This window comes from Thermobia domestica, chromosome 11 (genome assembly GCF_964235325.1).
Source record: "Thermobia domestica chromosome 11, izTheDome1.hap1.1, whole genome shotgun sequence".
Classification (NCBI taxonomy): Eukaryota; Metazoa; Arthropoda; class Insecta; order Zygentoma; family Lepismatidae; genus Thermobia; species Thermobia domestica.
This window is the reverse complement of record NC_137464.1, coordinates 209,670,139-209,958,496: the sequence shown is the minus strand read 5'-3', so window position 1 is coordinate 209,958,496 and position 288,358 is coordinate 209,670,139. Positions and strand designations below refer to the sequence as shown.

General features: G+C 36.2%; 1 protein-coding gene across 1 annotated transcript; it reads left to right on the top strand.

The window, feature by feature from the left end:
• Positions 1–52,759: 52,759 nt before the first annotated feature.
• LOC145664697 (uncharacterized) lies at positions 52,760–258,743 on the top strand. The gene is made up of 4 exons (XM_081731558.1): positions 52,760–52,838; positions 181,485–181,680; positions 204,764–204,916; positions 251,002–258,743. Exons 2-4 carry the CDS (start codon positions 181,535–181,537, stop codon positions 251,003–251,005), a joined length of 303 nt encoding a protein of 100 aa, XP_081587684.1. The 5' UTR covers positions 52,760–52,838; positions 181,485–181,534; the 3' UTR covers positions 251,006–258,743.
• Positions 258,744–288,358: the final 29,615 nt, after the last annotated feature.

Sequence of the window (288,358 nt, the reverse complement as noted above, 5' to 3'; positions counted from 1 at the left end):
GAAAACGTGAAACTCGTATGTCGTGGAGGATCTTAACCCCCCCCCCTCCCAGACAAATCTGAAATGAAGCTTCTGTAAACACACGCTGGGTATTTATAATCTCATTTGAACTTACCTGATTTCATTTTAGAAAAAATGAAAATATTCAGTTTTATCTATGTACGTTTTTACCTGAAAGAAAATGTTGAGACAAGTTGAAGCTGAAATATATTGATTGCAGTTCCAGTTTCAAGAATTCCAGACTGGTGAATCTTATATGATATGATACACACAAAAATATAGCAGTGAATCTAACCTTTTATTCTATTCATAGAAAGAGAAGGAAGATCCTCTTGGTCTGCCTAATTTCCCGGGCTACCCACTCTCTTGATTTTCTTTAATTCAAACATTTACCTTTCTTTATAACTAAAAGATTTAAATATTAAGATATTATTTTATTTTTGTGATTTTGTGATAGTAAAAACTGAAGTATTTTTTTTTTAAATTTCTCGGGGAAACCAAACAATAAACAAGTAAAAGTGAAATATTTTAAATAAAGTATCAAAAAACATCCTGGTAAAAATAGTGAAAGTTAAAGACAAATATTGTAAACACGGAAGACTTTCACAGGAGAAAATGAACAATTCTATTTTCTCAAATCCGAAATAGAAAATAAAAGTTTGGAAAATAAATATATATACTCTAGAAATCTTACAAAAATCATCACTTTACATTGCAATCACAACTCAACCTCAACGCATTCGCACAACATCGTTTACAAAGGCGTTCTACTTAGCGTTAGTGGTGTGCAGACTCAGCTGTCAATTGACTGTGCCTGATCATGGACTTCAGCCAACTGTAAGTACGCAACCACGAACTCTGTTTGTTATTGTAATGAAATGCATATGGCAGTCTTAACATAAAAACGAAAATATGTAACCCCATGTAAATCAAAATATTATTTATTATCTTCTCCATACCCTCATTTACTTTAAATGTTATTCATTTCTATCTTATCATTTTGGTGACGGTCATATGTTATGTACGCATATGCAATAAACCCACATTTTGTATTATTTTTTTAAAAATCTATTTGCCTCCTTTCAAGCACTATACTACCTGCCCTATGACAATCATGTTTTTTTTTTTTTTTTTACGTCTTAATATTCCTTTGCTATAATAATAATTGAAGTTCCGTTATGTTGATTTCCCTGCAGTTTCAGTTTCGCTTATCAGCTCGTCTTAGTTCTGATGTTACTGAAGAATACCGATTTGAATCACAACTAACAACGGTCGAAAGTATGACAGGAGAAACGAAATAAAGTAACAACTAAGAAAAGAAAACAGAAGAGTAGGATGGACGAAAGAAAGAAAAAAAAGAACGCAGTTCTTACCTGGAATTAAATTTAACAAATACAGTATTATTTCTGAACAAAAAACTTAAGAAAATAGAAAGTCAATGAATTTCTTAGAAAGGGTAGGAAGGCTTACTGTTGTACGTGGAATGTGAAAAAGTAACAAATTCATTTCGGGGCGCATTGAAGCCGATAGCCCCCTAAATGCGCCACTGATAATAATAATAATAGTAATCAAGCACTAATAGCAGAAAACAAAATTCACCTATTCTAATAAATAATTATTTATTTTATTAGAAGGTAGTAATTTTACAAACATATCTAATTATTTAAATATATATTACACATGTCTGTTACAAGATTCATTAAAATTTATTACAATTATACTTTAAAAGTTTTGAAGTTTGTACCAAGCCAAACAATTAATGCCTTATTAAATTACCAATGCAACTATAACACTAGTTAACAAATTTAAACTTTTTGTTTGTTACATGAGAAAAATCACCTGATCTTAAATGAACTTTTTGCGCTGAATTCGAATATGCACTCGGTTTCTCTCCATCACGTACAGTTTTCCCGTAACAGAGGGATTTTCGGGAAATTCCCTCAAAAATTTCCCTTTTTCAGATATTTTATTCCCCTAGCTCCTGTCCCCTTACATATAGTAACATAGAAATTATACCTAAGTATACCTTGATTTATATTTAATAAACCCTAAAAGTTTCGTAAAAATCGCTTTGTTCTTTCTAGAGAAATAAATATAATAGCAAATACACAATAAGTTATCCCAACGTTAAATCCGCAATTAGACCTATTCCTCACGGGGATGAACTTCCACTTCCCGAGCCCCCTACCAACTGGGAAGAGATATGGCCAAAAGACTCTGATGATGATCATGAGCTTGATGAACCATCGACATCAACATGTACATCCAAGGATCCAACGTTCATCCCTGACTGTGTTCGCGAGCCACATTTCATCCGGCAATGTGAACTTAATGACCTAGTCCGTGATTTGCACCTGACAAAAGAAGAGGCGGAACTTCTGGGTCAAGGCTCCAGCAGTGGAACTTACTGGATGCAGAAACGAACATATCAGTGTACAGGAAAAGGCATGTTCAATTTTCAAGCTATTTCTCAATGCAAGATAATGTGTGCGTATGTACGGATATAAATGGGTTGATGGCGGAGCTAGGAATTCCTTACGTTCCAGAAGAATGGAGGTTATTTATCGACGCGTCAAAGGTCAGCCTTAAAGCTGTCCTTTTACATAATGGAAATAAAAAACCTTCTATACCACTTGCGCACTCAGTGAAGATTAAGGAATCCTATGACACCATGTCAACTTTGCTAAATCTTATAAATTACAAGGACCATTGTTGGCAAATATGTTGTGATCTCAAGGTAGTTGGTATTTTATTAGGACTGCAGTGCGGTTACACGAAGTACCAATGTTTTTTATGTTTATGGGATAGCCGAGCTGATGACAAACATTATGAAGTGAAGGAATGGGAACCTAGAGTGAATTACGTACCTGGAGAATGCAACGTCAAATACGCTCCTTTAGTAGATCCTAATAAGATATTACTACCGCCACTTCATATCAAGTTAGGACTTATGAAAAACTTTGTCAAAGCCATGGACACATCTGGTGAAGGTTTCAAGTATTTACGAGATAAGTTCCCTAACCTGAGTGATGCTAAGATTTCAGCGGGAGTGTTTATTGGTCCCCAAATTAGGAAATTAATGCTTGATGATAGCTTTGACAGCAAGTTAAACAGTGCTGAGCTAGCTGCCTGGACAGCATTTTAAGTGTGTTGTGCGCAACTTTCTGGGCAATAACAAAACTGAGAGTTCCACAGAAATCGTACAGGACATGATACAGAAATACAAAGAGTTGGGTTGTAGGATGTCTTTAAAAATCCACTTTTTGCACTCCCACCTCAGCTTCTTTCCTGCTAACCTAGGTGCTCTCAGCGACGAACAGGGGGAAAGATTCCACCAAGATATAATGGCAATGGAGAAAAGGTACCAGGGACGATGGGATCCTTCAATGATGGGGGACTATTGTTGGGGTCTTGTTAGAGAATGCAACATTTCTTACAAAAGAAGGAAGTAGTGTACGTTATGTAACCCAATGGAAGTTTCATATATTGTGATAGTTTTGATTGTCTTTTCATGACCTTTTGGTACATTTGTATTATTGTTTATTGTAAATTGTCATACTTGTAAATTATATTGTATTATATTTTATATATGTGTTTGTGGTAATAAAGCAAAACGTTTTACCTCAACTTAAGAGATCTGAAAGCATTACTATAAGGTGCAATAAACAGTACACACAGTATACATGCAAACATATTTATTTCTCTAGAAAGAATAAAGCGATTATTACGAAACTTGGAGGGTTTGTTAAATATGAATCAAAGTATACTTAGGTATAATTTCTATGTTACTATATGTAAGGGGACAGGAGCTAGGGGAATAAAATATCTGAAAAAGGGAAATTTTTGAGGGAATTTCCCGAAAATCCCTCTGTTACGGGAAAATCATACGTGATGGAGAAAAACCGAGTGCATATTCGAATTCAGCGCAAAAAGTTCCTTTAAGAACAGGTATTTCCTTTTATGTAACAAAACCTTTGTTAACTAGTGTAATTGAATTTAAATCGTTAATTTAGTTGGCTTGGCACGGACTTCGATTTCTTTTTCAGATAATAGTAGCAAACATTAAACAACTTTATTTAAGTAGATGCAATATAATATGGATATTAAGTAGCCTTTATAATAAATTATATTAAATAAGTACTTATTAGGATTGGTTAGTAGTTTAGTACTTCTTTATTATTTTCTACTTTTTGATGCTTTTCTTGAAGTCGATTAGTATTTTCTAAAATTTCATTTTCTGCTTTAGTGATTTCCCTCTCCTTTTCTAATATTTAGCACATTTTCGAAGTCGGTTGGCATCTATAGAAACATTAAAAGCACTTTTTTATTTTCCCATTTTTTTGTAGCACAGTACTTTAGGTATTTGTCTAAACTCAAGGTAGAACGCTAGCTTTCTATAAGATTAGTCAATCTACGAAATACACGTGAACAAGTAATGTTTTAGTTCAGTTTACACGTTACTGAATAGTACATAAATATGTACATACTTACATTATAGGCCTACTATTAACACTCACCCATTGAGGGGTTTCATTATCTACGCGAGTTGTATTGAGATCCTCCTCCTTCTATTGAAATCGCTAAAAATGAAGTATCTGCCAATACAACATATGAAAGGATACGGCTGGTCAGGGGGTTATTAATAGGATGTTCTGAGGTAAGCACATCGCTATCATATTTTGATATTTTTTCTGGGTTTTAGAAACGGTGTTCGCTACTTCTTAATTCTGTCAGAGAGTCTTAATAATTTAATTTTTATGTTAATTTGAGAATTAAAAAATATTCTGTAAGTTAACTTTTAATTCTCACAATTTCATAAAACGAATCTGTAAATATAGCTAAATGTTATAAATTTTGTCTAAAATAATTTCTATCAATACAAACGTTTTGTAATAAATTATATATTTCAATGTTAACACATTCGCGTTTCATTAAACAGTATGATGTAAAATATGCTAAATTCTAAGTAATACGATAATGCTCAATGTAAAAAAGTATTAGTTAACTAAGATTTCTTCAGAGAAATCTATTACGCACATGGATAATTTCAACTCAAATTTCAAAAACAACAAGCTGCAGTATAAGCACTTTTGTTGTATAAAAACTTCAGACTACTTCATTAAAAGCAGCCTAAAGTGGGTAGTAAAACAGTCACAAAAAGTCAAAAAGTAAGAAGAAAAGGAGAAATAAAAACCAAAAAATAGCGCATTCACAAGTTCTTCAAACAAATTAAACGTATTTCCTGTAAACTTCTTAAGTATAAATAACATAATTACCTTCGTAATATGAAGTACCCATAGTTACGTTTACTTCCGTTATAAATTGTTAAATTTAATCATAATTATTTAATCAGTTTATTTTCATCAGTTCAATTAAAACAAAACATTTTATCTATGTTGAACATTCACAGACAACTTAAGTAAGATAACATAAATAAAATAGTAGTAAGATAGGGACAGTAAGATGTAAATCAATTAACCTTTCCTCTTCTAGCCTAAAAAATGCGAGTCACTCTAAAATAACATATCAGCTACACCAACATACACATACAGAGAATAAAATAAAAACAATATACATGCTATATACAACTCCGTTTGGGTTTTTCTTTTATACACTCAGTTCTGTTTTGCCGTCTCAAAACAGTGATAAAAAAAAAACATTATTACCTCATTTATAACCCAACAGCAAATAGCATATCTAGGTGCATATTTTCTACATTAGCAATAAAGGCAATTTAAAATAATATCTTAAGGTAATGTTACCAATCTAGAAATCACTCGAAGTGTACCACGTTGAATGAGACCACATTCTAACTTCAATTTTAACAGTGTAATATAATCCAAGTTAACAAGTGCATCTGTGTTAGCCCATTCTCTATTGCAACGCATTGTTTTGTGAGTACTTATACTTCTGTTTCCATGAATAATATTTTCATAGAAGAAATTCGTGCTGATCCTGATGAAATTTGTTCTCCTGAATTAAAAAATGTAATCAGAATCTTTCTGTCAGGCAAGGTTTTGTTGTGACATTCATTTTTCCTAACCTTATACGCAAAAAGACCTATTTTCTTGAAACAAGCATATGTTTGGAGCGGCATAACTTAACTGTTTATTAACGAAGAAGGATGATTTCCATGTAAAATTATTGTGGAAGAATAAATTTTTCACCTTGTAAGATGTTTGCCGCCATCCATTCCAGAGGAAGGTGAGGGGTTAGTTGAATTTCGGTAAAATATTGTGGAAATAATATGTTTTCAATTGCATAATTTTCCTTCCTCTTCTTGGCGCGCCTTAACAATTGGCTAAAATTATAAAAGTAGACAGCTTATGTTTATTCGATTTTCCGAAGCTGTTGCTGTACAGTAACGGAAAAAGAAATGAAAAAGTAAACATCATTTTACTTACCCAAATAGTTGTTAGTTACGATTTTCAACTATATTTAGCCTCTGGAATGTGTCTATTTAATGTCCAGTAGAAGTCATCCAGCATTCTTGAATTCCATTTAGCTTGGTACCCCTTTTCCATTATAGAAATTTTCTGATGTTCATCGCTCAATGAGCAAAGATTTTCTAGAAAAATCTAAGTTAGAGTCTAAGAAGTGGATTTTAAAAGATATATTGCATCCCATATTGATAACTCATTACTTCACATAGTTGTATGCTTTGTTTTCGAAGAAAACGACGGCAGATGTCTACGAAGGTTTTCCTCGCTTTGTCTTCTAGGGGATTCAACAGTTCTGCATAAAATTGTCATCATCCAATAATGATGTGATTTGTGACCCACTGAATATTCCTTCGTTCAGCTTTGCATCGTTAACTTCGGGCAAATTTTATTTCAAACTAGCAGCGTTCACCCCGCTTCGCTGGGGTCACCCCGGAACGCAATAAACTTTGTTACTTAGATAATTTTTACTTTTTCGCTTTCAAGTGATATGATAAAAACCATAGAAGATTGCAGTAAATGTTAACATTATATCGCCTGTCATTTATGTTAACCCGCCGAGTGACACGGTCATGTGGGTTGCATATAAATACGGTTAGATTTAGCTATGATGAGCTAACAAAGGATTTCTACGTTATGGACACTTGAATGGTCAATTATCTCAAGACACTGGTAATTGAAAATTAAAGTGATATGATAAAAACCATCTAGGGTCCAAATCTTAATAACCCCCCAAAAATGAAAGAAATTGGTTCAGCCGTATTAGCGTGATGAGCTAACAAAGGATTTGTACGTTCTCTTTTATATATATAGATACTTTTTTTTAAAAAAAATCAAGACCCAGTGCAAAATTCTTCATAAATCCCAGTTTGATTTGCAGCGGTAGTAAATACACTCATTTGGGATTCACCAATGGGAATCAGACACATTTTTTTTTTCTGAGGAGGAACAGTATCACGTTTAGGCCATTGCTTCTTAACGTAGTAAGCCTTCTTATATCTGCAATCCCATTTACATAACAAACAATAGAATTTGGCGTATTCAAGTTGCGAGCCAAGCAGTATGACTTTTAAATTACCACAGATGTTGTAGTTATATTTTGTGTACTGGAATTTGTTTAACAACAATTTCGTATTTTCATATGTCTTTTCTATATTAGGTGCATGGTTCACAAGTGTTGAGGTAATTCATTGCCATTTTGCAGAAGTATCGCCTTCAACTAATTTTTGAGAAGTCTACCAACAATCCCATTTATGTGGCTGGTGTTCCTATCCAAGAGCCTCCAGAACTGCACTAACATTATTACAAAACCCTACATCATCCTCTGTCGAAAAATAGTCTTCGAAATCACTGTCGCGACAACGATACATGCATATCCTTGTATCTTTGTTTAATAGATCCTAACCTTTGAGCCTTGACCTTGAAAATTCGGCTTGTTGTTTTGTAAATTACGAACGAGATTATTGAGACCTTCTTGAGTTAGTAGGCGGGGTTTCGATGAAGAAGCGTCGAATCTAACTGGATTGTTGCAGATCCTATCTTGTTTCAATCCAATCAATATTGTTAGTGAGGTCATGTACTTGTATTTTGAAAATTGAATCCAGTGAAGGTTGTGAGTGGATCCTGTGATAATACAATTTAATTAGGATTGTTATTACATCTACCCTACAATAATCCAACACAATCAGAAATGTTAGATCACACTATTCTACGATAATCAAGCTTAATAAGCTGATTTAATTAGCAGAAAATCCAATCAAATCAGGATTGCTAATGGATCCTATCACGTAAGAAGTAATCAAACTGGAAAGTGTATAATGTACCGTGAATAACAATCAACTTTGTAAACGAATTAAACAGTTGAATGCATGCTTGTTAGTTGATTTTATTTTTTGACAATCCAATTAGGATTGTAAATGAACAATTTTCTGTGACAATTTCATTCGAACTGGATTGTTACTTGATCCAAACTTGTTCTAAGCTAATCAGTGTTATTAGTGGAGTCGTGTATTTTGATGATTTAATCTCATCAAGATTGTTAGTGGATCTTGTACTGTAATAATGTAACACAATCTAGAATCAGAATTGTTAGTTGATGGTATGATCACCCAATCTAATCAGGATTTGATCCTGTAATAATTCAATCCAGTCAGGATTGTTAATAGATCCTATTTTGTGACATACAATCAGGCTTGTAAGTGAATAATATTCTATGAATCAGGCTTAGAAGCGAATTACAATCCGTACGGAACAGACTGATAGTGGATTTTATCCTGTGACGAAGCAATTCCATTAGGATTGTATGTGAACTACATTATGTGGCAATTCAATGCGAATACAGTTGTAAATACTGTAGATCATATGCTGCGATAATTCAATCCAATCAAGTTTGTTGCAGAATCAAAGCCTATCAGAATCCAATCAGAGTTATTGTAGGATTAGATTCTGTGAATCCAATCCAATGAAGATTATTAAAATTCACCTCCTCAATATCTTTTCTCTATTGTTATCTTCCTTTGTTCCTAGATTTCTCTAATCAAGATTTTCTTCCAATAAGAAAACCATAGCTTGGTCGTTTAGCCCAAGCAATCAATCTACACCGAGTACTTAGGTATCCACACAATAAAAAGTATTACTGAGTTTCACCTTCCGTAACATGCCTTATACGCCTCATTCAGATACAAGTACGTATTTGTTGAAGATTTTTGTGTTCTTTAGAAAATGTGTGAACTCTAGTATTTACCAGTAAGCGTGCAACAAAAACTAACATATTGTGACGTAATTTATGTTTAATTGCAGAAACAAATTAGCCGCGCAAATCAGTTGTTATTAAAACTTCTATAGCAATATTAAAACATATAACGAAAAAATATCTCTATAATTTCATTGAGCTCAACAAAATTATGTTTGTAAGTATAAATCCTCATGCACAGTTTTCAAAAAAGTTGACAAAAGGGTGTGTTTTGTAAATATAGAAATTGATGTTGCATTATGATCATGCTACTGATTTAGATAAAACTGATAATGAAGCTTATTATTATTATTATTATGACAGTAGCAAAATGAGCGTACATCATATAGTTAAAGGGATATATCACAAAATTTTGGTCAATCCTTTTGCATTAATTTTTGTTTATCTAGAACACTGACGGCTAATTAATAATGCACTGAGATTCAGAATAAAATAAGAATCATAATGGCGTCCTATTTTCGTTTTTCTTGTGTCCCCTCCTCTTGAGTTTTCCGAATCTTCTTTCCGTTTCTACATATTCTGTTTCTTGTTTCAGGCTAATTAGGGACTGAGGAACTCTATGATGAATACTTGAATAAATATTTAAGAAATGTACATTTTGCTTCAAAAAAGGTCGGTGTCAACGACCTGACCTTGGAGAATGAACTTGGTAACCAAAACGTTAAAGATAATATCTTCACATTTAAAAGTTAGGATTAAGATTAGGAATTAGATTTCTGGGCTTTCGGCATCTATGGCTATGTTAACCCGCTACGTATGAGGAATGACGTCCCTTGGTGATCATATAATCCGGCAAAAGGAAAGGAAGAAAGGATTGGGAAAGGAAGGAAGCTGTATGTTAAGTACCATCCCGGCATTTGCCTGGTGTGAATGAAGAAAACCCAGGAAATTTTCACTAAGGATAACTGGTCTCAAAAAGCTTTTACGCTTTTTCGACCGAGTGTGACCACCGGAAATCAAACCCGGGACAACTCCCCCGCAAAAGACGACAATGTTAGCGACTATGCTACGCGGGGCCCCACACTTAAAAATTAATTCTCGATTCAGGTAGGACTAAAACTTAAAATACCTCCGTATTTAATACTCCTAGCTTATAAAATGTCTTTGAGCTATATATAAATCAAATATCCCATTAGGTTAATTATAACAATAGAAAACTGTAGTTAATCCACTTAACGATGTGTACTTTAATAAACAAGGAGAGTTATTAATATTGGCAGAAATAATAGGAATCATATGATTCAATTTTATGTAGTTACGACGAAACTTCGTAAATTACCCATAAAAGTTAAATTTACGATAGATATCTTCTAGAAGAAAGTCAATTTGTTAACTACCACAAAGCCCTCGGATCGTTCCGTTCGTTCTACCTGTCTTTTTTTAAAGCTTTTATCTCGTGTTTGTTCTTTTCATTTTTATATTTATTGTTTAAAAAAAAAGAGATAAAAAAAAGAGATTCTATTCATTTGCGGCACACAGCAACAGCCTTGCCTTTCCGGAATGTGCACACTGCGGCTGTCTGGTCGCAGGAGAACTTTGCCTCATCAATCACCAGCTTCTGTTCTCACGTTGGGAGACGTCCATTTGGCTTCAGACTGAACAAGGGTCGTGTGACATGCCCTGGATATTACAGTCTTCTTTCTGCACTGAAAAAAAAACGAGAGACTGTGGACATATCCTCTGTTGTCATTAAAAAGTAAACAAGTAGAAAAGGACAAAAAAAGTTTCAGTAAATCAGAGACGTCTCTTGGATTTAATCCCCTAACAGTATGATATAGTACTTTATTATAACTGATTACCAAAGAGAGAGGCAATTTATCAGATCCCTGGTCTCTGATTTATGTATAATAAATTGTTCGCCAGGTGGTAGTATTGTAAAATTGCGCACGAAAAGATGAGGTTAATAAATTGCTGAACTATTATCCTGACTGCTGTAGCTGTTGCAGTGTTTCCAATCACTTACTAATTGTATAGTAAAACCTGGTTCCTTTTATGTTTCTTCTTCTGTTTTCTACTTAGGACTACCAAACTAGGCTATGAATGAATGTTGGAAATCTTAATAGAACGGTCGTCCGTCTTTCTGTTCACAGGTATCAGAACAAAAGCTGTACGAGATATCGAGATGTGTTTTTTTTTGTAATCGATTCAAGGTCCCAAGAATAGGTTCCATTTCCTTTGTTAACTCTCTATTCAAGTCAGAAGTGATTAAAATTACTCATTTCTGGTTTCAACGTTTATCGCCATAGAACAAAAACAGTGACAGATAGCGAGAAGCAGCTTTCTGCGTAAGATTCAACGTCTCAAAACAAAGTACCATGACCAGAGATGGTCATTTTTCCTAACCCTCCCTCACACTCACCCTCTATTGACGGCCTCCGCTCACCCTCCCTCACACTCACCCTCCATTGACGCCCTCACACTCACCTTCCCTCACACTCACCCTCAATTACTTTATCGCCCTTACCCTCCAAGGCCCTCACCCTCAACTACTAAAATGAGGGTGAGGTGAGGGTGAGAGCGGCCCTCATGAGGGCAAAATGAGGGAGGATGACCATCTCTGACATGACTATTTTGAACACTCTACTAAAACCGGATGTAGTTCAAATTTAATATTACTTACGGTTTCGATACTGATCTCCACTGAGCAAAAATTTGTAAGAGATGTCGAGATGCAATTTTCTACAAACGATCCATTTTCCCAACAATATGTTCCATCTTAAATTATTAACTCTATTCAAACCAAAAGTGATTCAACTTGCCATTCCCGGTTTCAACATAAAACAAAAATGGTAATAGAAAGCTGCAAACTATTTTCTACAATCGATTCAGTATCTCAAGAGAGCATATCGTTACAGCGCGAAACAGTCTATCAGAAGCAGAAGTGGTTGAATTTTACAACTACTTACAGTTTGAATACTGATTTTCAGAGGGTAAAAACAATAAGAGATATTTAGGTGCAGTTTTTTCTCTCTCTCTCTTTCAATAGATTCATCGTCTCAAAAATAGGTTCCATTTCCTCCACTAACCCTCTCTTCAAACTGGAAATAGTTCAAATTAATTATATACCATTTCAACATTTACCGCCATAGAACAAAACTGTATTTTCTCATATTGCCTCCCTGCTGAAAGGAATGCAAAATTGAACTGAAAATGGTATTAGATAGTGACAAGCGGCTTTATGCAAACGATTTAGTGTCTTAAGAGAACATACCATCACAGCCCGCAACAATCTACCAAAACCGAAAGTGACTGAAATTCTACTACTTACGTTTCCAATACTGATTTCTGTAGAGCACGAACGGTGAGAGATATCGAGATGCGTTTCCTTTCAATTGCTACAGCTTCCCAAGAATAGATTCTGTCTCCTCCTTTAACCCTCTATTGAATCCGGAAGTGGCTGAAATTTACCATTCCCGGTATCAACATATATTGCCATAGAACAGAAAAACAACAGATAATGAGAAGCAGTTTTCTACAATCGATCCAGGGTTTCAAGAATACGTAACATCACAACCAGCAATTCTCTACCAAAACCAAAATTGGTCGAAATTTGCTACTACTTCCCATTCCAATATTGGTATCCATAGAGCAAAAACGGTAAGAGATGTCGCGATGCAGTTTGTTGCAATCGATTCAGCATTTCAAGAGTAATCTCCTTCCTTAACTATCTATTCAATTCGGAATTGCTTCATATTAACGATTTCTGGTTTCAATTAGTTGCTCGGCGCCAAATCCAGTCTGTATGGTAGGTGATCGAACATCTTTCATCCAAAACCATTCAAGGGCTCTTAGGTACGCTTGGCTTTTTAAGATCAATGCACCATTGCCTCAGTCGGCTTTCACTCATTATTCCATGTCCGTACGTTTCACACTGTTGGCGATGGATTTCAATTGCCTTGTAGTTTTTTTTTGCCAACAAAATCCTAATCACAGAACGCACCTTACAAGAGGCGGGATTTTCAATTGCAGTGCACGTTGTAATACGTCACAGAAAGCACCATAAGCTCGTCACAGTCCTCATACTACCACAGCTGGATGCGAACTGAATGTGGCAACATTCTGATACCAAGATGGCGACTCTAGCCCCACCCACCGCCGCGATAGGCTTGTACTTTCTGGACAGCCCGCATACTTATCATTAAATATATATGACCACATGTTTCAGCGTTTCTGAAAATCCCGCTTATTTTCTGGGGAAAACTGGGCAATTTCCTTATTTTTTTTCTCTGTGTTCAAATAGACGTAGTCTGTCTCATTATCACGGAAAAACATATAATGAAATAAAATTATAGCGTACTAAGTAAGGTTTCCCAGCCAGAGTTTTTTTTCATATCACTTCTATTACAATGTGTATCTTAGGAGCAGAAAGAGTGTTTACAACGTATGCCCGAAACAGATTCTCACGAACCTCACATGTTAGGGATATGAAACTCGATGTATCAACTCCTTATTAAAAGAAGCGCATACGTGCCCCAGCGTTTCCAATATTCCACTTTTAAGGGAGGGGGGGGGGTCAATACTCTTAATTCTCTCTCTCTCTCTCTCTCTCTCTCTCTCTCTCTATATATATATATATATATATATATATATATATATATATATATATATATATATATATATATATATATATATATATATATAGAAATGACATCCGTGTTGTTTGTCCGATCATCACATAGGAATGACTATATCACTAATAAGTCATACTTACCGTGCCAACAATTTTGGAGATCTGATTTTTGATTAATTTGATATAGGAATACGTAGTAATTTCTACATACTTTAAACTGGTAGTTCAACAACTTATCACCTTCTGTGTTGAACAATGCGTACAGCAAGGATATATAGACGTTATTGGTCACGATAATACATCATTTCACAGAAACAAATATTGCACGGATGAATTATCCATCCTATTCACCGATTTGACTTCAAGAAGTTAATAGCTTCTCCCAAAACTAAAATTATCCTTCCTGAGCACGATAATTTCAGACACCTAACCGATGTTACGACTTAGCTAAAGAGGATACCCAAGAAGGATCAGTTCAAAAACATTAGGAATTTGTACGAATGGTACGAAAAGTAATTTGCGATTGCGAGTAGTATTTGAAAGATAGTGAAGTAGTTTTTCTTAAGTGCTGCTCTACTCATAACTTCTTTTGGACTTTTCATCAATCTTTATTGATATTCTATTTGTGTTATTAATTATCATATATACATTTCAACCGTTGCCATTATTATGATATTATAATTGTTTTTTAAATACCACATTCGCCTCTAAAGGATATTCAATAATTACTTTTTCTGATATATAAAAAATTGTTCAAAATGGTATTACTCAAAAAGGAGTACCTTGAAGTATAACGTTTTAATAGTATGTGCGAATAATTTCCGAATGTTATGATAACAAATGCGTACTATCATATATTCTTGCTTTTTGTAAAGGGACCTAAAGCCGTTTGTGAAAATGAAAAAAAAAAAAAAACTGAAGTGTGAAGTGTAACAAAGAGCCTAACATAGAAAGGGATTCACTCTGGTTGGTAATCACGTTGGGTATCAAGGATTGACCAGCTGTGGTAAATAACATCGTGAACAGGCATCTGATGCGAGTGCACAGTAATGATAGAGCACAGTAATGAATGTGCATTTTTCTGTGGTGGAAGACTTAGAAATTTTGATACGAAGTATTCTTGAAATACTTTTTGCCAAACTAACATCATACACAATATTAACATTCATGACTTTAATTTTACCTGTACTCCTACGAGATTTTCTGATATAATTTCTGAAGCTCACTATAAATTGTTTCCTGTAACTGTCATAACACTGTCCTCCTCCCATACAACAATCTCTATGGTTGTTGTTTTCCAAATAACGAAGTCAACCTACCTACGTTATAATGATATTGCCTTCTTCACATGCTTCCAACCTACCTACATGGCAGTGAGAACCCCCTCTTCACATGATTTCGACCTTCCTACATGACAGTGATATTCCCTTCTTCACGTTCGTGTAAGCTATTTACATAATAGTGATATTCTCTTATTCACATGCTTTCGACCTATCTACATGATAGCAATATTCCCTTCTTCACATGTTTTCGACCTACCTAGAATGATATTCCCTTCTTCACGTACTTGCGACCTACCTACATGATAGTGATATTCCCTTCTTCATGTGCTGGCGACCTACCTACATGATAGTAATACAGGGTGTGATTGAAAAGTACCGGAACTTTTCCCGCCGCGCAGCTCCCTGACGTTCGAAAAATGTGAGGGGTGGGGAAAATGTGCGCGGGACCTTCCTCTTTCAAGCGGAACTTGGCCCAGTGCGCTGCGAGCAGCGGTTGAGAAAGCATCGCTGTCCGCGCGAACGTCGTTTTGCTCGACGGTCACGTTTTTTGAGCGCCGAAAATGGAGTCAAAAATTGACCAACGCTACGCCATCAAGTTTTCTGTCAAACTAAAAAAGACGTTCACCGAGACCCAGGACCTGCTCAAGCAAGCCTTTGGGGAAGATGTGATGTCCCGTACTCGGATCTTTGAGTGGCACAAGGCCTTCAGGGAAGGCCGGGAGGACGCCGATGACGAACCACGCTCTGGGAGGCCGTCGACGTCGAAAACCGATGAAAACGTCGACCGAGTTCGCGAATACCTGAACCTAGACCGTCGGACAACCCTCCGGGAAATCAGCGAAGAACTTAATTTGACATACTATGCAGTGCAAAAAATTGTGACTGAAGAATTGAACATGCGGAAGGTGTGCGCCAAACTGGTCCCCAAGGTGTTGACCGAGGAGCAAAAAGAACTGCGAGTGAAAATGAGTCGTGAAGTGCTGGATTGTGTGGAAGCCGACGAAGAGTTATTAGACAGTGTGATCAGTGGTGATGAAACATGGTGCTACTAGTACGACCGCTCGGTGACCTTGATGACGTAGCGTAGGTCAATCTTTGACTCCATTTTCGGCGCTCAAAAACCGTGACCGACGACCAAAACGACGTTCGCGCGGACAGCGATGCTTTCTCAACCGCTGCTCGCAGCGCACTGGGCCAAGTTCCGTTTGAAAGAGGAAGGTCCCGCGCACATTTTCCCCCACCCCTCACATTTTTCGAACGCCAGGGAGCCGCGCGGCGGGAAAAGTTTCGGTACTTTTCAATCACACCCTGTATTCCCTTCTTCACGTCCTTGCGATATCATTACATTATAGTGATTTTTGTATTGCAATGTTCTAAATGGCATAACTTCTAAATTGTTTAAAATATTCGGATCGGAGTTGCTTTATCTTAAGAAGAAAGCTTCGAAAATGTAAGTTGAGTGTACAGCATTAAAATATCATTCCGTTTGTATGATCAAGCGTCACCGAGAGGTTAAATTACTTGAATATTTGGAACACCCTATACATCTGCTTTCTTTAACCTCGCCATCATAAGTTACCTATATCAGTAAGACTCTCAATAAGACTCCTTCCTTGCTTTTTGTTTCATTTTATTACGGTGCCTTTGATTTATTATGCATAAACTTCTTCCTTTCTATGCTTTGAGAGTAAAGAAAAACAAAACACGAAAGCACTTGGACAACAGTTTCACATCCGGAGTTCCGTTCGTTTGGTTGGTTGATATTTTGTACCCTTAATGTTCTCTTTTGTCTCAAAAGAACCTGACCCCTTTCAAGTCTATTACTCACCCCATTCTGATTGTGTGCCGAAATAGCATTACGGAGACTTCTCTAAACGCTAACAAAGTTCTGTGTAAACTTCATTGACGTTATAATGCGCAAAGTCTAGAGAATCTTTAAAAAAGAAAAAAGATCTAAAAAGGAAAATGGATGCACACAAATTCACTATTGCTGATTTTATTCTTACTGAACCAGTATATAGTCAAGGCAGAACGTGTTCTTTCATTTTTTGACGATTTCACCCTTTCCTGTTTTGCTTTCGCTACATATTGTAGTTTTCATTCGCTTTGATTTACAAAATTCGACTTTCCTTACAGTCAATTATAAAAATAGATAATATTTATCCGTAATTTAACACAATTTCTGCTAACAGGAGTCAAGGTGGCTCAAGGCCAAGCTGGTTGTCATGTGTTATACAAGCTGACAGAAGGGTTCAATTGATAATCATGTAGTGAAACAGATTGGAAGCTCGAGTCCCATTGAAGAGATAGACGTTTATAACTGTCCCTGTTCTTTTCAATAATGTAGATCCTGGGTTTCATTATGTAGAACTTTTCTATTGCACGACAACGCTGGTTTGTGGTAGGGCAATACTTACAGGAGAAATTCTGAATATAGACACACATACAGAAAACGAATATTCTAGTCATCAGGCTGCACAGAAACTCTCAATTTACATGATTTTACGTCAATTAGATTATAAAGACCATGATCTATTTTTAAGTGAGATATGAACCGGGGCGTAAGATTCTATCCGAAATATTTAACGTACTTACAACTGGATTTGAACTTGATTTAGACTCCAAACTATGATATACATAAGTAGTCCTCTGTTGAAAGTCTTATAAAACGGTTATATCCTTCTATCTGTACGGAGTGCACGTAGCTCAGTGGTAGATCTCTTACCTCTCGTGCGGGGGTCCCTAGTTCGATCCCAGGTCAAGTAAGTTTGTGGTGGACAACATCGTGTCCGTGGAGTTTCTCAAGGTGCTCCCGTTACCTCCCACGTTATCATTCTACCAAACTTTCCATCATCATTCACTTGCGTTAATCATCATTCTTTCTTAGCCTAAAGGGCAAATACATGGGACGTTACACTTAAAGATTTCATTTTCGTCTATCATGGATATTATGATAAAAAGGCCTTGTGTCCATCTTAAACACAAACTAAATACAACTTTCTTACAAGGCTGTCTATAATCTTTATTTTAAATTAACTAGAAATTACAGTTTCGGGAAGTATATCACTTCCTTCTTCAGTGTTGGAGTAGTAGTCTGAAGAAGGAAGTGATATACTTCCGAAACTGTAATTTCTAGTTAATTTATAATAAAGATGATAGACAGCCTTGTAAGAAAGTTGTATTTAGTTTGTTTTCGTCTATCAGTAGACGAATATCAGAACAAAAACGGTAAGAAATATCGAGAAGCAGTTTTTTTGGAAATCAAATTAATGTCAAAAAATAGGCTCCATTTTATTCGTTAGCCCTCTTAAAACCGGAAGTGAGTAGACATTAACCGCTTCCGGTTTCAATGTTCATCACCGTAAAATAAAGAAAAAAACGGTAAAAGTGACAGTTATCTTGAATCGATTCAGAATCACAAGAAAATACGTACTATCTTCACCCGCATCTCCTTATTAAAACCGGAAATGGTAGAAATTTACTACCACTTTAGTTTCAATTTACAAAAAGAAGGGTTAAAAATAATAAGAAATCGCTTTTTGATACCGCTTCAGCGTTCCAAGAATAAGTTTCACGTTGACCTTCATCCCTTTATTCAAACGGCAATACGATTTCCGGTTTCAATCCTGATCGCCATAGTGAAAAACGGTAATAGATAGCGAGAAGCAGGTTATTGATATGGATTCAGTACTACAAAATGCATATCTAAACTTACTCCTCTATTTAGTTTTCAGTATCGAGAAAGGATGGTCAAACTTTTCCGGAATCCGGTCGGAAATTTCACTTTACGGAGTTCGGAAAAATTCCGGAATTTTTCCGATTTCCGAATTTTTTCCTAAACCCAGAATTTTTCAGAATTCCAGAATTATTCCGATTTTACTTTCCTGATTTCGAAAAGTGAAAATTCCGGAATTAGCCATCTGTATTATTGAGTTCGTATAGCTTGGAAGTCTATATCGTAGTTTCATAAATGTGATACGGAACACACTTGTTTGTGTATTATATTCTTCTGCAACATTGAGGTTATCAAGGACTAGGGTGAGGACCTACTATTAACGTGGGCTCTGAATCATGATATACTGACTTGATTCCGGTACAGTTGAAAATATACAGGCCATTACGCAAGGTCAAAAAGATGAAATGAAATCTTTGATTTTTACGTCTAACGCTTATGCCGCTTAAGCTAAAGGAGACGGTGATGATGAGTAATGAATGAAATGCTGGAATGAAGAAAGTGGGAGGAAACGGGAGTACCCCGAGCAAACCCACGCACACGGTGTTTGTCCAACACAAAGTTCACTTGGCGGGGGCAGGGATCGAACCCGGGACCCCAAACACTAGGTGTGAACGCTCTACCACTGAGCCACAGCGGCCCCTACGTAAGGTAAACGTTTAAAGTATGAGTTGTTCTTCATTATGCCATCCTGCTTCCAAGGAGGTGGAATAAAGAACCACGAGGCTTGAAGTTTTGACCTCTCGTACTGAAAACGTGTTCTATACCCATTATTCAGGTAGATCTCACAATAAACCTACCGTATACTATTGTTTTATACTTGTTTCCACATGTCAAGAGCAAATAAATCAGTAAAAGTTTAATGAAAGCTCTCTTACTCAAGTATGGTATATGAAAGTTAAAAGTTGGAGAGATGGAATAAATTGCGAAGAAAAATTGCTGAAATGCGTTCACTGTATCTTATGAAAAAAAAAGTTGCCAGAGCAATTTACACAGAACTGGATTCACAATTTCGCGAGCGTAATCTTGAAACTGAGTTTCATGCAATTACTCCCTCGTCGCCAGTCATCGACAAATGCAGCGGCTTTCCTGGAGCAGTTCAATGGGGGATCGATATCAGGACTCGGGAGTGATTTGTTCCCTTTTCCAACAAGGGAAGGTGTAAAAACATCTTGTTGGCCAGTTCGCTCTCTGCAGTTCAATCCAAGCTCTTGGCGCCGTGTTCTTCAAGTATGATCTTCAAGGACTCCATTTAAAAAGAAGAAAGGAAAAAAATATTCTCACGAGAAACTTGTTTTCCTGAACATTTCGTTCACAAGTTCACTCTTTTTTCACGAGCCATCTGTAAATCAAATTGCGCAAAATTTATGTGACAATTATTTTACAAATAGTGGTCCCAGTGGTTGTAGCCATAATCGTTAGTGGTTTTCAAGATTTTATTTTTATAGATCCACTACGTATTTTAAAATATTAGGATTTTCAATTCTACTATTGATGTCACTGACAAATACTTGTCTATACTGAAGTTCTTTGTTGCATATACACATACATAGACCTGTATTTCAGCAAAAGACAAGAAGTTAAAGTAGATCTACATTGAAAACAATGTTGATACCACGTCGCGAATGAAAAAAATGAAATGAAATCTTGATTTTTACGTACCACTGTTATGCCGGCTAGGCTAAAGATGATGATGATGAAAAATGAGTGAAACGTTGCAATGAAGAAAGTGAGAGGAAACGGAAAAACCCGGGGGAAACCCACGCACACAGTGTTTGTCCACTACAAAGTCAGATGGTTTCAGCGGGAATCAAACCAGGAGCCACACGCACCAGAGGTGAGCGCTCTACCACTGAGCCACCGCGGCCCCATGTCGCGATTGAGTTTTCCCGTTACGACGTTATTGCTGCTAGAAGGGCCTGAGGCTATATCTCAATTGGGTGGTGCCAGCGTAATTTGTGCTTACTGACATAAAAATGGGTATCAGATCTTTTTAATTATTGCATGAATATGAAACAAGCGCTGGTCGGCTCAGTTTGAGTTCGTTCAATACTCTATTATGTCATGTAACAAACTTCGCTGCTAGATTAAAAGGTACCTTCCCCTTTATACCAGGTACTGAGGTCATTTGGATAAGAAGAGTCTGTCGATTACATGGAGGTGGGAATGTCCTATGAACGATTTTGTCTTATCCTCCTTCAGGTGAACGCTGCGATTATGTTTTTTTTTTTTTTTTTAAAAAAAAAAAAAGGTCCTGCCGCAAAATTCCTGAGATCTACTTAAATCTTCCATTAAAATGCTGAGATCAATCATCACCAAGAAAGGTTATACTGTATCTCGGATTTACGACATAACTCAAAAAATTACGCTATGGATCTTACCACATTAGTCCAGTCTTTAGCGTCCGGTAGTTTGATTTGACGCTAGAGTGACACGCAATTTGAGCCCAAGACCGGCCTTCCAGGGATTTCCTCAGTTCTATAAGCCTAATAACGGGATCGGTAGGTCTCCAAAGGTCATAATATATTTTTTCTACGACAATCAACATTGAAATCGAAAATGGTTCATTTCTTACCACTTTTGGATTGAATAAAGAGAGAATGGATATAAAGCATATTCTTCTAATGCTCCACTCCGTATCTACTATTTCTAACTGTTTTTGAGTTAAGATTACTTTAAGATTATTTAAGAAAATTAGATGGTAGCACTAGTTTCCAAATTTGTCTTCCGGGCTATTCCATCACCTTTCAAATGCACTATATCTCGGTTTGGGTACAAAACCTCGCGGCGACAACCTCGCGGACAAAAACCTCGCCTGGCCAAAACCTCACCGCCCAAAACCTCGCGGGACAAAATCTCGCCTGGCCAAAACCTCGCCGCCCAAAATCTCGCGTGGCCAAAACCCCGCCTGGCCAAAACCTCGCCACTCAAAACCTCGCCAGGCCAATCCCTTGCCTTGCCAAAACCTCGTTGTAATGATCTCGCGACACAGAATCCCGCCTGGTCTAAATCATGCGAGAGGTAGTGTCGCCTGGGAAGAAATGTCGTCAGGATAAAACCTCTTCAAGATGATTTCTTCAATGTAGAATGCTCTATGTATTACTATATGTATATATTTAGTAATAACACATAATTACATTAAAATAATGACAAGAAAAATTCTAATGCATGCTTTGGAAATCTATATATATATAAAAATTAAATGACTATGTTTGTTACATTATACCTCTTGAGCCATCCTACCGATCTCAATCAAATTTTCAACATAGATGAGGTTCGAGCCTAGGATGTCTTTTATAATTTCACTTTGTCGGCACAACAAAAGAGAGGGGAAGTGGGATATATATATATATATATATATATATATATATATATATATATATATATATATATATATATATATATATATACAGAGCCGTAGCTAGAGATTTCGCCGCCTGGGGCGAAGTAGAATTCGGCGCCCCTACTCTCACCACACCATGCTCTTCCTTTCTTTTTTTTTTCTTTTTACTTATAAGAAAAGCAGCAGATATTGTTATACTACACTGAATTATTATTAAGCTGCAGGCGAGATTTTGGACCAGAGGTTTTGACCAAGCGAGATTTTGTCCCGCGAGGTTTTGGGCGGCAAGGTTTTGGCCACGTGAGATTTTGGGCGGCGAGGGTTTGGCCACGCGAGATTTTGGGCCGCGATGTTTTGGCCGTGAGAGTTTGTCCGTATCCCCTATATCTCATATCTGTAGAATAAGGGGATACGGACAAAATCTCGTGGCCGAAACCTCGCCGCCCAAAATCTCGCCGGCCAAAACCTCGTCGCCCAAAATCTCGCGTGGCCAAAACCTCGCCGTCCAAAACCTCGCGGGACAAAATCTCGTCGGGCCAAAACCTCGCCGCCCAAAACCTCGCGGACCAAAATCTCGCCGGGCCAAAATCTCGCCTGCAGCTTAATAAAAATTCAGTGTAGTATAACAATATCTGTTGCTCTTCTTATAAGTAAAATGAAAATAGGAAGGAAGAACTTGGTGTGGTGAGAGTAGGGGCGCCGAAATCTCTAGTTACGGCTCTGTATATATACATATATATATATATATTCCACTCTCCGTCTCTTTTGTGGTGCCGACAAAGTGAAATTATAAAAGACATCCTAGTCTCGAACCTCATGTATGTTAAAAATTTGATTGAGATGGCTCAAGAGGTATAATGTAACAAACATAGTCATTTAATTTTTATATATATAGATTTCCAAAGTATGCATTAGATTTTTTCTTGTCATTATTTTAATGTAATTCTGTGTTATTACTAAATATATACATATAGTAATATATAGAACATTCTACATTGAAAAAATCGTCGTGAAGGTTTTATCGTGACGACATTTCGTCCCAGGCGACACTACGTCTCGCTTAATTTAGACCAAGCGAGATTTAGATCAACTACTGAATTTGCTTCGATTCACAAAGACTGTTATTAATAATGCATTGAGTTATGCAAACAATGATGTTGGTGACAGGTTTCTATTAATTTTATTTGTGTTTTGTGGAGTTTCTGTGTAGAGTGCTTGCGTCCTGAACTGTCAACAGCCAACTGGTTGTTGTTTTGCTACATCAGCAATTTATGAATGTTATGTATTTATTGTAATAAAGTTACGAGAGACACCTTCCCGACTCCTCCCAACACCTAAAACCACACCTCCTATGACGTCTGGGACTCGCTTTCGATATCAACGAGAATAGTCGCCGAACCTGGGGGCCCTCCTTAAATAGCCCCGGTTACTTCCGTCTCGGGGAGTAGCGATATAGATTTGAAGCCGGGAGTAACGGTTCGGAGTGGAAGCTAATCTCGGACTTCTCCTACGAACTGGCGGATGCCCGCGATATCCCGCCAGTAGTCCAGGACCAGATCCATAGCAAGATACCAGGAGACCAGAGAGGGACCAACGCACGCCCGGACGTCATAAAAGTACACCTACCCTAACCGATAATCCTAACCCTAACCCTGTCTCTCTTCTTTCATAGAATTTCTTCGTTATTAACTCTAATATCCCAATGATCTTTTACTTCAAAGGACAGCCGTCCGAATCCAGTGCCTGTGAACTGAGCTAAATTCCCCACTTTAGTTCTTCTGACGGCTTGTGTGTAGGTGGAGTTTCCTTTCATTTTTCCTCCCCCACACACCCTTTATAATATATATTCCACTCTCCCTCTCTTTTGTTGTGCCGACAAAGTGAAATTATAAAAGACATCCTAGGCTCGAACCTCATGTATGTTAAAAATTTGATTGAGATGGCTCAAGAGGTATAATGTAACAAACATAGTCATTTAATTTTTATATATATAGATTTCCAAAGCGTGCATTAGATTTTTTCTTGTCATTATTTTAATGTAATTCTGTGTTATTACTAAATATATACCTATAGTAATATATAGAACATTCTACATTGAAAAAATCGTCGTGAAGGTTTTATCGTGACGACATTTCTTCCCAGGCGACACTACGTCTCGCTTAATTTAGACCAAGCGAGATTCTGTGTCGCGAGATCATTACAACGAGGTTTTGGTCAGGCGAGATTTTGGGTACGGCGATATTTTGGGGCGCGAGGTTTTGGAAGACGAGGTTTTGGCAAGGCGAGGTTTTGACCCGCTGAGATTTTGGCCCGCGAAGTTTTGGGTGGCGAGGTTTTGGCCAGGCAAGGTTTTGGCCCCGCGAGATTTTGTCCCGCGAGGTTTTGGGCGGCGAGGTTTTGGCCAGACGAGATTTTGTCCTGCGAGGTTTTGGGCGGCGAGGTTTTGGCCAGGCGAGGTTTTGGTCCGGCGAGATTTTGGGCCGCGAGGTTTTGGGCGGCGAGGTTTTGGCCAGACGAGGTTTCGGCCCGGCGAGATTTTTGGCCGCGAGGTTTTGGGAGGCGAGGTTTTGCCCAGGCGAGGTTTTGGTTCACGAGATTGCCGACGCGAGGTTCTGGCCGCGAGGTTTTGTACCCAAACCGTAGAATAAGTATAGGGTGAGCAATAAACAACATAAGGACAAAAATCGTTCACAAGCTGTAGCCCTCAAACCGTTGAAAATAGAACTCATGTTTATCTGAAAGTTTCTTCTTGAAATACCAATAGTACCATTTTCCGAAGTGTTGTCACTTAATCACGGTATACTTTGTGCACTGTAATATTTGGATAAAAGCTCCTGTTTGTTGCATGCATTCTCGAAGTGCTCGTCTAGAATTCTTTTAAAGTGGAATAGATTTATGTGACACAAAACTAACTTCAGTGTACATCTTTTAAATACGAGGTGTCTTCATAAAAGACGAAACTTCCTCTTTTCTTACTTTATTGCTCATTACACAAACTTTCACCTACTATTTCTCTTCTTTCTATTGTTAATTCGCCGTTGCTATCGTTTCTTCCAATTTTGGAACATCTACTGGAATTTTTTTTTCTTGATGGCGTGCAATGTCGTATTTTCCTGAATTTCCTCTATGGACTTCTGTAACCAAACATCTGTCTTGTTGAAACGCCCTAACTATTTATAACACTTCATTTGGCTCATGCAATCATCCTTGTATGTTTAATTGGACATTTGGGATGTTTTCATGAAAGTTTTTTCCTAGTTTAACGCAAAATTCCATACAGACAAGTTATTCCTCCAACTCCTTCGTTGCTTCTTTTGAGCTAATCCGACGAGTAGTTTACACACGTCATTCTCTCGGTAGTTACTCGACAACAAAAGCATGGATGGAAACCCAGTAATAAGTGATATTTTACCATTATATCCCACTAGATACGCACGGTAGGCTAGCTGCAGCACGTTATATTTAGCCGTTGGATCACTATGTAAAAAAGGCCAGCCTTTTTGAGCACACCTCGTAAAAACCATATCCTCCTAGTGTAACCTTCTCCTCCTCCTCGCACACGGTACAAATTAAAAGTCTATATATAGCCTTTCAACATAATTACTAGAAGAACGCCAAGGCAACCGTGTGAACTTATATATAAAGGACAAACAACAGAAGTATGATTCAAGTTAATACATTATATCAAACCTCTGGAAGCTGAGCCAGATATTATCTACTAAATACTATTTAATAAGTTTAACAACTATTTCAAGTCTTTGCATCAATTTCTGTATTATATATTCTAAGTTAATGACGTCGTCGTTATCTTTAACTCGAATTTCAACACTACAAAATGCTTTGAGGAACAACTTCTACACGTTTAATAAAATTGTATGGGTTTCAAATATTCATTTCCGAATATTGTTGGTATGTTTGTTGAAGATTAGTATCCTTTTCCAGCATCAAGGCTATATGAGACGTGAGTGTAAATGGGTAGCAATGGCTCGTGGTATAGTGCTCATCTCTTGCTCATGGTGTCGCTGGTTCAATCTCATCTCCTGCCAAGTGAGTTTTCTGGCGGGCAAACACTGTTTGCGTGATTTATCTCGTGTTCTCTCGTTTCTTCTCATTTTCATCATTTCTCTAATTATCATCCATCTCATCATCACCGTCTCCGTTAGCCTTGGTGCTGAAAAATAGGTTTCGTTTCACAGTGCAAAACTACGGTAGACTTCCAAACTAAGCGATTGCAATACTCATCTTGAAGTAGTACATTTATAACTACTTGAGTAGAGGAATACGATCAAAGATAGATCACGTTTCTTGGACGCTGAATTCATACCAAAAAGCTTTGCTCATTATGTCTTATTGCTTTTACTCTATGGAAGTTAATATTGAAACCAGGACTGCTAATTCATGTCTATCACTTTTGCAGTAGACTAATAAAAACAGAGGTGAAACATATTCTTGAAACAGAGGTGAAACATACTGAATCGATATAAAAGAGTCCTTGCGATACTGAATCGACATAAAAGAATCCTTGCGATACTGAATCGATATAAAAGAATCCTTGCGATACTGAATCGATATAAAAGAATCCTACTTTGTCGCTATCTATTTTCGTTTTAGCCATCATGCAATCAGTTTTGTAACCGAAAATTGTAAATTGTCACCAATTCCGGCGTGAAAAGATAAATAAAAGTATAGACAAAACTCATTGTTGAGACATTGAGTTTGTCAAAAACCGGTTTTCAATACATTTTATCGTTTATGTTATATGAAAATAAATATTGAAGTCAAAATTACTAGTTTCAACCACTTCCGACTTTAGTAGACTGTTGCAAGTGATTGTGGTATGTTTTCTTGAGACACTGAATAAATTACGAAGAACAGTTTCTCGCTGTTACCGTTTTTGTTCTATGGTGACCAATGTTAAATCTAGAAGCAATTGATTTCTACCACTTCCGGTTTGAATAATTGGTTAAGGGAAGGGATGGAACATATTCTTGGGATACTCTTCTTTCCGTTTTTGCTGTATAGTAATCAGTATTGAATCCGGAAGTAATAGTGAATTTGAACAACTTCCAGTTTCGGTAGAGTCTTACGGATAGTCATTTTATATTGTCCTGAGACGCTGAATAGTTTAAAAAAACGCTTCTCGCTATCTGTTACCGTTTTCGTTCTATTGGGAGACGCGTTGAAACCGGAAGTGGTTAATTCAAACCACACTGAGAAAAAAATGTAGGTGGCGTTCTTAAAAAAGGTAGGTTACATGCGTAATTCCTGTAGGTTTTGGACTTAACGTACAGCAGGCGTATAACTGTAAACGCATGTTTTATAATACTTTCTGTATAAGTGTTCCATATATACGTACTTTCCGTATGAAACAATATAGGCGGTCAGGATCTCACATACAAATGGACGTATTACATATAGCTGAGGAATGTAACATAACTATATGCATGTGATATCTGGAAAACTGTTAGATGTCAGACATCCTGCAACGGTGTGATGTAACATCTAAGGGCAGTGCATATGTAGCATATGGATAACGTGTGCTCCTTACTGATTTCTATAGTAAGCAAGAGGATTCCGTATATTTGTACAATATACCGCTGTCCGGAGAATGGATTTTTTTCAGTGCACTTCCGGTTTGAAGAGAACGTTAACGGATGAGATTGAATCTATTTCCTCGGACTTTGAATCGATTGCAAAATAAAACTGCTTTTCGATATTTGTTATGGTTTTTGCTCTGATACAGATAGATCGACGGACAGACGGACGTGCTAGCTGTTTATAAGACTTACGATACTTATGCAGAGCACAGTTTAGAAGTCTAAAATGAGGATGTACAGTTTAAGATTGAATCTGAATTAGAATTTTGAATGCACTCGCACCTAAAAGAGCATATGCTGGCCACAAAACCAGAGGGAAGTTCTACTTTCCGAAGTTATAGTATTGTTATTTTTGTTAATAGAGATATTTACAAAGTCAATATCTACAAAATCAATATCAATTCTACAATATCAAACGAAAGATCCCTAAGGAAATTCATCGGCATATAAATGTTCTAGTAGATGAAAATGAATGTACGAACGATTAACTCCTCCTAGTCCGCTGCATCGATAGGCTTCTATCACATTTCCGACAAGAGAGTAGGGGAAGGGGTGAGAGAAATGTCATGCATAAATAATTGAAAACAACTGATATTAGTATCCAATCCATAGTTTCCGGAGTCGCTGACATGAATAGTGACAAGTCCAAGTTCAGGCCTCATCGGCATGAGGGTGAGTAGAGTTGAAGGTAGGATGGGACGGGGTTACATTACAGACTTTTATAATTACATTCATTGAAGTCGTATCCTGAGAGGAAAAGAGGCTTGAATAGTTTCCATAAATAGATTCGCTCCCAGTGATGAGTAGGGATAATGGAATATTACGTTTAATTAAAAGATTATCTTCTTCAATTTTAAGTGATTAGCAAGAAAGGTAAATAAGAGTAAGGTAATTATGTAAAAAATATACAAGGTCTTACAAAAATTTGTCAAAATATTTTGGCAATAGATTTCTCATATAAAAATAAGAAAAAAGTTCATATGCAATTGTGGTCAGAAATGCTTAGTTTCATTGTTATAGGATGTCGAAAACGTGGGAAAATGAACTTTAAAGGTCCATAGATCCATTACTATAGGACCGATTGTAGTCGGGTCAAGACATCAATGAGGAACTAGTATGTAAACTATCCAAATATTCATCTTTCAGAACCTCCTTTATTTGCACAATCATTTTTAGTGAGGCTATTTACGAGTACTTGATCACTCTCCACCGATTTCTCTAAAAATTGGTATGCAAGTAGTAGAGCATTCTTAAGCATGGATATATGGATAGTTTACATACCACTTCCTGAGTGATGTATTGACCCGACTAAGATAGGTCCCATAGTATTGGAGTTATGAACTTTTAAAGTGCACCTTTTTTTATGTTTTTGGTACCATATACAAGGATAAATCAAAAAGTAAGGTGAAATTGCCTGTCAAACCCATAGTATTGTGTGTAGCTAATTAGTTCTTTTCCATGTTACAGGTAATCTGGTAATAGAAGTGTGACGGCTTGTACAACATTCTATGTCCACCCGTCTGGTGCTGAGAGCAACTCAAAGATGGCGCAACGACTGGAACATTACACCAAGGAGCCCAGTTGGTCATGGACGATACCGCTTACGGAACCATAAGAGATATTCAATTCATTGGCAATGTCCTGCAACCGCACTCTTCTGTCTTCACGAATCATGGCATCGACGACAGCCACATTCGTGTCGGTGATGGACGTTGATGGTCTGCCACTTCTGCCATCATCTGTGACAGTACTCCTACCACTTGCAAATGCGTTACACCACACGTACACTTGTTTCAGCGACATAATACTATCTCCGTAGACCTGCACCAATTCTCGATGAATATCACATGGATTTGTTCCCTTGGCCCAGAAAAAACGAATGACACCGCGCACTTCCACCTTGGTGTAATGTTCCAGTCGTTGCGCCATCTTTGAGTTGCTCTCAGCACCAGACGGGTGGACATAGAATGTTGTACAAGCTGTCACACTTCTATTACCAGATTACCTGTAACATGTAAAAGAATTAATTAGCTACACATAATACTATGGGTTTGACAGGCAATTTCACCTTACTTTTTGATTTATCCTTGTAACTTCGAAACTGGTACCATATCGACTTTTGAACACAGATTCATATTTTTTTCTTATTTTGATGTGAGGAATCTGTCCCCAAAACACTGTAACACATTTTTGTAACACCCTGTATAAAGTTATTAGATAATTACTTTTTATGGAACTAAAGAAATAAATGAAAATATAAGTCCATTTATGCGGCTCAAACTAATACTGGCCACGTGGACAACAGGATTGTGCATTGAAATGGAGGAAAAGGTGTTCCTTTAAACCTAATCTCTTTGTGTGTAGAACGAATATTTTAGCTATTTTAATGTATAATGGAAAACTTTAAAAGGAAATCAATTATGAACGTAATTAATTACAATTTTAATATACTCATGAAGCTCATATCGATATAACTGCGTTAACGATTCTGTTGTTTCAGTGGACCTATTATGAGCTCTCTTGTGGCTATATGATTAGCTTACATTTTTTGATACGGGAGACCAGGTTTCGATTCCTAGTGGGGCCTCATATGGTTCGGATTTTACGTTAAGCTGTAGATTCACGTCTCATATAATATAATTGTTGAAAAGGACGCTTAATTCAATCAAACAAGACCAAAATTCAACTACTGTATAGAAGGGAATATATATATATATATATATATATATATATATATATATATATATATATATATATATATATATATATATATATATATATATTCATGAAAGCAGGAAAGAGAAAAAATGAACATCCAACCTTGCTCAGAAGGTACATTCGCACGTGTCGAATCAGCTTGTTCGCTGTGCGATGTTTTACCTTCAGGCGGACTACTGGCGATCGACTAGATAAGAGTCAAAAAAGAAAGAAAGAAAGAAAAAGATATGCTCATTTCATGGAGATATGTTTACTTCTTGGCATTAAGTATTTGAAAACCAAAACTGTTCTGAATATCCATTTTCTAATTTCCATAATAAGAATAAAAAGAAATGATAATTCTCATATATAGGAAGAAAAAATATATTTCAAACAGATAACAAAATACGAGTGCCATCCGGAAAGTGGTACCCGTTTGTGCAATAAAGACACAGTAGTACATATTAAGAAATATATTTTACACATTTTTATTGGAAAGAGCATACTTTACACTACTTCTCCACATAATCACCAAGCAAATTGAGGCATTTGTCATACCGTGTGACGAGTTTTTGTATTCCAGCGTCATAGTCCTCCGCCGCGAGCGTATTGAGATACGTAGTCACGCCTCGTTTAAGTTCTTCATCGCTATCAAATCTTTTTCCCACCAGAAAGTTTTTAAGCTTCGTAAAGAAATGAAAATCTGAAGGGGCCAAGTCCGGGCTATACGGTGGATGGTCGAAGGTTTTCCACTTGAATTGCTGCAGAAGTTGTTGTGTTTTCGCAGCTGCATGGGGCCTGGCATTGTCGAGAAGGAGAATGACGCCTGTAGACAACAGACCTCGCCATCGATTTTTTATTGCCCGCCGTAATTTCTTTAATGTTTCACAATACGCATTAGCATTAATTGTGTCTCCACGGGCCATAAAATCAATGAGCAGTACACCTCATCGATCCCAGAATATGGTTGCCATGAGTTTCCTGGTGGACGGAACTTTCTTGAATATTTTTTTTGTTTGGTTGGTGAATAAGCGTGATGCCAATCCATGGACTGTCGTTTACTCTCAGGTGATGCATAACAAACCCATGTTTCGTCCCCTGTAATGATGCGATTCAGGAAAGAGTCCCCTTCATCGGAATAACATCCCAGAAACGTCAGTGCTGCAGCCATACGCTTGGTTTTGTGCTCATCTGTGAGCATGCGAGGGACCCACCTTGCACAGATTTTTGAATAAATCAGATCGTCTTTGACAATTTCATGAACAATTGTTCGAGACACATTAGGAAAATGTTCACAGAGTTCATCAATTGTGACGCGCCGATACTTCCTCACGCATTCGTCTACTGACCTCAGCAGTTCGTCTGTAATGACAGATGGTCTCCCTGAACGCTACTCGTCGTGTGTACTCCCCCTCCCCAGGTTGAAGTTGCGACACCAGCGCCGAACAGACCACTCGTCCATCACATTGTCTCCATACACCTCCTTTAATTGGCGATGAATTTCACAAGGTCGAACGTTTCGTGCATTAAGAAATTTAATCGCGGCCCTCACTTCACAATTGGCGGGGTTCTCAATTCGTTTAATTATTATAAACAAGCACAGACACAACACAGACACCGCTAGCGTCACGCAATCTCGCACAGATCAGGCAGACAAGCCACTGACGAGGTCTGACCTTGCCCAGCGGCTCCCCGAGTCGTCAGCGCTTCATGTGGCACAAACGGGTACCACTTTCCGGATGGCCCTCGTAAAACATTCTACTTAACTACGCCTTGGCCTTGTGTGTTTCAAAATTGTTCAGAATGTTTTTCCTAATTCCAATAGAAAAATTATGGAATAAAAATTGTTGATTTCCATAGAAAAAGGAGAAAATATAATTACATTTATTAAACAAAAAGAACAAGATAAAATATTTCAGTATGCCTTGGCAATTCCAAATGCTTAGAACTATTTGTTTTCCTTCTGCTCGTGAACACTTCATTTCTTCAAACTAATATTAGTCTTGAACAAAACACTTTTCAATAAACATAAAAATCTTAAAATTTTAAACCTAATAGCGTGCCCATGAACCATGATTATCTATCACCGCATTGATTCGAGTAGGCGTTGAATCAATTAGTGACGAAGGAAGACAGGAATGGGAAAGGAAGGAAGTGGACTTCAACTTTTATGTTAGGTGCCATCCCAGCATTTGCCTGGTATCAATGAGGAAAACCGAAGACAAACCTCACTCAGAATGGCTGGACTGATAAAGCTGTTACACCTTTTCGACCAAGTGTACCCGTACACATAGTGAATGACTTATTTTATTTTTAACACTTTCAATCAACAATTTTGTTTGAGAGTTTTATATGAGATCTGATCCTTGATTATTTAATGGAAGATGAAAATGTCTGGCTCATTGTCTATCTGAAAATAAAATTTTTCGTTTTGTGTGGGCAGCATAATATTCAACTACAAAGTCTTTCTTATTCCTGTTACCTAAGGGTCTTCTTCCTGTTACCTAATGTTGTTTTCTACTTCCTTCAAGACTAAGCACGATTCTTTCTTAACCTCCTCACTTATAAAGAATTAGTGATCCAAACTTCCTCCTTAACAAAGGGAAATAATGAAACCTGTTGACTTAAACGATTGAAACAATATTGGTGAAAATTTCACGAGCAACAATTACGCAATAGATCACTAGGATATTTAAAACACAACATATATGATAGTAGAGATGCTACAACTATATGATCTTTTAATTGAAATGTATGACGAGTAAACGAAATGCTATAATACTGAAAACTGATACTCATATGTGTGTTATTGTGTGCAGAAAGTAGTGTTGCTGAGGAAACGACACAATACGACATCATCCAATAGAAATAATTAAAGCTTTTTGAAAACGAAATTGAATCTCCATCATACTTCACGAGACGAGAGAGACCCCCGTCATGAACAACACTAGCAAAAACCCCAAAGTTCACGTCGTTGTTGATAATGATGCGTTTCGAATATAAATAACCCTCACAACTTTACTGAAGTAATCGCAGTTCTCATTCATGATATCTGAGCATTTGAGATTAAGAAATAAACGCTTATACCTTGTTCTGAGAGATCATATATTTAACCCTGTAGCTGTAAGAGGTTCTAAAAACAAAGGTAGTTAAACAAAAATGTACTGTTTCTGGGTAATATTTACTGTTGTCTGGGTTTAACAAATGGTTCTGCGAACTGAAAATATTTTAACAACCGATTTTAGCGAACCGGCTCAATAGCACCACTGGCCCGCGGGGAATTTCCTCTCAATAGTTAGAGTGCTCATCTTCGGCACAGGAGACCTGGGATCGATTCCTGGTGGGAGCTTATGTGGTTCAGATTCCACGTTAAGATATAGGTCCACGTCTTAAATTGCCTCGGCGCTGAACAGAATACTAAACTCCAAATCAATTCACCACCCTTCATTAATCATTTCGTTTACTCATCATCTGTTTCCTTTAGCCTCCAGGACATAATCGTGCGATGTTAAAATTCCCATTTCATTTCATAGTATTAGGCCAATAATGCAGTCTTGAATTTCTGAAAACACTTTTCATTGTTCACTCCTCAATTACCTGTGAGTAGATCATGAGTATTTAGATATCTAAATTAATTGTAATAGGTAATCTGGCAGTTGTAAATTACTATGCATTAATTATTTGTTTTCCTCGAAAACAAATTCAAGTGTTGTTTTTCATCTCTGTCTAAAAGCACTAAGCTTAGTATCAAAAAGAACATTGCTTTACAGCAGACACTGGCTTTGTTTGGAAGAGCTGCTTACAGACCTCACGTGAAAACAGCAAGTCTCTCGGAGAAGTTAACTCAAGTGAACAGGGTTGGGAATATTTTCTCCTCTTGCCCGGCTGACTTATTTCTTTCGTGACTGTACAAGTAGCAGATCTAGAAGGTAAAATCGGGGTGCAGCCAGAACCCATATTAATAGATATATCATGAGATTACTATAAACTTTTAAAAATATGTAATAATAGCTTAAATTTTTTGTGTCACAGAAAAACTATCGGGACCTAGGGCTGTACTCCATCTTAACATACAACACTGAAAAAACTAGAGAGACTTAGGTCCCGGGCTGGATCCGCCACTGTATTGTACCACTAAAATATCCTTCATAAACCCAAAGATATGAGTTTACAGTCAATGTTACATTGAAACTCAATCTCTGCTAGTTGTACTCCCTCGTGCTCAATCTTAACATACATAATTATTTTTTCTTTTAAATTATAAGGCGATCTTTCGTGAAGTATAAATGAAGTGAAGAACGAAAAAATGCTTTGAAAACATGACAGATGTCCCGCGTTATTATGTGTGTTTTCCAATAGCAGAGGTATACATTGGTTGTTCGATTTTCCGTTTAACCATCAACAAAACCATTTGGTTGTTTTTCTCAATAACACTCGTGGGGAAGATAATGACCGCTTTTAAAGGAAGTTTAGAGAGCGAAATTAATTTTGAAAATATATACACAGACACTCACAACAGAACTCTGTAATGTGTTTAGGTAACAGCTGTTATATGTTAGTATGTGTTCTCGCAGTGCTCGTTTGACATTCTCTTCGGCGCTTGAAGCAATGTTTTTCTCCCACACGTTCCGTCACAACTACACGATATTGTTGTTAATGCAGAAAACCACCTGTCAAAGGCTATCGTTACCAACGAAACACAGCAATAAAAAAGGTATTATTTCCCTATTCACCCTGTAGATAACTCAAGCCCCCTCGTCAACTTGTTCGCTAGATCCATAAAATTATTAATGGGTGTCGCTCAACAGTTTCTACGGCATTTGAATAGCACAGTTCACTTGGTATCTGCGTGTAAAACAAAAGGAAAACAGTAAAAGAATTAAACATGAGTTATGATCTCGGGGCAAGCAATTACACTCCACTTGTTGACGAGTACAATAATTACCGTAGTTCAGATGTAGTTGTTAATAGTTTTTCTGTTCACTACCAGAGTATATACCGTAGTAATTGTTAATAGTTTTTCTACAGGGTGGGCAAAAATTTCCTTACTCCCCTTAGGTACTAAATATTCAAACTATGCAGATTTTAATCATAACTATAGATGCATATACTATTGGTTGAGCTTTATGTGTAACGGATACATGTTGCTTTAATGTCTAAATGTCTGTCACATCAGCATGGATTCCATCCAAGGGCGCCGATTACTCTGTAACTTTTGGAGGGGGGCATTCATAAAAATACATACAATAACACATACAATAATAAAAATACATATAAAATACATATTCAAAAAGTACATGGAGACCACCTGAGCTTTGGGGGTCCAGGGCCCCTCGACCCCCAGGATCGTCGCCCTTGGTTCCATCTAGCTCCGAACACAAGATAAATTGACGCTAGCTTCTGCGGAAAATTCTTCTTAGCATTACTGGAGTAACCCATCTGAAAGCAAGTCTCGCAGCTTGTTTCAATTTATCAATTGTAACATAACGTTGTCCTGCAACAATATTCTTGATGAATCTCCAGAGCGAATTGTTACAGGTCGTTAAGTCGAGGCTTCGAGGTGGCCAGTCAAGTGGAGCGGGCAATGAAGGAAATTCGTAGGCAACCCAGCGTCATGGAAACACCTCATTGATATATTCTCGGACCGAAGTGGCATAATCAGGAGGCGCTTCATCTTGCTGAAACCAACATGTCTTCTTGACCCCCGGGCTTCCAAAATGGGAGTGAACAATTTTGTCTTAGAATATCAAGATATCAATGTTGGTTAACAGGTTCATCAAAAAATATGAACCGTAAATTTATTTGTTGTCCACAGCTAGCCATATTATGACATGGAGAGGGTTATTCTTAATCTGGTCATAAAAATAAGCGTTTTTCTGGAACCAGAACACAATATTTCTTGCTCGGGATCTTCGGTATATGGCTCATTCAACACTGAAAATCGCTTTTCCTAGTTTCAAGACAATTTCAAATCCCTGAAGAAGTGCATTACATAGCTCATTTCTTCCTTTTAAATCATTGTCAGACAATTCTTAAATTCAGGTAATTCTATAGACCAGTGGCGTAACGAAAGAGCTGAAGCGATTATGCCTACCACTCTTAGTATAGTGATATCAAAAATTGATTCTGCTAATATGCAGTATATTCTATTCGTGATTCCCGATAATACCACTTTTCGTATAATTTATCACAAGTATTGTACAGACGTGTTAAAAACAAAACTACTTCCCAGAAACTCCCTTAACCCTACATAAGATTTTAACAATATTTTTATGTACTGATTTCATTTGTTTGGGGAAGGGGTTCTTTCTTCTCAGCATAAGTATTAAAATGTACCGTCTGTGGGTGTGAATGAGAATATATATATATATATATATATATATATATATATATATATAATATATATATATATATATATATAAACATGTTGCTCATGTTTGTTTTAAATTTATTGATCTACTTAGCTTAATTATCAATGCAAGTAGCTTCGTAGTGTGTAGTGCCTGGTTCTACTCCCAATTGGACCACTAACATTTTCTGGGATTGACCCATCATCATGAAGAGCCGCAGTAATTTAATGGTAGAACGCTTTCTTCTAGTGTGTGGGTCCCAGTTTGATTCTAGATCGCGTCATGTGGGCCTTGTGGTGAACAACTATCATTGCGTGGATTTTCTCATGTACTCTCGTTTTCTCCAACTTTCTCCGCTCCACCATTCGTTCATTATCATCCCCTCCTTTAGCCTCCAAGACATAATCGTGGGTCAAAAAACTAAAAGATTTCATTTTTCATCATCATCAGACAACTGGGAAAGTACATGAACTAATAAGTAGCGAACTCATATCTAGAAAGTCAGAAATAATGACACCTGAAAGCTGATGTACTGACCACACATCATTTAATTGAATGTGCTACATTTGTTATCTGTCTGCTCTGCAATTCAGCTCACCTCTCTGTACTGAAACAAAATAATTAAAGTAGTATCACAGGAGTATATGAAATTCTGCCCAGCCATAAAGCGAACGTTTCACTCGGTGACGCATGGTCAGTGTATCGTTATACAGCGCTTCTTTGACATGCCAGTTTATTATCTCCACGATGTTTTCTGGCACCACCACTGCTGTAGACGTATTAAATTGATGTTTTTCTGGTATTACTTGATATTCTTATTATATACTGTTTGATATTCTTTGACTTCAACATTCATATAGGTAAGTTAAGTTCGCAGCCATCTACATGTTTCGTCTCATATTAAATAGTTTTACATATTTAGCGCACAGCGACTTAAAGTATGTACACTACTGATTTCAGATATACTGATTTCATTAAATTTGATTTGGCTCAGGATAAAGAAATCTCAAGTGAAATAATTACATCTGGAACCCTGTCATATGGCTGACGTCACCAATAAACAAGGAAATCAGTTCGCAATTTTGCCGCACGCTCAGATAAATCAAACGAGATATACTATTAAAATTACATGAATTTATTAATACTTTATTATTATTTCTATCATTCTGTATATTGTGTTCTCAGGGCCGCTCAGTTATCCTTTCTTAGGTACACTTTGTTCCAACAAAGCAGTTATCCGTTTTTAGGCTTCCAATGTGCGTAATCCAATGTATATTATTGCCACAGTTGTGCACTTTCCCCAAACTTCACGCAACTTCAGTCTCAAATCACACTGTTGCCATCACCCTCATGGTTCTCACTACCCCTCAACCTCTTTCACACTCACCACCTGACCAAATGATATAATGATATATTTTTAGTAGGAATACCCTCAACCGTTTTCAACCGTATCTCCGTAAACTTTCGTTCTTTTTCGTAAATATAAAGGGCGGGGCTATGCACCGTATACTCCCCGCGTATACACCACATTACATCCCTACTCCGGCGCCTCAATATCATTGTATCTCACTTGCACTAACACTCACGGCTACTAAGCTACCCCTGAACCTCAATCGTCCTCACATCTGTTCCCTTAATATCACCCAACCCTACACGTCCTCACACTCAATACCTCTCACCTTCATGGTCCCTTACTATCCATCAATATTATCCTCATAATCACTGTCTCTCAGTACCCCTGAACCTCGATCGCAATCATCCTCTGGCCACTCGACATCACTCAATCTCACTCGCCTTCACCTTCTAGTCCCTCAATATAACACAATCTCACTCGCTCTCATCCACTCGGCCCCTCAATACCCTCAATTTTATTCACTTTGATCTTAAACCCCCCAATCTCATTTTCCTTTACTGTCAGAACCTCAGAACCCCTCAATCTCAATCTCCTCAATATGACTCAACCTCATTCTCCTTACTCTCAGTACCCCTCAACCTCAATCGCTCTCACTTTCATGGTCCTATCCCTGTCCTATTAGTATTCCAACCGAAGGGGTAAGAAATGTACAATTTCGGGTTTTAACACTGATCTCAATAGACCGGAAATGGACGTATGACAAGATAGCTCCATCACTTTAGAAAATTGATACAATGACTAGATCATTCGTTTGTACTACGTTTGTACCGTTTGTACTGAAAATATTTTCGTTTGTACCATTTTCCTTATAGGATAACTTGGGAGGTCAACTGTGGGGGCTATTTTGGCGATAAGATAGCCACACCGTATCACAGCACAATAAATTGAAATACACCATTCGAAAGCAAATCGTTTGTACCGTTTGTACCCTGATAGTTTTCGAGAAAGACAGGAAAGAGTGACAGAGCCCCCCCCCCAAATGTCATCCTCTCTTTCTCGAAAACTATCAGGGTACAAACAAAACTTTTTTCGGCACAAACGATTTGCTTTCGAATTGTGTATTTCATATTTTGTGCTGTAATACGGGGGAAGATAGCCCCCCCCCCAAATGTCATACCATTTTCTCGAAAACTATCAGGGTACAAACAAAACTTTTTTTTGGTACAAACAGTACAAACGATTTGTTTTCGAATGGTGTATTTCAATTTTTTGTGCTGTGATAGGGGGGAGCTATCTTGACGCCAAGATAGCCTCCCCAAATGTCATCCCTGTTTCTCGAAAACTATCAGGGTACAAACAAAAGTTTTTTCGGTAGAAACGGTACAAACGATTTGCTTTCGAATTGTGTATTTCAATTTTTTGTGCTGTGATAGGGGGGAGCTATCTTGACGCCAAGATAGCCTCCCCAAATGTCATCCCTGTTTCTCGAAAACTATCAGGGTACAAACAAAAGTTTTTTCGGTAGAAACGGTACAAACGATTTGCTTTCGAATTGTGTATTTCAATTTTTTGTGCTGTGATAGGGGGGAGCTATCTTGACGCCAAGATAGCCTCCCCAAATGTCATCCCTGTTTCTCGAAAACTATCAGGGTACAAACAAAAGTTTTTTCGGCACAAACGATTTGCTTTCGAATTGTGTATTTCATATTTTGTGCTGTAATACGGGGGAAGATAGCCCCCCCCCCAAATGTCATACCATTTTCTCGAAAAATATCAGGGTACAAACAAAACTTTTTTCGGCACAAACGATTTGCTTTCGAATTGTGTATTTCATATTTTGTGCTGTAATACGGGGTAAGATAGCCCCCTCCCAAATGTCATACCATTTTCTCGAAAAATATCAGGGTACAAACAAAACTTTTTTTTTTGGTACAAACAGTACAAACGATTTGTTTTCGAATGGTGTATTTCAATTTTTTGTGCTGTGATAGGGGGGAGCTATCTTGACGCCAAGATAGCCTCCCCAAATGTCATCCCTGTTTCTCGAAAACTATCAGGGTACAAACAAAAGTTTTTTCGGTAGAAACGGTACAAACGATTTGCTTTCGAATTGTGTATTTCAATTTTTTGTGCTGTGATAGGGGGGATCTATCTTGACGCCAAGATAGCCTCCCCAAATGTCATCCCTGTTTCTCGAAAACTATCAGGGTACAAACAAAAGTTTTTTCGGTAGTAACGGTACAAACGATTTGCTTTCGAATTGTGTATTTCAATTTTTTGTGCTGTGATATGGGGGGCTATCTTAGCCAAAATAGCCCCCAAGTTGACTTCTCAAGTAACCCTATAAGGAAAATGGTACAAACGAAAATATTTTCGATACAAATGGTACAAACATAGTACAAACGAATGACGTAGTCACTGTTTCAATTTTCTAAAATGTGGGGCTATCTTGCCAGACGTGGAAATGGTAATAGTAAGAGGTGTTTCAATTTGGATTCAATGTCGCAATTCATACAAAAGCTATACAAATAAGTCATTTAAACCTTCAATGTTGATCACTATAGAGAAGCACTAATAAACACAAGAAGCGATTATTCGAATTAAATTCAGTGTCCTGACTATACATTACGTCTTATCCTTATATATGTATCAAAACTTGAAGTCGTAGAAATCTATTGCTACCAGATAATAGTTACATGAAAACTTATTCTCTTATATATTTAGCGTCTTAAGAAAAGCTACGATCTTCGAACACAAAATATGAAAACAATTTTTTAAAACACAAACTATTTTAAAAACAAATTTAAGAAATGGGGAAAAATTGGAAAAAGGGAAGGCAATTTTAATTGATAAACGGAAAATGAAAAGTTTTTTCAAAGCATGAAAAATCACCGAAAACGATTTTTTTTTCGAAAAACGAGAAATTGTTTCGAGCACGAAAATGAAAAACGAAAAAATATTTATCGTTCATTTGTTTCAAAACTGGAAAATAAAAAATCTGAAAATGAAATATCGGGAAATTGGAAAACAGATTTTTCGAAAGGCATCCCGACACGAAATAATTGAAAAGTTTCACTGAAATATTGCTTAGGCTACTTTATTTTCGAGCTCCACGTTGGTTCTACCAATATTATGCTTATTTAGCCTGGACCAGGAAAAGAAGAGGATGAAAACTCTAATGTAACAAAAGAAAAATGCAACTGGTTAGGCAGGGATTTCCACACTATTCTTCGGCTAAGGAACGCCAACTTGTGACAATTGGACAGAACGTGTAGTGCGTTTAGAGGCGCTATTGACAAAGGCTCTGCAACAATAGAGAATAGCTCTGACGACGAACTTAGAACATTTAACAAGTCATAATTCCATAATCACAATAATATGGCAAAATGATTTCCAAATAACAAATATGATAGTAATTATTATATTTGACAGAAGATTAAACATTGAAATACCGGTAACAGAGTGGTCAATGATCTTGGTTGTCTTAAAACACCATGAAATAATAATGTAGTGATTGGCAAACAACTCCCTTTTCGTTATGTTTATTCCATGTGCAGGTATATATCAAACGTTAGCATTTCTCAGCCTCACAATAGTTCTGTTCATGGCGCTTTAGAACATAGACATACTTAAGACCTCTTCCGCTATATATATATATATATATATATATATATATATATATATATATATATATATTCAAGGTCAATTCATGGGGCAGCGGTGACCAGATGGTAGCTCAGTCACCTCTGCTTCGTAAGATCTCTAATTAGATTCCGGTTCCAGCAAAGTGGAATTTGTGGGTTGTTTTTCTCGGGATTCTGCCGTTTTCTTCCACTTTCCTCATTCCACCAATTTCACTCTATATCATCATTATTTCTCTCACCCTCGGAGTATAATCGTTGGACGTTAAACTAAGAAGAAGAAGAAAATGAAATGAAATCTTTGAGTTTTACGTCCCGCGGTTATTCCGGTTAGGCTAAAGGAGACGGTGATGATGAGAGATGAGTGAAATGGTGGAATGAAGAAAGTGGGAGGAAACGGGAGAACCCCGAGAAAACCCACGAGCACGGTGTTTGCCTACTACAAAGTCCTCAGGGCGCGAGCTGGGATCGAACCAGGAACCCCAAGCACCGCAGGTGAACGCTCTACCACTGAGCCACCGCGCTCCCTAGAAGAAGAAGAAGAAACATGAACCGAACAATTCATGAAAATCGCGTAAAGTTAGTACGAAAATACAACGTACGTTAGTGACGAAACAAATTGTAGGAATTTAATCAATTTCACACATGATTTTACGTTACAAAATGAAATTAGTATTTCGTTATTCTAGTTAACAATTAGTTTTATTAACTATCTTTTTCTCACATCTTTTTGCGATAAAATTTTTTTTATTAATTTAGATAGAGCTTAAGCGTGTGTACGTCGCTAGGAGACTTGTATTTGATTCCTGGAGCTCGTATGGTTCGGAGCCCACGTTAGAATGCAGATCCACTTCTTACGTTGCCTCGCTACTGAAAATTATGTTCAATTCTAATTTGATCTAATATAATTTACACTGTATGAAGCTTTTCTACCAGTACATTAAAAAAAAACATAATTTTTATATTCCAGAAATAATATTTTCCCTTAAAACAAAGTAACAAAATGGAGATTCCATTGGTATATTTATTTTAAGATTTTACCAATTCAAATGTATTCGATCTACCAGATTGCACGATTCATATTGCATTTCATAAAGTGTCAGTGATTTGAATTGCATACGTCCTTTTTAAGTTATCAATGTACAAAGTGAATATATCGCTTTATGGACATCACATGAATAATGTATTTCTTAGTTTTTTTTTACTTTTTCCCCTAACTTTCCCATCGTTGTTTTCTGTATATTTTCCTGTCAGTTCTGATTCGAATATAAATCAACATCTCTCCGGTCTTGTGCCAAAAAACTGCTAGATACACTGAAAATTCGTGTTAGGAAGGAAACATTTCCGCTGGCATTGTTTTCATTGCAAATTCATTTCAAATGTACAGTAAAATGGATGATGACTTTAAAGCGGAAGAATATACTGACAGAATTCATTAACCAATCAGGATGCTGAAATGCTAATTAAAAATAAATCCTTCAACATTTCTAGAGCATAACGAAATAAAATTGTCCAAAGATGAGATATGTAACAATTGATAGATCTATCTGAGCTCAACAAAATGATAGGTGTTGAGTGTAAATTCTTAGTTTTCCAGAAAAAATAGGACAAATTGCTTTTTGTTTTTTTTTTAAAAATAATAACGATTGAAATTTTACGATAATCAAGCCACCTATCAGATCTACTGGAAAGTCTTATCTGTATTTGCAACAGTAAGTTCTATTCCTTCCCACAAATAAATAATTTCTGCATTAATATCATATGTTACCGGTAGTGCTCTCAAACGGGTCGAGTCAGCTCGAGTCGGGTTACGGGTCGGGTCGGGTCAGGTCAGCTCGAGTCGGGTTACGGGTCGGGTCGGGTCAGTCGGGTCAGCTCGGGTCGGGTTTTTGGGTCAGGCTACTTGGATCGGGTTGTCGGGTCGGGTCAGTCGGGTCAGCTCGGGTCGGGTTGTCGGATCGGGTTATTCGGGTCGGTCAATTCGGGTCACGGGTCGGTCTTCAACCCGACCCGACCCGACCCGTTGACAGCACTAGTTACCGGAAGATCACTCGTGTCATACGTTCGAGAAAATAGACCATAACAAGTAGCTGTTTCACGTGCACATTATGTGAAGGAGTTTGGATTATATGGCGTGATACGTTCTCAACTAATATTCAAACCGGAAGTTGTAGTATATTTCTACTACTTCCGGTTTGAGTAGAGAGATTAGAGTGAAGATGGGATATACTTCTGAGACGCTTAATTGATTAAAGAAAACTGCTTGTTTTCATTTCTTACCCTTTTTTTCTATCAAGGTAATCAACACCAAATCCGGAAGTAGTTGATTTCTGCGCCACTTCTGATTTCAATCCAAGGTTAAGGGAGAATATTGTGCGTACTCTTAGAACACTAAATGGATTCCAAAATAAATAAATAAATAAAAGGAAAGAAAAACCGTTGCTGTTATCCAGGCACATAGCCAGGATTTCGATATTGGGGGGGGGGGGCGTGACATGAAATACTGTGGTTATCACACCAAGTACTCGATCATTCTAAACTATTTTACTGGTAACATATTGGTTCATTTAGCCAGGATTTCGTATTGGGGGAAGGGGGGGAGGGCACGACATGAAACACTGTGATTATCACACCAGAGGCTCGATCAATCTGAACTATTTTACTGGCAACATATATTGGTTTATTAGGACAATAAAATGAGAATATGTTGGTAAGTAGTATAACAAACTATGAAGAAATCTCGAGTAAAAATATAAAAAAAGTATTAAAAAAGATTTTACAATAACTACGTCCCTTCCTCTGTTCATTCAAATTCATTATGACCTCAACTTATAAAAAGTACATGTCTTCTATTATAAAAGTACATATTTAATAATGTCTTGAAAAATATTTTACAATATCTGCGTTCCTTTCTTTGTTGGATCAAATATTAACGAACTTTCTTTCCACATAATTTTTTGTTAATATTATTTATTCTGTCAATTACTATCTGTTGCAAATGACAAGTTAAAAGAGCAATAGATAACTGTTTCTCAAATAACATATTTGATACTGCAAAGAAGTGATGACGAAAAATTATGATTAAAAAATGTCCATACTATTACAGAACGGCACTATGTTTTCGAACACTTGAACATTTCCTGACTAGTAGTAGAAATTCTGAGAATTCCGTAACTTTCCTACATATTTCAAGAAATTTTCTAGAAATTCTTTTTGTTTCATCCTTAATCATTCTTTTCATTTCTGGTTTCGAAGGGGGGGGGGGGTCCTAAGCCACCCCTTGGTTACGTGACTGCGCTATCCCTTATCGTTTTTGCTTTGTATAGATTAGTGGTTCTCAACCTGATTCCTATCACAACCCCAATTTTGTCATATCCTCTTGCCAGCGACCCCTCTCATAATTTCTGTTTTGTAATAAGCTTGTCTGGGATTTTTAATATATGCTACCTATTGTGCAGGTATCACAATATCCATCTACATCTACAATACAGTAGTAGAATCCATTTCTTGTATATAGTGGATAGAGAAACAAGAATCAAAACCTAATTTGGTCTGTTCATTCATATTACAAATATCGAATCCGATCCGTCATACTGTTTCAAAATGAGTACTATTAGCCGGAGTGGTTTTTCTTCCATGATAAGCATTAAAACAAAGACAAGAAATCGCTCATCAGTTGAAAATGACTTGATAATGTGCGTCACGAAGATTGAACCGGACACCATTGCATTAGCGATATCACACCATGCTCAAGTATCAAATTAGCTTTCAATTCTAATTGATTTTCAATATGTAGATTTTGTTGCATTTGTATTTTTTCTGGTATTACAATATACAGTTCTCATTAGTTTCATATCGTAACTCTTTCATTTAAATTGATTTTTAAACAACTCTTCACATGTTTAAAAAAGTTTACTAGACCTATTTTTTTATGTTCTTAACGTATGAATAAAAGTAAAAATATGCCTATCAGAACAAAATAAAAAAATAATTTTAAAATATTTTCTGGTATTATATTCTAATTATATTTAAGGGGCCGCGGTGGCTCAGTGGTAGAGCGTTCACCTCTGGTGCTAGGGGTCTCGGGTTCAAACCCTGCTCCCGCCAAGTGAACTTTGTGGTGGATAAACACCGTGTGCGTGGGTTTTCTCGGGGTTCTCCCGTTTCCTCCCACTTTCTTCATTCCACCATTTCATTCATTGCTCATCATCACCGTCTCCTTTAGCCTAACCGGCATAACCGTGGGACGTAAAACTCAAAAATTTCATTTCATTTTCTAATTATATTTATTTCTTTCGCTTATCTCCACGACCCCAGGTTGAGAAACCCTGGTGGCAGTAGCGTATTTACGATTTTGTTTCGAGAGGACTTTGCTAACTTTGTTCCTCGAAATGTGAAAATTCTACAAGCTATTTCATTTAATTTAATATAGTAAACAAAATTTCGGTGGGGAGGGGTCTTAAGCCCGGAAGCCTCCCCTTAAATACGCCACTGCCTGATGTAGATGAATATTGAAACCAATAGTTGTAATAAATTTCTATTACTTCCAGTTTTAGTAAAAAAGTTAAGTATGGAGATTAAATGTATTTTTGGAGTGGTTAATCGAGTGCAGGAAACAGCTTCTCGCCGACTATTTCCACTTTCGTTCTATAGCGATTAACGTTTAAACCGGAAACGTCCAGCAAGTATTAAATGGAGGGATTGGAAAGTTTGTAGCCTGACTAGGAAGGAAGCAATTATTTTATATTTGTATACATTACCTGCGTAGCTATATATACGTAGGTAGTCACTGAGTAAAATTTCATTTCTCTATTGTTTCAGATAAGGAGTTTATAAGGGGCTAAGTCGGCAGAAATGATGGAAATTTGTAACATAGAGAAAATCGAGCGTCAAGATGTTATTAAGTACTTGCATAAAAAGGGATTAACACCACTGGAAATTCATATGGAGATGGTAGAGACATTAAGAGACTCCGCGACCTCGTATTCTACGGTGAAAAAGTGAATAGTTGAATTTAAGCATGGCAGAAACAGCATTGAAGATGACCTCCACAGTGGCAGGCCTTCAAGGTCGACCACTACAGAAAATATCAATAAAATTTTTGACCTGATTTTGAATGACTGCAGAATCAAAATCTGAGAGATAGCAGAAACTGTGAGTATTTCTTATAAACGAGCACAAAACATTATCGTAAACGAATTAGGGTTTTCTAAGGTGTCTGCGAGATGGACACGCATGTTGCTTTTAGTTGAACACAAACGCAACCGACTCACCCTTTTTGGTGATTCTTTGGAACTGCTTGAAAGTAATCCGGAGGATTTTATTGGCAGATTTGTGACTATAGATGACACATGGGTACGCCATTAAACACCAGAATAAAAAAAAAAAAAAAAAAAAAAAAACAATCGAGGTAGTGGAAACGACCTGCATCCCAAAGAAAACCAAACAAATTTTGTAGGCAAACAAGTTTATGACATCAATTTTTCTTAATGGAATGAAATTTCTGAGTTTTACGTCCCACGATTATGCCGGATATGCTAAAGGAGACGGTGATTATGAGAAATAAATGAAATAGTGAAATGAAGAAAGTGGGAGGAAACGGGAGAACTCCAAGGAAACCCACGCACATGGTGTTTGTCCACCACAAAGTTCACTTGGCGACAGCGGGGTTTGAACCCGGGACCCCATGCACCAGAAGTGAACGCTCTACCACTGAGCCACTGCGACCCTTCAATTTTTTAAGATGTTAGGGACATTATCCTGATTGATTTCTTGGAAGAGAGAAAGACTGGCAGTATTGAATACTACTGCACCCTTCTGCGACGTTTGCGTGAGGAAATCAGAATTAGAAGACCAGGAATACTGCGAAGAAAGGTGTTGCTTCACCAGGACAATGGGCTCGTTCATTTGTCCCTTGCATCCATGGCAATAATTCATTCCTGTAGGTTCAAACTGTTGTCGCACCGGCCCTGTTCGCCTGATCTGGCCTCCTCTGACCCCCTTGTATGTTGTTATGTGTGAAATTTTGTAAATAAGAAAGCTGTTTGTCATAAGTTGAAATCGTCTTATATCAAAACTATATACATTTCCACATGTTCTGCAACAAGCTACGAACACAGAACAATATATATTGGCGAGTACCTGCGAGAATGAATTACAAACAATTTTTTTTAATTGTTTAGTTAAAACATTGTGGTATTATACTTTTGGTTTCTAAGATGATGCGATGGACAATAACCGCACAATAGCTACGTGTAACTACGTCAAATTAATGATTTTGCATTTAACATGTTATTTTTTTTTCTGATTTACATACTCCATTAATAATATTGTTACTCAGGCTAATTTGTGTTTCTTGTGTAAGCCTTAGAAGCTGCTTTTTCTGAAAATTTGGAATGTGCTCAAATTACGTTTTTGAATTTGTGTCTCAAATAGCTTTTCAAAACTATTTCAAAACCTTTCTCTCATTTCTTTTTTTCGCCACTTCAAAAACATTAGTCTGCAATTATGGTTATCAAAAATGGTTCTCAATCACTATTAACTGCTGTCTTCGAATTATGTATATAGTAACAAAAGAAAGTAACTATCTTGCAGGCAACTATATAATAGTCTTCTAAATAACTTAGAATTATTTGATTCCTACTGGAGTAATGATACAGTATAAAACTCAAGAGCAACGTGACTCACTAATACAATATTTAGATGGAAAGAATGATGGGAAAAATTTATTGTCATGATGGATATATTCCAGTGGTGTTCTTCTGGACCACTTATAGAATTGTAATTGTCTGTACATATTCTTGGATTTTATAAACTTGAGAATTTTGTCGAATTTAATAAATATTTTCAAAAATCAAGTACAGAATTCTGAAGCGCCGGTCCTCTCTATGTAAAGGCCACTACTGGTGGCAATACATAAGCATATAGAGTGAAAGATTTACGTATAAGCTAAACAAACTATAGGTGAGGGCCCCGCTTGCTTAAGGGCCCAAAAAGCTTAAAGAAAATACTGATTATAATGTGATTTCCAAATAACAAGAAAATGCAAATAAGATGAAACGTACACACAACAATGGTGTTTTGTATTGTTATGTACTGGACTTTTATGAAGCAAGTAATAGGGCTCTACCTCCCAGCTCCACTTGTAACGAGGACCCTGTTATCCAGTCCCGCTTATAATGGAGCCCCGCCGTTTTCCAGCCCTGCTTGTAATGGGTCCTTGTTTCCATTTAGATATCCATTAGTATTTAAATTAGCATATGGCACATGTTCAAATAATAGCGACATTTTGTCGCCGAAAAAGAAAGCTTGACATGTAAAGAGCCCATAAAGCTTGGCTTATAAGGGGTCCCTTTCAATACCTTAGGGTCCCATCCAGTGGCGTATTTAGGGGGGTGGCTTCCGGGCTTAAGCCCCCCCCCGAAATCTTACTTAGTGTAGTAAAGTAAATGAAATATCTTGCAGAATTTTCACATTTCCAGGAAAAGCCCCCTCCCGAAAGTTAGCAAAGCCCGTCCCGAAACAAAATCGTAAATACGCCACTGGTCCCATCAAACCTAAATCCGGCACTGAGCATATATACATACAGTACATATGTAAATGAAGAACAAATGACAAACATTGTAGCAGTTTCTACCAATGTTGGCAATAATAAACAACTTGCATACATTTTCCATGTATCTTCCCGTTTTATTATTATTTTTTCCAACGTAAGTGAAAGACCATCTATTTTGAAGTCGTATTGCAACAATTCCGCCTAACAATGCACTAAACGTTTTTTATCTTGATATGTTTAAAAAGATTTATTTGCTCTGTATTTTGTATGTTTACCTTTTTAATACTAGAAAAAAAAAATTTAACTTGATGTACTCGTATCTTCTGTCACGTAAGTAGATAAGTCATGTAAGTCAGTCACGTAAGTCAGTCATGTATGTTGTCCCTAGGGTAATTCGAGACGAACAGAAGGGTGCAAGAGAGCAATGATATCCGAATGACGAAGAAAGATACCTGGAGCCAGATAAGATAAGGGGACAGGACAATTTTGGGGAAATGATTTGAGTACATCTTATTTTAATTTTTTCTTAGTTTATTAATACTACTTACTGTATTATGAAAAACAATTTTTCTTAATGAGCTATTTAGATACAAGTGAATTTGAAATGCATTGAACAATGAACAGAGTTTGTTTTAATGATTTAAACAGTTTCTGAAAATAGATTATAAAATGGATACTTAATTCTATTACGTGAACATGTAAAAGCATTCGTACCTCCTAAAAAAAAAAAAAAAAAAAACACTTATGTTAAAAGAAAGAAAGAAGGGAATTCTGAGAAGTCCAATTAGAACTATAATTAGATGAAAATGCTGCTTCGAACCAGGCTGGTATCCAGCCCAAAAATGTAGGGGGCGGTAGAAGTTAGTGGGGCCCGATCCAACCATATTATAGTTCATCACCATATTTTAATTTGCAAGCCTACCGTGAAAGTTTAAAAGAGGCCAGTGAAAATTTAGGGGGCCCGGCCCATCCTAGCCCCCCGTAGATACGGGCTTGCTTCCAACAAAACACTGAAATTTCAGAAACAAAGAAATGACTTTATTTATCCGACCTTTGGAGTAGTTGACAAGTCGAAAAGGACTGAACCTCGATGATAATAATGCATTTAAGTTTTAAAAACCGTCGCCTTCTCTTGGACAAACAATGGACGGGAAATACTAAAATTTTAAATTGTCTATTTCACCTCACAGGAAAATCGGGTTTCTTTTTACTTGCAACAAAATAAGCTACAGAAAGTTATTGACTGCTTAATTTCTGAACATATCTGAGCAGTCCGGAGGAAAAAACTTTAAGTTTTACGTCCCACGCAGGCTAGGCCAAAGGATATTCTGATGATGAGAAATGAAGGAAATGGTTGAATGAAGGAACTAGGAGGGAACGTAAGAAAACCCAGGCACACGGTATTTGTTCACCTCGCGCGAGCTAGGATCGAACGAAAAACCTCATGCACCAAAGATGAACGCTCTCTATCACTGAGCCACTGTGGCCCCGTAGTAGTTTGGAGAAAGACAAGATAAGCGCTACTTTTGATCAAATTGAGATATTAGATAGAATAGGTTGGGATCGGACTACAGAACATCATGTAGGCAGTTTACGTTCAGCGTTGTCACTGTATAACAGGCGAAGCTTGTTTTTTGTGTGTTATTGCGTTACATTGCATAGGAATGTTGAATTGTCTTTTACAGTTTACTTGAAAGTTAAATATTGCCGCTCACAATTCTCTTCTCTCAAGACGCTCATATTTATCTAAAGAAATAACTGAAAAGTTTCAGGATCCTTCCTAACCCACTGGACTCCTGGACATCGCCTAGCTTCTATCTTGGAGAAAGATCTAGCAAAATCATTGCTTATACCCCAGTCCAGTACCTTTCCTATTAATTCCAGGCGACACCCTGTTAGTATACAGATTTACACGGCACATATTCACTGATATTAATACTAATACATAGTTTCTATTACAACAAAATGATTTATCTTAAAGAAATGTTAGTTTTTTTTATAGCAGACTTTCCAAATATAATACATCAAATATATATGTCTCAAATACAAAAACTACGTTTAAACATTCTCTATAATATTGAAAAATTGTAGGATTATGTGATGGTTCAGTGGCTCCCATTGGCTTGACAAATGTTATAACGTCGCACCTTCGCGTATATTGATAGCGTCAATACATTGCTTTAAGCAGTGGTGCCCCCCCCCCTTATGTCCATGACGCACCCCTCACAATTGTCTATCCATAGGTGTTCTTATATATAAAAAAAATCTTTTCAATTAATTTTTACACCCCCTCAAACATATTTATATAGATTTTTACCCACCCCCAAATATTTGAATGACGCAGTTTGCGTCATAGCCTCCCCTTGTGGGCACCCCTGCTTTAAGAATATCTTCTTTGAATATTACTCGTACGAAATTGTAGAAATCAATATTTGGATTACGCAGTTGTACACAGAACAAAAGGAAGAAAATGTAGACCTATTACCAGAAAATTTTCATTCCTTTTACATTCTGAATTTACAAAAGAAAAAAAAGAAAAAAGAAAAAGAAAAGCGACAGCCTTGTTATAACTACGTGATACCTCAGGGTATCGTGGTACTCGACTTGAAAAAATCTGCGTCCTATTCAGTGTGTCAAACGGGATAAACTTACAACTTGAATGTTAAATAGGGACAAATACTAGAAGTAGAAAGGGAATTGTTCTAAAACAAAATGATAGTTTTCATCTATACCATTCTGATATGATTTTCTTTCACTTAATAGCACTAAAGGTGCTGGACTAAAAGTGACTTAAGTTTAAGCGTAAGACGAGTTCGAGGTGTGACAACGTGTTGAAACTTGACATTAGAAACTGCGCTCTATGGTGTCTGCTTAGTTCTTAAGGGAAATAAACCCAAAACTTTGCTATCAGCGTATATCTGCAGCCTCAAAGATTACTTCGTCTAGTTTTGCTACGTTATCCTATATTTCTTTTTTACTTTATTTGTATAGTCAATGAATTAAGGTCGGTAGTCCATCTTTGTCTGATTTCGAAGCGTTGCAACGCCCGTAAGAACATGCATTTTACTTCTCGCGGTTGATCAACAGGTCCCCGGAGAACGTCAACCATCAGCGCATGACGTCACAGACTCAGGTGAACAGGAAGTCCCAGAGAATGTGCGGTGTGAAGAGTTATTTTTGGAACACCAGCTCACACGGAAAACGCAAAAGATAACACAACAATAGTTGCACCTTCTTTCCCATTCCGGAACTCACTTCTAAGTCTTTTTGTTTCCTTATTTGTTTAACCTTTTCTTTGTTTACTATTATTTCTTGAGAAGGAATACGTAATGCATTTTTTGGAGGGACCAACTTCTGAATTATTTATCGAACTTCGCGATTTACTACTATCCCTCTCGGAGCTTGAGTGAGAGAGTTCCCGCTTTTGGCCTGTAGATGGCAGGGCGAGGCTCCAGCGGGGGAAATGCACGTTGGGTGCTTGGGGTGACGGACGGGTGTTCTCTGTGTTCCATGTCAGGCAGAGGTAAGTCACGGAATCATCAATTAACTCAACCTTTATGTGTATTCCAAATAACATTATTACGCATGTCTTCGTCTTGCAAAATATTTTTAAGCATGAAATCTGCAACTAAGAATCTCGTCCGTTTAGTAAAAAGACTTTGAGTTGTCTCATGTATTGATCCAGACCCCAGATTCGAACTGCCTCGCGAAACAGTGGCTGGGTAATTTTACATAAAAACTGGCTTTCATCCCACTAATTTACATAAAATCAAATCCAACTCATTACTTTGATGAGCTCTAACAATGTTACAACGTTTTTGTTGCCAATGTAAACAACTGTCTTTCAAGAAAAAGAAAATTGTTTTACATTTATCTCCGATTCAGGAAGGAAACAAGAGTTTGGGAAAGAAACGGATACCGAAAGTGCGTGGAAGGAAAGGAAACGGTTGTAGAAATGTTTGAAACTAAAGAAAAAATACCAGTTTAGCAAAACCTCATTTTTTAAATAATTTCAACAGAGAAAAGTTAAAGTTCAATGTGTTGCAGCTATTTCTCAATCAGAACTAATTTAAAGTCTCTTTATACTAAGTTACAAATAATTCCCTCTTTTCTTTAAAAAGAAATTTCAATATTTTTGGGTGGTAATAACTATTTTTCCCATTCCATTTTCGTAAAATTAAACAAAGTGAACGCATTCGAATTTTATATTTCTTTATTCCGACAAGTTCAGACATGTTTGAAACACAATTAACACCCACATTACTTTGAAAAACCCACTGCTTCTACTCGTACGTAGGATGTTTTCGCTGTGTGGGCTTGTAATGGGATGATGAAATGGTTAAAACGAGACAAACCATATAATGCTATAGTGGTTTTTCTGTTACGCACTTGGCGTTCATTAATTTTACTTGCGTAGGTACTATTGTGGGCAGTACTTATTATGAAATTAATTGCAATCAATAGTACGAGAAATGAAGTAGTTCAAAATGGGGTAAGGAAAGATTGGAAAGTAATTTTCTAATTTTACGCTCCATGGTTAGGTCCTTTATGCTAATTCGAATGATAATACTGATAATTAATGAGTGAATGATCGTAAAATAATTGGTAGGATGGGAACGTGGGAGGAAGCGGGAGGTCTGCCAGGAAATCTACAGCTATATTGTTTTCCACACGCATGGGATCGAACCTGGAACTTCTCGCAACAGAAGTGAGCACTCTGCTACTGAGCCTCCGTGATCAGAAGAGAATGGATTTTGATTTGAGTTTAGCGTCCGTTTCAGCAGCAAGGCTATATAAGACATGACTTCACACGAGAGCCAAACTACATGAGCTCCCGCCGGGAATCGAACCCGGGTCTCCTGCACCCAAAGACGCGTACGCTTTCCATATATCCACAAGGGAGCTCAGTGAAGAATGGACAAAATTAGCTAGACAGAAAAGGAAATAATGAGGAAATATTAGAAACTCGTGGAAATAGATGCAAATTAGTGGATTTGATTTGATTTTTAGTTTGGAGTTCCGTTCAGAAGCGAGGCTATATGAGACGTGTTCCTACAGCATCATATGGGATCCGAACCACATGAACTTCTGCCATGAATCAAACCCAGGTGTCCCACCCCAAAGGTGCGTATGCTAACCTCTTAGCCAAGGGAAACTCGAAAATTACTGGAGATAGTTAAAGTAGGAAATAGTATGATTCAGATTGAGAAAAAAATCTTATAGGAAAGTGATAACAGAAATTGTAGTAGGTAAATTGTCGAAAGAGAGGAAAGAGGGACTAATTCCTAAGACATAACGAAAACATTAGTGAAGATTGGTTGGAAATTAACTTATCTTTTGAGGACAGACGGAATATAAGACAAGATATATTGTTTAAATTGGGGCTCTAACCAATTTTTCGGTTTTCTATCCAAGACAGTATCTTGAATGGGAAGTGAACCGAGGATTACGCGCATGGGAAACATGGGGCGTCACTATTTGGCCTCGAAGAGGCTCATCTTGGCGGAGAATTGGCTGTGTTGCGTGAAACCTTCTAAATTTGCAGGAAATAGTGGCAGAATGGTACAATATTGATAATTATTCATGTATTATGTGCAAAATAAAAATTGGCTACTTTCCTATTCTGTCTTCCCTCCTTCTTTAAACACTCTTTATCACACTTCTTGGGCAAAATAATAAGATAGCTTGTGGTTTGTGAGTGGCAAAAGCAAATATGATTGTGACATATCTTAGTTTTCTTTAAACAAAAGGATATGAGTTTGGAGAAAAGCCAGCAATCGTATTTTAAACAAAAGTGCTAGATAATACATTGGAAGAACGCAAAAATAACGGAGAATCGAACCTCACCGTCTAACGTGATGGGAGCACATTTTACATTTATATAGGAGCAGCATGGCTAATTTTCTGTGTTTGTTACATACCAATTAGCTACATTGCTTCTAGCAATTATTATGAATTAGAATCCATCTCTCTATTCTGTAGTTAATTTCCTGTACGAGTATTTGTTACTTACTTTCGTAAAACGGGTAATACACAGAAATTTTAAACATTTTCCCACAGACTATCAACGTGGAAGAAGAGAAATATTACTAAAAATATTTTTAATAGATTTTTAAAACTTTATTATTTTCTAATATGTATAAATTAAACAATTTAAAAATACAAATTGATTTATTTCAACGATGCCACGAACCAAATTAAATGATTTCCAACTTTTTTTTTGTGGATTTTCTTTAGCAACAACTTCCCTAAAGAATGCGAAGTTTTAATACAATTTACCAATAGTGTGTCCTCAACACGATTTCCAGAATTTTAATACGATTTGGTTTCTAGATCGATAAACAAATAACCACTCGCCCACTCGCTCGGGGCGATTGGTTCATTAGTGCGGGCGAGTATTTAATATCATACCGAAGTTAAGTGAATGACGTCTATTGAGGGATGTGGACAGGGCCGGATTAAGGGAGGGGCTTAGGGAGGCTATAGCCCCGGGCCTGCACTCTGATCAAAATCTCAACTCTATCTAAAAAAAAATCATGAAGATACAATCATAATCATAAAATAAAATATGATCAAAAATATAAAACATATTCTATTAACTTTCCTACTGTACTTTCATAGAAATGTATTAGTTGAAGTTAGTAGGGGGCCACATATTTTCTATACTCTCGGGCCCCCTGATGTGTTAATACAGCCCTGGATGTGGGCTAGTAGCTTTTATCTTGGGCTAGTAAAATTATATTGCTTATTTGCATCCCTGACTTAGCGTAATCATCAGTTTTAAAACTATTGATGTAATGACTATAGTGACACTTGCGACTGTAAATGCTGTTGTTTAAATAATTGATTAGTACATGTTGATATTCACTACGGACGAATTTTTCTAGTGGAAAGAATTAAGAATGGTAACACAAAAAGAAACTTTTAAGAACTTGGTTAACCTTTACATATTAAACAGCATTATCCGAGGATTCGCGTGATGCAATTGGTAAAATAAAAAAAAAATAAAAAATAGCTCTAGAGAAACTTTTGTCACAATATCGCGCCGCAGCGTTTGAACCTGAGACATTCTAGACGCGAAACAAAAGTCTATCTGTTTTTATGTACTACTGTTCTAAACATATGGGGAGCGTTTTTTCAAAACTCGATAGGGTAAATTTTGAGAAACGTAGATATATATGGGATAGGTATGCTTTTGATGCCACCAATTAGCTGTGAAATCAGAATTGGCAAATATCGAAATGTGCAGTATGTATAGAACACTAAATCATGAGCGTTTTGTTAGAGCTCGATTAAGGTTATGTACAATAATAACAAAAACGCAACTACTATCAAAAAGAAGTTTTGTGCTCTATCGAGTTTTGAAAAAAAAACGCTTCTCATATATATACTATGAGAAGAACAGCCTAATGATATAATGAAAAAAAATTAAAAAAATAAAAAACTATGTGTGCACACATGGCCGGCAATCTCTCTCTCTTTCTATTTTTTTTTCGTAAGAAGTCTTAATATTACTAAATATATCAATTGGTTATATACTGATCTATAATCGGTTATATGTACTAAAAGTCATTAATATTTACGTTAACCATTCATTATGATTCGATAATAATACAAATACTTATAACTATATACAGGGTGAGCACAGAAACAGTCCCAGGTTTCAAATTAGTGTAAATTTAATATGCGAAGGAATATTTTGCTGAAATTTTGAAGTGATACATAAACTCAAAAAGTTTTTGTAGCAATAATTGAAATCACAAACACTCGATGTGTGAGCTACCTGTAACGCGGGAAATATCAAGGCGGTAATCTAGCTCCAACCACACGTTGCGAAGCATATCCGGTGTGATGGAGTTGATCACTGATGCGTTCTTGGAGATCGTTCAGAGTTGCGGGTAGTGGAAATGCATACACTTTGTCCTTCACAAATCCCCACAGAAAGAAGTCACAAACAGTGAGGTCAGGTGATCTTGGAGGCCACTTGCAAAGAACTTGATCATTGACTCCAGAGCGTCCTATCCATCGGTTTGGGAGGTTCTCGTTTAGAAACCTGCGTACAGCACGATGCCAGTGTGGCGGCGCTCCATCTTGTTGTAGAACGAAGTCGTCTATCTCTGCATTACTAAGTAGCGGAATCAACCAGTTACGTAGCAATGCTAAGTAACTTTCACCTGTAATTGTTTGTTCCTGAAAGAAGAACGGACCGTGCACCCGACGCTCTGATACTGCACAAAAACCATTGATTTTCGGTGAGTCACGTTCCACATTTACAGTTGCATGAGGATTCTGGGTTCCCCATTGTGTCTATTCACCTTCCCACTTAAGTGAAATGTCGCCTCATCGCTGAAAATGATCTTTGTCAGAAAGTTTTCGTCGTCCTCCATGAAATTTTGCATACTCTCACAGAACTCACAGTGCTTTACCTTGTCTTGTGGGTATAACTTCTGAACCAACTGCAGTCGGTACGGGTAACACCGCAAACGCTTGCGTAAGATCTTGCTTACTGTTGTTTGTGGCATCTGCAACTCTCTGCTAGCTTTACGTGTAGACTTGTGTGGGCTGTGTACGAAGTCTGCTCTTACGCGCTCCACAGTTTCCTCTAAGACTGGACGTTGCCCTGAATGTCCTTTTCTTTGATCACAAATGCACCCCGTCTCAATAAACGTTCTATGCCACTTCACAATGGCTTTGTGGGTGGATCAGCATTAAATTGTCGTTTGAAATCACGCTGCACTCTCACAAAACTGCTTGTTTTTGCAAATTGTAAAACGCACCACCTTCGTTGCTATGGGGTAAACGCCATTTTCGATGTTACTACCCTATAGCTGCCCTGATCAGAACTAGGATTCTGAAAAGATAGATGGGAAAATACTTTGAGTTTACTGAGCTCTGTACAAACTTACATGTAAATATTCAATTAAATGTTAATTATATGGCACTTTAAAATCAGGTACTGTTTCTGTGCTCACCCTGTATATTAAATTGCATAAATACATATGTATGGCACATGGCTTGGCACAGATTTCTTGATTTCATATATAGATATCATGATAAATATTTAATCCTGTCAGAACACTTAGTAGCTGGTTACAGGTCAATGCATTTTTATTACAATTCAGATCATTGATCTGGGAATATTTTTTTTCTCTCCCAAGGACTCCAATAACTCGTGGATAGGCAGATTCATGCGTAAAACGTTGAAGAGTTGGAAAAAACGCTTCTCAATCCATTATAATTTGAAAACATTTATCTATATTAAGAAGATTTAAAATATTTTTTATCATGCACAAGTGATATAATTAACAAGTGTTAGAATTTCTGATAATCTATAAATTTTGTTAAGCAGACTCTTAAGTCGATCAGTTGGGTTACATTTACTTACAATAGTAAAATATCAGGATGGTAATTTAAAGTATAGTATTTCCAAAACATGCTAAATCCGTTTGGTAGAATTGTTCAGAAAGGGCAAAAGCTATATCGTTTTACATTGAAACACTATGGCAAGCAATATTTCCAACATAATTTACCACAGAAAATAATATGTTTTGATAAAAATATAATTACAAAATGTAACGTAAGTGGTTCCATAGTATACTCTTCCATATTCAATTCAAAATTGGACGTTTTTGGATTTAGCATGTTTTGGAAATACCTTCTTCAATTATTAAAGTATAAATCCAATTCGAGATTTCAACGGATTCATTTGATAGACCCCACGTGCTGAAAAAGTTATTTTTGGATGTCTATCAGTTCGTTCATCTCAATATATGTGCATACAGTCACCTAGAGACAATACGTCCAACGACCAATTGATATCAAATTCTTTTTTTTTTTGTAATATTCTTAAGTTTGCCTTCTTTCCTTTCTACTACCCAAATGGATGAAATGTAAAAACTGCAAATTTAAAAAAACGGATATAATTACTTTGTTTATATTTCATAGAACAATATTTTATTAACAACGCTATAATAAAGTAAATGTTATAGTTCTAGAAGCATAAACAAGGGAGTACTTCACTATTAGGAGCAAATATTTTACGGACAATTTTCTAAAAAAAAAAAAGTGATTCTGTTCATATTTCATAAGTAAATCTTTCAATAAAAATCAATATATTGCAGAAAACAATTGTTCTGAAAACATCTACAAGGTTTAGTTTACCCTTAGGATTGAAATTGTTTTCAGGTTTTCTAGGAAAAACGACTCAGGCTATTTTGTAATATTTCATAAATAAAAGTTTCAATAACTGCTGAATGGCATGATTTTATTTAAGAAATAAAAAGCTTTAGTGCATTTTTTGTACTTTTTAATATTTCTTTTTAAAACAATGCCATTAACTAAGCAAGATAAAGATGGAGGAACAGTGGATCAGTGGTAGAGCGCTTACCTCTGGCGCGTGGAGTCTCTAGTTCGTTCCTCAGCCAAGTAAGTTTGTAGTGGACAACATCATTTTCGTGGGTGTTCTCGAGATACTCCCGTTTCCTCCCACTTTCTCATTCTATCAATTCTTTCATCATGATTCACTTGCCTTAATCATCGTCTCCCTTAACCTAAAGGGCATAATCGTGGGACGTTAAACTGAAAGAATTCATTTTTCATTTTTACAAACTAAACTTGTCAATATACGGTACATATGTTTGTTTAAAAATATAAAAATAAAAGTAAATAAATGAATCTGAATGTAATTGATAATGTGTTTATTTATAACTTTTCATCAGTTTACTCTCATTTTCCATGTATACAAGCTCGTGTGTGACATGCATGTTATTACAGCATTATCATCACTAGATGTTGATTGATGTTATTACCACTCCTGTGTTTCGTGCGTGATGCAATTCCTGTGTATTCAGGAGATAGGTAATGTGTTAGAACATGCTTTCGGACAGGACACTCAAAGATAATGAAGAGATAAATTATGTCGAAGAAACCTCTTCGTACACGAAACACAATGCACGTTATTGTCTTTCGGGTTACCTAGCAACAGCAAAGTAGTACATTTTGGTATCATCAAGGAGCATAACTGATATACAATTCATTATTTGATTCAATGGAAAGCGTCACAAACTACAACTCAGTGCTTTCTGTTCACATCCCAAAGTGGGGCCAAAAGGCCAAATTTCTGACAAAAGCTATGTTTGTGATTTGCTACTATTTAAATTATAATGATAACACGTACCTGTACATTTGCAGGTATTTTAGTCATGCTTTTAACGTTTTGAACAATATTTTACAAAACTTAAATGTTATTATTCTCCTATTGTACAGTCAATAACAAAAGTAATTCCCGTAACTTACTATTACTCCATTATATCAGATCTAGTACATTTGTTGACATTAAACACGCCTGGACAGATGCAACCCAACTAACACCTGACATTTCAACCAAACGACGACAGTTGGTAACCTGTGGAGCACTAAATCAGGCTTTTTCTGTACAGTTGACACAAGAAAATATTTCACCATTTAATATTAATCCCTATTATTTAGAGCTTCTTCGTGGCTAAGAGGTTAGCGTAGTGTGGGAGACCCGGGTTCGTTTCCCGGTAGGAGCTCATGTGGTTCGGATTCCACGTTAATCAGTAGATCCACGTCTCATATAGCTTTGCTTATCAAAGGGACGTCAAACTCAAAATCAACTCAACTCTATTATTTGGAGTATGTTGTCCTATCAGTGCTATAATTCAATGCTATTATCATTCATTGTTTGTATAATATATGTTTCATTATATGCTATATGTAAGAAGAAAACGAATAACACTGCTCATACATGAGTTAAAAAACGATTGAAATTAATTGAAATATCAAATATGGAGCAATTGAAGGAAATAAGTTTCAACATCTTTGTCCCCATTCTTGGACTTACTCCAATTCCCTTTCATTCTTGACATTCGAACACTTCTTTCCGTCTTCACAGTAGATCTTGCATATAGCACTGAGTATGGATTGAAATTGAAATTTAAGCATGTGAAAAATTTCGCACCCGCGAAGATTCGAACCAGGGACACATGGGACAGAAATCATGCGGTAACCATTTACTTATGCCGACCACTTACGTGATGGTGCACAAGCACTGTAAGCTTGCTGAAACTTTTCATGTAAGACTAATTCATATAGTAGAACCTGTACGAAGAGACGATAAGTAGCTGAGCTACTTATCATTCCTCTTTTCAACTCAGAAGCAAGTTAAATAGACATTCCTCACTGAAGAAAATGTCTCGAAATGTTCCTCAAGTTGAGATGGAGGTTTTAATCTTGATACCGTGGCCTAGGAAGAACAAAATATGGCAGACGTTATTTTGTAACTTCTTAAATTGTTTCAGGACGTGCAGGAATAATAGTCAAATTTCAAGATATTTTAATAACATATGTTAGAAAAAGGGTATTCTCTTTAACTAACGGTTCAATTTGTCAGCTTAACACAAAGTAGTGGTAACTTAGTTTTACACACGAAACCACCAAGTGACAGACCAGCAGTAGCGTAGAGTGCTATGAGACACTGAGACACTGTCTATCCTTTCAAATTAAAATAACATAGTTTTAGAATTTCTGAATTAATAAGAATCAATATATTCTACATTTCATGTTGTAGAAAAATATAGAAATAATAGGGTCCGTGATAGCTTGGTTAATAGCAATAGTGGTAGAATCTAATTTGTAAATAATTTTATTTTTTAAAACTGGGAAATTAAAGTTCTGTCTCCGTCAAACAGGCCACAGAGACATCAAGAAATCTGGATGCGGCTGAACAAGTCAGTGGAGCTCCTACTTGAAAGTGAAGCGCGCATGTGGCTGTGTGGGGTTCTCGCTCGCTCAAAGAACCTGGCAATGAGACATGTTTCAGCTGCAGTGATACCACACTCAGCACAATTGTACTATTATAAATCTAACACACTTTTTCCTCTTCATTTTAGATATTCAATCATATTTCAAAGAAAATTTCAAGAAATAGAAGAAAAAGGAAACTAAATTAATAACTATCGGAACAATTGCTGAAAGTTTTATGAATACCATACCAGTAATTCATATAAATCTTCCATGATCTAGCTTCGGCTTCTCTTTAATCGCAATATCAGAGTGTGTCAACACTGTGAAGGACAAAAGCGAGTGCAAGATGTTTTATAGTCTGCTGTTTTGTTGTTGCTTTTAAAATCGTTAGCTAACTTTATCTGAATTTGGATATGTGTGTTAATTATATATTATGTGCAAACTAAATGATTAGATATAGATTTATTGCACCAGTAGTTATTAAATGGCATGCTAAGCTGTCGTATGAAAATTAGTTTCAAGTTTAAAAACTAGCCAGTTTCTGAGCTTACCTTTTGAATCAGAGATCACACTTTACAAAGGCTAAGTAAGAAGATTATACATAGGAAGTAAATTATTAATTCAATTTAATGTATCCAATGTATATACTGAGATTCTTCAGAATGAATTAATATCGGTATGCTTGTTTGATTTAATCGTTAAGTGTTTTGTTGATGAAAATTAAGTCTCCATAGGTTATATACAGTGGTGTAACCTCGCAAAAATCAGTTTGTAGCGAAATTTGGTTAGGAGTTTCATATTTCTTTTCATCACCGAGGCTGCATGAGACATGGTCCTAGAACTTAATGTTGGTTCCGAACTCGAGAAGAAATAATAATATCTACCAAGCATGCAACCGATTTTTTTGTTGGGAAGGCGGAGGGCATGGGCGGAGCTATGGGAGCATGGGGGCCATTGCCCCCAACTTTTTATTTTTTTTTTACAAAAAATAAAATGCCACCTATAGCCCAACTCCACATTTGTCTAGAAAGTGTTCCACAGGTCCGAGACTGACCAAAAGGTCTGCCCCAGCAGACAATTCCTAACTGGAGGGGTCCAGGGTTTGGGGGGATGCAAGCCACTGCGTCTATGTAGTATTGAACGGATATTATTCTGCACGTGACAAGACAAGTAAATGTAAAGTACTTTGATCTATATTTTTACAAAAAAATATGGAACTACATTGTTTTTATAAGAGAAATAGTACAGATGATATGTAAGATCAAATTTTCATGCTACATCAATCATTTCTCTACTAAACAAGTATAATTTTATTAAGAAAGTGAATAAAAGTATATTGACTCAAGAAGTTTTGGAGATGTCGGAACCCAGTTGACTCCTCCCCCGCCGTTGGTGTGCCTGTGCTATCTACTCGTTGCGAAATTAAACGCTACGCTACTGCAGACCAGAGTTCGACTTCTGTTGCATCAATTAATTTCATCTGTAATTCTATTATTACTTTAATATTAATATTATTATCTATCATTCTAAACTCCCATCAGTTCACGGATTCAAATTATTTTATATAAGTTATTGTAATTTAAAATAAAATATGACTTATGCGAAAACTACATTTATATGTTGCACGAAATGTAAGCCTCCATTATTTGTCGCAAACGCAGTCGTATCTGATTGTAAATAATACCTAGTATGAAGTAGGAAAACACTTGACATATAAATCAGAATTGTGGCGCAACCACAAGAGCGGCTTGGGGCTCCCATGCTACTCATGGAAAATTGATTCCTTTTGTTATAGTGTCTAAGAATTTGAAAGCTTTAGATATCTATTTCATAGTCTATAGAAACACTTTAAATAAATTATGATTCATAGTTTATATAGAAAGTAATAAAAGTATTATTGAAACTATATATCTACGTACAAGGGCGCCCATGTTGTGGTTTCCAAGGGGGGGCAAGTGTAAGCGACATTTCAAATATAGTTACAAATTTTGCTGTAACTAATGTAAAAATTCTATTGGGTTTTCGATATGCCCAAGTAGAATTTCCTCTTAGGGGGGGAAGGGGCGAGCGCCCTACCTTGCCCTGATGGGCGCCCTTCTCTACGTACTTGTTTATTTATTTATTATAGTCTTGTAATTTATTAGCTGTAAAATAAGAATTGTTAGCCTGTTTCTAACTGTGGGTGAGCTAAGGGCAATTTTCTTAAGAGAAATGATAAGATCGCGTAGAAACAAATATATTTGGAAATTTATAAAGCAAATTAATATCAGCAATTATTATAAAGACTTCAAAGTAGGGACGCACTGGCTCAGTGGTAGAATGCTCACCCCCTGATGCATATGGTTCCTGCTCGATCCTAGTTCTCTCTAAGCAGGCTTTGTGGTAAACAAATACCGTGTGCGTATGTTTTTTGTTTCTGGGTTCCTTCAATTTCTCCCCCATTTACTCCATTGCACCATTATCATCCACCTCATTACCACTGTTCCCTTACTCATCTATACATAAACGTACGGCGTAAAACAAGCAAACAAAAAAGACATCGAAGTACAAAAAATGCAGCTTATAAACTTAAAACTTGGAGGGGAGAGGGCTTCAGCCTTCCATTCTTTACCTGGACAGTCCTTGTAATACGAGTCGTAAACATTTTGTAAATTGCAATATCACTGTTTGTTCCATTTCCACAATTTAAAAGAAACAAATTGACTCAGAGATGTGATTAAAAATTAATCGGAAACACCTCATTCTTATGTGATAGAATGAACTAATATTAAATAGTATATTCTGTACGTAACGCAGAGACGGAAAAAAGATTGTGTGTAACAAAGTTATGACCTATTTGAGAGTAGTAAATATCCTCTTATGTGCATTTTAGTAGTAGATCACAATGATCCTCTATTGTAGACTGGGAGATTATTTGGAACTAATTTAATGGAAGAAATGTCCCACGGATAGATATTTGAAGAGAATAGTTTCTGTATTACAACGATTTCCGTTATTACCTATCTTTTAATCTACAATTTTAACTGTATTATCTGAATTTATGTCAGCTATTAATGTTTTTAACTTTGAGTCTAAGCAGTTCGTTGAAGTTTAGTTTCAAGCAAACCGATCTGAAGTGACTTCTGTGCATAGCGTACAGATTGTAGCGATATACGTTACAAAGGGAACCGACCAAAGCGATAATTGAATTAGCTTCTTTTATGGATGATTCATTATGTACCAGAGCAAGGATAAATTGAGTCCAACTGGTTACATTAGATTGGAACTGACAATGAAGTATGACTCAGAGTTGTACACTCTAAATTTCAAAACAAAAATTACTATGGAAAATCCCTGACAAATAAACACATCGGAAGTAAACTATGTTTAAGAACCGATTGGTCCTTTTTTAATGAAAGATAGAATGTCTAGAAAAGGTATGAAGATAAGAATGCACGTGGAAAATATAGATGATGGGAAGCGTGTGCATTGTGACGATGATAGAAAGAGAGTAAATATTATCGTCTGTGATAATTGTGTAGAATGGGTGCATTCTCGGTATGCCTGAATTTCTAATGATAAATATCAGGAAATGAGTGAAGAGATGATGCTGTGGTTGTGACACATGTTCAAGGGAACGTATATTTGAACAGATAGAAAAAGTAAGAAATAAACAAAGAGATAGGGAATGGAAAAGAAGAGCTTCCATAGCGGATACCACAGATGGCACAAACTTATGAGGAAACCGATTCAAGTGTGACACGAAATTGTGAACGAGTTTGTGGGCAAACGAAGTATTTTTGTAAACAATTAAAGCCATTTGGAGGAAAAACCCTCGATCTCAACCATTCCGGAGATATAGAGGAATAAAGGGAAGGCTGGTGCTCCGATATCTTGCGAATTTTTGAATATGTATCGATAGTATAACCAAAGACACTTTTAAGAATGAAGTATTCCTTCATCCACGAAACTTTAGTAATACGTCGTCTTAAACATGAGGGTTACAAAACCGAAGAGTTCATAAAAATCCTAGGGTAAGAAGGTTTGTAGGGGAAGGTGAAATTAACGGAGTTCCATTGTTGCCTAAAATAGACGTGTAAGGTGTCTATGTATAGGTTTTTTGGTACGCAGAATCGAATAAGAGCATCGTCAGGCGAAATAGAATTAAAAATGTAAAAATGGTGGCCGTCCAAACTTTCCATTGACTTTGTTTCGTTTCACAAAGTACGTTCTTACGTACGACTGTATGAGGAGCTATTTTGTGGCGTCAGTGTTGTTTATATGCAAAAACTTTATGTGATATACAGTATATCAGGCGTAAAGGCTTTCATTTTATAAAGTGGAAAATTTAATACTTACGTTTGCAACAATATGTGTTTATGTTTCATATTATTTAATTTATTTTCCTAAAGCGCTTTTGCGGCAAAATAATTAATACATTTTATATCACTTTTCTCATTTTAGACAAACTGAAGACATGATATATTAGCAAGTAATATCATACAATTCTGTTCTTCGTGTCAATGGCGTTTATTATTCTTCATGGTCCCTTCTTTATCTTGCTCCCAGGTAAAAGCTACGCCACTCACCTCAACATTCAACACTAATTTTATTCGTTCTGGTGCATCTTTCTTAACGTTTAAATACAATTTTCAAACATTTTTACTCGCAAGCCAGCCAAAAATACACAAAATATCAGAGCACCAGCTTTCCCCTTACCTATCTATATCTCCGGAACGGTCGAGATAGAGAGTTTTTCCCTCTAATTGAATTCATTGTTCACAAAAACACTTTGATTGTGCATAAATTCGTCTACAATTTCGTATCACAGTTGAATCGGTTTCCTTGTTAGTAGAGAAAAACGTTAAACTCTGATGCTGATGCGATGAGTTCTAATACTACTTATGCAAGAATACAAGAAAAGAAAACGATACCGTCCAATTTCGAAATTATCAGAATACTCAAAAGAGACTAGGACAAATGAAGCAAGATGTATTAAATATTGTGCACGAATGCAAGAAGTGCGATGTAATGAGAGATCAGAGAAGAATAATCATTACTACTCCCCGAGTCAAGGAAAAGTAAACTGACGTCAAGTTGACTATGTTAGAAGATTATATTGATGGAATTACCCGCGTAATTCATTTATCCTGAAAATATTCACAAGATATAATTTACTCTTTCAGGGAGGAGTTTTTTCTCGTGCGATTTTCTCAAAAGTGATCTAGGCGATTTTGTTGATATTTCACAAACAAATATTTCATTAATAACTTCATAATGTGGAATAAGTTATTTCCTCTGAAAACTTTCAAAAGGGGCAATTTACTTTTAGAGCTGAGATTTTTAATGACGCTTTTCTCAATAGCAACTCAGTCAATTTTATTCATAATTTATAAATAAATGCTTAATTAATAATCTAATAATATTTAACTAATAACCTGATAACCTGTTTCTCCTGAAAGAATCCACAAAGGGTAGTTTACTCTTGAGGGTGAGTTTGTTAGCAAGAATTTCTCAAAAACGTTTCATTCAATTATGTTCACATTTCTTAAATAAATGTTTCTTGAACAACCTCAGAATACACGATATACCTTTTGTCATGAAGCAACAAAAAAAGGATGGTTTACTCTTGGAGCTGAGTTTCTTCTCTGACTATTTCCAAAAAGACCTTAAATATTTTCTTCATATTTCGTAAACATTCCAGTAAGAACCTATAATGTTACTTGATTTATTTCTTATGAAAATATAAACAAAGGTAGTATACTTTTCATGATGAGTTTTCTTCGGTCAAAGTTTTCTTCAAAAACGTCTATAACTTCCACTTTTTTCGTAGTTAACTATTAAGTGTTTCAGTTATAATGTAGCTTAACGTGATTTAGTTTAAGAAATTGAAGTAAGAATGTTTAGTGCAATGGTCCGCACCGTTTATTTGCTTTGTTTAAGTCTAGTTTAGAATAAAATCATACTACTAGAAACTATTTAATATACGTACTTTGTTTTTCAAGAATATGAGTAAATATTGATCTCAAAACGTAGTGTGGTGAGTAGCCGTAAATTTCAAAACATGTTTATATTTGTTTCATATCGAAGAGGAACGGGAATGGAGAATGGCGGAAAGTTCATAATGAGAAACTGCATAATTTATACTGTTTACCAAACATTGTTAGAGTCATTAAGTCTAGGACGCTCAGGTGGGCAGGTCATGTAGCCAAACCGGAAGAAAGGAGGAAAGTTTTCAAAGTTTTGACTGGAAATCCAATCGGAAAACGTCCATTAGGAAGATCTAGGTGCAGATGAGAAGACAATATTAAGATGGTTCTCGCAGAAATAGGAATACAAAGTAGAAACTGGATCCAATTAAGAACCGAAGTCAATGGAGAGCTTTTGTGAAAGCGACGTTCGGCCTCCGGGTTCCATAGCCCATAGTGAAAATATGAAATGAAATATTTCAGTTTAACGTCCCACGATTATGTCGTTTAGGCTAAGAGAGACGATGATTAAAACAAATGAATGATGATGGAATAATTAGTGAAATTAGAAAGTGGGAGGAAACGGGAGTACCCCGAGAAAATCCGTGGACACGATGATGTTTTTCCACAAATTTATTTGGCCGGGGTCGAACCAGGGACCCCACGCACCAAAAATAAGCACTCTATTATTGAGCCACGACACCGTCTATCATAGGCCATAGTGTTGGTTATAGTTATGTTGAATATACAATGAACTGCAAGGCATTTAGAGAGTATATTTTTTAAAATCGCGTATATTCCTATTTCATTACCAGATTTTACAATTATCAAAATTAGTTTTTCTAGTGAAAAGCACCATTATCAATTAATATAGTGAATATCTTTCTACTACTACAAAAATAAGTTAATTTTGGAAATTTTGTGCTTCGTGATGAATATGTTATTAGCTATGCAGGACCAAAGAAAAGAACTGGATATCACAGATTGAGGCATGAGGGCTCAGCGGTAAGAACATTCATCTTCAGTGTGAAAATTACTCACTTCGTTACTAGGTCACATGTATTTGTGCATGAAAATAGTTAAAATTGGAGAACGATATTGCACCGAGGCAATGAAACGTGAACTTACAGCTTATTATTATATAAAAAAAACTGATCCATGTGAACTCCCACCGAGAATCAAACCGATGCCTTCTTAGATATTGATCGTGGCCGAAGATGGCATATACAATCTAAATGTTATATGAGAACGTTCTCATAGTGAACTACATACATTTAAAACTTAATAATATTCCGTCTGTTCGTTTTCATTTGAGCTCTCTTAGTGAAGGAATATGCTTTAAATAGAAATCATGTGATAGATATTAATCTTTGATTTCAGGGCATTATTGTGTCTTTCTATCAGGCCTTCTCGAAATAACAACAATGATTAGTAAATTTATTGCAAGTAGATTTCATCAAGTGATTCCTAACAGCGAGTTGATCAAAATCACTTAATCATAAGGCAGTGAAAGGGTGCACCGAACACTTCAGACTTTTTAATGCTTTAATTACACGACTAGCCTCACGCTGCATATGTGGAAACATTTTTTTAAGCTAATGTTCTTAAGTGACTACTAATGTGGTTGCTTCGTCCAGCATTGAGGTCTAAAGACATTTACTTTAGTCAAGTTTTCTTCTCTTCCTTATATAGGATCCATAAAAAAATGCTTGCAAAATTTCGTACGGAGAAATTTCAATACAATTGCATTGTCTAAGCCAAAGTTTGTTTCTGAAAGATAATTGTAATATTCTTTGAATATTCTAAAATCTCATTGCAAGTAGTAGGAATATACATATATGAATCAATATATATGAATCAATTTTCTTTCATATTTAAATGACAATGAAAACCAATATCGCTGAATTATTAAAGTATCTTGCATTGCAAGTGTAAGTATACAAAGATATATGTTCAATTAACCAAATTTCCGATCAATATAAAACACCTATAGACGTAACACAGTTGTAAATTGAAATAATTGAGAGTATTTGAATTTGAAATCCTAATTTAAAAAATGCCTACATGAAGAGCTTGAAAATTTTTACCCGCAGCCGTAATTGAGGTAAGGTTGTTAATTTTACTACGTATGGAAGTATTTTATCTGCAATAACATTTCCCACTGCTAAATTAAGATACGATCATTTCAAGTGGCATATATTCGCTGAATAGAACCACTGTTTCCTCCATTCACACGAAGTCATGATGACTCAGTCTCTCAGTGTTAAATACTATTACATAGGCCGTGAACAACAAATGTCTAACTGACAGTTTGTAAGAATATAAAATGAAAAACGACAATCCCGCGAGATATTGATTTATATCAATTATCCTTCTTTATTAATTGATGAATTGATTGGGGGTTGAATGGGAGCGTAACCAGCAAGGTTTTTATGCCCCATTCACGGAAAGGCGAATGTCACTCATGAAGTGCCGACCTTTGTAATTTTAACATTCCTAGGCAACCCAAAAGACGGCAGAGTGTATTGGGTTGCCTATAGAGTAGGCGTCTTGCCAGTTTGTGGCTGTGAGGCTAATGCGCATGGTTTCATTACAATATGATTCGTTTCAGGCTCGAAATGAAAGTGGGGTTGTCTAATAAAAATCCGATCAATTATTCGAATCCCATTAAGAAGTAGGCACCATGCATCATGTAGCCTCGGCGATGAAAAAAGACTGTAAGCACAAATCAATCAATCAGTTAGTTTGTTAGAATATTCCTTTCAATTTTTTTTATTCTTTTAATAATAATAATAATAATAATAATAATAATAATAATAATAATAATAATAATAATAATAATAATAATAATAATAATAATGATGATGTCCATATCGTAGGTGTTATAGGAAGAATCCTCGGGAATGGAATGAAAATCTTTGTATAGAAGTTACAAGCAGCTCTCGAAATAATAAAAAATTATATCATTTCGTGGGTTAAAAAAACCAGATTTCATGACAATTCAACGAAATTTGGTACAGGCTCTTTTAATCATCTTCCCAAGCAAAAAGGGACATGGTTATGATTAGTTTTTCAAAAGTTGTGGGTTCATTTTTTGATTGATTTTTCTGCAACTTGAAGTGTGTTTTGTGCACGTTACAGCAAGAATTCGACGGTGTAAATTTCTATAAGGACCGTAAGTGATAAAAAGTATACTTTTATAGTAAGTGGTATTGATTATAGAAAAGTCAAGTACATTTCGAAAAAATTCGTAAAATCCGTACGTGAAAACTCTACAACTGCTTTCCTTTCAACGGCTGTTTACTAGTTATTTCACTGCGTGATTGATTAATTAGCTTTGCGTTGGTTGATGGCATTTCTTTTAAGCACCAAGATTATATACATGGACCTAAAGATTCAAGTCGAATCAAACCAGCGTAATGTTTTCAAATTTTGAGGCTTTCCCACCGGGACTCGAACACAGAACCGCGTTCATCAAAGGCATTCACTCGATAGTCTTTGTTTAAAATTATCCGCAACCGAGACATTTATCTCTGTGGCTTTCAAATTAATATTTAACATACACTTCTCTACTTAAAAATGAAAAGTGAAATGAGATTTTTTTCAGTTTAACTTCCCATGATATTGTCCTTTACGCTAAGGGAGAAGAGGGAAGTGAATCATGATGAAAGATTTGGTGGAATGAGAAAGTGGGAGGAAACGGTAAATTCCCGGGAAAATGCACGAACACGAATCTGTCCATCTTAAAGTTATTTGGCCGGGGATCGAACTAGGATCTCCACGCACCAGAGATAAACGCTCTACCACTGAGCCACCATGCTCTCTCTACTTAATCCAATACGACAAACACTCAAACTAAAAGACATTGAGGAGAGTTAGAAACGTCTACGCTCATCAGAGAGAGTCGAACATTTAATGGGTCTCACCTTACGAACGTCAACCTAACACCTTATACTGCTCGGATATATTATATTGGCTCCCATTAGATCAGCGGCCTGGAACATTTCGCTTTGTGTACAAAAGTGCTTGAACGAAGTCATGTTCTGTACCTTTTATCTAAAGTTCTAGATCTAGTGATTGTGAAATTTATCTTATCCATTTCTTTGCCAAAAGTAACTTGTTAATTTATACTTGTACTTTCAAGGAGAAACAGTGACACAACCAAAAATATTTCTTAAGATTCGAACATGTCTTTCATCTTTTTACGGAATCAAAAAGTTGTTTTTTTTTTTTAAAAAAAAAATCAAAGTTGAGGTTGTTTGGCAGTTAGTATTTGTTGCAATTTTTTCGAACCAAAAAGAAAAATAAAAACATTCGAAAAGTAGCAAAACTCTTAGAGATCTAATCTTTCTTTCGGGAAACAGGTACTGTGGAGAATGAATAAGATATTTTTAAAAACAAACTTTTGGATGGGTTAGGTCAGTATTTTCCGAAGATCTCCCATGGGGATAAGGGATAAGTGGAGTGAAACATTTTAAAGTAAATTGAATACTCTTAAAATAAAATAAAAGGCCCTGTTTGGGGGGAGAATGATGAATTTTACAATTTGATATTTAAAATTGCAATCTGTTATAAAACACATCAGTTGATCACTAGATCATCTCATGAGCTTTTAAGTGACATCATTTCGTAAATACAAGAAACTGTTTGGAGGATCTATACATGACTTCCGTAGCGGGGGCAAGGGAGGGCAGTTGCTCTCTCACCGGATTTTCGAAAGGTGTTCTGTTCTTGTAAGTACATATCAAGACATATTAATTTGCTTACTCACATACTACAGTGACTAACATTCAATGCTATAGTATATAGTTTATTCACTTTAGTTAATAAGTATATGCGAGTAAATAACTGTTGTTTTACATCTTATTGCGTGTATATGCGTGCATCAAAGTGTCTGTATATATATTTGTGACTGCGCTTGTGTGTTGGTCTTTTTACCTCCCCCTCCCTTGGAATAAATTCTGAAGGAATCTCTGGGTCTGTATATATAAATCTAACATCAAAAACTTTAATATTTCAGGAAATGAAAAATCCAGACTCAGGCATTTATTTCAATTGGGAACATCGTGTAACTTTGTTCCAGATTATTTTGAAAGATGTAACTTGATGCAGTAATGAAAATGATTGGTCTAATTTTTGAATGTAAATTTTTACACTTGCAAGTTTCTGGTTACAATCACTCTTGTTACCACATTCACTATTTATTATCACATTCATTATTTATGTTTAAGATACGAAACTGTATTTTACATTTGTTTCATATGCTGAGTTTTTTCACTTCAATTTCGCGTATTTGATTCACCTGGTCCCAGGTTCAAATCTCAGTGGGACAGAATTGACATTTAAACGCATCTGGATTCGAACTGCAGGTTCAGGTTTCATATTGTCTTGATGCTGAAAAGACATACTAAATCTCAACGAACAGCAAACTAACACACAGCTTGAAAAACCATCACGTCCTCATGCAAACAAGAATCAAACTTAAAACAACCAAAGATCTATTAAATTGTAAAAGGGAGAACGCGTCTAGCTACTTCATATTTGAATCACTAGATTTTTTCTAAAAGAAGTTAATCCCTACAAATATGTTTTTAATCCCACCAATCAAATCAACATATAAATGTTTAAACTTTTGTATATATATATATACTATAAGAACAGTTCAGAAATTCAATATATAATTTCTGAACTCAGAAAGAACCATAGAGTAAATTAATATGAAATGTGTTTTTCAGTGTTTTTTTTTACCAGAAAAAACCTACATAACGTTGTCTATCACAATCTCATATGACCTGAAATAATACCAAACTCTGCTTGTACCATAAGTAAGCATTATTACTGAGCCATTGACCATCCAAACAGAATCGTACATTGTGTATTCAATACATTATTTTGTTACAATTTCTTAGAAAATAGAACCCCAGATAACGATAATTTTGTTTATTAGATGGGATACTTATTAGATTCCTTCATATTAAGCACTAAAACCTGAGTTACAGTATCTTTCACTATTGTTGAAAAATACGTACTATTAATGAATGCCTTATAAAGTTTTTCAAGAGGGAACTTTCTGGGCATATTCTACACTTCTTATAAATATTTCGTACATATAATGGAAACGTCTAGAAAGTATAGTTACTTACAAAGTACTTGTCAGTGGAACGTAAACCATTTTATGAATTATAGCTCTTTGTAGACTGTAGCGTCAAAAAGACTGTTTCAGACAACAATTTTAACTGTTTCACACAAAAATTTTAAATGTCGACTTTAAAATACACATTTTTGTGATTTTGCAAGTGTGGTAGATTTCGAAAGAAATCAGTCGAATGATAATATACGCAATACTCAATAATATTGTCTCGGCCTCAGTAGCCCAAAGAATAAAGATATGGGCGTGGGCAAGATCTAGTCTTCATCTTGTGTTGATAGCTCTTTTGTCCATACTCTTCCCCAAAGAGAAGAAGAGACACAGTCTTTTCGGTAGAGATGGTTGACGTTGTTCTTTTGATCTAGTCCTGATTCGTCTAAAAAAATAAAGAAAAGATTGCTTCCACATGTTTAGGGAACGGAGGGAAAGTCGTAGTATTAGAAAAAATATCAGAGATAATCAAACAAAGGAAAATAAACTTGTTAGGATATACCTCGAAAAGCAAATGAAATCCATCTTCTAATATTAAAATTGAAAGTAAATACGTTTGTGACTTAATAACTCTTGAAGCACCAGATCGATATCGATCAAATTTTCAACGTAGATGAGGTTCGAGAGTCGGATAGTTTTTATTATTAAACTTTGACGATACGACTCAGGAGAGGGGGATATATTTAAAAATGATTGAAAATGACCGATATTAGTGTCGAATTCAAAGTTTTCGGGATCGCTGAGATGAACAGTGACACTTTCCATCCCGTTTAAATCCAAATTCAGCTCCGAAGCTTGGGGCGAGGGAGAGATATATAAAATGACTGATGTCGGTGTCGTATCCATAGTTTTCGGGGTCGCTTAGATGAATGCCGTTTAAATCCGTTCCGATGCTGTTTAAATCAAAATTCCAGCCCCTTCGCTCTTTATGTCTAAAGTGAAACGTATTCTTCCCGTAAGAAGAATGGGCAGTATGCTAGTCCTAAACATAATACGCAATCCCTTAGGTTAAAGGAGACGGATAATTACTGAAAGTGAATAATAATGGAAAAATTAGTGTAATAAGGATGTTGAGGGTAATGGAGAAATACTGAAACAATTTGTGAAATGATTTTCTGTACTGGAATCTCGTATGGACTGGGATCGAACTCTGGTATTTTGCCTCAGAGATGATCAATATATCGTTGTGATAACCTCGGATAGATTTTGGGAAAAGAGTATTCTGGGGACTGTAACAAGAGTTATTTTGGAGAGATAAGAATACAGAGGGGATATTGCAATTGATAAACTATATTAAATCTGATAAGGTATGCGTTAAAATGAAGAATGTAACGCTATTTATACTGGAGATAAGTTTTCCAATTTATTACAAATGCTTTTTAGTGATGCCCAAATACTTATGATATTGATAAGTTTTACGTATTTTAAGTAACATTGTATTTTATTAGATTATTTAGGATTCAATATGTATTCATCAAAGAATGCTCTGGTAATTGAACCTCTATTAATATTATCATTTAATGTGTGAGTGAGACATCAAAAAATTACTTCCAGATCTAAAATAATTCACAGTTCTTTGCATGAATACAAAAAAAAAAAAAAAAAAAAAAACTCTTGATGAAATTGCTTTTACATTTTCTGCAGCAAAAACCATGCGTATTTTCAGTCCGTAGTTCCCTCTTTTTCCTATCTCTCTGTTGCCATCACAAAGAAAGCATGATAAATCACGAGAAAGAAACGAAAAGAGAACACAACAAAACCAACAACTTGTCACGCTAGATATTCATGTTACAGGATGAAATAAAATTTTCTGTCATTTCGTTGCTTTAGACTAACAGGTTGTATGTTTTCCGGACGGATGCGTGATAGGCGAGTTCTTTTCTCCCAAAGAATAAATATTATTACTGCTTAATTTTTTTGTACCACTTGAACAAAATGATTGTTTAAATGAAAGTTATGCCGTACGATTTCATCAATAGATGGTGATACGTTCCCAGTATTCTTCCAATCTTTGTTTTATAGTTTTGACGATATTAAAAAAAACAGTTATTTTCAAGCCATACAAGGACATCCTTATTAATATTAAAATAACGTGTTCGTGTGCTTGCCTGTCAGCAGATAGAAAGTCACCTAGAATCGCTATTTTTTTTTACACTAATAGATTTTCACAAGATCTAATAATTTTTGGATCCTCGACTCGAGGAGGATCGAAGGGGTCACGTGTTTAGGAAGATCAATAAAAAATGTAGAGTATCTCAAAGTTAAGAGCATAGTAGAAGTATAGAACATCTTATAAGCTAAGAGCATAGTAAAAGTATGGAGTATCTCATTAGCTAAGAGAATAGTAAAAGTTTAGAGTATCTCATAAGCTAAGAATATAGTAAAAGTATCTAGTATCGTACAAGCTAAGAGTATAGTAAACGTATAGAGTATCTCATAAGCTTACAGTATAATAAAAGTATAAAGTATCTCATAAGCTAAGAGTATAGAAAAAGTATAGATACTATATCATAAGCTAAAAGTATTGCGATATCTGGTAAGTTAGACAACCCACAATCCTTTCGTGTTTTGCAGGTTGTATAGTGTTCAGTGTATACTGAGAATTATAACTTCTGCTAGTGTCTTGTAATTTTAAAATACTACCGTCTATTTCTTTTGAGTTTTCTGTGACTTTCTATGAAAATATCCGCGATATTTTGATAAAAAAATTTCCACCCTTAAAGTACTTTATGGTTAAAGTTTCGAATTTTCATCATGTAAAACTAAAATCAAATCTTTAATTTAACTTTCTTCTGGGCTAAAGAATAATAAAAGAACGCCACTAAGACGGGACCGATAGCGTGGTAATGGTTACCCAGCTCTCTTCAAGTCGTGATAGTGTGGTGGGGAACGGAATATATTGCGTGATCTGTGCACGTGTCACTGCACCTACTTCAAAGATTCAATCCCCGATCATGTCAACCGATAGGTTGTATTGAGCTGAACAATGATATGCGTGAAAGTAAATCATGCTACTTTGTCTTCGAGAGAATCGAAAAAAATCGAAAGAATATTTTTATGCTGGAATAAAATATCTCATTCGTAATAAAGTATAACCGGCTCATTAGCACACCACCTATTAAGATGAAAGAGATACAGTTGGCTCAATACACATGAAATGTCGCTTTAGATGGTATCAAAATGAACAACGATAACTTCTATTATATAAGTTAGAACTTCAACTTTCAAAATAACATTTTTGTGCTTCTATAAACTTCTGCCATCGTTTCCTCAAAATTTTCATTCCACTGTGGAACAAATCTTTTAACTTAGAAGCAATGACATCATTAAAGGTATTTTCAAGGCTTTCTCTTCTTTGGATTGTGTATTTCAAAGGGAAGCTTCAAAACTGTAGGTAAGATGAAAATGACTAGAAAAAGTGTCAGGGGAATATGGAGAATGAGACAGAGAATTCAATATCACAAACTAACCATTTTTGGACAGCTATTTGAGGCATATAAGGTCTCGCATTATTATACAGGACAAGAGAACCATGCCTATTTGTCAACACTGATTGCTTTACACACAATTTTCAGTACATTTCTCCAGTATTATTTCAGTATCTTCGTGCTGTCATGGTTTGGCTTCCTTGAAGAAAAGAAAAATGGGCAACATCCTGAGTTTTCCACCAGACTGTCAAACTTGATCTTCTTGGGATGGAGTTGCAGACTTTGGACATTGTTTGAGAGCTTCTTTAACATCAAACTATGGTGATGATATTTTCTTGATGATCTTTACAAAGAGCTCTATTTGATACAAAGAGCTCTATTTTGTTCCTTAAATTAACTCACTGCAGATTTCCAACAGACGCATATTTGAGCATATGTCAATTCATGATTATCTACGTATCACGTTGTTTTCACTTTATCTAAGGCATTCATTTTCGGTACACAGTTGCAATAGAAACATGAAGGTCTTGTGAAACATCGCTGATTCATCTTGGGTTGTGGTGATGGAGGGGTTTATTCGATAGTTGCTTCAAATCCTCAGAGTTAAGAACAAATGAAGGCCTTCCATGGGGTTGTTTCTCAAGGTCCATATCCCCATCCTTGAATTTGGAAACCAATGTTGAGAAGTGTACATGCTTCCTCTTTGAGTTTGCTGCTTCATAATTATGTCCTAATCTCTATTAATGTAGTAATGATACGTAGATAGTTGCTTTTCTCCATGACTTTTTCTAATGATTGCAAATAAAAAGTAATATATTAGGATTAAAGTTTAAAACGTGTAATAATTTATAATGAAAATTATTTCAAATATTACAGAGAGTTTTGATTCAATCAGAATAGAATTAGTTGTTTTAAATTTCGTCATCTTTTCACTACTCATGAAAACAACATTCCATATGTAATGACTCAATATTACAACATATGCAATTAAGCCTTTTATTATAGCATTAGGAAGATAGCATTACACATTATGGTTAGACAAAATAACTTCAGAGATTTTAAAGATAAAGCATGCACAAAGCGACCAGAAAATTGACTTTTTTCTCTTGTATACTTTACGCTCCGAATATTTCAATTAACATTTTCAGAGTTACACTTTTTTTTAGTAAACAAGCGAAAAAGGCTGTATAATATCAAACATAAGAGTATTTTAATACTTTCAAACACAGAATCTACACTTTAAAAATTACTGTGAGAACTGTGAAATACTTTTTAAAATTGCTTGTAATATGAGAACAAATTGGCAATCTGAAGAATGTTACATAATATTCAGTAGAATGATCCCTCAATGGATCGAGCAACGAGGTGTGATACCACAAATGTTTGGGTGCCACGAGAAACCATACAAAAGCAGAGAAACACAAATATTAAAAAGTTACCCTTCCAGATGTTACCAATGGCTTCCTTCTTGTTTCGCGATCCTAAAGCTTCCTATGGTGTTCAACGAAACAACAATAAACAGCATCAGTGGCAACGGAAGGTTGAGGAAAATTTTTTCGTATAACATGCTCTTAAGCTCTCCTATTCATTCAACTAAACAATTTAGCACAAGTTAACAATAAAAATGATATTTAGGGAGAAGTTTTCAGGATTTTTTTTTATATTTCTCGTAGGAAAACAATGCCTTTATTAAATAAGGTCTAAAAGATAAACGAGATTATCTAAGATTTTTCAGCCTTAAAATTTTTATAACTTTATTGACTAAACGTTTAAATCTTTCAAATATATGAAACTTACTATACTTGCAACTATTAGATTAAATTTCTAAATTTAAGATTGATCTTCTCATGGTAGCAACTATGTGACCAAGGAGTAGCAAAACCCATTGTGACATTTTAATAATTATTACTATATTGCTTAACTCTGTATCACAGTGGCTGACGTTGGCCGGGACCGGCGGACTAGGTTTCCCTGTTTTTGAGTGACAAATATAATTGACGCTATTATTTATACAGTATATTTTTGGGAGTTTAGTTCACAATATACTCATCATAGTCTGGGTTCTGGTTGCTCTCCCCAGTTATCTTCTAGATTCGCCACTGCTGTAACAACTATCTAAAGAAACTTCATCTGCCTAAATTAGGCTGATGTGGACCGCCACCCCACTATTTCTCGAATTCGAAATAGCACGTGTAGAAATTTAGCTTTTCCACGATGTTGGACAACCCTAGCTCTGAAACTATGGACTTTTCTCCACAGGTCCATATGAACTTTATCTCTTATTTTGATGTAAGAAATCGCCTCCTATTATTTGTGATCATTACAGATTGTATAATTTTATTCACATTAATGAAATGTATTGAATGATGTGTGTCTTATCTTTGGATATTTGCCCCGTTAAATGCTAATACAGAAGTATTATTGCAGAATTTCCTTAATTATATTTGTTTTATGAAACCCTCGTAAGAAGCATTTTCGTTACTAAAGCAAGGGAATTGGCGAAAGTAGCATATTGTTTTCAGTTATCGAAAAAAGAAAAGTGTCATATGCAAATTTACTGGATAATGGCCTTGTTTGGTACATCTAATGGCACGCATTTATTAGAATAATTTCTTTCAGTACTCCGTGATAATATTTCACGAATATACGTAGATAGTTTAGTATTCAAGTACTTACTTGGATTACAGTTACCTTTTAACCATATCCAACGTACGTAGGAGAAACGAAATCAATGAGAATCAGAGAACGAGTTCCAATTAAAATCGGAAAACAATAGAGAGACGTTCCCAATTAAAAGTAACGAGAAAAAAAAGAAAATAATGAATAGGTCGAGATAGGAGTAAAATAAAACGAGGGATTGGCGACAATTGATACGGGATTAATTAGTGGAAATTGCACAGTGGATCTGGATGTTAAAATACGAGTATTTAGTTACGCTAAGAATGTGATTTCAAAAAAATGTTTTGGACTGATTTCAAGACAGTGATTCTACAATTTCAGGATGGTTATCCGCCCCTTTTTCTCCACATTTTTTTTAAACTGCTGCCGAAATGAAGGGATGACCCTAAAATTTCTCTCTACGTAACGTATTAGGAAATTTCCACATAGGTTATTATTAGCGAATAGCGAGAAACATGTTCACAGATAATACATATTGTATACCAAGTGGTAGATTTCATTAAGAGTAACAAAATTGTTATGGATTGGATGAGTGCAGATCATTAAGGACTACAAAAAAAGGTTAAAAAAGCGAGATCTTTCATAAACCGCATTTACTTCTCTAGTTTTGTTGTATACAAAATAAAAGTTTTCCCCAGTTTTCTTCTTCATGATGATTCAAAAGAAACATTATAGGGGAAGGATGGAGGAAGTTTTCCCTGGCAGTAATGAAAATTGTTTCGTCTAGGAGTGATCAATTTTCACCAGTGGGAGATCCCTAGCATCCTCTACAATTCTCAAATCTCAAAGTAACCATGCCACTTATTAACACGAAACTAATATTGAAACATACCCTTATATCAAGTTTTCGAAATGAAATATTTCAGTTTAATATCCCACGATTAAGCCCGTTAGGTTGAGAGAAATGGATATTTAAGGAAAGTGAAAGAATTGGTAGTGTGACGGAAGAATTGGTAGAATGAGAATGTGGAAGGAAACGGGAGAAAGCCCACGAACACGATGTTGTCCATCACAAACTTATTTGATCGGGATTGAACCTGGAACCCCATGCACCAGAGATAAAACGCTCTACCAGTGATCCACCGTGCCCCTCATATCAAGCTTTCCATTGATGCACTAGAAGGCGACAGTACAACACACAGTATGATTAACGACATACGTATAGGCCAAAAGTTACAATTAACCTATTTTTTTTTTCAAGTATAATATTATACACAATTGAGACACATCAGTTGATAGATCACAATAAGCTGAAAAAAGGACATGCTTTGACATAAACTTTTCGACAAAATCAAGAAAAAATCAAATTTTTGTTGCGCTAATCCTACGTCCGTTCGTTTCATTAATAATTTATAGGTTGTTTTTTATCCTCCTGGAATAGATTACACTCGTCCGTCCGTTACAGCACAGAATAACTGAATAAAAGCGATTTTTCTCAAACTCTGTTTTCTTGACTTAGGCAGCTGGAGTGGTTTTCTCGGCAGAGGTCGTTAAGGGAGTAAATCCATTAACATCTTCATGGGTAACACAAACTTCAACTGTGGGTATCCATATCCCATTTAAAATCTATAGCATTCCCTATCTTCTGTGAAATCTGCACAATAGCAAAGAAATGTTGCTTGCCTATAGCATTTCATACTCCAAAATATCCCATACATGAAATTGCATGAAACTCTTTACTGTCTTTATTAGGGTTGCTTGATTTATATACTGCATATATATAATACAAGAAAATATATATACTGTGGTTTGATTGGAGTTTAGTGTTCTGTTCAGCTATATGAGACGTGGACGTACAACTTAACGTAGGATTGCATTACATTATCTATCTTTGAAAATCAAACCCGAGTCTCCCACGCCTCGGGTGCGAACACTATTCACGTAGCCACGAGGGAGCTCGGAAACATATTTTGTTAAGTATAAAGGTAACCAAGAAAGTTCTAACCCACTTTGTGGAGGTCTGTGTTCAATTGGCTCTTACACCGTGAGTTGAATGCGAATTTAGATAAGGCGAAGATCAGTTGTTGGTGTGGGTATATCCAATATACTACCTGGTTGTGGCAGTTCAGTTACACCGTTAACTTGTGTAAGAACAGAGTGAACATGGAACCTCTACAGAGCGTCATAAGAGCGTGTATGCTGTACGAGTTCAAACTGTTTTCAAAACCCGCTGTAGCGGGGCGGAAGATATACCAGGCCTTTGGTGAGGGTGTTGTGACTACGCGGAGAGTGCAGCGGTGGTTTAACAAGTTTAAGGACGGCGACGAAACACTCGAAGACGCAATACGTGCAGAAAGACCAATACATGTACAAAATGAAGATCTTCAGGCAGCAATTGAGACGAACAGTGGCCAGACATGTGAGGAACTGGAACTACAATTCAGTGGAGAAACCATTCGTCAGCACCTCCATCAACTTGAGAAGCACTACAAGTAGGATCGATCGGTCCCATATGTTTTGACTCCGGGCCAGAAGGTAACGCGAGCAGACACCTGTTTTACTTTGCTGTCTGAGGAAGAAGCCATTTCCGGACAGTGTGTTGACATGTGATGAGAAGTGGGCCCTATACGATGCTCCACGGCACCGTCATCATTGGTTAGCACTCCATGAACCCGTTCCAAAACAGCCGAAACCATCACTGCACCAGAAGAAGATTCTGTGTGTTTGCTGGACTACTCGCCGCATCGTGCATTTGGAAGTACTACGAACTGGTCAGAGCATCAACGTAGCTGTGTACTGTCAGCAGTTGAGCCGTGTTCAAGAAAAACTCAGATCTTTGGACTCAGTACTTCTGAATCGCAAAGGGGTCCTCCTGTTACAGAACAACGCTAAACATCACGTGGCTAAGATGACCCGGGACACCATTCTACGCCTTGGATGGGAAATACTTGCATCCGCCATACTCCCCGGACATTGCACCGTCCGATTATCACTTGTTGCATTCCTTTGACACTCACCTTAGAGGATGCCAGTTCAAATCCCTATTAGAGGTGCAAAATGCACTTGATACCTTCTTCGCTTCACGGCCCACCAAATTCTACCGCGATTGAATTCATGGCCTTCGAGATCGTTGGCAGAAAATCGTCGATGCCGATGGGGACTATTTTTGGCCTTAGGTGACATATCGATGTTTGAAGGTGGTGTGTGAAAAAGTGACAGAACTTTCTTGGTTACCTTTATAACACATTGTATCTACTGTTTATCTTCTCCTAACGGTGATACTGTAACTCATAACAAATGATAAACCTACTCCTATAAAAGTGAAACACAATCTAATTAAAGTGACACATACTCCTAACAGTGACATATCTATTTCTAACCGTGGCACACGTACTCCTACCAGTGACACCCATACTCCTAACAGTGATATACATGCTTGTAGCAGTGAGACACTAGTTCCTAACAGTGACACAATGCTCGTAACAGTGACACAATATCCTAACAGTGACACCTGTAGTCTTAACAGTGACACATATGCTCTTAACAATGATACACATGGTCCTAACAGTGACACACATGCATCTAACAGTGACACAAATGTTTCTAACAGTGACACTTATGCTGCTAACAGTTTCAGATATGTTCCTAACAGAAACGCACATGCTTCTAAGAGTAACCCACACATACTCCTAGCAGTGACACACAAGCTACTAACAGAGACACATGTACTTCTAACAATGACATACACACTCTTAACAGTGACACACATGCTTCTAACAGAAGACATATATGCTGCTAGCACTGACACACAAGCTCATAACAGTGGCAGAAATACTATTAACAGTGACACTCATGTTCATAACAGTGACATGCATACTAGCAACAGTGACATAATGCTCCTAACAGTGACACAGATACTCTAACTGTGACACATCTACTGCGAACAGTAACACACATAGTCCTAACAGTGATGTATATACTACTAACAGTGGTACACCAACTCCTAACAATGATACGTACTCTACATGTGTAGTGCTAAAATTGTCTGTGTAGTTGTTTAGCATTTGCAAATGTCTACAAATGCTTTTAGCATAGAACGAACAAAGGAAAGAAGCAAATAAACAAATACCAATAGATGCATCTCATTGAGCCCAACAAAGTGATATAGATTAACGCAAATCCTTGTGGATATCTTTCAAAGATAATCTAGAAGAAACTATTCTCCTTGTATACCTAAAAGTTGATGTTGTACGTAATCTCGTCATCTTTTATGATACAACGTCCACTGGAATATTCAATCACAAAGCTTTTCGTAATGACAGTAGCTACAGGACAATATACACTATGGTAATGGAAGAGATATATTAATCGACATGTATGACATCAAACTAAAGAAAATGAGTTCTTGAGAGTAATTTCTCATGCGTCATTTTTGAGTAAATCGAGGATAAATCAATTATTTTTATGGTGGTAAAAATTAAATCGTTCGTTATGCTAGTAATAGTATTAGTTAATAATGTTATTTTCTCCACATGGCGTCATACAGGCGGAAGCAAAGTATATAAAATAACAGGTAGTCCCAATTCACGTTTAGCGTTCTAATAGGCTCTTTGTCCGTGACGTCTTGTGAAAGGAACTTTTGCCCATATAAACTAGCGTAAATGCGTATGCAGTATTTCACTTCTCTTGAACGATACATCACGATTCCCAAGTATGTTATAAAATAAAGGATCTGCCTATATGTATCTTTATCCTATTAGGTAACTGAATGACAGCCATATATGTTGGCTCAAAACATTGTGATCTTCATATGTAGACATGTAGAGTGTCTGTCGTTATTTTTATTTAAGTCGTTACTTCAGATTTATATTATACAATGGTTACATGCTGCACGTGTGTTGGTACAAACAGGACTGAGAAGAAATTACCCCGAAACAACCTTTCATAGGTAAGAAACTCACCAATCATAGAATACGTATAGCTGTGACGTATGGCTTCACGATTTTGTGGTATGGGAAGATCCTCTATTTCATAACATCCTTTGCGATACCTCCACGTGACGTCATCGACCGCGAAATATCCTGAAGAAAATGAGAGCAGAAGTGCTGAATCGAGAGTCCCCTTGGCGGAAGTAAGTTAATGTTATGCGCTATTTGCCGAATACGAATTTGAAAGTGTTCCATCAGTCTTCATATCATAGTAAATTATGAACATCGATTTTATACTGGAATATTTTACATGAAATCGGAGATTTTCACATAAATGCCTGTCCTTGCTACAAGAATTATTGTACTTTAATGAATTGTTGATTTTCTATTTGCTTCACTTGGTTTTTAAAATGCAGTAAACCAGCTTTTCCCAATTGGTGTTCTGAAGACTCCTTGGAATTCATAAAACAGGGTCTATGGCATCGTTTACATACCATAATTTATAAAAGATATAGATAATGCCATGGATCACTATACAATATGTTTTTACTATATGGTGTATGCTTATGACATAAATAAATGCTTTTAATAAATCCCGAAGTACCACTACCATTTAGATGTCAAAATTAAAAGGAGTGGGTCCGTAAGTTGTGTTGCAAGTAAAAAGTCGGTACGCAACTCTAAAATAATTAAGAACCACTGCTGTAAAATAACTTTTAAATAAGATCGCAAGTTTAGTAGAAATCCAGAAAAAAATATGTAATTTCCCAACTGAAATCCTATTATTATTATTATTATTATTATTATTATTATTATTATTATTATTATTATTATTATTATTATTATTATTATTATTATTATTATTATTATTATTATTGTCTCCGTCTCTAGAAAGAAGTACACATAAATTTGAAATCGTCTTCTAAAACTACTTTATCAGGAATAACTCTGGAAAGTTTTGTAAACATCGAATAAATCGTTCAGAAGAAAATGAATATATTAAGGGAAAAGGGAAAAGCTTTTCGTTTTGAAATATTATGTCCCAGGTGGAAACTTTGCTTTCTCACCCATATGAGAATATGACAAAGGTAGAGAGGGTCAGTATTTTATAGATATTAACGTTGCGTAGAGAAACTCACCGAATGCACTTGCTGTCTTTTCTTTTATAAACTATCTTCATATACACACACTGTTTTAGTAAATGTATTAAGTGTTAACCTCAAGATGCCATTTTGACGAAAGCAGTAAAGGCTTTTTTTTTCTACGTAATGCGAGCCAACTAAGAAAAACATGGTTAACTGATGAACAACTACTCAAACTACGTAAAACATGAGAAAGGGTATCTTACATTAGCACGTGTTATCACATTATAATATCGTGGGTGTGGCCAATAGGAATTAGTTAAGAGGGGTGTTTTATTGTGAAAACTTCGTATTTTATATTTTGATTTTCCCTCTGATACGCAGTTTTAAGTGTGTTAATGTCAAGCTATGTTTTGTCTGCAATGAAGTGTGATATCCCGTTTGGTATAAAAATCCATTTCGATTCGACTGAACCTGAACTCCAGTACTTAGCCACTTGGCAAAGCTAGAAGAATTCTCTCTTGCAAAACAGGTAAATTAAGTTCTCTCAATATCCATTATAACAAGTCACTATCTAGACGCTATTATAAAAGAGAATTTATATAACATTACGTTATAATATACCTCTTAATAGTAGTACCATTAGTAGTATCTACTTGTTATTCAGAGAAAATTATCTCTAAATTACTATTATTTAGAGATACTCAGACACGGCGCATCAGAATGATGCCTTGTGTATTAGAATAAAAGATAAGAATTTGGATATTTTTCAAGCTTTATGAAAAAGAGATGTTGATGTATTAATGAGATAATAAATCTGGGAGATCGGGAAATTATAAAATTAATAATGAATTTACTTAATTAAACAATCTGCTCGTTGAACTGAAGGTTCAGGCTAGATTGACGAGTTTAGAGTTCTGATAGTTGAGGGCTGATTTCGGAACTTTAACAAAGTAATTCAAATATACATGCCAATGCAAGACTATGTCTGCGGAGATTTAATAGAGTTTTTGACTTCCTTTTTCTTCAAATATGACACTTTAGAGAACATAAATATGTGTTTTAGTTACTCACTTGAATGAATCACCAGACCGCGCCAATACTTAATATCACATTAATAACGCACTAATTAACTGGTTTGACTTGATGTTTGCTAGTTGAGTGACTGGAACTGAATCCTTCGGAGAGCATCTCACTTCATCACTATGACGTATTTGTGTTGTCGATGAAGTATAGATCGCTGCTAGGCTTTGAATTCTAGTGTCCTGGGTTCCCATCTGGTCTTGGCTGTCCTTGGGTCCTTATTCCTCTGGGACTGCAATTAGGCTACAACGGTTCATCATCCTTCTTTGAAATCGTCTTGGAGTGTAACTTCGTCGTGAACTTGTAAGTCTAGCTGACTGCACTGCTTGAACTCTTCGTACATTACTACAACATGAGTGGAGCGGAGAAGAGTCGTGGTCCAGCAGTACTTCACTCAACAGAATGAACAAGTAAACTTTCTAAACCTTAGTTTTTATCGATCCTATTTCCGTATTTACTAGATTTTGTTTTCGTTTTCCACCAAGAGAAAGTTTTCGGTTAGTGGAACATCCTTGAATTCTGCGTTGATTTTAGCTTTGTTTATTCTACGAATAACTTTGTCTCTTCTAAAAATAACACTGTTCGCCGGATATTTTGCCCTTTTTGACGACATGAGATTTTCTTAATATTAAAAACATTTTCCATAAAAAACTATAATTCTGCTTATTCTGGCCGAATGTTCGCTACACCATGTACTTTAACTCAAACTAGCTGGCATGGGCGCATGCAACGGTGGCCAAGAGTGGGCTATTGCTCCAACTAGGATTTTGAAAGGGGGTTCAGTTCTTCGAAATAACATACAAAAATATATTAAATTTGCTTATTCACCCACTACACTATTTAACATATTTACTGTAATTAATAAACTTATGCGTCAATAATAATTCTTTCACACGAAGAGTATTTATGCATCAAGATTTGTATTTTGCGTCTTCGTCTCTTTTCCACCTCTCTCTTGGAAAAAATCTTGCAGGAGCTTCTGAGCCTAAATATTCTGTTTCAACGTTAAATGTTGCCTTACTTATAGTCTCACAGAAGTATTTCAAGTCTTGTCTCCCGTCCTCGTCTCATTGGCATGGGTTCCTCACTTGATGATATATGAGACTAGACAAAATTCTTTTAATAGAAATATATACCTTTGAGATTAGACAAAATTCTTTTAAAAGAGACAGATATCTTTGAGACGAGTCAAAACTCTTTTAATAGAAACAGATACCTTTGAGACGAGACAAAACTTTGAATAGAAACATATGTCTTTGAGACGAGACACTTCATTACAATACCTTTTAGAGACGAGATAGACACAGCTTTTGTTTCGTGGGTAAGGCTTACGCATTTCGCACAAGATTAATGTGAGTTTAAAATGACTTTCTACAAGGACACCAAAAAAAATAAAGTTTTCATAAATTAATTACTCCATACGAAGCAGGAAAACATTTAAATATTTTATGATCCTAAATAAATTAAATTCACAGAATGGAAAATTGTAACAAATTGTTTGGTTTATTACAATACTTGCATATGTATACACATTTGGCATAGGCTTAACATTTTTAGTACCCTGTTTTATTTCTTCAGCAACAAGAGTCCATAATTGAATTTCGTCTGTGATTTCTCTTTCCTGTTTCATTCCTGACAAAAGCATTGCTATGTACGCGTAACTTTCCAGACAGCTTTCCAGGTTTTCGAGGCACAGAGCGACACCAAAGAATCAATAACAATATAACTTGGCAACTGATACTTTGACTTTACAATTTTTTTTTATAGTCCCTGGATTTGACCGTTTCCAAATGTTTCCTTTCTTGTAGCCGAGGAACGAAATCGTATTAAAGCGAAGGAAAAAAAGCTTATTTTGATCTCATCGTAAGTCTATAATGTTTATTTTTATATCTATCTGACGTTCATATGGTTTTATATATGTTTTAGAATAAACGATGAATACATCTTGAAAACGATTCGATATTCTGAATGTTTATATCCAATCTCACCAGCCGACAACCAAAGGAGAACTTCTTTATATTTTTGAGAAGAAAAGAGGAAGATTGGGCATAACAATCACTTCAGGTGTTTCTGTGGTTTCGGGTTTCCATAATCTTCAAACTAACGAAATTAACGGACTTCTGTTTGCTAAATGTCTCCTACACGTAGTCCAAAAGTTTCGTTGTGTCTGTGTGTCTTACTTAGTTGCCATGAATCAAGGCATACATTGTGCTTTCTACTGTGGCATCCACGTTCTCACTCGCAAACAGTTCACTTGAAACAGAAGATAGAACTAAGTTTCTGGTCGCCCGCAAATCTCAATTAAAATCTAATTTTGAGTTTGAGTTAATAACAGCTCTAAAGATAATTCCCAGAATTTACGCCCATCAACTATCATGCCCTGTAAGAATGAAAAAAAAAATCTCTCAATAGCACTGAACGTTACTTTTTTGTTTTTGTGTTATGTGTATAAGAACATCATTTTGTAGTAGAAAGTTACGAGGTCCAAATTTCTACATCTACTCTCTTTTTTAGGAGTTTGAATTACCAACCAAAAATTAACATATTTTTCATCTCTGTTCATGTGTCTGTCTGTCCCTTTGGGAGACAAAACTGTGTCTGTCCGTGTGTTTGCTATCCCTCTGGAAGACAAAACTGTGTCTTTCCGTGTGTCTTTCTGTCCCTTTGGGAGACAAAACCGTCTTTGTCTGTCCTTCTGGAAGACAAAACTGTGTCTGTTCGTGTATTTGTCCGTCCCTCTGGGAGACAAAACTGTCTCTTCGTATGGTTGCTGTCCCTCTGGGAGACAAAACAGCGTATGTCTGTCCCTTTGGGAGACAAAACCGTGTCTATCTCTCCCTCTGTGAGAATAACCGTGTCTGTCTGTTCCTCTGGGAGAAAAATCGTGTCTGGCTGTTCCTCTGGGAGACAAAACCGTGTCTGTCCGTGTGTCTGTCTGTCCTTCTGGGAGACAAAATCCTACCTGTCTGTCGCTCTGGGAGAAAAATCGTGTCTGTTCGTGTGTCTGCCTGTCCCACTGGGAGACAAAAATGTGTCTGTCGGTATGTCTGCTGTCTCTCTGGGAGGCAAAACTGTGTCTGTTCGTGTGTCTGTTTGTTCCTTTGGGAGATAAAACCGTGTCTTCCTCTCCCTCTGGAAGAAAAACTGTGTCTGTCTGTCCCTCTGGGAGAAAAATCGTGTCTGGCTGTTCCTCTGGGAGAAAAAAACGTGTCTGTTCGTGTGTCTGTCTGTCCCTCTGGGAGACAAAATCCTGCCTGTCTGTCACTCTGAGAGAAAAATCGTGTCTGTCCTTGTGGAAGATAAAATCGTGTCTGTCCATGTGTCTGTCTGCCCCTCTGGGAATAAAAATCGTGTCTGTTCATGTGTCTGCTTGTCCCTCTAAGCAACAAAACCATGTTTCTCTGTCCCTGTGTGATTTTCATCTTCGGTACTAACATTCAACCATAGGAAAAACACCTAATGTTTTTAATCTTACGTGGTTCGTTCAATATATAAGTTTCCCTAAGCTGTAAAAACGTTATGTTTTAAGATACATTTGTAAACTATAGGCTACATACATGTGCATGTGGGTCCTTTTTTGCTTCGTCACATAATTCGCATTGAGATTCAGGCATTTGTCTCACCATTGCACCAATTTGTCCAAACCTTTTACAAAAAAAATCATTAATTATTTATTAATTAAAATAAATTAAATTAAAATAATAAAATAAAATAATAAAATAAAATAATAAAATAAAATAAAATAAAATAAAATAAAATAAAATAAAATAAAATAAAGGCTCTGGCTATTTAGCACTCTCCTCACATTCCGCTGCACTTCTTGAGATGGCGGTGGATAGGCTCTTGACCACTGACCACGTGTTCATCGCTAGGCTCGAGATATTTCAGCCTGTCGCTAACAGATGGCGGTAGATAGGCTCTTGACCACTGACCACGTGTTCATTGCTAGGCTCGAGATATTTCAGCCTGTCGCTAACAGATGGCGGTGGATAGGCTCTTGACCACTGACCACGTGTTCATTGCTAGGCTCGAGATATTTCAGCCTGTCGCTAACAGATGGCGGTGGATAGGCTCTTGCCCACTGACCACGTGTTCATCGCTAGGCTCGAGATATTTCAGCCTGTCGCTAACAGATGGCGGTGGATAGGCTCTTGACCACTGACCACGTGTTCATTGCTAGGCTCGAGATATTTCAGCCTGTCGCTAACAGATGGCGGTGGATAGGCTCTTGCCCACTGACCACGTGTTCCTCGCTAGGCTCGAGATATTTCAGCCTGTCGCTAACAGATGGCGGTGGATAGGCTCTTGACCACTGACCACGTGTTCATCGCTAGGCTCGAGATATTTCAGCCTGTCGCTAACAGATGGCGGTGGATAGGCTCTTGACCACTGACCACGTGTTCATTGCTAGGCTCGAGATATTTCAGCCTGTCGCTAACAGATGGCGGTGGATAGGCTCTTGCCCACTGACCACGTGTTCATCGCTAGGCTCGAGATATTTCAGCCTGTCGCTAACAGATGGCGGTGGATAGGCTCTTGACCACTCACCACGTGTTCATTGCTAGGCTCGAGATATTTCAGCCTGTCGCTAACAGATGGCGGTGGATAGGCTCTTGACCACTGACCACGTGTTCATTGCTAGGCTCGAGATATTTCAGCCTGTCGCTAACAGATGGCGGTGGATAGGCTCTTGACCACTGACCACGTGTTCATTGCTAGGATCGAGATATTTCAGCCTGTCGCTAACAGATGGCGGTGGATAGGCTCTTGACCACTGACCACGCGTTCATTGCTAGGCTCTAGATATTTCAGCCTGTCGCTAACAGATGGCGGTGGATAGCCTCTTGACCACTGACCACGTGTTCCTCGCTAGGCTCGAGATATTTCAGCCTGTCGCTAACAGATGGCGGTGGAAAGGCTCTTGACCACTGACCACGTGTTCATTGCTAGGCTCGAGATATTTCAGCCTGTCGCTAACAGATGGCGGTGGATAGGCTCTTGCCCACTGACCACGTGTTAATCGCTAGGCTCGAGATATTTCAGCCTGTCGCTAACAAATGGCGATGGATAGGCTCTTGACCACTGACCACGTGTTCATTGCTAGGCTCGAGATATTTCAGCCTGTCGCTAACAGATGGCGGTAGATAGGCTCTTGCCCACTGACCACGTGTTTCTCGCTAGGCTCGAGATTTTTCAGCCTGTCGCTAACAGATGGCGGTGGATAGGCTTTTGACCACTGACCACGTGTTCATTGCTAGGCTCGAGATATTTCAGCCTGTCGCTAACAGATGGCGGTGGATAGGCTCTTGCCCACTGACCACGTGTTCCTCGCTAGGCTCGAGATATTTCAGCCTGTCGCTAACAGATGGCGGTGGATAGGCTCTTGACCACTGACCACGTGTTCATTGCTAGGCTCGAGATATTTCAGCCTGTCGCTAACAGATGGCGGTGGATAGGCTCTTGACCACTGACCACGTGTTCATTGCTAGGCTCGAGATATTTCAGCCTGTCGCTAACAGATGGCGGTGGATAGCCTCTTGACCACTGACCACGTGTTCATTGCTAGGCTCGAGATATTTCAGCCTGTCGCTAACAGATGGTGGTGGATAGGCTCTTGACCAGTGACCACGTGTTCATTGCTAGGCTCGAGATATTTCAGCCTGTCGCTAACAGATGGCGGTGGATAGGCTCTTGCCCACTGACCACGTGTTCATCGCTAGGCTCGAGATATTTCAGCCTGTCGCTAACAGATGGCGGTGGATAGGCTCTTGACCACTGACCACGTGTTCATTGCTAGGCTCGAGATATTTCAGCCTGTCGCTAACAGATGGCGGTGGATAGGCTCTTGACCACTGACCACGTGTTCATCGCTAGGCTCGAGATATTTCAGCCTGTCGGTAACAGATGGCGGAGGATAGGCTCTTGACCACTGACCACGTGTTCATTGCTAGGCTCGAGATATTTCAGCCTGTCGCTAACAGATGGCGGTGGATAGGCTCTTGACCACTGACCACGTGTTCATTGCTAGGCTCGAGATATTTCAGCCTGTCGCTATTAGATGGCGGTAGATAAGCTCTTGACCACTGACCACGTGTTCATTGCTAGGCTCGAGATATTTCAGCCTGTCGCTAACAGATGGCGGTGGATAGGCTCTTGACCACTCACCACGTGTCCATTGCTAGGCTCGAGATATTTCAGCCTGTCGCTAACAGATGGCGGTGGATAGGCTTTTGACCACTGACCACGTGTTCATTGCTAGGCTCGAGATATTTCAGCCTGTCGCTAACAGATTGCGGTGGATAGGCTCTTGCCCACTGACCACGTGTTCCTCGCTAGGCTCGAGATATTTCAGCCTGTCGCTAACAGATGGCGGTGGATAGGCTCTTGACCACTGACCACGTGTTCATTGCTAGGCTCGAGATATTTCAGCCTGTCGCTAACAGATGGCGGTGGATAGGCTCTTGACCACTGACCACGTGTTCATTGCTAGGCTCGAGATATTTCAGCCTGTCGCTAACAGATGGTGGTGGATAGGCTCTTGACCAGTGACCACGTGTTCATTGCTAGGCTCGAGATATTTCAGCCTGTCGCTAACAGATGGTGGTGGATAGGCTCTTGACCAGTGACCACGTGTTCATTGCTAGGCTCGAGATATTTCAGCCTGTCGCTAACAGATGGCGGTGGATAGGCTCTTGACCACTGACCACGTGTTCATTGCTAGGCTCGAGATATTTCAGCCTGTCGCTAACAGATGGCGGTGGATAGGCTCTTGACCACTGACCACGTGTTCATCGCTAGGCTCGAGATATTTCAGCCTGTCGGTAACAGATGGCGGAGGATAGGCTCTTGACCACTGACCACGTGTTCATTGCTAGGCTCGAGATATTTCAGCCTGTCGCTAACAGATGGCGGTGGATAGGCTCTTGACCACTGACCACGTGTTCATCGCTAGGCTCGAGATATTTCAGCCTGTCGCTAACAGATGGCGGTAAATAGGCTCTTGACCACTGACCACATGTTCATTGCTAGTCTCGAGATATTTCAGCCTGTCGCTAACAGATGGCGGTGGATAGGCTCTTGCCCACTGACCACGTGTTCCTCGCTAGGCTCGAGATATTTCAGCCTGTCGCTAACAGATGGTGGTGGATAGGCTCTTGACCACTGACAACGTGTTCATTGCTAGGCTCGAGATATTTCAGCCTGTCGCTAACAGATGGCGGTGGATAGGCTCTTGCCCACTGACCACGTGTTCATCGCTAGGCTCGAGATATTTCAGCCTGTCGCTAACAGATGGCGGTGGATAGGCTCTTGACCACTGACCACGTGTTCATTGCTAGGCTCGAGATATTTCAGCCTGTCGCTAACAGATGGCGGTGGATAGGCTCTTGACCACTGACCACGTGTTCCTCGCTAGGCTCGAGATATTTCAGCCTGTCACTAACAGATGGCGGTGGATAGGCTCTTTCCCACTGACCACGTGTTCATCGCTAGGTTCGAGATATTTCAGCCTGTCGCTAACAGATGGCGGTGGATAAGCTCTTGCCCACTGACCACATGTTCATCGCTAGGGTCGAGATATTTCAGCCTGTCGCTAACAGATGGCGGTGAATAGGCTCTTGCTCCCTGACCACGTGTTCATCCCTAGGCTCGAGTTATTTCAGCCTGTCGCTAACAGATGGCGGTGGATAGGCTCTTTCCCACTGACCACGTGTTCATCGCTAGGCTCGAGTTATTTCAGCCTGTCGCTAACAGATGGTGGTGGATAGGCTCTTTCCCACTGACCACGTGTTCATCGCTAGGTTCGAGATATTTCAGCCTGTCGCTAACAGATGGCGGTGGGTAGGCTCTTTCCCACTGACCACGTGTTCATCGCTAGGCTCGAGTTATTTCAGCCTGTCGCTAACAGATGGCGGTGGATAGGCTCTTTCCCACTGACCACGTGTTCATCGCTAGGTTCGAGATATTTCAGCCTGTTGCTAACAGATGGCGGTGGATAGGCTCTTTCCCACTGACCACGTGTTCATCGCTAGGCTCGAGATATTTCAGCCTGTCGCTAACAGATGGCGCTGGATAGGCTCTTGCCCACTGACCATGTGTTCATCGCTAGGCTCGAGATATTTCAGAATGTCGCTAACAGATGGCGGTGGATAGGCTCTTGCCCACTGACCACGTGTTCATCGCTAGGGTCGAGATATTTCAGCCTGTCGCTAACAGATGGCGGTGGATAGGCTCTTGCCCACTGACCACGTGTTCATCGCTAGGCTCGAGATATTTCAGCCTGTCGCTAACAGATGGCGGTGGATAGGCTCTTTCCCACTGACCACGTGTTCATCGCTAGGCTCGAGATATTTCAGCCTGTCGCTAACAGATGGCGCTTATTAGGCTCTTGCCCACTGACCACGTGTTCATCGCTAGGCTCGAGATATTTCGGCCTGTTGCTAACAGATGGCGCTGGATAGGCTCTTGCCCACTAAACAGTTCTTACGCCAAGTTGCCTTTTTTCTTAAATAACTTGATGGTTTGATTAGAGTTTAGTGTCACTTTCAGCACCGAGATTATACTGTACGAAACATAGGAACCGAACCACATGAGCTCCTCCCGAGAATCGAACTCGTGTCTCCCGCGTCAGAGACACGTATGGTAATATTTCGAAATAGCATTTTACTTAGTATAATTACATAAACACAAGCAAATATAATACTTCTATTAGCGCAAAGTTCTATAAAGCGATTTTCATTCGTACTATCAGCTTCTATTTCGCTCCAAATCCACAGATATAAAAGTTATCAATACCAATACATACTTTCTGTTTAGTTAATTAAAATACCAAAATCAAACAACAGACTATTATTATGCGTTTTGTTTTGACAAACAATATACCGTACATACGCCAAATTTAAGATTGGAAACACAGAACCAATACTGTTGTATTCAACGATGCGTGCTATCAGCAAACAAACAAACTCCATTCTGATAGTATTCGCGGAATTGGAATATTGAACGTAATTCGCTTTGGAAGCTCATTGTATTTGTCTGTTTCATTGTTGCTGATGTTTTATTTTGTAAGTCATTGTTGCTGGGAAAGAAAATAACATTTTACAGTTTTATACGGATCTCGCAATGTGCACATGTTCACATTGGGAATTGAAAGTCGATAGTATTTCAATAAGAGATAAAGAAAAAGGAACAGGCACCGTATATACGAGCGAGGAAAAAGAGGAGAAATCCGAGGGGAATCTTACTGAGCGAAGATTTTTCTCGAGAAGTGAACAAATGTATGTCATCGATTCAGTACGGTACGTCATATCGTTTTTCTTTCTTCCTTTCTTTCTTTCTTTCTTTCTTATTCTTCCCTTTTCTGATATCATTGTAACTTGTCTTTTGCGTTAGATGAAAGTTTTCCGTCTTTCCAAAACTTATTTTTTTCCCTTCCTCTCGGATCCTCGTGTTCATCCCAAACAAGATAGAAGACACAACAGAGAAATCGATGAGAAGGACAATAATGGCCAAATTCATGAAGAGTGACAGTAAATATGACGACGTCAAGATTAGGAGCATAAATAGCGGTAGCATTACTTAACAATATGAGAGAAAAGTCAATGTGAGGAATTGCGTCATATAACATCATATAAAAATAGAACTATTCTTTTTGTTCTTATTAAAATACAGGGTGTCTGAAAAAGATTGTACCCTTTTCGTTACTTTTTTCTAGGTTTCCAGTGTGTGCAGAGAGGTATCAGTGACAAAGATTGCTATTAGATACTCGAAGTTTTGATTGAATTATCTGCCTTTCCCAAGACCATATTTTTATTTCGAGACGACGCTCACACAACAACAGAAAGCATTTTGTTGTGGAATACGCAAAAACAATGTTTGTTATCACAGTTCAACGTAACTTATGGCGAAAGTTTGGGGTCGATCCACCTGAGAAGAACTACGTTAACCGTTGGTATACACAACTTATGAAGACAGATTGCATATGCAAAGGTAAAATCACAGATTGTTCTTCGCATTCAAAGGAGATGGTGCATAGATTTCGGCAATCCTTCCAACGTAGCCGCACGAGGTCCGTTCGGAAAGCGGGGGGTGAGTTAGCATTGTCCCTCTCAACAGTCTTGGATGTTTTTCGTAAGCTTTTGAAATTCAAGGCTTACAAGCTGCAACTTGTACAGGCACTGACGGAAGATGACAAAAAATTTTGCAGTGACTTCAGTATACACATGTTGGAATTCCTGGAAAATGATATAGAAGGAGGTTAGTCTTCAGTGATGAGGCGACCTTCCATATTGCAAGGATCCCCACATCGCAACAGACGCACGTGTCCGCTCAACACGTGCTAATGATTATAAACAACCTAGCAGACAAGAAGCCGACACGAAGGACACCGAGGAACGCCGATAGCAGACGGATCCCACTGAAGGACTCGAAGAGGACAAATAATAGGAGGACTACCGAGGGACCCAAGATCAGTCGTCCAACTGATCAAATCACCTACACCGCCCTGAGGTCGCACTACACTAGGGGTACACTTATCCTTCCCGAGGTTGCACTGGAGTAGGGGTCCTTTCTACAACCAAGTCTTGCGAAGCTGCCTTGAGCTGACGTTGCTATCCTTCCAGACTCACCGAACCGGCAGGTGCCTTGGAGACTGCCTTGAGAGAAGGGGCACCGTGCAAAACACCTATTCTCCTCTACTTGGACATTAACGAGAAAACAGTATTGTACTCTTTGTAATCAAAGACGTTTTGTATTTATCAAATTTTATAATACATTGGTGAAGGGGATAAATCTCGGTCCATTATTGACTCTACCAAAATCATTACAATATCAAGTCAACAGGCATAATGTTCTAATTTGTGATTCGGAAAACCTCGGTGAATCATTGAAGATGTCAGACCGCGTCTTTGTTTCATCAATGGCTCGATATCTAACGGAGCTGCGAGAGCGGATGATCACAAAAAAACCTTTGCCGCCGTTACAAGAGACAATATGTTGATTCGATTTAGGATTTAGATTTCTGGGCTTTCAGCATCTAAGGCCATTTAGCCCGTCTCGTTTGAGGGATGACGTCCCTCGGCGAGCACACTATCCGGGGAAAGGGAAGGAAGAAAGGATTGGGGAAGGAAGGAAGCGGTCTGGGACCTATAAGTTAGGTACCATCCCGGTATTTGCCTGGTGTAAATTAGGAAAACCCAGGATAACCTCATTCAGGGTGACTGGCCTGAAAAAGCTGTTACACCTTTTCGACCGAGTGCCCCCACCGGGAATCGAACCCGAATATGTTGATTCGAGTATGGGAGAAACTGTACTATCGATTAGATATGTGTAGCGTCACGAAGGTCGCTCATATAGAATGTTGTAGGATAGGTAAAAACAAACTTTGATATATTACCTGGCCTGTGGTATATAAAGAACTATAATATCACAATAGGGGTCCCGAGAATATATTTTGTAAAGGATACATTTTTTTGTATTTCAAGTGTATTGGGCATATGACAGGGTTGCTAGGTAATTTGGTTTCTCATGGAATAATTTGCATTTTGATTTCTTATATTTGAATTTACTTTTTCTAGTATCTTTTCGTCTTGTTCTTGAACTTTTTATCGTTATTCATGCAAGTTACTTTGATGTAGCTCATCTGTTTACGGAAATGAGCTATTTTAATAGTCTCTAACATAAATCTAGAAAATGATAACCATGCCTTTTAGTCGCTTACTCTGAGGGAAGAACGCAAACTAGTAGTATTTGAGAATAAAATCCTGAGACGAATATGAGGACCCAAGAGGAAGGGGAATGGGGAAAAGCGGAAACTGCGTAACGGGGACTTGCATACTTTATATTGTTTACCAAACATTGCTAGGGTCTTTGTCTAGGAGGCTCATGTGGGCATCTCAGTTAGTCAGAATGGGAGAAAGTAGAAATGGTTTGAAAGTTTTGGCTGGAAATCCAATCGGAAAAGAACCATTACGAAGACATAGGCACAGATGGGTGGACAATATTAGAATGGATCTCGCAGAAATAGGAATACAAAGTAGAAACTGGATTCAGATAGCTAAGGACAGAAGTCAGTGGAGAGCTTTTGTGAATACGGAATTGAATCCGACCGTCATACGTTAGTAGGTTAGTTAGTATATAACATAAATCTCTTTATCAAGCGATAGTCAAGATGATTACGAAAATCGTCCACCGAACACAAACTATTTTCAATCTATTCTTATATTTAGATGACGCGAGGTTATAATAAAGTAACCAACTACTGTTATGACATAGGAAAGCTATTCAGAAAAAAATCAACCAAGTTGATTGTTTCGGAGATCAGACTTCGGAAGTGTGAGTTTCATCCGTTATTCTAAAGCAGACCTTCCCTACACGGTGTGTCTCTGCACACTGTGAGGAAAATCCTTTGAATATTGTGGCAAAATTTTAGAATTTATAAATAAAATTATGTCATCGAGATGGCCTATAAGTCCAGACTTTATACCACACATTTTATTTTTAGCGTAAGCTTTTAAGAATAAATTAAAATCAATTCTGAGACAGATTGTTTTAGTTAATGACAGCATGACTGCTCAATTCCACTTCTTAATACTTAGATAATACTATATAGAACACCCAGGTTCGATTCCCACATGAAGTTGTAGGTCCACGTCTCATATAGTCTCACTCCTGAAATAGACACTAAACTCAAATACAAATTCGATATTGCAATTTATAATCTTATACAAGTACCTCTTATTTTTTAGTATTATAATTTATTTTATAATAAAAAATTAACGGTTTGCGTTGTCGTGAGCTGTTATATAATATATGTTATCAGTCAAAACAGACTGGGTACGTCTGTTCTAAGGTATCTGGCGAAATACAAGAAGATTTCTTTTCTACAGTTTTTGAAAAATTCTCAGTTTTCCAACTAAGAAACTTGGCGTACGGGTCTTTGGAGCTGGAGACCCTGATTCGATTCCCGGTACGAGCTCACGCAGTTCGGATTCCACGTTGAGCTGTAGCCCGACGTCTCATATAACCTCAGTGCTGAAAGAGACACTAAACTTCACATCAACGAATCAATCAAAGAAATCTGCCAACCGTAGCAGACTTGATAATAATACTGGCTTCATATCTAGCAAATGTGAAAGGGGTCAAAATTCACTCAGATATGGTGATGGAGATTTTCTAGGTTTTCTATAGTTGGATGATAAACGTAACTTACCCATATGCTATTTGTGACTACACAAATTACCTGCGCGCTTAGCGCTAACACTCTCGTCTTTGGTGCAAGCGATCCGTTGTTCAATTTCCGGTGGAGACACTCGGTTGAAAAGGTGTAACAGCTTTTTCCTGCCAGCCATCCTGAAAGAGGTTTTCACTGGGTTTCATTCACACCAGGCAAGTGCAGGGATGGTAGCTAATATGATACTTCCAGACTTCTTCCTTCCTTCCCCACTCCTTTCCTCCTCTCCAATTTCTCGCGCAGTGTGATCACCGAGGGGCATCATTCCTCATATGTGACTGCTCAACATGACCATAGGTGCCGAAAGAGCAGAAATCTAACACCTAAACCTCTACACAAATCACCTCTTTATGCTCCAGAGTTTTCGAGTTATATATAGGTTCTACATATTCGAGAGGATTTCGGAGTAAAATGATAGAACTTCACGTGTAACTTGTTCATTTTAAGGTGTAAAATTTGGCATATTTTTCAAAGTTATCATTTGAATATAAAACTAATTTACACAATTACAGGGTGGGCAAATTATCTCCAAATATATGTCTTCTAAAGTTTTCTAAAATTTCAAACATTACACTTAGTTGTGACATTACTTGAATTTGCAATTTCTAGGACCATGAATTATATGATGAGTTCAATAGTTCCCCTGAGACCAGGCTGGATGGTGTCTCATCTCGGAGGTGTCGTGAAATTGATACCTCGTCTCTATAAATACATGTATTTCTCTTGAAATACATCTGTCTCATATCGAATCTTGTCTCGAAAATACTGTCATTTTCCTGTTGTCTGTGGCTTGTGATGCCAGATGACAGATATATTGTATGCAGCATGGAACGGAACTGAATTAACATACGGAGGTACTCTCGGCTATACTTCGGGAATTTCTCTCCCCACCCTACCGAAAAAATACAGTTGTTTATCTTGTAAATTATAACGACCAAATAAATTGTCCACATTGGATCCAACAGCCATACAAAATCTACGTAATTGTTGAATCACGTTTATATATCAGAATCACTTAAAAATAGAAAAGAATATTGTAATATACCACGTGCTTGTGTTTATAAATACCCAGTGATGTAAATTTTCCGGAAAATTTTCCGATTCATAAAAACATACTCCGCTTATTCCAACGTCGTTGTTCAGCCGTGAAATTTATTTGTAATAAATATTGTCTGAAAAAGTTTCATGAAGTGAACATCTAACGATTCTTCATTTCTGCGAAAATATTTCTAAAACGTTAATGTATTCTTCCCTCAAAATTCATCTTTGATCTCACAAAATCATATTTCGTTAATTTAATACGCGTAATATGTCTTCTCATAGCTTTAAACACACTTCTAGTTTCGTTCTAAATCCAGACTCCATATTGGCGTAGATAATAATATTACAGTCGATTGGTAAAATCATCTTCCACATTTAAAAATTAAAGTACGCACAAGTACAAAAATAAGCATTTACCATAAAAACACTAGCTGCAAGTGTTCAAAATAGATTTATGGTTTCTATAAAATCAATTGAAAATTGCTATTTTTAATTAGGCAGCTAGTGAAAAACAGCAGCTTTCAACTCCAGCCGAGTTTAAGTTCAACCTAAACTCAGTTGACCAAAGTGAACTGACCCGACCCAACAACCCGACCCGAGCTGAAACTATAACTATAACGTAAATACTATAGTGTTAATTATTTAGGAATTATTATGGCTCCAAATATGAACACGGTGGTGGACGCGGTGGCTCAGTGGTACAGCGTTCATCTTCGGTGCATGGGGTCCTTGGTTCCATTCCAGCTCGCGCCAAGTGAGCTTTGTGGTGGACAAACACCGTGTGTGTATGTTTTCTCAGGGCTCTCCCACTTTATTAATTCCACCATTTCATTCATTTCTCATCATCACCGTCTCCTTCAGCCAAGCCGGCAAATATGTGAAACGTAAAACTTACAGATTTCATTTCATTTCAAAATATGAACAAAGTTAAGGGAATATATAAAATAGTTTGTGAAGTCAAGGATTCGTTGCGTCCTGTTGAAAAAGATGTGAGTAGAGCACATTGTTTATTTCACATCTACAACTTTAAAACAATGCTTATAGACAACGGATTTCATGCATAATTCTTAGCGACTTCTCACCCAAAATTGGAATCATTTCACTTCCCGTTTAGCGACTTTTTGTACCAACCTTTTGGCTACACTGATACAGCGGCGGAGACTACAAAGGATGTTATAAAATAGAGGATCTGCCCATTCGTATCTTCAACATATGAACTCAATGAAGCCAAAAAACAACCGAGCATCGTCTCATCCGGCACGTTTGATTGGCTAGTCTCGTTTCGGCCATGATTGTTGGCTCGAAACATTGCGATCTTATTGGCGCGAAGTGGGCAGATTAGGTGTGGCGAAGCTGTGACGTATGGCTTTTCAATTTTGTTGTATGGGCAGATCCTCTATTTTATAACATCCTTGGAGACTACAATGGATCACATGACGACGAAAGAACAGCAGCGCTACCGCCTTACCTAGAGCGTTATATAACCTAAAGATTTTATGGACAACTGTTACTGTAGTTTTGATTGGTGAAGTCTCCTTTCTGGGCTTGCAGTGAAGCCTGGAAAGTTCCTACTTTAACCTGAAGCCTTAGCTTGCACTAGAGCTAACGCTTTTTGGCTTGCAATGGAGCTCTATGGGGGACTTTACCTTTTTTTTTTTGTTTGCAGTGGAGCAGCTAGAAAATTTTAGTTACAACCCGGCCTGGCTCGCAGTAGAGCCTTGTCGGAAACCTAACCTCTCTCTGCTTGCAGTGGAGTAGCGAGTGTTTTGCACGTTTTTACGTAGTTTGCTACTGAGGGATCTTTTCCAAGATTATTTAGTTAAAGGAATACTATAATTTACTCTACCAAACTCTATCTATCCCTTCACAAGGAGAATTTTACAATATACAGTAGATTCATTGTTAACCGATCATCACGGGACCAGGCCCTAGTTGGATAACGAAAAGGTCGGTTAAAACGAGAGTCACTATTTCATAGCCCCTAAATTGTATAAAATATCTATAATGATTTTAAAAAAAAACTTATAGTATTATACGTAGGTAATTCACAAGGAAACATTCAGATTTGGTAAATTCAATTGCTGAAAATGATTGCTAGCTCTGGATTCAGCACCAAATGAAAAAGGGAAAAAGGGCATTTAGTGGCAGACCGTATACAGGGTGGGAGACAAGTGAGGGTAAAGTGAAAAGATAGAACGTAGAACATGTCTAGAAATGGCATGTTAATTTTGAAACGAGAAGAGGGATTGAGGTCAAATGTTGGATATGAGGAATGCATGTAGAGCACCACTGAATAGGCCTAATGTGAATCATAGGGGATTTGAAAAGCCGTCATATTAGAATTAGCGCAAGAATAATATACGGGAAAGGGTCATGTGACATATGGCTCTTGATGCACACCGTCTATTGAAATCACCCCTTTTAGTAACCATTTTCGGCAATTGATTTCACCAAATTGAAATGTTTCCTTGATAGTATATTTAACTTTCCAAAAGCAGAAGTTTCTACCACAAGCTGCTCTGGTAACACTCAATTGAATGGCATACACTGTATTAAGTAAATCTGCATACTCTGTATTAAATAAATGGCATACTTTGTATTATATTGCATCCTGCCCGAGCGTCCAGCCTACTAAGCCTAGGCGTTAATACGGGCCTGGTATGGAACATCAGTTTAACGTCCCACAATTGTGCACTTTAGGCTAAGAGAGACGATGATTAAACATGTCGGTCCCGGTGTCCCCCACAGTGGACAAAAAATATAACGAAATTATTATTTCTTTACAGCTTTAAAATCAGACTGGCAACATTGAAAACTGTTTACATGGGATGGCCGTAGATGGATCATCCTCTGTATACAGTTTTCAATGTTGCCAGTGTGATTTTAAAGTTGTAAAGACATAATAATTTCGCCATATTTTATGTCCCCTGTGGAGGAAAGCTGGGACAGACATGGTTAAGGCAAGTGAATGATGATGGAAGAATTGGTGTAAGGAGAATAGGAGTAGAAGCAGAAGTACCCCGAGAAATCCTACGATGTTGTCCACCACAAACTTACTTAGCCGGGAATCGAAGCAGGGACCCAACACCCCAGAGGTAAACGCTCTACCACTGAGCCATCGTGCTCCCCTGACCCATAAAAGCAACGAATCATCGATGTTTGTGTATCCATTACTAGAAAAGCTACAGGCATTTCGATTTGAGTATTTGAAGTATTGACATAATGTACAGAGTAATGGAGCTCATATCAGTCATATTGATCTTATGATGAGAATTTAGTGTAGTTGGCCAAACCATAATAAGACTGAAATGAGACGCGGTGGCTCACGGGTAGATCATATCTAATCTATGTTACGAGAAGTCCCAGGTCGAGGCTATAGCTAACACATACAATTGCATTCGAGAGCAACTAGAAATAATTGGCATTTGAACACAGATGTTAATTTACGTAAGTGTCATTCATGTTTAACTGAATAGATATTTTTATGCTTCTATCAGTGATGCTACATTCGGATTTTTCTTTTACCCGTAAACCATCATTAATTCGTATGATTTTGGGATCTATAAGTTTAGTATTCTGAAAAAGTAAATGGATTAAAATAAAAATAATGTTAAATTGGTTTCCTTTTCTATATATCTTTTACCTACATTGATATGTCATTTACTTTCATAGCGACAACTATATATCACTTAACAAAAACATAATATAAAAATAAAGCCACACTTTATAGTTTTATAATAAGCAATTTGTTAAAACTCTAATTCGGTTTTCTTTGCAAATAATGATAACGAAATACGAAACAGAAATAAAATATTGTGCATGTGTGGGTCGTCAGTTCTATTAGCTCAGATGTTGGACTATAATTTATCTATAAATTATTATAAACCACAAATAAAGGGAATATACAGGTTGTCCACAACATTTTAGGTCAAACTTATATAGGTGATAGATGGGTCCAATATAAGTATTTTGAGATAGGAAACCGGAAGTCTGAAACTGCTAGTTAAAACGGTACGCCGTCTCGAAGTTGAACCAATCTGTGGAAACAAGTTCGACGTATCAATAGAAAATCTGTTATCAATCAGTGTAACCTGCTTTATTATGCATAACACTACATCTGAATATGTAAGGTTTAGTACAAACGAACTACTGCTGCACTGTACGGGTCAAACACTCACAGTAACCGCTGAAAGTGATGATCACCAATCTCGATACACATAGCACAACACCTACTGAAATTTTGCCTCACTCGCTCAAATATTCCCAGTGTCTCTTGCACAAACAAGCAGGCAACTAGGACTCCTGCAAGTAAGTCTACCTCAAATTGATGTATCATCGAAAGAAAAAGGCTAGAGTGTTGTAATTCATTGGCCTGCGCGTTCCACGGATCTTAACCCTCCTGCCTTTTTCTTTTGAGGACAGGAAGGCGTACTTGCAAGAGACCTAGTTGCCTGTTTGATTGTGCAAGAGACACTGGAAATATTTGAGCGAGTGAGGCAAAATTTCGATAGGCGGTGTGCTATGTCCATCGAGGCTGATGGTCATCACTTTGAGCAGTTACTGTGAGTGTTTGGTACGTACAGTGCAGCAGTAGTTTGTTTGTACTAAATCTTACGCACTCAGATGTAGTGTCAAGCACAATAAAACAGGTTACATTAACTTGATAGCACATTTTATATCGATACGTTGAACTTGTTCCCACAGATTGGTGCAACTTCAAGACGGCGTGGCACTTGAACTAGCCGTTTCCGACCTTCGGTTTCCTATCTCAAAATACTTATATTGGGCCCCTCTATCACCTGTATAAATTTGACCCAAAAAGTTAAGGTCACCCTGTAGATGGGGATAAAAACTGATAACTCACGCAGCTGTTATAAAGAAAGGTTATGCTTTAATGCACAAACGAAACTTAACCATTTCAAATTGACAAAATAGCAACTAGGTAAGGTAGAAGGTAAAAGGGGGAGAAAAGAAGGAATTTAACTAAAAGGAGAGGAATGAGCACTTGCATTAATTATGCTTGGTTCTTGATGATATCGTAGTCGTTAAGAATAATGAATAGATTTCTCGAAGTACTTTTCCATTTCCTAGCTGCTATTGAAGAAACCAAATGAAGTTGACGACAGGATTCTTACCTCCGTCAAATTTGCTAAGGAGGACGAATGGATTTTTTAAAATAGTCCGATGATGATCGCTGGATGATGGCCTAGTTTTCCCTCATGGACTGCTTCTGCTCTGCGTTGAACCTTTAGTGTTTCAGGGTCAGGGATGGTGGTTTGAAGTCAACCTCTGGCTCCAATGTGACTCCTATGCTACTTCTTGTTGCACACTTAACTTGATATTCACGATTGCTAACTTGAAACGTGTTCAGAAAGGACATTGGCGTTGGAGATCATTCAACTTGAAGGCCCGTGCAATCTAAAGGGATGCAGTGCGGTAGAAAAGGAACACTAGTCTTTCATTTATTGGCTAATTTACACAATGAGGAAGTGAATATAATAATTCTACACATATTTGTCTGACAATGTATATCTACATTCAAAAGTACTATGAGACTGGATTAATGAATTTAATAAGATTTAAAGTTGTTTGACTTTAACAATGATTTAAATAGACCAATTAGTTGTAATTATATCTTTTTTAGTTACGACTCAATATAGCAGTACTGTACAACCTTGTAGGGCTCTGCACAATAATAAAAGAAATAGAAAGCGAAGGATAGTTTATTAGTTAATTATCAAATTAAATTCTATATATTCTATTCCCTTTAAATGAGTATCTCAAACCTTAATTCCTATACAATCCAATTTACATTTGATAAAAATCGCAACTCCTGCAAATGATACAGTGCCCTTCTGTTTAATAGAATGTTAAATATCCCTCTAATAATTTTCCCTTTGAATATGGTTCCATTCGAAACGAGGCGAGACAGAATTTTCGTAACGAGAAAGAGCTCTCCCAATAAAAACAAATATGTGTTTCGAGACGAGGAAGCATTTTCACTCGAGACGAGAAAGCCCCAAATCTAGTCTCGTGGATAGCAATAGGTTGACCCAACAAAAAGTATTTTGAATTATGTTGAAAAGCAGATAAACAACATGAAAAACTGCTTATACCAGGGCTATTTTTTAAAACAAATGATTAAAACTTGTTTCAAACAATTGATTATGTTTAAATCAAATTTTATATACCTTTTAAACATTTTGTTTTAAACACGTGTATTTTAAGGCTTGTTTTAAACATGTTTATTTTTATTTTATTTTTGTTAAATTAACCTGTCAGAGAAAGAAAATTGTCAAAAAGTGCTTCCCATTCAGAAGGCTATTTTCTTCCCATGTGAATGTTTTGATTTCTCGTGGCTACAGCAGGTCAATGTGGTGATCCACAATTTATTTTGTTTCTTTTTTACCCTTGTTTTTGAGCGTTTACTGTGTTGTTTAAATGCTTATCAGTTAACTTGCGAGAAAGTGTCGTAGTTCAATGTTGGAATACTTGTAGAACTGATATTAAAAAATAAATAAAACAATTATCATGGAAATGAGTTTTTGTGTTGTATTCAGAAAACAAACAAAGGATTCTTCGCTAAAGTGATGTTCTGTTAAAATATCGCAGGCATTCGTTGATATAGTACATGTTGGTTCTCAATCTCTGTACAACTTGGAATCGTTTAACATGAGTTCTACGGGAAGAAGAAAGGACCTCATTTGCGTCAAATTTATTAAAATGACTCAAGCTCCATAACATAAGAAAGAAATGGCTGATTTAGTTCAAAGAATGAAGAATTTAAAAATGCAATGCTGTGAAGCCCGTGTAACTATCCCTTAAAGCGTGATACTTATTGTCACATTATTGCCCAACGTCAGTTAGGCTCCTGGAACAACTTGATCTACATTTGTTCATCTGTTTGTATATACATATGTGTCACGCTACAGGGTGCAATTTTCTGTCTTTTAACTTAAATTTTAAGAGCAGAGGAACGAGAGTCGAAATTTGCTGTATAAATTTTGACTACAATCCTACATAAAATTTCAAAATTAGAGGTTCTATTCCCACTTTAAACAATAAGCCCTGTCTCAAATAGCCTTGCTACTGATGCAAAACTGTAATCAATCAAACCAAACAAACCAATTTTATGCGTTTCGAACAAACTTGGGTTGCAGGATAAATTTGACTTCAACTTAGATTTTTTGAAACTATTTTCAGATATGGGGCATTCAGAGCACTTTGAATCCAAGTCCATTTTCAAAAAAGTTCGTTTTTGCTCAGCAAACGTAATATTTTCGTAGCCAAGAGTCAGAAATAAATTTAACAGAAACCACGTGAAAGGATGTGGGCTAGAGTTTATAGGACAAACACTAGACAAGGTCGTTGATGGAACGGGGGAACAGGGGGGCTAATTTCTCCTCCCATCTCATATATTTAAGATATTAATATTAGCCCTATATTGTGTATGCTGCAGGATGGAGAAGATTAACAAGTGAAGTTCCAAATGCCATAGCCAGTGATGCATAATTACGTTAAATACATGCAGAGTGTGTCAAAAAAGAATACACGGACATAAAACGTCATAACTTCGTAACCACGAATTCGAAATGAAAGAAAGAAAAACTACGTGGCAAGGTCCAATCTAGAGTTTTATATGATTTACACTAGAGAAGGTCGTCTGTTTAGATGTCATAGTACTTTGAGTTTCAGATTTTGGAGGCAGTAATATAACCGCACAAGTGCATTCCTGTAAATATCTAGCCTGAAATCATGTAACATGACCCCATTTGCATTTAAAATTTCGAAGACCAATCAAAGATAGCCGCTATAATGCCTGATAGCACTATCTGATGTGTCAGACCACTTCCAAGTTTCATCATTCTCCTTCAACCTGTTCACAACACACAACGGTGGTGAGGACTTCTGTGTCACCCTGTATATTGATAGATTGTGTGAAATCTCCATACAATCAAGAAAGTACTTGTGAGAGTCATTTGCAAGAGGGCATAATAAAAGGGGATCGTGATATGAAAAAAGTTGAGAATTACTAATCTATACTAAAATATTCTGTACCTAACACAGAATAGTCTTAACCAGGATAAAATAAATGAAAAGGTTGGTTGCAAGTAAAGAGCAAAAAGTCTTAACAAATAAGTTATTACACGATGTTGAAATATGTTTTAAATCATGTTTTATGCTGTTCAAAATGTTTGAAATGTGTTTTCTCGTGTGTGTTTTAAAACACGTTTGAAACATTTTGAACATCTTTTTCATGTTTTAAATACTTTTTTTTTTTTTAAAAAAAAACTTTTTTCACCTCTGGTTTATACGAGCTGAGATGTGTTATCTACTAACTTTTTTTTTTTTTAACCTTCTGTTCTGTTCATAGCAAACAAGGAAACAAAATCAAATCTGCATAACAATTTAGAAGTTTTGCATTGCGATTCCCGCAGAGAAGGGAAATAATTATTCTACTGAATTCATGAAATAGAAGTCTAACCAAATTCATAAAGCTACAACTCCATTCACTGTTATTATTGCTATTATTATACGTGGGCACAAAATAATAATAATAATAAATAAAAAAGGTAAACCATTTCTGCAAGTTGCAAACAAGCATCATGATGAAATTTAAACAACAAAGCTAACATAACAATTTTATTTGACAACATGACAACGTCAGTTTCCATTGACCAAGAACCACTAACGCCGCAGACCACAATGTAGTGCTATAACGAGTTAGAGCGTTTTCCCACGACATCAAATATTTTAAGCCACGAGAGTACTAATAAAGGTGTTTGAAAGCCATTCAAAATCACCCTAGACAGGAAACAACGAATAAAAATAGCACATTTCTCTTACATAAGAAACTCTTTTGTTTACTGGGGTAAATATATTTGAATCAGCCACTGCAGAAATGACACATATTCTGTATTGTTAGCACATAAAATGTCCTCTTTCTGCATGACTGATTCAATTGTAAGTGATTAAAATAAATTAGTTATTTTTTTTTCACCTCGAAGTTGTCAAGTATCTTCAATTATGCTTACTCGCCTTTATCTTCGAAAAGAAAATGAAATAAAATCTTTAAGTTTTACGTTCCACGTTTTTGCCGGCTGGACTAAAGGAGACGGTAATAATGAGAACTGAATGAAACCTTCATCTTCGATTGTCTTTACAGTTTCAAATGAGGATGTTGAAATTAAAGGAGTGTTTCTGTGGATGTGTTATTGATGTAGAAATTTTCTGCAGGATAAGTTTGGGAATTTCGCAGGCTTGGAAACATTTCTTCTTATAGAACCAGCAGAAAGACTTAAAAAATTAAGTTTATTATTTGTGGAGCTATTTTGTTCCTCGTTTTAGATTTTATGAGATTCATTTAACTCAAAATCAGTTCAATTTCTGCGTCTGACAAAGAAAGCACTAATCAAGCCATTAGAAATAACACAAATTGACAGAAGAGATTATTGCCATTATTGGCATCTCACTGTCAGAATACTTCAAAACAGAAATTTTCTCAATTAATACAAGTTGAGTTTTACCACTGAAAAACGATTTTCGCAATCCAGTTAAATTTAAACCAAATATTTTAAAGGAAAAACATTTAAGATTCATTATTGACTCGAAGACCAGTTGAAACTGAAAGAAGATGCAGGTTACTGAGTATTTCAATGTTATCTTAAAGTCTACAATTGTATTATTGTAAAACATAGAAACTGACTGCACCTTTCCGGTAAAACCTTTCTTCTTTTCTCTCCTAAAAAGTAAAGCTCTATCTTCTTCCGAAATGCATCTCATCGGAGAACATAGTATACAATACTTCGTTTACTGTTGCTTGAGCGGATGCAGGATCGTAAAGGAAGACAGTATATCCACGATATTTCCACTGGAAATTATTCACGACCTACTAGATTTTGCCACTAGCTACTAGACTAAAAATTTACCCATTAAAGAAACATTAATAGATACCAGATCTTGTGAGAAAATCACTAAATTGGCAACGCTGATCAATGGGCGAGTAGGCACCATCTGGCTTGCTGAGTGTGAGGCGGTCGCATTCAACGAGTTCAATACCGGATTCTTTTATAATGGTTGGATGCGGGTTAGACGCTATCATGAAGAACAGGGCCGGATTAATACCTTCTTGCTGAATAGACTATAATTCCGGAATCAACCGCCCCAAAAGTACTTCAATTATTACAAATATTCAAACATATTCAAATTTACGGAACTCGAGGGCACTCTTGCTGCTGCTGCTAATTCCGTTTTAATAAGTTACAACGACAAACTTGTTCTCGGTAATGTATCCAGCACACAGATGCGGTTCCATAGTCCCATTGTTTGAAACAGGTTTGTGTAGCACTAGCAGTATCACTCGAAAAGAGAAAAGCAGAAATGCCCGCCTCTAAGTTGCTTTTAGACGTTAACCAGTCTAGACGTTAATCCCGGTCTGGTGGTGAGCACGATTTTCCAGCGTGCATTGCCGAATGTCATAGCGTAACGTATGTAGCTTGTCGAAGTATGATCTTCAAAGTTATTAGGGGTGGAAATTTTCCAGTTCCTTTCCTAGACCATTACAGCAGGATAGGTAAGATCATTATCTCGCTTCAAAATGCAATGATTCACAAAAAAGGCTTAAGCACATGGAAGAAATAGTTCAATGTCGACATAATTCCATCCTATCGAACACAATATGGTTGTTCCGATTCTAACTTAAATTGTACGTCCATGTTAACTCAGCCTCGGTGATGAAAAGGAACGCTAGAATTCAATGAAAATTTAATACAGAAGTTCACTTGAAAATCTCTCTTTAAAAAACACGGTCTAAGTCAACATATTTTAAATATATGGTATATTTTATACGAGTTTGTTCAAAGGTTTACTTTGTGTTAAAACAAAAGTGAAATCCTGATTTCTTAACTAGGAAAATACACGTATGCTTTAATTGGATTTACAGGGTTTGACAGGTGTACTTTCACCTTTACCAATTATTTTTCTGGTAATTGTTGAGAAGAGTTAAACTTTTATATCAATATGTTGTATTTTTAACGCACTAATCCTTCTCAAACCTCTTTAAAGCATGTGAGCTTGGTGGTGGACATGACCGCCCGGAAGGTGGGGCAAGAGAAAGGGCAACTGCAGCCTTTGGATTTGTTAAAGTTGGTTCAGTTTTTCCGAATACATATCAAAACACATTAGTTTTGCTTGCTTACACACTATAGTAGGTATTTAACAAACTCACATTAAATACAAGCTGATGCGTGGGAGCCTTTGGCAAGCTGTATACTCTACAGGGTGAGCCGAAATTCCCTACGTATGTGAGAAATAAACGCTTATCCTGAATGTGTTTCTTTGCAGTAGTGATCTAATTGTTGTATGACTCATAGTAGGTATTGTATTGTTGTATTGTATTGTTTCCATTGTTGTATTGTATTGTTTTCACGACTTGGGGAATCACATTTAATGTATTTTATGATTTTTACTGATGATAAGACTCGTGACACATCGTAGAAGAGCGGGTTGTAAAGAGCACCGGAGCTCATGAGCGACCTCAAAGGCAAATAAATGACAGATATCCACAAATATTTTGCTGCAAAGCTTTAACAACTCTTCCTCGCACAAACAAACAATATTGGGGGGGGGGGAAAGGTTAATTTTAAAAAAATCAATGTGGTAGACAATTTCACATCATACGTGCAGGCGAATCATTCTCTGTTATAAAAGCGATGGCATACATACAGACACTCTAGGATAATATATATATTGTTCTGTTATTATTATATATATATATATATATATATATATATATATATATATATATATATATATATATATATATATATAATGTTCTGTTATTATATTTTGTTCACTTCAGTTCCGTCAACATCCATATTCATCATATATATTATGGGTAATAGGAACTTCGGCTCACCTCGTGCTTAAGAGCTCTGATTATGTACATTGTTTTCTAATTTGCCCACTTTTTAAAGTGCAGTTTCATTCTCATCCGAAGATGGTCGGGCCGCAGAAGGTAACGGCTTCTCTGGGGCCATAAGCATGAATTTACTTGTAAATCCATTTGGAGATGGGTATCAGAATTTTATTTATTTATTTAATTGCATTTTTATTTAGGCATACATAAGAAGGTTTTAGCATGGCATCTAATGATGAAGTGAAGTGCAATTAACAGAACATAAGGATGTAAGAAACTGTTGGGATGAGGGTGTTAATATTCTGACCTGAACTTCAGGGGCAGATTAAGGCTTTTGGAATCCTAGTATTTCAAGGGGGTCCTATGTTACGAATAATTTCAGCGTATAAATTTTCTTTGTTGCCCTCCATAGGCTCATAGGCTTATCGAAACACCGAGAACTAGGTTGTAATATTTTAATGTGGTCCAAGTTTACAATAATTAATTTATTTACATTTATTATTAACAGTTAAATGCTCATATACTGCTGTGAAACACCCAAATGCCAAATTCAAGCCAAATAGTCAACCTCACAAAATAAGTATCGTGAAGACGCTGGTGGAAGAAAAGTTAACTCTAGCGATATCTTGGCTTGGGTCTGAAGCTTATTATAAAATAAGTTGATTGCTATATTTTGGTATTAAAGAGAAGCATTTTTGGGAGCCCCTGAGCCTGGAGGCCCTGGAGCCTGAGGTCCATTGGCTCCGCCCTTAATCCGCTCGGCTGGAGCTACTCAGAGTGAGTTTAGACACTTCGAGCCACGTTAGCTAATGACAAAGGATTGCATTGATGAAGTTACATGCAAAATGGATGAAAGCATGAAGATAACGGGGGTTACATAGAACAGCAGTCTGACTACGTTCGTGGATAGCAAGAAGATGAAGATGATCTATTGGTGAATAAGTATAACGTGATAAACCTGGTGTCTGGTTTAAGAGTTCATGGAGGATCGAATGAGGGTTTGATATGCGGCGTTGCATACAACGAGAGCGGAGGCTGTACAGATGACGTAAGAGTGTTGATATGATTGTGCGATGGTAGATCTCGGGAGTCGGAGACTTAAGTTGCTGTTACATAAATAATAATCTCAAAATTTAAATATAGTTGTGGATCTTGTCTTAACAATACACAACAAAGTATGTTCATATTCACTATCATCATTATGTTATTTTAGATAAATGAATTAAAACAGTACATTTAAATTTAAACTGTCTCAATTGTTTTAAATCTGCAAGTTAACCTGCACGCTAGCTACACCTAGGGACAGACAGCGCAACTAGCAATTTCTATTTACGTGAGTGTTTACTTGTAGGAATTAGAGTGACATACTTCATGTCTGTCTTTTGCAAACAACATAATGCTATATTTGTTGTTGATATAAATGATATAATGTGATTAAATTATGTTTACATTTAGTATTATGTGTATATAGTATCCAGGTCAATATGTATTTACAACTGCGTTTGTGTATCGCTCTCCTCCCTCACTATCGCCCGGTTGGGAAAAATCATGTAAATGGCCCTGGTGATATACAATATTGTGTCAGTGGGTTTTCTCGGGGTCATTCGGTGTTCCTCTCACATTTCCATTCCCTTACTTTTTCATAATTATTTATTTAAATTTATGAATCAATTATATTTAAGTTTAAAGTTCTTAAGCTATTAATACTAAATTTCATTACAGATTTAAGTTTTACAGGGCATAGAATGTAAACTTTATTTTAGCTTTCCTTGTTAATTACATCTTTCAGGACTAATACTCACCATTTTCGGTCCCAGTAAATTAACAATTTGAATTAAAATAAACATTCAATACGCAGAAATGTCTTTCCGTCGTTATAACAAAATATTGGACAATACATTACTTTACTAACAAGACTAGACATCAAAAAGTCTTTCCTCTTTAGTTTGGCGATCTGCCCACCATGGAACAATAACTTCGGAATATTTGCATTTACTATTGACTGTAGCGGCATCATGCGGACGGACTGGAGTTTTTCGCTTAACATGTATTACCGCTTGAAATTGATCTCAATTGCATCTGCATGTCATGACTTCAATATGAAAAGTAATTTGAAGAGATCTAGGAAGTTTCTGTGTGGTAGTAGTCTGATACAGCAATTCCTGTTTCTGGCTGTCAGCAGAGCCGGATTCAAGTATAAGCAGAGCCTCACTCCCTTTGGAGACCTCAAAAAATTAAAGATAAAACTGGCGTTAATGTAATTTCAAAATGAAAAAAAAAGCAAATGCGATAAAACGCACATACAATAACGAGTTCTGTATTATATTCTTGTTTGTTATGAATGGGTCCCTATTTTCCACCTTGTCTTGTAATTCGAGCCTGTTTGTCAGCACCGCTTGTGATGGAATGGAGCCCCGGTAACCCAGCCCCACATGCAATGGGGCCCTGTTAAACCAGCTCCACTTGTAATAGGGGCCCATCTTCAATAGCTTAGGGCCCCATCAAACCTAAATCTGGCACTGGCTGTCAGACAAACACTTTTTGTTCCTTCAAGAACGTGAAAGATAAATGTATACTCTAATTAATATATGTATACCGTAACAAACTTAACTACGGAATGAAGTTTAAGAATTGTTTAACCTAATTAGGTATTAGGGCAAGCTAGTGTTACCCATGAGACGAGAAGTACATTTTCAAGGCCGAGACGAGACAAAACAAGAAATTTCTAGAGTCAGTGGGCTACACTAGCTAACCTAAGTCTTGGATCTCAAATAATGTTCTATTGCTTCATAATTTATAGTTTAAAAAATTATAAATAGATAAAGTTATTGCACGCACATAATGAATATAATTTATCAGCGTTTAAAGATATGCAAGTTATTACACAATACACTCCAGTAATATGGTTTAAATGTTGCTATATCACACTCTTCGTGAGTCTCGCGTGATACGGACGAATTCAGATAACTTCTGAATGAAACTAAAAAGAGACTTAAGGCATAAAGTTTGAATGTAAATTCACAGAACCAGACGAGAAAGGATTTCCAGGTCGAGACTTCTACAAAATTTACGAGTCAAGCCAAGACAATAATATTCCGCACCTCGTGGGCAACACAAGATAAAGCTGAATCATTCTGTAAGTAGAAAAGTTCTAACTTTTATCGGAAAGCAATAAATGTTTAAGAGCAAGCTGTTTCATCTAACTTAATTGAACAGCTACCTTAATTTCATCAAACACAATCTACTGATACTCAAGATACTAAGATATTGATTACATGAACCAGCTAATACGTATTACGTTAAATGGTTGTTAGTATATTCTGTGTATTTTTCAAAACATTTAAAATTAGATATACGAAGTATAGGAACAAAAGAAGAGAAAATGTTTGAAATTTAGTCAATTATTTCAACTTTTAAATCATTGAATCCAGTACGTTCTTAATCTTACATGAAAACATTTGAGTTGCGTAACTAAACTTGAATAAGTGTCTTCAAACGACTAGGTGGTGATGCCTAAATTTTTATATTGTATACAACGTTGAAGTTACCTTAGTTGATAAATTTACTTTTTATCTTATGAGGGCTCGGTGGCTCAGTGTTAGAGCGAAAACCTTTTCTGCGTAGGGTCCCTGGTTTAATCCCCGGTCAAGTAACTTTGTGATGGACAACATCGTGCCCGTGAGTTTCCTCAGAGTACTCTGTATCCTTCTACATTCTCATTACACCTTCTAGTTTCGTCCCTACTTACAGTAGCATGTTTCACTTTACCTTTTCTATCTTTAAAACCTTTTCTACTTCCCAAAATGTTTCTTATTAAATTCACATATTGACTATCTCAATCGTATTCTCCACGTTATCCTCTTTTGTTAGTGCTGTAATTCACTTGTAATTATATATATATATATATATATTTAAAAATATCAGCATGCTGCCGCTTTGAGAAATGTTAACTTTTGTGAATATTGAATAGACATAATATTAGGATTCCATGTTTACTAATTTGTTATTTTCTTTTCTTTCCTTGTTTATTGACATCGCCAGCAAATTAATAATTTGCTAACATAAACAAAACCGGCCAATGTTCATATTTATTACATTATTCTTTTGTGTTTATTAACTTTTTAAAAATTAATATTTGCTAGTGAAACTAAGGAGTTCATATTCTCATATTCATTAGTTTTTTTTTATTGTGTTTAGATAAATTGTTTATTAAAATCATGAAAGTAGAATAAAATTAATATTAATTGAATCGTTGAGTTCGAAAATCAGTCATCTACACCGAAACTAATCTTAGAGGAGAGACAAACAATACTAAATTAGTCAATATGCGTCTCATATATAGTGTTGTTTCATTTTTGGACCGTAGAAATATGGCAGTTTCTACAGTACAAAAATGAAAACAGCCCTCTATGTCAGATGCATATTGACTTCTTTAGTTTTGTTTGTCTCTCTAAAATTAGTTTTGATGGAGATGATTGGTTTTCGGACTCAACGATTCAATTTTAATGTTAATACGTCTCTTACTTCACATGATAAGACGAACAGATGAAAATTGTTGAATTCTGTTGGGTGCAATAGACGACTAGAGCGACTATTTCAACCGAGTTTGTTAATTGAGTACAAAATTCCTTAACATCTTGGCTGGTAACGGTGACATTAACGGTAACTCTCTATGTCTTATTTTCTACTATTGAAACAAAGGTAGTAAAAGCTAAACATAGCGCCGTTAGGTGGCAGCAATGGTAGAGATTTGCCGGACGAAAGTGAAGCTTCTTGCGCGTGATCTCTTTTATTGTCTGTCTGGCACAGATATTTCACTTTCTTTGCAGGAAGAGGGATCAAAATATGATTGAGGGAGAAATAACCGTCATCTTCTCCGATAATTTGCACCCTGAATATTTTGAGAATAATGTATTGTTATTCAAAGCTCCGGTATGTACTATAAGTAGCGTAAATTTGAATGATTTTAGAACAAAGTTAAATTTACAACAATTTCTACTATTTTCAAAATATCTTTTTAAGTAATAAACATACAAAAATAAAAGAGCCAGATCGATTCACGGGAAAACAGAATTAAATTTTTGAATACTGAACAATTATCACATACGTCGAACTTGTATTATCATACAACTTTCATTAAAAGGCATTCCCTAAGGAGGACTCAAAATGTATACGAAGAATTGTATATTTCACGAGCCTGCCAAGTTAAGATGAAACTCAATTCAATATATATATATATATATATACAGTGGCGGATCCAAGGGGGCTAGGGGGCTATAGCCCACCTTGACGCTCAGGTATACACTGGATAAAATGGGCTTAAATCCTGCTTTACACTGGATAAAACAGCAAAATATGGTTTAGCCCCTCCCTTGATCATATCCCGGATCCGCCACTGTATATATATATATATATATATATATATATATATATATATATATATATATATATATATATATATATAGAGAGAGAGAGAGAGAGAGAGATAGATATAGATATAGATAGATAGATAGACTTTTACCACATTGCAAGTAATGTTTGGTGTTTCTGACTGCATTAGGGGAAAATGGCTGGACAGTTGAAAATGGAGTTTGGAACATAGTTAGTACCCACCTCTATTGTCATGCTATTTTTATTGAAGGCATATCCTAAGAGGCTGAGAGGGTTTAAAATAGAATAATTTATGAGATTACCATCACATTTTAATTGAAAAAGAGGAAGAGGCGACGGGATTCAAATAATTTTCATAAACTTATTCTTTCTTTGTGTAGAACGGGCATTTCAGCTAGTATTTGATATATATGCTATTTTTTCTAAGAGTTTTAATAGAAGGTTATACCTAACCACTCTTATGCACTCTCATGTCGAGTTTGACATTAGACTTAGTTTTATTATACTCAATAGACTTTTAACCATACGGTCCTTGATATGTAAAGTTTTAACTTAACACTAGCTATAAATGTCATTTGGTTCCCTCGTGTGTTCCACACAACGCTTGTGTTCAGCAATAAAAACTAAAATTGTGGCATCAGAGTGATTCTCAGTGTTCATGCTCTTCATAGAAACACACAAATAAAATCCAATGTAAGTTTTATAGTTTACGGCAAATTTTTCTACGTTACTTTTTAACACGGCTGGTATTCTCTATGATTCTTACATCATGTATTAAACATTTTGCTGTATGTCTATTTGCTTAGGTCAAATTTGGTAGTTTTTCAACCTTTTTTCTATTGAATTTATTTTATTTTATTTTATTTTATCTATGATAATACAATTTAATATATAAAAATGAAAGTCATCTTGTATGTGATCGAATTCAGGAAAGAAACATCCGAATTGATTTTTTTTTTTTTTTTTTTGGTAGAGTTATCAACTGCTTCGAACAGAGCTTTTATTCTGTTACGTTGATTAATATGCGTGTCCTAAGAGAGAAGTGACATAGTTACGCTTTACGCTTAAAGCTTCAGTATCTCACGGGCCCATCACGTTATGGAGAGGAAACTCAATATATAAATACTTCTCATTAAAAATAACTTACAATACCCAGAGTTTAAAGAGGGGTGTGGGGCATTCTCTATAAAGTTGAATTATAAGACTGTTTAAAGGCTAACTCCTTCTCGACCGATATACCGAATTCGATTATTTTTGGTAGATTTGTCCTTCATGACCTATCTTAAAGTTTCTGTCACGTTATTGAAATGGAGACAGAGGGTGTCGAGGCGTGTTGAACAGGAACACATAAAATTAATGGAAGACGACAAATGTTAATGTGTAAGCTATAGTTTTTGGGGGTTGCTGAGATGTATAGTGACACTCTAGATCCCATTTTAAAGCAGGTTCACCGCCATCGGCATGAAGGTGAGAAGGAATTAAGGGTGAATATGGAAAGATGGGGTGTCAGTACGGATACGGGCAAAAGAGATTTCAATGCTTTCCAATAACCGTTCCTCCCTGTGCAAGGAACGAAAATACTTCACGAACTCAAATTCATGCTAGGGGGCGCGGTGGCTCAGCGGTAGAGTGTTCACCTCCGGTGCTTGGGGTCCCTGGTTCGATCCCAGCTCGCACCGTGTGGACTTTGTGGTCGACAAACACCGTGCTCCTTGGTTTTCTCGGGATTCTCCCGTTTCCTCCCACTTTCTTCATTCCACCATTTCACTCATTTCTCATCATTACTGTCTCCTTTAGCCTAACCGGCATAACCGTTGGACGTAAAACCTAAAAATTTCTTTACGATTTTCAAATTCAAGCTACGTATTTTAATTACGACAAAGTTAAAATTAAGATTTAGGCATGTGTCTAGATATTCTAGATCAGTTATTCTCAACCTTTTTTGACTGACGACACACTTGTTTGATATTTTTGTTATAAATAATAATATCTATTATAGTAGCACTGAGCATTATTGCTACTGTTGGAGGTGTTGACTGGTACAGTCTATACCGATTTTAACTAATTATTATTAAATTCTTCATGATTTTAAAATTATAAAATTTTGCGACACACCTTAGGGGACTGCGTGATACACCAATGTGTCGCGACACATCGGTTGAGAACCACTGCTCTAGGTAAAAGTTCGCCGTCGAACGTTGCCTACAATACAAAAGTTGAGACTGTCTTGTCTTAAAACAAAATGTCTTGAGAGACGTATCTTGTTTCGAAGTGTGTGTTTCTATTGGAAGAGTTCTGTCTCGTCTCAAAACTTCTGTCTGTCTCATTTCCTGGACAATTCTAGATCGCACTAAGAGACTCTAACACCATTTGCTCTACAATTGATTTATTGTGGTCCGCCTTGAAACTTTCATAGTATGTTATTAAATTACGTGGGGGGAGGTATAATACTGTCAGCTTATTATAATTGTTTGGCTTGGCCTTTTACGTGTAACATTACAGGATTAACAGAGGTCTGCTGTGATTGAGGTGTGTTGTGTATGTAGCGAGTGTTGACTATTGAGTCCTCATTTCGAAATCGAGAGGTTTAGCTTTCGATATCACAATTCGATCTTTCTGTCGAAGATCTTCTTTTTCTTTCTTTCTTTTTTCTTTCTTTTTTTAAGCATGATCATCGAAAGAGAAGTACCACTTCCGATACTCTTTTCCTTTTACCAGTTTAATGCATTAAAGCAATTTACTTTTATTCGAATTTCAACATTATATAAGTACATTGATTTCACTTTACTGGTGAGTATTAAACTGAAATATAAAATTCTTTAAAATTTAAAGTATTTAACTACAATCTTCAAGTTTCATTCTGATTTCTACATGATAGAAAATGTATTTGTAGTTTCCAAGAGTTTACTGTGTTCTATAGACTTTTTTTATTACAAAAAGGCACTTTATCACTTCGTGATGGACTGGTTTCGCAATAACAGTTTTCTTACGGGAGACCCTTATAAGAACTCAAGTTATGAGTTAATGGCGAAGTTCTCAGTTAACGTGTCATAATTGAAGTCAGAGTCAAAAGTAATCTCCATAAGTCTTTATTCTTCTTTCTATTTATAATGTGCATTTTGTTAGTACTTACAAGGGATGTATGCGAAACACGACAGCTAGATATTTATGAAAATTGGTACACTGATTAATTGTGGATCGCTAATCATGGTAGTGATAGTCACTCGGTGCGAAACTACCTTGTTTGCGCGCTATGTATAATACATATACCACGCAGTGATCGGGTTAGGCTGTGCCGAGTTACACCCTAAAATCTCAGGGAAAAGGCATAAAATGAAAAATGTGTGCAGGTAACCTGATACCTATGAAAAAGAAAGAGAGATACGTGATCAAGAACACAGCAGTAGTGTTGTACAAGCAGTGTTGCCTCCTATGGCATTAAAACAATTGTCATAAAACGTAAAAGAAAATAAGCAAACGGTAGGTTAGCAGTGTTGTTAAATAAGGGAATACGAGGCTTTAAAGTTGAGAAATTATGAGGTCCGTACAGAGAGAAACGAGCAAATGTACAACAACAAGACTTCAGGAGGAACAAGTGTACAGCAGGCAGTAAACAACAACATGCACAGCATCCAGTGGATAACGGGCTTGATTCTTCATATCGAGTGCGCGGCTAGAGAGAGAAATATATGCATTTTGTCACACTATGTTTTTCTGTTGTGTGTGTTGGTGTATTATGTAAAAATATTTTGCGCTTTTATATTACGGTTAGCCTGAATGCAGTATTTTGTCTTCATCGTTGTCTCACATACTAACGTTTCCTGTACTCTTGACTGACACTTATCACAGGTCATTAATCTTTGTAAATCGATTTTGGCGTATTTTCTTGACACACAACTTTTCTGTAATATTTTCAGGAGCTGTGCCATTGTTTCTGTGGTTTGAAAGGTATGCAGGATTTTATACAGTGTTGCATCCCCAAGACTATTCGTTTTATAGCTCTCGGGAACGGTTCGAGATATCAATTTCTCGCAAACACCGTTGGAAGACTTCCTGTTCACATTTCCGCATTATGTCACATGGGATTTCTTCTTTCTACGGCTACTCTAAAATGTGCCCTTTTTGAGTGAATCCTGTATTAAGCTTGTTAGTCACTGGATGTTGTGCATGGTGTGGTTTACTCCCTACTGTACATTTGTTCCTCCAGTAGTCTTGTTTTTCTTGTACATTTGTTCGTTTCTGCGTACGGACCTCATAATTTCTCAATTTTAAAGCCTCGTATCTTCACTATTCGACAACACTGCTAACCAGCTATTTGCTTATTTTCTTTGACGTTTTATGACAATTGTTTTAATGCCATAAAGTGGTATACATTTTATTTGAGAAACTATAAGTTTGTCTTGAGGTGGCAACACTGCTTGTACAACACTATTGCTGTGTTCTTGGTCATGGTTTGGGTACAAAACCTCGCGGCCAGAACCTCGCGGCGACAACCTCGCGGACCAAAATCTCGCCTGGCCAAAACCTCGCCTCCCAAAACCTCGCGGCCCAAAATCTCGCCAGGCCGAAACCTCGCCTGGCCAAAACCTCGCCGCCCAAAACCTCGCGGGACAAAATCTCGCCGGGCCAAAACCCCGCCTGGCCAAAACCTCGCCGCCCAAAACGTCGCGGGCCAAAATCTCGCGGGGCCAAAACCTCGCCACCCAAAACCTCGCGGGCCAAAATCTCGCCGGGCCAAAACCTCGCGCCCCAAAATATCGCCATACCCAAAATCTCGCCTGACCAAAATGTAAATCTTCCAACAGATGATAAGGATGACGGTATAAAAGACGCTGTTTCAGAAGAAGTATCACGGGTATTTGACCAAGTCCCGCGATACCATATGAAAATTCTATTTCTGTATTAGAGGATTTCAATGTGAAGGTAGGGCGACAGGATGTCTTTAAACTGGTTATAGGGAAAGAAAGTCTGCATAAGGAAAGTAATGACAACTAACGAGGTTAGTTTCGTGAACTTTGGAACATCCAAAAACTTAAAATTTTAACAAAAATCTAATAATATTTATGAAAATATGAAACAATATATGAGTTTTTACGACGTCCCTTGATTATGTCCTATAGGTTAAAGGAGACGTAGATGACCAGAATGAAGGAAATGATCGAATAAAGAAAGTGGGAGGAAACGGGAATAACCCGAGAAAGCCCACGCACACGATGTTTTGTATATTATTATTATTATTATTATTATTATTATTATTATTATTATTATTATTATTATTATTATTATTATTATTATTATTATTATTATTATTATTATTATTATTTGTAATGTGGAATTGCATATTAGGAAACAGATTGGGTAAATTTTAAAGAAAAGTTTCATTCGCGGCGAGGTTTTGGCACGGCGAGATTTTGGGCGGCGAGGTTTTGACCCGGCGAGATTTTGTCCCGCGAGGTTTTGGCCACGCGAGGTTTTGGCCCGGCGAGATTTTGTCCCGCGAGGTTTTGGGCGGCGAGGTTTTGGCCACGCGAGGTTTTGGCCCGGCGAGATTTTGTCCCGCGAGGTTTTGGGCGGCGAGGTTTTGGCCACGCGAGGTTTTGGCCTGGCGAGATTTTGTCCCGCGAGGTTTTGGCCGGCGAGATTTTGGGCGGCGATGTTTCGGCCGCGAGATTTTGTCCGTATACCCTTGGTCATGTGTCTCTTTCTTTCTCATAGGTATCAGGTTACCTGCACACAGTTTTCATTTTCTGCCTTTTTCCCGACTTTTTACGGTGTAACTCGGCACAGCCTCACCCGGTCACTGCATGGTATATGTATTATACATAGCGGGCAAAATAGGCATTTCCGCACCGAGGGACTATCACCACCATGACTAGCGATCCACAATTAGTCAAGGTACCTATTTACATAAATATCTAGCTGTCATGATTCGCATACGTCCCTTATTAGTAGAAGATGAATAAAATTAGGAAATTACCATCAGAAACCGACGAAAAGTAATATAATTCTAATTATAAAAGTGAAACATATCAGCCTGTACATCACTGTATACTAGAATTATACTACGTGCTTAACAGATGTATAATGTTGGTTGTAGAAAGGTAAGGGGCACAATGATAATTACTTATAAAGACGACAGATGTCTCAGTGCATCACCCTAATTCCTAATAGTAAACAGTCACGCCAATACATATCACTATGTAGGGGATTGCTGTGCATAATGAAGTCCTTGAGTAGTTGGGTAAAAGGTGTGGTGTAGAGTTTGAGGTGATTGATGGGCAAACAAAATGAATACATAAATAGATTTCATGAATGTAAACAATTCGAGTTCTTAATTAAGCTCGATTTATTTTTAAAATGAAATACATCTTTGAGTTTTACGTTCCACGAATATACCGGTTAGGCTAAAGGAGACAGTGACGATGAGAAATGAATGAAATGGTTGAATGAAGAAAGTGGAAGGAAACAGGAGAACCCGAGAAAACCAGCGAGCACGGTGTTTGTCCACCACAAAGTCCACACGGCGCAAGCTGGGATCGAACCAGAGGTCCCAAGCACCGGAGGTGAACGCTCTACCACTGAGCCACCGCGCCCCTACTTTCGATTTTGCTCTTTAGTTCTATAGTTTACAGTGGGCCAAAGATTTGGATGCAGGAATTAGTGATAATAACGTTGACAGTAGATAAAGTAACCGGTTCTAATGTGACGTGTAGCCATCACCTACAAGAATATTTTACTTTAATTTGCATAAATTCATTTAGGCTGCTTGGAAATGTACAGAGGTTGATTTATTTATATTTAGCCAAATAGGAATGCATCACTTACCCATAAAAGTGCCATGTTTCCATCACTGGTTGTTTTCGACTTGCAGGGAACCTCAATGGACTATTGCTCGATATCGGAGTTCCCATTGCAGAAGACTGCCTTGTAGCTTGAATCCCATTGCATCCCACTCCTTTTTACAGGCTTTCCTCAAGCTAGAGACGGTGCGGACTAGACAATGGGACAGGTGCCACTTGGGGAGTCCGAAAGCACAATAGTCCATTGGGTTAGCATCTGGACTCTTGACAGGGCGGTCTGAGAAGGGAATTGCCGAAATTCTAGATTCCTGTTCCATAGAATTCCAGGATTCCTGTTCCACGTCAATAGAATTCCAGCATTATTATTATTATTATTATTATTTTTTTTTTTTTTTGCTCAGCCACATAATATGGTTTCAGGGCATGCACACTGCTCTTGCTAACGACCGTGAGGCGTAAATCTTTGCGCATGGCGCTGGTGTTTGTATTTGTGCTGCATTTGCTGGGATTTTCGGAGATCGCTGTACACCAAACCACATAATGGCGACGTCCTCCTCACAGGAGGCCAGTTTTTAGGTGGTCGCGCTGGGTCCATGATTCTGTGTTGCAAATTTCTGTATAAAACGATTGACAGTGGCACGACTTACACGAAATTTACATACTTTACACATTTCTACAGATGTCCCACATTTCAACACACTTGACATATTTCTATGGACGGACGGACAGATGTTTAAAAATCAGCTTTTTATTACGTAGGATCTATGAAACGTATAAATGCCTTGAAAATTCGATGTTTTTTTCACTATCACCATACATTCTTCTCTCCTTTCGTTGCTCGAAAGCAATAAAAAATAGAACAATTATAATGTCAGCAATTTCCGCTAGACTCAATTCAAAATTTATAAAAAATACACAATTAAAAAGTAGTAAGTAGTAATATAACTTCATGTTACGAATTAGTCTTAATAAGTTGGTTTCAAAATATATACACAGTATTGTTTAGTTGTATGTGTATGAATCTGTAAGTTAAAAGTCTCCTTTTGCATATAGTCCGAGTTTTCGATAACCCTATGTAGCCTCCGTTCTATTCTACTCGGACTACCGAGACTTTACTGTATTGTTGTATGAACTGAGACAGAATATGTACAGTAATATCAAAGTATCTTCGAAAAATCAATAATCACACCAATTCTCCTTGATAAACGGTTATCTCAGCTACGTGCTTTTCCCACCAAATCTGTTTTTTTTTTTTTTTTTTTTTTAAGCATAGCAGCCCACAATTATGTTCCGAGGCTAAGGGAGACTGTGACGATGATAATGAATTAAATTATGGAGTAAATAAAGTGAGAAGAAACGGGATAACTACTAGAAAACCCACATATACAGTGTTTGCCCACCACAAAGCCCACTTGAGGGTAGTTGAAATCAAACCAGGGGCGTCCACACACTCTAGAGCTGTCTGCTCTTGGACTAAACCGCCAATATATCCAAATATAGTTGTTTCGAATGCTTGTTTGGTGAAGAAATTTTCAATCTTGACGCAGCTGAGCTAATGTTTTCTTTTATAAATTGAAGGTAGTAATATTCTACTGTATTTTGTGCAGTAAATCGATAGCCTTATACATGAGTTTTTCAATGAAACGTCGTCTACTCTTTTTGATGGCATAATACTAACTAAATCGAAACTATTTAACTTTGACAATCTACCTGTACAGCTCAGAGCCAAAGCGAGCATCTCCTCTTGAAAATCTCATCTGATGCTGAGAAATGAATATTTGACCTTAACGATCTCCGTTGTGTTTCATTCTGATGCCGAGCAACACAAAACCGAGAGATGTTTTAAAATTTACATGCCATTCTGCGTGATATACGGACCTAATTGAGGGATTTCGCAATTTAATTTAGATACAATATTTAAAAGAAGAATAAAAAAATAATAACTGAATTTAAACAAACTCTTGTGATATGATGTTGTTTAAATTCTGGCAGATGTAATAGAAATAATTCATGAATTCAATCTAGATTTTAAAAAGTAACAGCGTATTGGTACAGACAATGTGGGTGCGGCGGTGGAAATCAATAATGGTGTATATAAAATTTTAAATCAAAGCGTCCTACATCTGATTCTTGTAAAATGTGTTTCTGTCTGAATTCAAACACATTCTGTAACAATGGATTCAAATGTGTTTCTGTCTCAATGGATTTGCACGTGATTTTTGCCGTTCGTGTCTCGCTAATAGATGTACACTGATGTTTACAGATCATTGAATGACAGTGACGATCACTTAAAAATTTGCCAGTGCTTATGAAACGAGATGGTTGTCAATAGAATCAGAAGCAACAAGAATACAGGACCAATAGCGTGATCTCAGAACGTTTTACGATATCCGCAGGTTGAAAGTAAATGCTGCACAGTCAAAGTGCTTCCTGTAGGCATGGATATAACTAATGGGAGGGGGGGGGGGGCGAGGAGGACCAGACCGCCTTAAAGTTTTCCTTCTATGACAATGATATGTTATGTTTATCGTAGTGTAAGCAAAGAATTTTGTATTACGTTTCCATTTAGTATAATTTAGTACTAATTATAATTCTCCCCCCATCGTGTCCGAGGGTTGAGGTACTTCCGTTTCCTCTCACCTTCTCATTTCACTAATTCTTCCATCATCATGCACTTGTCTTAATCATCGTCTTCCTTAGTCTAAAGACATTTAATTTTCTCTTTCTCACCCTCTGTCTTTTTAACTACAGAGAAAAACGGTTCTCAATTTGACCTCGACCTTGGGTTCAGTTTAGCGTCTCTTTGAGCATCGGGGCTATTTGATACGTGGGCCTATTGATTAAGTGAAATTCGAACCACATAAGCTCCGGCTGGTCAGTTTGATCTGAATGTGTGTATGTATGTATTTAGCGCTATATGCGAATATTGATTTCGATATTGATTTCATATTTCGATTCGGTTTTCACTCACCTAATAAGCAATTCCCAAGAAAGATTTATACATATAAAATATTTGAAAAAAATAATTATTTTACAAAATAATAGATAAAGGCAACCAGAAAAGTTCTGTCGTTTCAATTTGCCCTCACATCGTGAATTGAATGCGAATGGTGGGGCCGCGGTGGCTCAGTGGTAGAACGTTCACCTCTGGTGCTTGGGGTCCCGGGTTCGATCCCAGCCCCCGCTAAGTGAACCTTGTGGTGGATAAACAACGTGTTCGTGGGTTTTCTCGGTGTTCTCCCGTTTCCTCCCACTTTCTTCATTCCACCGTTTCATTCATTCCTCATCATCACCGTGTCCTTTAGTCTAACCGGCATAAGCGTGGAACGTAAAACTCAAAGATTTCATTTCATTTTTTTTGAATGCGAATGGAGATAAGGGGAAGGTCAATTGTTGGTGTGGGTATATCCTGGTTGATGGTGTGGCTACCTGATTGTGGCAGTTCGGTTACAACGTAAAATTGCGCAAAGACAGAGTAAACATGGGACTTCCACAGAGTCATAAGGGCGTGTGTGCTGTACGAGTTCGAACTGGGGTCAAACACCGCTGCAGCGGGGTGGAAGATATATCAGGCCTTTGGTGTGGGTGTCGTGACTACACGAACAGTACAGCGGTGGTTTAGCAAGTTTAAGGATGCTAACGAAACACTCAAAGATATATGACTGCCGGAAGACCAACACATGTCCATAATGAAGATCTTTAGGCAGTAATTGGGGCAAACAGAGCCAGACATGTGAGGAACTGATCCTACAATTCAGTGTGAGTGGAGAAACCATTAGGCAGCACCTCCATCAACTTGGGAAGCATTACAAGTTGGGCAGATGGGTCCCACATGATTTGACTCCGGGCCACTTATGTTTCTTTGCTGTCTGGACATGGTGTAGATATGTGATGAGAAGTGGGTCCTGCACGAAGCTCCACGGTGCCGTCGTCATTGGTTATATCCCATGAACCGGTTCAAAAACAGCGAAACCAATAATGCAGCAGAAAATCCTCCTGTGTGTTTGGTGGACTGATCGCGGCATCGTCCATCGGGAATGCTGCTGTCAGCTGGTCAGAGCATCAATTCAACTGTATACTGTCAGCGGTTGAGTTCAAGAAAAACTCAAAACTCAGGAACCAGCACTTCTGGCGCAAAGGGGTCCTCCTGTTACAGGACAACGCTAAAGCCCATGTAGCTAGGATGACGCGAGATACCATTCTACGCCTTGGATGGGAAACACCACTGCATCCACCATACTTCCCGGACATTGCACCAGGATCCGATTATCACCTATTCCATTCCTTGGACAATCACCTTAGAGAACGCCAGTTCAGATCCCAAGTAGAAGTGCAAAATTCACTTGATACCTTCATCGTTACACGGCCCATCAAGTTCTTCCGCTAGGGAATCCATGGCTTTCCAGAACGTTGGAAGGTCATCGATGCTGATGGGGACTATTTTTGATCTTTCAGGTACATCTTAAGTGACATATCGATGTTGGAAGATGGTGGGTGAAAAAACGACAGAACGTTCTTGGTTACCTTTATAATTCCTGCAACATGAGAAAACTTATCCTAAAATAATCTGCAACCAGAAGGCGGATTGCATGCAATCAAAGGAGCAAGAACTATTTTCAGTCCGCTTTCTCCAAATTATTTAACATTGATGATAGATGTTTAGGTCATTAACGATGTCGTGACTGTTTACAAACCGGTGTTGCTCAATTTTGTCACAATATCATTCACTTTTTCTGTGATTGGTCGGAAATTGCAACAAGTATCTTGGACTTAGAAATTTCCAGAGCGACTATCTTACCAATATTTTTTTTGTTTCCTGTTTGAAATGCCTAAATATCCACAGCCTACTAACAACGAAACCTATTGGGTGCCCATTAGTAAGCTCTTACATTTGATTTCTAGAGTTGAAGGTTTGATCCCGACCACGTGAGTTTGTGAAGAACGACATTGAGAGAGAGAGAGAGAGAGAAAGAAAGAAAGAGAGGAAGAAAGAGAGAGATTCAAATATCGGGACACAGAGGAACTCATTCACACATTCAAGGTTAGAATTGATAAAAGAAATGATCGGGTAGTATTCATATTCTAAGAAAAATTGTAGTTTTGTGAAGCATAATATAGTAAGTTTAATGGTTTATTTTTAAATGGGTATTTTTGTCTCATAAATCAATGAGATTAACTTCTAACAAAAAATATAATAACAATTTTATTACTCAAAAACAATAAGTGCAAACAAGAAAGTAAATGATTTTTAGTCGAAGGCCTATTATGCTCAAATGTAATTAAACTAACTATCCGGAAGTAACATGCATTGGGCTTTATTAAGAAACAATAGCACATTGAAATAACAGAATACTTGTACAAAATAATTAGTAATCAAATTCCAAATAAAGAAAAATAAAGAGATTTTACATACCAATGTCCAACTTCTAATGCTACTTACTGTCCAATACTCCCACATTTATAGGTCAAAATTACTTTTACTAATAATTTCCTGAATTATGATTTCCTCGTAAAATGCACTCGAAATATATTCGCATTCTTGTTACACAAACACGATATAGATTTCACTGATTATATTCACTAAAGGCAGTAATGATACATAAACCACTAATTTAATAACATGCCCTTTTGACAATATAATGTAGTAACCACATTCTACTTGCTATACGAATATTTAGATGTAGCGTGCTCTACTTTCGTTCATTAACTGAGTAGAAGATCAGGTGCAGTACAACCCTTCAAGGAAATTCCTAAAGGGCAGCACCTCCTGCACGTCCAGTCATACATAAAAATGAGTACTATCATCTATCCATAATAACAATTGTTACTGTGAATAAGTCTTCGGATCCAAATACATTTTTTTTTCAAACAAATAAATAGATCATCCAACATCATCCTTTTCCCTCTTAGGAGCAAGATTTTCGAAAATAATGAAATGTATTTTTTTTTTCTTATTTTCATTTAGGAGTTTACATACCAAATTTCACACCTTTAATTTAAATGAATTCTCATATTGAGAACTTCCTCAATATAGAATGGAAAGTTTGGATGTCATGGAATCCACCCCGTTTTTCCCTCTTATGAGGGAATTTTCGAAAACGTTGAAACACATATTCCGTTACTTTTATTCAGGTGTTTGTATACCGGATTTTACAGCTCAAACTTAAGAGAATCCTCATATTTGGCACTTTGTGAATAAATAAAGGGAAATTTCAATATGACTAAACTTGCTTTCTTTTTTCCCCATTTGCAGTGGAATTATCAAAAACGCTGAAATATGTGTTCTTATTGTAAATTAAAAGTTTATCTACCTAATTTCAGATCTACAATTTTATCGAATCTTTACGTTAGACACTCTTTTGATTAAACATCGGGAAATTAGAGTATTTTATAAATATCCTTCTTTCCCTTATTTAGAGCGGAATTTTCGATTACTCTTACTTTTAATGAAGAGTTCCATCTCTCTAACGCCAGGATTTGTGACATACGCTATTCTTGGGGGAAATTTTGAATCCCTTTTGCCTCTTTAGAATGAATATTTCCAAAATTCATTTCTTATTCCTTAACAAAAGTAGTATTCTCTCCAAATTTCACGTTAATACCTATAGTAGTATGGACTGGGTGATGGTGTGGCATCTGCTTCTACTCTTTTATAGAATTGTATAGATTATTGTCTGCTTTTCAACGCTTTTAATATTTTTTTGCTTTGTAGTGCTTTCTTTTAAAAAAAGATTCATAGAGTTTTTTTTTTTTTTTTTTTTTTAAGTTTATGTTACTTTCATTCGGCTTTGAAACCGGGATGTTGTAAAGTTACTGTTACACTGTGGTAATACCTGTGGACTTCCAAATTGTACATTTCCAATCCAGAGATGGAAGCTAAAATGGGTGAAGAAGCGACGGCCATTAAGTTGTCAAGCACAGTGCTAAAGCAATGGGGATAGGGGTTCGGAACTAGTGTCGCCCTAGAGACGTAACAGACTTCTCGTGATTGGACACGACATGGGGTTGACTTTTTCAATAAAAACAGTTAGGCCTACACTCCTGGAGAGATGATGATTCTCTCGTGACAAGACAGTCTTAAATCTCGTCTCTTGGACACAGGCCCGTAACTTGCGGGGGGACAGGAGGGGCAACTGCCCCCCAGAGAAGTTACCCGCCGTTCGAAGGGGCCCCATTTTAAGAAAATATTCTTACTTCATATACCATACGAACATGAAATTATAGATGAAGCATCTAACAGGTTCACTACATTACATTTACAAAACAGCACACAAAAGATAAGCAAAATAAAAATGACTCGTGGGCCCACTCCAGTAAAACATGTCTACTATTAGAGGGCCTCGAGATAATATTTATTCGTATGGCTTTGAGATTTGGCAATATTGTCCCCTTAATTAATTTGTCATGTATGGAACGGGCCCAGGGGCGTAACTAACGGCCCCGTAGACCTTGCTGTACGGGAGGGCCAAGAGGCTGCAAGGGGTCCATAAAGAGTAAGACAAAGATGGAAAGAGGGGGCCCAAGAATTAGAAAAAGAACTTTTCTAGGGGACCAAATACGTGTATTAATACTTTCCCCCGCCTACCTCAGAAAAAATCTAAGTTACGGCGCTGCGTGGACAACATTATCAGAATGTATCTAAAAAAACAGGAATAAACATTATTTGGCAGATTTCCTGAAAGGTATTTTCAATAATCAGAAATAACGGGCCACGACCCTTCCCTCTAGCAAAAATCTTTTAGGAACGCAAATAACTGTATGCAATGTTCTCTGATCAGACAAATTTTACGTATTTTCTCTTTCTGAAGCTAATTGTTAAAAAAAAACATTACAAACAATAAATCAGAACTTACAATTCTACAGCGTAGATCCTAGCAAGATTGTTATAACCAGTGCTGGATTTACGTATAAACTAAACAAGCTTTAGCTTAGGGACCCACTTTCTTGGGGGCACCCAAAATATAAGGAAAAAAACTGGATTACATTTCCAAAATATAAGGAAAACAATAAATAAAATATAATCTACATATAGAAACAGTGCTTCGTGTTGTGTGGGTTGCTATGATGTAAAAAATGGGACCCCTTCTGCTAGCCTGTTTCCTAAAATAACAAAATGTTTTTTTTTTATTTCTGTACATAGGATGACTACGTTCATCTGGACACATAAAAGGCCCCAATACCTTCAATAGCTTATGGCCCCACCAAACTTACATCCGGCTCTGGTTATGACACTTTTCGTATAGAAAAGTATTCCTCCATACAAAACATTTGTTCTTCTTAATTCCAAGCTTTCAAAACATCAGATTTATGCGCATTATATTTGTGCTATGTATTTGAAGAAAAAACAGATTATAAAAACGTTCAGGAGAGGAACAAGGAAAAAGATAGCAAGAAAGGTGAACTAAGTTTCTATGTTTTATAAAAGAATATACATTTAAAAACACAAAAAAATGTTCTCACTAAAGTATTACTTTATTCAGTCTCTAATGCACTTCAGTTAAATAAGAGATCTTTTGATACATTTTGAAGTGTTCGATTGAACTTGAGATGCAGTTACAAAAATCGCTTATGACTAGAAAAATTTACTTCTCGTTAGATGGCAGGCAGTATACTGTGCCGGTGCTGTGTCATCAGTTGTAGCTCAGAATAATCTCTAAAATACTCATAGAATAATGTAACAGTTAGGGATGAAACTGATGCACAACACAGTACTTAACTGCAATAAAATGAAAGAATTTTATAGTATTAGTAGTGATGAGTATCCGCCGCTGTTAATTTAAATATGTTGGTTTTTATGTCTTCTCTATGGAACTAAGTAATAGAACCGGAAGGATCACTTAAGTCAGCAGATTTTATTCACACTGAGAGAGATTATTGAGAAATGAAAAAAAAAAAAAAAAAAAAAACAATAAGATTACATTGAAATAACGTAAAGTTTGCAATTACAAAATATTTTACACAAGAGACCTTACTTAGCTCAGATTTTTTTCCAACTAAGATTTACAAACAGGAAAAAGTCTTACATGAGTATAAGGTGTCCTCTCACCCACATGACTCTGAATTCTCCTCTCGACTTTGGCTGCTTCCGTCTTACCCTTTTGCCAGCCTGTATCCTCCTTATATCCCTCGTGTTTATCACACTTTAATTATGTTTCTAATAATTAAGAAGTCTCTCTTGTCCCTTAGGCAAGGTTGTTTTCTCAAAAAAAAAAAAAAAAAAAAAAAAAACATTTTAATAGTTCTTTTTTTAGTACACATTAGATTATCTTATCCTTTTTTTCCTTGCAAAATTTGTTTCCCAACACACTGCGAAATTATGGTTGAATTTAAATATTTTGAAAATGACTAGTTGGGGAAAAAGTGAGAGAGAGAGATAAGTTATGATTAAGAGATAAAGGATGAGCACTAGCCTGACATTCCGATGAGACTGGCGTCATCCTGATCATCTGGATGATGAATGGTTTTCCCTGGAGGAGCCTGGATATACTGGAGTCAGCCAACAACTGGAACTCAATCCTGCTGGACTACCAGGGGAGTCGAGTTCTCTCGTCTTGATGCGTTTCCAATGATATTTTCCTACACCTTCATTCCACTAGTCAGATATTGGACTCTATTGAATTTGCGGAGATGAACCGACAGAATGATACTCCCAACACATGGAGTTGGTTGTTCTCCAATGGTGCGATGTGCTTCTCTCCACGATCCTGCATCTCTTAAACCTTGTGGCGAATACCCCCTGTCGATGTGTCCTCCATGGTTTTGCTTAATCGAAAAACAATGAGTCTGACGATCAGTGAACCAGGATATGTCAAGTTAGGCGGAAAGGAACGCAGAAAAGCAAGAAGGAAATTAGTCGCGTTTATTGACAATTTCAAAAGTAACAATTAACAAATACATACCGTACTTATTCAAACTGCCTGGCAATATACAACATTAATAAAGAGTTTAGTTCCTTTGGATTTTAAATGTTCATATTTCTGTCGTTGATAAATGTAATTTAATAAAGTAATTGAATTTAGCGAATTAAGTTAAGAGTTTACACAGTCATCTCACAGTCACATCATTGTTACTTCACAGATACTTCACAATACTATTGACGACAGAGGTCACGGTTCACGACTTTTCCGGGGGTCACTCAGTTCTGGCTTCACCATTGTATTTCTCTTAAAACTCTGGCCCAAGTTGATATACAGTATTACAAAACAATCGAGCAAGCAAGATACAAGATGACCGACTTCAAGATGACAGCCATTACCAGCTTACTCTCTAATAGATGCCTACTTCCTTCCGGTGTCTATTAAGGTGTTTTTGTTTTCCGTCCCTTTACCCGTTTCACAAATACACTGCAATTTTCAGACTTTGAATCACATTGTTCTTGGTTATCCTGATCAATCAGATTTTTGGGCATTACTCCTGTTTTTATAGACGAAAGCGTTTTAAATTTTGCTTACTCTCGTTTCTTGATATATAGACCCCTCTCTCTCTCTCTGGATATATATATAGGAACGTACCAGGCCTATATCGCAGCTAATACTTCACGTAGAGCCTTCAAACAAAAAATTGCATTACCAAATTGTATGTGTAGAATCCAATAAAAATAGTAGCGAGACCAGTGACGTCTCCTGAATACCTCCAACGGGGGGCAACTTCAAAATTTGAAATGGAGAGTGGTATAACTGTTGGAATCGTTCGAAAGGACATTAAATGTCATGCAACTTTTAGAGGACAAACTTTGTGATATCCTTTCCCATTTAGCCGCTAGAGGCGTTGTTGCAGACTTGTATCTGACTACCCGTAGCAGGAATTTATCTCAGCTCATAATGCACATAGAGCCGTCAAACAAACAATTGAACTACCAAATCGCATGTGTAGAATGCAATAAAAGTAGTAGCGACACCAGTGGCGTATCGTGAATATCTCCACATCTGCAAAATTTGACATGGAAACAGGGGTTGGTTGTGCCTCCATTGAAACAAGCGCACAATGGGAGAAACGTCGAGAGGAAACACGTCATATTTCTTCCTCGTTGGCAGCAACACGATCGCATTATGAGGTCAAAGTCAGATGGTGCGATGGTGTCCCCAGTCACACCAGGCGAATGCCGGAAGGGTACGTGCAAACCATGCCCTGGCAAACAACCGCCGACGCCTTTGAAGGATTTCTGCATGCAGAACCAAAGGGAAGAGTAAATATTGGTCTGAAACGAACGGGAAGTACAATTGTACATATGCGGAATTACACCGTGTAAGTGGTGACAACAATGGCGTCAGCAAGAGACCACGACGGGGAGAGGGTACATACTGTAACAGTAAGCAGAGGTACATTTGCTGCTGTTGAATGAAGCTCTAAATAGGGAACTAATGACATACGCAATATTTGAAGAGAGTGGTTTTCGTATGGCTGCGACAGAAGCGCAGTGGATAGGGAGAACTATGATGAGGGACAATGTACGATGCTATAACAAAACGGAAGAAGAAACTATTGGTTGCAACGAAGAAAGACGAACCGAATGTGCTGTTACCAAAGCATGGAATAAAACATGGGGACAGAAAGCTGAGGCGTTGCAATCAAGCCATTGGAGAAAGATGAGTAAAGAGCTAAATAATCAGCTTACCTTCTGCGGAGTGTAGTCGACGCCCCCTGGTTTTCACAAATGTTCAAAGTGATGTCCCCGAGCAGGAATACAGCGATTTATTCGCTGTACGTAATTGTGATCAACAGTTTCCAACTCGGCCACGTTGATGCGGAATGCGATTGTAATGCGGTCTTGCATGTTGCGAATTGTAGTTGGTCGGTTGACATACACAAGATCCTTAATTCGACCCCAGAAAAAATGGTCCATACAAGTAAGGTCGGACGACCGCGGGGCAAACTGTGCATTGGAACCTCTTCCGATCCAGCGTTACGGAAATAGAACATTTAGCTCTTCCCTACACATGGTAGCGTTATGGGATAGACAGTCATCTAATTGAAACCACAGCGTCTGACGTATATGGAGCGGTACGTTTTCCAATAGCGGCTGTAGATGGTGTCGCAAGAAATCACAAAACATTGCACCTGTTACATGACCAGCAAAAAACCATGGCCCAATTACCTGAGTCGCTATAATGCCACCCCACACATTAATGCGCTATCGGTGTTGCCGATTGACTTCTCTCATTCAGTGAGGGTTCTCCGCTGCCCAGTAATATGCATTGTGGAGATTCACGTTGCCATCACTGCAGAATGTCGCTTCATCAGTCAATAAAATGAAGTGAATGAAATTCGGATGTTCTCTCACGCGATTGACTACCCAGTTACAGAACACAAGCCGTAAATTACAGTCGGCATCACTTAGTTCTTGATGCAGAGAGAGGTGGTACGGGTGAAAATGTGATTTCCACAGAGTACGCAGAACACTACCTTGACTGATACCACGATCTCGTGCGATCTGACGCGAAGATACATGAGGATTTACTGCAATAGCGGTAAGTACATCAATGGCAACGTCTTTATTTTGTACGATTCTTCTCCGGACACCATAACGTCCACCCATGTTACCTGTCTGCCGCAATCGTGTTGCAAATCTCAGCAGCAGATTGTGGGAAATAGCTTGTCGCTGTGGATAGCGTTCAGCGTATAATCGAGCTGCAGCCCTATAATTTTCCCGGCATTCCCCTAAAATCATGAGCATTTGGAATGCCACCAAATTCGTATACCACATGAATGTTATTTACTATCGACACTTCCTACTACAATCACTCAAACATAAACACAATCAAAGACGTTTCACTGCTTGTGGAAGTTTCGTATTCGTCCCGTCACGAGCTTGTAATGCACAGGTGTAATAGAACTCAATACAGACACCTTGTCCAGTACACGGACTACTTTAACTCACTGCAGAGGTTAATCGCTCTCGGATTCTACACGCTAGTGTTACCTGTTTTGGCTACAGCATCGCTCCTTCTGCCCTCTGTCTGACATAGCAGCAATCGCCTGTTCGAAGCCGCATAGACTGTCTTGAGCAAGGTCATGTACATGTTAGCTACTGGATCTACAAGAGTACTACCACACAATCACTGGCAACGATAAATGAGTGTGCTGTTCGAAACAACGACAAACAAACCCACAACACATGCTCCCGGATTTGGGAGATCTTTCATATTGTACGTGCGCACACAAGATACATCGCGCGTCCACGTCATTGTGGGTCTGGGCTACCCTTAGCTTAGGCCCCGAGTTAATCCTGCAAAGGCGTCGGCGGTTGTTTGCTAGAGCATAGTTTGCACGTACCCTTCCGGCATTCGCCTGGTGTGACTGGCGACACCATCGCACCATCTGACTTTCACCTAGTAATGCGATAGTGTTGCTGCCAACGAGGAAGAAATATGACGTGTTTCCTCTCGACGTTTCTCCCATTGTGCGCTTGTTTCAATGGAGGCATAACCAACCCCTGTTTCCATGTCAAATTTTGCAGATGTGGAGATATTCACGATACGCCACTGGTGTCTCTACTACTTTTATTGCATTCTACACATACGATTTGATAGTTCAATTGTTTGTTTGACGGTTCTATGTGCATTATTAGTTGAGATAAAGGTCTGCTAAGGGTAGTCAGATACAAGTCTGCAACAACGCCTCTAGCGGCTAAATGAGAAAGGATATGACAAAATTTGTCCTCTAAAAGTTGCATGATATTTAATGTCCTTTCGAACGATTCCAACAGTTATACCACTTTCCATTTCAAATTTTGAAGTTGCCCCCCGTTGGAGGTGTTCACAGATGCCACTGGTCTCGCTACTATTTTTATTGCATTCTACACATACGATTTGGTCATGAATTTTTTGTTTGAAGGCTCTACGTGCAGTATTAGCTGCGATATAGGCATGGTACGTTCTTATTGAGTCACCCTGTATATATAAACGCCTTGCTTACTGACGTTTCTGCCAAGTTTGGTCAACAAAGTAAATTTCGGCTTCACAAGGCTTACTTCTTACAAGGGAGGTTCACGCAGCGGCTCCGCTGAGATCCGAACGAGACAATTGTGTTTGCATTTGATATGTTATAACTAGATGAATCCCAAAGTTATACGTGCCACCGGAAGGAATATCGTGAGTTACAACATATTTTGTAATGTAAAAGCTAAAAAAAGAAATACCTGGCAGAATAGTTTGAACCGAATCCTTTGTTCGGAAACGGTTGGGTAAATGGAAAACTCGGCCGCCATCACGTATCCCATCATTTTCAAGGACACACTTTTTGGGATAAAAAAAATTGCCCCAGGGTCCCTCGCAGGGTACCAGCCGGGGTCCAACTTAAATTTTTCGAAAGACAAGGGGGTTAAGTAGCACATCGTTTGAAAGCTGTTGTAAAATGAAAGAAAATGAACCAAGTCTCGAATCTCTACGACAACCCTGTGCAAAATGGCGGCGGGTCAAAATGTAAATAAAAAAAAAAAACAATTGAAAAAATGGTCAACCCTATAAATCGGAAACGGTGAGACAAAGTAAAAATAGGAAAGGAAATGTGGCATTATTTTCAAAGTACAACAGTTTAAGTTAAAAGTCTTGTCCCGGGACCCTCACAGAGTCCCAGGTTGAAAATGACAAGAGGAGTTAAGTAGCACATCGTTTGAAAGCTCTTGTTAAATGTACGTAGATATAGCAAGTCTCGACTTTCTACGACAACCCTGTGCAAAATTGCGGCGGGTCAAAATGTAAACAAAACCTTAATTGAAAATCTATGGCCACCTTGAATCCAAGATTGCCGCTTAAAACCTATGTCATTCATAACAGTACAAATCTAAATCTCTATTTTTCTCTATTATGTATTTAGAAACAATAGGAAGACTAAAGAACAATTGAATTTCTATTCACTTGAATTATTTCATCCGATAAAACACGTATATGTTTTGTTCCTAATGCACGTTCGTCACGGTTCTCTCGATATCATTTACGTGAATATAACGAATATGCGACGAACACAGAACTCTGACCTTCTATTCATAAACAAAAATTGAATGCCTTCGGGTATTTTTCTAATTTTGTCATAAGTATTCATACATAGAGGACTTGCTGCACCAATGAGGTTGGAAGCTCTATTGGAACCTATTCGTGATGCTTACATTTGTATGCAATTCATTGGTTTGATTGCAATATTTCAAGCAATACCAAATATACAAAAAACATTCATTTACAATATTGGTGAGCAGTACCAAAGCACGTGTATGGCATTTCAGTATATCGAGGTGCGTCAAACTTTGTTGGTTTGAACACAATATTGCGAGAAAAAGCATATTTATGTAAAAACTCATTTTTCACTCTTGCAGCCATATTGGATTACAGACAATACTCTTTGATATTTTGTGTATATCTACTATTAACCATCAATGTATACTACATTCCGCTTCTCCAAAGACAGTGGTTTGAGCTGGACATAGTGCGGCATTTTGAACTCAAGATGTCGCGTTTTTGTATATACATTTCGCATATTTTCGTCAACTACTAATCAACATTAATGCCAAATTTGGTTTTCCTGGGTTTAGCAGTTTGGTATGCCTATCCTTTCGATATAGATTTTAAGTGGTCATCTTGGATTCACTCGAGACGTGATCCATCTTCTTTCATTTAACAAGAACGTACAAACGATTTGCTACTTAACCCCTCTTGTCATTTGAAACTTTTTAGTTGAACCTCATCTGGGACTCTGTGGGGGCCCTGGGACAAGACGTTTCAACTTAAATCGTTGGGCTTTGAAAATAATGCCACACTTCCTTTTCTGTTTTCACATTTGTCATACCATTTCCCATTTATAGGGGTGACCATGGACCTTTAAATTAAGTTTTTGTTAACATTTTGACCCGCAGCCATTTTGCACAGGGTTGTCGTGGAGAGTCAAGACTTGGTCCATTTTCTTTCATTTCACAATAGCTTTCAAAAAATGTGCTACTTATCCCCCATTGTCATTTGAAAAATTTGAGTTGAACCAATCTGTAACCCTGCGGGGGACCCTGGGGCAAAGTTTTTTACCCCAAAAAGTGTGTCCTTGAAAATGATAGGATACGTGTTGGCCGAGTTTTCCATTTACCCAACCGTTTCCGAACAAATGACTCGGTTCAAACTATTCTACCAGGTATATTTTTTTTATAGCTTTTACATTAAAAAAAAGTAACTCACGATATTCTGCCCGATGGCACGTATAACTTTGGGATTCATCTAGTTATAACATATCAAATGCAAACACAATTGTCTCGTTCGGGTCTCAGCGGAGCCACTGAGTGACCCTCCCTTGTTAGATCCGATGATCCAGAAGCAGACCAAAATATCCCTGTTACAGCAGCACTGCAGAATTTTTATAGAGACCTCATAAATTTCGTTCTATGGTTCGGCGCTAACTCTGTCGCCATTTCTGTTCCACACTTGGTGATCTCGGTGATATAGTATCTCGTAATAATGGAATTTAGGCTCGAGATAAGCGCTATATTTCTTCATCAATCTTGGTCCGATATTACGTTCTCGACTTATGACCCTTTACTTTATCGTTCCGACTAATTTTCGGCAGCCTATAACTCCGAAATGATGCACATCTGCACTCATATTGGCCTTTATATATATTATCCTATGTTCCTGTCTCACGATTTGTTTTCCAAAGATTTTGCGTTTTTTCCCGAGGACCCTGTATATACCATCGAACACGGTATATACTCTGTATATTAATTTATGTTGTCATTAGTTAATTGTGGAACAAAATGACTCAAATGTGTTTTTTCACAAGAGACACATACATACATACAGTAACACATAGGAGGAAAATAAGTACCTCAGACTGAATAAATCAAAGTTAATAATTCTTTCGCATATCCCTCATATAAATAACTTCATATTATAAGTGCAGATTAAAAAAAAAAAAAGACGTCTACCACGAAGAAAGTTATATTTTTAAAAGAACCAAAAATGCTTTAATATTTCTGGAGAAGTACTCAAAAAATAGGAAAGTTGTCACTTGGTCGTGGTATTGATTTTCTACCATATCTTCAAAAGTTTTCCCTAGATAGTGCTTAGGCTGCTTTTATATGCGCTTTATTGTTCTTCCACTGTTTATATTCCTGGTGGGAATCAAAAAGTTTTTTTTTTATCTTTTTCAGAAAAAAGGACCAAAAACACAATTCTCGATGCTTCCATTATGGTTCAAGTGCCGCCATGAATATAAAATAAAATTCCAGTAAATCGTTAAATTGTCCAAATATAGACAAATGAATATATACATGGACAAGGATACGAGACCAACAACACGGGAGCAATATTTTAAAATAATAATCAACCCATCTAAAGACAAAGGAAACATCTATTACTTCTTGTTTAAAAGACCAATTCTTTTATTTTTCTATCATGATCCTTAAAGCCAGCATCAAAATTTAAATGGTCCGGTAGCACAGCGCTTTCACTTTCTTTTTGGACGACAAAATAATAATAAAAAAAGGAGAAAGGTATTACTGAAAGTGGATGATAATGCAGCAATTGTTGGATTAGTAATTTGAGAGGAACCTTGAGGACGCCAATAAAACTGACGGGTCAATGTGTGTGTGTTCACCATAAACTCATAATCGAACCAAAGTCTCCTTATGCCAGAGAACCTTCCCCGTTCGTGCCGCTTCGTCTCGAAAAGTTGTCCCGAAAATGCTTTCTTCTCTCGAAAAGTACATCTGTTTCTACTGGAAGAATTCTGTCTCATTTCGTATCTCCTTACGAAAATTGTATCTCTGTTTCTATTGAAAGAGTTCTGTCTCATTTCGTATCTCTTTACGAAAATTGTGTCTCTCTGTTTCTATTGCAATAGTTCTGTCACATTTCATATCTCTTTACGAAAATTATGACTCACTGTTTCTATTGGAAGAGTTGTCTCATTTCGTATCTCCTTACAAAACATTGTCTCGTCTCGTCTCGTCTCTTGGGTAATACTACTCTCCGCTGATCTTTGGGTAGAGCACTTGATAGCTCACAGTGCCCTTGGTTCAATTCCCGGAAGAAGATTATTGAACGCGTTAGGGTGGTTCAATTCCATCTTAAATCACGTCTAATATAGCCTTGGTGCGGAAAAGTTGACGCTAAACGTCCCTAAACAAGCATATCTTACACCAGATGTCAGTCCTCTGCCATTAGGGCAACATGCACTTTTTTTAGAAGATAAAGACATCAGAAATATTAGTTGGGTTGATTTTGAGTTTGTCCCTTTCAGCAGAGAGGTTATATGAGACGGGACCTACTGATTAACATGGTATGGGAACCACATGAGCTTCCATCGGAAATGGAACCCGGTCTCCCACTCCAAAGGCGCGTACGCTAACCGCTTAACCACGAAGGAGCTCTCAGAAACGTTAGAAATGCATTATTAAAATATACTGTGATTTTCTTAGTTTATGATAATTTTTATTTGACCATCAGATGGCAGTGATGTTTAAACTCATAAGACTGATTTCTTGTTAGTTCTTGGCTCGCTACAAATGGACTTTGTGGTGGACAAATACCTTATGCTGGTTTTTGTTATCACGGAATTCTCCCGTATTCTACCACTTTATTCATTCCATCATTTCGTTCATTATTAACATCAGCGTATCACTTAGCCTCGGTGAATGTTTGTAACACGTTAAACCGAAAGAGAAACTTACCACTCACTTGACATTCCATTTCAATAATTGCTACATACAAGGCAAAAGAGAATACTTACTACTCACTTGACATTCCTTTTCAACAATAGCCAATACAAGCTAAAGGAGGAGAAAACTTACCACTCACTTGAAATTTATTTCTAACAATACTACGTACATAATGTTTTTAGGTCAAAGAGCTTTGGCCAATTTCTTTCCGGTGAGTTATTTATAACCCTGAAATGTGGTTCTGGAGGGTGTGTAAAATGTCTATGTACAGCTTGCACAATCTATTCATTGACTCTAATCGTTTTTCAACCAATACTTCCTTTACATTTGGGAATAAATTGAAATCGGATGGTTGCAAATCTGGTGAATAGGGTAGATAGTCCAACAATTCGTACTCCAAATTTCTCATTGCCAAAGCATATTCTTCTGTCCAGATGAAAACATTTTTTTTTTTTTTTTTTTGCAACCCAGGACTTTTCTTACTTATGCTTTTCATTCAGTTGGTTCAGACGATTCATATAGTATTTGCCTGTCATTGTTTTACTTTTCTCAACATGATTAATAAGGAAACTGTTTTTTACATCTTAGAAAACACTGGCAGTCTGTTCGACAGTTGAAATACCCTTCCGCATTTTTAATGCAGGGCTACAAATTTCGATCCACTGGTTTGATTGCTGTTTCCTTTCTGATGTGAAATGGTGCACGAATGTCTTGTCCACAGTAACAACCAACTCACAAATTCAGTTGTATTCTTTGTAAAACTGTTCAAATATTACTAAGAAATTCTCTTTCTTTTAACGTTCAACAAATTCAGCACCAATCTTGCACAAAGCTATCTTAAATTTAATTTTTAATATATAATGTTCTGTGCTCCTTCTTCTGATATGCATGCAGTATCAGTTATTGATACACTTTTAGTCGCCGATATCCAATAACATATTGTACACTTTCTCGATGTTTTCATCTGCGATTGCAGTTTTGGGACATTTTAATGTGGATACCTTCAAGAGAAATACGAACACGTTTCAATTTAGCCACCTGTTTCTTAAGGTGGATCACTAGGTGTTCTCGGCGCTTTGCTAAACGCTGATTGAATAGTGCGGCGTTGCCAGATAGTGTCGAGTGTTTACTGATGTCAACAGGGGTGCCCACAAGGGGGAGGCTATGACGCAAACTGCGTCATTGAAATATTGGGGGGTTAAAAATCTATATAAATATGCTTGAGAGGATGTAAAAATTAATCGAAAAGATTTTTTTTTCATAGAAGAACACCTATGGATAGGCAATTGAGGGGGGGTGCGTCATGGACATGAGGGGGGTGGGCAACACTGGATGCCAAGATAATAAAGGGAGTAATCATGGAATTCTGCTTGGATACTTATCTAAAAAATTAGTTTTCGACCCTTACAGCAAACTCGCATCTCGAACTGCAACGCTAGAATCCAGGAATTTTCTTATTGTGACTACTACAGTAAACGTACAAATTTGGCAACAACGCATTATGGCGTTTTGCGCAAGTTTCGTCTCAAAGTCTATTTCCCTAAATGCAAATTCATTTTTAAATAAAATATGAAACACGAGAAACGATCAACAATATATCTATTTTGTGACAAGATTGTTACTTTAAAATACCTTTCACATAGAAATAAATATTTCATAAAACGGAGCACTTCTAGTAAGATCTAACAGCAAGTGCCATCTTGTGTGCTCATTGTAAAACGAATCAAATATTTTCTTTTATTTGTTACATTTTTCGTTATCAGGGGACACAACCAAATGAATCATTGGCTCGTGCAGTAGCTGAAACATTACTCTATCTTATAATACAATATTTATAATATGTAACGTTTCATTGCGCCGTAGTTAAGGGAATAAGCTAAAATATGTACTGACTTCCGGGTGGTGATCCATCTTAAATGTTGCAAAATAAGGGAGCAGACTTCTTATAAACCTTCACCAACTTTGGATGAATTTCCGATGGCTATAAATCGTTCAAAACAAATCTTTATGCAGGCAGGTTATCTCAGTTTATCCATTTGAACGAAACACACACAGTACGTCTACTTTTAAAAGCCGCAAAGACAAAACTATTTGGTAGATCAATTTGACACTTGACTTAAGTTATTGAGGTAACCATAACAAAAGCAACATTTTATTGATACAAGCGCCATCTCTGTGTAAGGCTGAGAACTTTTTACCTTCCCCCCGTATATAATATATTTATGTATATATTTACGTATTATCTCAATGTTTGTATGAAAACACAAATGGTTTGTTAAATCAACTGAATGGTTCGAATGAACATTTTATATTATTTCAGTTGAATGTTTGGATAAACAATTTCTGTTATAACAACTTTATGTTTGGTTGAACATTTTCAATTATGTCAACTTATGTTTGGATAAATATTTTCTTTTATCTCAACTCAATATTTGGACGAATGCTTTCTCTTATCTCAACTTAATGTTTGAATGAACACTTCGTATTATTATATCGACTTATGTTTGGATGAACACCTTATGTTATCTCAACTTAATGTTTGACTGAACACTTTCTGTTACTTCAGGCAGGGCCGGATTTCCCAATAGGCCCGGTAGGCCCGGGCCTATGGGCGCAAGCTCCCAGGGGGCGCACGGCCGAGAGAAATAAATATAAAAATATCTAGAAATAAAAATAAATAGCCATAACTTAACATATTTTTGAATTGATTTTAAAAAATCAGGCTAATAAAGCATTCTGATTTTGAAGTTCATTGGAACAAATAATTGTTGGTAAAGTTAAACTATAATATTTTTCAACATTATGCATCAACGTCGTTACAACATTGATCTCAAACACGGGAAAACTGGCTGTAATTTTTTAATAAAGGTTTTTAGGAAAGTAACTTTAACCAGACTAGGGGGGCGGAAAAAAATATTGGGCCTAGGGGCGCCAAAATGCTAAATCCAGCCCTGACTTCAGGATATTTTTAGGGTGACAGTAAGGAGTTAGGCTGGCAAGCGAGAAATCTGTCTGTCACGAGGTCGAATCCCACTTAGGGTAAGAATGTTAAGTATTATTCTTTCACCATTTATTTTGTAATTATAATTTGTTCCTCACCGTCGCCTTTAGCCTAAAGAGAATAAAACCATACGACATAAAACTAAAATACAATACCGTAGCAGTTTTGTTCATTTTACCATTCCAGAGTTCAGTCTTAACTTGTTAATTTTTAAAATATTTTTACCATGTTTTGTAATAAGTGTTTATCTTGTTGTAATTAGGCTATAAGTTTTTGAAAAAAAAAATTTTTTAATTTCAGAGAAAGTATAGTATAGCGAAGGAATTATTGTGTGGAAATTTTGTTTTGGCTCAGAGCCTCCTCAAAGAAACGATTTTAAAAACTGGAGATATCCGCTAGTGACTGCACTTTACCTTCAATTTCAAGGACGAGGATTAGTTTTGAATATCTGTAAAGGTATTCTGATTCACGTTTGTCCTCTTTTATGTATATAGAGTGTTTCAAAAGAACATCGAAAAAGTTTGTGAGGTGATTCCTGGCACTAAGATAAGACAAAAAACATAGACTAATTGGGGTGCATAAATGCTCCCTTTCGGGTAATGAACTTTAAAGGCTCATGTCTCCAAAACTATGGGACCTACATTAGTCGGATCAAGACTTCACTTAGGAATTAATATGTGTGCTATCCAAAAAATACATGTTTGAGAATCCTAAGATACCCACGCAACAATTTTTATAGAGGGAGTTTTTCTACTGGCATACAACTTGAAGTCATCACCAACTACATCTATAAAAATTATTGTGGAAGTTCTGCATGATTCTGAAACATACTACTTCCTAAGTGAAATCTTTTCTCAACTACGGTAGGTCCCATAGTATTGGAGCAATAGAACTTTAAAAATCACTTTTTCATGTTTTCGGCAGCCTATAACTTCGAAAGGAAGCATTTGTGCACCCAGGTTGATATATACTTTTTGTCTTATCTTGGTGTCAGGAATCACCTCCCAAACATTGTCGGGGTTGTTTTGAAACACCCTGTATATATATATATATATATATATATATATATATATATATATATATATATATATATATATATATATATATATATATATATATATATATATATATATATATGTATATATATATATATATCTTAGGAGCCCTGTCAAAGCTGTAAACCAGAGGTGGTTTCCGATTCCAACTGGTACTAAATCAAATACTATTTATAATGAAAGTTCTCCATTTCAATACATGCTACTAAATCTCTGTTCGCACTTCGTTGCAGAACTGTGGTACTATCGAATTCAGTTTTTTTTTTTTTTTTTTTTTTACTATTTCAAAGGTTTAGACAAATTCAACGCTATAAATATGAAAATGGATTAAAAACGTAACAGTAAAATAAAAAATGTGCTCTTTAGTTAATAATGTAATTTCATTTATGAAACCCTTTTAATGAACAAAATCTTTGTAGTTGTTCACTGACCTGTAAATTACTCATTATAAGTTGAATCGGAAAGAAATTGTTTTTATGATATTATATGGTTGTTGGGAAATTATTCATTTATGAAATGCGAACAAAATAATTGAGAAGTAGAAAAAGCAACACAACAATAAACTATCCCTTTTAGAACTTACTGAGAGGAACAATTGTGACATACTAAAAGTACACTATTAATGGATTTTATTTATTTATAAAACATATATCCAATTACCTTTAATAAGGAGTTAATGTGGCGAGTTTCATCTCCCTAACGTTAGGGATTCAAGACATACTATATTATTGCCAATAATTAAATAAAAGTAAAAATAAAGTACAAATAAAAACCAACGCTTCTTCCGTTGCGACTCCTTACCGAATTTTGATCACGTGTGAGAAGATAGCCTTTCGGGATGCATTTTGGATACATCTCGTTCTGGTCGTCCATCAACCCGAAAGGAAACTTATGCAGAAGTTAGTACATCAATAATGCGTTCACCTCACAAACCGAGCAGAAAGTGTTCTGCCGAACTTGGAATTGCAAGGAAAACAATGCAGCTCCACATGAAAATAAATTTATACCTTCACATATTCCGTCCAATACCCATCAATGCACTAACTGACGATGACTTAAAACCGCTGTCATAAAGCATACAGGTTCTTATTGGAGGCCTTCCCCACCATTCCTGATCGCAAGTGGGTTCTTTCCTCTGATGAATGTGCTATTTATCGGAGTTCCTGGATAGGAACATCTTCATATGGACAAAGAAAAGTGCAGGTGTAAAGAGACTTTCTGGCCACCTTGTACTTGCTGAGTTTAAAATAAAAGAAAATCCCGTATTCACTATAACCATACAGTAAATACTGGATACTCAACAATACTATAAAGGTAACCAAGAAAGTTCTTCTACTTTTCCATCCACCAACTTCCAACATCGATATGTCACCTAAGATGTACCTGGAAGATAAACATAGTTCCCATCAGCACCCAGGACCTTCTGCCAACGTTCATTAAAGCATTGGATTCCATTGCGGTAGAACTTGGTGCGCCGTGAAGCGAAGAAGGTATTAAGTGCATTTTGCACCTTTACTAGGGATTTCAACTAACGTCCTCTAAAGTGATTGTCTAAGGAATGGAACAGGTGATAATCGGATGGTGCAATGTCCGGGGAGTATGGCAGATGCAATTGTGTTTGCCATGGAAGACGTAGAATGGTGTTTCGAGTCATCCTAGCTATGTGGGGCTTAGTGTTGTCCTCTAACAGATGGGCACCTTTGTCGTCCAGAGTTTTGAGTTTTCTTGAGCACGGTTCAACTGCTGACAGTACACAGTTGCATTGATGCTCTGATCAGTTGGTAGCAGTTCGCCGCTAGCAGAACACGCAGGAGGAACTTCTTCTGATGCAGTACTGGTTTCGGCTGTTGTAGAACCGGTTCATGGAATGATAACCAAAGTTGACGTTGCCGTGGAGCTTCGTACAGGACATACTTCTCATCACGTGCTAACACCCTGTCCAGGAAAGTCTCCTTCCTTAGATGAGAGCAAAGAAACACAGGTGTCTACTCGCGTTGTCATCTGGCCCGCAGTCAAATCATGTTAGATACATCGACCCAACTTTAGTGCTTCCCAAGTTGATGATGATGCTGTCGAATGGTTTCTCCACTCACACTGAATTATAGTCCCAGTTCCTCACACGTCTGGTCAGTGTTCGTCTCAATTCCTGCCTGAATATCTTCATTTTGTACATGTGTTGTTCTTCCAACAAGTGGTGGGTCTTTGGGTGTTTCTTCATCATCCCTAAACTTGTTAACCCCCCTGCACTGTCCGCGTAGTCAGGACAGACTCATCAAAGGACTGGCGTATCTTCCGCCCCGCTGCAAAGGCGTTTGACCCTAGTTTGAACTCGTACAGCATGAACGTTCTTATGAAGCTCTGTGGAGGTTCCATTTTCACTCTGTCCTTACGCAAGTTCACGTTGTAACTGAACTGCCACAACTAGGTAGTATGTTGGATATACTCACACCAACGACTGACCTTCGCATTATCTGCATTTGCATTAAACTCATTGTGTGAGGGCCAATTGAACACAGACCTACACAAAAAGCGAGAGAACTTTCTTGGTTACCTTTATACTAGCGTTTAACGAAGTAAGTCCAGAGATAAAACGTATAATTATGATATTGTGCAAAGAAAGACATATATCAATGGATATATCATCGAAATAAACGAGCTGCCATGTTTGAAGGTGAATTCTCATGCGTAGTTTTCAAGAAAAATCAATTCTATCTATTTTTATGGTGCTAAAAAACATGTCAGTTCTTATCAATTTGGTGCATTGAATACAAAGTAGTTTTTATTGTGGAGAAATATTTTTATTATTAATTTATATACTCTATAAGAAAAATTTAAATTGTCTAGTAACACATTGCACTGGTATTAATTGTTATTCATATTTTTCCTTACAGTAACGCACATACTACTTCTAAAAACCTTGGTCATCGACATTGCAAGCCCAGCGATTTCTCCACTCTTTGTGGACGTCTCGGACGTTTTTTGTTTTGAATATCCTTAAGCACCTTCGTTGTGGACCTTTGAACTTCTTCCATGATATCGTGTCGTCTTTTCATCCTCGGAAACAGAAAGAAGTCACATTGAGAAAGTTCGAAACTCTGGGTAGTTGTGTCCTTTCCAGCCATAAACTTCCTGACATGGAGTGCTTTTGCGAATGTTCAGTTACAATTTCGTGAACTTACGTTTTTGGGATTTCTAACCTTTCTGCAATGATACGAACACTTAAACGCCCATTAATGCTCAAAAAAGCACGTAAACAATTAATATTAACTTTCTTAACCACATCGACAGGCGCTCGGACCGTTCCTTGTAATAGACGTCTTCTCGGACACCTGTACAGGCTTTGTAACATTTGAACCCGCGCGATCTGCATTACGCATCATTGTTGTATGCTATTTTGATCATTCCAGTTGGGGATTTCCTCAGTTTAACGCAAACCTTCACCATGCAGCGCTACTCCAAGGTTCGTTTCATTGTTGTTAGAAAGCAGCGACGAGACAGACATACAATCTCGAGCCTCTCCACTTGCTTCGACTGTTCGAAGCAGTGTGACCACCGAGCAAAAATATTTTCTACTAACCTATGCAGAAAAAAGTACTAGATCTGGGGAAAAGTACCAAAATTTTATCTGCTCCCTTTTCAACCAATTTGTGACAGTTTGCGATATTGATATCTTATTAGAAGGTTTCCGGCAGCTTCCCCTCCCACAGGGTAGTGACTCTCAAATTCTTGAAAGAAGCTCCAACTTTATTTTTTAACTGTCAAAATTCAATACAAACCGAGCAAACCACTTACACCTTCCCAATTTTGACTTTACACCCTCAAACTAAAAATCCTGGCAGAATCTCTGCTTAATGGTTGTAGTAGAACTCACTGTAAAACCACTAAAGTAACACAAGTATAACAAATATGAAGGATGTCTGTAGAAAACAAGAAATATCATAAAATGGGCTTATTGAGAAAATCGAGTTTTAATTCCTTAATAGCCTATTGTTTAAACGAATCACCAAATATGCAATATTGTTTACTGTGGTTATTTATTAGTTGGAGGCGGCGATCGGACGGCACCTATGTCCCACTTCCGCTCTTGTAACTACGACTGTTGAAAAAAAAATACAACAGACAGAAAAAGTTGCGAGGAACAGTGAAATTTTCGTACATTTCCAAATTTTCATGAGATTCCTGAGGAGAAAAGTACTAGATTTGTTGATGAACGTACCAGAACGCTAAAACATTATAAAATGTATTAGATCTAGTACGAAAGTACTAGCGGTGATCATACTGGTTCGAAGGCAACTGAGCTGTGTTGCCTTCCAATGCTGAAAATTCTCCTGCCTACGGTTTCCCGATCAAGCTCATCTGCGCACGCAACGCTACGGCTTGTCTCCTTACTTTCAGGACATACCTTATATTTATGTACTGTTTATGTAAGAAATACATGTTGTTAGCTATCAGATCATGTCTTCTCCTACAGTAACATATATACTACTAGGAGTTTCAATATTCCCCTTGTAATATGATTGTGTTACGAAAGTAAAAGAAAATATGTTACGCAAGTAAGTCAACATCGTAGCTTGATTTAGCTATTTTGTTTAACTTTATTTCTATTCTTGTTTCCATACTTATTTCCACAACCGGTCTCAATTTCTGCAAATCGCTGCCAATTGCTCGTTAATTATTGATGAACCACTTTCAGTCCATCTTGCCATTAAACTGCAGCATCGAATGTCACCGCCGCTGCCCCCCTCAAGCCAAGCTATCATATTTAAATCAAAATGGGAAAGACAGTGTTAGTTTTGAATTTAATTGATCAAGCCTTGTATATGAAAGAAAGATCCTGGAGCCCTCTCTCATAAGTTTGGTATGCCTATATATGTGTTAGTGCGTTTAGCTCCAATCCTATGACCATATATGGTTGAGGAACAGGGAGGCTGTTCACATGATGCTTGCATTCTTTGTGTCTGCCTCTTGAATCCGAACTTTCGGAACTGTTACCTTTCGCCCACGCTTTACTGTATGTAGAAGCCCGTTAGACAAACAAGGTTATTCGCTCGCTTGTGTGAATGGGAGCGGAACCTTTGAGGTCCGCGCTGTTCCAAGTTTTATTTTATAATTTTGTGTCAAGTGAACTACGCATTGCTTGGGTTGAGTACAGTATTTAAAGACGGGATATCAACTTGAGAACTAAAAGTGTATACTAGAATATTGAAGTGAGTTTTCTCGGTTATTAGTAGCGTTTAGTTAGAGAAGTTTCACAATTTGTGTATTCGAATCTAAGTTTGACGGACCCTAGCGTCTGTTGCAGCTCGACACCCAGTTTGGGTGCAGACAGAAGTGGAGTTTGGGTGTACTATTTTAAAAGTGTGTGTTTAAGTGAGTGTATGTACTGAAGTATTACGATACTTCGTAGGCGGAACATTGCGATGGAATAATTATTTTTGTTTGCATACAACATTTCAATAACAGCCAATTTTCTACGTGGACAATGCATTGATACTTGACTTGGAGACAGTTGGAAGATTTAGCCTCCTTCGGGGCCCTCACCGAATGAACAAAACCTGTGGACTGTGCCGTTGCTTTCGATTAAATTGCTGAGGACAATCATCGACTCTGTGGACGAATTTGTAGTAACTATAAAAGAATACTACGTAGTGATTGTCAACACAGCCACAGTTATTGGTACAGTTTTTGAATTTATATAATATGCGCTGAATAGCAATGTTGATTCATACGTGCACGTAAATCTTAAAAGTTACAGTTTCATACATATATATGTAATATTTGTATTTGCATGTGTTTTACTTTTTTTTTTGGTTAGTTTTAATTAAAATCAAAAACACATAATTGCTATTTTTTTGTGTTATACACTCGCTTACATTAGCTTACGGCGCTCATGTCTAAAATCTGTCGCTTCCCGGCTGCGATAGAGGCTAGTCTGAGCGTGTTGTGGATGGGTTGTTGTGGCTAGTTGGGGTAAAGAGGGAGCGAAAGACAGAGAGAAGGATAATCGTATTAGAAAGTCAATGCATTATTTTAATAAAAGGAGTCACAAGCAACCACGACCACACGAACTTCCAACCCAACAACCTCTCGGATCTCTATTAACGTACACAAGAACACTTTGCATAATGATATTTTGAACAATGCAGGTTTCGCTATAGCGCAGTTTATATTATTTACACATATTTACGAACTGGATGTTGGTTTGCCAATTTTCTTCTTTTTTTAAAGATAAGCAAATAAAAGCAAGAAATAGTTCCTGTGCATATATAAGTGAAAATACTATTGAGTAGAGTATTGGTCTGTGATATGACGATAAAAACTGCAATTAAAGACTGAGGAGAATGAGGAATCAAGAGCGTTCACCACTGGAGCAATGGATCCCTGACTTCCATCCCAGAACTAGGTGAGTTTGTGCTGAATAACATCGTATATTCGGTGCTGCGTTGGTTCAATGGTAGAGCGTTCACCTGTGGTGCGTTGGTCCTTGGTTCGATCCCAGCTCGTTCGAAGTGAACTTTATGGTGGACCAACATCATGTGTATGGGCTTTTTCGGGGTTCTCTCGTTTCCTTCCACTTTATTCATCCCACCATTACATTCATTTCTCATCGTCAACGTCTCCTTAGGCTAACCGGCATAACCGTGGGACGTAATACTTAAAGATATTAAACATGAAATATTCGTGAGTTTTCCTGTGGCCTAACATTGAGACGTAAAAGTGATAGATTTCATTACTCATTTAAAATTGAAGAATTGTTTTAATACAACTTTTCATCTGTTTTAAAGAGTTTTTTGTGCTATTTAATTTATAAATGTACTTAGTGAATATTTTGTTCTCATTTGTAAACGTGTCTATCGTTATAAAGTTTTGTAATGGACAAAGTCAACTTAAATCTATTCTAAATAAGTATCGAAGAACGTGGCAAGAATGTTCCTTGGAACAGTCAATTAATTTATTCCTGTACTAGTCATATAGATGCCTAATATCATGTTGGGTTTGCTAAAGATGTTCACTATTCATCCCAACTTCTCCAAGACCATTGTTCTATAACGGAAAAGATCTAGATATTTTAGACCAAGATTTCTCAACCTGAGGTTTGCGAGAGGAATTTGTGGAAGGTCGCGAACGGAAGTAAAATTGATAAATGCAAACTGAGAAAAATCCATTATTTAGGCAACCATATAGTGTAAAAATATACGAAATCCTTATGTTTACTAACGAAACATGTATGGAGCATACATTCTCCATATGCTACATACTTTTCCCGCTTACATGTTACATCATGTCGTTGTAGGATTATGCTATCTAATAGTATTCCGTAAATTACGTACATAACGTGTGTTACATTCGTCAGATATATGTTACATACATCCATCTGTATGTGAGATCCTGACTGCCTATATTCAGTTCTTTCGTTCGTACGCTTGTTCGGAACACTTACACGGAAAGTAGTGTGAAATATACTTTCCAGTTATAAGTATGCTGTACGTTAAATTCAAAAACCATAGGATTTACACATGTAACCTTCGTTTTTACGTATGACACATAAGTTTTTTCTCAGTGTAGAATTTTGTAGTAGAAAATCTATGTTGTATTATAAATGATAATTTTTAATTTCTTATGTCTATAAACATTTTTTATGTTCATACTTGTGAGCTTCCCGGGACTAAGCAGTTAGCGTACACGCTTTTAGCGTTGGAAATTCGGGTTTGATTCCCGAGGAGAACTCATGCGGTTCGGATCTGACGTTAAGCTGCAAGTCCACGTCTCATATAGTCTCGTTCCTGAAAGAGACGCTAAACTTCAAATGAAATCGAATATTCATACTTATAAAATAAAGCAAAATATATTAAATAAAAGTTTTAAACTATTAAAGAATCATTTAAGTTCAATACAATTAATTTTTTTCTTCGGCGTTGTATGCCACTTTCGTTTGTTTTTTTTTTTCGGATTTCTTGCATTTCAACTTTACTATCAGTATTAGAACTCGGTAGTGGTAAAACAAAGTTAAAAGATGCGTTTCTTCGTCGTGAACAAGTTTGTATAGTTGAAAACATGAAGAACGAATTTATTGTAAAGTGATGGGCGTATTAACATTCCAAGAAGAGCAGGAGTGTTAAAAAAAAAAAAAAATGGAACAAAATAGGAAAAAAACTGTTTATTGAAATACAATTCAAAATGAAGGCACTATATATAAATACAGCTGTAAAAGATAAAAAGTAATGATCAAGAAGCTTATTACAAACCAGAAATTACTGGAAGTCGCTGGCTGGCAAAAAAATTGTGATAAAAGCGGGTCGTGACATGAAATAGGTTTAAAAAGTCTGCTTTAGGCAATAATAATAATAATAATAATAATAATAATAATAATAATAATAATAATAATAATAATAATAATAATAATAATAATAATAATAATAATAATAAAATTCTCAGGTTCCAATAACATTTTAAAATAAAGGTCCTGTTCAAATTATTCCGTTAAAATCTGAGTTAAATGATCATATTATACGAGATACACTATAGTTTACATCCATAAGTTCAATACTTGTATTTATATAGAATAAAGATGTAAAGACTTATGTTAGTGTTCTATGCTTATTAGATTGTAGCGAATGAAATATCCACCCCAAATTCGTCATTTCCAAAGATAAGAAGAAAGGGGGAGGAAAGAAAACTATACTACCTGAACAGCAAAGAAGAATAGTGTTAAAGAAACTCAATTTGTCTACCACTGCTTGCATGTTACTTCAACATCAGGGCTATCGCCTTACTAGCATATCATAAATATCTAGTACCTAGGAGTGAGCATGTATATTTGTTGATATTTTTTGCCGTGAGCAAAGCTTTACGCGATATCATGTTTGAAATGTCATGATCTTTCTGACATTTACACGAGTAGAAGTTATGCCATCTGTTGTTCCTGTGTGCACTATATTTCTAGTGGACGATTTTAACCTATAGTGTACAGCGAGACGAAGGTTAGGCGGAAACATCTAGTTTTATTTACAGAGATTCCAACCTACAGTTCTGTTATTGTAGGACACTAATAATAATCCTTCTTATTTATTAGGTCTATTCCAAGTATTCATGGTTTTATTAAGTTGTTGCTGCAAGTTAATAACACAGATATGACATACATCTAGTGCCATCCACAATCAATTAAATCTATTTATAATAAAATCGAAGACCTTACTTTTGTTTTGCTCCGTATCAAATTACATATCACTTCGTGAAATAACGCCATCCTTCTGAAGCATATTTCAGCACCTTCTGATAGAAATATTGTATTAGAAGATAACATTGACTTTTCATTTTGTGTGGCGAACACAGGACTACGAATAACATAAATTATTGCCATATGACATTAACCACAATAATGAATGAGATGGAAAAAGATTTTCTTTTTTATCTCATTATGAATTGCATAACATTTTACAGTCTGTCTGGTCGCTACGTCGTAATGCTGACCTATTCGCATTACTTTATTTGTAAGTAACAAGAATAGCATTCGGAAAATTGGAAAGCTTTGATATGTATGTGATTTACGGTGTTGAAATCTTTTTTATTTTTTTTTTATTTTGTGTTATCGAGATAATTATAGAAAATGTTTTACATGTAAAGATGATAAAACTTTCAAATGTAATTCAGTCCCTTTAATGAATTCAATCTGTAAGAGTTAATATAAATTTAAAAATATTAATAGGAAAGTTTATTAAGGTTGGTTTAAAGGAACAAATTTTGCCGATAGATGGCACTACAGTCTTCGTATCTCTCCCATATACTTTTTACCTTTCACGAAAATTCACGATTTCTCTTACAAATTTCAACCTAGAGACTTCAAATTTTTAGAAAAGGAACTTCATAATCTATCGAAGGCAATTATCCGTGCCGATTTTTTTTATTTAGAATTTTGTTCATTGGTGAAATCGCTCGATTGTTGAAATGGGTATCTAAATCTTTAACAATGGAACTGTTTCAAAAATAAAGAAAATTCTAAATAAAAAATCGGCACGGATTGTTAACTTTGATAGGTTATGAAGTTCCTTTTCTAAAACTTTGAACTCTCTAGGTTGAAATTTGTAAAAGAAATTGTAAAATTTCGTGAAAGGTAAAAAAATACATGGGAGAGATACGAATATTGTAGTGACATCTATCGGCAAAACTTGTCCCTTTACACTAACCTTAAAGACGTATTGATGTTGTTTGTTGAATTTTAACGTCCCTTTGTAGCACCAAGACCATACGAGATGTAGACCTACAGCTTAAGATGGAATACAAACACAGGTAATGTGTTCAAATTTCAAAGCTCTCCCGTCGAACCCGGGGTTCCTGTTTACCAAAATGTGAACGTTAGCTACTACATTAGCAGGAAAGGCAGAACATGCACTGAGTGGAATTACATAGTATAAGTATTGAATTCACATTCAAGATGATCTTAGTTCATCAGTAATTGAATTCATCTTGTCTTTAAGTTTGAAAGATGTTTCGACTACTACTTGCTATAGTATATAGCAAGTATACAACACAATCGGTATAAGTGTGTTTTGCAACCATAATCACACTATAGAATGAATGGTTGCCATAAGAATGTTACTTTACCGTAATAGCATTCGTTGAAGTGTTTCGTACTTTACCCCAAAGATTACTGTCAGATTTATAGATACCACACGGAAAGAAACTCTTTGAGACGGAAAAAAGAACAAACGAAATCGGCGCACCTATGTCGAGATTATGCGTAAACATGACCCAAAAGTAGGTATACAGTCCCGTCCTGTATTTTATATCATTTCTTATTGTTATCGAACAGGTAGACCTAATTTCTTTATTATTTGTTCTTGACGTCTTTTTACTTATAACTTAAGTTCTGAACGGTCGAAGCAAATACATCCATAAATTAGAATGTTGCACTTGATCAATACAGGGGTGTATACCTACTTTTGGGCCACCCTACATATATATATATATATATATATATATATATATATATATATATATATACGGTGTCCAGAAAGTCCGTTGCCACCCCTTGTATCTTCGAAACAACTGTGAATATGAGAAAACGTAAAAACACGTCCATCATTATTTTAAGGGACTTGAATTTTGAGCTATAAAAGGTTCACCCCAGACACCCCAATATAGGTGTACGTGGGGTTAACTTGAAAATTTTAAATGGCAAAGGGGATCGAGTAATGTATCGTTGGAAAGGTCTCAATAAGAAAAATATTTTCTAGACCATTTCAAGTTCCTATGTTGAACCTATACAAAATGGCGGGGGTTCACATTTCGTGTCCATAAAGTTCCATGTATCTTCGAAACGACTGCGAATTCGGGAAAACGCAAAAACACGTCCATCATTATTTTAAGGGGCTTGCATTTTGAGATATAGAAGGTTTACCCCAGACACTCCCATATAGGGCACGTGGGGTCAACTTAAAAATTTTAAATGGATACGAAATGTGAACCCTGCCATTTTTGATGGGGTCAACATAGGGACTTGAAACTTTCTGCAAAATATTTTTCTCTTGTCGAGAACTTTCCAAAGATACATTAATCCCTTTGCCATTTAAAATTTTCAAGTTGACCCCAAGTACTCCTATATGGTGGTGTCTGGGGTAGACCTTCTATTGCTCAAATTCAAGCTCGTTTTTACGTTTTCTCATATTCGCAGTCGTTTCGAAGATATAGGGGATGGCAACCCACTTTATGGACACCCTATATATATAAAAATAATGGGTTGAATTATGAACCTCTTTCTCGTTTTCAAGTTGTTTAAAATGTAACAAGTTACTGCATAACAAGTTACTTTAATTGCGCTAAACTGTTGTAGAATTTCTGTTGCCTTCTGTTGCTTCTGGGAAACTCAGATGAAAGTTTTTCACTTCTCAGAATTTCATTTTCTTTTTTCTTTTTTTCTTGTGTGTGTGTGTGTGTGTGTGTGCTTAGTTGAAAAAATATATGGTTTAGAGTCTTGTTAATGTAAACCCCTTGGATTAGATCTAATCTATTAAATGATCTACTATTGCAGAACTAGTTTTACAAACTTATGTAATGTAGAACTGGGATTGTATTGTAGAATAACGTTCACAATTAAAAAACATTTTTAAAATCAATAACTTAACTTAACAGATTATAAACTTAAAAAATAACATGTTTTTCCTCAATTTGCCATCCTTTAGAATCTGTAATGTCTGAATGGAAACCGTTCACCTCTATTACGTGAAGTTCCTGCTTCGAATCCAGCTCGTGCTAAGTGAGATTAGCAGTGAACAAACTCTTATGTATGTTGGTCCCCTCAGGGTTCTCCCGTTTCGTGCACATTATTCATTCTACCATTTCGTTTACTATCTTCATCGCTGCCTTCCTTAACACAATCATGCGACCTTAAACCGAAATAAAATAATTTTATAACTCATTTGAAATACTTTTTCAACAATACCTATATACAGATGTGTGTATTACTTCTAAGAAATTATATAACTAATAAAAACATGAGACTTTAGGAGTTCTTCCTTTTCTTTTCTGTTGTTGCAAGGCTTAAGATAAGGAGCTTATAAATAATACATTTACATTCTTATTTCATAGCAGCGGCCAAAAAATTTTCTTGACAACATAACGATATTACGGATCAGCACTTAATAATAATAATAATAATAATAATAATAATAATAATAATAATAATAATAATAATAATAATAATAATAATAATAATAATAAGTAGAAGAAGAAGAAGAAGAAGAAGAAGAACTTTATTTTCAGTGCCGTGAACAGCTCATTGGCAAAAATACAACAGTATGTAAGACCATTATACTAGGAATGCAATGGATGTACCCGATTGCAATGAAATGAGCTGAGCGAGCTTAAACTACGTAATCATTCCTGGCCATTATGCAATAATAAATGCCATTTTTAATTGGTGACAAAAAAATCGCGTGAAAACTTTTTCCCCATGTTAAGTCTATGCAAGCGTTTTTCGGTCATTATTCCTCGATGGTACATCGGATTTTTGATTTCGACCTATGTTGTCACTCAGCACGACATACTCTATCAGCGTGCTAAGTTTGGTTGAGATCGGCCAAACGGTTTAGGAGGAAGCGTTTTTCGGTCATTATTCCTCGATGGTACATTGGATTTTTGATTTCGACCTATGTTGTCACTCAGCACGACATACTCTATCAGCGTGCTAAGTTTGGTTGAGATCGGCCAAACGGTTTAGGAGGAAGCGTTTTTCGGTCATTATTCCTCGATGGTACATTGGATTTTTGATTTCGACCTATGTTGTCACTCAGCACGACATACTCTATCAGCGTGCTAAGTTTGGTTGAGATCGGCCAAACGGTTTAGGAGGAAGCGTTTTTCGGTCATTATTCCTCGATGGTACATTGGATTTTTGATTTCGACCTATGTTGTCACTCAGCACGACATACTCTATCAGCGTGCTAAGTTTGGTTGAGATCGGCCAAACGGTCTAGGAGGAGTTCGCGGACAACCAAACGGCTAACCCGAGTATAAGAGCTTCGCTTCGCTCAGCTCAATAATCATTTAAAACCGACCAGAAAATTTGTGATATAGAATGAATATTAGTAGGTTAACACCCTTGTCAGAAGTTTAATATATTCACATTACAAGATTAAAGCTGATTATAAAATAAGATTAAAATAGATACAGTCAATATCATAAAATACTATTAACAGAACTATGGAAATTAAAGCTTCATTTAACTATCGTTTAAATAATGAGTCAACTTTGCTTAAAATTTCGTATCCTCTATGTAAGAGGTCCTAGTTACCTATTGTCACATTTCCATATAAAATGTTCTTTGAATAAAATGTTATAACTAAAGATATTCTGAAGGTATATAATAATAATAAAATCAAGACTCTTGTCATAAAGTTAAAACAGTTTAATCCTTGGAAAAAATATAATAAAATAAAATAATTGCTCTATTGTTTCTCCCAACATAATGTTCATTTAAACTCTTATAAGACATTGTCACTCTTCTCAATATTTCACATTTTGAATTTAGTGCTACCAATACACGGCACTCTTATTCCTATATTTTCCAAGCAGTAATCGCTACTATATTTATTATCCAATACAATTTGAATAAAGTATTTATCCATAAAATTTCTTCTTTCTGCTAGAGATTGAAGTCTCCAAAAAGTTAACCAATATTCATACTCGTGTTAATAGTAGTCCTTTTTCATTTTACAACATAGTAGTCGTATAAAACATTTCTGTACTGCTTCGAGTTTGTTAATAAATATATTAGACAAACTGTTCCAAACGACTGAACCAAAATCAAGTTTGGATCTAACAAGTGTCTTATATAAGTACACATAAGAACTACCATTTAAAAAATCAGGCCATTAATTAAAGATAAAACCTATTGTTTTTCTCGTTGATTGCACTACATCATTTATGTGATTACTAAATTTCAATTGTCTGTCATAAATAATACCAAAATCTTTAATTTGTTCTACTTTGTTTATTCTTAGTCCATGAATTTTATATTTACTGACAAAGTATTGAGTTTTATTAGTAAATGTCATATCTTGTTTTTCCAGAGTTAATTGTTAATAAATTATTCTCGCATCAATGATTTACTGCATCTAAGTCTTTCTGCAGGAGATAATTATCATACTCATTATTAACTATTCTAAAGAGCTTTATGTCATCTGCGTATAATAGTATTTTTGAGTACCTGACTTTTCCTGGTAGATCATTGATGAATAGAGAAAAAAGTAGCGGACCCAGGGGAGACCTTTGAGATATTCCCTTTCCTATTTGACCTTGACTAGATGTTACCTTGCCAATTTTTACTTTAAAAGTTCTATTTGTTAAGTAACTTTCAAACCATTTAATATAAGACAATGATAGGCCAATGTTTGATAATTTATTCAGAAGTAATTTATGATCAATAGAGTCAAAGGCCTTTGACATATCAATATATGTAACATCAACCTGTAAATTACTTTTTAGTGCAAGTACGTAAAATCTCTAAAGTGAATGAGATTCGTTGGAATCCGTCTACCTTTATAAAAAACCATGTTGTATATCACTTAAAATATTCTTTACATTAAAATATAAATGTTTGTGTACGATTAATTCAAAAATCTTAGAGAATGCACTTACCAAACTAATAGGCCTATAATTTTTAACATCATATCTATCGTCAGATTTGTATATTGGTACAACATATATTTGCTTCCATTTTGAAGGAAATACTCCAGTCTTTAACTATGCGTTACATATAATAGCTAAATTTGACGCTATTTCATTACGACAGGCTTTAATGATATAATATGGAATGTTTTCAGGTTCAGGTGTAGTACTTCCCTTAATTTTACTGATGGTGTCAATTATTTCTTTTTGCGTGATAGATGGAGTACAAATGGGTACATAATTATCATTATATTCAGTCAGTTTCAGAACCTTACATTTTTTTATTTTGGTTGGAATCAGAATTAAAAGAATTATGAAATACAACTTTAAAACATTCTACTATGTTTAAAATTTCTGACACTGGTGTATTATTATATTTTATCTGTTTTGGTATTTGTTTGTTATGTGATTGTTTGAATGTTCTCCAGAAGTACAAACTGTCATTACAAATACTGTTCTCCAACGTTAAAAAGTAGAATTTTCTAGCCTCTAGATATTTCTTTTTGACTAACTTTCTTAAATCTGAGTACCTCTGGTACCATATTTTATTATTTGATTGTTTGGCCTTTACAAAATATTTTGTTTTCTTATTTGTTAATGATTTAAGGTCTCTATTCATCCACGGATCCTTAAATGTCATATTATTATTATACAGTTTCTTTGGTACATGGGAATCGAAAACTTCATATATTTTGTCCTACAAATTTTCAGACATTTTATCTACATTGTTGGTAGGATCATTAATTTTATTTATTTTCTTTATTCCATAATAAACCTGTAAGAAACCAGCTATTTTAAAGTCATAATTAATGTAAAGTCATAATTGCTGTTTTGTATTCTTTTTTGAGCTATTGTTTCTTATAGTATTCCATGAATGTACAAATGGTGGGTGGAAACGATCGATTTTAGTTAATGGTTCAACATTAAAATTTATTGTACTATTTTCTATATTCGCCAGCAACAGGTCTAGTACTCTATGTTTATTTACGGCATCATAGGACTTACTTAGCTGTTTTAATTGGAGAAGGTTGCTTAATTCTATTACCTTTTCTGCTTTTTTTTTTTAGCATAAAAATTGCCAACAGTTACAGTCCCTGTTTTCCAGTCAATTCCTCAAGCATTAAAATCACATAATATTATAAAATTACATTTTATTGTCAATAAGTAGGAACACAACCAATCACAGTAGTCTATAAAATTCCTTAACGGTAGTGTAGATGGAAAATAGTGCAAACATAGTAAAAGTGGTTTATTGTCAGGGATTAAAATTTTTAATATTATTACGTCCAACCTATCGTCAGGAACTTGTATCATTGTATACGAGTATTTATTGTTTATTAAAATCATGCACCCACCTGCCTTAGATTTGTTTTCTAGTGCCAGGTTCCTATCTTCACTAATGATATTGTACTTATTTAATAATTGTACGAAATGTACATTTGTTTCCTTTAGCCATATTTCTGTGATACAATAGATATCGTAATCTTCACAATTTACTTCGTCCGTGAAAGACCGTTCTTTTGTATTAATACAATTTACATTTTGGTAAAATAAGTACAAGGTACTCATATTTGGTTTAAGCTACAAAGAAAAACAAGTTTATTTATCTTCCTTTTCTTCCTTTTCGTTCAATTCATTTTCAGTTTCTTCTACAACTATTTCACTTTTTAGACGACCCATAAACCTAGTAAACAATACACCATCTGGCCACACACTTGCATTACATACAGTATCAAACTCATTTTCTTGTACACTTACATAAAATGAAGAGTAACTATTATGTTTGGTTTTTAATTTTACGCACTTTCCAACTTCAATGTTTACACTTCCTTTCACGAACTCACTAACATCATTACAAGAAATAGTTGGGTCAAGCCGTGTAACCACGGGCGTCTCTGGCGGAGGGGACGAGTCCCCCCAATATTTTGAAGTACAAAATATTCAATATTTTATTCAAATTTAATCTATTTACTAACGACAGAATTTCATATAGCCTAAATAATAATAATTATATTTATTTGGAATATAATATTCAGGCTGTGAAACGATTGTAATCGAGTTCTTGACATACCTTAGGGGATCCGCGAAGGTAAAGCAGAAAGGTAACAAACGGAATCAAAGTTAATAAACAGGTTGGGCTAGGTAGTACAATTTAAATCTCTTTGATGCCCCCCCCCCCCCCAAATTTTACATGCCAGAGACGCCAGTGCGTGTAACGAATAAAGCAGCCACACGAGAGGGTTTCTTATTGACCTTCAGCTTATCAGTGTTCATTTTCCCTTTCATTAAATTGGAACGATTTCTGTTAGGTAGGCCTGACTCATGCATTTGGTTTCTTTCTGTCTGTCTTAGGCCTACCGCTCACTGGCAACATTTTGTCGGGCAACTATCTTGCTGCTCTGGCTAAATGCATTGAGTCTTATGGGAGTCCGCTCACTGAGGCGACGGCGACAGAAAAGTTGCCGAGGTGTCGCCAAGCAAGGCGACAGCAGGGCAACAGCTCGGCGACGGAACAGTTGCGCAACATCTAAAAATGCATTGAGTCTTATGGGAGTCCGCTCACTGAGGCGACGGCGACAGAAAAGTTGCCGAGGTACCGCCAAGTAGAAAGGTAAAAAATAAATGTTTTCTACAAGTTCGTTCCGTGTGTAGCGCGTGAAAAGAAGTGTTCGCAAAGGAAACTAACACATTCTTTGATTAGTGACTAGTATGTCTTTAATTAGTGATAAAGACTACGAAAAAGTAATTGAGGAAATAGAGAAACGCCCAGCGCTAAAGAAAAAATATATATATAAAGAAGAAATTGTTGAAGGAAGTGTGTTTTGCTGTTGTAAGAAACTAGAATGAGCTTTCCAGCCAAGAAAAAACAACACAGGTAGGTACACTCATGTCCAAAATCATTGTCGCATGTCTATAAATATGTTTTTTTTTTTTTTGTAGGAATATAATTTGATAACGAATTCGCTCGGTATTTCTTATAATGTTAGTATGTGTATAATCAGCAAAGACATGTATGTGGAAAATTTCATGTCAAAAGAGTAAGAACAATAAAATGAAAATAAAACTTTCTTTTCCATTTAGCAACATTTTGTTTTACTCATTCTAATTTTCGTATTTATAATTCTTTTCCTATGAAATTTACCACAAATATACATTTCCCGATTATACACATAGTAGCTATCAGTATTAAAAGTATCCTGCAAAATCATTATCAAATTATATTCTTACAAGAATACAGTTATAGAAATACGGCAATCATTTTGGACATGAGTGTACATTAATTGATAATGACATATCGCTGGCATACTACACACTACTACTTTCACACAAGTAGAAAAATAGAGATAAAATTATCATTATCATTTTTTTTTTCATTTCAAATATAAAAAAGAAAAACTGTACGGTACAAAAGTAGCCGATTTTAAAACGTGAAGAATACGCAGGAAGAACGAAGAAAGCCAATTTTTATTTTATGGCTATACATAGGACATCTGAGAGTACAGTTACGGTACACTGTTGTCGGATTGCCGCTTTTGTTAGTTTCGTTCTGTTAGTTATTTCCAGTCGTTTTATATTTTCGTTATTATTGTTATCTTTTGATTCGAATAATTGTTCCCGTTCGTATTAGCTTACATAATGCTGTTATTTTTTGTCACTCATTGAAGCTCAGGGACGTCATTTAGGGGGGGGCAGGAGGGGCAATTGCCACCCAAGAGTTTGAGAAATACGGTAGAGCGTCGATTATCCAAACGTCGGTCAACCGAACGACCGCTTAACCGAACTGTATACTCGCTCGCACCTGTTACTCTCCCACCCTACCGTCCATCATCCCCCCTCACTCCCAAACCAAGTTTCCCACAGTAGTCGCCGCACTGAGCCACCGCTGGCGGAACATTGCTTCTAATGGGGCCTTCATAAGGCGCTGCTGACCGGCCAAGCCGCCAGTCTCTGTGTTTCAACAATCAGCACACTTCTTTTTATGAATAAAGGACCCTGTGTAAGTTCTCGTCAAAAATAAAAGTTCTATTTCCCTCGCTTTTTTGCTGTATTCCTATAGATATAAAGGCAACTCCTCAGGAAAAAAATATTTCGACGACACTGATAACGATTTCAAGAAAGTAGGGCCAAAATACCGCGAATTTTTATAATGGAGTATATGGGAAACTACATGTTATATTCGGATTTTTGTAGGTACCGTCCACAACTCTGAGATCAATGATTTCCACATATGATGTGCATCAGAGTACGGGACAAATAATAGGTAGAAACGAAAGTGGTGTTATGTTTCCTTTGGCTGATACAGGGTGTTGAAATTGGGCACCATCTGGTAGTTTAATAGACTGTATGGGAGAGTATTTGGTGGCTGAGAATTGTATTACGTACCATCAGCGCCTCCGAAATGCTGATCAAGATGATGTGGTATTCCTCCTGAAGGCAGGGCTGTGACCCTAAGGTCCCTGGGCAAGGTGAACCCACGATGGTTCGCCATTGCCTGCCATGAGATGATGACGTCCGAAGGATGGAACCTTCAGTTGAACAAGGGATCCGGACTTCCTGTGCTGACTGGGAATCGAACCTGAGATCCCTTGATTACAAGGCGAAGAGCTTATCCATTCATCCACCGGGGACATATTCTGACAAATAAGACCATTGTCATATTATGATGTACAGCAGGGGCAAATAATAGTTGAAAACGTCAGTGGCATTATGTTCTGTTTGACCGATCCGGACGTTTGAGGTTGTGTATATGCAAACATTCGATTCATATTCGCTGTCTGTCTGTTGCGAGGCTGCCTCTATCGAGGGAAGTACAGTAGAAGCGTCATTGTGGAGGTGTTGATTTCTGTAGTAGCTTTAGTGACTGCAAGTAGGTGGTCATCGATTCGTGTGTTGTGCCTACTTCATTGTGCGTGCAAAAAGTTGCAATTCCTGCATGCTTTTGTCCAGTGACTTTTGTTGTTCTGTTTCTCGCGACATTTATGAAAACTTTGTTGTTGTGTACTATCTGGTGTTATTTTCTGGTAGGTGTCGCCAGTGTGTAAACGTGTAATGCAAAGGCCATATTATTCATTTCAAAACAATTTGGTGACGTTGTGACAAATGGCTTCCGGTGGAAGCATGGATAAACATCGGCAATGTTCCATATGCGAACTATGGTTTAGAGGGCAAAGAAAGCGCCCGGTGTGTGGAAATGAGTTCTTACAAGAGGTTAGTTACATGCGGGGGAGCAAAGGTAAGTCATTCCAGTGCTTCGGTCCGTCACCAGTACTATGTACAACATGCTACATAAAGGCAAGTTCTTATGTGAGAAGTGTGCAGAAACAACCAGAAATGGGTAGTCAGGGATGGATTTCAACGTTGAAGATACGTCAACTGTGCCTGTGCACATGAAGGTACATAACAGTAGTGTTACAAGCGCTGAAACCAGACTGGGCATGTTGTTAACGAAACTCAGGCATGATCTTTGTAATGACTTTCTGGGAGCAATATTTGGATATCCATACCACGGAAGTGTGTCAAATGCATTGAAATCAGTCAGACAGGCTTTGATGAGGCAGTTTGTACCGTCCGTATTCGGTTCAAAGCATTTATCTCGTTCGTTTCTTCTGAGCAAGGTTCCAGCTTGGGCCCGCAAACTTTATTAGGTAGGGGATGACAAGCTGGTTTTAGTCTTTGACGGAACATACATTTACACCGAAAAATCGATGAACTACACTCTGCAAAGGCGTCTGTATAGTGTGCAAAAAGGATGTCCGTTAGTGAAACCCATGATGATCGTTACACCCAGCGGGTACATTGTCGACATTGTTGGTACATTTGTTGGTGTAAATAATGATGCTAGTATTACAAACTCTATGTTCGCCGACACAGCAAATGGTTTAAACCAGCTCTTACAACCAGGGGACTGCGTTTTGGTTGATAAGGGATTCCGAAATTCCATGACGGTGTTGGAGGTGGTGGGGATCATTGCTAAAATGCCATGTCTTTTAGAAAAGGGAAAGAAGCAGTGTGACTGCCTGGCTGCAAACCAATCCCGTATTGTGACAAAGGGCAGAAGCGAAACATGGCCATCTCAAAATGAAGTACAAGATGTTTAGGGATAGGGTTCCAATTGCGGCTCTTCTCTACTTACGCGGGTATTTACTCATTGCAGGTGTCTTAGAGAATCAGTTTGCGCTTCCATTGACTAACGATGCACCAGAAAAGTCTGACAAAAGTATTGAAATCTTATCACGTTTTTGTTTAACAAACGAACTATACAAGAAACTACAGACATATGGTGATATTGACAAACGCTCAGCAAAGATTTTGGAACTGTATGACGGATCGTCAATTACTGACTTCCCTCGATTGACAGAAAAAGATTTATTCAAAATCACGCTTGGAATTTATCAAATTCAAAATGCTCACGCATATGCAGTAGAGCACATGAAATCTGATGGTAGTTTTTCACTGTTCCATTTGCATATCACTCCATACATCCTGAGGTTTAAAATTCAATCTCGACATGTACAGAGTTTGCAGTACACACTTTTCAATGAGTATGATCCAGAAAAATCAGGAGCCGACGCTATTCTTGGATGGTACTACAAATGCCCCAGTGGAGCTCGTGTTCTCAGATGTTGCTCGCATGTAGCTTCCGTTCTTTGGTATCTTGGTGTTGCTTGTTATGAAACTGTTCATTTTCCAGCTTCGCACCTAAGTGGTATTTTTCTGGACACTAGGGACACACACGGTAATGAAGATCCAGGCATGACTTAACTTTGGTTATAAGGAGATCTGCTGCACACTTTGAACACTAATCGTGGGGTTGTCATTAATATCTAAGGACAATATTGTCCATTCCTATAGAATTTAACAGTTTGTGATCTTTATATGTTTCCGGTGCCTTATTTTTGTGTTTGTGTATGTGTGTGTCGGTGTGTGTGTGAAACAGACCCAAACGCTTTCTTTTCTGTCTATTTCGTAATATTAAATATCATATGACAATGGTCTTATTTGTAAGATTGTGTCCCAGGTGGATGAATGGATAAGCTCTTCGCCTTGTAATCAAGGGATCTCAGGTTCGATTCCCGGTGGGGACAGAGGAAGTTCGGATCCCTTGTTCAACTGTAGGTTCCATCCTTCGGACGTCATCATCTCATGGCAGGCAATGGCAAACCATCGTGGGTTCACCTTGCCCAGGGACCTTAGGATCACAGCCCTGCTTTCGGGAGGAATACCACATCATCTTGATCAGCATTTCGGAGGCGCTGATGGTACGTAATACAATTCTCAGCCACCAAATACTCTCCCATACAGTCTATTAAACTACCAGATGGTGCCCAATTTCAACACCCTGTATCAGCCAAAGGAAACATAACACCACTTTCGTTTCTACCTATTATTTGTCCCGTACTCTGATGCACATCATATGTGGAAATCATTGATCTCAGAGTTGTGGACGGTACCTACAAAAATCCGAATATAACATGTAGTTTCCCATATACTCCATTATAAAAATTCGCGGTATTTTGGCCCTACTTTCTTGAAATCGTTATCAGTGTCGTCGAAATATTTTTTTCCTGAGGAGTTGCCTTTATATCTATAGGAATTCTGCAAAAAAAGCGAGAGAAATAGAACTTTTATTTTTGACGAGAACTTACACAGGGTCCTTTACTGTACAGTACTTCTTTTTGGCGAATAAACATGTACAGTTCGATTATCCGAACAAACCAGTTTTACGAACACCCATGTCACCCAATTACTTCGGATAATCGACGCTCTACTGTATATATATATATACATATATACTCTAATCTATTGTCTATTACTATACTAGTACAAAACGTGAAAGTCTTATGTCGGTAGTGCTCTTGCCCCCCTCAAGCGAAGTTTGAAATGACGCCCCTGTTGACGCTACCTTCCAAAATTTGATAGCATTGGTTTAATTAGGGTAATTTGCTGGAGAGCCATGGCCCCTTACTTCTAGACTAAACATTGCAAGAACATTTTAGAAGATCTTGTTATAATAATGTTATGTTGTCTGAGTTCATCCTCCGTCCTCATTGTTAATCTTTTCAAATTATTTAGTTCCGCATTGTTAGTTCCACTCATGACTTTTTTGAACTTATACACCTTTAACACGCCCGAAAACTTGTGCACTAATTCCGAGTGTGAATTGATTAAAAAAAAAAAAAAAACCCTCATGCAAATGGTAAAGGTGCCTGTTAGGGGCACATAAATCAAAGGGCAGAATATGTTATGAAATTATACACATACCGTTGAAACAAAAAGAAGAAAAAGAGAAGAATTAAAAACAGAAGATTCTAGATTGAATAGAAACAATATGTATATAAGTTACTCCTGAAAAGTTTTGTAATGATAGTATTTGAGGTATTATAGATTTAAAGGTAATACTTAATAAAAAGGGGCACTGTGTTTAAACGATATTTTATGTTTTATTATAAGCATTTAAAAAGGATAACAAATGGCGCAGTCGGTAGGATTGAGTAAGAAAGCCATGTACCAAGAACCTCTTTTTGTTTATTTAAAATGTGATGAGCAAATGGTTAAGTTTTTGGTGGATACGAAAGCAGCTGTTTCTGCTATAGGTTATCAATCGCCTTTACTAAAGGGAATTTTGATTGAAGATTTTCAGGGTCGTTTGAATAATGCGGACGGATCTCCTATTAACACTGTGGGAAAGTGTAGTGTTATGGTAGAACATAAAAGTTATAAGGGTCGTTTAACTTTAATGGTAGTTAAACAAGAAACATTCCTTCCTATTTTAGGAAGAAGTTGGCTTGACGAGATAGTACCTGAGTGGAGAAAACAATGGTTTGAGATGTTTGATATTACTAGTGATCTGAGACATATGGAAGCAGTAGATAGCCAAACAGTAAATTTTATTGCAAGCACAATTATTAAATCAATTTGAGGAGGTTTTTAAAGGATCCATTGATATACCTATTAAGAATTTTAAAGTGAATATTCCGGTTAAACCAGGGGCTACGCCTATCTTTAGAAAAGCATATGATATACCTTATGCATTACAAGATCAAGTAAAAAGAGAGTTAGATAAACTATGTAACGCAGGAGTTTTAAAGAAAATTACGCAAGCGGATTGGGCGACGCCTATGGTTATAGTTAAAAAGAAAAACGGCTCCATAAGATTGTGTTTAGATTTTAAAAGGACCCTTAATTTAGTTACGGAAAGAGTAAGCTATCCTTTGCCGAAGATACAGGACGTACTTAATAAGTTGACAGCAGCTAAATATTTTGTATTGCTGGATTTAAAGCAGGCCTATTTACAACTTGAAGTTCAAGAAAGCTCTCTAAAATACTTAGTTGTAAATACTCCCTGGGGTTTATATTTGCATCACAGATTGCCTTTCGGTTTGAACTGCTCAGCTCAAATATTTCAACAGTTCATGGATATAGTAACTAAAGATTTGGAAGGAATAATTTGTTATCTGGACGATGTGCTAATATGGGGAAGCACTTTAGAAGAATGTCATAAAAGAACTACTCAAGTTTTGCAAAAATTCAAGGAGTACAGTATTCAGGTTAATAAAGACAAAAGTGTTTTCTTTGTACAATCTATTACGTATTTAGGTTATGATATTTCACAACAAGGTATTTTACCTGCGAAAGACAAAATGCAGCCAATTTTGGATACACCCCCTCCAAAAAACATTCTGCAGTTACAGTCGTTCATGGGAATGTTGAATTTCTATCATAGACATTTACCTTCTTTACCTACTAATATTCCTTCGTTATACGGTTTATTGAAGAAAGGTGTCAGGTGGGAGTGGTCCAGTAAGCATGAACAAGAATTCCAATTAGCAAAAGACCTGTTAAAGGAAGCTAGGATCTTACATCCTTTTAAAGAAGATGCTAAAGTTGTTTTAATGACGGATGCTTCACCAGATGGAGTGGGAGCAGTATTATATAACGAAGTAGAAGGTCAACTGAGAACAGTTGCTTGTGCATCAGCTACACTCTCGGAGGCAGAAAAAAATTATTCTCAGTTTGAAAGGGAAGCTTTAGCCATAATTTTTGGGGTGCGGAAATTCCACAAATTTCTTTTCGGAAGATATTTTAAAATTTTAACTGATTCACAGCCTGTAAAATGGATTTTCGGGTTGAAAACTGCACCTGATGGTGCTTCTCCGAGAATACAGAGATGGTTTCTCTTATTAACAAATTATGATTTTGACATTGTATATAGTAAATCGGTGAAATTAGCAGATTATTTATCAAGATTCCCTCTAAGAGTGCCGACAGAGGAGGAAAAAGTAGCACCTGAATTTATTAGCGAAATCTCGTCCACTATTTTGGAGAAAGAAGAGATAATGGAAGAATCTAGGAAGGATCCCACGATTTTGAAAGTTAAAGAATGGATGATGAGAGGTTGGCCAAAGAAATTGCCTTCTTGTTTCGATTTCAAGGAATATCAAGACATGTTTAAAAAACGTTTTCAGTTAGAGTGTCAGGAAGATTGTGTTTTTTGGAGAGGAAGGGTTTTAATACCTAGAAGGTTAAGAGACCAATACATGAGAAAATTACACCAAGATCATATGGGTGAATATCCTACGCTAAAATTAGCATCTGAAGAAGTTTGGTGGCCTGATATGATGAATGATTTACGTTGTTTCTTAAGAAATTGTGAGATTTGTGCGGCAGTGGCTAATAATGTTCCTAAGACTAACTACTCTTCTTGGCCTACATCTAGTAAACCTTTTGCTCGAATGCATATAGATCATTGCCAATTATTGGGTTTTCTATTTCTAGTTATTGTCGACACGTTTTCACATTGGATTAAGGTGTGGAGAGTAGATTCTACAAATACAGAAACTACCTTAGAATGTTTGGAGGAACTGTTTGCATTAGTTGGGTTTCCTGAATCTATAGTAACAGATAACGGACCACCTTTCCATGGTCAGAAATTCGAAGAATATTGTAGAAAGCGAAATATTAAATTATTAAATACACCACCTTATTCACCGGAGAGCAATGGTAGTGCTGAAAGAGCAGTGCAGACATTTAAAAGGTTACTAAGGAAACGGTATATTCAAAATGGATACAAAGTTAGCAAACAAGCTGTGGTTCAGTGGTTGAAGGAAATTAACTATGCTTTGTTACACACTCCTTTGAAAACTATACAATCATCACCTGCTTCGCTGATATTTGATTTTAAACCAACTACTTGGTATAATGTTGGTGTAATAGTTCCGAACGAAGTAAAAGCCAGGAGTGTAAGTAGAGATAAACCCGAACGTACTGCTATGGAAGGTAAAATTATTTGGGTAAGAAACTACAAGACAAACTTTCCTAAATTTATTAAAGGAAATTTCGTTAGATACACTGGTTCTAATACAATGGACGTCCTTGTTAATGGTTCAGTTCGGAGATGTCATATTCATCAAGTTAGAATGACGGACCCATTTTTCAAGCAAAATGAGAGAATGACAAAAGTAAATTTTGCAACGCCATTTTTCAGAAGGAGTTACAGTAAGGAGAGTGTAGGTCCTTCTGGCGTAGATAGGAGAATTGATAATGCTTTTCTTCAAAAGAACTTGTCAGAGGAAAGGACATTAGAAGATATAGATGAAACAGTGAGTAGAAGACCACAACGATTACGTAGACCTCCGGACAGATGGGGGTATGAATAAACATTTTTTTTGAGGGGAGAAGGATGTTAGGGGCACATAAATCAAAGGGCAGAATATGTTATAAAATTATACACATACCGTTGAAACAAAAAGAAGAAAAAGAGAAGAATTAAAAACAGAAGATTCTAGATTGAATAGAAACAATATGTATATAAGTTACTCCTGAAAAGTTTTGTAATGATAGTATTTGAGGTATTATAGATTTAAAGGTAATACTTAATAAAAAGGGGCACTGTGTTTAAACGATATTTTATGTTTTATTATAAGCATTTAAAAAGGATAACAGTGCCCACGATAGGGTACATGTCTAATAGACCTTTCGTACTAATTTGAGAACGCTCAATACACCCAATTTTGAGATTATATTTCTCGAGACCCCAGAGAGGGACATGTTAAGAAAATAGTTCTATTGGATTGAGCGTCTTGAAATTAGTAGAAAAGGAGGACTTTGAAATTTATCCAAGCAGGTCTTATTTCATTCATTTATATTTATTTAACCATTGGAATGGGCTATAGTTTTTTTAAATGACCGAAACCAGCGATTATATGAACTGTTCCGGTTGCCGATTATGTAAATTGCGATATCAAATGCTCGGCAACTTTTCTGTTGCCGTCGCCAGTGAGCGAGGGTATGGCAACAAAACTGTTTTGTCTCCGTAAAGTTGCTGACTGCAGGCGACAGCGACGAGATAGTTGCGCAACTGTTTTGTCGCCAGTGAGCGGTAGGCCTTACTTGAATATTACGCTTTGAGCGTTCTGAAACAACCTGCCACTCACTATCACCCACACTTCTGTCTTCTTGTGATGTGCTGCAAGCTGATTCCTTGACCTTCCTGGTTGTGTTTATATTTTCACCTTGTACACCGTTTTGTTTGTTTGGCGATGGACTATTCACTACCTCATAATAATAATAATAATAATAATAATAATAATAATAATAATAATAATAATAATCTCTCACTTTTACCCTAAAGGGCATAATCCTACGACCTTGAATTAAGAAAAGCTTCCTTTTCATTTCATCAGAAAAATAAGTTTCCATTCTCTTCGGAAAATAAATAAACTAATAAAAATAAAAACAAAAAGAAAGAAAGAGAAGGAGGGGAGAGAAAAGAAACTACAACACTTCAGCACATAAACCAATTAGCTTAACATTAAAGACAGAGAGAGTATTGATCAATATAAAGTTTATCCAAGCTTAATTGATTATTTTGTTTGTTTATGGTTATACGTAGCTACAGTCTTTTTCTTATATGGTACACCAAATATTTCTTTTAAAGATAAGATTAAACTACTTCAGAATAGAAGTTACTACATTAAAAAAAATGGCTAATTACTAATAAATTATTTAATGATCAAAATAGATCAGACATGGCAACACTGTGTTCTAAATCATTGTGTATTCTGTCGTTGTGCATGTGTCATGAGTCGCCTCTCTGTTAGTAACCTACTACTTTACGATGAGTTGGCTTAATTTCCAGCCCGTTTCCCCTGCACAGATAATCCAGCTAGATGGTTTCGCACACTCCCAGCTTTTGCAAGGGACATTTCTCCTCTCTAATCTCGTAAGCAACTCTGCTGCGGCTAGGGCTTATCATGTGTAATGTAGCGAAACATGGTAATATCCATTTACTGTTGTCTCTAACATGTCATTAATTGCAATGTTCATGCATTTTGTTTCTCTCGAAGATCCTGTTAGGCGTCCTCCTTGGGAGAATAGCCGTCAGAACGTGCGTTATATAGCAGATAGAGAATTACTCTCGAGTTTTTCCCAGCGGTATATATATATATATATATATATATATATATATATATATATATATATATATAAAGATAATCATATTGCAACAACGAATTTTCTATAATTACATAAGAACGAACAAAAACCATCGTGGGAAGATTAAACATCTATGCAGAAAAAACAGCAAGTTCTTTTTGACGCCATACATTATGCATTTTGTTCTAAAAAGAAAGCGACCAAATTAACATTTATCCTTCCCTGAGTTTGATTTTTTTTTTTTTTTTTTTTTTTTTGTATTTTGGGCGTTTATGTGAAAGCGTGATTATCAAAGGTCGGACCTATCTTTAACGGGGTACCAAACCTTTGACAGGGGCTTGAATGTAAACTTGACGGGTACATAGACCATCATGCATGATCAGTCCATACAGTATGGGATATATCATCTCAGACTATCTTGCCTTCAACAGATTTTCCTTTGTATTTTTATTATTATTATTCGGATCCACGGAGAACGGGAATGGGAATTGCGGAAACTCCATAACGAAGAACTGCAAAATTTATACCTTCTACCAAATATTGCTAGGGTCATCAAGTCTAGGAAGTTCAGGTAGGAAGGTCATGTAGCCAGAATTGAAGAAAGTAGAAACGCTTTAAAAATTTTAACTGTAAAATATAATCGGAAAACGCCCATTAGGAAGACGCAGGTGCTGATGGGAGAGGAATATTAAGATGGATCTCGTAGAAATAAGAGTAGAAAGTAGAAGTTAGATGCAATTAGCTAAGGACAGACATCAGGAGAGCTTTTGTGAACGACACATTGAGCATCCGGGTTCTATAAGTCTTATATTATTATTATTATTATTATTATTATTATTATTATTATTATTATTATTATTATTATTATTATTATTATTATTATTATTATTATTATTATTATTAAAACAATATACTGGCATGAGATATAAACATCTGTATATTTAAGATAATTGAGAGGATATTGTTGTAGAATACCTGACGCATCTTGCTTCTTTCAGTCCATTGATTGTGGGAAAGTATAAAAGCTATAACTTCTAGTCTTTCATACTAGAGCAGTAATGCGGTTACCAAATTTTGTGTCTATGAAACATAACTAGTAAACTTTTAGTTTTTTCAATTATTCGATTTCTAAACTACTACTAATATTTCTACTGCCACTACTATAATGTCAGATTGTCTTGTTTGCTCCAAATAATAATGCACTATTTTTAATGACTTCCACGGCTCGTAGGTATAGTACGACATTATTTTTACGTTGTAGCTGAGTGGTTCCTACAATTATTGTCACCTTGTTTCAAATCTAATGTGATTTTACATAAGGAATGTACTGAGAATGCACATACATATATAAAACTATGAATTAAATGTAGCTTCAAACTCTTCCAAATATGCAGAAGTGTTTGAGTTGATGATGTCTCAAAAGCTGCGACCAGTTAAAATTGATAATCAATAAAATTTTATATTAGAAAGAGATACAGAGAGGGCTCAATTAGTTTTAAATACACTCATCCGTGGCTGTTACGTATCTCTAATCGAATTTAACGGACAAAATCTAGACCACCCAACTAAATTAAAACGTCCTGATATTAAACTAAAAATGTTGAATTTACTGTATGATAGTGTCGTTTGTTTGTTTGTATATTGTAGTTTACCGTCCCTTTTTTCGGCGACACTATGTGAGACATAGACCTATAGTTTAAAGTGGAATCCGTACCACTGTAATGGATTCCAATTTTTTAGTTTTCTTCTCGAAAATCGAACCTGGGACCATGTTCACTAAAACAGGACGGTTACAGTGTTACAGTGGCACCCACGTACAATGTAGAAATATTTTACACCGTCAGATTAAATATTATACTTGATTAAAAGCACAGCACTGCATTATTCTTTCATAAAGTAATTGTGAATATTGGTCAGTTTATATTTAGAGGCGTGAGCTACGGACAATCAGACCGACTTTCCTCGTTTTTATCCGTTAAAACGAGAGATGAGCGAGGGAAAAAGTTTGAATTAAAATAATTCTTTTGTAGATTGTCGTCCCAATTCTTTTGTAGATTGTCGTTTTTATGACTCTTTAGAACAGCATATTGGTATTTATAGACGCAACAGTCTCACAAAGTTTCATAGTATGATGGCTCATTGAACTTAACGGTATCGCTTTGTCTTTTCCTTTTAGTTTTAAGTTCTGACTTTCCATGTTCTTCATTATAGAGTTTCCTTTTTTATTTCCATACTTTTGTGGGAGTTGACGGAGACATCTGCAGAGACAGGGATATTAATTTCTTGTTTTCATAAATGAACCTTGTATCACAAATGTCTTTCACATTCTGATCATCTTTTTCCTTTGTTTTTCCTTGATCAATACGTTCTTTCTCTGTGACTGGTCTTCCATTGGAAAATTAAAGCTCTCAGCCGTAGCAGATGATACTGGAAATCCTTTTATCTATTTTGGCGCAGCACTTGATGACATTTCCCTTCCGTAACTCAGATATTCCACAGTTTTTTACGTTCTCATAAGCATCTTTTCAACAGTCATATTGGTTCAGATCCCAGTCCACAACTTCATTGTTTTCTGACTCAAACTTTTTAGGAATGCTTCCATTTCCACTTCACTCAATTTTGTATGAGAAGTTCTAATACCTTTAACAAACATTTGACTTAATTTGGTATATACTAAAAGAAGAGAAGCGTAAAGAAATAGGATTATTTTATTCACACGTATCAAATGTAGTTTCCAATCTTCCATTTTTCTGCTTTTATCAAGTTCTTTTCAATTATCATCATACTGAAGTAAATTATCGAAAGCTTTGCACTTGTTGCTCTACCGACTCCAATATAAACCCATCTTGAAATTTGTTCAAAACAGTCCTGACTGCTATATTAGTTTCAACGGATTCACAAGAATGTGTTTCATTTACCAATATTTCAAAAATATTTGAATATTTTCTACTTCGTTTCCCCATTAATATTTATATTGTTCAACATATGTCTACCAATGTTTTTTGGGTTAAAAAAAAAGAGGTCTCAAGCACCCATTAATAATGGTTAAACACCATTTTCCGTTGAATTTATAACATAAACCATGATCCATAACTGCTTCTAACCTGTGTCAGACATGAAGTGTCCAACGCCACACACACACACACACACGCATATATATATATATATATCATTGGGCACTTCATGTCTGACACTGGTTAGAAGCAGGGTAACTTAGATATATAAAATCTAAGTCACCCTATGATGTTCGATGAAACTAAAATAGAAATCTCGATATAGAGGTCTGCACGGACCTGGCCTAGCCCGGCCCGTAAGTTTATAATGTGACGCCCGACCCAAATGTTTTAGACTTTAGGCCGGAGCCTGGCCCGAGCTTGTGTAATAATCAAATGCCCTAAATAAGCCCGAATTACAGAAACTTAATAATTAACGCAAAATTGTATTTTTATTTACAACTATTACAGGCTTAATTTTGCAGTGTAAAAGCTTACATGATTGATGCAGAGAGAATAACGAAATAAAAGTAATCGTTTACACTTACTAACTATGTGAATTCTCTAAAGAAAATGGCCGACCCCGTGCAGACCTCTACCTCGATATCGGAAGGTTTACGTATACAGTATTGTTTCCTTGTTCATTAAGTTACCTTGGAAGCTTAATGAAAGACAATGTTCACAATGTCATAATTACTTATTGGCTCATATTCAAAGGTTAGAGATTGTATTTCTGTCACTTCACAAAGTATCACTGTCACTTGTGTTAGTTTTGGCTTTGCAATAAGACCACTTGATTATGACAATCTAGAATTGTTTAGCTAAGTACCTCAATCCAAAGCTATATCACCATAGTGAAGCTATATGAGACGTGGACCTATAGTTTAACGTGGAAGCCGAATCACATGAGCTGCCGCCAGGAATAGAGCCAGGGTCTTCTGTGTCAAAGGTACGTACGCTATCCATATGGCCACAAGGGAGTTCAGAAGCTCTGTGAAAATAAGGATGCTCTATTTCTTAGTGGCGGTTCCCGAGGAAAGTCACATTGATAAAGGCTTTAAATTATACCACAACAAGCTAAGGAAAGAACTCTTCAGAAAGTTGTATTTGAAAACCAATGCATTAAGTAAACGTTTCTTCTTTAGTTTGTGACGACAAGATCTAAATTTTTATGAATGTGCGACTTTCCTCACGAGCCATCGCTGCTCTCTTTTATTGGTCTTACCCTGACGAAAGTATTTTTGCAACCGGGATTGATTTGTTTGTTGATCATTATTTAACATTGAACTGCTTTATTACGAGCTTTTGTCATACCTTTTGTTCTTATCCATTAATAGAATAATTACTTGAAACCTGGAGCATTTTGTTAGTAATACAATATATTCCACTATTGGTAGATTACTAGTGGAACGTGACATTGGCAAATGGATATACTCCTGTACTTATCCCATGGTAATATTTAACATTTCAGTTCATTTGGCTTAAGTTTAGTATTTTAATATTTCCCTGTTTTTATTTCAGACTTTATTGAAGAGAATATTGGGTTACCAACAATGCCGATAAATTAACCTATGACTGTGAAGAAGCGAGGGAAGGAAGCAGAAGCGAGCGAGAGAATTCCACGCAAGGCCTCCAGGAAGGCTCGCCATCTATGTTTGTGGCATGCATTCCATTGTGTGGCTATGCATTTTAGTCTTACTGTCTCTGGCTGCCCAAGGTACGTTTCTTTACAATACTAACCAACAAATTTTAAATTTATGTTTGGCAGATGGACAAGAAAATCTCATTTTAACGAAATCGAATCTCCTGAAACACGAAAATTACAATATCAAATAATAACACGTTGCGTTTTTGTGTAATAGAAGCGATTTACCAGTGGCGGATCTAGCCTGGGGCCGGGGGGGTCCTACGCTCGTCAGTTTTCAGAGTGACGAAAATAATTTAAGCTATTATTTATATATTTTTGAAACTTTATAGTAAATTTATGATTACTTATCATAGTCTGGGGTCTGGCATCCCCCCCCCCCAGTTGTTGCCTTCTAGATCCGCCATTGCGAGTTAGCTTCTGAGAAAAACTAGAAATTATTTAATGTTGTTGATACATAATTTTAATTAAGTCGTTAGTATACTTATTTAACCAAAGGATCTATTAGATATTACATTCATTTTGGAGATAAGCCAATAAACTAATGTTGCCCTCGCAAAGTCTTTGACTTGAATATGACTCAATACATTTCCCTTTTAGGAGTGGGCAAAACTGTTTTTTTTAAATATAAAAACCGGAAACCGGTTTCTAGAAAAACCGAAATCTGAACCGTTTTCGGTTTTTTCATCCAAACCAGTTTCGGTTATCTCCAAAACCGGTTCGGTTTTCTCAAAAACCTGGTTCAGTTTTCACCGAAACTGGTTTCGGCTTTCTCCAAACCCCAGTTCGGTTTCTTACCAGAGTAGTGTTTCGTTCTCCGAAAACCAGATCCGTTTACAATAAAAGCAATTTTGTTTTTAAACATATTGGTTTTTAAGCATATCGGTTTCGGATTGCATTCCTTTTTATGAGAATTTACACGTGTTTGAGCTTTTCTCATATGTGTTCTCCAAGCGTGTTATTTCTGGTCAGAAATAGAGCCAGTTTTGGGAAAACTTAAACCGGTTTCGACGAAAAATTGAATCGGTTTTGGAGAAAACCGAAACCGGTTTCGGTAAAAAAAAACGAACAGGTTTTTGGAGAAAGCCAGGACCGGTTTCGAAGAAAACCGAAACTGACTCGATGAAAAACCGAACCAGTTTGGAGAAAACCGATAACCAGTTTTGGAGAAAGCCGAAACCGGTTTTTAAAATTCAAAAACCGGTTTCGGCTTTCTTAAAAATGTGAAACGGAAAACCGGTTTTTGTGACCACCACTAATCTCTTTCTTGACAGTTACATTAGTTTGCAGAAATCTACTAAATAAAAATAGAAATGTTTTCCTAATTAAAATTTTGCTTATTTTATTTCAATTTTTATTTAATATATTTAGCAATTTTTTTTTTAAAAAAAAGAATATATTATTTATTATAATAAAAGTAAAAATTATTGTGCTTTTAAAATTACGACTTTTCTTTCCCTTGCAATGCATTTCACTTTATCTAATTGAAAATCAGGACTAATCACCAATCATATGAGGTGATATGATTGGTCATCTGCCCTGATATCTCTGCTAGATTTTCTGAATAACATGATGGAACTTTTCTTTTCGTTCGTTGCTCATAGCTCATAAGTTCTCGGAGGGAAGAATGTACGAAGTGAATTTTCAATCAATCTGGCGATGGCTTTAGCTAAATTTTTCATTAGATCTAATCAGGGGCGGATCCAGGACCGACTTCTGGGGGGGGGGGGGACGGTGGGTTGTCATACTGCTACTTAGAGCTACTTTTAAGAGCTTTAAATTCTGGGATGGGTTTTATTTATATGTATAAAATAAGAAAGTTTCCTCTTCTGGAGGGGGAGCAATCGCCCCGATCGCCCTCCTGGATCCGCCACTCTTGTAGAGAAAGTAAAAAGCAGTAGTTTATCTGAATTTACTAAAGAAATATACTTGATACTGTGATGTCCTGATGTATACGTGCTTCTCAGAGACCAGTCTTTCAGAGTATATTGTGACTCAATTGGCGTACGCCCTAAAAGCAACGAAGACAACACTATTTTCTAAATTATTCCTAATAATACAGCAATTATACTTAAATCTCTACACAAACACCGTGTGCGTGGGTTTTCTCGGGGTTCTCCCGTTTCCTCCCATTTTCTTCATTCCATCATTTCATTCATTATTCATTATCACCGTCTCCTTTAGCCTATCCGGCATAACTGTGGGACGTAAAACTCAAAGATTTCATTTCATTTAAATCTCTACAAATTTTACAGTAATATTTGTAATAATGATTCATCATCTTTTTAAGTTTTACGTTCCACGGTTATGCCGGCTAGGCTAAAGGAGACGGTGATGATGAGAAAGAAATGGAATTGTGGAATGAAGAAAGTGAGAGGAAACGGGAGAACGCTGAAAAAGTTCACGGACATGGTGTTTGTCCACCACAAAGCTCACTTAGCGCGAGCTGGGATCGAATCAAGGACTCCATGCACCGGAAATGAACTCTACTACTGAGCCACCGCGGCCCTGTAATAATGATTCATATCGAATAATGCTGACTATCATATGCCTCCTTGATGTCTATGAGATATGCGACTGGCATTAATGGTTTGGTGTTCCCCGTTGTATAATAATAGGATTCTGAGGCTTAGTTTAGAAGAGTCGATAGAAATTTCTATTCTTCAGAGGTATATTGGATACCTAGTGCCAAGATCAAACCATTTATATTTATACACAGTAAAAAATGAGGTGTTGAAACAACATAAAATGACTGTCTCTTTATCGTGTTACTTGTGTGTTTATTCAGTACCAAGCACATCGCCTTCCGAGCATATCAGAAATAACTAGTTAGTACCTGAGAGAATTGGCACTGGTATTTATTATTTGGTATGAGCAAAGCTTTGCGAATATATTTGCCATTTATGCCAAATAACAAATAATATTCTATGTTTTCTGTAATTGGTCACAATAATATTGTTGTAAACCTGTGAATCATTTGACAACAGTTACATGGGTATCAATTCTGTCATCTTCTGTTCTTTTGTGCTAAGACACAAGAATAACAGATAAAACAGGTTGAAGCACTGCTATTTGTGTAACTGTTGTTAAACGATTCATAGGTTCACAACAATATTGTTGTGACCGATTACAGAATACATAGAATGTTATTAGTTACTTGCCATAAATACAAAATATATTGCGCAAAGCTTTGCTCATACCAATAAAAGTCAATGCAAATGCTCACAGCCAGAAACGAGATATTTCTGACTAGCAGCGTTCACCCCGCTTCGCTGCGGTCACCCCGGAACGCAATAAACTTTGTTACTTAGATAATTTTTACTTTTTCGCTTTCAAGTGATATGATAAAAACCATAGAAGATTGCAGTAAATGTTAACATTATATCGCCTGTCATTTATGTTAACCCGCCCCGCTTCGCTGCGGTCACCCCGGAACGCAATAAACGTTGTTACTTAGATAATTTTTACTTTTTCGCTTTCAAGTGATAGGATAAAAACCATAGTAGATTGCAGTAAATGTTAACATTATATCGCCTGTCATTTATGTTAACCCGCCGAGTGACACGGTCATGCGGGTTGCATATAAATACGTTTATTTTTACCTATGATGAACTAACAAAGGATTTGTACGTTACGGACACTTGAATGGTCAATTATCTCAAGACACTGGTAATTAAAAATTAAAGTGATATGATAAAAACCATCTAGGGTCCAAATCCTAATAACCCCCCCAAAATGAAAGAAATTGGTTCAGCCGTATTAGCGTGATGAGGGAACAAAGGATTTGTGCGTTCTCTTTTATATATAAGATATGCTCGGAAGACGTGCTTGGTGTTGAATTGACACACAATTAATACGCTAAAGTGGTAGTCATTTTGTGTTGTTTCAACACCTTATTTTTTGCTGTGTACATGTACAGAAATATTTCTTTATTACATATAACATGAAAATTGTTCATGTATGTTCCTTAAATAATCTAGTGCTGGTATTTAGTAAATGCCATTCCTGTGGTTTACACGTAATCACCTCGACTTGACTGAGTAAGATTCAGATCTGTCGCTAAGTTATCCAATCTAGAAGAATTACATTCTTTTGCAGGCTGTAGATTATAGATTGAATCAAAGGACGTGGATATTCCGAGCAATAATTTACATGTTCTGCTGGAAACAGTTTTAGCTTTGAAGGTAGACTAAGGACCAGAGTTCAGGTTCATGTAGTGTAAATTTTATAACGGATAAAAAATTATGGTATTTAATATTAAATTTTGATATTTTCGAATGTTTCCAGTTTCAATTTGATAGAAGTATTAGTTTTCATTGCAGAGAATACAAAGCTTGACATTAGACTCTTGAATCAAATTGTCAGAGGGAAGGTCAAAGCCTAAAATACTAATTTTCATAATGAAACGGTGCTAATTTATCAAATTCTTATTGGCCTCTTTTATAGAATAGGAAAATAACATTCGCTAATGTAGCATATTTCTTATCATGCTTCATATAGTTCGAGTAGCTACACATCAATTGAACATGCTATTTTCTTACCGTATTTTACCATTTTTATTATTGAATTGCAAAGCTAGACTAGGGAAAATATTCTTAGTTTATAAAACCGAACTGACCTTTAAAATCTCTGAAAATCTTCATCTGAATTTTGGGTGCACTGCTTCTGCCAGTTGAATCCAATGTTGCCAGATAGAGATAGGTTTCCCGCGGCATCGAATATATGACCGTTTTTAAGACTGGCGGAAAATTTAAATTAAACATAGGACATTTTTGTATTAATTTCGAGTATAAGACGCGCCTAAATTGTGGAGTCAATTTTTCGAAGAAATAAGTGCGTATTATAGTCCGTAAAATATGGTAGTTGCCTATACAATCATGTTAGAGGGTAGGAGAAAATTATTTACTATAGCTATTGCTTTCGTAGAAATGGCTTCTTGAAGAAGAGGCTGATACATTCACTGCTGCCGTGCATATATGAATATATGTTACATATAAACAAAAGAAGAGGCAATAAGTGCATTCTGCAGATTTCTCTACAATTTTCATGTTTTTCATATTCTATTACGAATCAGAAATCAATGCATTCAGTTGGGATATAATATTTCGAAACGAAAGAGTTTCTCCCTTTTCCTTGAATACATAAATGTTTTGTGAGTAGTTCATTAAGTGTTCACGAAACTTTCCAGAGTTTTTATGATAGAACAGAGTATTTTAAGAAGATAAATAAAAAGGAATTTTTGTTGGAAAATTTCGTAAATTTCGCTCATTATAAGTTAAAGTAGTCGCCTTTCTTAGAAGTTAGTTGAAAATATTCTTGAGCCAATTGAAACAAATAAAACTATGTATAATTCATTAAAATAAGATAATTATGGTAGCAGAGATAGGCAATTATGTGAAAATCTCCCAGTATGAAGTGAAGTTTAATAACTTACTTTAAAATTGACAGTGAGAAACGTTTTTTCCGTCCATATTCATCAATCTTTATTATAAAACTAGCATATATTACCCGCTTCGCAGGGTTGAAATGAAAATTTAAATGCACAACTCCATATCTCGTGTTTAGTATCCGTGAAATATGCTGTTTTCGTTTTTAATGGCATCAGAAAGATCATTGATCATCTCGGCGACCCCGAAAACTATGGATTCGATACTAATATTGGTCATATATATTTTCCCCTCCCCCATGTTGCGGGTCATGGCATCCAAAGTGTCACCGTTCATCTCAGCGACCCCCAAAAATGTGGATTCAGCACTAATATCTTTCATTTCTGATCATTTTTAAATATCTCTTCCTCCCCTCGCCCAAGTTGCTGAGTTGAATTTGAATTTAAACGGGATCGAAAGTATCACTGTTCATCTAAGCGACCCAGAAAACTATAAATTCGACGCTGATAGTGGTATTATTCGATCATTTTTTCTATATCTCTTTCTCCCCTCACCCAAGTCGCGGGGCTGATTTTGGATTTAAACCGGATCGGAAATGTCATTGTTCATCCAGAAAACTATGGATTAGACACTAATATTGGTCATTAGGGATGCGCATGAGACGAGTCGAGACACGGCTCTTCCAATAGAGAAATATACATTTTTCGAGTTGAAACATCACTTTTACATCACATTTTCTGGTCGAGACTGCCAGGAAATCTTGTCTCGTGCGCATCCCTATTGGTCATTTTATACCATTATATATATATATATATATATATATATATATATATATATATATCCCTCCCCCTCCTCCATGCTGCGGCACACGGCATCAGAAGTGTCACTGTTTGTCTCATCGACCCCGAAAACTATGAATTCAATACTAATATCGGTCATTTTTTTAAATCATTTTTAAATTTCTCTCCCCCTCCCCCCTCCTACCTTGCATCGTCAAAGTGAATAGCCTAAAGCAATCCCTGGCCCCAAAACTCATGTATGTTGAAAATTTGATTGAGATCGGTCTGGTGGCTCAAGAGTGAGGAAGTCACAAAGGCAGTCATTTTTATTTTAGTTATTTTGCATATATATCTCTAATTCCCCTCCCCTAGGTTGGCTTGTCAAAGTGAAACGATAAAAAACACCCAAAGCCCGACCCTCATATATGTTGAAAATTTGATTGGGATTGGTTGGGTGGTTCAAAAGTTATTAGATTTTATTAGTTTTTATTTATACATCCCCCTCCCCTCCCCCTCACCTAGGATCTACCGTTAAAGTGAAATTACAAAAATGTTTCCAGACCCAAACCTCATGTATCTTGAAATTTCGATTGAGGTCGGTCGGATAGTTCAACACTTATTAAGTTACAAAAATAGTAACTTTCCGTCTTATATAAATTGATTGATAGTATATATATCCCCTCCTTCCCCTCCCCTACGTTGCTCCACCAAATTTAAATCATAAAGACAATCCCAGGCCTGAACCTCATCTATGTTGAAAATTTGATCAAGATCGGTCAAATGGTTCAGGAATTATTAATTTTTATTTATTTTTTATAACCCTCCCTCAACCCTCAGTTCTAGCATCAAAGCGAATATCCTAAAATCAGCCCAGCCTCGAAGATCATCCATGTTATAAATTTGATCGAGATCGGTTGGGCGGTTCAGGAGATTTAGAGTCACAAACATAGTGATTTTCAATTATATATATATATATATATAGATTAGTTAAAATTGAGTGTACCAGTCAACACCTCCAGCGGTAGCAATAATGCTCAGTGCTACATAGTCTATAAAAACTAATCGGTTTCACTATTATAAGAAATATTAGTAAGAAATATATGAAATTGGCGATATTCCGGAAATTCAGTAAAATGTGCCGTTACTCAGAAAAGGTTGAGAACCACTGAATTAGATTAACAATTAAACATACGCTTAATTTTTCAAAAATTATGCTTTCTCTTTTAATGTTGTTTTCTTTTTTTCTTATTAGTTTTATCTGGACGCTTAGTCAATCAAAATCATGTACAGGATAACAACTTGCCAAAGTTTCTGATCGGAGAAAGAAATGGTTAATTTCTGGACATTCATCACTTGATTAATAGAGGTAATTCGTAGCAAAAATATTATTGTTGATGATGTACTTGAAGCAGAAACCTGTGTAGGTGGGTAACCATTCCGCAGAGATTGAGAAACAGGAGAAAATGTTCCACCTTTCCTGTTATTGAACTACAAATCATGTTTTGGGTTGAGAGAAGGGGTTCCAAAAAAAAAAAAAAATTCCAGTAGGTTTCCCTCGAAGCTTAGCGTTTCATTGTGATGAAATTTATTAACCGGAAACCAAAGGGTTGTAAATCATTACAGAACCTCCTGCTCCTCTGAAATCAATTGAAAAAGGGAAGAAAAACAAGCACCCAAAACTTCTGCTTTTAAAAAAAGTAAAATTTAGGATTTTCTATCCAAAATCATTCAACTGCAAACTGCAATAGCTAGAATATTATGCTTTTAGAAAAGTGCGTATGCATTTGTTATATTAAGATGAGACGCTTAGTAATCATGGTCTGGCAGTTAAAGTTACACATTTAAATTTTCCTTGTAACCGTGACCTGTAGCGTGAATTAAAAGCTTTTGTTAAGGTTCAAATTCATTATGAAGATAAATTATATTAAAATTTGTAAAATCAACGCTAAAATTACACTAAATTCACAGAAAAGTCGTGATTTCGAAGGGTCCGGTTTCTCAGAACCTCCCCTTCGTACGTCCCTGGGGAAGGGTAGCCTTTTATAACAGGTTTTAAATCATCGAACTGTACCTGGTTCAAGTCCCGGCCTGGAGTAGAGTCAGTGTAAATAGTAGGGTTTGTTTATCATAACTTAAGTATTGCATGGAACTACCAGGTTCATCGAAATTTAATTCTAGAAATGCTAGATGATCTCCAGTCATAATGAATACGTATATTATCCTCTCCCATATTCTAGCGGCTAAAGTACGCGCCTTTTGATATTTAATATACGGAGTGCAATTCCCGGTTAGCTTCAATGGTGTAGATATCACACTACACTGTAGGTGTTGACTCATATAGCTTCGTTCCTCATAAAAAGAAAATAAATACGAATCAATTAGAATATGAATATTACGTACTGACACAACAACACCAAGTTAAGGGAGACCGTGGACAATTGTAACAAATATTGCATTTTATTCCTTTTCTCACATGTTTATGCTCCAATAAGTCTGAAAATTACACAAAAGGGTGTTCAAAAAGTTTTGCCCAGTGGTCTCTATTTTTTTTTATTTGTTGAAGGAGGAGAATGAAATTTTTTGTGAACATACTTGGAACATTTAGCTATACACTGAGCCTACTCAATGTAGCCTCCATCAACTATGACGCATCTGGTTCAACGTTCTTTCCATGATGTAAATGCACTTTGGTAAAATTCTGGGGATTGACATTTACACCATCGCTTGACACAGGAAATAAGGTATTTCTCACTATCAAATGTTTTACCGCACAGGTGGACCTTCAGATGTGTTTTGCTCTCAGGTTCGGACAAAAACAACCATGTTTCATCCTGGGTAATGATGCCGTCCAAACAGTCTCTACTCCAGTAAAAGTCGTCATGAGACCCTCGCACACATCCTTCCTCATCTTTTTTATTTCTCTTGTCAGTATTCTAGGCACCCAACGTGCACAGATTTTTCTGTACCCTAGTGATTGTACCACTGATACCACCCAATGACAAACCAGTCATTTCAGCAAGCTGTCGTGTCGTCACACATCTGTCATTTTGGATGATTTGATTAATGGTCTCCTTATTCACATCACTCACTACCGTCGATGGTCTACCGCATCGTGGATTGTCCAGTAGAGAGAAATCACCTTCTTTAAACCTCTGCAACCACCGTTGGATACTGCTGTGATCCAATGCTTCCTCCCCATAAACAGGGAACAACTTCCTGTGAATCGATGTAGCAGAGTCATCGCCAGTCTTGAAGAGGAACTCCATCACCGACCGTTGTCGCAACCTGACATCTACGTACTTCACGGTCCATTATGGCTCACCTGTAAATAAAAGAAAATACTTTTATATAGCAACTTATAGCTAAATGTTCCAAGTATGTTCACAAAAAATTTCATTCTCCTTCTGCAACAAATAAAAAAAATAGACACCACTGTGCAAAATTTTTTGAACTTCCTTTGTACAATGTCTTAAGTGAATCTGTGTTGCTCTATTCATTTTTTTCATACACGACAATTTCTAATATAGAAAGTTACGAAGCATTTTATGACAGTATTTGTCTTGTTACAAACGTCCTCGTGCCCGGGTCAATTATAACAGAGCTTTGGGACAATTGTTACATGTTGCTTTTAATGAAAAGTACAATATATATGGCATGGCAAAACAATACATATATATGATTAAATAATACTGATACTAATAATAATGACTGATAGGTTTAACAAATGGATGGGAACAATAAACTAAGAGTATAGACTACATCCTCAAATTTAAAAGTAGACCTATTTAAAAATATACAGCTTCCACGCGTCAACTAAATGCATGAATGATGAGTTACTTGTTACCGATATTAGCTCGAAATAACTTTTCTTCGGCCTAACTTAAACATGGACAAGCAAGCCAAGATTACAATATGACATAACACAAAAATTCAAGTCAGTGACGTAACAAGTCAGTGCCCTAGGCAAAATCCGTAGTGGCGCCCCCTCATCCCCCTAACATACCCAAGTGCACTGCGTCCCTTGGCAATGCCCACCCTGCCTACCCTATTGTTATGCCACTGATTCAAGTCCTAATGATATTGCACTAATAGATACCCACACTCCATTTGTAACCCCTACAGACATCTCTCACAGAACGACGAGAACAGAGTATGCGCTACTGTGCGAGAGAGATTAAGTGAAACAATGAAAAGTTACATTGTTGATTATTTCTGATGAATCAGAAAGGAAGCCTATTTGACAAATGATTCTTTAAAAACTTATAGGTTATTTGAAGACATCACAAGAAAGGGGCAAATTGAAACATTAGTCTATTCTGATATAACATCGAAAAGCAGTGATTCGCAGCCAGCCACAAACGTTTATAAGGGAGCATTAAGAAGTTAGGGGAGGCCCCTAATGAAATATGGGGTGAAAATATTTTCTTTCCCTATAGTAACCATAATGATATATTATACACTAAGGCCGCCAAGGTTTTGGGGGGATCAGGTCCCCCCTACGTACCTGTGGCCCAGAAAAAGCATACTTAAAACGTGCATTGTTTTATTAATTACGTCAATTGTATCATCTATGGTCATATCTAGTTTGTTTTCATAATGGTTCAGCACAACTTTGCCTGGGACGATTGTAACATGTTACAATCGTCCCCGATCGCCATGCTACGTTTGTACCCGTTCAACGATCAGTGATAAATACCATGATTTCTCATAATTATATTGAGTCAAAGCTTCAAACACAATGTCCACGTTGTCAAGGAAAGAACATAGATTACACACGCACAGAGTAGCATGTCTATCATGAGAAAATAAAAACAAGTCTGTTAAAAATGTACTTACCCCTGTCAAAATGACGTTTTTGCTTGTCCAATCTTCCACACTTTAGTAACGACATTGTTTTCTTCTTCCAACATACACCTTGCATGAGTTACCTCAATGAAATGTACAAACGATATTTCGAAACTCACTTCTACAAGTAATGGCCAGTGTTACAATTGACCCGCGTTACGATTGTCCCCGATCTCCCCTAATTAAAAAAAAAAACATATGTCAGTTATAATGTTCGAATATTTCCGTATAAAAATAGTAAACTCTTAAAATTAATACCACGTGCATGTATCAGATAGGCTAAAGAAATTGGGCTAAAAAAAGCATGTAAAGATGAAAGTGAAATGAAATGAAACATTTTAATTGAATGTCTAACGAATATGACCTTTAGTCAAATGAGACTGATGGTTATGGCAACTGAATGGTAATGGAAGAATAAATGGAATGAGAATGTTGAAGGAAACGGGAGTAACTGAGAAAACCCACTTACGCGAGGTTGTCCACTACAAATTGACTTGGACGGAGATCGAACCAGGGGGCATGTAAAGATGAGTCGAACACAAATTGCCATTGGTAACATAATATAAAGAAGATAAATTGGATTCTACCAGAAAACCCAGGCGTTATGTTTGTCTACAAAAAAAATTCATCGCTGACTAATTTAGAACTTCTTTTAGTTACATGGTAAATATTCTTGCTTTAGATATTATATAATTCCTGTTTTTCTCGGTACGTGTGTCGGTGTTTCGAATTTCACTTGGATGGAAAGGTTCACATGGCATGTACTCTCGACACTGAAATGTGGCATGGGACTACAATATATTAATCTAACATCATTAAACTGTAGTTACTCCACATTGTACATTAAATAAGTTGAATGATTTAAAAAGAGTGGGGGACAAAATCATTCATTTCTAACTCAGTTTCTATGTTCTTTTGATTTCTTTTTAATCTCCACTAGGTGTCCCCACTAGTTGGCTTATCAGAAAAATTGAAGGTACGCTAGGAACTCTTCTTGGTGCCATGTAAGAGGCAGTGCGACTAGCGACAACTATTAGTCTGACTGTGAATTATTAGGAGAATTACTAGGCTGAAGCATGGGCCCACCTACGGGACAGTCCACCGGGTTTGAGACCCCCATAAATTCCTAACTCAACATACATTTTGTACAGTCTGAGACAAAAATTGTTTCCGTTTAATGAAATTCGTTTTGTAAATAACTTTAAAATGAAAGAACGATTTGAGTACAGTTTGCAGTAAGTTAAAAAGAATGCAATTTTTTTTGTACGATCCAGCCATACCACCGTTATTGACACAATAAATTTAACCAAACGGAAAGAACTTTTGTCGCTGACTGTACACTTTCTCAATAAAACTATGCTAGTTTAACAGAAAAATTGTTGATGCAGCATGAAAATTTGATCATACACATCATCTATACTCTTTCTCTTATAAAAATGGCCTAGTTCTATCATCTTTTCTGAAAATATAGGTGGAAGAATTATACAATTCCTTAACGTATTTTCAAATACAAAATAATACCCGTTTAATAGTGTATAGACGTAGTGTCTTTGTAGTATTGGACCTTCCACCAAGAAAGCTTCGACCCCTCCCAACAAAAAATTATGGGTGCCCGCCTGGGCTGAAGCATTTTCAAAAGTTTTTTTTTTTTTTTTAATCTGACAGATCCCGTACCCTGAATCGAGAGCATAATTGTGAACAGATCAAATACTGTTACAATGTGGAACTTTTCTGCACTTTACTAAGTTACACTAGAGTCCCGTTTGACCGAGTTTGACGATACCGACGGTAGTTCGCTTCAACGAAAATTCGGTTAAACTGGAGTAAGATTTGTCGTTTTGTTTAATACAGTACTCTATATATGTCAAGAGTATATTTGTCAAGACTTCTCTTCCCTCACATTTTCTCTCTTCACTATAATCATTGCCGATCACCAAAAAAGATTCAATTACCAAAAGTGGCGATCTTAACTTGATGCAATTGACTTAGCGAGTCACTATAATTTTTGAAGAAATAAAGTAGTCTTCTATTTAATTATTCTTTTCTCATCAAGTACTCGTTACATAAAATTAACCATTCCCATTTTAAAATCTTAACCACTGTCATCACTGATTCTCTTACACTATGATTCCTTGTCCCGACTCACACGTCTTACTCCCTCATATAACCCTTATTTACAGACCTTGTACGGAGTCGGGGAGTGAAAAGTGCGAGCGCTATTACCTGTTACGATTCCACGTTGAAGCGTTGGTTAAGTGTGTATCTCGTACGATTCTGTAGCTCAGCTAGCGTCACAAATGTTTCTCAGTTCGAAACACAGTGTCAGTCGAAACACAGTGTAACCATTACCGGAAGACAATTACTGTCAAGCTTGTCTTTAACCATAACTTCAGCAATTCTAGCCTATTCTAGCAATTCCAGGGCATTGATATACTCTTCAATACCACTAGATTAACAGTGTGCCAACCCAACATAAAGTTGTGTTTTCTCAATGGCACTATGTCAGAGATATTTCAAATATACATGTAAATCGAAAACTTACAATTTCACAATTATTATGCAGTGTTGACATTTTGAAGGGTTTTACTACTTAAATGTTAGTAACACGGACCGGATCCTAAATGCGATGTCGAATGCTATGGTTATCATATGACGTATTTGGAACACAGAAACGAAGTTACAAAGCATTTAAAATTTGACATTTTTTTTGAAGTATTTTATTTCGAGTGTTTTAGTAAGTATCATATCCAATTACGTAGATGGTTTAAAATAGATATAAAGTTGATTGTGTAGTTTACAGCAATTTGATGTCTTAAACTATTCTGGACTTATGAAAAAATGGTTATATTTAATACTAGCAGCGTTCACCCCGCTTCGCTGCGGTCACCCCGGAACGCAATAAACTTTGTTACTTAGATAATTTTTACTTTTTCGCTTTCAAATTGCAGTAAATGTTAACATTATAGCGCCTGTCATTTATGTTAACCCGCCGAGTGACACGGTCATGCGGGTTGCATATAAATACGTTTATTTTTACCTATGATGAACTAACAAAGGATTTGTACGTTATGGACACTTGAATGGTCAATTATCTGAAGACACTGGTAATTAAAAATTAAAGTGATATGATAAAAACCATCTAGGGTCCAAATCCTAATAACCCCCCAAAAATAAAAGAAATTGGTTCAGCCGTATTAGCGTGATGAGGGAACAAAGGATTTGTACGTTCTCTTTTATAATATAGATTTTGGTTAAAATGGCGTATTAGCGGGAACATTTTTTGATTTACTTTGGTTCAAATAAAATCAAATAAAATTAAACCAAATCAAATCAAATCTGTAGCTTTGCTTCTCACACATAAGAACTCCGACTTTTTAATGAAAGTGAATGATTTTGAAATAATTGGTTGTATGAAAATGTTTTAGAAATCGGAAGAATCTCGAGAGAACTCATGAATATGATGTAATCCACTACACACCAGCATGCCCTGGGATCAAACTAGAGATCCTTCGCATCAGAGGTGATTGGTCTACCACTTAACCACCATGTCCCATTCAAATGAAGCACTTGTATTACATACACAGGGTGTCTCAAAAGTTCCCTGACACAGGGTAGCTCTTTTATTATCAGACTTAAAACAAAATGTAAGAGTGGAAACCGTCTCCAAATAAAATTTTCAATCTAAAGTGAAGGAATGTTCTAAATCGGACGAACCGTTTGGGCTGTACACTCTTTATGCGTCCAATGTTAAATGAAAATGGAACGTTGCCATTTACCTGGATCTACAACACAAGTGAATTAAGTTATTGTTTGAAATACTTACTGGCCATCGACATGTTAGCGTCAAATACTGTAACTTCATTCACTTATGTTGTAGATCCAGATAAATGGCAACGTTGCATTTTCATTTAACATTGGGTGCATGAACAGTGTACAGCCCAATTGGCTCGTCCGATTAAAAAAAAATCCTTCACTTTAGATTGAAAACATCATATTTGGAGACGGTTTCCCTTATTACATTTTGTTGTAACTCTGATAATAACAGTTACCCTACGTCAGGAGACTTTAGAGATACCCTGTATGAAAAGCATATGCAAACAAATATGTTCGTTCGGATGTTCGCAGCTTAAAATCTTGCTCATGGTACAATGTTTCTGAAATAAACCTGAGTTGTGACTCAGATTCCAATTAGAATACCTGTAGTATGTCTCATTCTTCACAATCTGGTGTTGTATTAGAGCATAAAGCAAAACAGTAGATGCTGATTTAAATTGTTGTAAAGAGTTTCTTTTTAACACATCTTCAAATAAGTCACAAAATTCAAATTTACGCATCATTATGTACCTTATAAAACGTTTTTATGAGACGCTGTTTATTTTACTCAGATTGTGTCACTGTAAACAAAAAATATACTGTCGTCCGATCTTTTTATCACATACAATTTAAATTACCACACCTTTGTGCCCCACTGAACATTCCAGTCACACACTCTCATATATGTTAGCTGTTAAAAGAACGGAAAAGCTTTTTTTTTTTAATAGTAGACAGTCATTGTTTAAAATAGGCAGAAAAGTGTGTGACATTTTTGGCCCTTTGTTTAGTTCGTAATGATTTTTAGGTTACCTATAATGAAGGTGTTACGTCATGCTCAGCTGTTCCAGCGCAGAGTGTAATGAAGTCATTAAAAGAGCCCATAAAACCAGAGCCCTTCTCTTTCTCTCTCTGATTCTACTCCCCAACCCACGGTGACAAAAATGATTTCCTTTATAAATTAATTTCCTCCCCGTTTGTATCATTCCTTGTTTAATTACGGTTCTCCACTTATAAATACATTCAATTAAGGTTTATTTTTAGCTCTTTTTTCTTTTTTAATTGATGGCAGATAAATGGTTTCCTATTAATACCCTTTTGACTAGAGTTTGTGTTACTAGTGCGTTGTCATATACATGTTTATACTTGCTTTTAATAAACAGTATTAATCAATACAATCAAAATTACTTAACGGGATGAGTAGACACATGTTCCTGTTGCAATACACTCACAAGTTTTAATTATTGAATATAAAATGGTGTTTAAAATTGTTCTGTTGTACGTCTCATAAACAGGAGCTGTATGGTTCAGTGCTAGGCTAGAACCACTCACCTCTGGTGCATGGGACTCCCTGGTTAGATCTTATGCTTTGTGAGTTTCTGGTGGACAACATCATGTTGTAGGGTTATCTCTAGGATTTTTCCTTGCATCCTACATGCCTATTCCCTTTCATAATCATTCAATTTTATCAATTATCCATCTTTTGTTTGAATTAAAATGTTTAATCTCATGTTTAAAAAAAATACCTTTACACCAACATTGAAATCTAGAGATAGAACATTGAATGAATGGTTGTTAAATTATGGATACTCTAAATACAACTGTGAATACTGTCTCGACTTACAAGTAGGTTATCTGTCATCTTTACAATTAATTTATTTGGTTACTTTTCTGTTTTTTCTTCTCCCTTTTAGCTTCCAGCGTAAGCATACTGGAGCATACAGTTTCAATCCACATATATGTGTATATGATACTTTATTTTTCAGTAACTACTGACCGGAACTAATAGTCTGGGGACAATGATCAAAAAAGAGGTCCCATGGGATATATTATGAAACAAGTGTGAGAGATGGCTCAATCTTTTCGTCTTTATGTATCAAATAAGAATTTGCATGGTGATAACATGACATTCTATGCAGAGAGCAGACATTGAATAAAAACAAAATAGCGGAAAGTAGCCTTCCGAAGCTCTACATCTAACTTTTAAACCCTTATATCTCAGTACCTATATTAAGATAGGAAGATCATTTTTATGTCGATGTATTTCTGAAGGATGTAGCTTTCCAATGATGTGCATCTTACTGATATCGGGGGTTTTGAAGAGGAATAGGAGGGTAAAGGTTTCTCTCTTTTTTTGTTTTTACACTTTCCGCATATAAAGGCGAGGTTATAACCCCCAAAAGGCATAGAAAAATACAAATTAGAGTAACAAGAAAATCTATGTTACATTCCCTTTCCAATGATGTATCATTTATGACGTTAGAATAATTAGAGGCAGTGCTGGGAATTTCATTTTCTTCATTAGAGAAGCACCATAAGGGACGATTCAAAGTAATATCGATTATGGACTTTTTCAATTTGTATTGTTCCGATGAAATAATAATTATAAACTGGATTACTGGATTAAAGGTATTTCACAACGAAAAATCATGAGTTACATTGCAATTAGTGAAAACCATTTATCTATCTATAAATTAGACTTTAGTGATTTATCTTGGTGACGATACGCAAAGCCTGTATCTTAATTACAAATATTTCAAATTCAGTGCCACCTATTTGGACAGGATTCATGTCCAACATAGGAGAGACAAACTCTATACGTATTACAAAGGCCTCTTCTTTACCATTAATTCCTGTAGCACCAACAGACCAGTCAGTATAACTAACATTCATGAAACATTTTGAAGTTTACCAAATTTGTGAACGATGATGAAAATATGAAGGTTGTGGTAACTGTTGACATGACTTTATATAAGCAACTTAAGTAGCTTAAAACGGCTAATGATGTTGGTAATGGAAACTGGCTTTTAAAACCTGGTGAACTACATGCAATTATTGCTCAACTGCAAACCATATTAGCATACATAGAAGGCAGTGGAATTCCAGAGCTTTGGGTGGAAAGTGATAGACATGGACCTCCAGTCACAAGAGAGATACTTGAAGGAAAGAGATATTCGCAGTGGAATAGAAACACATTTTAACACAATGTCTGCAATATCAATATTGTTTCTGAATGATTTTGAAAATGAATATCCTGATGTGCTTGAAGAAGCTAATCAATTTGTCAATAAATTGCCGGTTTTCTCAGAGATAGACAATATACTGAAACAAAACAATATTATCGCAATTTCAAAAGAAAAGAAAATACTAGAAAATCTCAAAGTCTTTTTAAAAAATGGGAAAAACATTGCCACAGCTGTTTAAGTTTGCAAGCATATTTAAGGATATGCTTCAATGTTACACTTTGTAAAAGCAGTAAGATTTGGTAACTGGATTTTAGCACATGTATCACAAAATAACTTCCAAAAATATTTCTTCTGTATGTATTGACAAAACTATTCAATAATGACGTCACTGTTCTTGTGTGAAATTGATTACTTTAAGAAAATTGACAAATTAACATGGGATAAATTAAAGAGTAGTAGTAATTGGGTGGTAAACAAAATCTGTACTTCTTTTATATGACTTGGGGCAGATGAGCCTTTGGAACTTATAAACAATGTTTGGAACGTATACGGAAGAATGAAAATGCAAGGTGGTCTCACTGAAATTTATCTAAATGAAGCAGCAAGAATTAGACTTTTTGGCAGATCCTGAGTTGACTCCAGCAGCAGAGAAGTTCGAGAACATTGCTGGACTATCACGTTCAGGAAGAAGAGGTCAACATGAATGTTCTTTGGAACTTAGAAACAGACAAGAAAATAAAGCTACAAAGCTGGTAAGTACACTGAAATCGACGACAAATCCTTTTAATCTAAAGAATTTAAATCTGACACATTACAGGAAGAGTCTTCCGGAAAGATGCAGAGAAAGGCATGATCACTGCAAAAGAAATAGGAGAAAAGTTGAAAGCAATTTTTATCGAAAAACGAATTTCAAATAAATCTGGATATTTCTGATCGAAGATGAAGAAAACAAACCTCAAAACATGGAAAACTGTTTCTGAAAGGACACAAGTGTCTTTAAATGGTAAATTAGTTGAAGTTATGTCAAGTACGTCTCTGGTTTCAAAATTTCTTTTAGAATCAAGATCAAGATATTGACGTTAAATCTTGCTTAAGCCAATATGAATTTTCAGTTATACCCAAGACACTTTTCTCTGCGGATGCATCATTGTCTATTAAAGCATAAGCTAGGAAGAATCTTGGAAAAATTACCAAGTGTGGAAAATGAGAACTCTCAGGAGGTACTCATGAGCTGGAAGTGGAACCAGAGGTAGCTTTCACAAACAATGGTGTAGAACGTGAAACAGGTGAAAATAGCAATGACTGATGGTATGGCAGAACTTCATCGCATTGCTAAACTAGAATATGCAAAGACATGCCAAGATTTATCACAACATTTCTCTGCTTGTGTTTTCTCAAAGTATTGGCAACATGAAGAGCTTCATGTAGTTTTTCATTCATATATAGCTGGCTCTTTGAAAATGGTCACACGTGATCTGATAAAAAGGGGATCAGATGTAGTCCAATTTCAAACATATCCGTCAACTAACATATTAAAGACAAGCTTGAAGAAACTCTTGTCTCACGACCAAAACTAACTTGTTTGCAATTACACTTCTTGAACTTGGTAAGGAACAAAAGAAGAATGCTGAAGTGAGTTGGCAAAATAAGGCAGCAAAAACTCATATTGATGTGAAGGAGTTGGAAAGAACACAAGAAGAAGCAGATACAAAAATAATTGTTCATGCAGCGTTTTTAAGAAAGGAAGGGGCTGATGGAGTTCATATATATTCACCTAATACAGATGTCCTTGTATATACTTGCGTTAAGAATATATCCTATTCTTCCCGTTTATTGCAAGTATCTACCTTGTCAACAAATGAAACGATTCGTACAGCTAAAACCATTATATGACAAACTTGGAACTATGAAAGCTACAGCACCTCCTGGACTTCATGTGCTTTCAAGCTATGGTACTACTGGATCTTCCTTCAACAAAGGAAAGTTAACTTGGTGGAAAGCCTTCGAAAACACAACGTAAGATGTTTCAGAGGCTCTGGCAAACATTAAATGTTCCTACAACAACGATGGGAACTCTTGAAAAATTCGTCTGCCAAGTATACATACGAAATACAAAAACCGCCGATATAGGTGAAACAATGGTGGTTATACACTAAGAGATTTCTAGAAGATTAAAACCTCCCCAAGAAGGGAGTTTGGGACCTGCAATATTAAGGGCCAATTTGCAAGCTCATTAATGGCAACAGCATCTTCAACAGCATCCTAAAGTCCCAGATTCAACTGAATTTGGATGGGAAAAAGTAGAAAACAGATATGAACCGATTATATGTAGAATGCCTTCAGCTACTGAAACTACTTGAACTTATTAGGTGTACAGAATTATGTGAGTCCAGAAGTAATGGAACAGTATGTAATAACAGATGAGGAATCGATGAAGACAGTGACTCTGAAACTGACAGTGAAGAATTTAATATATAGTGGTAATGAGAGTGAAGATGAAGAGCTTACATAATGATTTCATGATGAAAAAAATACCTCCAAATTAATCATATGCAAGCCCACTTTCTTATTTTGAACTTTGATACTAGAACTTAACACGGTCATTAAGGAAAACAAAAGAATGTCGTTAATTACAATTACGCTTTAGTTTCTTTCTAACCATTTTTTCTTAGAACATTTTCTTTAAGTATCGCGTGTGGTTAGCATTACAAAGCAGTTCTTACTTTAGTAGCATTAAATATTAATGTTCAATGCATCATTTACATTATCAATAAGTAATAAATGTGAGAATGACCAGATATTGGTTGATACATCTTTATTTGTTTCTTTAAATCTAACATATATACGCCAAAGAAATCAAGAAAATCGTAGAACTTCATATTGCTGCCCGTAGCACTTCCTCTAATTATTCCAGCGTCACAAATTATACATCGTTGGAAAGCTAATGCAACACAGATTCTCACTTTTTATACCAATTTGTATCATTCTATATCTTTAGGTGGTTATAGCCCCGCTTTTAAATGCGGAAAGGGCAAAAGCAGGAAAAAAGAGAAACATTTACCCTTTCCTTCCCCCTCAAAACCCCCGACATCAGTAGAATGCAAATCACTGGAAAGCTACATCCTTCAGAAATACATCGACATAAGAGGTATTTTCCCAGCTTAATTAGGTACGTACTAAGATATAAGGGTTTAACACCTTTCTGCATGATTTTTTTTAGAGAAAAAATAATAATCAGTATTGGATATCCTCATATGGAAACTTGAAAACCTTGAATTTTAGATTTTTCACTTAATTCCGACGAGAAATAAGTACGTTCCATATATGACACACTATGCAATAAGATAAACTTTCCTAGCAGTGTGCAGGGACTGGATCGTGTCATATATATCATTTCATGCAGTAATATCTATACTATACTATAGGGCTACTATACTATACTCTCAGTTCTTCGGGAAAAATGCGCACAATGCTTCGCCAAAAAATTATTTTCATTGACAAAAATCCACTACTTCACAAAAACCACATGTCAACGTTTGGCCCCCTAATACAACCCACAAAGAACATGCCAGATGACACCAAAATCTCTTATTCATATACGTCAATATCTCACACAGCAGACGAAACAATCATTTGGTACCTTTTATAAATCACACAAAAGCTGAAGTAAAAAAAGAAGTGCACAATATACGGCACAGCATTCAGTAAGGGGTTAAAGGTTAGATGCAGGGGAGTTGGAAGCCTAATTTCCGCCATTTCGTTTTTATTAAATATCTGCTCTCTGCACAGAATGCCAGGTTATCACCACGCAAATTCTTATTCTGTACATAAAGACGAAGAGATTGAGCCATCTCTCACACTTATTTCGTAATGGATCCCACGGGATATCATTTGTCCCCAGACTATAAACCCAATTTCGTGGGCAAATAGTTAATAGTTTAAGGAATCGACTCAGCTCGCCTTTTAGGTGGTATTTCTATGTAACTTTTTGACCAGATATGAATCAAATATGGTTATAATTAGCCCATCCATAAAGATCTCTATCTTTAATGGCCGTCCTCGGTCTGTGACAGACTTAGCTCGGATTGTATGTAGTATATTATTTCTCAGTAATTACTATCTGGATTTAAACAAAATTTCATAGGTTAATAGCCCATTGCCTAAAAAGTAAAGCACTCTATATTTGTTGGCCGAGCTCGGTCATTGACAGATTCAGCTCGGTAACAGAGGTTGTGTTCTACAGTTTTGCATAACGGGAGTTCTTGTCTTTGGTTCACCTCGACTAGATCTTCTTAGAATGAAATGTTACAACTTATAATTTCATGGAGCTCCTATGCTGCTTAGAACTGTAATTTTGTACATACACACTTGATTGAACCTGATAACAATACAATACAGTAGTTACACGTAATTTTCGTTCTAGCTTTTCACTTTGCTGTAGAATTAACTATTTAGAGTTAATTATCGAGCACCTGTTGCTTATACAAGCAAACCCTAACGGATATGTAGTTGATTACAGCTAAGTAGGCATTCAGTTGAGTCCATATCAATACTTTTTTCATTCATGTTTCTAAACCTTTTGCAAGAAATGTTGTAAAAATGTTCTTTTAAACAAAAATATATAAGTTTACACATCAAATTCATTTTAACAAAAGAGACACTGACCAAAGCTTAAACCCACTTTATTTTAAATTATAATTTGTAACTGTTTCGGATATCTAGCATATTCTTCTTCAGACACTATCGAAAATAAATGAAAATACAGACATATATATAAATATTGTTATGACATTTATATATATGTCTGTATTTTCATTTATTTTCGATAGTGTCTGAAGAAGGATATGCTAGATATCCGAAACAGTTACAAATTCTAATTTAAAATAAAGTGGGTTTTAAGCTTTGGTCAGTGTCTCTTTTGTTAAAACAATTAATCCAAAGCTATGAATAGTCTTACTATCAAATTCATTTTCAGGTTAAGAAAGTTAGGAGTAAAGAATTGGTTACAGAATATTGAGTAAAAACTAAGAAGCAATATACTTAAGTGTAATCGTAAAAAATGTTCTAAAGCAATGCTTTTATAAAATGTACTAAACATATATTTTTTGTTGTTGGGGTAAACTGAAGAAACTCAAAACTGCAGCATAGGACGCTCTTCTTATGACTGAGGGCTCATCACAATGTTTTTAATCTTAGGTTTATTTTGCCCCCACCACAAAAAATATCTTCTCCTTTTTAATACATTTTCTTATTTTCTGTTTTTTAGTATATTTTACAAAAATATTGTTTTCAAATGTTTTTTTCCCGTATGGTTTTTATTGATCTGATAATCATGCTAAGCATTTGAACAAGGTATATCTATTTTCAGTAAGTTCAACTCCCACCGAGAGGGAGCAGCCAGTGTCAACAGTCGCTCCCAGAAGAACTGGATACGGGAAGAGAGTCCCCGGATTGAGAGCGCCATGGGCCCACGGAGATCCGTCGCTCATCAGAACTCTTTGGACAAGCAGAACCCCGCTAGGTAAACACATTTATGTTTATAAAGATTAAATTATATTTTCTCCATCTTTTTGTTTGTTAATTTAAGCAGATTTATAACTTTGGTATTCAATGTTGTTTAGGAATCATTTCGTGAGATATTAATGAGATTTTTGTCGAGATCATGTTTAATTGGAGGTTCTTGAGTTGAGTCCTGTGTTTTAGTGATTCTCCCAAATTTATTTACAACAGTAGGACATTTGATCTCAAGTTGAGATCGTAGTAAATTGCTTGGATGTTTTTTTAAAAGTTCTCTAATACATTCAAATGTAGTATGTAATAGTTACAGCAGATACTGTAATGATGGGATAGATAAATGAAATTGAATAATAAAATAAAGATATAGTTGGTGTGAGTGGACAGTGGATGAGATTTGCTATATTTGGGAACAAAATATTGTGTCTGCGCGTTGCGTAGTCGTTAACGCGCTTCCGTTTAGTGCAGCGATCCCAGGTTCAATTCCCAGTAGGACACTCGGTCGGAAAGGTGTAAGAGTTCTTTTCAGGCTAATCATCCTGAGTGAGAGTTTTCCTTATTCACACCGAGAAAATTCGATGTGATACCTAACATATAGATTCCAGACCGCTTTATTGCTTCCCTTCCCCCTCCCCCGGGTAGTGTGCGCTCGTCTAGGGATATCAACCCTGGTACGTGATGGGCATAAGGCCATATGTGCCATTAATGCTCAAAAATATATATAAAGAAATAAATTCGAACAATATAAGGGTGAAAACCCTTCGTCATCCATTAATATAATCTCTCTCTCTCTCTCTCTGTGTATATATATGCGATCGAAAAATAACAAGGATTTTTTTTTAATTCAGAAAATCATGAAGTAGATAGTGTCTTATTTATTACAGATATTGTTACTACTAATAATAGGTAGGTACTACCGTCACCCTGATACTAGATTTGGGTTTTAGATTTAGGTATGTTTTGAATTTGAATTTGTTTATAGCGATTTTTAATTTTTATACATACCGTGCGATAGTTTTGAAATGTTTCAGAGAAATAAATTATGAAGACAAAAATATTACATATTTTCTATTTTCAAGATTCAAAATAACGTATATTCTTTCATTTTTTTGCTTTCGAGCCACGACAGGAGAGGAAACAGTACGGTGATCATGAAAAACAAAAATTAAATTTGAGATTTCAATGGATTAACACGTTTCATGGTCCCTACGTTACGAAAATGTTATTTTTGAATGTACGTCCAATACATAAATATTCTCCTAGAGGCCATATTATCCAGCGTATCTGCACCAAATGTTTAAAGATTTTATAAGATTTTCCAGGTTTTTTTTAAAAAAAATTTATTCCTACCCCTAAAAATAAGGGTACTATAATGACGGGTGACTTCTTTCAATGTCATTTTTTTTTTTTTGAAACTGCTTTAATGATTTTTCTATATTTCACGTCAATATTTCATTAAGGATCCTATACTATGGTATAGGTCATTTCTTCGGAAGAACCCAAAGTGGTAGTTTACTAAAGGAGAGTTCTTTACGGACGATTTTCTTTAAAATAACTTAGGTCATTTTGTTCATATTTTACAAATATATACTTCATTAGTAACCTGACAATATCATAACTCATTTATCCTGAAAAATCCACATTTGGGTAGATTAGCCTTGACGTTGACTTTTTCTCGGACGACGTGCTCAGAAACGACTCAGGAGATTATATTTCATAAATAAAAATTTTATTATTACCTTTATAATGTTGCACAAATCACATCTCATTAAACAAAGCCTAGTTTACTGTTAGAGCTAAGTTTATTTTTGGACTATCTTCTCTAAAATGACGACTTAGGTGAGTTCGTACATATTTCATAAATAACCCCTTAATTGTGCACAAATCACTTCTTACGAAAACATCAAGAAGAGGTAGGTACTTCAATCTTTACTTCATTGAATTTGACAGCTTCCTCAAATATGGCTCCACTGATTTTATTGATATTTCATCGTATTTCATTTATAACTCTACTTATGGCATATTCTCAGGAAAAGGTCTACAAGAGATAATTAACAGTTCGTGGAGATTTTTTTTTTTCGGACGAAGTTTTTCAAGAACGCATTGCAATTTTGATTGTATCGTATTTCATAAATAAATGTTTCAGATTTAAATGCACCATAACCAAGGGCGGATTCAGGGGGCAATTGCTCCCCCCCCCCAGAAGAGGCACTTTTCTTATTTTATATATAAACAAAACCCATCCCAGAGTTTGGAGCTTTTAAAAGTAGCTCTAAGTAGCAGCATTACAACCCACCGCTCCCCAGAAGTCCGTCCTGGATCCGCCCCCTGAGTATATCATATTTTTGTTTGAGAAATTGAGGCGGTAAAGTTTCGTACGGAGATTCGTACCTTTGACATTATTTTATTTTTTTAACTGTGAAAATAACCAATTTTTCATCTTGTTCAATATACCACTTGTAAACTATTTTCTTTTCAAGTAGAATGAGAAACATAGCTTTGGAAATGATTACGTAGACAATTATGTAATTCATTGAAAACGACTTGAATTCATTCCTTGTTACTCCGCAAGTATCGTGCACATTGTTACAGGCCTGTAGCCACGGGGGTTCTAGGGGGGAATGCCCCCTAAATTTTTCACGGTATGCTTGCAAATGAACTATAGTATGGTTGGATCGGGCCCCTCTAACTTCTACTGGACCCTCCTACATTTTTGGGCTGGCTACCGACCTGCATTGTCAATAGTTTGCTCGTTTGGCATACGCCAATATATATGTTTGTCAGGCGCAGAGATGGGCACCCTCACTCATTTTTGCCCTCAAGAGGGCCGCCCTCACCCTCACTCACCCTCATTTCGGTAGATGAGGGTGAGGGTGTCTGAGGGTGAGTGTGACAGATTCCATTGAGGGTGAGGGTGTCTGAGGGTGAGGGTGATGGGGTCGACTGAGGGTGAGGGTGTCTGAGGGTGAGGGTGGGAGAGTCGGTTGAGGGTGAGGGTGTCTGAGGGTGAGGGAGTCAACTGAGGGTGAGGGTGGCTGAGGGTGAGGGTGAGGGAGTCGATTGAGGGTGAGGGTGGCTGAGGGTGACGGTGAGGAAGTCGATTGAGGGTGAGGGTGGTTGAGGGTGAGGGTGTAGGGGTCGAGTGAGGGTGAGGGTGGTTGAGGGTGAGGGTGAAGGATTCAACTGAGGGTGAGGGTGAGTGAGGCTAAGCGAAAATGCCCATCACCAGAATGAATTCCTGAAGGATGTTTGCTTGAAAGTTATTTATTTGGGAAATGATTGAAGAAATAGCAGTTTCCTGCGAACTTCAAATAGAGTAGGGCCGCGCTGGCTCAGTGGTAGAGCGTTCACTTCTGGTGCTTGGGGTCCCGGGTTCGATCCCAGCCCCCGCCAAGTTAACTTTGTGGTGGACAATCACCGTGTGCGTGGGTTTCCTCGGGGTTCTCTCGTTTCCTCCCACTTTCTTCATTCCACCATTTCATTCATTTCTCATCATCAACGTCTTCTTTAGGCTAACCGGCATAATCGTGGGACGTAAAACTAAAAGATTTCATTTCATTTTTCAAATAGAGTAGCAACCTGTTTGGCACAGAGTCACGTAATTAGGCCACAAAACATCAGTTGGTGCAGTGTACGAATTAATGGGGATGGTGAAAGGGATATTCCGTGTGACAAAAATTTAATTCCCTCTCAGAAGAACATTTTAATTTTTTCCCCTCTCTAGTATTTTTTTCGAGTGGTCATATAGCTAGAAAACAAAACATATTTTATGTAACCAAACAAAAACATAGCATTTATGTCTGACTTAAAAGAGGTTATTAACATTTTTGCAGTCGTTAGAATCACATACTTTGTTTCTTGGAATAGTTACTTACTCATCCGGAAAACACATTCTTTTTGTCAGAAGCAAACTATAAAGGCTCGAGAGGGGTGTAAAGGTCACGAAAATTCTGTAATTCTTGGAAAAGCATTCCTTGTAAGACGTGTCATAGTCACAGGTTCTCATAACATTCGTTGTAACGGATGATCTATAATTTAATAGAATGACGTATTAGCTTCTACATGCCTGCTTAGCAGTATATATATATATATATATATATATATATATATATATATATATATATATATATATATATATATATATATATATATATATATATATATATATATATATATATCGTTTTCACCACTGAACTTAAAGTATTTTAAAATTAATTGATAAGTTTGAGATTTGGTTGCCTGCTTAAATGTACAGTACACATCATGTTTTGCCACTCCCATACAGAAACATAATTAGTGGTTAGTTCAACTTTAAATAATACAAATTTAAACTACTGTTACTTATTTTCTAACTTTCCTCATCACAAGTCTAGTGGTTAGCGTGTGCGCCAGTGATGCACAGGGTCGCGGGTTCAATTCTCGGTGAGCGAACACAAGGACTTAATTTTACCTTTATTCATTTGCATTAGTCACCCGTCTCCTTTAGAATAAAGGGCATAGCCGTGGAACCTTAAACTACTCATTCTAATTTCGTATTTAAGGAGCTTGGCTTACCAACACTTCTTGAGGGTAAAGGATGGTGCATGAGCGTGGCTGAGGGTGAGGGAGTCGATTGAGTCGGGAGTCGGCCGAGAGAGTAGATGTACTATTTGTAATGTGTTATAATTATCCACTTGAAGAGTGTGACACATTTGAGGCTGGTTTTGGAAATGGAAATGTTTTTTCCATAGATTTTCATGAGTGATGTTTGAGGCTGGCATTTGTATTTGTTGTCTAAGTAACAAATTCCATTGCATCTTTTTTTCTTTTTGTTTAAAAAAAACATAAACATCATAGAGTAAGGAAACCTCTTGAATTTACAAGGTAGGAAATTTATATAAAGTCTTTTTTCGAAAGCTACTCTGAAACAGAGGTATGTCGTTTCCCACAACTCAATTTTGGTGTAGTTTGTCACAATATTTTTATTCAGGATATAACAGTTCCTATTCCAGTACAGATTAGCACATATCTGACGAAACAGCTAAATGTTGCCGGGAACTTATATTCGTATTGATCCCTTGCAAAAAAATGGTGAGTGTTCTTGCCTTCGGGACGAGATAAGTCTCATACAATCTGGCTGCTGAAAAAATATTTAGCTCCAAATAAACACGAAACATCCTAAATTTCACGATAACTTCTCTTTTAACGGAGTCATTTATATTAACTCATTTTATATAGTGTACTTTTATATACTTAAAGTAATGTATAGATGAATCGAAAAGTAGAACCACATTATGCTTATCATTCTCAAATGTATTACACATAACTTCTAGACTCAATGTGGTGTTATGACGTAAATTTCATAGTCACAAACATCTTACTTGAGCTTTCATTAACTTTAATATTTGTTCTTTTAGCAAAATACAGGCTATAAAATTGTAAATCAACTGTTGTAAAAGATCCTATAATTGGGGATGATCGTCCCTGTTGGAGTTAGATTGTTAAATAAATAAAATAAAATAAAATAAAAATATAATCAACTTGTCCTTTCAAATTTTCTATTCTTATATTCGGATTTAATAAAGAATTGTTTATATTTAACGTATTCTAGCAGGACAATGTGTTCTCAAGCACATAATTAAAAATAAAGGCTGCTCTTGAGGGAAGTCACACTGGTAAAAAAAATAGTTTTCTTGCCTCAAAGTACGAGAAAGAAGATAATCTGATCCAGTTAGAAAGTGCAGGGCACAATTCGGAACAATATTGCGGTGTCTCAGGTTCCCAAATATATATAAGGAAGGCTTGGTGCAATATAGTGCGAAAACCTTTATTGTTCTCAGAAGAAAATAAAAATTCCAACTGTACTACCATACTAATTAATGAAGGCAATAACAGCACTTATGGTATTTATTGGCATGTAGTCTCCTTTTTTAAAAAACTTGTCAACAGCAACGGGTCATATGATATCCAAGAATACTTTTTTTTTTTTTTTTTTTTTTTTTTTTTTTACAAATTTGGCTTAGCACATAGATGACCAAACTTTCGAGCAAGCCACTCGCGCTCAACTGGGCTCGGGTTCAATAATTAAGAGCGAGCCCGAATCCTAATAAAATAAGTCAGAGCAAGTCGAAATGAGTGCGAGCACAACTGACCGAAGTGAGTCCGAGCGAGCGCAATATAAAATGACTATCTATTTAATATATATATATATATATATATATATATATATATATATATATATATATATATATATATATATATATATATATATATATATATATATATATATATATATATATGTGTGTGTGTGTGTGTGTGTGTGTGTGTATGTATGTAATATAAATAATAATATACCGAAGATATAATGTATTCTTATCTATATTATAATATATAAATTTCAATCACTTGAATGAGAATCATATTTAACCTTACTTATTGTTTATTAAATACATGAAGGTAACTGTATGAGGGAGACGATTGACGGTGAGAGTGGCTGAGGGTGAGGGTGTTCGTTTGAAGGTCAGGGTGAGGGTGGGTGACGGAGTCGATTGAGTCGGGAGTCGGGCGAGAGAGTCGATGTACTATTTGTAATGTGTGATATTTATTCACTTGAAGAGTGTGTGACATTTGAGGCTGGTTTTGAAAATAGAAATGTCTTTTTCATAGATTTTCATGAGTAGTGTTTGAGGCTGGTATTTGTACTTGTTGTTTTAGTAACAAATTCCATTGCTTTTTTTTTTTTTTTTTTTACATAAACATCATACAGTACGGAAACCGGTTGAGTTTCCAAGGTAGGAAATTTATATACTAACAACTAATGAACCCGTGCGTTCATAGAAATATCTAGCGAAATAGGTATTATTTTAATTGTAGGTTTTATAAATCCCAACAAACAAGAGTAGCACTTAAGTGTGTTGAATGTCGACAGCATCATGGTTTCTCAACCCATTAACTTGTATGATTAAACATTCTATTTATTCTTTGAAATAAACGAAAATTTTAGCAAGTTAATTTTACTGATTTCTTCTTGACATCTTTAAATGTATACTACGCAAAATGTTACTACTGTATGATGTAATTTTAATATTTATGAACAGGAACGTACGCAGGAATTTATTTCGGGATGGTTCCAGAGCTTCTCGGGGAGGGTCCAAACATAATTTCAGGCTAAATTATATTAAAAATTGTAAAATTGCCCCTAAAATAAGACTAAATTTACAAAAAAGTCAGATTTCGGGGGCTCCGGACCCCCAGGACCCACCCCCTGCGTAAGTCCCTGTTTATAAATAAAAATTAAAGCAACATAACATTATATATAAGAATACTTTTAAAGCAAGGGACACCAAAATAGGCCAGAAGGAGAAATTAAAAATCAAAAAATTTAAATCACGAACATTAAAAAAGAATACTTTCCCTAATAAAACAATGGGCTAGAATAAAAAAGAAAGTGGCAAGTCGACATCCTAGAAAACACTCACACACACCTTTCTTTTATTAAAGTCTTTTTTCGAAAGCTACTCTGAACCAACGCTGTGTCGTTTGCCACAACTCGAGTTTGGTGTTGTTTACCACAATACTTTTATTGAGGATATATCAGTTCCTTTTCCAGTAAAGACTATCATATACCTGAAGAAACAGCTAAGTGTTCCCAGGCACATATATTCGTATTGATTCCTTGCGAATGAGTGGTGAGTGTTTTCGCCTTCAGGACGAGAGAAGTCCCATACAATCTCGCTGCTGAAAAAAATGTTTAGCTCAAAATGAACACAAAACATCCTAAGTTACACGATAGCTTCGTAAATTGAAAATTGCATTTCTCTTTTAACGGAGTCCTTTATATTAACTCATTTTATATAGTGTACTATTTTTCCGTTATATTATGCTACTTAAGGTTCCTGTGCCCTCCCCTTTGTCCGAGCACTTCGTCTTTTCGCCACCAGATGCTCACTTTTTCATTTAGCAATCACTGCTGGCACCTCTACTGGGAAGAACTGAAAGATCGTAGCGCTCAGTTTGAATGTGTCCAGGATATTCACACTTGAAGTGGGCGGGGAGAGGAATACAACAGTTTTTTTTTCGTGCACCTGCAGTCAGTCAGAGTCTATTTTTACAAGCCGTGTTGTTCAGCCGCAGGGCAAAACCTCAACCATTGATGAGTAGGGAGGAATAGAGTTTTTGTACGACAAACGGGAATTAGGTTGCAGAGAACGTCATTCGCATCGCGTTGACAAATTTCCTTTCGTCCGTTTATCACATGAAACTCTTTTCTTTTTTTCGATTATTACCAGAATGTGAGATAAAAAAACCTAAATGGTTCTTTGTATATAGAAAACAAACAAACAATACTAATATTTTCTTACATATCAGTATTATATGATTTTTTTTTTTCTGAAGTGTATGATGCATGAAAAATGGACAGAATGAATTTTGCCTTTTCTATTTGTCCCTATCCTTCTGAGTAGAGAGAATGCTGTGGCGCAACTAAAGGGCCTGCAGGGCCCGCAACATTCAGAGGCCCAGAACAGAAAGAAGCCCATTTCAGTTTCGAAGTTAAACTTTATAATGTTAAGATGTTAAAAATTATGTGATGTTCCAGTTATATCTCATTTTTACCTATGAAGACGGTAACACCTGAGCGATTATTTAGCAAATTAAATGCCAAAAAAATTTTACTGACCAGCGAAAACATTATGACCACTCGCTACTTTTTAAACGAAATCATCGGGCTGAGATAAGAGCTACAAGGCATAACACAACCGCGCGCCAAACACGACAAGAATCTCACTCGATTAGTCACTGTGGTGCTTGTGCCTTGAACGGGGAAGGACGACGATATATCAAGGTGACTAAATGGCTGGGAGCTTCATTTCGGAAACAGCGCGACTTGTCGAGTTTTCGCGATCTGCCGTGCTTATGTATTTCAAAGATGGGAAAAGGACAGTGAAACCAGCATAGAATCAAACAACAAAAAGTGGGACGACCACACCTCATTAAAAATGTCGGATGTCGTAGACTCTCGAAGTTGGTACAGCAGAATAGACGAAAACTATAGCACAATATAATAATAATAATAATAATAATAATAATAATAATAATAATAATAATAATAATAATAATAATAATAATAATAATAATGTGCATTTTTTGCATATGAGCAAGTTGTGACTCACTAGATAGAACATAGAGAGTCAAAACTGTTCTCTGTAAATTTTACGTGACTCATGAATGTGGAAAGAGGGGGTCCGTTTAACATTTTTGCGGGGAGGCCCATTCGTCCTTACTTACGCTACTGAGAGAATGTAAGGTAAAATAATAACACCAATATATATATATAATAATACCGATGTTTGGTCAACACAGAAATGTTTGAGTGCCACACCGGGAATTAAACCCTGGACGATGCACACCGTATCACTTTCGCTAATCATTTGGTAAAATTCAGGTTAGGGTATTACTGAATTATTTTTGGAATATGCCATTTCTCATAAGGTAAAGTTCAAAAGTATTGTGACATAATTGAAAAGCTCATTATCAACCACGTATTCTTGCCTCTAATATCTCTAAAAGTTTTCGAGTTATGTGTCAAAAATGATTGAAACACTTGAAGTTACTTTAGTAACTTGAAGAACATAGTGTACTTATACATACGTGATTAGAATTGCTCCAATTTTTATTTTTATTCTTCTTTCTCGTAAAGAAATACAAAATCATAATTTCAACCATTTTGGTACGTTTTTCATAATTTGAAGCGCGAACAGCCGGTTTCTTTCCTTACGTTTTGAACTTCGGATTTATATTCTCCTTGTCACTTACCGTGAAAGTCATATAATGACATGGGTCCCAAAGCTAGAATATATTATGCGACAGAGGTAATGACAATTTTTGTCATATCATCTCTCAAGATCTGTTAAATTTGACATTTATTGAATGATATCGGTTTTATAATACGAATAAATTTTTCGCAATAAGGTGGTTATAGTGGTAACAATATAAATAAGTAAGAAATGACAAAGCTACCACTGACCTTTATAGTTTGACTCATGCTTTTTCGATCATGGTATTCCCCTTAAATTTTGTAAAGGACAGTATCATTTTAATTATCTTAACCTAATTTCCTAAAGCATCTCATTCGTACGCTAAAAGAAAGATTTCTATTTTTTATGTATATTCAAATTTATTCGAAATTCCTTTACAATTAAAGTCGCCTAAACAGATATTCCTTCAAGATTTCTGTATTTTGAAAACAAATTCACGATTTCAGTTCTTTGTATTTACTTGTTTCCATGTTTGTTTATATATACATATATATATCAATGCTGTATGATCAGTTCCCAGAATTATTTTAGTTCCCCGGTGAATCCATTTATAACAAGCTCCAAATACTGCTACAATTTTAATGTGGTTTCAGGAAAATCTGCATATCTCATCCTTTTGTTACTCCCTATATATTCATCTACTACGTAAACAAACATCAGTGAAAAAAAGAGGCTGAGAGCTAACATGTGCTCCGTGAGGAACGTTGTCATTCCTTTCACTGATATATCTAAAGAGTCTAGTGTTGCCACGAGTTGAAACGAGACAAGACGAGACTTCTGGCTGTGTCGTCTCGTATAGAAAATATGTGCCCGTCTCGTCTCGTATTGAATGGTTCTGTCTCGTCTCGTGGCAACATCAGAAAGGCTGAGGCCCACAAAAAGAGCTGTTATACCAAGTAGTTAAAATTACAACTTTTAACCAAGTTTGGTTAACAAAGCACACCACACAACACGACTGCAATTTTCCCACAACGACTGCTTGGTTTCGACTGAACCTGTAATTACTTCGATAGGAACATTTGTTAATACCGTCAGTACAGTCGAAAGGCAAGATTTCCCCATTTATTCTGATATGCTTTTTTCAGAACCCCTGGCGTCCCTTCAACAAATAAGGAGACCTATGTAACTTTCCCATTTAAAAAATGGTTTATCTTCGAATAACATCATAAAAGGATAAAAAATATAAATTTTATTGTCAAATCAGAATCTTTTCAAAACTCAGTATCGAGAAAGACTGACACTTTTTGTCTTAGTTCGGAACGAGAAAGACCATGAAACAATAGTTAGTTACTGATAAAATTGCCACTTCTACGCGTACTTGTACTTCTATAACAAGATTTTTGTACGTAGATATCTCCACCAGCACCCGGAATAAAATCTTCTGAAACACTGATCTCAATGAACGCTTTACATTGAATTTGAATCTGGAGCACTATCACAAAATAATTAAACTTGAATCGATTGAAAAATGGAAGTGAAAGCTGTTTGTAAGAATCATTTTTAAAAAATGCTTTAGGTATTCCCTGTTCTTTGTAGGATTTGAAACATTGAATCATTTGGCTCATTTGAAATAATAAAAGATGGTATACATTTCGAAGGCAAATAATTTATTCCGAGTTAATATAGTTTTAAGCAAATTCAGAAACTGTGTTTGTATTTTTCGAGATACGAGACGAGACATTTCACGAAACGTTTCGTATTGTATTGTGTCTCGCTTCAAAGAGTCCTGTCTCGTCTCGTTGCAACACTAAGAGAGTCTTACGCATTCTCTTTCCAAGAAAATGAGCTAGAAACTTGAAAAGCACATTCAGTCAATTGTTATCATAGAATATACTATGGGCATAGCCACTGACTTAGGTCCACACATTAATTAAAGTATATGTAACGTACATGTGTGTTACATATACTTTAATTAATGTGTGGACCTAAGGACAAGGTCCGGTTCGCCCTCCCGAAAACCGCCTCTGGAAGGTGAGTTGGAAGCGCACCCCTGAAACATAGAATTATGCTAAGCTTCTGAGATAGACTACTCCCCGAGGAATAAGTAAATAAATAAATAAAAATAGTTTCTTAATGTTTATCTTCCGTATACGAGTAATTGAAAAATTTTAGTGTCTCAACAATGAAAGCCGTATACAGGTGATCCAGCGTTCCTGGCGGAACTTCCCTAGTTGCGGACAAAATTTCACACTACACCCTCTTTCGGCTCTCTCCCCCACGGTAGTTTTAAGAATTTTTATCTATTATCCTATTATACTCCTATTATCTATTATCCTATTATATTTATCTATTATACTCCCTTAGAGTAACTGTTGCTCTGTATTTTCACGGGCTTGCAACCGTCAGAATGAATATCTTGGCTGCTTTCCCAGCTACCCATTCAGTATGCAATAGATACATGCAATAACAATCAAATCCCACACAAACTACTCTACCCATCAAATATTTTAACATGGAAAGTTCTTTTACGCAACGTATTTCGTTTGTTTAAAATGGAATATACCTAAATACAACTTTTTTTAAATGTTCTTCTGGAGATTCGATAGCGAGATCGCTTACATCAAAAAATGAGAGAATTAGTGCTCTGACAATCTGGTAGAAATACAACATGCCATATATACATTACTGTGATTACATTGCTATTTATTCAATGATTATTTTGCTTAGAGCTTTATTACTCTCCAGGGTACTCTTCAAGGGTATACAATTACTCTTTACTTATGTTGTGAAAAAATATTCAGCTTGCAAATTTATTTCGAGAACTTCTCATTCCCTAATACATGTTTATTCTCTCAATTTGTTACTTACAACCGACAAACTTACACAGAATCTCAACAGAGTTCAAATGTGAGGTGTCTGCTGTGAAACACAGATCAGTTATATGGGAGGGGCTTTTAGAGTGCAATTCTAGGAACACTGTGGGCTTTTAGAGTGTAATTCTAGGAACGCTGTAGGGGGCCATCCCGCTCCACCTGAGACAAAAAGAAAGAAAGAAAGAAAGAAAGAAAGAAAAGAAATCTGGCGGCACACAACTAATTCACACTGGTTGCAAAGCAGGCACAACAAAGTTTGAATGAAATATGTTTATTTTTTTGCACTATTCCATTTTCCGAACAATAACATTTACCTATGACTTGTTAGCCCCTCCACCACAGCCACCATGAAAACAAATTCAATCGGAATTTGGCCAGTTCGTTTGATCACGAATAATTATCGTTTGATCCCAACGCATAATGACGTATTACACACAATTTGGCTAGGGCTTGTTAGCCCTTGATAATCGACATTCCATAGATATTTCAATCGTAAATAGGTAAGCAAAGTTTCGATAGTTTCTGGTAGAAAGTATGACAGATACAGTTGATTGTTTATTTAACAATGGTGGCCTCTAACAATGAAACTAACAACAACAACTGAAATCGACAAGTACCATTTCATAGATATCTCAGTGGTAATCCGATGGGTGTGCCAAGTTTGGTCAGTTTCTGGTACAAAATATAGCAAAGTTGATTCTTTGTTTAACGATGTTGGCCTTCAACAATGAAACTAACAACAACATGTGAAATCAACATGTACTATTCCCTAGATATTTCAATCTTAAATGGGTGTGCAAAGTTTGGTTAGTTTGTGGTAGAAAGTATGTAAGATAAAGTTGATTGTTTATTTAACAAAGGAGAAATCCATTGATTGTTTATTTAACAATGGTGATCTTCAACAATTAAACAATATGTGAAATCGACACGTACCGTTCCATAGATATTTCAATCTTAAATGGGTGTGCAAAGTTTGGCCAGTTCCTGGTAAAAAGTATGACTGATAAAGATGATTGTTTATTTAATAATGGTTTCCTCTAACAATAAAACTAACAACAATATGTGAAATCGACACGTACCATTCCATAGACATCTTAATCGTAAATGAGTGTGCCAAGTTTGGTTAGTTTGTGGTAGAAAGTGTGGCAGATAAAGTTGTTTGTTTATTTAACAATTTAGAAATCCATTGATTGTGTATTTAACAATGGTGGTCTTCAGCAACGAAACTAACAACAATACATGAAATCGAAACGTAGCATTCCCTAGATATTTAAAAGTTAAATTTGTGTGCAAAATTTGGTCAGTATCTGGTAGAACGTATGGCAGACAAAGTTGATTGTTTATTTAACAATGTTGGCCTCGAACAATGAAACTAACAACAATATGTGAAATCGACTGGTAACATTCAGTAGATATCTCTGTGCTAATCCGATGGGTGTGCCAAGTTTGGTCAGTTGGTGGTAGAAAAGGTGGCAGATAAAGTTGATTGTATATTTAACGATGGTGGCCTTCAACAATGAAACTAACAACAATCGGTGGAATCCACACGTACCATTCCCTAGATATCTCAATCTTAAATGGGTGTGCAAAGTTTCTTCACTTTCTGGTAGAAAGTACGGCAGATAAAATTTATTGTTTACTTAACAATGGTGGCCTCTAACTATGAAACTAACAACAATATGTGAAATCGGTACGAACCATTCCATTGATATCTCAATCGTAAATGAGTGCGCCTAGTTTGGTTAGTTTGTGGTAGAAAATATGACAGATAAAGTTGACTGTATATTTAATAATGGAGAAATCCAACGATTGTGTATTTAACAATGGTGGCCTTCAACAATGAAACTAACAACAATATGTGGGATCCACAGTACCATTCCCTAGATATTTCAACCTTAAATGGGTGTGCCAAGTTTAGCCAGTTTCTGGTAGAAAGTATGGCAGATAAAGTTGATTGTTCATTTAAAAATGGTGGCCTTTAACAATGAAAGTAACAACAATAAGTGAAATCAACACGTACCATTCCATAGACATCTTAATCGTAAATGAGTGTGCCAAGTTTGGTTAGTTTGTGGTAGGAATATGGCAAATAAAGTTGACTGTATATTTAATAATGGAGAAATCCAACGATTGTTTATTTAACAATGGTGGCCTCGAACAATGAAACTAACAACAGTATGTGAAATCGACCCATACAGTTCCATAGATATCTTAATCTTAAATGAGTCTGCAAATTTTGGTTAGGTTGTTGTAGAAAGTGTGGCAGAAAAACTTGATTGTTTATTTAACAATGGTGGCATTCAACAATGAAACTAACAACAATATGTGAAATCGACATGTACCATTCCCTAGATATTTCAATCTTAAATGCGTGTGCAAAGTTTGGTCAGTTTCTGTTAGAAAGTGTGGCACATAAAGTTGATTTTTTATTAATAATTGTGGCCTCTAACAATGAAACTAACAAAAATAAGTGAAATCGACACGTACCGTTCCATAGATATCTTAATCGTAAATGAGTGCGCCAAATTTGGTTAGTTTGTGGCAGAAAGAGTGTAAGATAAAGTTGATTGTTTATTTACCGAAGGAGAATTCCAACGATAGTTTATTAAACAATGGTGGCCTTCAACAATGAAAGAACAACATGTGAAATCGACACATACCATTCCATAGATATCTCAATCGTTTATGAGTGTGCAAAGTTTGGTTAGTTTGTGGTAGAAAGTATGGCAGATAAAGTTGATTGTTCATTTAACAATGGCGGCCTCTAACAATGAAAGTAACAACAACAGGTGAAATCGACACGTACCGTTCCATAGATATCTCAATTGTTAATGAGTGCTCCAAATTTGATTAGTTTGTGGCAGAAAGAGTATAAGATAAAGTTGATTGTTTATTCAACAAAGGAGAAATGCAACGACTGTTTATTAAACAATGGTGGCCTTCAATAATGAAACTAACAATATGTGAAATCGACACATACCATTCCATAGATATTTCAATCGTTCATGAGTGTGCAAAGTTTGCTTAGTTTGTGGTAGAAAGTATGGCAGATAAAGTTGATCGTTTATTTAACAATTGAGAAACCCAACGAATGTTTATTTAACAATGATGATCTTAAACAATGAAACTAACAACAATATGAGAAAACGACACATATATTTCCCTAGATATTTCAATCTTAAATATGTGTGCAAGGTTTGGCCAGCTTCTTGTAGGTACTATGGCAGATAAAGTTGATTGTACATTTAACAATGGCGGCCTCTAACAATGAAAGTAACAACAACAGGTGAAATCGACACGTACCATTCCATAGATATCTCAATCGTAAATGAGTGTGCCAAGCTTGGTTAGTTTGTGATAGAAAGTATGGCAGATAAAGTTGATTGTTTATTTAACAATGGAGAAATTCAACGATTGTTTATTTAACAATGTTGGCCTCGAACAATGAAACTAACAACAATATGTGAAATCGACTGGTAACATTCAGTAGATATCTCTGTGCTAATCCGATGGGTGTGCCAAGTTTGGTCAGTTTGTGCTAGAAAGTGTGGCAGATAAAGTTGATTGTTTATTTAACAATGGTGGCCTTCAACAATGAAACTAACAACAATATGTGGAATCCACACGTACCATTCCCTAGATATTTCAATCTTACATGGGTGTGCAAAGTTTGGTCAGTTTCTGGTAGAAAGTACGGCAGATAAAGTTGATTGTTTATTTAACAATGGTGGCCTCTAACAATGAAACTAATAGCAATATGTGAAATCGACACGTACCATTCCCTAGATTTTGTAATGTCCATTAACCAGATTATATCCGTTTTTGCTTAATTTTTGAATTGTTTATTTTATTTTTGATTGTTTTAATTTTATTAGTTTATATGTTAACATTGGCGACGGTGGCGCCATCTATCGTTTTAGACACAAACTATTTGGAAGTTATGAATAACCTTAAGAACCGGTTTTTATATACTTAAAGAAATGTATAGATGAATCGACAACTAGAACCACACTATGCTTATCATTCTCAAATGTATTACACATAACTTCTAGACTCAATGTGGTATTATGACGTAAATTTCATAGTCACAAACATCTTACTTGAGCTTTCATTCACTTTAATTGGTGTTGTTTTAGCAAAATACAGGCTATAATCAACTCGCCCTTTTAAATTTTCTATTATTAAATTTGGATTTAATAAAGAAATGTTTGTATTGAATGTGTTCTAGCAGGACAATATGTTCCCAAGCACAAAATTAAAAGTAGAGGCTGCTCTTGAGGGAAGTCACACTGTTAAAAATATTAGTTTTCTTGCTTCAAAGTAAGGAAAAGAAGGTAATCTGATCCAGTTAGAAAGTGTGGGGCACGATTGGTAACACTATTGCGGAGTCTTAGATTCCCGGTGCAATATAGTGCGAAGCCACTTATTGTTCCCAGAAAAAAAAAAATCAACTCCACTACCATAACATTTTTTTAAAGGGGAGAAAAACAGTTATGATAATTATTGGCATAAAAAAAAAGAGAGAGAGAGAAATATTCAAAGGTGCACACACATTTGATGCAAAATTTTAATCTTGCTATCTTGAAAACTAAGGGTTTTTTTATTTACCTCATCCCTCCGCCCCCACTTGGCACCGGCAAGTTTACCATCCGGTTCCGAAACGCATCTGGGGTGCTCTTTGGTCCATGCTTGACTTGACTAATTAAAAAAACGGGTTCAATACGTGTTATATGAGCTTAATAAGCGTTTAAACACAGCACTATTCCATGGTACCGATTCGTACCATAAATTAACAAAGGGTTAAACACTAGTAAGCAACGTACCTGTATTTTCGAAGTGACGGCTGTATCGAAATGAGAGCTCCTCCGTGGCTAAGCGGTTAGCGTACTTGCCTTTGGCGTGGAAGACCCGGGTTCGATTCCCGGCGGGAGCTCATGTGGTTCGGATTCCATGTTAATCAGTAGGTCCACGTCTCATATAGCCTCGCTGCTGAAAGGGACGCTAAAACTAAAATCAACTCAACTGTATCGAAATGATTAAAGATTGGTGTGACATGCTCATACGCTACAAGTCTTTCCTGGCTTTTGTTTTCTACCTCTTCCTGTTAACAAATTTTCTTCAATTTTCTTTTTTATCTGAAAGAAAATGAAATAACGAAGAAATATGTTTACTTTTACCCCGTCCCTTTTTTTTCTTCAGTAGGTTGAGGATAAACTACTACTAGTACTAGCTGCTGAGTATTTATCGAAATCAATCGCTCCTTTCTTTCATGTCAACTGCGGCTACAAATGAACAGTACTAATCCGAGGTTCGCTGTTGTATTCGGTGGTATTCGGAACGACGGTGAATGCTTCAAACTAGACCAACGATAGGTCAGATGTTTTGTTATTTTTGTGGAGGCCAACGATTTCTTGGCGCAAATACATTCATTTAATTTCCTCTTAACTCTCAAAGGAAAGGCCACATTTTTTACGGAACCTCCTTCCGCGTTAAGAAAGGAACTTTTTCTATTCCATATTGCCTTGCTTAAATTGTATCCAATCGACAGACTTTGAATTGAGTTTGGAATTTGGAAGGTAGGAACAACGCATGTAACATCTTGAGGAAAAATCACTGCATGTTCAGAGCGCTGCTTTCCATTATAGAAGAGATTCTGAGAAAATGTGATTCCCACACCCCGAAAACGCAAATATTTTAAAAGAATTTAGACATCATTCGCGGTAACAGCCTGACGATCAGCTGTTTAGTGAGATATTTTTGTTTTGAAAATTTCGTGAAAAGCAGTTGTTGTTCGTTCCAATGAAGTGAGTATACTATTGATCGAATGTAGCGTATACCGGCGTACTTCCTAAATTTTAGGTGGCTATGCGATAGTTTCCAAAAATTAGAGGTGGGTATACGCCGTATACCGCGTATACCCTCCATTACATCCTTGAAACTAACACGCTCATTTATCCTCGAAGTTGAGTTTTTAATAAATCCTACGGTCTACTACAACGAATCTTTCTTGACACCTAACATACCCCACACCGAGTTTTCCGTACACCGAAGTTTCCTGCTCCCGAAGGTTTGGTGCAATATAATGCGAAGCCACGTATTGTTCCCAGAAAAAAAAGGAAAAATTTCAACTGCACTACCATACTAATTAATGAAGGCAAGAACAGCACTTATGGTATTTATTGGCATCTTGTCTCCTGTTTTTAAAACTTGTCAACAGCAACGGGTCATATGATATCCAAAAATCCTAAAAATAGTAAAATCTGTTTTTCTTTTTTTTTTTTACTTTACTTGAATGAGAATGATATTTACCCTTACTTATTGTTTAGTAAGTACATGTAGATAACTGTGAGTGTAAGGGAGTCGATTGATGGTGAAGGTGGCTGAGGGTGACCAGAGTGACTGACGGTGGTTGAGGGTGAGTGTGAGGGAGTTGATTGAGGGTAAGGGTGAGTGAGGGTTAGCAAAAATGCCCATCTCTGGTATGGACCATGATCCTGCGATAAAGTCTCGACGAAATAACTGCTTGACTGAAAGTCTAAAATTTACCTTAAAAAGCGTAAGTCTCAAACGGTTTAATAGAAAATATGTATTATGCAGTACTTCGACAAAGCTGCTGCAATTGAGTATTTTAATATATTTAATGGCAATAATGTATTTTGAACTGCGTACAATACAAAATAATGTATACCCATATTGTGGAGTGTGTACTCTCTATCATTTTATTGTAAATTAATAATATTTAAAAAACACTAGTGCCTTTGTTTGGCATGCTGTTTTCTATGACATGCTGAGATTTGCCACCACGATAGATTTTTCAGAGGGTTTAGAGGTTCAGACCCTCTGTAGCAACGGCGCTGATTATTATTAGGTTATTACAAACATAATTTTTATCATTGTTATAACATAGTTTGTTGTAGCATAATTGTGTTATTTACTGTGAGTTTATGTCCGGTTAGCTTTTGTCCGCTTCTGCATCAATATAGGTGAGCTTATGTCTACGATCCGCCACTACACGCAAGAACCACGTCAGGATGATATGTTAATGTTAAAAGATTCACTTTGGAAAAACTGGAAAAGAACGGATCCCTATCAACTCTCCCTTCCAAATATTGGTATGCAAGGAACAAGTTTAAATAATTCGCCTGGGGCGAATTCCAAGAAGCAGGAGTCTCTTTAGGAAAAAGCGAACTTTTCTGAATGCGCAGCTGGTGACAAAAACACAGCCTCATAGCTGCCTTCCCGAAGTCTCCTAATCTTCCTCGTGGTGTTGATAGAACAACAGCGAAAGGCTAGAATTGATCCCTCCCCCTGCACTCAACCATGTGTCAGTCTGCAAGAAATCTTTGGTAACAAATTTCCAAGAAAAAGTGATGTACCGTACTTGCCAAAAGGAAACATCCCAGCGGAAACAAATAAATACGGTGGTCTCGGTATTGACGACAATACAAAGATTGGAAGCGGAAAAACTGGGAGGTTGTCTTCAACTGATGCAAGTGATTTATTCAAAACAACTGGGCATTCACAAAAGTGCATTTGCACACGATACCAGGGAGTAATCTACCCCCCCCCAATACCCCCTAACACCCCTCCAAATTTCTTTACACACACCCCTGGATGGAAAAGGAATACTCCTCCAAATCACTGGCGGATCCACGGGGAGGGCGGAGGGGGCGGTCGCCCCCTCCAAAGGGTTTTTTGAACTTTGAGCATTTATCATTGGGAAATACTAATATGGTCTTTTCCCCGACCGATCAAACTGTGTGACTAGCATAGCAGAGTCTAATAAAAATGTATGGTACTTAATAGTACTTAATAGTACTTAATACAGACACATTTGAATTGTGAATACTTCTCTCCCTAGTTCCTTGGGGCAGTCACCATAACCCCCAAAGTAGCGAGAATATGATTCATTCGTTAGACGAACAACTGTAATAGGAAGGGTAAGACGGCTCACTCTTTGTACTAAAAATATGTTATTGTGTCCTAGAAAAAGGATATGAAATGAATTTCGGAATTCCGGATTATAACCTGAATTACCTTTACCTTTAATAAAGAGAGATATAGAATCTTCAGCGCTCCTTACCGAAAAGCTCTCTAAATCTAAGAGGAGACTTTTCGGATGGTTGATTGATTGATATGTATTTACGTTGTTTGTCAAATGCGATGCTTTACAGAATGAGAACTAGAATTTAAAGTTGGATCTGACCCAGTGTAGTGCGTTCGATGCTCACTTACCGGGAATTAAACCACAGAACCTCATGCATTAAAGAGCATAGGTACGTTCGCTATATACTAGATCAACAAAGAGAGCCATGACTTTTTGGGTTCAACACGGAAACATTAGGAAGGGACCAGGGATTTATTGTGACTTCAAATGGCATTCCATCTTTTCTTGAGAAATAACACAAGCTTCTTATTGTAATTCACACATAAAACACGAAATCCTGAGTGAGTAACTTCGCACAGGCCAAACCAATTAAGCTAGAAACTTGAAATAAGGACAGTATGTAAGATTTGTTACGTAAGGTACCACTAAGGAAGATTTTTTTTTAATTCGAAAAAAGGAAGGGAGAATGGGATGGAAATTACTTTAATAAGATGTTCATCTCTTCGAATCAGTTAACACTAGAGACTTGAAATTTGGCATTTGGATTTCTCATTTAAAATAATTTGACAGGTGTTTCAACTTGTTTATATTATAGTAAAACGGAGAAAAAAAGATGGAAAGAAAAAGTGGCGGCGATTGCAAATATTATAATAAGATATCAATATCTAAGAATGTTTGAAGATTAGAAACATGAAATTTCGTATATAGACTTTCCACTTAAAATAATTCAATACGTATAGCAGCATTTTTGATATTTTACCTAGAAGGGAAGAAAAGGGGTGGGATTACTATTATTATTATTATTATTATTATTATTATTATTATTATTATTATTATTATTATTATTATAAGATGCCATATCTCGGGATCCCTTGCGGTTAGAAACATGAAAATTGGTAGTTTGATTTTTTATTTAAAATAATTCAACATGTATTTGAACGTTTTTTTTCACTTAACGTAGAAGAGAAGGGAAAAAAAAGGTGGGGTGGTTCATTAAAATGCCTTACGAGGTGTTGGAATTTCGTGACACAGTTTTAGCTCAAACCAATTCTATATGAAAGACAGAAGGAAGAACGCGAAATATTGTGCCACAGTACCACGTACGAGCTGTGCAAGGCCGTATGTCGAGCAGATTGGGGATCTGGGGGCGAGCCCCACCTAGACGAAGGCTAGTATAATATACCTAGGTAATTTTATTGTTGTTGTAAGCATAACTATAATTATATTATGTTTCGTGGACCCCACACAAATATAGAGATAGATTAATTTTGTATTAATTTTTGAAACTGCTGTCCCGCAATTGGTACTCAAAATATAAATGATTAGAGCAAATTGTACACTCTTTCGTTAAAATGAATGATATCGTCAATACAGTATTTTCTTTTGTACAAGTATTGTGCCAGACAGTGCATCTCATATGTTGCGGTGACTGTGTGTGAAGTGAATCATGACACCGTCACGCCTCCGAAACGGAAGTATGTATTTAATTTAAATCTACAGAGAAAATACTCCCATTACCAAAAAAAAAAAAAAAAAAACCTTACAAGTTCGGGTCCCAAAGTGGAATCTGGGAATCATTTTTACAACCCCCCTCCAGCCCCGTATTTATATGAGTCCCATCCTTGTAAATTAAAATTCTGGTCACCTTGAAGCTACGCTCATCTTCGAGAAAGCAACCGCCCTTCCCAAACGATCCTTCTGGATCCGCTAGTGCTCCAAATTTAATTGTATTAATCAGTATCATATAGGTTCTTTATTGCATCAAGTTAAAAAAAGGTTTAGCGTTTAGGAAAGAAGGCAACATTCTTATTTATTTATTTCACTTCAAAATACGAAGCGACCACGTTCTCATGTACGGCTTCGAGAACCACATGCCCTCATTATTTCGGGCGGTGTTTCGATCAAAAGAATTGACAAAACAGACCTACTCATACCTACCCTCCTCGACTCCGCAGTCGTTTTCTAGAAAAGAGATTGATGGACAGATACAGATGACTGAAATTGGCAACGTCTTGAGTGGTCATTCACCTACCTCCTCCTCAATAAGGAAAAATGTGACAATATAGCAGGGGCGAATCCAGGGGGGGGGCGCGATCGGGGCGATCGCCCCTCCAGAAGAGGAAACTTTTTAAATTTATATATAAATAAAATATATAGTTTATTTTTTGACGCTCTTAAAAGTAGCTCTAAGTAGCAGTATTACAACCCACCGCCCCCCCAGAAGTCCGTCCTGGATCCGCCCCTGCAATATAGTAATAAGTCTATTTCAGAATAAGTTCGTAAGTGCTACTCTGCAACAGGCTCGCAATCAGAGGGGGGCTAGAGAGGGCCTGGCCTTCCCTAAATTTTTCATGTTTTCTCTAGACCTAAATACAAAATGCACAATTTAAATATTTGTAAGAGAATTTTTAATGACTTGGTCCCTTCTAACATATTCATGGCAGCCCAAAGCTCTGTGGCTGGTTTCGAGCCTCTTCTGCAAGTGGTGTATCAACGGACGGACGTTAGAAGGGTGTAGTCAAAACGTTTTTAGAAACGAAGAGATCGATCGAAGAAAGAATTATATATATTTAAACTGAGTCTAATGTTATGCAGGAACGCATTTGACGCTAGCTTATTTTTTTGTAAAGTATATTTTTATTCACGTAAATTCATTGAGCAGAACAGGGTTCATATCGAGTCACTTTTTTAAACTAAAATTTACTTTTCTTCAAGTTGATCACTAAAGGTTACTTTTTTTCAAATTTGTCACTAAAAGTTACTTTTTTGAGAGGTAAAGTGACTTTTTCGTGTGATTTGTGTTTTGCATTGTCAGTTTTCTAAGAAAAATATATAAACAAATGGAAAAAGGCAGAAACTTGTTACTCATTACTCTTCTGAAAGTTTCAGTACTTGCTGCCACATGTGAAACAGCCAGCTTTATTCTCACTTCAGCTTTTATTCTTTCTAAAGCACAGTGGACGGTTGGTGGATGCATAAGCTCTTAAGGTGGGGTAGAGAACCCTTCAGTGTCTATTCTTTCTTCTATCGTAATAATCTCTTAGTTTTCTCTCGTAATAGTTAACGCTCCGTTCAACGTTGTGTTGTGTGTTTGTGTGGTTCATCATGTTCGTCTTGTGTTATGCTTCTTGTATGTTCTTCTTAAGAGTAGGTGGTGAATTTGATTATTTCACGTTTTGAGAACTCTTAATGCGAAATTAAATATAATGTCTGGGATAAAGAAATTCGGAAATAGGCCAGAACTGGTTTCACTTACTCAGAAGCTTTTTACATCTGCCAAATCTGCTTACCCTAACTACAAAGCATACTTTGAAAACCTAAGAAAGGAGGAAGCTTAAAAAGAAAAAGTAAAGAAGAAACAGAACAACAAACAAAGAGAGAGGTGATGGAGAAATTGACAAAGGAAAAAAAAGGGGCATGATGGAATTTTGTTAACTTTTTCGTATGCTTTTGGACATTTTTTGTCACTTTTCAACTATTTACAAGAGACCAGACCACTATGAGCCCTGGGATTATTAAAATTAGGATATATTAAAGAAGACAAAACAGAAAGATACAAAATATTTGTAAATTGAAAAACTGGATTTCTGGAAAACAACTAAATCAATGAATAATTTTCTTATGAAAGATGTTCAGAGCGAATAACGTAGCCAGGAAGGGGCAGGAACGGAGATTAAGAGATCAAATAATATTACAACAATTAACGTTAACAACATGGTTAGAATATTAAAATAATGAAATTGGAACTACGCACGGTATTAACTACTAAACGAATGTGATTTCAGCACCGGACGAGGATTTTTTTCCCAATTAATATTTTGAAAAAAAAAAAAAATCACCCACTAAAACTTGCTGGGGGTGAATAAATTGAAATAATAGCAGAATTTTGCAAAATAATTACAATAATACGTATGTAATTAATTCACATGTAATTACTGGGTATAATAGTGGAGGTTAATTCCCAATACAGTGAAACCTCTCTTAACGGGCATCTCTCAATAGTGGACATCTTCATAAGAGGACAAACTTTCTTATTCTTCCATGCCATAAGTATGTGTGGTGTGGTGTTATGAAATAGAACCCTTCGTTTTAGGAACACCTCTCACTTACGGACAAATAATCGGTTCCACCGATGTCCGTTTTGAAGCATTTCACTGTATTACTTACTTTAAAAATAATAATAAATGCTCAAATGTGTGAACTTATTTTATTGAACCTACCTCTGCAAAGAGCTGATATTATTATTATTATTATTATTATTATTATTATTATTATTATTATTATTATTATTATTATTATTATTATTATTATTATTAAATAGTTACGTATTTTAGATATCATATTTGAGATAAGAGATAATATTTTGGTGACAAAATTACCGGTGACGAAATTACCGTGACGAACTTTCCGGTGACGAAGTTTCCAGTAACAAAATTACCGCCGCCCGTCGGACATAAGCTCACCGGTAGTCTTATATTACAGGGGCGGAAAAAACCTCACCGATAGCAAACATTAGCTCCCTTCAGGGACATTTAATAAAATTCACCGAATATTGAAATTTAGGCGTTAGCTACTTCCTAAGCGGAAAATGGAGCTACTATCTTATATCATTTATCAGGTGTTAAAAAAAAAAACGTTTGGGAGTTGCGTTGTATTAAACGTGGACAGACCTTGAGGAACTTGTAACAAAATACCCTGGATATTAAAATCTAGACCAATGTTTCCCAACCGGTGTGCCGCGGCACACTGGTGTGCCGTGAGTGGGCCGCTAGTGTGCCGCGAGGAATCGAAACAAAATTATTAATTTTATAGCAATCAAATTGCAAAACGTAGGGAAAAATGTATATTTGTATTTCACATTACTATGAACCTCTACTATGAATCTACAATTTTAAGTTTCATACCAGGTTACTGTTTTGTACATTTCTAATGTTGAAAAAAGTATTTGTTATCATTGTTATGACCATTATTGCTTCTTTACTGTTGCAGACTATTTCTTAACTTGAAAATTTAAAAATCATCCAATCCTTTCGAAAAATTACCTACATTTGTGTTTTAAAAGTAGAAGATATTTGTTTATTCGATCGTTATTTAGTGATCTTCCTTCTTAGTAAAAGGTTGGATACAACTTTAAAAGAGAAAGCGTATTTTTAAAAACCTGAGTCCAATAATTCATTGCAATTGTTTTCTATTTTTAAATTAGAATGAAAAATAAGCATAATGACTTACCACGCGGAAAAAAACAGTGATAGAGCTTTCTTCTCTGTGAGAAGGAGATCAATAATCACAGAAAAATACCACTGTGTTTTATATTTATAAATAATAATATCTATAAGTGTGCCGCGAGAATCCAAGTAACACCCTTAGTGTGCCGCAAGTTGAAAAAGGTTGGGAAACGCTGATCTAGACATTGACTACAATTACCAATAGGCCTAATAATTCAGTAGAAAGCAGAGCTACTAATGTTGTATAGCAGTTATCAGATATCCGAACAAAATAGGAATGTTGCAAGTTTAATGTGTTAAGCATCGGCGACAGAAGGCGTAATTTTTGCCCTGGAAATTTTGGGACCAAATTTTTCTTATAGGCAGGCCCGTAGCCAGGGGGGGCGGTCCGAGGGATCCGGAACCCCCCCTTCGAGATCAGAAATGGAAAAAAAATAGGGAAGGATGAAAGAAAATGAAATGAGGCAAAGAATGATCAGCGTTAAAAATAAACTACAGGAAGCTGTTGGTTACTCTTTCTTATGAGGAAATTTGTATTACTTGCAATACATGGTTGCGAAGTGAGTGATATATCCTGTATGAGTCAAGGAATTCGAAATTTCTAGAAAAGTTGCGGAATTCTCAGAACTTCTGCTACTAGTCAGGGAGATTTCAAGCTTCCGAAAGCATAGTGCTGTTGTGTAACAGCGTGGACATTTTTTATCATAATTTTTCGTCATCGCACCCTTGCAATATCGAATATGTTATTTCAAAAACAATTTTCTACTGCTCATTTAACCTGTCATTTGAAACAGACAGTAGTTGAATAATAAAAACATAAATATATGTGGAAAAAAAGTTCGGTTAACATTTGATTCAACAGAAAAAGGAACGCAGATATTGCAAAATATTTTACAAGACATTATTGAGTATGTACTTTTTATAATAGTGAATATGTACTTTTTGTAATAGTTGAGGTCATAATGAAAGGAAAATTGTTATATTTGAATAAACAGACGAAGGATGTACATATTGTATAATCTTTTTCAATACGTTTTTTTACTCGAGATTTCTTCATAGTTTATTAAAATACTTACCAATATATCCTCACAAATCAATATATGTTGATAGTAAAGTAGTTTAGATTGATCGAGCTCCTGGGTCTTCAGAATTTCATGTCCCCTCCCACCCCCCCGTTATGAAATCCTGGCTAAACAAACCAATATATGTTCCAGTAAAATTGTTCAGAATGATCGAGCCCCTGGTGTGATGACTACAGCATTTCATGTCACGGACCCCCCCTTCACGAAATCCTGGCTACGTGCCTGTTATAGGTCGGACAATTCATCAATGCATTAAAATATTTTGATGATTAGGCATGCATACTTACATAATAGAATTTGGTTACCTAACGGGATTCGTGATTCTGGTTTGTGACTTTTTTTTTTTTTTTTTTTTTTTTTTTTTACGAATTTATCATACTCGAATTTATCATACATGAAGATGTAATTAGGGCTTGCTTCTTAGTGCTGTCGTCGTGTTTGCAGCCTAACACTCAAAGAAATCTCTTTCTAATTTACTAACACAAAGGTTTTTCTTTTGGTTAATAAGTTCTTGTTTTGTTCTTAATAAATAAAATAAGAAAGAGATTCATTTGATGAGCCTTGGTCTGCAAGTATAATAATAGACTTAAGACTTGAACTCTGCAGTATTCTTAATATTTTATTCTGATGTCTAATAACTCCTATATGACGTTAGTAATATAGCCTACTTTCTATTGAGAAGGTAGGCCTACTAGTAGTCAAAGCCCAGATTTAAATATCTGGAGCATTTTATTACAAGTTCCTCAAAGTCAACCCACGTTTAACACATTAAACCCTGCAACATCCTTATTATTTTATTCTGATGTCTGACAATTGATATATAGCATTAATAGCTCTATTTTCTACTGAATTAGGTCTACTACTAGTCAAAGTCTAGATTTTAATACATCTTCATACCCATCATACGTTTTTCTAAAGGGGCAGAGCGTTAGATCAGTGGTAGAGCTTTCACCTCTGGTGCTTGGATCCCGGGTTACATCTCAGTCCCCGCCAAGTAAACCTTGTGATGGACAACTACCTTGTGCGTGGGTATCCTCGGGGTTCTCCCACTTTCGTCATTCCACCATTTCATTCGTTATTCATCCGTCTTCTTTAGCCTAACCGGCATAATCGTGGGACGTAAAACTTAAAAGATTTCATTTCATTTCTTTCTAAAGGAAAATGAAATATTTCTGAGTTGATTTCAGCCATAGTAAAAAAAAAAGAGAGAGAGAGAGAGAGAGAGCCTTTCACCAAAATTTCGTTTACCAATACTTCTGTGCTACAAAATTTCCTGCACCGAAAGTTTCAGCATAGGGGAGGGGGGTTGGATTACTTTCTTCAGTAAAAGGAAATAGTACTCTTTTGTTTGTCCAAATTAGTTTTCAATTTATATTTTAATATTCAAAATCTACTTCATGTTAACATTCAAAATCTGGTTTTCATGTTTGTCATATTTTCTGTTTGCCATTTTTCAGGTGCTTTGTAAAATTTTATTCAGGTTCATTTTCCTTTGCAATTAAATTAGTTAACCTATAAATGTATTTAACTATCATTATTGTATTCTTTATTGCATTAATTATCTTATTATAATGTAATTATATTATTAGTGGTGAGCTTATGTCCGGAGAGCTTTTGTCCGCTTTTGCTTTAACAAAGGTGAGCTTATGCCCGGTGAGCTTATGTCTGCGACCCTTTGATATTCTTTCTTGTGTTGGTGAACTCGAGCACGAGCGATCCCAGTGCAAAATGGCCATTTATTATATATATATACAAGTATATGAAATATAAATAATATTATACCGTAGATATAACGTGTATCTACGTAATATAAATTTCAATCACTTGAATGAGAGTCATATTAACCCTTACTTATTGTTTATTTAGTACATGAAAGAAACTGTGAGGGTGGCTGAGGGTGAGGTGGTTGATAGAGGGTGGCTGAGGGTGAGGAAGTCGATTGAGGGTGAGGGTGGATGAGGGTGAGGAAACCGATTGAGGGTGAGGGTGGATGAGGGTGAGGGAGTCGATTGAGGGTGAGGGTGGCTGAGGGTGAGGAACTCGATTGAGGGTGAGGGGGGCTGAGGGCGTGTCTGAGGGAGTCGATTGAGGGTGAGGGGGCTGAGGGTGAGGGTAAGGGGGTCGATTGAGGGCGAGGGTGTCTGAGGGTGAGGGTAAGGGAGTCGATTGAGGGCGAGGGTGTCTGAGGGTGAGGGTGAGGGAGACAATTGAGGGTGAGGGTGTCTGAGGGTGAGGGTGAAGAAATCGATTGAGGGTGAGGGTGAGGGAGTCGATTGAGGGTGAGGGTGGCTGAGGGTGAGGAACACGATTGAGGGTGAGGGGGGCTGAGGGCGTGTCTGAGGGAGTCGATTGAGGGTGAGGGTAAGGGGGTCGATTGAGGGCGAGGGTGTCTGAGGGTGAGGGTAAGGGAGTCGATTGAGGGCGAGGGTGTCTGAGTGTGAGGGTAATGGAGTCGATTGAGGGTGAGGGTGTCTGAGGGTGAGGGTGAAGAAATCGATTGAGGGTGAGGGTGGCTGAGGGTGAGGGTGAGGGAGTCGATTGAGGGTGAGGGTGGCTGAGGGTGAGGAACACGATTGAGGGTGAGGGGGGCTGAGGGCGTGTCTGAGGGAGTCGATTGAGGGTGAGGGTAAGGGGGTCGATTGAGGGCGAGGGTGTCTGAGGGTGAGGGTAAGGGAGTCGATTGAGGGCGAGGGTGTCTGAGTGTGAGGGTAATGGAGTCGATTGAGGGTGAGGGTGTCTGAGGGTGAGGGTGAAGAAATCGATTGAGGGTGAGGGTGGCTGAGGGTGAGGGGAAGGGAGTCGACTGAGGGTGAGGGTGGCTGAGGGTGACTGTGAGGGAGCCAACTGAGGGTGAGGGTGGCTGAGGGTGAGGGTGAGGGAGACAATTGAGGGTGAGGGTGAAGGAGTCGACTGAGGGTGAGGGTGGCTGAGGGTGAGGGTGACGGTGGCGATTGAGGGTGAGGGTGGCTGAGGGTGACTGTGAGGGAGCCAACTGAGGGTGAGAGTGGCTGAGGGTGAGGGTGAGGGAGTCAATTGAGGGTGAGGGTGAGTGAGGGTTAGCAAAAATGCCCACCTCTGGTCAGGCGTAAGCCTAATTTCGAAACTAGTTGTGATAAAAATGATGTTTCGTTTTGTTTTTGCTTTCTTACTTTAATCCCGAACGGCATTATGCGCAATACGTTTTGCATTCAATCTATAAGCGTTTAAAGTTTCGTCAGATGTTTCAACTATTGTGTACATTAAAAAAAATATCATTAAAAAATATAACAAATATGAGAGCACAAAGATTCCCTAATGAGCATAATACGAAATAAATAAATTGAGGGGGTTCTGAATGTAAATATTCCGTTTAGCGTGGTCTGCGATGCCGTAACCGCCACCATTGTACCTAAAGCACAACTTTAAAAAAAGGGGGGGGGGGTGGAATGAGATTTATATTTCAAGAGTTCAACTATGTATATGTATTGACAAACCTTGGGATACCATTTGATGCGGTGGTTACTTGTTTCTCTACTCTTTCGCCTGGATGACTTTCTGGTCGTTGACCATGCAGAATAATAGTATAGCAAATAGCGGAAATTTCCACTAATAACTTCAGCACATCTGGCTTCTCACGTAGCATTACGTAATAATACACGTATATGCGAACAATACGGTGATTTAGGTGGCCAGGATACACTAGACATTTAAATATTATATATATATAGTTTGGCAGATTGAACCAAATACAAACTCATAGATCAACGCCATTTGCATAATCGGGTACACAAGTTTGAGGCTGAAGATTTGTGCAATGCTAACTGTGTTACCACAATTACTTGTAACACGTACTCTCAAACACTTTTAACACTTCTAATAACTATTACTAACTACTGATGCTATCACTACTTCTAACGAAATATATACTGAACTAAAGTAAATTAAAATAATATTAACACTAATGATTATAGACGGCTATCTCAATGTTCTTGATTTTCCTTATGTGTTCCGTTTAGTAAAAGATTTCGTGCCTTTAGTGTGAGCGATCCTTGGTTCAATTCCTGGTGAGATAACTTGGTCGAAAAGGTGAAACATCTTTCAAGCCAACCATCTTGAATAAGCTTTCCCTGAGTTTTTCTCATTCAGACCAGGCAATTGCCAGGGTGGTATCTAACTTACAGGCCCTATTGCGCTTTCTCATTCCTTCCTTCCCCACTTCTATGGATAGTGTGCTCATCAAGGGACATCATTCCTCATACATGACAGATGCCGGTAAAACTCAGAAGCATGTATAAAGAAATAAAATAAGAACAGTTTGTAGAAATCTTGACATTTCGTCTTCGTGTTGATCTGAACTCAAATTCCAGTTAGCACAAGTTTTGGTCCTAACATATTTCATTAAACTAAACATTCGCTCCTGCCATTACTTGAAATGGAGAGTATATGTTGGATTAATTTAAACATGTTTGGTGCACCTCTTCTTCCGAATAAAACGTACTCTATAATTTGTATTAATTATTATTATCCTTGGTATTACGTATTAATATTATGAACTTCAGAACAGAAAATCTCATTTTACAGATTTTTCCATAAAAACTAATTTTAACTTTCATTTCCACCCTTGTCAAATCATTGAATAAAAACAGTGTTTGTGCTAAGCCATAATACAGGGGTAACAATGAAAATAATTTAAACATAGCCTTTTGTTACAATGGCAATATACAAATCCTTGTGAATATCTAACAACTAAGTTAATTCTTTATTATAAGGCATAAATAACTATTTACTTATAGATAATTTGATATTTAAGGCTGAAAATTTAATTTATTAGCCTGTAGACTCAAAAAATGTATTTCAAACCCGTACACTCCTGGCGGTTCCCGGAGCAATGATTACACTAGAGGAGGGTAAGGACATCGTCCGCCCCCAGGGGTGGATCCAGGACGGACTTCTGGGGGGAGCGGTGAGTTGTAATACTTATACTTAGAGCTACTTTTAGGAGCTCCAAACTCTGGGATGGGTTTTATTTATATATAAAATTTTAAAAAGTTTCCTCTTCTGGGGGAGGGGGGGCGATTGCCCCGATCGCCCCTGGATCCACCACTGTCCGCCTCTCCAGACGAGTCTACTCTTTATATCTATGTATAATATTATGTACGTAAGAAGGAAACTATCTATGTATTTTAGTGTTTTACGTGGACCTGAAATAACAAGTAACTGTTATAAATAGATTTTGTTATGTAAAAACGTACGATATTTTCATTCTACAAATTGCCTAAGATGGTAACTGGTTAAGTGTGTGGTCAAATTGAGACTTTTCTTTTTTGTGCTAAATCTGTAACATAATCTCAGAAACTAAGAGTTGCCATTATGTAACCCGGGAAATAAACCTTCATATTTATGGCAAAAACACAACTCAATTTGCACAAGTGTTAGTTTCCTAACTCATATTATAGCCAAATCCTTCGCGGATCTAGTTCATTCTTCCACTTTTTTTAAGCTTTATACTGAATACTACTGAATACTACTGAACTGAATACTCCACTTGAACTGAATACTACTTTCCTTTCGCCACAAACTTTCTATAGTTGCATTTGTCCATAGCGTCGTCGAAATTTGTCGGCAAACAACGCAATACCTAAAGTGCTCAAGGGTATTGTTTTTCGAATGCCAACAGAACAAAGTTGGATTTTGTATCATGAAGCATTGATTGTAAGGCAGAAAAGTGTTCTCACATATTGCTGTTGAAGCAAATCGTTACAGCTCGTGCATATCATTTATACATATTGAGAAAAGTACTTTTATACATTTGTAAGATCTTTAAAATATTACAGTCGCTCTTGTTTTTGGATAAAATATTTACTTTATGAATTTCAATTTCTAATTTGAAAGCTTGTTTATTGCGCTTAGGAGATTCAATGGCGGCAATACCTAGGAACTGTTAAAAATGTTTCTGATTCTGGCAACGAACTATCGAGGAATTTCAAATACTGTTCATTATTCCTTACAAATCTCTCTTTAATTTGTAATAATTTATGTTCGTTAAAATTTGCTTTAGGTGAATTGCTTCATCTTGAGTAATATGTAGAAACAAGATCTTTTAAAGACGTGTGAATCTTTCGAATTCGCTTCAACGAAGACATCTTAGGATCTGATATTTTAGTGCTAACCTCCTGTAATTTTTCTTTGACTGTAGTAAGCACGTTGTCACATCCAGACTATCATTTCTGCTCCAAAACTTACAGACAGGGCCTCACAACGTAATCTGCTTTTCCGAGATGCACTTCTCCGTCTTGTAATGCATTATTATCTGACTCAAATAGTGAAAGAATTTGTAACATTAGAATAGTAATGAAATAGAATTCTAATATGCAAGATTTTCTTAAAAGTCTCTTAGCTTCAATAGATAACTGAGTATCTACATGACCTAATTCCCCTTGAGAAAGAAACTCCAGAACAGATACTGTATCATCAAAATTCTCTCGAATAGTTTTCACTGTTTCCAACCATTCAGTCCATCGTTGATCCAGCAACCTCTTAAGCTTCTGGCTTTCGAACATCTGTGACACTCAATGGTTTCTGAAAAATTTGTATAGAAACTTGGTTGATTTAAAATACAAACTGTTTCACATTAAGGATTTCTGAGCAAGTATGAACTATTACAGCACGAATTGATGATTATAGTAAAGAATGTAAGGGGCTGGAATTTGAAGTTCTTCTTCTAACAGTTTTTGAAGACCTTCCTTTCATTCTTACATAACACTGACAAATTATTTCTTCTTTTCGAAATTCTGCTCTCGACAGAGCTTCAAAAACTTTTCCTAGTATGTCTTCAGATTTTAAATCCGATAATGTAAAAAGACTCAATAAATATTCATACACCTTTCCTTCTTTCATAAATCTCACTACTACTGGGAAATTTTCCACATCAGAGGAGTCTTGTGTTTCATATCCTTTCAAAGAAAAAACTGTAATTCACTTTCATCTTATTCTGTTCTTATGTTGTCCAGTACCACCTCTGCCAACACATCTATTATTTCGTTCTGAACTTCAGGTGACGTATATTGCGGACCCTGAGGAATATATATAATTATGAACTTCAGTTTCGAATCCTTTTCACCTTGTATACTTAAACAGTACTGTAAAAAGCCCAGTAGAACTTAATTCATAATGATTTAATTCTGGCATTTCCTTGAGTTCACATCCTCAGTCCCCATTATATGGTAACTCACTTAACATGATACTTGTTTCTTGTTAGGTTGATATTAACACCTTTTCCCCTGCATACAGTCTTAATTTAACTTCTTCCCAAATTTGAATTGCTTCTATGTGACTTTAAGAGGAAACATACTTATCAAATCATTTCCTCCACTCCAATACAGACTTTCAATTGCGAAATTCTGTCACAGTAGAAGTCTGATCCCATAGACTGATCCTTAAAAACTTCTTAGAATGATAGCAGAATGTCTAGTCTTTTAAATAGGATTATTCTAAGGCCTTTGGAAACTGCGTTCCTCTTCACCGAACTTTGTTTTAATGTACTGACATAGATTGGGTAGAGCAGATCTGTTGTCCCTAATTGTGCAATGTAATTTGAGGTTGTAGCTTTTGCACTTACTGCTTGCTCTGAATACTATCCACTGAATCCTTAACACCAAGCATGTCACTGTGACTGTTTATGTTGATCATTTGTGGATCATTGGTTTGAGCATTTGGTTCTATTGTCCAGTGAATAACAAACTAATCCAAACTATTTTGAAAAGATGACTACACGAAACCCCACTACTTTAAACTCACAATATTTACTTTTCTTGTAATGACACTCACACTTTAGATAGAAATATAAACACCAACATAAAATAATATACCTCGAGAATTTAAAAGAATTATTCTTTAGATTGAATTGAATTGAATTGAATTTTATTGCGTTCAATGACCATTTACATTGGCTGATTGCCATATGGTGTAGAACATGTCAATGATATTATACAAAATATATTATACAAAATATATAATATGTACAAGAATTAAATTTACGACTTAGCAGAACCTAGATCAGTTTGCAAGTATTCCTCCACACTATAAAAGCAGTGGTTTAGCAACAGAGTACGCACTGACTTTTTGAAACTTTCATGTTTGGAAAGAGATTTAATTTGATTAGGCAAAGAGTTAAAGGGTTGTACACCTTTGTATGCAATTGTTTTCGAAAACAAAGTGGTATTATGAAGAGGAATTTGGAGATGTGACTTCGTTCTCGTATTATATCCATGTTTATCTGAATTCTTTTTGTACAGTTCTTGTTTCTTGTGGACCAAAAATAATGTTTCGTATATATACAACGAAGGAAGTGTAAGAATATTTAGGTCTTTGAATAGCGTTCTGCAAGAAGTATAAAATGAAGTATTTGTGACTATTCTTATCACTTTCTTTTGGAGTATAGAAACTTTCTTAAATTCAGTGGACCAACCCCAAAAGGCTACTCCATATCTGTTTTTGCTGTGGAACAGTACATGGTAAGCTGTTAGTACTGCTTCGCTGCTTAAAATGGGAACAAGTGACCTTATTAGGAAAATTACAGAGGATGATTCATGACACAATTTTGCAATATGTTGAGACCAGGACAAATTATTATCTATCAGAAGACCAAGAAACTTGACTTTTCGGTTGGCTTTGATATTTTCTAGTCTATTCGAAGTACTGGATATGATGTCAATTTAGCGTGGTTAGAATGGAAGTATAAGCAGGATTGGTCTGAGTTTAGAAATAATTTATTATTTGCAAACCAGGAAACTACTTGTGACATATTGTTGTCTATTTTCTTTTGGATTTTGGGTGATTCTGATTTTATAATGACGTTTGTATCATCTGCATATACAATAAGTTTAGTCTCTCTAAGGTGGTCTGGCGGATCATTTATGTAGAGAAGAAACAGTATAGGTCCCAAAATTGATCCTTGTGGAACACCTACGTTGATGTAGTCAGGTTTTGATTTGTGCTTACTCATATATTTCGACTCTTGGTTTAGGTGGGATATTTCTACAATTTGTATTCTGTTCGAGAGATAGGATTCTATCCACAATAATGAAATACCCCTGATACCGTATCTATACCGTATCTATACCCCTGATACCGTATTTAATCAAATGATTTCGTCAAGTCACAGAAGATACCGAAAGGATAGCATTTTGTGTCCATAGCATGTATGACGTTCATAACGAAATCGTAGATTGCAGTTTGGGTTGATTTCTCCTTTTAAAAAACATTCTGTAATGAGAAAATAATATTAGATTTTAAATATTGGCGTAACCTAGAAAGGAAAGCATTTTCAAATATCTTAGAGAACACTGACGTAAGAGACATTTTTCTGTAGTTTGCAACTTTATCTATGCTTCCTTTCTTGTGTAATGGTTTTATGATTGATGGTTTTAATTACGTAGGAAATGTACCATTTTGAAAAGATGAATTGATGGTACAGCCAAGTGGGGAAGCTACTATTTTCGCTGTCTTTTTTAACACAAAAGTAGGGATTTTGTCAATACCAGCGGAAATTTTATTGTTTAATTTTGAAATAACAGATTCTACTTACTTTGAAGTAACTGGTGTTAGTAACATGGAATTTACGGTCATAAGTATAGATATTATTAGTGGGCTATGTTTTGGGAGAGATGTCTGATTGAGGAACATTTTAACAACTGAACTGAAATACTGGTTGAAATGGTCCCCAATCCTAGTTTCTTTCAAATTAATACTTTCAACATTGATTCACTAACTTATTGTGAGTAATATTTCTTAACACAATCAGGGTTGCCAATTTGGGGGAAAATTCGTTAAATCTAGGGGATTTGTCTTCCAGGATAGCGACAAAAAATAATTTTTCCGATTAGCGACTTTTTTGGTGATTTTGAAATGACGATTTGGCGACTTACTTACAAATCTAGCTACTTTGCGCTGAGAACAACTTGTCATAAAATAAGTAATATTAACTCGAATCAGTTCATATATATGTTTATTTTCCTTTTGCTTATTTGAATCAGTGCAGGTGTTGACGAGCTGGGAAAGTACATAACATTTATCTCTATATTCCCGCTTTGCTTGCTGTTATCTCTTACCTTTCTTCTAACGGGGACGAAATTCAGCTTTTAATGTCTTTTAGTTTACAGAGCTTCTGTTTAGGGGCACAAATAATACATTACCGATAGGAAACAGATTATCTGTAGAAGCGTGAGTAGAAATGAAGTAAGATTTTTTCTAGACCTTTAATTTTGTTCGTTTTTCTAAACTCATTTTTGATTTCGTTGAAGCAAAATTGATCATAAAGTTAAAAATATATAAAAATGAAATTATTGTTAGATATATATGAGTCTTTGAGTCTTTCATATACGTTCTTGTAGCGTAGATAGTACTATGGCTTAAATTGATAACGTAAACATATATATATGAGGCAAAATTCGACGAACATTTTTTTTAACGACTTTTCACATAAAATAGGAGTCATTTCATCTCCAATTTAGCGACTTTTTGTATCAACTTGTTGGCAACACTGAACACAATGAAAGATATGGGCCGCTGCACTAAACTTTCTCGCTCTAATTTCTTAAACTAAATCTTGGTGTGCTGCAAGTTATTAATGAAACATTTTCTTTTGAAGTACGAACAAAATTATAAGGCGTTTTCAGAAAAATTCACCAAAAGAAAACCCATTCCGGAAAGTAAACTATCTCTTGTACATTTTTTTTCCTATCTCTTGAAAGTGACTGATAGAATAGAGGTTATTGATGAAATATTTGCATATAAAATAAATATGCAGAAGTTGGATTTCTCAAAGCTGCCATAAAACTCACACAAAGAGTAAACCTTCACTTGTGAAAATTCTCATGGAAGTTATTTATGCAATATTATATGAATATTAATAAATATATATTTGTGAATATGAACAAAATCGCCTGAGATTTTCAGAAAATAGTCCGGAAAAAACTCATTAGTGTAGGCGCACCAGCTGAAAAATAGGATCAACCTAGAAGTAATTGGTATAAAGCTGAGTTTGGTCTCATTTGGAGCAGAATCAATCCAAGATTGACACATTAAAAGCCCACCGCTATCCAAATTGGGATAATGTATGCAGGGTGGTTCTAAGTTGCTGAAATTACCATATAAAACGCGTAAAATGATATAAAGAATAACTTTGTGTAGTAAAAAATGACTCACATGAGGACTTTAATCACTTCAAAGTGGGAGACTTGTAACGATATCTTGTATTTTCTGTCTATCTTTTCTTATATTTCCGGGCAATGTGTGATTTTAAAATATGCACCAACCAGTTGGAAGAAGAAACAGATAAAAATCAGATTGATTCTAACATTATTATTATATATTATGTAGATATGGTGATTTGATGAGTTTTTGTCTTTAGGTTGTCATAACAACGAATTATAAATAAATTATATAATTCCGGAACCATCTTGAAAAAGGATATACACATAATCTCTAAAGGTGTGTATTTATTTTAGTACGAGTGAGCGAGAATAAAAAGAAGGAAAATTAAATGCCATATAAACAGTTTTATGTGACTTTGTAGCTTGAGTTTTTGTCTTTAGGTTGTCATAACAACGAATTATAAATAAGTTATATAATTCCGGAACCATCTTGAAAAAGGATATACACATAATCTCTAAAGGTGTGTATTTATTTTAGTAATTGTGAGCCAGAATAAAAAGAAGGAAAATTAAATGCCATATAAACAGTTTTATGTGATTTTGTAGCTTGTTATAAATATAAATATGACTGAGGACCTTCGCCGCAGAATCATCGTTATAGACTGTACAGTTATATATATATATATATATATATATATATATATATATATATATATATATATATATATATATATATATATATATATATATATATCCTCTTTTAGTTACAGGTCTATGTACACATACAGGATGCTACAAAATATTATTGTTGTTTCACGTAATTCAAGCAAAGATGTAGTAATATACATTCTGCTGAAGATATGAGAAAGAAGAGCAACACATTTGTCTTTGTGGTACTGGATAAAAATGTTTCCTGGCTGATGCAGATGTCTATAGAGGAGTATAAAAACACATCTGGTTCATAACTATAACATTTACGTCTATCGCGTTCATGACTCTTCGTACTCGGATTGCCATATCCATCAAATGCAGTGGAAACTCCACGTTCAGACGTCGACAATACGAATAAGCGATATTGCTTGACAATATCATCCACTCGCATCTCCGAATTTTTCTTCGCCAATGAACTCGATGAAGTACTGCTCCAACGTTCAGAATGAACTTAATCTTACATTTTGGATTAGGGCACCTTGTAACAACCTTTGTAATCACTGTGGCAAGGATTCTTTTGTCTGGTTTCTACATGAATCCGTCTTTGAACAATGATGTTGGCATAGGGGTAAGCTTATACGCAACAGTGGCTAATGTTATGCTCAATGTTGTCTGTGGCCCACTGAAGAAACTTTACAGTATAGAACTCGTTCAAGATGTTGTCGTTACTATCAGAAGCTACTACCGACTGCTTGTAACGCATGATTTCGTTGTAAGACACTGACAATCAGTGATTGGTTCAGTTGTTCTATTAGCCAGCAAGTTCTAAATGTATAATGCATTTGCACTCCTACAGCAAGCATCGTTGGGAGAATCGTAGATCTCGGTCTACAAGCATAGATAGTCACATGAGCAAGTGACGCCTCTTTCGTCGCAGAAGGAATTAGGTACTGCAGCAATGTTTGCAATGATGTAGGAAGCCCTGACTTGCCTAAATTGGGATATCGCATTTCTTCCATATCAGGTTAAGTTTTAACATTGTACACGTACTCACGAATCTCGCCTTTATAATCTTTGCTTCTAATGTCATTGTTCGAATTTTCTCATCGTTATAATTTTTGTGCACCAGTTCTTTTGGATCAAATACTTCACATTGCCACGCAATCATAGAACTTCTGGCTTACCAGGAACAGTACTAAAATACAGGTGATTGCCACAGAGTTCTATAAATTTTTGCCTTGGCCAATTCACGGACTAATTTCCTCTTTTACAGCCAGAGCTCAGTTACCGTCATAAACTCCCAGTCTGATTTATTTTGCAGTTACTCGCACAACAAAATAAATGCTTCGTGTTTCTCGTTATTCACTTTCTGTCCAGGTGTATACTCCGTTGGATTATTCGTTTTCTTACCTTCTGTAGACGTTTGCACAGGACATACTTTGTTCAGGCGAAATTCGTAAACTTCAGCTACAAGATCAGCACAAGTATGTGGTTTCTCCGTAACTTCCACTCCCACGTGTCATTTCGGCTGCTGCAGTGGGAAAGAATATTCTCGTGAATTTGTAGAGTGAAACTATGTGAAACTGTTGACGCTCTGGGTTATGAAAGTCGGTTCTCTCAGAACAAAATAAGAAATTCGACTTTCAGTTGAACTCAGACACAGATCAGATGAGTTTCCTTTTAGATGACGGTGTTTGTAGCTTTTTCTTATATTCCTTAATTCTTCTACTATTGGTGTAGCACGGTAACAGTCTTTGTATCCGGACTGCAACTTATGAGACATATGAGGCATCTAGTATCAAAAACCGTCAAATCCATTTTTTAACCTAAATTGAGTTATATATCGCTTGTTATATGTTTGATCTAAAGGAATTCCATGGAAACAGAATTTTGTTTTGAAAGCTTAATATTTCATACTAAAAAAAACTAGTTCAAATATGGGACTTTGTACGAGTGTATATGGAGCTTCACTGCACGTTTTGCGAGAATACTCGAAACTAAGTGAAATGGATGTGGCAGATTTTGATACTAGGTACCTCATATTGTCCAACTGCGGGCTAACGTCTGAATATTCTCGTCAGGTAGCCATTTCATATAACAGATGTTAATTTACAGTATAGCTTGAAAAGACAGAAATACGTTTGTAACTTCTGTGAAGGTTGCGCCTCAAATTTATAAATTATAAAATCCTCTTTGAAAACACACCATTATACCTTTGCTCAATCAGACATGCTAGGTAGACTTAAAGCGTTCGAGGTAGTAATGACTTTTCATTTCAAGAACGTCTTTTTAGTTTCACCCAATATATGCACATGGACACGACTTCAAAGGAACGAAAAAAGCATGCACTTGTGTAAAACTGCACAATCTTCCAATTTGTAGAATAAACGTCCTCATGTGAGTCATACTTTTTAGTACACACATTTATTTTATACAATATTTTATGAACTTTGCATGGTATTTCAGTAACTTTGAACCACCCTGTATTCACATTATCCCAATTTGAATAGCGGTGGGCTTTTAATGTGTCAATCTTGGATGGATTCTGTATCAAATGAGACCAAAGTCAGCTTTATACTAATTAATTCTACCTTGAATGCTAGTACGCCCACACTACATCTCAAGAATAAACGACCCCTTGTAAATCTTTACAGGACAAATGAGATAAGCCATATTATCAGCTTATTAATTCAATATTTATGAAATATGAACATCACCTGAGTCGTTTTTGAGAAAATCGTTTCAAAAAGTCCTCTCCAAGAACAAACTGCCTCTTGTTGAATTTTCGGGACAAATGAGTTATGTCACATTGTTAGGATATTAATGACATATTTATATATGAAATATGAAAAAAAAATCGCCTGAATCGATTTTCAGAAAATCTTTCAAAGAAACTAACCCCAAGAGTAAACTACACTTTCTTGATTTTGTTCCGGGGATATGGCTTATATCACAGGATAAGGTTGTAATTGGAAATTTGACTTATGAATTATAAACAAAATTGTTAGAGGTGTTTTTGAGAAAATTGCAAATTTAATACCCTTCAGTAAACTACTCTTAATTGTAGGTGTGGGAAGGAAATTTGACCCAGCTCCTGGAGAATTACATAAAAACTTTCAGTTTAAAATTTGGTCTCGATACGTTGAACGGTTTGGCATCAGGACGAACATACAGACAGATGTCTACAAATCACTTTCTTCTGTATGTACACTGATGTCCAAAATTATTGTCGCATATCTATAACTGCCTTCTTGTGAGAATATAATTTGATAATGATTTTGCAAATACGGATACTATGTGTATAATCGGGAAATGTACAGATGGTGATCAGAAAAATGGAAACACCTGTAGTTGGCAACACGTCAGATCTATGGGTTGGCAGTGGTGTCGTGGCTTCCGCAGTGCCGGACCGCTGGTGGTGGTGTGTTAGGTCGATCTCCATACTACGCCAGGCGCAGTGGAACAACAGTGTCCAGTGGCTGCAGCAGACGGAGGTAGTGTAAAATGGGAGACCTCTCAGATTTTTAAAGAGGGCAAATTGTTGGTGTGCGGTTATGTGGAGTGAGTGTGACGGCAGTGGCTACTATGTTAAGTGTGTCGCGTGGGACAGTGTCGAAGGTGATGGCGGCCTACACAAAACAGGGGAAAACCACATCGGGGAAGCGGAACAGTGGTCGGAAGAAAATCATGAGTGACAGGTCACGCCGGGTATTAAAGCGCATTGTCACGCAGAACCGTTGTGCCACTGCTTAGCAAGTGACGGAGGAACTCAATCAGCACCTCCCCCACCCTGTTTCGACAATCACAGTTCGCCGCGAATTACATGACATGAACTTACGGGGTCGTTTTGCACGGGCCAAACCGCTCATCAGGGACCATAACGCTTTCACACCCCGCAAATGGTGACGCGACCATGCAACTTGGACCGTTGAGGACTGGAAACGTGAGATATGGTCGGATGAGTCATCCTTCACCCTATTCCCAACCAGAGGCCGTGTTTATGTGTGGAGAACGCTCAAAGAAGCTTATGATCTGCAGTGTCTCCGCCCAACTGTGAAACATGGCGGCGGCTCGGTGATGCTGTGGGCAGCAATATCATGGTTTTCATTGGGTCCTCTGGTCACACTTAGCGGACGAATCACTGCCAACGATTATGTCGCAATTTTAGGAGACCACTTGCATCCTATGGTCCGTATGTTGTTCCCGGACAATGACGCCATCTTCCAGGATGATAATGCACTCATTCACACAGCTGGCGTTGTTGCAGCGTGGTTTGAGGAACATCGGGATGAAGTTCAACACCTCCCCTGGCCCGCCCAATCCCCAGATCTCAACATAATTGAACATTTGTTGTCCGTCTTGGAAACACGACTCCGGCTACGATTTCCACCACCATCCTCTCTCACAGAAGTGGCCGATGCAATGCACGAGAAATGGTGTAAAATTCCACTTGCTACCATTCACGACCTCTATGCCTCCATCCCACGTCGCATCAAGGCTGTTCTGAAGGCGAAAGGTGGCCCGACACCGTATTAATCTGGTAAGTTGCAATTTCGTTCAGTGTTTCCATTTTTCTGATCACCATCTGTATATTTGTGGTAAATTTCCTAGGAAAAGAATTACAATGGGTAAAATAAAATGTTGCTAAATGGACAAGAAAATTTTATTTTCGTTTTATTGTTCTCATTTACTGTTCTTTTGACATGAAATTTGCCACATACATGTCTTTGCCGATTATACACATACTAACATTATAAGAAATACCGGGCGAATTCATTATCAAATTATATTTCTACAACAACATATTTATAGACATGCGACAATAATTTTGGAGACCAGCGTACAGGGCATGTAACATGTAAATCTATTGAAATCTCGAATTCAATTGTTTCACGACCACAGTATTTTTCTTTCCTTTCTTTGCTCGAAAGCAAAAATATGATTTTTTGTTTTTTAATAAATGTACATTTAAATCCAAAGTTTAAATTGTTTTCGCCATCTAAGATTCTCCAGTAAAACCATTTAACAAAAGCTATTTATAAGACAATTTTAATCACATTACCTTGATGCAGGAACAAATATGGAGTATCGATTTAAAAATGAAAGAAAAAATTGTCACTAGTCTAAGTATGAATCCAAGTATTGTTTTAAGAATAGCTGTGAAACTCTTATAACTATTTAATTTATTAATATGGTGGTTCTCACCAAAAATATGTTTTACATGTTGAGTGTAACGTAGTAATGTTCGAAAGGACAGTCGAACAAAATATACAATGATCTAATTAATATATATTCTTACTGTTTTTATGTACTACATCATAGAATTTATTCAAATAGCCTTTATCAGTGATGCCACACCTAGTGTAAGCATCAGTGAATAATGTTGAGATTAGGTTAAATGTCCCTCGTATTTAGGTTCTTGTCCTTTTGTGTCACCACTCCTGCCTTTGGCTTATTTGAGCCTTGGAATTACGAAAGAGCATAGATCGATGAACAATATTTCTAAATTAATAAACCTCATACGAAACTTACCAAGAAATTTGAATTAATCTTTCACTTGAGGAGCACGACTAAATTTTGAAGGGGCCTCTTCGTGTGCTCCTACCCTTAAATACGGGTCTATCCCAGACATATTGTATTGTAACGTAGGCTATGCAATATAAAACTATTATACTTGGTATACAAAAAGTACCTGCCCCCTAAATACGATTTTGCCCCTCCGCCTACCCCCTGGAAATTAAATCTTTGTTTGAAAACCCAGAAGTATGAGAACCATAGAATAAAGTTTTGATGCTATAATTTCTATGATACTAAGGTAGTTAATCGCAACTGGTTTACAAAATTAACACCAAGTGGATGAGGTGGCCGACGTATGGAGACGGCCAAGTTAATACCAAGTAAAAAGTATACACAAGAATGTTCTTATTATCCCGACTAAATTAAAAATACAACTGTCATCTGGGGAATTACGTTAGAACGATGTGTCCACTGTTATAAGCAGCAATATGTCTGAAGTTGTAGGTGCCTAAATTAAATCGTTACTGGAAAAAGCATGTCATGGCCTTTTTCCATACTCGTTTTCTCTTTATACACATAAGGAAAGAGTATCGGGAGGATAAAATCACACTTGCAGTGACTACTGCGAAAGCTATTACGCCCATTACACAAACCAGGAACCCATGGTGGAATATTCACCCACGAAAAGCACCAGGAAGAGGGCTTCAGGGAAAATGACAGTCGCAGTACTGCTGGAAATATGTTGATTAGCTTGCGAGGAAATACACCTAAAAGACTTGCGATGAGCCAGCGATTGTATTCGGTACCCTCAACTGGGAACACAACTATTTGTACATGTATATGTCTCCGTCTAAGGTGTGTCCGTAGTGCCCGCCAACATCACCTGCCTTCGCGCCATTTTTCAGAGCGATAAATGAACGGCAGGAAACTGTATGAATTGGCAGGAACAAATTGATAATCAGTCGTCATAGTGAATGAAAAATACATTAATCTCATTCTTGGAAATCACATTAGTGTTCAGATACAACGTAATAAAGAGCCGCTGCAACTTTGTTCGTCCTGCGTGTGTTGCTGGTTGATACGGTGTTCAGTTATGTGAAAAAGTTGCTGATAAATAAGGTTGATTCAAATGTGAAAGGGAACCTACTTCCAGTAATTCACCATGATACTTATCTTTTGCATTGCCAAATAGTACTTCATTGTGATATGAGGTGAGGATCCAAATGCACAAGGCTTCAAATCACACTGACAGAATATCTCCGCGTTTTAGTCAGGAAATGGAACGGAAATTATGAATTTCTGTCGTTTTGTTTCAAGCTATTCCCATGGAGATCTCTAATGACAATATAATGGACTCAAACCACTTTGGCGTGTTGAAAAGACGTCTCAAACATTGGAGTCCGCTCATACTTGCTGATTTCGGGTAAACTAGTAGATAGGGGTGGGTCTAAATTCAGTTTCTAGTTTTTCGCTGGAGTTTGCTCTGTGGAAACGTCGAAGTCAGGTGGTAGTCTGGAGGTCTAATAGAATATAGATTGTGGTGACAAGGTTTACCATTATAGTGAGTGGATTTCAAAATCTGTCCTATATAAAAAGAAAAAAAAACCTTCTGTATAGTATATTTGATAGAATTAGTCGTAAGCTCATAAAGAGATTGCAGATCAGTATTCAACTTTAACCACTACAAACAATCGTAATATTTAAAAGTGATATTTTTATTGTGATAAAAATAATATATTTTTAACTCGCATCATTTTAATTCTATTTTTAGGTAACGCTGAAATATACATAGTTTTAGCTCTTCTAATTGGAGTTATCACAGTAGTCATTGGATGCTGGCTTTCTGATAATTGCTGGTCAGCTGAACCGGATCATCATGTCACCATAGCGTAGACGATGCTGTGCCAAAACATCTTAGAGAAGATAATTGGGCTGTATTGAAAGCAGCATGTTACATCAATGAACAGAAGTCTGTTTCTTCCACTAAACGGAAGGAAGAACAATGTTTCTAACGATCTATTGACATTTGCTCATGGATAGCATTAGGTAATATGTGGCCTACTTGTGAAATAATGAAGATCATAACATGCAAAGAATCGTTCTTAAAAGAATATTAATACCTCTTTTTATTAAAGACTGTAGTATATTCGGGAAAGAGTATAGGGTCTATTATGTTTCAGCAATGTGTATGGATGGACATATCATGTACGTTGAAAGAATTATTGTTTTGTTCTTATTTTTTATTTGTGGTCAACTTATTCAACAAACTTATGAAATTTATACTTTAAAATAATCTTTAAAAACGCTTTGAAAAATGTGTTATTCATAAGGGCAATAGTGTTTAGTTAAGATTTAAATTATAAAAATTAAGTAATTAAATATTTTTCTCACTTACTGCTGAAATTACCATTATTAATACTACATTTTCAGTCCTGTTTTGCACATGTACAGATTGATGAATATATGAACCAGAAAGGAATTACTTCATACTATTAAACAACACTTTTTTTTAGATGTTTAATATACCGAACATTGCGGTCAAACACATACCAGCATTCGGTTTAACTTACCGTTGCAAAATATAAAAGAATTCCAAACATTGATGAAATTCTATATATTTAGTTAGTTTGTACCTAGGTATGTCTTACCTAGGTATGTCTTATCTGTATTATATTTTCCCTGGATACAATTTGTATTATAATTTATAGCATTAATTCTTGCTAGATACAAATTTACCTGAATACTATTTAACAATCTCAAATGTTTTGAACAGGATGCTTACAAGTAAAGGGTCCAAATGAATGAATTGAGTTGCGCGATGAGACTTAGTGCTCGTGATACAGGATGTGAAAATATGTATATGTGCAAAGTTATAGCGGCTCAGCGCCATAAAAACGGAGGGGAAGGGGTCAAGTTGGTGAAAGAAGAGCTATGCTATGTTATTAAAATACATGAACTAAACTGTTGAATCGTAAAAATAGTGAACGATAGACAACGCAAATGGTAGTAGTTTCACATATTGGCGAAAGAAAAATGGGCAGAGTAAATCATGAACCTCCGCCGCCATTTTGAAATTGTGAAATTTTATGAAATGGAAAAGTAGTCATATGATATATCAATTAGGTCCAGTATGTTCTCAAAGTCAATTATGAACTTTAGTGATCATTGTCTGCACTTACTTGGAAAATTTAGGATCATCTTCATAGTTATTTACGAAAATCTAGGAGACATACTCGTATGTTGAAAGTTTGGATTACCACGAAAACACATGTAAGTTAAACATATTTACAATCCAAGAAAACTAACAATGAAATTTGATAACCAAGTTGTATATTATTACATTATTATTATCAAATTTTACTGTTAGTTTTCTTGGCTTGTAGACACATTTAATTTACATGTTTTTTTTTCTTTTGATAATCCAAGCTTTCTACATACAAGTATCAGTCTCCTCGATTTTCGTAAATAACTGTAAAGATGACCCTAAATCTTCCAAATAACATAGCATAGCCCTTCTCCCACCAACTTTGACCCCTCCCCCTTCGTTTCTTATGGCGCTGAGCCGCTATAACTTTGCACATATACATATTTTCACATCCTCCATCAGGCGCACTAAGTCTCATCCCGCAACTCGATTCATTCATTGGGACCCTTTACTTGTTAGAGGATACTGATAATATGGACCAAGAGATTTGGTTTGACATAAAACTTTTGTTATATTCTACAGATCTATGATCATTTTAGTTTTATACGGCACAATAGTGCAAAGTAAGCAACAGATAAGTTAATGCAGTTGTGCCAATGGTATCTTCATATCATATATTGAAGTTGTAATTTAATATATTAGGATTAGAATTAGGAATTATGTTTTGGGCTTTCAGCATTTATGACCATTTTACCCCATCACGGATGAGAGATGACGTCCCATGGCGATCATACTATACGGGGAAATGGGGAAGAAATAAAGCGGCCTGGAATCTTTTTTATATTAGATTCCATCCCAGCATTTGCCTTGTGTAAGTGAGGAAATCGCAGGGAAACCTCACTTAGGATAGTTAGCCTAAGAAAGTTGTTATACCTTTTTGACCGAATGTCCCTGATGGCACATGAAGCTTCTATCCATAAAGTTGTATTAACATATATAACGTTTACGCACAGAACTATTGTGCAGTTTTTAAAAAAAAATAGAACTTCAATATGACACACGAAGATTCTGTCGTAAAGTTGCATTAACATACATATTGCTTATGCTGAACAGTTGTGCCATTTTAAAAAATAATTTAGAACTTCAATTTCACACATAAAGCTTGTATCCCTAAACTTGCATTAACATATATATCGTTTACACCGAATTATTGTCCTATTGTTTTAATAAATTAGAACTTTAATATGAAAGTTGAAGCTTCTACCCGTAAAATTACATTAACATATATATCGTTTACATTGGACAATTGTCCTTTTGTTTTAATAAATTATAACTTTAATATGTCACATGAAGCTTCTATCCGTAAAATTGCATTAACATATATATCGTTTACATTGGACTAGTGCGCTAGTTTTTAAAACACTTCATAGGTTCGAGATATATATAATAAATATGTTTATGATCCATGTTAAATCGAATATCTTAATCAGCAATTGCAGTTCTCATGCTTTCTCTTAAAGAATTTTTGGTAATATTTGTATCTTTTATCAACTTTTACCACATATAAAAATGATTAAAATTATTATTGTTATTTCTTTGCTACATATACTTTTCAGTATGTTACTTTCTAGTCCAGATACTTCGTAGAGTGGCATGATAATGGTATAATAGTTGGTAAGATTAAAACTTATCTTGAAATTTTTTTGATTATTATATATATGTTGGAACACATTGCTCAACGTTAATAAAATAATCCATCAAATGAATAATAATGTATAGTCTTATTGGAAAATCTTGTCATTCATCTATCTTTAAAATTCTGTATAAGCACACCTATGCATAGGACAATTTATTATTTTGCTTTTAAAGAATTACCTTTAAAATGTCAACATACGTTTGATTTCCTTAAGCCAGGGCTTTTAAGAGAGATGATTGACAAGATTTTTTTCTAAATACGCTGTATATGTTTTGTTATTCAGCAGACCAGTATTATGGATACGAAATATTTATAAAGCCTAAGCTAAAATGGGTTTCAAAATGCAGTGAATGAAATGTCAATTTCTAATCAATAAGATAAAAATTAAGACGCGTATTGTTTTTCAACCTGAGGTGAACGTTTCACTTTTTCAAGCATACAGACGAATTAAATATAATATGGAATATATTATGATATAACCACATAAATACGAATTAAATTATTACTTTCCAATAAACGAGATAAAACTAGAACTTACTATGAGCTAATGAATATGAAATGTCAGACACATTTCCACGTTCTTAAAATTAATAGTGGACCATTTAAATTATGACCATTTTTTTAAAATTCGCCAATATCTCTGAAAAAAAAAAACAAATTACTGATGTTACATAGTACTTCGTAACTCTTTATGTTTCTCGTTACGAGTTACACGATGTACATGTTGTAACATAAAACATACATGATTGTTCTTTGCAATTTTATTCTCTAAATATTAAGACTGATTACAAAATAAATTTCAAAATATAACTTTGATACTGCAAACATTTAATACATTGTTCTCAGTTCACACGTACACCGTTCTTCACATTTTTTAATGTTTGTGTAAGATATTTTTAGTACTTAATATTTCTCATTTCTTCCTTCAAAATGCTATTCTTACCACTGTGAGATTTAAGCCTTCTTTCCTGTGAATATACAAGGGATGGTTAAAATGTAATGTCAACATTGTTATAATTCTTAGCTGGCTTTATGCACAGAACACCAACTGTTACATTCCTTCTATGTAATGCTTTCCATCTCTGTCAGCTTCTGCCACACGTGTAAAAAGTGTCACACACAGTCTGCGCGTCAATGTATGATAATGTGAGGGACCGCCATATAGTACGAATCTTCTGTCATAGTGCTTCTTGCAAGTGATTCCTTCATTTTAGTGAAAGCGTCGTCACGAAGTCCCTATAAACATTGTTGTAAGTGGTACTTCAATCTTAATCCGCGCACGTTGTTCGTCTTTCTGAGGCATACTGTTATGGCACTTACATCTTCCTCTTATACTTTAGAGCACGGTTGCTTTTGACTGAATAACACACAGTCGTTACCATTCGCAACATTTCATGCCACATATTTTCTTATTAGCTACGGAATTTTGCAACTCTAAGACAGCCATCTGACGTGAGAACAATGTTGCTTTAACTTTTTATCCAACCTATGTATAAATATAAAATTTTATATTCATTTTCCTAGTAAAATCACATATTATATTAAAACGTTTAAAATCATTAATCTTGACTAGAAACGTGTCAAACTATTTTTTTACTGTCATGCATTAATAAAAAACTAGGTTCTTTTGTATAAAATTTGTTTCTTTGATTTAACTAATAATTAATTTTAGGTTAATATTAACATCATAAACTCTTGAAATATACAATATTTAAGCTACAAATTTGGTTTTACAAAACTTAATGCTCTATAGTTGAAATTAAAAATATATATTTACCCAATTCCTATGTTTGCAAAAATTTATGTGTTAATTGCACTATTAATAAGCCAATATTGATTGTTTTCAGCACTTAAACGTAGAAACAATATTAGATGTCTATAAAAAATCAAAGTAATTAAATAATATTTAATGAGATTCGACACAACGTATTTATTTATGATATTGAATACTTATATTCGTCGAAAAATCCATTACATGTATATAAATATGGCACTACCTACAATCGTATTGTATATCATTTTAAAATTCATGTTTATACTTCTAAAAATCTATTGATTTTGCAAAAATCTATCTGTATGTACATAAACAACTTATTAAAAGAAATTTACCTGAAGATTTCTATATTGCAATATCTATGATAATAAATTTAAATAGCATACGTTTTAAAGTAAATTAAACCCTCTAAGAAAGAGAATGGTGGAGATCTGAATCAAAATTTTTATGAATTCGTCTTGTTGCAATGAATTTCTGCTTTATTTGTAGTTATTCTGAAATGTATTTACTAAATGTTCTTCATGGTTCTTTTCATTCTTCTAAATTTCTGAATGTTAGAGGCAAATGGACCACATCATTGTTATAAACTACTTCAATAATCTTCAGGGATTTAAACTTCAAAATAAGTAAAAATAATAAATGTTTAATACAAAAGTGTTTGATCAAGTTATGCGTAGAATGTAAGTTTACATTATGACGACATCTTGTATTTGCTCATTATATTAAACATATATATACACACGTATTTAAGTACGCTTAGGAATAAGGCATGAATGTGAGATAATATTGTATGTAATTACATATAAATATTTAATTGTTTTAGAATACAAATAGTAAAATTTTAGAATATAAATTTGTTACTGAGTGCGTGTTACATGTTAAATGAATGAAGTGAAGTTAAATGATTTTTTCATATATATATAAAGTATACATAAAAATAAAGATAAATAAAGTAATAAAACTCATAATAAATATTTATGTATTTTATATACAATAACTTTAAATGTTATGATTGTTGAAGTTACTTAATGATAATTTTGTTCAAAAATGCTGATATTAATTTAATTTATATCATCAGTTAAAATCTTAATTGTAATTAGTTTTGTTGAGAGAATATGTACAAAATTATAAAATTCTATGCACAACGAGGTATTTTAGGAAATTTGTGAGTATGTATTGTTAAGCTAAAAGATAATATAATACTGATTGTATATGCTTTTTCAAGCTATATTTATTTAGTGATATGTCTTTCACTTGCCAAATTGAAATAGGTTTAATATCTAAAGACATTTTTCGTATATTTCGTTTGTAATGTAACTAAAAGTTACAGGCTACCTTGCATAACCTATAGATGGTAAGTATTGATATTTTTCAGAAGAATTTTGGCAAAAACTGCATAATGAAAGATGATATTTTTGAAAAATATAAGAAACATTCTAACGTTTCCTCTAGCGGATCAAAATAACATAGACTGAATTTCATTGTTAAACCGTAGCAATAGTTGCTTTGTTTTTGACTAAACTGCCTAAACATATTCTATCTTTACATTTAATACTTAAACATATATTTTGATGGTTACTTTTATTAAAAGAAAGAACGGTATTTACTCTGTGAAAGCAAAAGAAACGTTTCTTCTACCAAAGTTTTAAATGAAAAATGTTCTTTGTCTCTTGTCTAATGAAATTAATTTATTACAATAATTCAGACTTTCATTGTCTTATTAAATCTTCATTAATATTCTGTATAGAGAAAAGAATATAATTGTTGTTGTGTTTTCATGTCATTGGTATGAAATGTGATAATTTGTGAAACTTTAGCTTTATTATAATTTATTGTACAAGTAATATTCAAGGATGATGCAAATCATTTTAAATTCCCTATATTTACATACACATAGCACTGTATATTTTGATACATAGGATTTCTTCTACATAAGTCTTCAATGGATGAAAAGAATATACCTTTATATATACTTTTTACGATGAATATTTATTGAAATAAAATTAAGTTAATGTGCTGTACGTCGTGTATATTTAATCAAATATTACCTTGTGATCGATTCGCTATCTTAACCTATGCCTTCGTCAGAGTCATGATAAACTGTTATCTTCAATTATAATTTTAATGCTTGTCTCAATTTAAATATCTTGTTGTTATATTCACAACTGATTGTTAATTTAAAATTTGAAATATTTTATCGAGCAATTTTTATTTGTTTTATTTCTTCCGTCTATATGTCACCAAATACACCGTACATAATTTAAAACAAGATTTCCTCCTTTAGTTGCTTTATCTGTATTACTTCTATGACAGATTAGTGAAGAATGCGTTTAGAGAGTACTTTTAGAGAGTGATGCAAGGAGAGAAGCCCGAGCTAAAGACAACTATTTGATAATGTAGAAATGATTAGATTTTATTAACACATATGTACTCAATATTGAGCTAAAAAAACATTCTATTACAATGATTTTTGCTCGTGAAAACTTAAATATATGAATGTATAAGAAGCATTCTTTTGTATTTTTGAAAACATGTCTCTATGAGCTTCATATAGGTGTCAACTCGTCGAAAATCGGCCAAGCTAAGTAAATGTACTCATGCATCAGTATTTTCCATGATTTTGGATACAATTTTCCAACTATGGTACCAATAGTCGGATGCACTTCGTTCCTGCAGTAGCGGTGCAATTATGTTGATGTATTGATCGGCTTGAAGCTCTTACATTGTTCCGAAAAGTAGATGAGTGCAGGTCTACTACGATCATGTTGCCGGCTTCTGTCTAGTTATATTCAATTGTTTTTATATAAAAACACACTGCTATGTGTTTCTAAATATAGGGTGGCTAATTGGAAAATGACTTCTCACAGCATGGCAGTGTTATTAATAGGGTATTAATAACATAGAGCCAAAGTCTTTTAATTCAATATGTTCTTCTTGATGTCAAACTAATTAAGAATACATGTATAGAATGATGAGATGCAAGTATTAAATTCTTTCAATATAATAAAATAATTTTCTATATTTGAGTGGTTTACATATGTTTCTTTTGAAATGCAAATAAATTCGTTAAAATGATATATAAGATTAAGAACGAATAACAAAATTAAACATTTTTAATAAAATATTAATAAGCTTTAAGTTTACATACGTATACTTTCAGTAATTTAAACGTTGGTTGTCTGTATTATACTACATTCTCTGAACATGTACGTTTAATTATAAAGATTGAGATAAACAAATGAACTTTATTTTCTAAAAAATTCAAAATACTATTTTCTATTTTCTAAAAATAATGATATTGTTATTAACGTAAATTCTCAAAAGCAGGTATGAGAGAAACTAAAGTAAAATCAAATAATATAAAAAATCGTTAAGTACATTTAGATAAACAATTAAATAATCAAAATAATACGTTAAGAGCCTACTTGAGGTTTTTAGAATTTTAGATATAGAAACTATTCATATTTCTTAGATTCATATTCATTCAATGGCAGTTATTATGAAACATTTAGTGTTTTGTGGACATTCAATAAGGAACTAGTTCTTAGTATAACGTAATCTGAAGTACGTATATGTTTAAAGCTTTGGTCGGAAAGTTAAAAGTTGAAAAATTTTAGGTATCATGTAGGCTTGTTAAAATAACGTTTTGTACCTCTATAGCACCACGTAAGAACTGCACATATATTGTTGTTTACCTTAACAAGACTTTTTCCAGTGCACTTGCCTAATTGTTACTTTGTACATGTCTGATGTTATATCTGTAATAAGTATTTTATTTATTCAATTTTCAAAGAAAATGATTAAGTCTGGCCGCGTATCATTCCTAGTTCAATAGTTGTTTCTTCCCCCCAAACTCCAAGATAATTATTACTTAATGCTCCATGGGAACAAGAAAGCCAATGAAATAAACTGATCCAATTTCTCAGAAATGAGGCAAGAACAATGACAATATTTATAAATTTCCATTGATAAGTTTTGCACAAATTCATTTAGACTTCTTGCAGTTTATGTCAAGCAAGTTTTATTTTTATAATTATCCGCGTTGTAATATTTAAGAACATATATTTAAATATCTTTGTTTTAAGAATATTCGAACTAATAAAACGGTTCGAATACTTTGTTATAAATGTATTTAAAGTATACACATTTCAAAGGATTTTTGTTTCAATTCTTTACAGAAATATTCTTAACATCCAATATTAATTTTTACACTCTGCTTCTGATAAGGAATATTTTACTTATTACAATAGACACGTGTTACTGAATTTCTTAGAATCCCTTTACTGTAAATTATTAATTCGACTCATCAATATTTATTATATTTGATTTATACAGTTTCTTTATTATATATAATTTGTTAACAAAATATTATTATTAAAATAGAGAAGAATAATGCTTTGTAATTATGTAAATGAAGATTAAAGGCATACTTTTGCTTTATAATTTTTAAGATAGGAAATAAAAAGTAACAATAGTGCAGGTGATCACACTAAAATTAAAAGGATACCTTCAATTGTTTAGATTCAGTTTGAAAATACAATGGGCTGGTCTTCAAGAAGTACGAATGTTATTGTTTTGTATGTTTTCAATACGTTCCCTTTTAGAAAGATATAACTACACTGTAAATTTTTGCTTGTCAATATTGCCCGTCGGTGTATGAAACATAACCATTTACAAACGGTTATCTCATGTCTTATGTTACTTTTACAAAATAACACTTAGTTATTGATTCATTGAAGATATTCAAGCATTATGAAATATTGAATTAATGCCAACATGTGAGTGCTCTTAAGATATTATATTTTATGAATCGACGTTTCAATATACCTGGTATAACAAAATAAAACGTTTATTATTTTACAAGCCCTTAAAGGATAAATAAAATACATCATTTACACTTTTAGTTATGAAATAAATACAAATCTAAGAAACTATTTATACTGCTTCACTTAAATACTATATAAATTTGGAATGGTGTTATAATCAATTATAAAAATGTGCAACATGATAAAGCATTCGTATCTTTTCATTTTATATAAGTTAAATTTGTGTTTCATATCGAGAAGAAAATATCGTTCGATAGTGATAATGTAATATTAAGAGTGATTACATTTAAGAAGAATAGTTAAAAATTAACTAAAATAAACAAATAATATTAAAACTAAAATTGTATTAAAACTAAACATGTTCCTGTTTCCCCACATTAAGATAAGCTTTTAATGTATATTCTTGATAGTAATACCAAACATTTACTGACATTATTGAAATGGTACCTTAGTAGAAACATACATTTTAAATATTCAACTTATTCTGATTCTTTTTGCTAATGAAGGAATAAACACAGATATAGTCGTAGCACTACTGGTGCTGGTAAAGCACTATAAATTTAGACAAGAAACAGAATGAAATAATTTATAATTAAGCTTTAAAGCCAACAAGTTTTGGTAAACGCCAATATTAAGTTGTTGGAATAGAATTATTATAACGCGAGTACAGTATAAATATTCTAGATTAACATAAACTAATTAATCAATCGTTAACATATTACGCTGTCGACAGCGTACATCATTCAATAGAAAATTTGAATTTTTGCTGAGAGTTGCTAAATCACACGCTTTTAAATCCAACATAATGACATTTATAGTGAAAAATACATACGTTTAACGCTAAAAAAAACATGATAAATTTACTCATTGCAAACAACAAATGAAATAATGATCAGATATATTTAGGTATATACTAAATAACACGCATTTATCATGATAAATATAGTGTGCAAATAGAGATTCCTATTTTTATTTACAAGTTTTGTCTGCGAGAAATTAATTTTACATTTTAGACGTTCCTTACGTAGTAAGGTGATAGTGATAATCCAAAATAATTGTTACTTTTTAATTAGAGATTTAAAAACTTCAATTAATACAATTGTTAGTTACTTAAAGATACTTGTGCCTTCTCTACTGTCCTTCACCAAGAATCATGTTATGTTATAACTTGATTCTAAAACGCTGACTGAAAGCTATTCTCGGATAAATAGGTAGATAATTGCATGATCTGGATAATAATATTTATGCGGCTAGATTTAATCATGATATATTAGGGAAGATTTTCTGATAATATTTTTTCACACAAGTGTTCCTCTTTGTCAATTTAAAAGATAAATGATTTTAATTTCTAATTGCTCACTTGTAGACAAAAAGTATATTGTAATACTTGGGTACCTAGGAATGTGAATTTTTACTTTTGTAAAAGTGTTATCTTTGTACATGCGTATATAAGATAATTCCTCAAATAAAGAACTGTTATGAAATATTTATAGTTTTCTTTTCCAAAAAAATATAATTATAATAGTGGTCATAGTGATCCATGTGTAAATGAAATGTAACTGGCTTAAATTAGTTACGACACAGAAACAAAATTTTGGGACTAATACCTTATGTTAAATTATATAACTAATAAATTTTTATCCAGTTTAACAAACTTAATGGAGATAATGATAAAGTTTAATTATGTTATGAATTCATAAACAGAAATATGCTTATAAATTAAAATTGAACACTCAATCAATATTACGAACTACGAAACAAATATTTTTATTTTTTTAAAATAGCATTGTTCTGTTTGTCAAATTCTTTACTAATTAAAGACTAAACTCTTTTCGAAATCAAATTATATTACTTTGTAAAAATTTGTAGGAAGCAACTATCGACAGCTATTCCCAAACGACAATGATTCGTTGAAGTAACTATGTTCTCATATAGTTTCGAGCTGAGTTGATTTTTAGTTTAACTTTTCTTTTAGCAGCAAGGGTATATGAGACAGGATCTACCGACTAATGAGGAATCCGAACCACATGAACGCCCGCCGGCAATCAAATCCGTTTCTCCCACGCCAAAGGCGCGTACGCTAACTGCTTAGCCACGTAGGAGCTCCTCATATAGTTTCGACTCTGCAATTGAGTGTGCAACCAATCAATAAATCAACTAATACAAATATTGTTTAATAAAATTCATATACCAATAAACTAACCTTTAGCAATATTTCCCATTAATAATATTGAACACTATATTGTTATTTAGCTTTACGGTTAAGTACGTAGGTCAAAATATTGCTAATAAATTTGTTGCTTTGTTTAGGTTTTACAGCCAATCTCAGCATCAAGGCTAACCGAGACGTGGATCTCCACTTTAACACATTACTCGAACTCTGTGTGGTGTCATCGAGGATCAAATATTGTCATTTAGCTACTGAACTTTATGATTGTAGCTAAACTTTAAGAATACGATCTTTCATGACAACCGTTCACATGTTACAAATAATAAATTGCTTAAGGCATGAATCAACGCTTTTAATATTTTACTGGCATAAAAATTTATATTAACACATTATTAAAATTGCAAGTTTGTCAAGGAATATTTTACAGACATATGAATTATATTAGAAGCTCACATTTAAAACGATCACGATGATTATCCTGGTGTTCAATCAATGGATTACTTATGACATCATACTCACTCTATATTACTGTAAAAAGAACTTCTGATCGATATACATGAGATTTGCCACTTCTTTTTACTTTTTTCAAATATGGTTACAATACTAGCTTCTCTTAAATTATTTTGAAAATTATTTTTTCTGTCCAAAATTAGATAACTCGATAGATAATGCAAAACTATAATTATAATTTTGTATCGATCTTTAATTTCTTAAGCAGCTAACAGAGTCAAAGAGTACACCACGTGAAGGAGCTAGGTTTGTCACACTGTACAGAGGTTGTTCAGTCTACATTTGACCAATTTCGACTTAACCTAAAAATTTAGAAGAATCCATTTCGCCAGGTCTATAAGTGCTCAATGTGTTCCCTTGATTCCCAACAATAACCCGACAGCGTAATTTCCACTGTAACAAGCTTCTCTGAAGAACTGGGAGGGGAATCTTGTCCCGTTCCCTTGTACAGCTTTCTAAAGTCCTTCCACAGTTGTCACACGCTTCAGCCAAAGCCCGCCCGTTTCTCAAAGTCCGCTTCAGCAATCCAAATCCACAATAGTCCATAGGACTTGCATCTGGAGATTTAACAGGTACCTCATTGAAAGGTATTACCTGTATACCACTCGCCTCCTCCATCTCCCTGTAGAATGCGAGGGACGATCGTGAGGTATGTGATGAGGCCCTGTCCATGTGAATGCGCACCAGATTGGCGTCATTTCCGTACATTGTTGGAATCTCTTGCTCATAGATCGGCCGCATGATCTGCTCCTGAAAATACTGCGAATTTATTTTGCAGTTCTTCGTCGCCCTACGAATCTTCAGTTTACCTCGGTAACAGTAGCCATGAACAATTTTGGGAAGGATTCTTTACAGACATGGACCCAATTTCTGAAGTTCTTGGCACCTTTATCTCGCTACTTGATGGCTCTCGGTTTGCCACAGTCAGAAAGGTGAATCCATGCTTCATCGAGCGTTACGACGTATATCCACCTTTGTTTTGCCAGATGCCATTCATAAAGCTTCCGGGCGTTACACTTTCGTTCCTTTTGGTGGGCATCCGTGAGAAGATGGCCGCGAGCTTTCATGACTTTTTCCAGCTTGAGTTGATGGTGTAACGTCCGGATCACAGTCCCCAAAGACACGTCGAGACGATTAACCATATACTTTTTTGTTGGCGGAGTTTCTTGCATTGCCATTTTGCGAAGTTTTCTCTGCATGGTGGAGGTGGCCTTGGTGCATTCTCGCTTCTTAGGCAACTTCGTTGGTCATCCAAATGGTGGAGCTTTTTAATAACATTATTTATTCCACTTAAACTGCTGTTGCAACCATTCTTCTTGCACTGTTTTCTAATGACAGAAACACTAAAGTGGGCGTCATAAAGACCCGCAACATAGCCTTCTCAAAATCGCCTTAGTTTGGGCGGCATTTTGGCTACAGAACGGAAACCCACACACTTGGAAACAAATTTAACACAACACTCACAACAATGGTGCTATTTTGTGCGTTATTTACGTCCGCGCGGAAAAACAACTTCGTCCCAGGAAGCCACTGCACAACACTGCAGGACGCCACGAGCCATTCTCGGCAGGTCGGGTGAGTCCATTCTGCCCGGGATGGGGAAGGAACGAAATCTGCCAAACGTAGGCTGAACAACCTCTGTACATTGAAGTTTAAACTTTTGCATTTTCAATTCAGCCCTCATTCCGCATTCAGAAACGTTATAAAGATGAATGAATATTTGAGATTACAAAATCTTTGAGTTTTAGATTTGCTGAGAAGAAACATATTTAGTTTCATTTTAGTGTTTAATTCCACGGACAGGTAACATTATGCATCCTCAGCATTATACTATTTTAATGTTACATTTCACGGACAGATAAGTTATGCATCCTAAACATTATACTATTTTAGTGTTGCAGTCCACAGGCAGATTGCATTGTGCCTCTTACGCATTATACTAACCTACTAATCTCAACAGCACTGCTAGTAATCCAGTAAGCAAAAATGTTATCTATAATTATTCTCAGAGAAATACATGGGAAAGGTTTTCGATTTCATGTCTTCGAATCAACTGAACTCGATTCCTCTCTTTGGACCCTCTACATCTTGGCCAAAATTGATGGTGCGCAATCAATCACGAGATTGTGTGTCTTCGGGATGGATACACGAACAGACAGAGGAAATATACTACAAAGTAGTTTTTCGTAAACCGAACATCTCATAATGTCAAACTCTCGGATTCTATTTTTGTGTTGTTTAGTCTTGAAGCTAGGAGTCAATTTCGGTGATCGATAAAGAAAGAGATGCAGTGAAAAGAAAAGGTGTTATGTTTTCCTTTGATTGTTCCGCGGAAATTACTACGTAAACTGGTTGAAAGATTTTAAAGAGTGTACCGTATACCTAATTGGAGTCGAACAAAATTAGGAAAGATAAAATATGTGCTTTTAGAAGCCTTATAATGAAGTTGCTCTGAAGCACTCAAGACTAGAGTCTGTAGAATATGCTGCTACTAGTATAAAGGTCGTCGAACAACACAATGAGTGCAGTTGTGTGTGTGAATCAGTATATCACAGTCCATGCCCACAATACCAGAGCGACGCCTACGAATGCCTCTTATGCAGTTTAAATGACTTCGAGTATAGCCATATATACGTAGCAGGACTGAGAGAGAACTCAAGGTTGTTCTGTAAAGTCCCCCGCGTGAGACGTGAGGTGAGAATGTATGTACACGAGTAAAAGTGCATTCACACTTCCAATTTTGATATCCTGCAACGTTAGACAACCAACAATAGTACTAAGATTTGTTGGTTTTGAACTACTCAAGGTGTTCTACAAGTGCTCTAGTTTGTTTGAAAAATGTCAGTGTAGCAAACTTAAAAAGTAGAAAAATATCCATGTCTTTGCGACGAAAAAATCAGAAGACACCGTCTAGTATTTACAGCGCGATTGATATCATGAGAGAGTTACATAGAAATTTTATTTAACCTTAGATATACCAAGGAAAAATTAATGTTGGTCAAACATTCATTTTATTTCAGAGATTATAGTATTTTGTAAAATCTCTGAATGTTTTAAATTATTCGTTTTAACGTTACTTTCAGTTTTGTTAGTTATCAGTTTTAGTATCTCTACTAAAATATTATGAAAAAATATCAGGTCGAGATATTTTGACGTCCATCTTTGTTTTGTGAGAATATTTTTATCAGCAAAACCATCCTAGCTTTTACTTTTTAAAAAGGTATTATTATTATTTTTCATTTACACATTAGAGCTAACATGAATATTTTTTGGTGTTGTATTACTGATTTCCAGTGTGTTCGGAAAGTGAAACACAAAAGAAAAAATAAATACAAAGGAAAAAGAAAAAGAGAAAGGCAACCTAAGAATGTAAACATAAGATGCGCAGCGTGTCAGTTCAATTTCCCAAAACCAATGCATCAGTAGAAAACATGTCATTATATTTTAAATATGACAAATAGTCATATTTTGTGTGCACATAACATGAGTTTGTGTAATTTAATCTCCAATTAATGATACAAGCACGTATTTATTAGAAGTATATACGCTATGAAAAGAATACGAGTTCTCTCTTGTAATACGCCGTAATATACTATTCACTATCTCTTGCTATATTCTAAGTATTCGAGAATTGTAATTCCGTAAAGAAGAATAAACAAAAATGAACTGAAACATAATCAAATATGAATATCGATGAATGTTTCGGATAATATTTCAATTGGAGATATCTCCACTCTCTCTTTCTCCCGGTTAACATGTGCATGATTCTTGTATCTCATCTCTAGATGGAGAACTTTGAGCAAAGAGAAGTCATCATTCACCCTGCAAGAACAAATTAAAGATATTTAGTTGAATTTGAGTAGACTTGAACCCATGACCCCTAGATTTCTAACCTAGTGCTTATAACATCTGAACAATTCTTTCACTACTGTCAAAGTATTTCAACGTGAGAGTTCTGTCATGAAATAATGGTCGGAGGGAGAAAGAACGGAAACAAAACTTTTACAAAAAAAAAAAAAAAAAAAACAGAAACTTTGGGTTTGCCGAATGACGGCTTAAGTAGCCAAGTTTCGGCCAGGACAACCCTTTTGAAGAAATCTTGAGTATGACACAATATTTCTTTTCTACCATAGAAACCTGTGTATCTTGGTAGGTATTTAATTAATTATGCTGAAATCTAAAAGAAGCGTCATGTGTGGTGAAATAATACTGTACATAACTATCTGTCAAAAAGATTTTTGTCGCGGGTCTGCATTGTTTAACCCTTCCTGCAATCTATGTTAAGAACAATCAGTCCATATAATACGCATCCACTTCGTAATTTAATTATGTTTAACAAAGCTATTCAAGTAGCAAATATGAATAAAATAGTTATTCACATTTATTTTAATGTTGCAGTTCAGACAACAAGCTATAAAAAAATCAGAATATATCTTCATACTTAGCGCTTAACGTTAATAGAAAAAAAGTATTACAACTAGTCCGAGATATTATGTTTGTTACTGAAATTTTTGCTGTGTATTATTGGATGAGTGGATAAAATACTTGAGCAGTGAGATAGCTATTAAGTGTCTTGGGTTCGAATCTACACCCTAGCTATATTATGATTCTTTTTTGTAATGCTTGTTAAAAATCAACCATAAATAAATTGAACTCTTCAATCATTTCCATTTGGAGCTAACCACGTGATCCTTATGCTTCAATACTACGTCGAACAAACATTTGTTCATAATTTTCCTTTCTTTTAGCCGGCAACTATATCCCTGTATTCTGGTGTGTAGATCGCTCGCTGTGAGTGTCGTACATTCAAATCTCGCTCTAGACATGGATGTTTTCAACTTCTTACGTCTACTTGCACTCGCATTTTTGTTTGATCAGTGGTGGCTAAAGTTGGTGTTGCAACGACCAAAGTATTTTTTAAAAAATATTAGCATTAGTAGTAGTAGTAGTAGTAGTAGTAGTAGTAGTAGTAGTAGTAGTAGTAGTAGTAAAGAACAGAATAAAATTACTTTCTAATACTCCCATATATACTTGAAATAACATATTTTTGACTTCAATAACTGTCCGTTCCGTTAATCCATTTTAAAAAGCGAAACACAATCCGTCACAGAGTCTCTAATTTATATTGCGTTGCAGCGAGCATTCAACGCCCAGATTTCTACTGCCTGGCAGTAGAAGCTTATGTTAAGTGTCCTTTCCTCTATCTCGGAAGTTAAAGGGTCTGGTGATCGCAGTGCTTCTGCAAGACGGCACGGTTTCTAGTGAACGAAAAGGTTTTTCGTACTAAACATGATTTCTGAATTTTATTTCACTACCAATTAACAAATGGACTTTATTTATTTGCATTCATAGTTTTAAATTACGGGACTATGCTGAAGCAAACCAATATAATTTCAATTTAAAAAGTATAGAATTACAAAATAAGAAAGAAAATATGTAGTAGAGCAACAAACAAATGAAAGTAGACTCGCATTTACAAATTAATTCTTAACTTATATAGATAATCAAGGCTTCTTGTACAGTAATTTGTGCCATTACGATTTAGTAGATTTTTCTAGTTAAAACCATTTCGAGTCCTGATAGCTTGTGGTGTGATGTCGAAAATATCCAAAAGAAATTGATTATTTCATCTCTTATCCTAAGAAGATTAGTTAAATTCATCCTTGAGTTGTCTAAATACACGGTGTTACAAATTTTAGATGAGCTACGCTCTGCCCCCAAGTATAAAAAGTTTCTAAGATACTAAATCGTTCCATTTAGAAATTTGTAGCACCACGTTAACAAGGTAAATTCATGCGAAGTGCTCCAATCATCTTGTTCTACATTTTTTAAATGAAAATTTTCGATACAGGTACTTTACCATTGTTAGTTGAAAGTAATCATTAGTTTAATTGTAATGATGGTAGGTTTATAGTGACAGTGATATTTGTTTTCGGAGATGCGGCATTTTTACCGAAGGAGTTACCGAATCTGAAGTTTCCCAGACACTAATTATTATCCAATTGATGTGGAATAAACAACTAAAATGTTGAGCAAACTGTAAGTTACGAGGCTGTATAATTCTCATTGTGATCGAAGAATATATGAAAGGGTAAAATTGAGGTTTCATAAAGTACACCATTGTCGAATAAATCCCGAGTTAGTAGATGATTTTTGCAAGAAAGAAAATGCTGGTAATCAGAAAGTTCAACTCTTCTGAATTTAGACCTCTAATGTAGGTGTGATCATGCACAAAGTTTCAGCACTTTAACGTGCCCCTTGTTTGCAGGATTTTTCTGAAAATTCAGAAAATTGAAAAAAAGAAAAGAAAAGTACATTTCATAGGTAGATACCATGGTGGGGGACCTACTAAAATATAGAAGGTGATTTTTAAACGGGTGAAATTCATATAGTCATAACATCTGTAACAATTGCCCAACTTGAATGCAGTTTGTTGAAAATGACTCAGGAAGGATGAACATTTTATAGTCTTCATTGTGGTAGTGACTGGTGTGTGCAAACCTGTGTGTGTGTTACCTGTATATGGTAACCACAAAAATGACCCTTTTTTATTTTTAGAATGGTTGGATTTTGTTCGGTCATAACATTGTAAAAATTGTCCAGTTTTAATACAGTTCACTGCAAATGACGCAGGTAGAATGAAACTTTTATGTAAGAAGGATGGTAATCATTTACCTTTAAAGGCCATTTTGGAAATGACCTCCGTCTTCCTTTAGGCAGTCTTATTCCCTGCAGTAGCCCGCAATGTATTCTGGGTTATGTTCGCAAATTCTTTTGTGATGTTAGCTCTCAAGTGTTCAAGTGCTCCTGGGTTATCATGATACACACAACCCTTCAGATAATCCCACAGGAAGTGACCTGGGGACGTAAGATTAGGAGTCCTCGAGTACCACAAGTTCTTATAAAAAGTCCAATCACCAAAGAAACTGCTCATCAGAACCATATTTTCACAAGACGTATGGCATTCATCGTTCTGATAATAACCTCCTGTTAGTTCAATGTCGTCCAGTTGTTAGATAAATTCATTAAAAATGTCAATATATCGAGCTGTATTTACTGTCTCCTTGAAACAATGGATCCCACTATACGTGTGAGGACACAGCACATCAGATTTAAATTTTGAGGGTCTGCAAAATGCCTGAGATATGCCTAATGAACTGAAGGAACCATTGAAAGTAGGTAACCCGTTTATCCCGACCTGAGTAAAGCAATTCCTAAATAGCAGTTACTTTCTAAGGTCGTAATCGTGCTGCCTTGGCAGCTTTCTGGCACTTAGAATAGCTGTATCTCATCTCCTGAGATAAACGCCGGACAGACATTTTAATGATTTCGTAAGACGAGGTGCGATATCAGCAAACATCTTCACGTCGCGATCGATGTTTACCTCGTTCAGTATGAAGCAACTCAGTTGTATCCAGCTTCTTTACCATAGCGAATAATATGTCCTGTTGAGGTGCACGTACACCATACTCCCGCTGATATGCTCGTTACGTGGCAAGGATGGAATCAGTTTTCCTGTACGTTTATATATAAAATGTTTCTGTCTTTACGTATGTTGCCAGGCACTTTAATGTTTTCGCTTAGGACATCAATCCTTTTCACTCTAAAACGCTTAATCATTTTGAAAATTTTCCGGTTAATACATTGTTTGCATACACCGGACACTACCACAACGAATAGTGTATAAAATTGTCGTTCTTCTTACGTTATTTACAACAAATTAAAATTGGAAAGTTTTTACAGATGTTATGACCCAATGAAACTCACTCATTTTTTAAAAAACCGGAAAAGTTCCATTTTGGCAAATTTCATTTCTTGTTAGCACATGGCTTGTATATACCATATACTACCACAAGGAATGATGCATAAAATGTTCATCCTTTCTGCGTCAATTCCAACAAATCGCATTAAATTAGGCAATTTTTGCTGGTGTTATGACCGAACAAAATCCACCCATTCTTTTAAAAAATGACGTACAATTAATCCTCATAGCAGCTCTGTATGAGAATGTTATATCTCGAAAATATGAGTTTCTGATTTCATTATAAGGGGCCGTCCACATAATTATTACGTAACGCTATTTTCACCAATTTTTATCCCTCCCTCACCCTTGTCACACTTCGTAACGCAAGGCGGAACCCTTCCCCCTTTGTTACGTAACACTTTTTTGTTTGTTTTTCACCGATTTTGCTTATTTTGAGGGGTTTTACAACAAAAACTATGTTTAATAGTAGAATTTCTTATTACAAAATCCTTGAATTCTGAACTATTTGTAGTGCATTTCGCCAACAAATCAAAGTACTAGAAAATGGTAGTACCGTAATAATATTTCAACCTCATAAGGTTCTTTAATTAACCAGTTTTAATTCTTTAAAATTGCTTGCTGTCGTTTTCCCGAGGAGACCGCACCCATCCTTTTATGCCATCGATGATTAGCAAAAAGAAAATACTGCTGAAAAATACAGGTAAACAGGATCTAAATAACTGACATCGACTTCATTTTCCGGGATCAAGGATGCTTCGTGTATTTGAAGTTCGCCAGTGTCGTCGATGGAAAGGAATTCTCCTAATCGTCGATTTGAAGTGATTGTGCACTTGAAGGAGCAGAACATCTTTGAGAACAAGCTTTTGAGCGCCTTCTTTCGACTTTGGAATTCAGTTTACCCCTTTAAAAATTATTTTTGTCCTAAATCAGTGCCAGAATTCAAATAAACTCGATTTTACCAGAAATATTCAAATCCAAAAGTAATAATATCAGTACGAGATGAATATCCGACGAATTAGGTTTTTTGATATCTTATTTTGCTCCAAATAACATCGTTTCGTTACCGATTATTTCACGAAAAAGAGTTTCTTTCGTTTCACAGTAGAAACCCTTTTCAAGAATAGAGTAAAGAAATGATTCAAATCAAAAGTTTTAAATCTATTCTCAGAAATAATGATACGAGTGGGGAACGCTAGGGCATTTTCTAGTCGTGGTTACGATCACTAACAACTAACTCCAGAAAAGCGTGTGCCGTAAATGCAATGCTTAAATAGTCACAAAACGGAGTATTATCGTATTGTAATATACGAAGTGTTCCGTCACGGGTCATCCTTGTGTCTAGTAGAGTCTTCGAATCCCTTCTGCATGATTCAATTTATATAGGTTATATGTTCAAAATTTTTCGAAACAATAGAAATATTTATTTATTTATAAAAAAAGAATTGAATAAAATTATTTGTTTAAAAAATTGCATATAAACCTGATAATAAAAATATAAATTACAGCAAAAACATGGGTTACGTAACTAGAACGTAAACCTCCTCCTCTCCTCTTGTCACACTTCGTAAAGCAAGTCAGAACTTACTTCCCCCGTTTCCGCGTTACGTAATATGTGGATGACCTCTAAGAACATTTATTATGAACGCAAAGTTATATTGTACAAAAAATCATATGCAGAAGTACAGGAAAATGAAAGTTTACTGTATATACACCAGAAATCAGTTGACAAAGAACGAACGATGAACAGATCGGGGAATAACATACATGCATGAACATATTTTATATGAATTGTACTAATTTGGGGAGTTATTGTATAATTACTGTGAGATCTTTTAATTGTTACATTGTTAATTTTTATATTTCAATATTTAACATCCAAATATTGTTACAATTCTCTTAGTTTCTTTTATGTTAACAAAATAACTCAAATGTAACTTAATTTCAATTTTTTCTCTCTATGTAATGTGTTATCACGTAATTTTATTTCTATTGCTTCTCTTAACAACCTTTGACTTTTTATACCCGTGAGTGGATCTTCACATAACTGACATATGTTGAAAAAATTGTACAATTTTCTTGTACCGCGCTAATGCTGACCTCTGGTTGGTTTAATCTCATACGTAAATATTAGGAACATACATTCTTTTGTTTTTGCAGAACTATATGCTAAAGTTGGGATTTTTTTTTTGTTGTCAGTAACATACTTCTTCAAAATTAAATTTTACTCTCATATTTCTTGGATCATAATGAAAATACACAATAATGAAAATACATAAAGTTTGCTGAACATTTTGGTTTTTATTCCACATAACACATTTTCTGATAATTTACACCTCAGAAACTTGAAATTCGGTTACACCTTCTGACACCACAAAATTCACGGTTTCCCGAATTCGAAATAGCTCGTGTTGAAATTTCGCCTTTCTACGATTTTGGACAGCCCTAGCTATGAAACTACACTTTTTCTCACAGGTTCGAACGAACTTTTTCTCTTACTTTGAAGTGAGGAATCATTTCTTACAGTTTGTTGGTATAGTTTATTAACACCCTGTATATATATGAACTATGTTTGTCCTGAAAGGACATGAGAGTGAACTCTTGAACAATGAACACCCCTTGATGACATTCTTTCTATGCCACTGCTTCTGGCAATAGTGGCAATTTACTTCTAGTGGAATTTTCCTCCCTAAAAGTACTAAGTAGACAAAGAAAAGAGCTTTGTTTTTGCCGCAAATAAAGCTTTGTAGGTTTTGTTGCAATGTCGACGTATGCATGACATCAAGGCGTCAGTCGTAATATCGTGTATGTTTTTTTGTACAAAATGCTGATAATTTTACAGAAGCAAGAGCCATCTATGGACAAGCGCGTAAACCTTTTCGTTTGCGACAATTCTTCTCCACAGACTGATCTTACTGCCATCTACCGGATGATCACGTAACAAGTGTCTACTTTTCGCTAACAAGGAACCCTAGGTATCTATCAGAACCCGATTTTCACGAAACTTTGTATATAGTGAGAGTACCTCGGGAAACTCGCACAGCCAAAATTGTAGCTGCAGAGTCCAAGACGTTGGGACACTAGGACCCGAGAAAGATCAAAAGTAGAACCTCAGTACATTAAGGATATGGTGAAAAAATGCACGTTTTTCTTTAAAACTAATCATTGTAGCGACACGAAATGAGCATACATGGATATGAGATAGTCAATATGATCTGTTAAAAGTTATAAAAAGAATATCCGCTATCTTGAAAGAGGCCATGTTGAAACTGGTGTGATTGGTGTAAATGGGAAGAGGGTCATCGAATGCAGTAATTTTGACGTAAATAGTCACAAAACCTGTTGGTGAAGTCTGTTGTGGGATTACATTATTCTTGTGCTTCTGGTTTATGTACAAGATAAGCAAAGCGTATCTCATGACACTCGAGCGGATGCAGGGTGTGGAGCGCTATAGGTGGACTGATATGACGTTCTGGTTTCTGTTCGAATTAAGTCAAGTCTAATAAAAAGTTACAAGTTAATGTCAACCATGACATTATTATGAAGATTGAACCCGTCATATCACAACATCCACACCAATTACATGGTGACTGTGACATAAATTATGTAGTGCTAAAATTATATTTCTATCGGTTTTCTAGTTCCACTGATCCCACTCATAGCGCTCCATAATCTGCATCTGCTTGAGTGTCATAAGATACACTTTATTCATCTTGTACCTAAATCACAGGAATAATGTAATACCACAACAGACTTCACCAACAGACCAGAAGCACAAGAATATTGCAATCCAACAACAGACTTGACCAACAGGTTTTTGTGGCTAATTACGTTAAAATTAATGCATCGGATAACCCTCTTCTCATTTACACCAATCACACCAGTTTCAACATGGCCTCTTTCAAGATGGCGGATATTCTTTTTATAACTTTTAATAGATCATATCGACGATCTCGTATCCATGTATGTTCATTTCGTGTTGCTACAATAGTTAGTTTTAAAGAAAAACGTGCATTTTCTCACCATATCCTTAATATACTGAGGTTCCACTTTTGATCTTTCTCGGGCCCTAGTGTCCCAACGTCTTGGATTCTGCAGCTACAATTTTGGCTGTGCGAGTTTCCCGAGGTACTCTCTCTATATACAAAGTTTCGTGAAAATCGGGCTCTGATAGATACCTAGGGTTCCTTGTAAGAGATATATGACAATTTGGTAGGACAATTAGGATTAAGAATTCGATTTCTGGGTTCTCGACATCTATTGCCATTTAGCCCGCCACGTACATGAGTGATGACGTCCCCCAGCGATCATACTATCCGATGAAAAGGAAGGAAGGAAGCAACCTGGGACCACTCTGTTAGGTACCATCCCGAAATTTGCCTGGTATGAATGAGGGAAACCCAAAAAAAACCTAACTCAAAATGGCTGGCCTGAAAAAACTATTATACTTTATCGAACGAGTGCTCCCACCGGGAATCGAACAATGGGACCGCTCGCACCAAAGGCGAGAGCATTAGTGAATACGCCACGCAGGGCCACAACAATTTGGTAGATGGGTTGATAAAAGGAACCGAGGTGTTTCGTTTCAAATTTGATCACAATGTGTTGCTGATGTCCCAAGCAGTGTTTCCAGAAAATTTCAGACCGTGTAAACTTCAAAAAGTTGCAAAAATTAGTTTCACACAGTTTCACATAGTTTCATAGGCAGTTCAAGTTTTTTTTTCTACACTGCGCCTTCAAAAGACTGAGAAACGTCAACTGAATATTTTATTGACGTTTTCTTCAGACACGTCACAGATATATTCATGTGGTGAGTCCACAACGTACAGTCAGCATGCACCCATGATTCAGAAAGGTTACACCGATAAAAAAGTTTCAGTGTTTGACTGAAGTAGGCGTATTACCTATCTTAGGTCTAGGCTCTTTTATACTTTTTGGCTGGAGAAGTATTCCAAATGTTTGTTAGGAATAACGATCACCATGATGGTAATCCGATCACGTTGATCGGCATTCCCAGCATTGCGCCATTTAGAAAATTGAGCTGGTTATACTGTAAAACGTAGTTTATTTGAAATATAAGAATGTGTCGTGCATTAGACGTAAATATAACTTCAAGATCTTACAACGTAAAATTGTATGTATAGTGAATTGAAATATGCAGATCCTTATAAGAAAATCAACAAAAACAACTTTCAGCATGCTGCAGACTTAAGTCTTCTCTGACAACTTCCTCGACAATACACAAGAAACCTTGCTACTAGAGGCAGATGGCAGCACTAGTTTGACTTCTCCTCGGGTCACGCAAGAGGGCAAAGTGGGCTGATCGCCATTCCCTTCCTCTCCTCTATATATATAGTACGGATTCGGGGTCCCAAGAATAGGTTGAATCTCAAGAAACCTTATATTTAAACTGAAAGTGTCTGGTTTCAGCGTTAATGTGAAATAAAACATCACTTTGTTACGATCGTGTTTTCCGCAAACCGTACCATTAAACTCATTAGTTGTTAATAAATATATGTGTTATTGTTGATTTTAGTTTGAGTTTACCTTTGAGCATTATTTGTTAAAAATACCTTTAAAATATGGAATATATGTACAAGGGTACACGACTATAACGTAGTTATTTTGTGTGAGTTCATATTTTAATTTCGTTTGCGTGTAGGGTTGCTTAATAACAGGGGTGTAGCCACGGGGGGCCCATTGAGGCCAGGAACCCCAAATTATTTTCTGGACCCCCCAAATGACCTGCCTTTAAAACATCATAGTAAGATTATCTAGCTTCAGTCATTTAAAAATAGCAAAGTTTACTTATCATTGCTAGTTTATGTTAAATTATTTACCGATCGAAGAATAGTATGGTATCTCTTCCGTGTAAGGAATGACCAAATGCATAGCTTGCTGCCACATCTGCTACAATCGATTGATCTAGTACTCTTGTGCTGATCATGTCCAGTATGAAGCATGAAAATATTTTATATAGGCCTATTTTAAAATAATTGTCAATCTATACGAATACGAGAATTTGTATCGGAAACGTGACCACTAAGGTTACTTTTAAAACAAGGATGTACACTCATGTCCAAAATGATTGTCGCATATCTATAACTGTCTTCTTGTAAGAATATAATTTGATAAGGATTTTGCAGGGTATTTTTAATACTGATACTATGTGTATAATCCGGTAATGTATATGTGTGGTGAATTTCATAGAAAAAGAATTATAAATACAAAAATTAGAATGAGTAGAGAAAAATGTCACTAAATGGACAAGAAAGATTTATTGTTCTTATTTACTGCTATTTTTACTTGAAATTTGCCACATACATGTCTTTGCTGATTTTATACATTATACATTATAAGAAATACCGGGCGAATTCGTTATTAAATTATATTCCTACAACAACATATTTATAGACATCCGACAATAGTTTTGGACATGAGTGTACCAAATTTTACATGGAAAAGCTTCTGTTGTTTGGCAACAGTGGATTTTCAGTAGACCCAAATCCACGCCGAAAAGTTTGTTTATCTTGTGCACAGGAAAAGGCGATGTATGTCTTTACTTACTGAAATATTTTAAGAAAGAAAGCACGGAAAGCAGCTCAGAAGATAATACTGTTTTTTTTAAAAAAGGAACAAAATATGCAAGATTTTAGAAATAAGAAAAACTACCTGGTACATAATATTTATGGAGAAAAAGCAAAAAAGCCCCCTCCCTCGCGGAAAAAGAATGTGTTTAGTTTTCCTGGCGGAAACAAAAATTTTCCTGTTTTTTCAGGCCTCAAATCACCAGCTGTAACACAATTTTATCGGCTTTGTACATTGTAGCTGCCCCACTCATAAATTACTGGCTCCTTCTAGATAAACCTGCTGCTTACATCCCTGCTTACACACACACACACACACACACACATATATATATATATATATATATATATATATATATATATATATATATATATATATATATATATATTGGGTGTCCCTTATTTTGGGTAATTTCGTGTTGCGATGCGCACCCCCCCCCAAATGTATTCCATGTGACCGTAAACACGCATTAGTGAAGTAGCAGCTCTCTATTAACCCGTGCCGACTTGACAACGAAGTCCTAAAATGATATTTCCACATTATAATATAATTTAGAATTTCCAACCATGATAATGGAGAAACTAAAAGAGACAGAGAAACGAAACTTTGCACAAAGCAACTAGAGACAGGAATACATCACCGGATGAACAGTGTTGCCAACCGAAGAGAAAGTTATCTTTTTGTAAATTGAATTACCTAAATTGGATATCATTATTGGAAGCAACAATAAAAATAAACTAAAAGAAAGATGGTAAGCGCAGATCAGTGTTGCAAACATTTCGAGAAGTAACGTGAAACATATGCAACCACCGTTGGCGCATACAGAAAGTGAGGTACTAACGTTTTTGTACACCTTAAATTAAATAATGACAAGAACTATTTAAGCTGACTCTAAGTCCAGAGGAGACAGTTGAACAGAGTTGCCATCAATAGAAGAGAAAAGTTGAGTTTGTAAAAGGCAAAATAACTCGGAAAAGGTCACTAGTGCTGTATAGTTTAAAACTTATAATGCAAGCCGGTGGAGCATGAGGAGTAGTACCGTAGTTATATGGGATCGATAAGTCACGTACTGACAGAGATATTCGGTATCTTGTTAAAGCTGAGAAGTAAGGTTTGTAAAAGGTGGAAACGCTGCACAGCGGCGGCTGTTTACTGTAGACATCATCATCGTTATCAGGACCTCAAAAACACACGAGTACATAAGCCCATGCAAATTGCACGGTCTTTTCATATTTTAACCAGGTTGTTAGGATTCTAAGCCGCTGTGCAGCATTGCCATCTCTTACAAACCTTAGTCTCAGCTTTAACAAGATACCAAATATCTCTCTCAGTACGTGACTTATCGATCTCACATAAGTACGGTACTACTCCTAATGCTGTACCACCTTACATGTAGAAAACGAATTCGATTTCGTGTTCACCTTGGATATGATTAGGGCTATATTCTTCTATTTCTTACATTATACTCACTCATGGTCAGACGTTTCTCTACTTCTTCTTTAGCTAGAGCATAATCGTGGGTCGTGACAAACAAAATGGACAATAACAAAATCTCAGGTGTCAAATCGCCATGGCAACTGGAAATACAGCTTGGCGTTTAGTTCTTTTTTCATGTTACTAATCCTAGTTTTACCTGTTAGTTATGTTGTAGGATGGATTGAAAATAAATTGCTCGTATAAGAAATTATTGTTAAAGTTCAAAGTTTTTCATTTACTTTGAACCTTAAATAAATATTCCATTCAATTACCAGAATACTATTATTCTTTATTCAGTTTATGTGTACTCAGAAAAAATATTCAGAATTTTTGCTTTGGAGTAAGTGACATTTTATTGCTTCCAGATTAACCATAAGACATGCAGCACAAGATAATAAAACGCATGTTTTGAAGCAATCTGGACTCACAAATTATTTTAGGATGCCAGGAGGAAGAAAAATTCGTGTTTAAGTGTTGAGTAACTTGAGGATTGACTGGGCCTCAAACCTAGGTCAGAAGAAAATATTTACAGTTCTGTAAGAAAGTGTCCAGTTGAGACTAACCTCAGTCAAACTCACGGTCACAACATCATTTTGACCTCACGCTTACTCGATCTCATACTTACATCGTCAATCTGACATCACACTCACTCGACATCACACTCAGACATCACGACATCACGATCGCTCGAGCTCACGCTCACTTTGTGTTGGGGAGATCGAGTAAGCGTGAGTTCCGAACTGATGAGCGCCGACTTCTTGAGTTCGGGCACCTCTGGCTCTGAATATACCCAATGTAATTTTTTTTATTTAGGAATATATATATATTTGCATATCTTTGCATTATTGTTAAATATTTATTAATTGTTTTGAATTTACAAACAGATGTAATATAAATAATATGAGGTTCTATCTTTATTTACAGTATTCCATAAATCAAGTATGTTGTTAATTTATAAGTTCACTTCGCTTTTCTATTTATTTTCTAATAGGAACTGCACGTTATCTTTGTAGGTGCCATGTTTAAAACACATGTTTTTCCAAGTTTCTCTCAATGGTCCAATTTTGAATTTTTTCGGAGGCTGCCACGATATCTGATTCTTGTCACTAAGCGAATTGTAAAGAAATACACTACTTCCATCAGACTCAGAACACTAAATCCTGCGAAAAGGCCTAGGAACCCACCACAGCTTGCTGCAAAGAAAGAATAACAATCAGAATGATATAATGAAATTCAATTTATTTGATTGTGTAACATTAATAGGAAATAAAATTAAATTGACAACGTTCCAAGTCTTGCACTCGAGGGTTCTATTACCATTATTATTACTTACTAACATTTAAGTTACTAATGTTTAAATTTGATAGAGATACTACAAAATAGGGAGGGGGAGAGAAATTTTAAAATGATCAAAAATGACCAATATTAATGTTGAATCCATAGTTTTCGGGGTCGATGAGAGAAAAAGTGACACTTCTGATGCTGTTTCTATCCAAGTTCAGCAATGATAGTTGAGGAGGGGGAGAAGGAGATATATAAAATGATCGAAAATGGCCAGTATTGAGCTGATAGTTTTCTGGGACACTTAGATGAACAGTGATACTTTTCACCCCGTTTAAATTCATATTCAACCCTGCAACTTGGGGGAGGAACAGATATTTAAAAATGATCGAAAATGGTCGATATTAGTAGTGTCGAATCCATGGTTTTCGGAGTCGCCGAAATGATCAATGATCTTTAATCGATGCAATTAAAAACGAAAGCAGCATATTTCACGGGTACTAAACACATGAGATACGGATTTGTACATTTAAATTTTCATTTCAACGCAGCGAAGCGGGTAATATATGCTAGTATTATTGGAAAGGAATTTAACAATAGTACTACACTAACAAAAATGTATTATGCCTATGTGCGATCAAAACTGGAATATGCTACTGTGATTTGGAACCCATCACAACAGCAATACAGACACCAACTGGAAAAGGTCCAATCTAAATTTATCAAATACTTGACGTACAAGACAACTGGAATCTATCCATATTATGAAAATTATCTAACATTAATAGACAACTTCTGTATCCCTACACTTGAACAAAGGCGAAATGTGACAGATTTCATTTTTCTCCATAAAATAGTACAAAACGAATTTAATTGCACAGATCTCACATCAACATTAAATTTTCATGTCCCGACTCTTAAAACTCGTGCTAATAACTGTGGTCTGTTTTATTGCAAAAAAAGCAAGGACCAACGTATTATTGAAATCACCAATTTGGAGAATGTGTTCTACTTACAACAAAATATGTATCAAACACAAAGAAATTGACATCTGCAATATGAACTCTATGTTTAAGAAAACTATTGTAAATGTATTATGTAATACACCAACACTATAATTGGGCTTATGCCTGTTGTGTTGATGGCAAATAAATAAAAGTGAACGGAAATGAACGATTTCAGAGATTCCTTTGTTAACATTAAAAACTGACTGATTAGCGGAACATATTACTATTTTTCTTACTTTAATGCAGCGATGCGGGTATTTGATGCTAGTTAAAAATCTATCTATCTATATACAGTATATACAGGGTGTTTCAAAACAACACCGACAACGTTTGGGAGGCAATTCCTGACACCAAGATAAGACAAAAAGTATAGACCATCCTGAGTGCACAAATGCTTCCTTTTGGAGTTAAAGGCTGCCGAAAACATAAATAAATGAACTTTAAAGGTCCATAGATTCAAAACTATGGGACCTACCTTAATTGGGTCAAGACTTCACTTAAGAACTAGTATGTGTCCTACCCAAATATTCAAGTTTCAGAATCTTGTGGTACTTGCGTAACAATTTTTAAAGAGGTGAGTACTTGAAATTATATGCCCGTAGCCAATCTCCCTCTATAAAAATTGCTTCTTGAGTACTTTAGGATTCTGAAACACGTACTTTTGGATAGCGCACATATTAGTTCTTAAGTGAAGTCTTGACCCGACTACGGTTGCTCCCATAGTTTTGGAGCTATGGATCTTTAAAGTTTATTTTTTCATGTTTTCGGCAGCCTATAACTCCGCAAGGAAGCATTTGTGCCCCCAGGTTGGTCTATACTTTTTGTCTTATCTTGGTGTCAGGAATTACCTCCCAAAAGTTTTCGGTGTTGTTTTGAAACATTCTGTATATAAATGAAAGTCAGTGTTGGCGACTTTGTGACGTCATAAATTTTGAATTACCCGACCGATCTCGATCAAATTTTGAACATAGATGAGGTTCGGGCTTGGGATGGTTCTCTTCATTTCACTTTGACAGTGCAATGTGAGGAGAGGGAGGGAACATTTAACAATGATTGAAAATTACCGATATTAGTGTCGAATACATAATTGTCGGGATGTGTGAGATGAACAGTGACACTTCCGATGCTTTTTGAATCCTAATACAGCTCCGCAATTTGGGAAGGGGGAGATATATAAAAATGATTTAAAAAATGACGGATATTAGTGCCGAATTCATAGTTTTCTGGATTGTTGAGCGAAAACAACAATAACATTTCCGATGCAGTGTAAATCCAAATTCAAAAATTCGTTTATAATACACAATCTCAATATAAGTTTACTTTACCTAGAAAATCTATTAATGTTTCTGTCACTATTCTCTCTTCAACAGTGATTTGCCCAGGAGATAGTACTCGTATTATAGTTGCATTCCTGAAAAGAAAAAAAAAATAATAATTAAAATTTAATTTTATTGACAAGGGACTATTTATTTAAGCTTGCAAATCTCAAACTTTTTCTTCTCCGAGCAAGTATAAATTTTAAGATGGATTTTAATTGGATGCTGTAAAAGGATCCTAAACTTCTAATCAAGGAACCTACTTATGACCTCTCCACAGCATGCGTACATAAAGCATGGACTCCAAATTGTCACAGACACATTCATTTTCGTATCGATTTCGTTAGGAATTATTGGTCACTGATATTACCAATATGTGCAATCTTTCACGTAATATCATAAATAAATTATCCACATTTGGATCGTTATCAAATAAGTTTAAGGTTATACATATGCAGAATGTATATGCGGAAAACAAAAACGTGTTTATAGCAGTTTCCTTACAAATTAAATTAAAAAAACAATTACAAAAATAATCATTTCTTCCCTTCGTACTTCTGCTTCACTGGCACTTTATGTAATGTTCTCAGGCAGAATATGTCTTTAAACATGCTAAAATAAAGTACTTGTGCCTTGAAGCACTCTTCTTGGCCTTATGCATGTCTTCGTTGGTAGCTTGTGCATAGTTCATATGCTGGGCAAGAAAGAGAGGAGAGAAGATTAAGTCCTAAGTCGACTGGTGTTGCCAAGAATAGATTTACTATTGTTAGCTGATATTCTTTTAAGCCAAAAGGGAACATATTGATTTCTGTGAGTGTACAGTATTGTTCATAATATATATCCTACTAATGGGGGTCCTAAGACTTTGGCATTTGATGTTCTTCTTTATGTAGTGTTTGTGATTCTTTAGCCCTTTCAACATGGCAACAGTCATGGCATCGTTGAGAACACTGCTTTTCTTTTTTCTTGTAGACGCCAAAAATAATCTATCACAAACCAAAACAACTGCAAATCGTTGAATGAAACTTGCACAATCACTGCACGCCGTTTCGAAGCACAAAAATAATAAGGGACACTTCTACATCGGTTTTAATCAACCCGCACAATTGTGTTCAAACGGTTAGACACTCTGCAATACCAGCTAGATAGCTACGTATCACTAGAACAATTCCTTCTACTATTCTCTGTAAGTCGTTGATTTTTTGATTACTAATTTTATATAATGCAATCTTGTGGATTACGACCAACACTGTAGATACTGTTTTAAATACAGATTTTAATGGGAAAGCATTTTTGTACGAGCACCAAATTTTGTTATGCATGCAAAGTTTTCCACTTTCGATTCGTAAACAAAGGTTTACTAATTTTCCTACAGCAACTTATTGATATGCCTATTGTCTGTTTGATTTCTGTTACTCATAAAGATGTAATTCACTTATAAGTCCAATAAAACATTTTAAAAAGTAGGTAGAGTACTAACTTCGGATAAGTGGAGTTTCTGATTTGATTCCAACTTGCACCAAGATGGCTTTGTGATGGACAATTACTGCGTGCGTGGCTTTTCTCGGAGTTATTTTGTTTCCTTGCACTTTATTCATTTTTCCATTCCATTGATTCTTACAATGACCCTCTGGTTTAGCCTTTGTGGCATAACCGTGAGATATAAAACTGATTTTTTTTATGTATATAGACCCTATTCTCTGCGAATGGAGTCAAACAAAGCGATTATATTTTGTTAATACTACTTAAATTAATAATAGTGACCACTTTTCGAGTCTTATATAAGGTCTTCGTGTACGATAAGGTTAAATTGTTTCCCGTGATGCAAGTGGTTTACAGTCCTTGGTCAAAATACGTTACAGTGCAGTGTAGGCATGCATCGTAACGTGCAGATATTGCTTAAAGAGTGCATCATTGGAACATTATGATAATAGCGTAGAAGAAAATAGTTGCACGGAATTATTCACAAAACCTTTAACAATAAAAACAATATTTGATAATTTGTTTGGTAGGTTATGATATAAAACTTTGTAAGAGAAAATCATTAGTTGGTTCGAGTTTTGCATAGTATTTATGAAAATTAGAAGTAAGAACTTTATAGCAACTTTTTGTGGGTTTACTGATGTTAAAAAGTTATTTGTAAACTCGAAACAGTGTTAAATGATTCGGGCTCTTCCGTTCTATTATAGATCTCCATATTCAAATATTGTCAATGTTTGCTTCTGTGATATCAATGTTTGGACACCCTCCTGTGCTAAACTCACTCTTCTGACTCGTCTTCTTGTTTTTGCTAACAACGAATAACAACCTGCTGAAAAGTATATTCGATTGGGGATGCTATATAGCAGCCCTGGCCACGCGAGCAGATAGTGGAAACTCTCCTCGTGAACGCTCACGAGCATTCTACGAGCAAATACCGTTGTTCGTGCTTCGTGAATCTTCGGGTTTTGTCCTTAGAGGAGCGGAAGTGTTGTCAACCTTGGCGGTAATCACTAGCTTACCAAATAAAAAAAAGTATGTATAGTAACTGATTGCCATTTAGTGTATAGTGTTTTTTACAATGTGGTAACCGTTAACTATAGACAACACAAACTGGTAACAGCAATCAAATGATAAACTATGTACGTTCCTTTTCTTCTTTTTTTCTTTCCTTTTGTTAAAGAAGGATGTGGTGGAACCAAACCATCGCTTACATTTATAAAAATTTGCCAGTTTGCCCAATGGAAAACCAGTTTTCAATATATATATATATATATATATATATATATATATATATATATATATATATATATTATCAAGTTCTTAATCCGAGTGTGGGTATGTTGTTTCGCTTTTTAGGAAAACAGATAATCTGTTGATACGAAAAAAAAAATACTGTAGCACTTGTTTGTAATTATCTAAGTATTATCTCCAGAAAATTAGCTTATGCATGTATGTGTGTACGAATAGGCTTAGCAAGGGGTTGGTTGTGGAGATTAGAAGCCACTATCAATAGGAAGAATTATAGTGACCACTTTTCGAGTCTTATATAAGGTCTTCGTGTACGATAAGGTTAAATTGTTTCCCGTGATGCAAGTGGTTTACAGTCCTTGGTCAAAATACGTTACAGTGCAGTGTAGGCATGCATCGTAAATATATTTCTTACTCCACTTTTAAAGTGGGGCCGCGGTGGCTCAGTGGTAGAACGTTCACATCTGGTGCTTGGGGTCCCGGGTTCGATCCCAGCCCCCGCCAAGTGAACTTTGCGGTGGACAAACACCGTGTGCGTGGGTTTTCTCGGGGTTCTCCCATTTCCTCCCACTTTCTTCATTCTATCATTTCATTCATTACTCATCATCACCGTCTCCTTTAGCCTAACCGGTATAACCGTGGGACGTAAAACCCAAAGATTTCATTTCATTTTTTCCACTTTTAATGTTATTTTGATCGCAAAGAATCAAACAAAATATTAAGAAAGCCAAAGAGATTTTCCATTTTTAAGAGTGACCATTAGTGGGTACCATTAGTTTTTTTTTTTTTTAACAAAAAGTGTCTTTTTAATAAGGAAAAATATATTGTCCCTGGCTGGTTGCTTGCCGGTAGCTTGTTAAAAGTGAAAAAGAATGTTAAATCATATCAACGACTGAAGCTACACGCTTGTATTTCTTCGATAGTTACTGACTGGTTTTGAAAGTCACGATGTTGTAGGCCTACTGCAACAGCGTAAACTTGGAAGGGAACGTTCCAACTGAATGATACGAACAATTATTCCCAATGTCTTGAACATGAAACGTGGATTGCACGGATAACGCTTAAAGTGGGCTGGACTGCACTGGAATTTCCTTCCGGCAAATTAGTGTTTGGTCGGAACTCAGTTCTTCTGTGTAATTGTCTCTTAACAACATTTGAACATTTCTTTTAGATAATAATATCTAACTAACTCTATGGCCTATGGAACCCGAAGGTTCAATGCGGCGTTTACAACATATTTCCACTAACTTCTGTCCTTAGCCAACTGGATCCAGTTTCTACTCTGTACTCTTATTTCTGCAAGATCCATCTTAATATTGTCTTCCCATCTACGTCTAGGTCTTCCTAGTGGTCTTCTTCCAATTGGGTTTTCAGTTAAAATTATGAAAGCGTTTCTAATTTCTTCCATTCTGGCTACACGGAATGGCCACCTGAGCCTTCTACACTTAATGACCCTAACAATGTTAAGTGAGCGGTATAAACTATGCAATTCCTCGTTATGAATTTCCTCCAATCCCCATTTTCATCCGTCTTTGGTCCGAATACTACTACTACTACTACTACTACTACTACTACTACTACTACTACTAATAATAATAATAATAATAATAATAATAATAATAATAATAATAATACGTATTATTATTATTATTATTATTATTATTATTATTATTATTATTATTATTATTATTATTATTATTATTATTATTTTCAACCTCCCGTCGTTCTGCTATCAATCTAGCAACGAAAGGCGTTCACAACTTAGCAAACGTGAAGCGAGTGACAAGTTACAGACCGAGTGCTAATGTAATACAATGTCACGAATTGTGTAAGCAAGCTAAAAAAGGCCTGAAACAATTCGTTTTCGATTTTTGCAGTCGTTTTTACGTCTGTAAGCTGACATGTTTAATATTAGTTTCTTTCTTTCTTTCTTTCTTTTTCATTTGTTAGTTACTTCAACGCTAACTGTAATCTCTATCATGCGTCATCCTGAATCAAAAAACGTACCAATTTTATTTCCTGCAGTGTTTTCGCGTCACTGCTTTCGAAATGGGGAGGGGGAGAGCACATCTGCACATTTCACGCTTGCGTCTGCTCAATGCTTCAACATCGTGCGAATTTGTGACCAGGCTTGGCCGTAGGTTTTTTACCATCATGTGTGGTTGGCAACACTTATCGGATGCAGTGGAAGGGGCGGAGCTACCAACACCTGTGCTCACCTGTTCTTATCTCCGCTCGTTGTCGCTCACGCTTCGGCTCCGGGAGCCAATTCATGGGCAGGCCTGCTATATAGTGTGGCCACTGATGAATGATGCAGGGTAAAATTAAGGAAAGTTAGTATGGTACATTGGATTGGATATTAGCATTCCTTCCAGAAACGAGGCTATATATGATGTGGATCTACAAATTAATGTGAGATCTGATCCACTTGAGCTACACCGACAATCGAAGCAGGCTCCCTCACGCCAAAATCGCGTACGTTAACCATAGAGCCATTAAGGAGTTCAAAATTGAAAAAAAAAATCTTTCTTAGTTTTCATTACGCTCTGATCTGATTCCTATAAAGGAAATTCGTCCTATTTATTTCATTCGGAGTAAACGTAATATTGCACAGCAATGCCTTTTGACTAACCAATTTTTATAATCAACTGTGAGGAATGAACTTAATTTCTGTTCTATGTTTGAAGAGCTTAGGCCCTATTTACAAAAGGGAACATTTTCATTCCCTTGTTTCTTTCTCTTTCGAAATTCGCCCTTAATGGTTTCGGAATCCTTGTGATGAGATTCCAGAATTACAAATGGTACATTAGAAGTGAATGAACGAAGTTCCCTTTTGATAGAAACTTT

Bases quoted from the DNA above. Each gene is read 5' to 3' on its own strand.
- LOC145664697 (XM_081731558.1), top strand. From the start codon at position 181,535: ATGACTGTGAAGAAGCGAGGGAAGGAAGCAGAAGCGAGCGAGAGAATT. The intron at 181,681-204,763 runs GTACGTTTCTTT...ATCTATTTTCAG, and splicing joins ACTGTCTCTGGCTGCCCAAG to TAAGTTCAACTCCCACCGAG.